Source organism: Micrasema longulum, unplaced genomic scaffold (genome assembly GCF_059751315.1).
Source record: "Micrasema longulum isolate JH-2025_06_02 unplaced genomic scaffold, ASM5975131v1 h1tg000504l, whole genome shotgun sequence".
NCBI classification, from domain to species: domain Eukaryota; kingdom Metazoa; phylum Arthropoda; class Insecta; order Trichoptera; family Brachycentridae; genus Micrasema; species Micrasema longulum.
In genome coordinates, this window is record NW_028277701.1 from 331,665 (window position 1) to 535,012 (window position 203,348).

Sequence of the window (203,348 nt, forward strand, 5' to 3'; positions counted from 1 at the left end):
TAAATAGTATTTAAATATACAAAATAAGTTTTCTTCTCTATTCCCCCTTTTCCTTCCTGTTTATTTATAGTTCCACATTCAGATGGTTGTAAAAAATCATGTTATTTGTAATTTGAACTCTTACTACCCCATTACTTTTAAGCATTTAACAAATTGATTCATACTGTTTTTAGAATCTCTCTTACTCAAAATAATGTCTTATTTTAACGTTTCTTATCCTGACTGAAAAGCGATTATACTATTAGAATTAAACATAATGTTTTAATATATTTTAATTTTAGGTGTGTAAGGAAAATATTTATCCATTGTATTTATTGTGTTGATAATATTATTTTGTATTTACTAAGTCAAATTTGTTTAAAACTAATAAATTATGTATTTTTTTTCTGAATAAATATTATTGAATTTTTTATTGGTATGTACGCTTTCCAATTTGATTCCTCCATTCTTTTATGTAAAATAAATTAATTTAACATTTTAAAACATGTTTTAGTAAAAATGATGAAGGTCCGAAATAATAATTTGATTTCATTTAACTCGTATCACAACAGGGAATTTTAAAACAGGCGTCTGGGATGGCGGGGTTGAGAAAAATAAGAGATTGTATGCTGGGAACCAAGTTTCTCAATCGTACGGACGTACCACGGTGGAATTATTGTACTAACAAAAAATCAGCTTAAATTAACAAAAATTAAAATACCACTCTACACAACTTTTGAATGCATTGGCTGTAGGGTTAGCGCAGGCAGCAACCATTTTACCTTAATCACAATTTATAGACCAGGTTCTAAAGCACCACCTCGGAAATTTTATTCGGAAATAAAATCTTTACTTGAATGGGCCATCACTCGTACAGAAGTAACATACGTAACTGGAGATCTGAACATTCGTTTCGACCGCAAGACGGATTCAGAATCGGTTCGTTTTAATGCACTTTTAAGTGATTTCGATTGTTCACAAGAAGTAAATACCCCTACACATGATGCGGGAGGTACACTTGATGTTATAATACGACGGAATTGTGATAAAAAAATCACAGTTTTTGTAACAGACATCGGACTTTCAGACCACAGATTAGTGCACTGTAAAATTAATATCCAAAAACCAACACCAACTTACAAAACACTCGCATCAAGGCCATGGAGAAAATTAAATTTAGAACATTTTAAATCCGAACTTCTGACATCGTTGATTGGTCCGGACATTGACCGTCGCTCAAACGACGTCGATCAATTGGTTGGGTTGTACAATGAGGTACTATCTAACCTGATAGACAAACATGCACCATTTACTACGAAAACTATTCGAAAAAGGAAATCTGATGCATGGTTTGACGAAAATTGTCGACTCAAAAAAAAAGAGCTAAGACGTCTAGAACGCAAATACAGAAACACACTGTCAACTTTGGACCGATCAATATGGTTAGATATGCAAGCCTCTTATAGGACATTTATAAAAGAAATAAAATCTAGTTTCTGGTGTACAAAAATCACTGAACAGAAAAAGTCTCCAAAACAACTCTGGCGAAGCCTTCAATCTGTTCGTGGTGACTGTATAGCAGAGACATCTAACACAAGCGCTACTGCCACTGATTTTGCCGACTTTTTTACAAATAAAGTCGAAAAAATCAGACTGGCGTGTAGTTCAGCGAAAAAACCTGTAATTTTAGATAATGCCCTTCAAAAATTCAGTAAATTTGAACCAACGTCTATAAATGAGGTTAAAAAAATTGTTGCAGCATTACCCAACAAACAATGTATATTAGATCCGATGCCAACATGGCTTTTGAAAAAATGCATTAACGTATTAGCTCCATTTTTAACAGATTTATTTAATACATCCATGGAGCGCAGCATTGTTCCGAGAGCCATAAAAAAAGCAAATGTAACTCCACTTTTAAAAAATTCCCAACTAGATGTGGAAGATCTTTCCAGTTTTCGCCCTATTTCAAATCTTCCCATCGTATCAAAAATACTAGAAAAAATAGTTTCTCACAGGCTCGTTAACTATATCGAGCGGAATTCTTTATTTTCGGTAAGGCAATCGGCATACCGACGTTTTCATTCCACGGAGACGGGAGTGATAAGAGTACTGTCTGACATTATAACGTCGGTGGACTCTGGTAATCTGGTGTTGATGGCTCTTCTGGACATGAGTGCTGCATTTGATACTGTAGACCATAATATTTTGCTTGAACGTCTGGAGAAAACTTATGGTATCCGTGATCAGGCACATATGTGGTTCAGTTCATATCTTAATAAAAGAGAATATGCAGTCGTGTTCCAGGGTAAGAGCTCAACCAACTTTCGGGTGTCTACAGGAGTGCCTCAAGGGTCAGTACTCGGACCACTTCTCTATCTCCTTTACACTAAAGATATAGAGAACATTATCAAAGAATGTGGATTGTGGTCGCACTGCTATGCAGATGATACGCAGATTTATTTTTATTGCAAACCAGGCGAGAGAAGTGTGCTTGTCAATTTAATTGATGGATGCATCAAGAAAATAGGAAACTGGATGGCTGAAAACAGACTAACATTAAACCCATCAAAAACTGAACAACTGTGGGTGGCTTCAGCCAGACGACAGAATTTGATCCAGGATACGGCTCTACCCAATGTAGGGAGTGCCGTTCTACCCACCGTTAAACTACTGGGAGTTTTACTCAATTCTGACCTATCTCTTGACGCTCAAATTAGTAGAACGATAAGTTCATGCTTCTACCAGCTGAGACAAATTAAATGCATACGCAAAAATTTGCCGGTTGATGCCGCCCGTCAATTAATAAATGCGTTTGTAGTGTCTAGAGTCGATTATTGTAATGGTATCTATGCAGGTCTACCAATGAACAAAATGACTCGCCTACAATCTGTATTGAATGCCGCAGCGAGACTTATTTTCGGAATCTCTAAGTTCAGTCATATCACTCCACTACTTCGGGAACTACACTGGCTACGTTTTCCACAGAGGGTCGAATACAAACTCTGTTGGCTTATGTATAAGTCACTGCACAACTCGGCTCCGGAATATCTAAGGGAACTATGCATTCCAGATGAACTAGCTGACAGGCGTCTCACGCTTAGATCAGCTACGTCTACGGCGAGAGGAAAAGTTATTATACCTCTACGCAAACAGCGCACTAAATTTGGTGAGCGCGCATTTGCGGTCGCAGGCCCTATGGCATGGAATGCTCTCCCAGCAGAGGTGCGAGGCTGTGAAAGTGAAGTGATGTTTCGGAAAAAACTTAAAACCCACTTGTTCTCTAAATCATTTGAATAAATCCGTAGCACGTGACAACAAAATAAATTATTTTAATCAAATTACAAATTTAAAGCTTCAATTAAATTAACTTAACAGTAGAATCACCATGTAAAGCGCCCTTGAGGTATTTTATTACGAAAATGGCGCTATATAAGTTATCCACAATATATATACATACGAATGGGAAAAAGCTCTTCGTCCCCATTTGTATGTAAGCTCTTCGGCCTCCTGAGAGAATTTGCACCTACAAATTTTGTAGTTTTTAACATTTTTAAATTTATTTTCAGTCTGTAAGGTAGAGCAAGTATGAAATTAAAAAAATGAATGAAAAAAACATATATATTTTTATAGAAAACCCACCCCGTTTTTTGAGTTATTCAGTTCGGGATAGTTTTTAAGTTTGAAAAAGAAATCTACGCAGATTAATGGAGTTTGATCTATGGAATCATCTGTCATTGGCCATTCCGCATTCGCCATATCGCCATTGTTACGAATTTTTCTGGGATCTGCTGTTCGCGCGTGGTATTACAAGGTTGATAACTAATATTTTTATGAGATGTTAGTGCCGAAATTCCGCTTGGATCAGAATGCCGAATGTGTTATCATCGATATTCATTCCCCATATACAAATATTGACGACACGGAGATTTATGTGGAAGGGAAAGATTTTGTATTCTCGTCCCCGCCATACCATTTGCGACTTCGTTTGCCCGGAAGGATCGTAGAAAATGAACGGTCTTCAGCTAAATACGAATGCGAGAGAGGAGACTTTACTTTCACATTCGAGAAAGAGAATAAAGGGGAAGAATTCAAAGGATTAGATATGATAACGAGTTTGATAGCACCCACAGTAATGAAAGACGTCAATCCTAATTTGATAGAAATAATCAGCGGTACTAAGGACAGCGGGATAGTGGAGGCGGAAGAAACGACTTTGCCGGTGAATCCTTCTTTGTTGAATAATAATTTCTCCTACGGATTTGCGAATAAACTGGCCGGTTCATTTAAGGATTTGGGCGGTGAGTTTCCTAACATATTCGAGCTGAAAACTCCCGACGAGATCTCGATAGACGACCGCAAGACGATGCGGGAAGAGCACGAAAGTGATAAGTTTTCCTCCGACCATTATCTCGCGGACTTCTTCGACGAGGAATTAATATCCCCCCTGTTGAGTTACGTCCCTCCCTGGGAGTGTTGGGATTCTGACAAAGAAGTCACATTCACAGAAGAAGAGATAGACGTGTTGAAAGATTTACCAAATAAAGAGTACTTGTTAAATAAGAATGAATTCGACAGTGTGATGTGCAATCTCATCGATGTCCTCTTCGCGTACTGCTACGAAAAGAGAACAACTTACAATGAAAATACCGTAGAATCGAGTTGGACAATCAACAGAATATCAGCTACGCTCAGCTGGTTCGAAACGTTCGCTAATGTTAGGGAAACTCTGACCTGTTGTTACAGAAGAGCGCTGGTTTATCCGATGTACCGGAATTTCAATCTATGCCAAAAGGTCAAACAGGATGTCATGTCGATATTCAAAATCGGGCGTAAATACATCGTCAAGTGTCTGCTGGAGATCTACCACTTATTCAACTCTAGCCAAGATGCTCGCTACATATTAAACCAACTTTACATGAGAGATTTCTTAATATTTTCCCAAAAATGCGACGAAGACACGTACAGCTCCTTTTTGGACGAGTTAGAAAACACTCACATCTCCAAATCCAGTCTTAATCTGGAGCTAGAAGAGTACGAAGACGCCGGTAATATGGTGCAAAATGAAGAATCGCAGATTTTAGAGAATGCGATGGCGCTTAAAATGTCTTCTCTCAAAATATCCGAAATAGAGTCCTACCAAATACATAAAAAAATTCCGAACAACAGATTGCAAGAAACTAGTGATTCTTGCGATTCGAGTAGTGACTCCAGCTCTTCGAGTTCTGATTCTTCGAGCGAATTAGATTCAGATGATGATGAAAGTGATACATCGTCGTAATGATTCCGATCGATACCGCCGGTTGTGCCTAAATTTGAGGGCTTAATGTGAAAGAACATCGCAAAAGTATAACTTCGTGAGACAAATGGGGGTTTTATCGCCTTTAACGATGCGTAATTTTTATATGCGTTCGGATGCGTAAATTTGCAAGTCCTATTCCCAAATTCCCTCTGTTCCCTGCAAATTCAAATTCTTAACATTTATTGACAAAATAAATTTATTTATTTAAACACTATATACATATACAGTTTACGTACATATGCATTAGGGCCTTCATATTGCCTTAGGGCAATTTCTTCCTACCTACCCAAACCATTCAATTTGAGAAAATCAGTGGTATACGAACATATTGTTGATATTTTACTTGAATTTGTGGGGACCAGAGAGTGAGACGAGGATGTGTTGTTGTCTATGGCCACTGCCCAATGGACCTATATAAGGGCGCCCAAAACGTCACTCGCCCTTCTCTGCCTCCACCAGTATTCAAATTCACATCAAAGTATTCTTTGTTTAGCCTCTGTATTTTCATGTGTAATAAACCAAAATTTGTAAGTAATTTAAATTATTTTATTTATTTATTCCTTGAGATTAAATCCATTTAATCATATGTTTTTACATGAAAAAACAAATAGCTACTATCTAGTAGAGTATAATTAAGATACCTCTATAAATTCAATTGAAATTAAGCTGCGTAGCATAAAATAGAGCTCCTTTGAGGTATTATATTATGAAAGCAGGACTTCAATTTGTTTAAGTTATCGAAATTAATAATAAAATATTTGTATGTGATAGGTTAGGGAACGTTTTTTCATATTAAGCCCTTGAAATGTGATTGTTAATAATTATTCTGATACTTAAGTATTTGTTCAACAATAAATTTTTATTTTTTCAAATCTATTCTTAACAGAATAACATTGTATTTTATTATATATTTTAATAATGGTTGTTCATGTAATGTTTATATGTTGAGTTATTTGGGCTGGACCCATATTGCATTTCTCCCCATCTTAATTTCTAGCTAGAAGTAATATCTAGATCTAAAATTTGTGCTTCAAAAATTGGCTAATCTCAAATATTTCGAATATTTAAAGTTATAATAATCCATCAGAATGTTGATAAAGAAATAACAAATTTACTTCCGTGTACATAGTAAAATTCTGAGGTAAATAAACAGTAGATTTTTTTGGTATTTTTCGCAACTTATTTTAGAGATAAAATGTGTAATTCTAGTGTTATCAAACATTGCAATCACAAATCAATTATTCGTAATGTTTTCTATCATGATAATTAAAGCATGCAAGTGTAGTTTAGTATTAAATTCAGTTTTTGGATGCCAAACATGATTTACTACTAAAAGCCGGAAATGAGCTTTCTCTATTAGACTTTTCAAAAAGAATTCATTTTTGATCACTAAATTTTACGAAAGTAGAAACAATATACTGTTATCCTTTACGAAATTAAACTGGTTTTTGAATATTTGTACATTAAAGTAATATAAACAGAAACAGCGAGTACAGAATACTTAATACATAAAATTAATTTATAATTCTATGACTGGATCAGGATTTATCTGTAGTTATATTTAAATGGTTATTTAAATATCAGACTGATTATTTGACGAAGGATTTGCATCGTTCTACTTTGTTTAAAAGGGTTTTTTAATATTACTGAATATTATTTGTAACCACATATCAGCTATTTTCAAGAAAATAATTGGCAGCCAAATATGTTTTTAATTAGCTATTTATTGACCCATCACTAATAACATCATATTATTAGTTAAAATAATTCAGTTTGTATTTTTGTATTGAATTTGTAAATATTTTGTGCCATAAACATCCATTTTATGTTCTTTGAAAATTTTTTTCCAATTATGACCGATTTTTTGGCAAAATGACAAGTTTTCTTTCATGCAGGCACTTTCTGATTGAGTGAATTTTCATTAGTCTTACAACTAATGTTGAAAAATAACCGAATAATAATAATCTAGAATGGTCCTTAAAGTAAATATAATTTACCCATCTATGTACGTACTTTATTAGGGTGACATTTTAATTGACATTAAATAAATTTTACGCTACATTTTAAAATGATTTCTCAGAATCCATCGGAATATCCCAATTTGAAATGAATTAATTAAGGTTATTTATAATTTGTAGGTCATGATTATTAAGCGATACTTGAAGAGGATTACTTATGTGAGATTTATTTTTCACCGAGTTTACAAGGTAAGAATAATTTATAATAAAGAGCTTAAGAGATTAGATGGAACCTATTGGCTGCGAGTTGTCTGATATAGACGAGAGGACAATCTTTCTGCTCCTCTCTGTTTTATAATGTTTGACAGCGCCCTCTGTTGGCATGTTCCGCATTCCGCGCGATGTTCAGTTGTTACAAATTCTATTGCTTTAAAGTGTTAGTGATTTAAAATATGTGTATGTGGTTAATAGACAGAACTGCAAATAATTATGCAGAGTTGTTGGACTTACTCCACAGTACTCCTGCTGCCGTGTATCTCAATTCTCCAAATTTGTGTTTTTCCTATACCTTTTCTTCTTTCTGTTGTTTACAATAACTTCATGTTATAATTAAAATTATTAGCTCCGGAAGAACAATGATGCATGTGCAAATCTCAATAGGGAAAAATATGCAAGGGTTTGTCATGTTCATAATACTAGACACCCCAATAAGGATCTGATTCTACAGAGAGGAGTTAATACTTTTTTGGCTCAAAGGCAGCAATATTATATAGGCCCGAGGGTATATAACCGTATCCCAGATTCATGGAAATGTGGTGGGATTGCCAGGTTGAGGAAGGTGTTGACTGCATTTTTAATCTGTATTGGTCGGAGGGAGTCAGAGAAATTGTTGTCCGATGTAGAAGGACGCAAGCTTGTTTTACTAGTAATGACTTGGGACTTAGGATATAGAGATTTTGGTATTATTTGTGTTTTCTCTGGATATTTATTGTTTACTTTTAAAACTGAAAAAGCACACATAATGATAAAACTGTAATTACTTTTTAATATTATTATAAAATACATAATTTACTGCCTTAAAACGGGAAGCTATCCCTAGTTAGGCAGTTTAGATGAGCCAACAGCAAAAATAAAAAATATAGATGTTTACTTTTACTACTTAATTATTTTTTTATTTATACCTGTAAATTGCTGTAATAAATATGTAAAAAATAATTATTTTTTTTCCAGAAAATGCATTTAAACATTCAAAAATATTTTGAACTAGAGTCGTGGCCTAAATTGTAACCATATTAACAATTACTTTTGCGTATGTGACTGTTTATGTTCTTAGATATTTAAAAAATAGGCCTTTTTGTGTTTTTTTTTTAATTTCAAACAGCCAATTTCATAGCCTTAACAATGAGTTGTACCTCCTCAATTATGTCACTGTTTTGCTAAAATGTAAGTATATCAATCAAGTAAAAAAATAATTGTAGAGAACTACAGTAGGTTGTTTTTTATGTATAATTTTAATTAGAATCATAAAAATTTAAAAAGACTATTACAAAAACGAAAACAGTCAGTATTATGTTAGTTGCCCTTAGTTGTTGCAGGTGTCCCTTTTTGATCCAGTAATCTGTATTTTTGATTTGAAAGTGGGTTTCGTTGTCAAATCCTAAATATTCTATAAGACTTACGTCCAGTACCAAGTTTTGCATTTAAGTAATTTTCAATTAATTATTATTTCTAACTTCTGTTAAAATGCAATAGTAAAATAACAACAATTGCGTCGTTGTGTATTTACTATTGCATTTTATATTCGTTTGCGTCAATGTAGCTCTACCGATGTCGACAATCCGCTGATTCAAGCGAGCAACAGACCATTCAGATGTAACTTCAATAGCTCGTGAATTTCACACCAATACTACAACGACACGACTACTCCGTGGCGGAAATAAACGAAACTCGCAATTCCGTCCTTCCACAAGTACTAAACAACTTTTTTCACAATGCTATGGAAAACTTGCATTTGTGTCATTGTTCTCGCGGAGGTGCGATATGTCAGATATAACTGTTGCTATATAATATACTTTATGTACATTTAAACTATGGTAAGAGCTCTCTGGGTGTTTCATAAATAAATACAATATGACATGACATGTCGGTCTGGTGGTGTAGTCAGCGCGTTTGCCTATCATGCAAGAGGTCTCGGGTTTGATTCCCGACATGGTTGACATGAAATATCTGGACTTGTGCCTGAAATGTACGGCTGAAATGATCATCTTACTTTCATGTAGCAAAAATGGTCAAGATAAACTGCGATTGGTGTACCATTGCAGTGCCCTATTTACCATTGGGTGCGGAAAGGGAATTATGATGGTTATACTTAATTTTTCTACTGGAACAGATATTCAACCATAGTCTAAAATAATAAAGCTACTGGCAACTGTAAAAATAATAATTTATCTTTTTACGTTAAGTATCTGTTAATATCCTAATGTGAATAATGTAACAACCCCCTGCCAAAAAAAAACATTGATACCTAAGCCTGCCATTATGATTGTACTATTTTTATAATATTTTTAATAGCGATTTGCTATGTTTAAGCTTGTGTCCAACTTTTGTATCCTAAAAATAAATAATATAAATAAAAAGTTATCTATATGATGGCATTATATTGTAAGATTTGCGGTGTATGTTAGTGTTGACTTTATTCAAATAAATATGTCAAAAATAAATAGTAAATTTATTTTTCAATAATTGAAGATGTCCTAATGGTTGTAAAAATGTACTGAATTTTACTCTCTAGGGAGTACTCAAGATTAATATATATTGCAACAGAGATAGAGAGCATTTTTGAGAAGAGAATATGCAGGCATTAACAGAGCTGGTGATCTGTCTTTGGCTGGTTTGAGTGATCGCTTTACACACTATGTAACATTAGCCTTTTGCTCATGTTTCCGTCTATTTATTTTTGTTAGTTAATAATCACGGATTTTTGAAATTTTAAAAAGTAACTTTATTTTTTTTTTACAGATAATTGTTTTAAGTATGAACAAGACCGAAATGAAAATCTCCAGTCTTCAAAACAGTTTTGGGTATGTGGAGGGAAATCTTTCGCTGTTTATTTTTGTGAAGTAAAAGAGCTAAAGTCTATTAATTATTACAAGAATTTCCAAATAAACAAACCAGCCGCATGATATCTGACGGAGAATAGCCTATTTCACTCAAATGATCTTAATCTAAACGGCACGGTAAAATTATAGTGTATTGACATTTATTAGATTTGTTAGTACCTATTTAAATTTGCTAAGATTTATATATATATATATATTTTTATAAAACTCCATAGTTAATGACTTTAGTAAAAATATCAATAAAAATGCCTTGGTCAATAGATTATTTTTACAAAGTTTATATTTGAAGCACTAACTTTGTGGTTATTCATTATAATAAAATAAATAAAACAACTTTGTTTTTAACCACTAATTTTTATTTTTCACCGACTGGTTTCAAAGCAAACAAGCTTCTTCGTCAAGGTTGACGTAACTAATGAATTGATTCCTTTTTTATTTCTATCATGTTCACTAAATACTACACGTGGACCCAATAAATCAAGTGGTTTTTTCCTTACACGGGGTGGTAATTTGATATAATTATTTTCCAAGTAAGACAGGAGAGGACTAAAAGAAATATTGTTTATTAATTATTGTTTTCTTATTATGAATCGCTTTTTTAATTTTTAAGATTTCTAAGTTATGATTATTTTCTATCAAATGATTTGCGAATTCAGAAAAATTATTATTATTTAAGCATCTAAAGTGTTCTCTTACACTTAAGATGCTAAAATAATCATAACTTCAATAAAGATACTGGATTAAAAGTACTTCATGTTGAAAATAAAATATTAAAATTAGACAACTTAGAAATCTTTGAAATTAAAAAACGATTAATAATAAGAAAACAATAATTAATAACCAAATAAACAATATTTCTTTTAGTCCTCTCCTGTCTTACTTCAAAAATAATGATATCAGATTACCACCCGTCTAAGAGAAAAAAAAACACTTGATTTATTGGGTCCACGTGTAGTATTTAGTGAACATGATAGAAATAAAAAAAGGAATCAATTCATTAGTTACGTCAACCTTGACGAAGAAGCTTGTTTGCTTTGAAACCAGTCGGTGAAAAATAAAAATTAGTGGTTAAAAACAAAGTTGTTTTATTTATTTGATTATTTTTACGTTCTTATAATTTACCCAAATATTTAAATTTTGGTGACCATTTTTAATGAGTTGTAAATAACTCACTATTAGAAAATGGAAAGCAAGGTGGGGTTCGAACCTCGGACCTCTGATCCATGAGTTCGCAACACTAGCCACAGGACCACAATCCGATTCAAATAATATAGTTACAAAAGAGATTTTAATGATAATTTCATCAAAATTATTATTTAAATTAAGCGAGCACTCTCAGGTAAAAATCCTGCAAAAAAGAAACGACTAGAGATTAGTCAGTCTCATGGCGTACTGGTTATTGCGTTTGCCAGGCATTAAGTAAGTAAATAATTGTAAAACAATAAATATCGATCCACCGCATTGTATTTTATCATGCTGTGGTGTGAAATGGGCCAATCGTGCGATATCACGCAGTGGGCTGGTGCTTTGCACGCGCACAGCGGTTCAGTCTCCGTGAATGTACAGTAAAACTTTTATTTGTTTTAGGGATTTTTACAACTATTACACAAAAGTAGAAATATGGTAACAATACTAGAGCCAGTAAAAAATCGTATTACTTTTAAATAAATTATGTAGGAATCATGCCTTATACATATTTGATATTTTTTGTTAATTTAAAATAAAAATCGTTAATTGGCTCTTCTGTAAAGCTGCTAGATACAACTTTTCATTTACAGCATCGATAATACTATAGAAGCAGAGAGTTAACATATTTGTGAGTATGCTATGTTTGTGTTCATGTGTGTGTGTGCGCAAGTAAAATAATATATGTATATTTATATAGTGTTGCGGGAGAGGTCTTTGTAAGAGAAGTTTGATTGTTTCAGAAATAAATATGTCAATACATTCAAAGCCCCTTGTTCTCATATGTATTTATGGTGCTTTGATTTTGTTTAAAAATATGGTAAAATTTCAAAACCTTATTTGGAAAAGTAGTTTTTTTAAAAAAAAGTTAAATTGGTTTAGTGGGAGTTCACTTAGTCATTTTACCCATCATTCTTCCTAAAAGTGCTGCTTTTGCATCTGGTGCTCGCGAGTCCACACTGGAGGAAAGGGAAAAAATGAATAAAAACGAATTATAAAAAAGTTTTCTGTATTTTGTGTACATTTTAAGTAGGTCACATTATCATTAATGACAATATTTTTCGTATGCAATGGATAAATTGTTTAATATAGACAACATACTAACAGTTATAGATAATGGTATATAAAAGGTCTACAATATTTATATATATATATATGTATAAATCTTTGGTTTTTATATACAAAATATTCCACTCTTCATATATTCATATTTATACCTTAACATCTATCATACAACTGATACGTTAAGATACATGTCTGTATATTTATATTATGCAAAATATCATATCAGCCAAAGTTATCATCATTTTTATAGACCGTATATCACTTAGACGCGAAAAGAGATTGACATAAATTCTTTTGAAAATAATTACCGAAGTGCTTTGAAAGAGTTTAAACAAGCACATTTTAGTCTTAAGAAGTTGGTTTCAATAAAAATACACAAATTGAAAAATAAATAACACAGAATTCTAAAAGGCTTATTACAATATCTGTACAAAGGTTTAAATGTTATTGGACGTTTTTTAACCGGGCATAAAACATACGACAATTAATATTGAAAAAATGTTATTTTGTCTTTTACTGAAATCTGTTAAATTATTTATTAATAAGTTTCAAATAAATAATGTTTAAATTTTTATTCAGATTTTTAATAACTTTTTGCACATATCACATATTTTTTTTATTTTAAAATTATCTATGGTCAACTCATCATTCAATGTAATGTAAATAATTTATTTTGCAATACATAAACTTTATCATTATATTTCAACAAAAGCATTATGAAACTAACTTCTAAAAAAAAGTTTTATTGATATGAATTATTTATGTAAGGTTTCTCTGTTGTACAATATATTTTACATATATATTTGTAAAATTATTATTTATTCTAATATTTAGATTTTCAGACCATTTCTTAAAAGTCGTAAATAGTAGGTGTAAAATTTACTTTGCGTAAAATCACAAAAATAACTTTAATATGCCGGTCGATTTCAAAACATGACTCCTTTGGCTTAAAAATAAATTATTTTTTAAAAAGTTTATTTTTAAACCTTGACAAAGGAAAAGTCGTGTTCTGAAACCGACCAGCATATTTAGTAATTTTTCTAAAATACGTAACGTGGAAAATCAAAAAGTTAGCGCATTAAATATTTATTTTTTGTAAATAACTTGTGCCGGAAAAATGGGGATCGAGTTGTGGTAGAGTGAGATTTGAACCTCGGACCTTTGATCCGTGAGTCAACAATACTACTGCGGGACCACAACCCGGTTAGTATTGTTGATCAAAGGTCTAAAGAACTGTTATTTTCAAAATGCTTTTGTAAAATGAAAAGACTTGTTAAAAAAGCATAATATTGGAAGTAGATTTTTTTTCATTAAATTTTGGTATAAATTATTCTACTTAAAGTTCTATCTAAATTTGCCATCATTTCGAAAAATCTATTAAACATTTTTTACATTATGTTTACATATTATATAACTATGTAAAAAATACATAATATTTCTCTGATAATTCAAAGAGTTTTTTTTTAGGCGTCTAATTTTTAGATATTTTATAATTTTTATAGAATGTGGCAGTAGCAAAAACGGCCGGTACATTAAGCCAAGCCAAACACAGATTATTCAGTACATTAAAAGTAAGATTGAGCCATTTATACAGAAAATACTGTTACATATTTTAAAAAAGGTATCAAATCTGATTCAAATAATGAATTATATTCATTTTTGCCAGCAATAATGATGATCTTTTTACATTTTCTAAACATGCATTTAGTTTGGAACAAAAAATTTTTATATCAATAAAAACCCAGCTGTAGAAAAGCAAATACAGTTCTATCAACTTCAAGATTTTCAAGTAACTCAATGAAAAAGAAATTAAGAATATGTTTGATCATTTCATTATAATTTTTTTCTTCAAGAAAAGAGCAAATATATGCATAATTTTACAAAACATTTGGGGGCAATTTTCAAAATTAGGCAGACTAATATGAAAACGTTAATCATTTTTGTTTTTAATCTTTTGACTTAGGTCACTTTGTTTTTATACCCCTGATGTTTTAAGCTCGATTTTATTTATTTGTGAAGGTTCTTGGTGTATAATATAAGTATGAGAAATTTATTATGTAGATATTTTCATCTTAAAGTTTTGGATATTGATTGACCAACATGTTATGTTTTATGTTAAACAACAGAATAAAAAAAAGGCATACAAATGGTTGTCAAAAAGAAATATTCGGACAGCTAATTATTTCATCTAAGTAAGTACTTTTTTGTTTTTTAGATAAAGAATAATATATTTTTTTAAATGGTAACATAAATTTATGGAAATGAGTCGTTGATAGGGTTGCCAGACAGTCTGATTTTAGACCAGACAGCCTGGTATTTTGTTTTATAAATGAAAATTTACAATTGGTACTTGGGCCGATAATTCATTGAAACTGTATCTAATATTTTTGTGGAAAGAATCTTAAGCATCGTGAAAAATGTAACAACATACAAAATAAATAGTCTCAAAAGTGAATTGTATGCGATTTTAAATTATAAGTGCTGTGCACATTACTCCAAAATACCATCTTCGCCAATAAACAACTCTTAAAACCAGTGGCATCAAATTCCCGATACATTAAAAGTCAATTTGAGCTTTTATAATTTTCATGGCCCGCCATTTCAAACAAAATGAAATCTTATCTGGTAATTTCTAACACATCTGGCAACCTTAGTCGTCGATATAAAATATAAAGCAGTTTGATACATAGAACAGGCGTAGAGTAAATTTCAAGATCCAGTATGGAGGCTTTACAGATGCAAGGTAAATAAACAATTTCCTATAATATATCATTAAAGATAAGTGATTGTCTAATTGCCAATACAATTTGCAAGTGAATATATTGAGCCATTGTCTGTGTAATAATTATTTTTGCAAATAATACATTGTATATATAGGCCGTTTACAAAAAGGGATCATTGTATTTAGAAGGCCATTCAATAATTGATTATATAGTATATATGCATAGAATTAAGAATAGTCCAGAAACCGCATACCCGCATCAAACAGAAGGCGACTAAACTACTCTTAAAAGAGTAGTTTTATGTTTTGACCCATTAGTTTCTTTGTAGACGTCGCTCAGTACGCAACTCCAGATTTGAATTCAACTATGCCGTGTTGTGCCATTTTAAAGTGTAGAAATACTGCTGGGATCTTAAAGAAACAGGATGGGATCACATTTCATGTGAAATTAGCAAATTACTTAAAATTGAATTATTTTTCCATCTGTCAGATTGTCGAAGAAAACAAAATGAACATTTCGTTAGTGTTGCCAGGGTAGTAATTTTTTTTACCCTACTTTGCTCATCTAATGAGAGGACTAATGAAAATTGGACCTCAGATTAAACACCGCGCCGTGGAGGAAATTCGACCGACATTATCTTTAAAACATCAAATATTATTTAACATGATATAAAAATATCAGTTTTATGTAAAATAAAATTTGCTTTATATTTTAAGTTCAAAGTTCATTAATTCAATTACTCTTATTAAATGACCGTTTACTTATCTACTCTATTGTGTCAATCAATGTTTCCGCGTGCGCAATAAAATTTTAGAGAAATTAATAGATTGCTTTTTTTTAACCTTACATTTGTGTTATGATTATATTTTTTCCCGTCGTGCAACATTATGCGGCGACTTCACGAATGCGCGCGGCGAAAGTGGGGCATAGTGGGGGGATATATTCAAATATGATTCTACGCTCCTTCTGGACTATTCTTAATTCTATGGTATACTGCATCCAAATAAGGTAAAACAAGTTAAACCAACATCTACAATTGTGAACAACAAAATAACAAGAAAATATACTGGCTTGGTTAAATAGTAGATTTAAAAAAAAACTTCACTAAAAATGCATTGATTTTGAATGCATTTCACAATAGTAATCGATGTAAATATTAGTATGTGTAAATGTTATAAAAAACATCAATATTTATATCACACAAGAGTTAATAAAGTCGTGTCATTTAGCAGGGTATAAAATTTTGAGATACGTAATATCATTGGTCCAATGCTAAAGTCACAAATCTGCATTTTGACCAGTTTTAAAACGTAGAAAAAAGTATTACTAAAGAAGTCAGCAATAAAACCAGATTTAAAACTCCAGTTTTAAAATATTAAATCTCAAAATGATGGTTATGTGTAATGACTTTGGCATTGACCTGATATAAAAAATGTCATCACTATGACCCGGACCGTTCGTAGCAATGCGGTTTTTTCCAGTGTAAATATATTACAAATGTATAATGAACAAATTACAACAGGGATGGAGAATACCTTAAATAAGGGAATGTAAAAGTCAAGGCATTTACAGGGCTTATGACCTGTCATTGGCTGGTTGAAGTGGCCACTTTACACACTGTGTAACATTCATCATTTTGCCTATGTTTGAACATCCATATTTCTTAAATTCTTCCATTTGTTGATTTTAGTGAAGTCAAAGATCTTTATTGTTGCGAAGAGATTCATCTGACTGAATTATTTCACATACTAGGCAACGCCTGAAAACATTTTTTTTTAGATGAATCTCTTCGCAACAATAAAGATCTTTGACTTCACTAAAATCAACAAATGGAAGAATCGAAGAAATCTGGATGTTCAAACATAAGCAAAATGGTGAATGTTACACAGTGTGTAAAGTGGCTGCTTAAACCAGCCAATGACAGGTCATAAGCCCTGTAAATGCCTAGACTTCCATATTCCCTTATTTAAGGTATTCTCCATCCCTGTTGTTATTATAATTATCTGAATACTTATTTAGATGACAGGAAAATTCAGTCAGAACCTCAACCGAGCAATTACTATTGAGTGGGAATTGCATGGGTTAATTATGGCAGGCAAGATTCAAAGGGGATTTCTGAAATATTTTACTAATTAAAATAATTGTACATTCATAGAAATGCATCCATAAAATCGCTGTCTACTTTATTGTTTTTATATGAATTGGTAATTAGATAAATTATTTTTTATTCATTTTCTTACTGTCTGGCCTGTAAGTCTTACTGTCTTTTCTTCTGTAAGTTTTGTAAAAGTGAAAATAAGATTTTCAGTTGAGAATTTTAAGTGCATTCGATTACTTTTTGGTAATTTATTTGCAAAATAGCCCGATTGTTTTTTGAAGAATAATGTTCGAGTAACAACAGAATATCTAAAAGCTTGCTATATGCGAAGTAAAAATCTGAAATACTGGATTAAGCTTTCCAGAAGTCAGCTGGGATTTTTAAAAAGTAATTTTTAAAGTTTTCAAAATATAATTTTAGAAATCTGAAATAACACTGCTTGATTTTTGCACCCTAAATCAAGTTAATAACACTCTCGATGTCCTGGACGTCCGATGCTGACTATTCATTGGCAGTTTGTGTCAGAATTACGGGACGCGAACGTGACTTGGGAGGACACACACGAGCTGGCAGCCGACAGAGATGCCTGGAAGCTCTTTAGGGACACCATACGCTCCAACTAGGGAGCGGGCATGGAATGATGATGATGAATACCACACTAGGCCGATGATTTTGCTACGAACCGTCCGGGTTTTAGTCATCACAAATATAATATGATATTAACCTACACTATTTTTATATTATACACTCAATTCATCTGTCACACGTGAACTTATTTAACCAATCGTGTGATGCATTTCGACAGTTAAAATGATGTCAATACGGCTATTTTTTTTATATAATAATGATTTCATATAACCAAAAATGAATTTTTATTATCTTTTTCTTTAATTTTGAAAATTTGACAGCTTTCGACCAATTTTATAACCATTAAGTTACTTTTACCAGTACCTCTTTATTAGAAAATGAAACAATTATCTAATGTCATAGATTAAAAATAATTACCGGAACCAAAACTCTGGAAAATATACAAAAGTGTAAGTTAAAATCAAATTATAACAGAATTCTGTTAAGAAAATTGTCAATAAAAACTACTAATTTAACTAAGGCATATGCTTAATATTACTATAAATAAGTCATAATAAAAATTCTCCACAAATTGAGAACATTTGAGGCTTCGTTTAACATCCAAAATATTATGAACTTGTAAAAAATAATATTTCATCATTGAGCAGGGAGTATCTGTTAAGTAACATAGAAAATAGAATGCTCACTTTTCAGATACGCAACGATGATTTATCAAATAATAGGTACACAGAACAATAAATTAGCTAAATTGCCAAACGATTCACAATATTCACACGAATCCATCGTAACTAACAGCAAAATAATACTAAACAAGTAAAGAACAAGCACTCTGTTCCATTCTAGCAGTCTTCGTGCCCAACTTGCTGATTTAACTTAATTATTCTTTCTGTAGCTGCTCGCCTTCTCTTCAATCAGTTGACGTGTTTTCAACCGAGAGAAAAATCCGAGCGGATTAATGGCACCGCGATATTCGACTAATTCTAATTTAAGTTTTCTTTAGGCCTCCCGACGAAGCTCTCACGCCCTGCCCGAACTTGGAGGTCTCGAACTTCTGCTGCAAGTTCGCGACGTTAGACACTTTGGATCCTAAACTAGGTTTCAACGGTAACACAGTACTTTGACTCTTCAGTCCAGTCTCGAGTTTTTGGTTGGACCCTAACTTGACAGTCGGTTTGGGCTTCGCAGTTTCACCAATGCTTTTATTAACACTAGGAGTGTTCTTCTCGAAACTGTTTGATTTTGAACTAAGACTACTATTACTGCTAGAACTGTTTTTGTCGGTCGTATTCTGAATCACTTTGGGTAAAGTCGGTCTGGCTGGAGCACTTTTCTTCGCGGCCACCGTCGGAGGCGGGGGGGCACTTCTCAACACGGTCTTAGGATCCGCGGTGGTCGTCAGAATGGCGCCACTCTTCAGCGGTTTATTGATCTGTTGTTTAGGGATGATCGAGTTTGGTTTTTGTAATTGGGGTTTAGGTGGGGGTGCTGTTTGCAAAGTGGGTTTTAAAATGACACCTTGATTCATGCCGGAAGGTTTGGCCACAGAACTACTTCCGTTGCTGCTCACTACGTCTGGTGACTTGACATTGTTGGTTGTCGGAGCGCAACTTGAAACCAGATCGGGACTATTTGTACTCGACAACGATGACAATCTGTTGATTGATTTAGAAGCATTTTTAGGAGATGGAGGAGTATTTCTAACGACACTTTGAAGAGACGAAGGATTAGTTGTTTGAAGTAAATTCTTCAGATTTGGAGGAGTGATTTGTCTATGTATGCTGATGGGAGGACTCGGTCTATCCAACAGTTTCTCGGGTGTTATCTGTCGAGTTAACATCGGCACTTTGGAAGTGGTGGTTTTCAGTTGCCCGGGAGTAATGGGTGGACTCGTTAATTTCTCTGGCGGTTTTTTCTCTACGCTGGGTGCCTTTTCTTTGCTATAGCTACTGGCAAAGGGCCCCAAAGATCGCTGCAAAGTAGAACTGAATGGTTTGTACGGTTCCGTCGTTTGGATCGGAGTTTTTTGTTCCGATGTTTTGCTATCTACTTTGTCAATGCTGACTATTCCAGACTTAGGTGGAATTTTGCCTACGGGAACATTGACAGCTGACGGGTTTAAATATCCGCTGCTTGTTGTGGAAGCTGCACTAGAAATGGACTTCATTCCATTTGTGTTGCTATAATCTCCAGGGGATTTGTAATGAGACGTATTGGCGTAAGTTGACCCATCTTCGAAATCAGTTTCTTCATCAGACATTATGCCATTTTTCTCTCTGAGTTCTTTCTCCCTTTTCTTTCTGGCTAGAGTTGACGTCGAGTAAATAGAATCAAAGTTCCTGTTTTGAATTTCGGATACTATTTCTCCCAGCAGTCCCATACTGTCCGAAGGGGCAGTGGTCAAATTTCCATGTTTTTCTGGAGTAACATTCTTGTTGACAATCGGTCCGGACAGTTGATTAATTTTTGCAGCTGATATAGCCGGTCTGCTTGCACCTTTACTGAACGGCGGACTTTCTTCTATAATGGCGTAAATATTATCAGGAGACGTTTCTTCGCTGATGTTTGCTAATGGAGCATGAGTCTCAGCGACGCAGTCATCGTACTCCGGACTCTTATTGTCTTTTAAGTTTTTACGGTCAAACATGGGTGGGTTTTGATATCCTGGCAAACCGGGGATTTTCTTAACCGAGTCCACTTTGTCCAATTTACCTCCCGGTAAATCAGTCGGTCTGGGAGGTGGCGGGGAGGTCGGCCGGCCACCGACGTGAATGGAATTCGGTCTCTTTACTCCAGGAGCTTGCCTCATAGACCCGAATGTGGGAATATTCGGCCTAGGAGCCAACGCCGGTCCTCTCATACTCTGAGCTCTCATTACGATCATTTTGGAAGGATCATCCAAATCCTCCGAGTCAGAAACAACAAGAACAGAACTGCTCGGAACATCGATATCATTTTGAAGAATAGGGTTGGAAATCTGTAAATTTCTCAGTGCATTTTTGTCAATATTTTTAACTACTTTAACTTGATGGTTTGGGTTCTTGGGAAGAGAATTGCTTCTCTCAACAGGATTTCTAGATTTTTCTTTATCGGATTTGTCTTGTTTTAAGAAAGAGGCGATCCTATTCAAAGTGCTTCCTTCCTTAGGTTTTTTGACAGGTTCCTCCGGCATCACGAACACAGCGTTGGTGGTAGAATTAGGACTGCTCAGCGGTCTTTTGGTTGATGTTACCGGTACGGTCGGAGCGGCCCTGAGTGGGACTGTAATACCGGGTGCAGATCCGCTGCTATTTTTGAGAGGGGAAATTAATTCCTTCGCTGTGCAAGTCGACGCTTCCAAAATGGGGTTCGAGATAGTCGGCCGGGAATTGTGATGCCCGGGATTTAATGGAGGCAAAGCCGGTGCAACTGACGTAGAATTGATATTCTCAACTCCGGAAGCTACCGACTTGGGTCGGGAGGCATCTGTCATCGATCTGTCTACGGTGACACTCTTTTTGGAATCGGCAGCTTGCGTGTTAGACCTGTTGACTTTGATGGCTACTGTCGGTACTGAAGGAACGGGTGGTGCCGATCTCTGTGGAAACTTCTGCGAATTATTCGGCGAGCGAGGAGTGTTAGAGAATGAAGGAGTTCGATTGATCTGCGCAGTTTGACTCGCGTTGCGGTTGAGAGAATTGATGGCATTTTTGACAGTTCCTGTCTGGACTGGCGAAGTTGGGCGATTTTTAAATGAAGAAATATTCCCCGTATTGTTTTGCTCACTTTCTACGGCGTAATTTTGATTTCCGAATGAGTCGTCCCGTTTCTGCATCGGGAATAGGGTGAACCCCTTGAACTGGCCGAAGAAGTTGCTGTTGAGGGACGGTAGGTCCGGTCCATTCTGCGACGGAAGCAAGCTGGAGTTCATGTCGTCCGGAGAGAGAGCGTTGGCCGAGACGGTGTTGGACAGGGGTGAGGTGGAAGATTGGGGAGAAGGAGAGGAGTGACCGAAGCAGCTGGGGCGAGACATCCCGCGCTGCATATTACCCTTGGTAGGAGATTTGGACCTGCAACATACAAAATAATAATTACTTCCCAGTTTGTAAAGCTTTACCGAAAAAAGTTACATTTTGGTAGCGTCATGGACTTACTGATCATTATCATTCCCCTTTCCACACCCGGTGGTGCATGGGGCGCTGCATCGGTGCAACCGAAAGCGGCGTAGTTTGATCGTCTGTTACATGAAGGCGAGGAGATCAGTCCTACGCTTCCCGTGCCAGTTAATGGAAACGTTGCATTTGAAACAGCTTTTAAAATCAATATTTCACATCCACTCTGCCAGGAATCGACCCTCCACCCCAACTCGATTTCCAATTTGTAATGCTGAGTTATTTACAACTCATTGAAAATGGCCCCCAAAATTGAAACATTTCGGGAAATCATAAGAATGCAAATATTTCTTTAAAAAAAAAAACTAAAGAGTAAAACCACCTTCCAAACTAATACCCGGTAAGCCGGGCATCAAACTAATGTGCAAAGTTAGGTTGCAACATTGCAATATTTTAATACCTGTTTTTATCAATAAAAAAGTAATGCCATATAAGTTTAAAAAATCAATCCGGTAAAAAAGAAAACGATAATTGGACAAAGTTATGCAGAAAGCGACCAACCAACATTAAACTCATTTTTAACATTTTGAGGGTTGGACACTTTCTACATAACTATGTCCAAATATAAAAATGTTTTTGGATGAAAAAACATGCAAAATTTGACACTTAACTGATTAGCGTCACAACACGAGTGCATTCCTTCTGTGCGCCGTGAACATAGGACACTGTCAATACACTTAGTGTCGTAAAAAATAGTGAAAAAGTTTATATCTACTTACCAAAAAAGCAACAAACAAACCAACACCAAGCAATACAAAACAGCACTAATCCTAATAAAAGAGAAAGGAAATAAGTAAACGATAAAAAAACATAAGAAATAAATATTTTATTAAGGTACAAAAGAACATACAAGTTTTCTAAGAACTCCCCACTGAGCAGTGAACTTGACTATTTTTATTATAGACTTTGCTCAGTAGAAAACTATTTAACCAATACCATCTAAACCTAGGCCCGGGCACTGAAAACAAAATGGCCATCTCAGAGTCCACATATTCTGATGTCAAATACACAGCGATTTACCATTTTCAAAGTAAAAAACACAAGCGAATGGTGGTTTGACCAGCGAAATATGTCTTCTGAAAATATGCCATGAATATATGAATCTATGCCATTTCGGCTTGCGTAGGAGACTCTTTGGCTTCATTAAGTAAATTTTTCCGCCAGGGATACCATCGGATCGGATAACCGAATTTTAAGAGCTCAGACTGAATTTCATTTGAGACCGGCTTTACTGAAAACTTTTTTTAACACAATGCAAGCTGACTATTCGAAGAACCAGCTTAAAAGCAACGGGTGATTTTCTTCGTTGCGTGCAATGACAGCACTCAATTTTGCGGATTACTGAAGATTGCCATGATTTTTTTGTATTGTGCCACACAACGCAAATGTGGAAAGGTTTTTTGAGTTACGATAACTCATTAGACAAAAGAAAGACACAGAAAAATAGCAATATTATACTTGTGAAGAATTTTACACTGAAATTTCCAGAAAAACAAACTTTACGAAGGCTGTTGTGAGTACTTTATAGACACCGGACATTTTTCCGCTTTTGAAACAAATTTTTTAAATAAACCCAGTAATTACAGTACACGAATAATAAAAGAGGCAATTGAAATACACAGACACCTAAATAACATAAACAAAGACGACGGGCTCAAATTAAACTCAACATGGTTCCCAGCACTACATACTACAAAAACTAATAGAAATGTGCCTACTGCCGACTGCGACCGGTACAAATTATTAGTACTTAAACACTTATTTTTTTCTACAAAACACACAGTTTACCATGAAGATGGCTCCTGCAATGGTAGCCGAAACGTCGGAACAAATCCAACACACACGGTCACCCAAAAAAGAAACATATTGATAACAGTGACCGTGATATATATCTCTTGCTCACACAAATGTTTTTATATATATCGTGATTTACTCTCTTTATTTTGAATTGTTGAGCGCAACGCAATATTTGCTAAATATGAGATGCGATTGGCATACATCAGTGCATGCAGTGCAATTGTGTAAAGAACATGTACTTGGCACATGCAAAGGATATTATTTTACCATGTTTAACACACATAGGTAAGTGCTAATTAGGGAAGGCGTGAAAAAAAAAACAGCCGTCAAAATTTCAGACATAAAAATTTATGGCAAAGCTTAAAATTAAAATCCATGCCAGTAAAATAAGTTCTAAGCAATTATGTATTTATATGAATTCTTAACAAATAAATTCAACAATTTATCTAAAATTATTAGAACCAAGATTCTAAATAGCTTACTACATATTGTATATTATAAAAGATTTATTCTATTTAATTTGTACTTTTGATTTTAAATTAGTGTGTTTTCAATTTTTTTCTTGAATCTATATCTATTTTTAAAATATGTACAGACCACTAAGCCAGTTGTAAAATGATTTTTTTGATATTTTTGTTAATGTATTACATAATATCTAGCAAGTCGATGATTTTCTAGTCTTTTTATTTTAATACAATAGAAAAATCAGTCACAGACTATTAAAGTAATTATTTGACTTATCACAATATCCACATAAAAAGGATTTGAATACAAACACATACATTTTGGTTAAAAGGGGAACATATGCATACATAATTGAAAATATTAGTGTAGAACAGTGTCTGTCTAAAAAAATCTACATACAAAACTAAATTATAAACATAATAACTATAGTCCTTGAAATTTAGCTTGATTAGAATGACAGTTGTCAGCAAAAGTGACGACATAACTTTGTAGTAATGTGTAAGGAGTGATTTATATTGACACACGAAAAATCATTCGTATCTGGCGTGTTCGTTAATTTTTTTAATACACTGCTTGACACATAAATATATAAAATCAGCTTTAAAACTAAAATAAACCTAATTATTAATGACGTTTTTACAAGGTTACATCATTTTTCAAAAACGTTAGAGATGGGACAAGTTGATCGATGTAAATTGATCGAATAAAAAATAATTCATTTGATGTTGTTCGTGAAAAAAGTATAAATGTCTTATTTTTTGGTGAATAATTGTCTTAAACACACTAAAATAGGCTTGGCTTGTTTTTGCGTTTTTATATCAATTTTCAGAAACAGAGTTTCATGTTTGCATGAAAAAACTGATAGAATCGATTTGATCGGTACATGATCAGTGATCAGTAATTTCCCATCACTATTGACATTAGTTAGGCAGCTGTCATTTTGATCTAGCCATATTTTAAGGACTATAAGTACTGACATAGAATAATTGAAAGTATACATAGAAATAAGTTAATAACAAAGTTAGTTACAGCAAAACCACACTAAACCCAATTGTTAGTCAAGTCTTTTTAGAGTTAAACATATGAGGCGATAGTCTATTTGGAGTTTTGTGAACACCCAGAAACTCTACATTAGTACCACCGCTAGAGCCGGCAGCGTTCTTGGTATTAGAAATTAATTTTTCCCTAAGGGCTTTGACTGACATTCCAACTCTGGGATCATCATCCGACAAAGTAATTTCACTTGTTTCCGGTGTAAGGCAACAAGTAGAAGCCGTGGAAATACAATCGAGGGCTTCGCTTTGAATCGTCGTATCAACTTTTAATCCCTTCACATTTTTTTCAAACATTTTACTTTTGACGGGCGGATGTTCGACGTAAATCGAAGGGACGTTCGTACCCGCATCGGGATAGAGGCATTCTTCCAATTTCGATGCGCGTTTGTCATCTTTCCCTCCGAAGAATCCGCTCTTCCGCAAGCTAAGAACGCGCGATTTGTAACTCGCGAAATTGTTAGTCACGTGCTCGTTTGTCGTGGAGATCAGAGCGGTTTTCGTAATGTCTAACTTCTCGCCGGATCTAATTTCTTTTCGCAGTTTCGGTTGGTCTTTCTCGTCTTCGCCGCCGCGTAATCTAGCCATGCAACTACCACCGAGACTACAGGAAGGGAAGCAACAGAGATACTTGGAAACGCATTCGGAAGGAGAGCAGGATTGCCTGCTTTGTACGTACGCGGGTCCCTTGGGTTTCTTCCAGAACATTACAGAGTTCTGACGGGAATAGTAGATGAATATGATAATCAGAAGAGTGGCCGGAATCACACCGAGGAAGGTGATGAGAAGCACCTTCGTCACCAGCTTTTGATCTGTCAAAAAATACAAAAATTAAAATTAATAATTAATTATAATATGCCAGATTAAACTGAAATGTTCATTAAAAGCGCCCATCTAAGGTAATAAAAAAGCTTCTCGCATGCTTGAGCACCGATTCAATTTCAATTTTGGGGGCCTTTTCCAACGAGTTGTAAATAACAAATAATTTATAAGCATATAAATCGTGAGCATACAAGAGAAATTGACAAGTGACAAAATCAATAATGTTCAGAAGAGCCATTTTAGTGTTTTTCTAGAGTTCAATTGCTTCTCAAAGATCAGATTTTTCAAGTAGGTGGTTGGTAATTTTACATTATATGTACAGTACTTTCAACTTTAATGGAAGGTATAAATATATTGAAAAAACATTATCGCTTTTATATAAAAAAATAAATTGAAAAACTTAGTAATTTTACCTGTAAAATTTGTCATGAAATTTGGCAGATAATAATTTTTGTTTCGTTCATTGAGGGAGGTAATATTTTATTTTATAACTATAAATTATGTTTTTGGAATTTTTTATTTCAATAATCCATTTTTTAAATATTTATGAAGGTTAGATGATAAAAGAAATACAAAATAAATGAAAAAGAACAAATAATTAAGAAGTGTTACGTAATAATATAAAGAATTAATTTTATTAATGAACTTTTTATTAAAAAAAACGTATCTGTCAAATACAAATCGTATACTAACTTACTAACTACTGACTACTAACTCTAACTAACTCTTCACTGGTGTGAATCACCTGCAAGTAAAATAGACTAACTGTTACTTGGTCAATTCTTTGGATCTTAAATTTACTAATAAAAGTGACTATGTGTGTTGGTCAGTTTTACTTGACAAAAATCTGTGAGCTTCTATCAAATGGTCACATATTTTACAAATTAAATTCTTTTTAGAGTGTCAGATCGACTTGGCATTTTTACCAGTCAAGCATTATGCTAATATGATGTAAAAAAGTCAATCATCTCAATTTCGCCATTTTTGCAAATGGTCGCTTTTACTTGTATAACCACGATATATGTATAAATATTTATACGAATGGGAATCAAACCCAGAACCTTCCGTGCGTGAGTCCAATGTTTTAACAACTACACCACATAGGCCACCAATTTACATGTCCATATGTGCATTTAATCATCCCATATCTTTTCCGATATTTTTTTACTTTTGCATCATATTCAAACCGTTAACTACATAATAAAAGCTTTTAAAGGAATTTACTTGGAGAGATCTTTTTTTTACAAATAGGCACACAAGTAAAGGCTGTTAAACTAATTCAGTGATAGAAAAGTTTTGCCATTCAAAATATTTCTATGTACCCAGACTAATTAAAAATCAGGCAATAAATATTATGGTTTTAAATGAAGGCTAGGGCTATTATAATAATGATTAAAATGTAAGAAAATATATATTTTTAAAAATTAAAAATACGTACAGTTGGGATCACTAGCAGGTCCAGAGTCCAAACTTCCCCCTGGTCCAGGAAGTTTACACAGAGGAGGTGCAAATCCTTTATCACAGTGGCAATGTCCTGGAACGTAAACAATAACATTTTATTACAATATTTGAGTTTGTCCAAATGTTCGCAGACAAGAGACTGGATTTCACCCCCTCGGGAGTCATTAAGATTAACAAATTACAACAGGGATGGAGAATACCTTAAATTATATATTTTATTCCTTATTTAAGGTATTCTCCATCCCTGTTGTAATTTGTTAATAACATTTCATATTTTTAATATTTAAAGCATTAACAGGACTTCAGGCTGAGATGCCTACAGAGGCAAAAGCGTTTGTTGGTCAAACAAAACAAAGTAAAATTTAACCAAGGAATTTTATTGATATCTTCACTAAAATCAACTGTGGAGTTTTATTAAAAAATATCTACAAAAAAACGTCAGTATAATTACTTTGTGGTCAAAGATTTATGAAGATAAGAGACATTGATCTTTAAAAAAATATTAGTGTAGGCTTCTTCAATAATATTAGTGTAGGCTTCTTCAATAATATTAGTGTAGGCTTCTTCAATAATATTAGTGTAGGCTTCTTCAATAATATTAGTGTAGGCTTCTTCAATAATATTAGTGTAGGCTTCTTCAATAAACTGGTAAGAAACCTGATTATTACATAAAAATAGACAAACAAACTATTTAGCAGTTTCTCCGTAGGGGTAAGCAGAGATGATAGAACGCCATATCACTCTATCTATGCGTACAGACCTCGCTTCCTCTACATTCATACATCTTCTCATGCACGCACGCCGATTATTCCTATTTTTGACATGTCCATCTTCAAGTATTTGATGGACTTGATCGTGCAACGTCTTTCTCGGCCTTCCTCGTTTTCTGCATCCATCAACATTCGCATCGTAGATCCTTTTACCGTTCTTTCGCTGTCCATTCGCTCTACATGTCCAAACCAACGCAGCACCCCTTTCTTGATTCTGTCGATAATGCATGTCTCAGCCTTACACACTTCACAGATCTCGATGTTTGTACACTTATCATGCATTGTTTTACCACACATTCGCCTGAGGGATCGCATTTCGACAGCATTTAACCTACTTTCATCATCATTTTTCCAATTCCATACTTCGCTTCCATAAATTAGAGTTGGCACTAGAACTCCACTGTGAACAGAATTTAATAATACTTTAGATTTAACGATACCCCTCTTTTTTTTCTTCAATAACCTACTTAATCCTTGATAAATATTAAGTAGATTAAAAAAAGACTGAAAAAGTAAATGCTAATCTCTAATTTTCACCGGACACTGGCAAAATCAACAAAACGAACAGTAAAAAATTAATATCTCTGAAACGTTTCCCAACTAAATTTAGTAAACACGTTTGGGGCTTTTCTTACAGCCCTTGAGGCGTTCTAATCTTTGTATTTTTATACCTCGAGTATTTGTCAACCCTGTTTATAGGTTTCAAAGCTTCAAATAAATATATTTCATGCATTGTTATCTATGCGTTATATCTGATAAACTCATTGGGATTGTACCGAAGGATTGTTAAGTCTTACCCAGCGAGTTGCATACTCCATGTCCCGAGCAGTCAGATGGACAAACAGCTCCCGAATCAGTTCTGGCTTGAGCGCCGAGTCTCAGTGATGCTACTGCCATACATTTCTGGTTCACACACATCTGGAACCAAATACACTCCTTTGATTACTAGCTCAAATCATTAGAGAATTTTTTTCAGCACTGCAACAGGTCAGAAACCCCAATTTACGGTGGTGAATGAGGAGCTTCAGCCCTATGGGAAATTGGATACTAAAAGTTTCAGAAAGATGTCATTATTGACAGTTATAAAATAAGATTTTGTGTAAATCTTAAAATTTTTGAAGACATTGAAAAACATTTTAAAGTTCTAGAAAAAAAAACTTTTTAGAACTTCTTACAACACATCTTTCTTGCGCTTTAAAACTCGTAATTGTAAAATAAAATCGTTACACAGCCATGCTTTTCGGATTCCTCTTGTACATTTTCACTAACCTTCCCGTCCCCACATTTGGCCCCATCCGGCACCAGCCCGGGGTCGGCCTGCCCCAGCCCGAGGTCGACGATGGCGGTGCGGCAGGGGATGATGTTGCCGCCGCTGTTGATGAAGGAGTGCGACAGTATGGCGACGCTCTCCATGCCGAACTCCAGCTTCTCGTTGAGGTGTCGACAGTGCAGCATGCCGCAGAACACGTGCTCCTCTGGACAGGTGGTGAAGTGCTGTTTCAGACGGTTGTAGCCGCAGTTGCCATGCCTTGAAACAACGAGTTGTAAAGATAAATTGACGGCAGCCCCGAACAGTGATATGGTACTCTTTACATTCTTTAGCCTGAAAACTCTTCGATAACCCAGTCCTTTGCTGCCTTGTGTTATTCATTGTAGGAGCTGGTATTTTTCCCCTTTTATTTCATAGCTGAAGTATTGTGGCTTCTTAGTTTTTACATTGCCAAGTAACCCTAGATTCTTTCTCATATGTTGTAAAGGAATCTTATTTCAAACTCTCCAACTTTACAAGAATACATTATATAATTGAATTAACAATGTATTCCTCACTAGAAAAACCTGAGGCGAGGACATTGAGGTATATAACTAAAGTAAGCATGAGCATTTGAAATTTTGTCTCCTCGCAATTACTAAAATGCCTATATGTACTAGAGGTGGGCGTTTTGTTTTTTTTTATAAATCCCCCCTAAATCTCAATTTAAGTATATAAAATATTTTTTTTGGCTTCTCAATTCACTTATCGCATTAAATATTATGTAATGTTTTATTTAAATTCACAAAAAGTCATTTCATTTATACCAATAATTATGTTACCCACGTAAAATTATCAATATTGTATACACAAGAAATTGTCAATGTAAAATGCACATGTAAATTGGGCGGGCTTTTTTACTTACATTGTTTATGCGAGCTTACACTAAAATTGAGCCACTTAGTAAACTTGGCTTTCCTTTTATACAAACGGCAGGGTCGGCATTTTAGAGAAATAGTGCGTTGATTAAGTGTCTCATTACTGTATGTAAATTCCGATAATATTGTATCGAGTTTGGATGGATGTGTCAAAAACGTAAAAACTAACACCCCAGTAATATTTAAACAGGGTTTATTTGAAAGGCAGTTGTTTTTAAACAGTGTGAAGTTTTCCCGTTCTTTTAAAATGTCTTAAAGGTTACAACTGGTTATGACACAGTTTCAGTTTAATTTGCTTCTCCGTTGTGGAAATGCCTTAAGTTTTTGTGTTATTTTATAACAGTAGCGACTAACGACTTCGTGCTGTTTAAAATTTCGAATTTTAAGATAGATGGACAAGGTCACGGGACTGCGTAAGTTTTGGGTAGGTGCAGAAGGGGTGGGGAGATTTCATGCGTATATGTGTACGTACTTCTTTCTTGGGAGATTACAATACAAGTAGATAGGTATTATCGATATATAGAATCGGGTTGTGGTCCTGTGGCTAGTGTCTCGGACTCACGGACCAAAGGTCTGTGGTTCGAATCCCACTTTACCCCAACTTGATTCCCATTTTCTAATAGTGAGTTATTTACAACTCGTTGAAAATGGCCCTCAAAATTAAATATTTGGGTAAATCATAAGAACGCAAATATTTCTTTTTTTTTAAAAAAAAAAAAAAATTATGGATAAAGATTTTGAGTTAGGGCAAAGCGCGGTAAGGCAGTTCGACGGGGCGTTGAATTTTTCGCGCTAACCGAAATGTATTTTTTAAATTTATTTTTGCGCTTGGTGATTTATTTTTTGTTTTTTTAAACGATTTAATTTATTCAACAATGTTTGAGTATGTCCAAATGCTTGAAGACAGACTGGTTTAAACCAGCCAATGACAAGTCATAAGCCCTGTAAATGCCTAGACTTCCATATTCCTTTCTCAAAAATGTTTTCCCTCTCTGTTGAAATAAATTAAAATTTTATTTATTTTTGTGAAACTGTTTTAGGATGTTATTATGGCTTGTTTAAACATCTGGGATCCAAATTGCTCAGTAGAAAAACTAAGACCATTATTTACAAAACTCTCCTCAGACCGGTCATTGCATATGGTGCCGAATGCTGGGTTATGACCAAAAGAGATGAAAATATGGTGTTAGTATTCGAAAGAAAAATATTAAGGAAGATATTTGGTGCTGTCAACCAAAACGGAGTGTGGAAGAGACGGTTTGATCATGAATTAGAGGAACTGTATGGCGAACCCAACATTGCACAATTCATCAAAATAAGAAGATTACAATGGTTGGGCCGTGTGCACAGAATGAACGATAACCGTACCCCAAAAAAGATTCTTTATACAACTCTGGAAGGCAGACGAAGCAGAGGCAGGCCAAAATTAAGATGGCTGGATAATGTGGAAAGTGACATTAGAGCGATTGGCCTGACGAACTGGAGAAGAGCCGCGGGGTGCAGGGACGAATGGAGACAAATTCTGGAGGAGGCCAGGGCCCACAACGGGCTGTAGCGCCACTGATGATGATGACGATGATGAAACTATTTTAGGTGTTTCGGAAGGATTACCACCTCTTATATGTAGAATGTATATGGACAAAACAAACATTATTAATAATACCTGGATCCTTTCTTGTTCATCTCATAGCACTGATTGTCACTACTCTCCCCCGAAGGTCCCCAGAGCAGGCGGCACTGATCAGATCGAGTCCTGCACGAACCGTGATAGCAGAATGCCTAAAATGAAGATAAATTATTACAACTAACTGTATAAATTTACAAGTTTTAAAAACACATATTCACTAGGGCGTAAGCCAAATTACCTTTCCATTGTCACAAGTTTCGGTGTCCATTTTAAAGACATCATCGGGGCAGAATTCCGACTGGCCAGTGCAGTACTCCGGAAGGTCGCACTCGTGGTCCGCACTCCGGCACTGGGTGCCAGCAGCTGAAGGTCGACAGGTCTGAAAAAAAAACAAATAAATTGATTAGTGAATAGCCATATTTTCAAGTACCTTATTTTATTTTTTAAAAAACCTATAAATAGTGAAATTAACCATATTTCCTGAAGTACAAATGATCGAATTTGAACCCCCCTCACCCCTCGCTCTATACCACCAACACCAAATACCACATGACACAAAGACTTGACCTCCACATGTATTAGATTTAATAATTAGTAAAAACTGTTGTAAAATAATATTCACGATTAAATAGGAAATAACATGTTTTTAAATTTTTTTTAAAGTACTAAGGGTCTATGAATTACTGTAGAGTTAATTATTTGATCAAATTACTAGTAATAAATTTTTGTCGGCCTCGTGGTGTAATGGTCAGCACGTTTGCCTACCATGCAAGAGGTCTCGGGTTCGATTCCCGACATGGTTGACATGAAATTTTATTTAAAAGGGGTGTTTTTACACTAGAATATTTCATAGTCCCTAGACTGGTACCTGAAGCGTAAGACTGATCACCTTACCTTCATGTAACAAAAATGATCAAGATATGCTGTGATTGGTGTACCAATGCAGTGCCGATACTAGATGTATGGTCCTCACCTCGAGGTTACAGCACTCCCCTGTGGCACAGGTTGCGTTAGGGAACAGCATGCAGGTGTAGGGATCACAGCAGTGGTTGTTTCCACAGCTCTTGCTCAGCCCACAGTCGCACTGCTCTCCCGACTCCACGAACCCGTTTCCACATACCGGGGAGTCGAACAATCGGGTCGGCTTATTCCTAGAAAAGGAGAACAAAATACTTAATACATTTCCGTTTACTCAATTGAATCTGTCATCTTCAACCTTGGCTGTGCGGATTCTATTGAATGCACACATGACAACAAGTTTGGAGTAGTACCTCAGGCAGTAGTCCATGCCGTGCTCGAAGGCCAATGCAAGGTACTCCAGGCTGCAGGAAGACCAGTGTGTGGGGCTCAGAGCGTTGCTGGAGGGACTCATGATGCAGCGCTCATCGGGACAGTTGCACTCCACGGTGTCGTGTTCCATTCCTGGAAAGTCATACGAGAGTTTTAATCAAAACAATTTTGAGCCTAAGAAATTTAAACTGACTGGCATTGCACAACGATTTAAGTTCTGGCAATTATGTATGCCAGTTCTATGTGAAACATAGAACTGGCAGAGGAAGGATAAAAGCAGAATAAAAGCTGTCAAAATGAGATCTCTTGTGGGAAATAAAATTCAACGAGAATGCAAATCTGAAACAGGTTTGATTGATAAGATTAAACCGCTACTGTCAATTGGCCCCGCGTTGGGCGCCAATTGACAATAGTGCTTTACGCACTTTGCACAATAATTTATTATAGTACAAAGTGCATAAAGCGCTATTGTAAACTAAGATGCTTTGGTTATGTGAAATGAATGGTAAAATAGATATTGACGCTGGAAAGGAAAACGTTACCAAGTGACATGTAGCAACTTTACAGAAGTACCAATTAAAGTTATTTAAAAAAATTAATAAACAATTTTATATTTTAAATTATGTACGAACCACGCCTATGGCATGTCAAAAGCAGATGTAATGAAAGTGCATGTGTGAATAACATTTCGTCAGAATAGACCCATGTGGCGTTCTATCCAATGGTAGAAGTAGTGTAGGATTTTGCAAGTAGTTGATGCAGGGAACTCCTACACCCGTTGAAGATGAACGGAAGAAAGTTGAGGTTCAATATGTTTTTATTACGTGGTTAATAAAATTCAGAACTTGGTTATGAAGGGCAAGAGCAACGGCGATGATGAATGGACTGGGCTGACTGAACTGAGCTGATGTTACCCGTGGTCCTTTTACAGGTCGTGTTCTTTTGTTCTTGACATCTCTCTTCATCCTGGGGATGAAGTTAATGTACTGCAGAACATTGAGATTGAGATTATTCACCCGATTTCATTATGACTGGTATTGCACAAATGTATTAGGTTAAACAGAAAATGCTAAGTAGATTTCTGGTTAAATCATGGATGTGTGTCATCGATCTATGGATGTTGTAAGGAAAGGAAATCATTTGCTGTTTTTGTAGTGTATTCTCAGTTTAGTACAAATGTTTGTGATAAGTCCCAAAACTGTAAAAAATAGGAATATTGACTCACCAAAGTTATGTCCCATTTCATGAGCAACAGTTGTAGCGACAAGTCCGACCACATTAGAATGGTCCATGGCAACACCTCCTGAGAACTCAAAAGTGCAGATGGGACCTTTCAACGCTTTCCCAACGACTCCGCCAACAAATTGCTCACGCCTGGAAATAAATCAAGACTTGGGGTTAGAAAATTTTACGATAACTACCAAACAGACAAGATAGGTGTAAAACCGTGGTTCTCTGGGAGGCAATGACAAAAGCTATCTTTATTTTTTAAGCCAATCAACAGGCTTATGGAAGCCCTAACAGATTGGCATTAATGAGTATAAATAATAACACTTAATCTAAACAGTCTTAAAATCTATTTAAATTTACAAAAGGTATAATTATGGCATGATCTAGGCGGACATGGCAAGTGTGTCATCGCGAGTCAGGAGTGACAACACCGCTTGCTTCTTGAATGCTAACCTTTGCTGTAGGAACACATTGACAGTACCGTTTAATAAGATTTTGTTCACTGTTCTGAGGATCCTTGGCAGAGGGGAAAATAATTCGATGTTGGTTTTAATTTCCCACAGCAAAGACATCACTGTACACAAGATACGGTGAGTTACATAAAGGTTAATCTGAGCAAGAATATCATGGGCATCTATACAGTTAGATATTAATTTGTACAAGAATATCAAACCAGCCAATTGGTATGAATCGAAACGGTATACTTAACTTCACTATTATCTCTATCTAGTGAGGTATTACGAAGCCGGCTCCACCAGCATGCCGAGTGTTTTCAGGGAAATGAAAAAATGCCTATCAATAAAAAAAGAATAAATAGTAATGTTTATTTTTGATAAGTGGCAATATTTTTTCCAAAGTGTTGCCATTGATCGTTACGGCGCATGCGCATTATGTCACATAGAACTGACACATTGTTGTCTTAATTGTAAATGTCAAATTAAAATTGACTTATATCTCTTTTGTGTTTTAAATAGGCTTCTGTAATAAAAAGCAGCCATCTATAAATGAATCAAGATATATTTTTTTTTTTTGTAACTTTCAGAGCATAGCAGTGACGAGCTGTGATTTATTTTTTTGGTAATCTACAAAAAATGGGAGGAGTGTCATATTAATAATGAAACTTACGTCAAGAGCTGGGCGTTGTCATTGGGGTGTTCCTTAACCAGGCGCTCCCTTCTGTAGTGCAGGAAGTTAGTTAGCGTAGTGTCTCCGTTGTTGGAGAGGGATATCTCGTCGTACTCCGTCCAAACAACCACCCCGATGAGAGCAATGAAGATGTTTAGCGGGGCGTAGAGCTGGAAACAGAAAGGTTAGGTAAGGGCTGGGATTGACTAACTTTGGAGGTATAACCGTTTACCTACATAGATAACTTAGGTATTATCATTCATAAGCATTTAGGGTGGCACGATCAGGTTAACGAAGTTAGTCGTAAACTTTATAGCAGTTTGCACTCACTTAAAAAAATTACAGAATTTCTCGCCAATTAATGTTAAGCAAACATTAGTCCAGAGCTTACTTCTTCCACTCCTTGACTACGCGGATGTATGTTATCCAGATGCTAACTCTGAATTGCTTGATAAGTTAGAACGATTGCAGAATATTTGTATTCGTTATATCTTTGATCTTCGCAAATTTGGCCTCATAACCGAGTATCGCACGTGACTACACTGGCTCAGTATCGGGCATAGAAGGAACATTCACATTCTATCACTTCTTCACAATATCCCACTTCGCCTGTTTATCTGAGAGAGCTCATCCAACCTCTTTCACAACACGGACTATCTCTTCGTTCTAGTAACGAGAGAACCCTTTTAATACCCTGTCATCGCTCTAATTTTCTTGCCTCCTCTTTCACAGTAGTAGCCACTCGATTGTAGAATAATCTACCCACTAATGTTAGAGACGCCCCTTCTTTATTTACATTTAAGTCAAGATTGAAATGTCACTATCCAAATATTTAAATTGTTCCTTTATCCTTCTTCTTTCCTTTCTCTTCATAGTATAGTGTTAATTTTTTTTAAATATATATTTATTTTTGTTAATCTTTGCTTTTAATTTTTGTATAAAATTGTAAGATTCCATATGTCGATGTATTTATAATTTTCTCAAACTGAACGGTTTGGGTAGGTAGGAAGAAATTGCCTTAAGGCAATATGCCCGCCCTTATATGTATATATATTGTATATGTATATAAAGTGTCAAATAAATAGATAGATGCAACAAAACACTATCTTTGGAAAATATGCATAGTACATTGTACTGTACTACTAGCCATAATAGAGAAATATGTTTGTGTGTGTTTTATATGTGCGTTCATGTGTGTGCGTGGATGGCTCGGAGTGTGCAATCTTTATTTTAATTTATTACAACGATAACCTCCATGGAAAACGCAAATGTTAACAATTATTCTTTTCTCGCCCGAGTAATATAAGAAATATATTTATTTTTTTGTCACATTTGATGTTTACATCCTTTGCATAATTTATGAAAACTTAATTGGTATTTTTAGGTTAAAAAAAATTTGTTATGTTAAAATACTTATTATGTATGACTATGTTTTATGAATAAAATAAAAAAAAAAAAAAAAAAATAAAATATACATTGTATATTATATTATTTTGTGTTAAAATTCCAAATAAAGATTTTTACATTCATTACGATATTATTAATATACCCCCCTTTTTTATTGAAATACTAACCAATCATGTAACGTTCAACCACTTAGCCCCCCCCCCTTCCTAACCCCTCCCCCACAAATTCTGCGAAATATCTCTAAATAGTATTAACCTAATTTTAGTGCATGTTCAGACATGGTGGTGTTTGCATCCCCTTTGACTCTGCGTGTAATTTATGAATTTTTTCGCAAGTATTGTGTAGACTACGGTGACGGTAAAGGTTATAGTGTATTTGAGTATTTGTATGTTGGTGTAGTGAGTGTCCTGACGAAGAGACGGGTACGTCTCGAAACCAGTGGACACAAAAAGTCGGTAAGTCGTTAAATACTAATATTTACTAACATTATTTAAAGATTATTAACTACATCAATTTAATCAAGTCACAGTGAAAGGATTGTTAGTACATAGGTACTACGTTTGACAATTTCAACACCAAGGGTTAGCAACACTACTTCCTTTTGATGGGAGAGGACGGTGCAAAATATTAGTTCAGTTCATTCCCAGAGAAATCAGCTAGCTAGACAATACATAAAATTAATGAAATAGTTCAGTGTAAAATCATCTTTCAAAACAAATATCTCACATCAACCTTCCCGGGAAACGAGTCCGAGAGCTCAAGCATGGCAGGCAAACGCGCCAACCACTACACTGCGAGTTGGGCGTTTTTTTACTCAGTTTCCTTTTTTAAGATTTACAACCGAGAGCAGCCATTGAGACTAAAACACTCGTCCAGGATTCTGGTTTTATTTCACACACATAACTGCATTCTTCATCCGCTTGGACCCAGACAACTTTGTAAAACAGTCGAAAAGACTATATCTCACCGAATTGATAATGTTGGCGATGTCCTTGCAGTGATGATGCACTTTCTCCAGGCTCTCTCCCAGTTCCTTGTACTCCTTATTGTCTACGACGAGAACCAGCTCAACATAGCGAGAGAGTTTGTTGGAGTTGTACGGGCCTCGTATTTTCGGCTCATCGCTGACTTGCCTCTTGTACTGAAATACAAACAAATCAGTGTAAAATTGCCGATCATAAAGTAATATATCAAAGGTCAAATATTAAATTTGTTTTTTAGAAAGCTGAAATTTTTTGATGTCGAATATTGTAGTTTGTTTTAAGTAAAAAAAAATTAACGTTGAATATTGTAGTTTTAAATATCGTTGAACACCATGAAGCCGACAAGACATAATTCACTTAGTATTTTACCATACCTAGTTAAAAGTAATCTTACCATACAGAATACAACTATAATTCATATAGTGTAAAACAATCTTGTGGATTCCAACATAAACACATCTTGTGTCAAATAATCTTAAAGCACCTAGTTTAACACAATCTTAAAGCACCTAGAGTAAAACAACCTTTACACGCCTAGTGTAAAACAATTTTGTGGATTCATAAACATAAACAAACCTGTGTCGAACAATCTTAACACACCTAGTGTAACACAATCTTAACACACATAGTGTACGACAATCTACGTATGGAGCTCACCCTCAGTATCCTGTTGACCTCTTCATGCTTCCCCGACATCTGAAACTCCTCAACTGGGGAGGGCGGAGTGGAGTGAGCGTGTGACGAAGAGTTGGAGTGCATCCCGCTCTGGTAGCCGCACGTGTGGTTGCTGATCAAATCTTGGTGTTGGTACAGGAAGTGCTCCGACTCGATATCCTCATCTGTAATTATTTGAGAAACAAGTCAAATTAATACTATTGGCGTTTACCTATCATGCTTAAGGTATTAGGTCCGATTTCTGATAGGGTGAGTGTGGTTAAGATGCCAATGACTTATTGCTTGAAAAGTGGTTATCGGGAGTTTACATGTATTTTTTATAAAAAACTCGGTAAATACATTTTCTTTTAAATAAAGTTTTGTATGAAAAAAAAAGATGAGATTACCAATGAAGTGAAAGACAGTCTCAAAACTCTCTGTACAAGTGTTTCAAACCAACAGAAAGCCCGATAACATTTAAAATCAATTTTTAAGTATCGTCGCCTTAATTAAAATATAACCTAAGTCACTAAATGACTACTTTACAGGATACAATAAAAACTTCGTAAACCGATAAGTGGTGCTTTTTTTAATCAAACGTTGTCGGCCTCGTGGTGTAATGGTAAGCGTGTTTCAGGTTCGATTTCCGACATGCTTGAAATGAAATATTTACTTTAAAAAAATGTGTTTTTACACTAGAATATTCATAGTCCCTGGACTGGTACCTGAAGCGTAAGACTGATCATCTTACCTTCACGTAACAAAAATGATAAAGATACACTGCGATTGGTTTACCGATGCAGTGCCCTATGCACCATTAGGTGCGGAATGGGAATGATGATGATGAATCTCAAATACAGAAAAAAATTACGTATTATGTAATTAAATATTTTACACTGGGAAAGCTTTAAAAAATAATGTTTCTTTGATCAATAATCAAACAACCTTTCAATATAGCCCATTATCCGATGTTCCACTGTAAAGCAATATAATATAGAATTTAATGCCATAAAAGACTCAAAATGTAAAACAAATTTTAAAATAAAAATAACTGCACATATAAATAGTGTAGCAATATATTTTTTTGAAAAATATATGTAGATTAATAAACGTAGTACTTTATATAGTTGGTAAACATATTATTTATATTTTTATGTATTACATTATGTTATTTTTGTTTTTTTATTATTTGATAATATATAGTAACATGTATTCTTGGCACATATAATTAAGTAGTTTTAGTTTTTTTGTTATTTTTACATTAGTATAGAACTACTTATACTTTAAAAGATAAAAAAAATCTCCATCTTAGAACAGATTGAGCCATGTTAGATGGAGACTATCCTAAACAGAGAACACTCCGTTTTCATTTTCTATTCACTAGTTTTATAAAGATTCCCTCTTATTAAATATGTTTACTTATTTTATGCAATAAATTTATAAAAAAAATAAAAAATGGTTACCATATACCTATTAAACTTACGCCCCTTCTTTCATCCCCTCTCTCTCATTTCAACTATTTCTCCCACAACATAAAATATTTTCATTACATAATCAGAACATGTAAAAGTTGCTTATGAAAATGCATGGAATGATGGTTTTATATTTTTGAGCAAAAACTATGGTGTAGGTGTTTAGTGGGTTTTGCATGTTGGTTTAATTGGTGTACTCACGAAGAGACGAATACGTCTCGAAACCGGTAGACATAAAAAAGCCGGTAAGAGGTTATATGCAAATATTTAGTAAAATGTTTGACCACAAAGTCAATGCTTAAAATATTAATAAAAATTACTATGTATTCAAATTAAGGTGACGATATTTATTTATTTATTTGACGGACTTATGCAGTCCATTCGAACGATGGTAAATACAATTTCTTGTAATAAATACAGGCACTAATAAAATAAAATACAACTGTCGGGTTGTGGTCCCGTGGCTAGTGTCTCGGACTCACGGACCAAAGGTCCGTGGTTCGAATCCCACTCTACCCCAACTTGATTCCATTTTCTAATAGTGAGTTATTTTTTAGTCTGCAGAGAATGCAACTGGAGGCGCGATGCAGAAGTCTAAATGAGGATTTACACGATGTGCATGTAGTGATTAGTCACAGGGACTTGTCAAGAGAGGTATCATTATACATGACAGATATAGTGAAGGCAATAAAAGGTATCAATGATAGCAGGACACCAAATGCCGAACACTGTTCAGGTGGATCGGAAGATCTGTTGACGAATAACAACGGTCCGCCTTCTTCTGACGAGTTTTCTGTCCTTACCTCTTGAAACAGGTCACAGCCGAAACATCTTACTGATCCTTACATAAAATAACGAAATAAAGTTTTTCATTAAAGTAAATATTTTTAAGTAAACAAATTAATAACTATCGCTTTGAAGTATATATTAACCTTGTAAATGTACAAGCAAGGTATTGAATAATGCAACTACATATAAAAAAAAAATAAAAAAAATAGTGAGTTATTTACAACTCGTTGAAAATGGCCCTCAAAATTAAATATTTGGGTAAATCATAAGAACGCAAATATTTCTTTTCTTTAAAAAAAAAAAAAAAAACTAAATAAAATTAAAGCTAGGACAAAAAAAAAATTACTTCCTCAAGACAAGATCCAGTCTACCTTAGTGAATTTTAAAATCTATTAAGACTCACACCAAAAAATTCCAGATCTTGTCTCGAGTTCACAACACGACACAATCGAGACATTGATGCATGCAAGCCATAGTTTGTGCTGTATTGTTGTTATAACATGTTTTTGATAAATTTTGACATTTAATTTGATGCAAATAAAATGTTTATATTGGTTCTTAAGATCTCACGAACTAACTTGACACTAGGCACAATAACTCAGAAAAACTCATCGTGCAAGATACATGGTAACCGGAGTCTTACCATTGGTGGGTTGAAGATAATGCATAGTTTTGCCATCGTAAACAACTCCTCGAAGCCCTCTGCAGGTGGAAATGGCTGCCCAGGAATCCGCCAGGTCTCTGACCACCCCCATATAGTGACACAACTCCAAATCCTGCAAGTTCATTATATTTTAGTTCAGGTTCAACAAGATGTTGCGTTTGCTTTTATGTTAAGTATTTAATTTTATCTGATTTCAAGCCTTCAAAGTGGAATGTCAAGTACACGAAAATGAACATTTTTGACACTCTTTCTGTTCGCGTTCAATTGAAGGAATAATGCCGCCAGAGCAGCTCGCGATATTTGCGCAGTATACGATGAAAATGCCAATGCAAGTTAAGTCCGTTTTTTTCCAAATGACGAGAACAAGAAGACACAAAAAAAGTTACAACAAATTAGTCAATATTTTTTTTACTATGTTTTTAAAAAAAATATATTTTTGCTATTCATACATGTAAATTATTGTTTTGCTATGTCTTTTACAATAATTCTTGCTATGTATCTTGTTTTTTTACTTCATATTTACTGGGTTTTAAAATATGTTTTTTTTTCCTATGTCTTTTACTGAGTTTCTTACTATGTATTGTCTTTTTACTATGTATTTTACTGGGTTTTTAAATACGTTTTTACTATGTTTTTTATAACATTTTTTACTATGTTTTTAATACATTTCTACTGTTTTTTTAACCTATGTATTTTACTATGTGTTTTCTCTACGCCTAATTCCTTTATTTATTCTTCTATGTATTGGTTACTGTTTTCTAGATATATATTTTTGACTGGCTTAAAACGGGGTTAATAACCCTAGTTAGATAGTCAAAGCAACGTAAAACAGAAACCAAACATCAAATCTCCTAGTCCGACATGTAGACTGAGGACTGGGAGGGCTGACCCCAAGTAAATGGGACATACAGCCAGGAGGAAGAAGAAGACATGAAATATTTATGAAGACTATTTCGTTATTACCTTCCCAGTGGGCCGATTGACGACGTGCTTCCCATTGTGCTGGTAGCGGACGAAGAAGTCGGATGGGACCAGCTCTCGGTTCAGGCGAAGGTCCAAGATGTGTTCTGTACCCTCAGACACGTAGCCTATGGTCAGCGAGTTTACGTGTAGCCCGTCCTGAAAACATGGAAAAAATATTATTACATGTGAAGCCTGTCTCGAAAACACGACTCAATTATTATTTCATGTGAAGTCCATCTTAAAACCACAAAATAATGATTATTTCATGAGAAGCCCCACCTAAACAGACAACACAATAATTATTTTATGTGAAACCCATCTTAAAACCACAAAACAATGATTATTTCATGAGAAGCCCCACCTAAAAAGACAACACAATTATTATTTCATGTGAAGCCCATCCTAAAAACACGACTCAATTATTATTTCATGTGAAGTCCACCTTAAAACCACGATGGAATTATTATTTCATGTGAAGCCTGTCCTGAAAACACGACACAATTATTATGTCATGAGAAGATCGGCCTAAAATTACGACACTTATTATTTCATATGAAGACAATCCTAAAAACACGACAAAATTTATATTTTATGTGAAGCTCGTCCTGAAATCAATCAACCATAATTCCCTTTCCGAACCTAATGGCGCATAGGACACTGCACTAGTAAATCAAATGCAGCATATCTTGATCATTATTTTTTTACATGAAGGTAAGATGATCAGTCTTATGCTTCTGGTACTACTCAGGGGACTATGAAATATTCAAGAGTAAAAACACCCTTTTAAATAAATATTTTATATCAACCATGTCGGGTATCGAACCCGAGACCTCTAGCATGGTAGGCAAACGCGCTGACCATTACACCACGAAGCCGACATGAAACACGACACAATTATTATTATACGAGAACCCCGTCCTGAAAACACGACAATTATTATTTAATGTGAAACCCGTCCTAAAAACACGACACAATTATTATTTCATGTGAGACCCGTCCTAAAAACACGACACAATTATTATTTCATGTGAAACCCGTCCTAAAAACACGACACAATTATAATTTTATGTAAAGCCCGTCCTGAAAACACAAGCAAATATTTTTTATGGTACATTATGGATGAATTAGTGTTTTTTTTTGTAAATATAATAATATGAGTTTTATACCTCGTCTTTGGTGGAAGATATTTGTCGTTTCTCTCTTCCATGGTAGAGTCGCGGCTTTACCAACGTGTGGCGGCTGAAGTCTGACGAGGGAGATGGGAAATCTGATGAAGTCTTCGTGACTGTAACGAGAGAGAGAAAGATACATTAGTTACTGGTGAAGACCGGAGATACATGTCCAATCGATTGGTTCTTCTGTCTTCTATCTTTTGACAGTCGGAGATACAATTGGTTGGTTTAAACCTTGTAAACGAACACATACTCGCAAGCATCGGTAATTTATATAAGATTTAGAACACTTCGGGAAAGTTGCACCAAAATTTTGTTGAAAAAATGTTCAAGTTAAATAATTGTTAGATTTTCGTCAAAATGGATGGATTAATCTGACTTTTTTCATGAAATATGTACATTTTATCTATTTTTATTATTTATAACTATTATTTTGACGAAAAGTAATCGAATCATAGAATTTAAAACCGCACCTTTTAAAAATAAAAATAGATAAAAACAATCATTTCAAAATTTCTGAAAAACACAACAACATTCGTAAGATTTAAAATGTATGAATTTCAATAAAAAACAACTTTGTTTTTAGCCACTAATTTTTACTTTCCACCGACCGGTTTCAAAGCAAACAAGCAAGCTTCTTCGTCAAGGTTTACGCAATCATTACAATTAATTTGGTATATCCGATTATGGCGATTCGATCTACACTGGAAAAACTAAAAGAAACTTAGAGTAAAAGAACACTTAAGATGCTTAAATAATATTTTTTTTCTGAATTCGCAAATCATCTGATAGAAAATAATCATAACTTCAATAAAGACACTGGATTAAAAGTCTTTCATGTTGAAAATAAAATATTAAAATTAGACAACTTAGAAATTAAAAAAGCGATTCATAATAAGAAAACAATAATTAATAACCAAATAAACAATATTTATTTTAGTTCTCTCCTGTCTTACTTCGAAAATAATGATATCAAATTACTACCCGTGTAAGGAAAAAACGACTTAATTTATTGGGTCCACGTGTAGTATTTAGTGAACATGATAAAAATAAAAAAAAGGAATCAATTCATTAATTACGTAAACCTTGACGAAGAAGCTTTGAAACCGGTCGGTGGAAAATTAAAATTAGTGGTTAAAAACAAAGTTGTTTTTTTATTTTATTATAATGAATAACCACAAAGTTAGTGCTTCAAATATAAACTTTATGTATGAATTTCTTTTCGAAAAAATAAATCTAAGCCTTGATCGTTTTTAATTTATTGTATTAATCTATTATCTTCAAAAACGTTACAAAAAAATTGTCATTTTTTATTTATTACATTTTTTCTTTGCATTTTACAGTATACATAATTTACAAATACAAAAAAATCATTACATTAACACAAAAAAATCCCACAAAGGCATGGCCAGTGTGTGGGAATAATAACTTAATAGTAATCAATTAACCAAAGTTTTGTGAACATATTACAACAGAGATGGATAGCATTTTAGAGAAGGGAATATAGACGTCTAGGCATCTACAGGGCTTATGAACCGTCATTGGCTGGTTTAAGTGGCCACTTTACACACTGTGTTCACCATTCTGCCTGTATTTGAACTTCTACATTCCTTAAATTCTTCCATCTGTTGATGTTTGTGAAGTTAAAGGGCTGAAACCTTAATTGCCTTCCTCTAAAATGTTCTCCATCTCTGCTGTAATATTTTCATATTAACGGTTCTCTAACGGGGTTGAATCCAGTTCATGTCTACAAAAATTTGGACAAACTAAAAACAAAGTTTTTACCTAAGTTTTGTTTAATTTTTAAAACTCGTAATCTGTCGGTAGAAACGTTTTAAGCATTATTATCAGAAATACTTAAGAAAATAATTGTGTTAATCTATGTTCATTTTCTTTATTTTTTAAATTTGATTTTGAAAAAAAAACGGCCTTATAAATTCCGTCATTTTTATAGACAGCCTTAACTATAAACTTTTTGAGTTACCTTTTTTTATTAAACAAGAAAGTTCAGTGGTTTAAAAAAAATTATATATTTGTTAATATACTATCAAACTACACAAAAAAAAATATTTTTATGTATCGTATTCTCATCGCTATGATTTTCAAAAGTTTTAAAATTTCAAAATTAATCATCGGTGAGTTGTCCTGACACTTAAAAGTGAAACCCCGTAGTTGTCAATATTTTTCATACATAGCTCCAAGAGTGTTCAACGTCTTGGATGAACGTATTAAGTTCTCCAAAACCACATCTATATTTAAGATGAAGATCCATAATTGGATTTTATCAAGGGGTACAGACCACTGTATAAGATTGCTTAGGGAATAAATATATAATATCGACGCTGTCTTCATTATTATTTATATACGAATTTATGTATATCATCTTTGAATAAACTAAATAGTGATGCATAATTATTTGTAAATATATTTAAACTTTTTTATTATGTTTATTAAATTACATATTCTACCATATATGTAGATGTGTTACTATTATTACTTTATTGTATTATTATTTGTATTTATTTTTACTATCAATTAATTACCGAATTGAATTATAAAATTACTATAAATTATTAAAAACATATTGCCATGTATTATTATATAACTTTTCTGCATTCCATTTTTTGACATGTACGAGTATAAATTTTTACTATTTATTTTTTTCTATTATTATTTTGTACATTGTTTTAATTATTTTTGACAAGAACTTGTGACGTCGGCGTCGTTCAAAATAGTAAATTTTTTTTTTTTTTTTCCGTACAATGAGGAAGTTCAGTAGTTTTTTTTATTTTTTTATTTGTTTATACAGAGTCAAGACTATTAAACTAAGCAATATAAAAAAAAATGTATCGTATTATCAGCGCTATGAATTTTTTAAGTTTTCTATTTCTGAAACTACTCCGCGTGTGACGTCTCAAGTTCTCTTCCGATTCTTCTCGGTCAGTTCTGCCGATTGGTCCGTTGACGGTCAGTAGCCGGAAGTCTTCCACAACTCTCTTAGCATAAGTTGATTCATATGAACTTGTGATGTCGTTCAACGTAGTTCATTTTCATAAAAATATTTTTAAATTCATAAAAACATTTTTGTATCCAAGTTCCTCATTAAATGCATTAAATTTTTACTGCATGTCAGAAAGCATTTTTATATCCAATTTCCCATAGCACCGAACTTCCTCTTGGCCTCAAGAGATTAGGCAAAACAATGTGAGATATATTATAATAGATCCAACTCACGCCGACAGTCATATTAGTTAGACAAATTGATTGATAATGGGCAGAGTATTCTATTTACTTCACCGTGGAGGCGTATTAATTCCATTTTAAATTCATTAAAAACAAACAAATTGAATTCATCTGATCTTCTGAGTGATAAATGATAATTATCAGCTATTTTAGCACTCATGTCAAATTTAAATTGGGCAGTTTTCTCATGGGCGTGAGTATTTATGAAGTTCTATTATAATTTAAATTTAATCATTTATTGTTATTAAAATTTATGGATCATTAAACGTACATAATCATGTATATATTCATCGCCATATATATATATTTTTTTAAAGTTGACGGTACATGTACCTTTAACATATTTATTTATTTATTTGACACTTTATATACATATACAATATATATACGAGGGTTGTGTAAAAAAATAAGGTTCCCAACGCTGTAAACTCGCCGCGCGAAATGCTAAACGAAATCCGGCAACACCACTGTGTGCGCTGGTTCCCCCACTCTAGATCCCGCCTTAGTAGGGATGAAACGTGGCGTCACCCCGGAAACAAAACAACAATCGCGACAATGGTGCCATACCGGATCGCCTAAACCGAAGAAGTTCAAGCAAACGCTATCCGCAGGGAAAGTTATGGTTACTGTCTTTTGGGACCGTAAGAGCGTCCTGCTTGTTGAGTTTATGGCTCGAGGGACCACAATAAATTCTGAAAATTATTGCGAGATCTTGAAAAAACTCAGAAAAGCCATCCAAAATTGCCGGAGAGGAAGACTGACGAAAGGCGTTAGACTGCACCACGACAATGCGCGCCTGCACGTCTCTCGCCAAACCAAGGATTTAATCGAAAATTTTGGCGGGGATCTCGTTGAACAGGCTCCCTACAGCCCTGATCTTGCACCGAGTGACTTCCACTTGTTTCCAAAATTAAAGCAACTCTTGGGAAGACAACGTTTCGAGACTGATGAAAGAGTGCAGAAGCGGTCACCAAATTCCTCCACGGACTGGCGGCGACTTGAAGCTGGATTCCAAAAGTGGATTAGTCGTCAACAAAAATGCGCTGAAAAATCTGGTGATTATGTTGAAAAATATTTAAGAAATTAAGCTTTCCAATGATGTATTTTTCAGTTCAAATAAAAAATGCCTTAAACCTGAAAAAAAATACCTTATTTTTTTTCACAACCCTCGTACATATAAGGGCGAGCATATTGCCTTAAGGCAATTTCTTCCTACCTACCCAAACCGTTCAGTTTAAGAAAATTATAAATACATGGACATATTGAATCTGACAATTTTATACAAAAATTAAAAACAAAGATCAACACTATACTTTGAAGAGAGGAGAGGGGATGGGAAGGAAAGAAGAAGGATAAAGGAACAATTTAAATATTTAGATAGTGACGTTTCAATCTTGACTTAAATGTAAATAAAGATTAGTGGGTAGATTATTCCACAATCGAGCGGCTACTACTGTGAAAGAGGAGGCAAGAAAATTAGAGCGATGACAGGGTATTAAAAGAGTTCTCTCGTTACTAGAACGAAGAGCTAGCCCGTGTTGTGAAAGAGGTTGGATGAGCTCTCTCAGATAAACAGGCGAAGTGGGATTATTCAAAATATTGTGAAGAAGTGATAGAATGTGAATGTTTCTTCTATGCCTGATACTGAGCCAGTGTAGTTGCGTGCGATACTCGGTTATGTGGTCGAATTTGCGAAGATCAAAGATATAACGAATACAAATATTCAGCAATCGTTCTAACTTATCAAGTAATTCAGAGTTAGCATCTGGATAACATACATCCGCATAGTCAAGGAGTGGAAGAAGTAAGCTCTGGACTAATGTTTGATTAGAATTAATTGGCAGAATATATAATAACATACATATGTTTTTAAATATTATTATTATTATTAATAATAATATAATACCTCGAGGGCGCTTTAAAAAGTGATTCTATTGATAAATAAATGTCATTGAAACTTTTTGAATTTGTAATAGGGAAATATCACTTTTTTAAACATTTTTTAAGTAATAAAGGTCTATGAAATACTGTCCGGTAAAAAAAAAATTTTTGCTAATTAAAAAAAATTTGTAATTTTAAATTCCCGCAAAAACGGCGATTCCATTGGCCACGCCCCTAATACGTCACGATTCATTTTGATTTGTTCCTGCCATTGAAATTTGCGTAGAACGATTTCATGAATCTTGACGCCACAACGTCCAAGGCCAAACATGTCGCGTTTTTCTACTAACATATTTTTATTGAATTTATTTTTTACATTTATGTATGAAAACATTTCTCTACAATATTCATATTGATTTTGAAAATACAATGACCTATTCTAAATCCATTTCATATATTATTATCGGTAATCGTAGCATGTGATATTTCCCTATTTAAGTCAAACAATTTATCTACAATGTTTTGAGTTTGTCCAAATTTCTGTAGACAAGGACTGGATTCAACCCCCCAGGGAGCTGTTAATATTAACATATTACAACAGACATGAAGAACATTTTACAGAAGGTAATATAGAAGTCTAGGCATCGACAGGGCTTACAACCTGTCATTGGCTGGTAATACACTGTTTCTATTTTATTTTATTTCATTGGAAACCCGACAGACATTTATAAATGTATAAGATACAATTATATTATAAATACATATTATAAAGTCCAATTAGAGGCTTCCACATAATATTGTTACATATTATTCAAAATATATTTACTTTGAATATTATAATATACAGGGTGTTCGTTTAACCCTGTCACATCCGAAACCACGATGATAAGTATGAGCAAGAAGACATATTGGCACATTAAAATATATTTTTAGAAGTAATAAAATTAAAAAATATATATACATAAAAAAAGCAAATGGTTGATAACTTCTGCAGGGGAGAAACGAGGAGCGGGAGGGGGGAGTCTGATACTGTGCCGCGCTCCCGTCACTTCTCCCCTGCAGAAGTAAGCAACCATTTGTTTTTTTAAATATTTTATTTTAAAAAAAATCTTTGTTCTAAATATTTTTTTTAATATGCTAATATGTCTTCTTGCCCATACAGATCATCGTGGTTTCGTATGTGACAGGGTTTAAAGAACACCCTGTATAATACAACTATAGTTGACCATACCGTACATTTATTATGTGCCTACATACATAACTGCACACAACCTGCATAATATAGGCTGCAGATTCAAGGCTGTATAACATTCACCATTCTACCTTCGACTCTTCCATCTGTTGACGTTTTTGAAGTTAAAGAGCTGAAACCTTTATTGTTGCGGGTGAGATTTGATACATTTTTCTACTACGATAACGACGATTTGTGCATCGCCTTTTAAAGTTTACAAGGTCATGTTAAAAACATCGACCAATTTAAAAAATATAAATCTGTATTTGAGTTGACGATCATACCCCATTGGTTGAGTTGTTTATTTATTTATTTTATTAGGTAAACAAACAGTATGTACACATATATTGCCAATTTCTTTGTATATTAGAGTAAGAAACTCATGCACACACCAAAAAAATTGTTTACACTTAATACAATAATTTAAATTATGTTCAATATAATAAATGTAAAAGAAACGAAATGAAAAAATATTTTTATAATAATAATGTTAAATGTCTGCTTCTCTCAAAATTTCAATAATTTTTGACCTAAATTTACATACATTGTCACAAAAAATATCAGCCTCGGTAAATATATTGTTATATTGGTCGCATATTCTAGGTATTGTAGATTGTTTAAAATAGTTTGTTGACGCGTTTTCAGTGTAAAACAAAAGATTTTGTCTTGTCGGTCTAGATGGCACACGGAATGGAAGTCTTTCTAGTAGGTTAGGAGAATCAATTTTATTATTTATTAATTTGAATAAAAATAACTGGTCCAACAAGTTGTAAAGTCGTCCTTGAGACAAATTTACTATCGTGGATAGGGCGCTTTGTAAGCGTGTCCGCTTGTTACGGTGACGTGTGTATTATGCAGTGCGGAGTATTTCCTATCAGACCCACACGCACCGAACTAATAGACACAACAAACGGATAGATTCATAATTGCGTCACGCGATGTACCGTGCTAAGGGGTCAAGATAAATTAGGGACTACCGCGAAAAAAAAAAATTTAAAAAAAATGTGCAATGGCCATCAAGGTAATTCTGAGTTCGATTCCCGTTGTATAATGAAATATATTTTCAAAAGAAAATAAAGGTGTTCTGATTATTTTTTTTTTACTTAACCCTCCCTCCCCGGTGATGTGTAGCTAGTACACATGGCGTCTAATGACTATAATATCTTTATAAATATAATAAATATTGGGTTTACATTTTCACTATTCCTCCATTACACATTTACGTATCGACTGAAATAATTTTGTTATTAAATAATAAGTACTTATTAGGCACAAAGAAGCATTTTATCGGAAATCGGAGATAAATTACAAATATCATCAAAAGTATACTCTCAGTCAGTCACGTAGTCCAGTACTATATAGCTACTTAGTAGCTCTCGGGAAGTTGGCGCGAGTGCACGTTTCGCCCGAGTCGTTAGGGATACCCAATGGTTTTTTCACGTTTGCAGCAGTTAGATTTGAAATATTATCATCTTTGAATTAAATTATGGTTAATTAAAGCCATTCCTTATAAATATTCCATTTTTCCCTTTTTGAATCTCCTATTTTTTTATGTGTAGTGACTACACAGCACCGTAACTCGCGGGTGTTTTTAGGACAGTAAGGGACAGGTTAAAACTGTCACGACGAAACCCGGACACCGGTGAACAATTTTAAAATAAATGATTTTGATAAAAATATCGATAAATTTCCTTGACGAAGTTTTATTTGGTTTTATTTTATCGACGGGAGCTTTCGTCTAAGACAGCGGTCGGCAAACCGCGGCTCGCGAGCGACGTGTGGCTCACACAGCGCAAACTTCTAGTACTCTTGCTACTTGCACTATTGAGGATATTGCAAAAGCTGTCATTAAAGCCTCATATTGAACTAGATTGAATTGTTCCAATTTCAACACATGAGGCTAAAAGTATGACCGAAGTGAGAAAGGTTTTTTTTCTATTTCCAGGCAATAATAAATCACGAGATACTTGTTTTCAATGTTATGGATTTGGTGATCAAGATTGTCAACACAATAATTGTCTCTAAAGCACTTTATCGCCAATTTAATGATTCTTGACTTGAAATAGATAGTAAATACGGAGATCTTCGCTGCATTATAAGGTTTGTTTTTAAGAGGAAACAGTTTTATACGAAAAAAAATTTGGCTCTCAGAAATTTATTTAATTGTTGTACTGCTGATCTTTGGCTCTTATGTTTATGAGTTTGCCAACCACTGGTCAACGAAGGCATCTTCAGGACTGGGGCTTTCCATTGTGACTGGTGAGACATGTTATTTCAGAATTCGATCAACTTATCAAATGTATCAAATATTTTTGTGTACCATATAATATTATTATATCTTATATATACTTACTGTAAACTAATTTTTATTATTTGTTTTTAACATTAATTTGTTAATACCATTTTTTATACGTATATATGTATATATATATGTATATATATATATTTATAAATATGCTTTTGTTTAAATTCTTGACAAGTTATTTACAATTTGCTTTTTAATTCAATCACTTTTCTTATATCCATATTTCTTTCATTTTTACTATGTAAAGGTTCACTTTTTATTTTGCATAGCAGTATGCTTTTTTTATTGTTTCTACATGTATACAAAAAAGCGTTGTTTGTTTTTAAAATTATTACTTACTATGTTTTGTACTTACCTGTATATTTTTTGTAAATGCCCCTTGGGCGAGTTGTAAAATTAAATAAATAAATAAAATAAAATAAATAAATAACTAGATCATCAGAATTCATACAAGAGTAAAATATATTTTTTAAACGCGATAAAGAACCATTTTATTATACTGTGTTCAAGAAAAAGTCAAACAGTCGATATGTTAAAAGTGAAAATTTACATCTATAATTCTTCTTTATGTAACACTGATTGAAATCATCGTTTATATTTTTTTTGTAATTTATTTATGTTATCCTTAAAAATATTATCAATTAAAATAAAATAAACTATTGTAAGATGTCACTCCCAATTATGTACACAATAATTGTTTATTTCTTTTAAGTAATGGGAAACGTTAATGTAAATATATGTATTTGATTAATGTAAAAAATTGTATTTAGTTGTAATATTGAATTTTTATTTGTTATTTAATAAAAAATAAAATATGAAAAAACATGTTCTATAATAATAATAATATTTGGCTGATTTATATAGCGCCATTTTTGTAAAAAATCACCTCAAGGGCGCTTTACAATTGTATATCTAAACTTACATTCTAACTAAACTTAAGTGAAACATTATATTTCCAGATTTAAAATTGAGGGTATGATAGTTTAAAGAAGTGGGATTTTAGTTGGGATCTGAACTGACTGGGACTGTCGATGATTCGTAAGTTTGAAGGCAATTGGTTCCAGGCAGAGGGGCCGGCGGCGGCAAAAGCACGATCTCCAAATCTAGTGTTTGGGGAGCGCCGGATTTCAACAAGTTTTCCTCTTCCTGAATCAAATGCTGACCTAAGAGTAGATTTTCTTTGACATGTATTTTCCCTAATACAAAGGTCCGATAGATATTTTGGAGCCATTTCGTGAAGGGATTTGAATACTGTCCAGCACAGCTTGTATTTTATTCTCTCTGGGCTTTTTAACCAGTGCAAATCTCGAAGATGTTGTGAGATGTGAGAATATTTTTTTACTCCCGTAATAAGCCTTGCTGCTGCATTGAAAACAGATTGAAGTTTATTAGTTTGATATTTTGGGAGATATGCGTATATTCCATTACAGTAATCTAGACGCGAAACGACATAAGCATTTACAAGAGCTTTAGTTGCATCTATAGGAATATTTCTCCGCACGGATTTGATCTGTCGGAGATGGAAGAAACCAGCACTTACCGTTTTATTGACCTGAGAATGAAGAGAAAGATCTGAATCTAAATGAACACCCAGTAGTTTACATTTGTTCTAGGGGTAAGATCACAACCTGTGATTGAAATTGGAGATTGGTCTAAAAGGTGTTGTCGCTGTCAATAGAAGCTCAGTTTTAGATGGATTGAGTTTGAGTCTGTTTGATGACATCCAGTTGTTGACGGTTTGGATGCATTGAGACACACGATTTTTTAAATTGTTTATATCTTTATATATGCAAATATTATTCGGTGAATTTGGAAGATTTGAAGACGAATTTAAGCCAAACTACTCGATACTAATGAGGGATTTTTTGTGTTGTAAAGCATGTACCTAATATTGAACACATGTTTTAACAAAGTAGAACTCTAGTAACAGTTGAAGAAAAAAAAACAAAAAAATTATGACTGGTAGGACAAGGCTTTGTGAAACTTAATAAAAATATTGACTTAATATGTACTTATTCATTATTTTTGTATATATTTATATATAAGACATTTGGTTATATGTTATTTTTAAATTAGAGGTGATAAATGTAAATTCAAAATTTATCTCATTTTTCCACCTTACAAGGAATGCACTGATTGGTAAATCGTTTACATTTTATTATATACTATTTTTTTACAAGGATTTGGGAAATAAAAACAACAGGTAAATATACAAATAAGTGGAAGTGTACCAAGTATTTTTAATTAATAACTTATTTGTTATGTTAATATTTTTTTTCATAATTGGTCTGGGTGTTGTGGTGTATTTTTCATTACCTCCTTCCATATCCCCTCTATCCCACCTGCTGACAAGCCTCAAAATAAAGGCTTAGCGGGTTATTCCTTTTAAAAAAATATATATTTATATATTGGAATTCCATCAAGAATTGTCAATAAATAATTTAAATCAACTAAAAGGTAAATATTTTATTTATGGATAGAATAGGAATATTATTCCTATAAATAATAAATACTATTTGTCGGCCTCGTGGTGTAGTGGTCAGCGCATCTGCCTACCATGTAAGAGGTCTCGGGTTCGATTCCCGACATGATTGACATGAAATATTTATTTAAAAATGTGCTTTTACACTACAATATTTCATAGTCCCTGAACTGGTACCTGTAGCGTAAGACTGATCATCTTACCTTCATGTAACAAAAAAATATCAAGATACAGTGCGATTTGTGTACCGCGTACTAATGCAGTGCCCTATGCACCATTAGGTGCGGAAAGGGAACGACGATGAAATACGAAATTGTTAAGCGCCCCTGGGGGGAATTTTCACTAAAAAATTAGCAAATCGTTATTAGATCCGCGTCGAGTGACCCCTACTGTGGGTAAGATTATTATGGGACGTGTCTCCAAGTAGGAGTCAAGTATTGCGATTACCGAAATATATTGGCGGCCGACCTTTACTCTTTCTAGCCTACGGGAGAGCAGATGGCGCGCCATGGGCCTACCTAAATATATCCCATGTCTCATTTCATCTTTATTTACAAAAAATGTATAAAAAAACTATGAAAAGAAGTAGATACATCAAGTTTATATCAAATATAAATACAAATATGTGAAATGGATTTAGAAAAATTAGTTGTATTTTCAAAAGCAATATGGGATGTTGAGGAATAATGTTTTCATTCATAATTTAAAAAATAAAGTTGTTAAAAAATACGCCTTCACGAAAACGCGCCATGATTGATGGTGACACTCGTGACGTCAAGATTCTTGTTCGTCTATAATGTTTGGCATTTTTTCTTATTATTTGTACGGGCCGTTATTGTCGCGTGGATTTGTACGAATGATTTTGACGTGAATTATAATCATATATTCGTTGTGCATCTGGGTACTACGCAGTATTTATAGCCTTTTCTTTCAGATATAATACAGATATAACAATACACATACGTCACGACGGTCTCTTTTTACAAAGTATGTACTGGAATAACAAAATGTCAAACTTTAATTCGAATCGTGACGTACAAGGAATGTGGCCAATGCAATGAAGCGTTTTTCAGGGAATTTAAAAGTATACATTAAAAAATATTTGTTATGTTACTAATAAGTACAATATACTCGAATGTATTTCATAGACTCATATAAATTCATAATATAAAAAAGTGATAATTCCCTATTCTTGGTAACAAAGGTCTACGATGTACGCGAGAGCGATTTCTGATAAATGTTGATACATCAAAAGTATTGGTTATTGAAAGAGACAAGCGTATGACTAAATGTGAACGGAGATTTTCTGAATGAGGTAGAAGAATTTGGGTATCTGGGAAGTATCTTAACTATGGATGGAAAATCTGAGAAAGATATAGAAAGGAGAGTGAGTGCCGGGAACAGGGTGAACGGTGCATTTAAATAAGCATTGGCAAATAAATGTTTGTCGCACGAGGTAAAATTAACAGTTTATAACGGAGTTCCGGTGCCGATTCTTCCGTATGGGAACGAAGTGAGGAATTGTAAAAACGAGGATGAAAGATGGTAAAATTATATATGAAATTTCGAGATCCGTGCTTTATTTGAGGCTAAGAGATAAACATTATCAACATTAAAAACGAGGATGAAAGAAGGCTGAATGCCGTCAAAATGCAAATCTCTCAGGCGTATGAGTGGTAAAATTATTTATTAATTTATTTATTTTATTAACGGCAAATCTGCCTTCGACAAAAAAATTTAATACCAACATTTTAGTATTATAAAAAAAAAAAACATAAATTTCCTTTTACCCAAGATTTATGAAAAAAATTAACCTAAAAATTATACAAGATTAAAAAAAAAAATTAACCTAAAAATTATACAACATATTCAGTAGAAAGTTCAAACAATTTAAGAACAAATGAAAAAACTAATAAAATATTTTAAAGTAATATTACAAGAAAATCGTAAGTACTGTTTCATACAGCCGGGCAAAGTGAACAAAAATATTAATTTATACCATTTATTATTTAAGAATGTTTTTGAGTAAATTTTCCGATTTTTCTCGACCCAGTAACCAGTAACCATTTTTAAATTACATTACAAATTTATCAAATTGAATCCGGGTCATGGTTTTGCAATGTTTGGGTACCATATTGAATTTTTGATACTCCTTACTGTTTTGCAAATGCAATATATTGTATTATTTTTTATAGTAAACGCCGAGTTTTCGCCAATGAACTGTATTTCTTTACAAGGAAAACAAAAAACAAACCGACACGAGCGTTGACTTAGAGATTATACACGCGTTGACTTATGACTGCGATAACTTAAGCATGTTCAGTATTGTTCATTGTGATCGCTCAAATGCTTAGCATTTTTTTAAGCACGTCGATGGTTATTTGTGATTGAGCTACAGGGCTTCTTAAACCCACCACGAAGGCGTGATATTTCTTGAATAGCTTTATTAGACAACGTTGAAGTTGTACCGTACCCAAAGTTAATGCAAGATGCGTGACGTATGACACGACATGATTTTTCAAATGAATTCCTTAAACCTATGGTTAAAAAAATGTTTTTTTCATTGTACAATCGGTCTTAGGACCGCCATGGAACAGATTGACATATCTTTTACACACAAACAAATATTATTGATGGTTTACATGGGTAGATTAAGATATACTATAAAGAGAAGAAAAATATATAATTTAATTTAAATTTTAATTAAGTTTAAAAAATGAATGATTTTGAAAAATGATGATGAGGAATATAGTTAATGATTTTGAGAAAAATATTAATAGCAATACAACCTTCAGGACTGGTCTTGAAGATGCTTACTTAGGCGAAAGCGCTCGTTGTTCAACCTGAACAAATTAAAACTGAACTAGGAAGTTTTATTAATATTTTTTATCAAAACCATTAAATTAAGTGAGAAGCAAATTAGTTCGATCTTTAAAGTGTATTGTTTATAGTGCGCTAAAATTAAAAATAAATATAAAGTTTACTCATAATCAGATTAAAGTTAATATTAGGACATTCATAAATCATCGATCCCATTCTACCCAAACTTGATTCCCATTTTATAAGTGAGTTAATTACAACCTCCTTGAAAATGGCCCCAAAATTGAAACATTCGGGTAAATTGTAAGAACGCAAATATTTCTTTAGAAAAAAATCGGAAGTGATTCACATTCACATTTTTTTTATATAAACACAAGCATTCTTAAGATTTATTGCAACCGAGAGAAGAGATTTTTTGAGGGGGAATATGGAAGTCTAGGCATTAACAAGGCTTATGGCCTGTCACTAGCTGGTTTAAGTGGCCACTTTACACAATGTGTAACGTTCATTATTCTTTTAAGTTTGTAAGTGAAAATTCGTTATGGAAGTTCATTGTAATTTATTATAGAAATAAAAGACGAGTGACACTTTAATCCACAAATTTGGAATATCCAGTGACCGGTTTCATCGCTTTCGGGACAACTCAAGACTGGTATCTTTATTAAGGAGTTCCGAGTATTTATACAAAACAGAGGTAAGGATAGATAATCCAAATTGTATGAAAGTAAATTTAATAAAATTAATTTTATCTTAAGGATCATTAACAATTTTTTTTCCGGGTTAGCACTATATCAACTCATTAGTTAACCCGAAAAATACTGATACTTGGGTCACATATTCGTCCTGGCTCGCGGCTGCGCCGTAGAAAACACTTTTTCTACGGCGCGGCTGCGAGAGCGTTTGGAATATCACCCCAGGCACAATAACTTGCCTTGCCTTGTCGTCACTTTTAGAGATCAAAGGAAATTTACATCTTTAAGAAATATTCAAAACATGATTATTAAAAAGTTATGAACGACCATTATAATTATATTTTGACCCATCAAATTAGGGCATAAAATTCTTAATAAACATGTGGTTATCATTTCGCTCGAAATGTGGCGTTGGCGTAGAATGTTGCCGATACCATGGACAGCCCCCATAAGACTAATGTTTCTATAATCCGAGAATAGAGTATTTTTACAAGTCGGGAATAACGTTAACAATATGATATATACTTAGAGCAGATTTTTACGATTCTAATGATATAACTATCAATGTATTCAAAACAAGTTTTCATTTATAATTTTCGAGTTTAAAAATGAGCACATACAAAACGGCTCACCGTTGGCATCACGTCATTTTGACGTCACGCGTTATGATCGCCGACTGCGCTTCTATTAAACATTGCGTACAAGTTTCGTGCCAAAACGTCATACGTGCCGTTTGTCGCACAGGAAGCGAAGCGTCTCGTTTTCGGGTAATTTAAAATATGAATATTTTAAACATTCGTAGGAAATTTATCCAACGTCATTTTATAAGGGCATTTTTAAACTAATGAAACAAGACGCCGCGCAATCTAATTTAAAAAAATAGACTCAAATCAGTGTTTGATTTAATACTAGGATTATCACACGAAGTTCTACAAAAAATCGCCAACTCAATAAATGTAAATCAACTGTACTTTATTATCATAAAATATTTTTTTCTGAATAAAGATTACTGAAAAAAGAGCTGAAACCTTTATTGATGTAGGTGAGATTCATTTGCATTTTTACGAGTTACAGAAATATAAAATAAAAAGTAGTATGTGAAATTAATTCAAATAATAAAAAATATATACACGTATTTACATTTACATTTACATTTACATTTTTTTTTTTTTGCACCACAACAGGCCAGGAGGCCTAATTACAGTGGTGAATTACATCACAGAGCACCCAGGCTTGAGAAAAATCATATTTCAATTTTTGTGTTCTCACCGGGAATCGAACCCGGAACCTTCCGTGCGTGAGTCAAGCGTCTTGACCACTACACCACGGAGGCCGCGTATTGTATTATCAGCGGTATGATTTCGTAATGTTTTGTAATTATAAAATTATTCCGCCCGTGACGTCACAAGCTCTAGTCGGTAAGTTGGTTCCCAGAAACCAGAAATCTTTCACAATACTCTAGCATTGGTTGATTCGAAAGAACTTGTGACGCATTTTAAAATGGTTCATTTTTATTATTTTTTTCATAGATTTTCGAGATACTTCGCCGTACAATTCTGTGCCTTTGCTTAAAAAAGGCCAAAGTCGGATATTTTTTTTTTCTTGCCAACATTCTGTAGAGGGCTGACATCAATTAAAAAACATCCCTATTAAATAGAATTATGTACATACAAATATGTGGTAGTGTTTTTTAACTGATAATAGTTTCAAACACCTCAAACAGTTTATTATAACGTCACAAAACAGCTGTAAAATTACTCTCCTGTAATGATGTGATTTACGACATTGACCTTTTTAGCCACAGATTAAATGCTATATTTTTTACCGAGTGTAAGAAAATATTTTTACATCCAATTTCCGGAGCACAGAATATTCTAATTGGGGCCATTTTGGACGAGTTGTAAATACAACAATGTTTTGAGTGTGTCCAAATTCTTGCAGACAGGCCGGATTTTCTCCCTATGGAGTTATTCAGATCTGTCAGAGATTGTTGCGACAGAGATGGAAAAGAGTGAATAATCAAATCTAAACAGCGGTTGAAATGTTTTTTTTCTTTAACAAATGATTAGTAATGCATCTGTTGTTTTTTAAAAAAATAAAAGTAATAATAATTACGTATTTCACTAGTTTTAATGAATTTTAAAGTCTGGCTGACCACACAATTTAAGATGTGCATTTTGCAGAAAACTTGCTTAGTAAAACTTTGATGTATGTTGCGTCATTTTGATTTAAACACGTAATTTTTATTTGATTTTACTTTATTTATTTTGGTTCACGAACAATAAACAATACATATGACATTGGTATAATAATCACAAATTGTTATTTTAGATATTGTTCATCAATTATACAGGTTGTTCTTTAGACCCTGTCACATCCAAAACAACGATGATCAGTATGGGCAAGAAGACATATTGGCTTATTTTTAAAAATATTTAGAGAAATATTTTAAAAAAATATATATATTAATAAACAAATGGTTGCTTACTTCTGCAGGGGAGAAGTGAGGGGAGCGATTGACGGTGTATCAGACTCCCCCCTGCCCTCTCCTCGTTTCTTCCTTACAGAAGTAAGCAACCATTTGTTTTTTAAATATTTTATTTTTGAAAATTTCATTCGCTCTAAAAATTTATTTTAATGTGCCAATATGTCTTCTTGCTCATACTGATCATCGTGGTTTCGGATGTGACAGGGTTTAAGAACACCTGTATATGAACACAGCATGCCCAAATAAAGGAAAAAAAAAGAGTTTATGATAGATATTTTTAAAATTGGCTAGCTTAATTGAATTTTATTATTGTTATAAAAATTATTACAAAAAAATATTACCAACAGGTTATTACAAATTATTTTACCTAACATAAGTGACTATTTTATTCAACATTGTTTTAAGTAAGTCCAAATGCTTGCAGACTGGCTGGATGTAGATGTTCAAACATAGGCAGAATGGTGAATATTACACAGTGTGTAAAGTGGCCACTTAAACCTGCCAATGACAGAACGTAAGCCCTGTAATTGCTTAGACTTCTATATTCCCAATGTTTCCCATCTCTGTTGTAACAAATTTAGAGTTGTAAAAAGATCACTGCACTGCGAGATAATTGGAAAAAAGTTGGGTGATTCGAAGCAGATCTCTGATCGGCGAGTTCGTGACGCTACCACGGGACCACAATCCGGTTAACCTAGCCGGACCGAAGGGGGGGATCCGAATCCCCCATAGACCGATTTGGTCAATTTAACTTTATGTTCATAAGCATTTGGCAAACTAACAAAAATTAATATAATACACGAATAAGTAAAATATGTGTACGCGAAAACATGAATAAATTATTGCACGGTCATAAAAACTTCCAACGTTTTATTCTCCTGATGCCATACACAAGTAGGGGCTGGGGTCGTTTGGTCCCCCCGTTCGGATAATGTGTAATTTTTGAATGCTTAGTGAGGGAGAGGTTAAGGCTGTAGGTAAGGTAAGGTAGGTAAGGGCAGGTATGAAGGCAATAAAAACCTAAATAAGATATTGTTAGAAATTGAATATTACAATCAGAATTATCTCCTTTCAAAAAAAGATAATACAATTCTATTAAAAAAGAACTAAAATATTTCAATAACTAATTTTTTTAGAGTATTATACCGAAGGCATAATTTTACGTAGAAATAGAGGGAAATTTCACAAAAATTTATGTGATTTAAAATGCTTGTATTTCTTATTAAAAACAAAAAAATAAGATTTTGCTTAGGCCACTTTCACTTCGCATTTCATTTATCTTCAAATCATTGCAAAAATTTTTAGTTCAATACTTAGTCTTTATATGAGAATCCAGATACCTAAGTTTAGTCTAAATTTGAAATGGCTTAATCTGCCGGTCTAAAAGTAATTATATTTTAGTAATATAAAACTTTTAAGTATATTTTTTAATGGAAATATCTTCAAAAGTTATTGTTTTTATCCAATTTATAAATTTTTTTATAACGCAATTTTTAAAAAGCATCGTTTTAAAATGGCAAAATCGTACGATTTCCCCATTTTGCGTGCGTTTTACCCGACTTAACTTACAATTATGAATGAATATTTCAATTGAACACTATCTACAGAAAAACGTGGGTAGAGACGTTTTGTAGTAGGATGTTTTGTGTTTCGTTAATTTTAATTATAGTATACACATCCGCGTGTGAACCCAACAGGAACTGAAGAAGATAAAAAGGAGATGTTAAAACCAACACATTAATATTCTCTCCTCTCGCCCTTCCCGCATAGAGCCACAGGGCCACGGTGCCACGGTGCCACGGTGCATCCTGTCAGCTGGAAAGATTATTCTGATAACACATTTGTGGTTTGTGCAGCACAAGGAACACATATTTTACTTATTATTTAAGTTAATTCATAACATCTTAAGAACTAATATAAACTTTTCATTACATTTTTTTATTTTTTATTAATAAATTTCATAAAAGGTAAATGTTTTTATAAAATTCTATTCATATCTACTTTTACACATCTAGTAAATGTTATCACTGTAACTCTCAAAAAAGATACTAACTCTTGTGATTGGAAAGTAACTTACACTGTTGTAGTTGTTTATTTATAAGAGTATATATAATTATAAATACGAGTACATAAGAAAAAAAAAACATAGGATATATAAAGAAAAAACAAAACAATAAAACATTCATACTAATTAAAATTAAGTGTAGTTTTAACACGTGTTCTTAAAATTTCTTTAGATTTACTTTAAATTTAATTATTGATATATTATTTTTAATAGTTTTTAGTTCATTGCGAAGATTATTATAATTTTTTACACGTTTGAAGAAAAAGCTATTTTGATCACGACTTGTGTGGAATTTAGGAATTTTTATATTATGTTGGTATCTGGGTGACTTATTCATCTCAAATTCTTCTATTTTTTCTTGTTTATAAAGTTGTATAATAGAATACATTACAATTTTTGATCAAAAAATTTTCTAGAACATTTTTTTTCTAATTAATTTGAAATATTTCAATGCTTTCTATTTCAACTTATAATATAAAAAAATCAAACACTGATTTGAGTCTACTGAACACTTTATTTTATTTTTACAAATATAAAAACAAAAATTTCGTGATAATTGTTTCGCTTTGTTAGGGCATTTTCAGACGAATGTGAAGAGCAGATGAATTTAATGTCTTTATATAGTTATATAATTCAAGGTACTTAAGTAAAAAATAAAAATAATTTTATGAACTATAGCATGTACATTAATAAAAATTGTGGAAAAAACCAATAGTTAAGGGCAAGGTTAAGTGTTTAATAGGTAATGGGGAATTTAGGTATTTTTTTTTGAATTTCGGAAAAATTTATCACAAATGAAGTATTTATTGACATACATTGTGAGATAGTTAATGAAGCTTTACAATTTTATATCTTTAGATAATTGTTGTAGAAAATAAATCAATAATATTATAATTCACAAAAAAAAATTCTCTGATCGAAAGTCGTACGTGTTTTTTGGTATTAAATAATTATAATTACACGAAACAAATCGATTATTATCAATTCATTTTAAAACATAGAGGTCCTTACTTATAAAACGGGTAAAATTTTACGCCAAGGCATTGCTGTAGAATAACGAAGGGAAGGTATTCTCATCCTTATACTACCACTATAATAAGGATGATATTCCTATCCGTATTCTACCACTATGCCTAGGCATAATTTTATACCAAGTTCATGAGTAAGGCCCAGAATATTTATTGTGACTCATGATTTTCCCCAGAAGTATCCCATATTCATATAATACAACCTGACCACAATGGTTCACTATTGACGCACTTCAAAAGTGCACGGTTCAATATTTTCATTTGCAATTCTAATTTAATTATGCTTTTCTTTCACCGGGAATGAATTTCCTGTCATTACACACGGGTAACAATAGGGATAAAAGCGATTTATATGTATTTTTAAGTATGGTAACAAAGAATAAGTGAATTAATACAAAAATATAGTACATACTCGTATAATGATTAATCGATAAATAAAACAACAACAACAACAACAAACCATCACGCCGTTTCCCCGTAGGGGTAGGCAGAGAGGATAGAACGCCATAACACTCTATCTTGGCATACAGACCTCGCTTCCTCTATATTCATAAATCTTCTTATGCACGCACGCCGATTATTCCTACTTTTGACATGTCCATCTTCAAGTATTTGATGGACTTGATCGTGCCATGTCTTTCTCGGTGTTCCTCGTTTTCTGCATCCATCAACATTTGCATCGTAGATCCTTTTAGTCAAGTAACGTAAATTTCACACAAGTCATGGTCAAAACAGCTTTGTCTTCAAAGGTATCAAAAATTACAATAATCGCCCCAGTTAACTAAAAATTATTACAACTAATAAATCAATAAATAAATAGCATGAATGTATTATAATTTTCTGATTTTCTTTTTATATCCTATAAGTTTTTTTTCTCATGTACTTGTATATTCAAAATGATATAAATTCTAATAAATAAGTAACTATAACAGTGTAAGTCACTCTTCAAGAACAAGAGTTAGTCTCTTTTTTTGGAGAGTTACAGTTATAACATTTACTACATGTATAAAAGTAGATTTGTATAGAATAAAAAAACATGTACGATTTATGAAATATATAAAAAAAAAATTAAAAACCTTTTGAAGTTTGGGACTAGCGAAAATCTGCTAATCTGCATTCCTTCCGTGCTTTTATTTGCTTATTGTATATCTTGATTTTTTTTTCATAATTTATTTTTGTATTATTTAATTTAGTACTCACTATTATTTGGCATTATATTATTATTCTAAAATTTATTACATTCATTTTATATTTCATAAACCATATCTCAAATATCATTTCAAGTATGTTTATGTATTATTATATATTGATTTGAATGATTATATTAGTTAATATATTTTTTTAATTTTTTTGAAATTAACTGATATTTTTTTTTCTTTGCAATTTACAATAGGTGTACATAATGGGAAAAAAAACAATCTATGCGGACGACTTAGGAATTTTATATGAAAACAAAAATGATATTGAAACCACTAAAACCATCAACAATGACGTGCAAAAACTATTAGAATGGACAAACAAAAACTTCTTAACACTAAATGCCAAGAAATGCAATATAATACATTTCGAAACACAAAAGAAGAACCATAACATGAACATAAAAATAAACAACGAAACTCTTAAAGAACTAGAACATGTGACTTACCTAGGACTCACAATGGACAGACAATTAAAATGGACAAAACACATAGACGGACTCACTAAAGTAATGGCATCACTACATAGCATCTTCTACAAAATTAAAGATTTTATATCAAGAAAGGAAAAAATTATGATGTACGAAGCCTATGTCAAAAGTAAATTGAGTTACATGATCGCCTTCTGGGGAACTGGTAACAAGACAGACATAACAAGAATACAAAGACAACAAAATAAAATTCTTAAACTAACATACAACCTACCCTACCTGACCTCTACGACTGAACTGTACAAAAAAACACACCAGTTTGACATAAACTACTTGACTAAAATTGAGACCTTAAAAATTGTGCACAAAATAACACTGGGAAACATACAAGACGGCGACATAATATTAGTCAAAAATGCTGACATACATAAATATAACACCAGACAACAAAAACACTATCATATTGAAAAAGCAAAGACAAACACAGGACAGTCAAAAATACTACATAATGGACTTAAACACTACAACGACCTACCTTACTACTTGAAAACTTTTAATGGAGACAAATTTAAAATCAATCTGAAAAAGCACATGATGACTGAACTAACTAGATTAGACGAGACATAAAATGACTAGACAATATTAAATTTCTAATGTAACCCTAACGGGTTTTTTAAAATTGTAAATAAATAAAAAAAAAAAAAGTTACTAATACTAAATACACTATTTCATAAACACAAAAAAACATAAAAGCATGGCCTGTGCGTGCGTATACATTTTATTTTAAATTTCAATCAATGCTACTGGAAGAATACGATGAATAAAAATAAGTGCTAATATTAGAACACAATTTTATTGCCAATAAAAATGAGAAAATTGTAGTAAAAGTATATGCAAATTCATTAAAAAAATAAGCTATTTTAATATGATTTTTTATCCATAATTTTAACAAAATAAATATTTAAATAATCGAAACAAATTCAAATAATTAATCTCATATTGTCCTTATGAAATGCATTTGATTATGAATTATATGTAACTAAATTAGTGAAATTTGTATCTGATTATGTTATTTCCTTTGTAATGTTATTATATAATGTTTTATTCTTTATTATTCATACTTTTTTACTGGATTGTTATTCTATGTATCTACATGTAATTGTAATTTATTTTACAATGTATTTTTTATTCTTGTTATTCTTTATAGTTTAAGGTGATTCTTAACGAAAATATGAAACTAATTATTCATAGGTGGGACTTTTATAATTTATTATTGAAAAATGCAATGTTTACGTTTATTTTCAATGGAAATTTTATAAAACTTGGTTTGCGAAAATGCTGCACTATATTAATATAACAAATACCATAACAATATAATTAAGGTCCTTTTCACAAAATGGTGTGTACAAAACAAAAATTAAGATAAGTAATTTTAAAAAAAAATCGTAGCGCTGGTAAAACGACAAATTAAAATATTTAAAAAAATATATTTGGCTGAGTTTGATAATTTATCTTCTTCTTCATTACCTTTCCACACCTAATGGTGCATAGGGCACCGCATTGGTACACCAATCGCAGCGTATCTTGATCATTGTTCTTACATAAAGGTAAGATGATCAGTCTTACGCTTCAGGAGCCATTCCAGGGATAACGAAATATTCAAGCGTAAAAACACCTTATTAAATAAATGTTACAACCATGTCGGGTATCAAACCCGAGATGTCTTGCACGGCAGGCAAACGCGCTGACCACTACACCACGAGGCTGATAATTTATAAACTGGTACAGAAGATCAGTAATTAGACTTGGAACGGTTGACAGATGTTTATTATAAATAGTAATAATTCTGATGGTTAGAGAGTGACTGTTTACTAGGAGAGACACATCTAGAATGACTTGCTAAGCTGTGTTGGTATGTAGACGACTGCAGATATATTGTTGTTACCAACAATATACCTACATTCTTTACATAAAAAAAATAAAATAGTAAAAAAAACTTTCCCATCATATAGTACAATTTCGCGCGTGCTAAATAAATTGGCAGTTTGACGATTTTCGTGCGAAGCGGATATCTTTATCTGCCTGCCCGGACCGAGCCCACAACAGGCAACAGGCAACAGGCGACAGGAGACAGGAGACAGGAGTGGAGCAATGAAGTTGGAGAATGGCGGTCCCGTCTGGCTCCGTGTCATTCCCCCCGCTTCGGGTTATTTCCCGACCCGATATACACTCTGCGCTGTAGGTAGTGTCTACCGACGATATAATATCGAGGCTTTACTGACAGAATGCATTAAGTCATTAAAACAAGTTACGGGATAATTGCCGTTAAAGTTTTTTTATTCTTTCAACGCATTTTTTCTCCCACAATTTTTTTTTTTTAAGCGAAAGAAGCTTCTTTAAAAAAAGAGTAATCTTTATTCTAGGTATATTTATTGTGGATAACTTATATAGCGCCATTTTCGTAATAAAATACCTCAAGGGCGCTTTACGTGGTGATTCTATTGTTAAGTTAATTTAATTGAAGCTTTTAAATTTGTAATTTGATTAAAATAATTTATTTTGTTGTCACGTGCTACGGATTTATTCAAATGATTTAGAGAACAAGTGGGTTTTAAGTATTTTCCGAAACATCACTTCACTTTCACAGCCTCGCACCTCTGCTGGGAGAGCATTCCATACCATAGGGCCTGCGACCGCAAATGCGCGCTCACCAAATTTAGTGCGCTGTTTGCGTAGAGGTATAATAACTTTTCCTCTCGCCGTAGACGTAGCTGATCTAAGCGTGAGACGCCAGTCAGCTAGTTCATAGCATAAAATTTGAAATATACCGAGACTTTTTATTTTATTTTTATGTATTTATGCTTTATTAAGTTAGTTCATACACCTAAAGAACTAATATAAACTTTTATTAAAATTACTATTTTTTTCAAAATTTCTCAAGAACATATACTATTAAATTCTAACTAACTAACTAACTAACCATCACGCCATTTCCCCAGAGGGGTAGGCAGAGAGGATAGAACGCCACACCACTCTGTCCTGGCACACTTCCTTTGCTTCCTTCACATTCATACATCTTCTCATGCACGCACGTCGATTATTCCGACTTTTCACATGACCACTTTAAAGAATTAAATTCACTTTTAATAATTCAATTCCTTCTATTTCTTTTATCTCTTGAGGTAACTCATTGTACAGCTTCAATTTATTTATTTATTTAAATTTGTATTCCAGTAAAATAGCTATAAAGTGCAGAGCCAATTATACCATATAAACATATAAACATGAATATAAATATAAATATAAACAAAAATATAACAATAAACATAGAAGAAAACATTTTTTGTATCCAATTCCCCGTAGGGCTGAAGTTCCTCATAGGCTTAAGCAGTTCATATAATAAATAAATAATAAAAAAAACATTAAAAAATCTACGTTTAGTGCGTTCGAATGTTTAATGTGCCTATGTTAACGTGTTAGTGCCCGTGAACCAAGTAAACATAATTTTAAAAAATGTTTTAGTAGGCACAGAATAATTTATTTAAAAACGTTCCGTCACGCAGAATGGACTGAAAATTCGTACGGACTGTGTACGATTTTTACAAAAAGTCTCTTCAATAAACGGTTTAAATAAAAATATTTTTTTTTCAAATAGATTTTAACATGGACTGTGTCTTTTTTCACACCCAGTAGATAACATGTTTATACGTAGATCCGTATACGACTCGAGTGAGTATATTATTATTAGACTGAGTTGCATTCGTTGTACGCTCGTTTCGGTGCATGCAAATGCATCATACACCCATCACACAAACTATTGAAAACATTTTACTTCACTTTGAATAAATTATAATGTATATTGGACAAGGGGTATTAATTACTATTTTTGGTCAAGGTATAATTTTTTTTATTATTTTATTGACAATTATATGCCCAAGTTTATTTATTTACGTCCATAGGGTATTTTAATATAAAGTTCATAGATACATAAAGAGCGTTAAGATTTAATTCACATTACTATTTTCCGCGTAAGACTGATCAGCTTATCTTCATGTAACAAAAATGATCAAGATACGCTGCGATTTGTGTACCAATGCAGTGCCCTATGCACTATTATGTGCGGAAAGGAAAAAAAAAGAAATAAAGAAAAATAAAAAAAAGCTTTTATGTCGCGTATATTGTATATAAATAGACGAGATAAAAGCTTTTTCTGCGGCCGCGAGAGCGGTTCAGAATAGCACCGCTTACATGTCTTTTATTTAAACTGGTAAGGATTTCTACCCATTTGGCAAATCCAGAACGCTAAAGCCTTTTCTCGAGAAAATTAATCATTAAAAAATGTATTCATTACATTAATTGCAACTTCTAAGTGCCTAATAATTGTTAATTACTTTTATTTTGATACTAATAATATACTTAATCAATATCTTACACCACTGTGGAAAATTTTTATTTACTGTTTTCACAATTTTCGTTCATATGTATTCTTATTTTCTGTATACAATATATGTAAAAACTGCTTTTTTTTTTCCAAATAAAAAATAAACAAATTAATCTTTCAAAAAAATCATTTAAGTCTACCTACCCCCTTGTTTCGCTAGCCACAACTTCACAACCTTTTTCTTATTCTGAAATATAGGGGTTAGTTCTACATAAGCTCCTGACGTCACTGCGACTTGTGTAGATCTATTGTGACGGTAGCGAACTTTTTGCAACTAATAGTAGTTATTATTTGAGCAGAATTCTAGAAGTCGGAAGATTAAAAAAAAATACTAGCCTATTTACGGAACAATCTCTGAATTCCAAGAGGGCCAGCAACCCTATCTACTATAAGGCCGATTATAGATAGGAGAAGGAAAGAAAAATGCATTCAAAGAAAATAATTTGGTTTATTTACAAACGTCCCAGATATTCATGTTATAATGTAATTTGCTCCAATTTCAAACAAAAGTTCGAAAACATTAAAAGTTGCCTAACTACTCGTAGAAACTAAGTTCTAGTGTTGACAAATAATGCAATGTTCCAAGCGCAGATGTTGGCGAAAGATACCGTCCTAACTGCAACTACATTAAACCAGTGTTAAACTGTGTTAAACCGCTAAATGGCAGTTTCTCTATTCAATTAACACGGTTGTATCCGGCAACACGCGTTAACTTTGAACTTTACCCAGTTTTTAGAGTTTTCGGTTGACTGCGAACCGGGGGTTATCAGACGTAGTTTTCTAGAGTCAAACTGCAATTGCAGTTTAAGAGATTTTCAACAAGTGGTTTCGAGTGAGGCTAATTGGTGTCGATATGGGACGGCTTTATGCACTTTACGCATCAATGGACAAACACAAATTACGATATTGTTCGTTGAACCTCTTATAATGATGACATTATGCATCGGTAATTTTTAATCAATTAATATTAACTATAAAACCAAAACGAAGAGCAAACCGAGCTAACCATAGATAAAACAATTAAATTATAGAAATAAATGTTGTTATATATACATGTATTATATCACTTACCGACTTTTCTATGTCTACCGGTTTCGAGACGTACCCGTCTCTACGTCAGGACACCAATTAAACCAACATGCAAAACCCACCAAGTCGTTGGAACAAAAGGCATAATAGTACTACACACGTGCGTTTCCAGAAATTATCTAGCAGCCAGTGGGCCACATGGCGACGGTATGTACCTACTGTCTACAAAAGCATCTCTTCGGACATCTATCTCCCTTTGTTAACCATGGAGTTGAAACAGTGTTTGATTTATTTAGTTTTTTATTGCTTACTTCTTGGCATGAATACTTGACCAATTTACTACTATGCTCTATTTTTTATAAATTTATTAATATTGTTTTAACTTTGCTGGAATTCCACTCGTCCATGCGTTTTGTAGCTGCACGATGATTGGTTATCTAGCTTTCATATATCAACTTTAAAATACCTAAATTTTGTAAATGGGGTCTAGAATTCCAATCGTCTATGCGTTTAGTAGCTGCAAGACGTGTTGTAATCTTACTCCTTTTTATTATTCATATTTTTTAAATATACACTAAATTTATTTGTCAATTTTAAAATGTGTAAATGGGGGCTAAATTTATAACTGTCTATGCGCTCTGTAGCTGCAAGATGTCCTGTAATCTAGTTCCTATCTGTTATAATTTTTGATTGATCTTAATTGAAAACGAGGAACTAGAATCCCAACCATCCATGCGCTCTGTAGCTGCAAGACGTACTGGGATATTTATTAATTGTACAGCGCCCTTGAGGTGATTTTCACAAAAATGGCGCTATATAAATTATCCAACTATATATGTATATATATATATAAACACCTTCACCATAGTTGTTGCACAAGAATATAAAACCAACACGACAAGCATTTTAATGAGCACATGCACTGATTTGGAAAAACATGCACTGATTAGATTATGAAAATAGTTTATGTTGTTTGAGAAGTAGTTGAAAAAAATGGGAGGGGGTGGAGCTTGAGTTTAATAGATTTAGGGTGACCATTTTAATGGAATATCGTATAACGGGCTATATTGAAAGGTTGTGTGATTAATAATCAAATGAACATTATTTTTTAAAGCTTTCCTATGCGAAATATTTCCACATTATTTACCTTTAACCCTTTATTATTTGTATGTAAGATTTTAACTTCTTTAAAGTCATAATTGAAATTATTAGGTGATTTGCGAATCCCAAGAAATTGTTATTGTGAAGACACTTCATACGTTCTTTAACGGAATGTACCTTTTCACACAAGCCACGCCAATCCACCCGGCCTGGTAATTTTACCGGGTACACCCTACAAACGGTGACACAATTTGTATGCGTTTGTAGGATGTACCCAGAAAAATTACCAGGCCGGGTGGATTGGCGTGGCATGTGTGAAAAGGGCCAATATGCAACAACAATGGTAAAGGTGTATCGTGGGTTTTGCATGTTGGTTTAATTGGTGTCCTAATATAGAGACGGGCACATCTCGAAACCGGTAGACATTAAAAAGTCGGTAAGTGGTTATACACAAATATTTAATAACATTATTAAAATGTTTGACCCCAAAGTTGATGCTTTAAATATTAATAATAAATTACAGAAATTTAAAGAATTAATTTCAAATTCCTTCTTTTTGGCATCCCACCTCACCGCTTACATATTTTCAAATAATGTTGCTCTTTGTTCATATACAGGATGTTCTTCAAACCCTGTCACATCTGAAACCACGATGATCAGTATAAGCAAGAAGACATATTGGCACATTAAAATATTTTTTTTAAATGAATAAAATTTAAAAAAAGAAAATATTCAATAAAACAAATGGTTGCTAACTTCTGCAGAGGAGAAACGAGGAGGGGGGAGGGGGAGTCTGACACACCGTTACCCGCGCGGCGCGCCCCCCTCGCTCCTCCCCCGCAGAAGTAAGCAACCATTTGTTCTTTTTAATATTTTATTTTTACGAATTTTCTTTTTTCTAAATATTTTTTCAAATATGCTAATATGTCTTCTTGCCCATACTTATCATCGTGGTTTCGGATGTGACAGGGTTTAAAGAACACCCTGTATACATAAAAGTTATTTACATTTTTAGTTGTAGTTTTTTTAAATTCGGGATGTAAAATAAGAATACTATTTTACTTCTCACCTCGCCGGCTATCTCTATGCACAAAAATATTTTTTAATAAGTTCAGTGGTTTTTATTTTTATTTGTTAATAGACTATTAAACTAAGCAATTTTTTTTTACATATTTACATATCGTACTAGCGTACCCGACAGACGTTGTCCTACCCGAACGTTGGCTTGCCTGCTATTACCTTGGAAAAAGACTTTTCATTTATAATTAGTTACCTAGGTACTTGTTTATGATTGAATTCCAAAACATAAAATAATTCATTTTCAAATATAGTATTCTTTTTGCAAGTGTCAAACTCGGCACTTCTCGCCAACAGGGGCGCACTTAATTCATGAATAAGATTTTCAAAAATGTATTCAATGTCAGTTGATATTATTTGAGTATTACCAAAATTACGGTAAAAAGAAATAAATAGGAAGAAATTATCAGGAACGTAAGGAAAGAATCTGATTGGATACGTAAAAAGCGAATGTTGTTTGTAAACATTCAAAAACAAACTTTTTTTAAAAAATGCATTCTCGTTGAATGCAACCCTGGTAGGTCGATGAAAAAAAGATTTTTGCTTTTAACTTTTTTTTAGTTTCGATTTAAAAAAATTAATATCTACGAACACGCGCAGCGCAAAGATCTACATTTCGTTGAAAACCGCACGTAAATCGGTAAAGCCGTTTAGGAGGAGTTCAGTGACATCACACGTAGAGAACATCACAATTATATAGATATTAGTTTTGTATTTCTGAAATAACTCCGCGTGTGACGTCAGAGGTTCTCTTCCGCTTATTCTCGATCGGTTCTGCCCATTGGTCCATTGACGGCAAGCAAACCGGAAATCTTCCATAACTCTCTTATTATTCTTAATCGTTTCAATATTATACCTGTCTCAGATTTTCACTATTGTCCGATTTCATCATTCACAACCTTTCCATACATTGATTTCTCACATATTCGTCTAAGATATCGCATTTTGACCGCGTTTACTCTGCTTTCATCCTTCCTCTGCCGGTTCCGTGTTTAACTTTCAAAAATGATTTTGTGCTGTTTGAGCAATAATTACAATGAATAAATGACTAAGATTGTTTTACAGCTATAGAAATCAACTGATAATGATGGCAAACGGCACTAGACTAAACTAAAAACATAAATTATAACCGATTATTTTGGCTGATTTATAGTGGCATTTTCGTGAAAGAATTTTAGGTGGATTCGCTTGAAATCAGTTTCTAAAAACAGTGGGGTATAATAACAAAACATATTAAATGTATGCTTGCGTTACTAAATATGAGTACATAAATAATACAATGCAAGTAGCGCAAAATTGCAATAACGTTAATTAGCGGGTAAATACGCAACGGTAAAAGTAAACGGCTTTACAATGTTACCTGGGCCTCGATTATGGTGGGAAGATAAAGACGTCATACCTTCACCTTGACGGTATAGCCGAAGATAAAATCCCTCTAGCGATTATAAAGATATACTACCGACCCCTCACCTTCAAATTTTGGGTAGGTACATCGATATGAAACAAGGGGAAGCGTACGTCACGGTACGCATATCTACGCTCTAAAATGACATAGCTTCAGTATAACGTCATAGTTGAAGATAAAAGTCTCCCGACCGACTACAAAGGTATAGTACCGATACCCCCACCATCAAGTTTTGATGTAAGTACATCATTTTATACCGAGGGGTCTAGAACATCTGGAAACGTTTATCTACGCATTAAAAGTGTCAAAAATTTTGTTCCACCGAGCAATTTTTCATTTAATTATGATTTATTAAAATTTTTAATCGTTTTGAGGTTGGCACTTTTTTTCTTAAAATACTATTAAAAATATGAGAGAGAAATAAGCAAGTTTTAAAGTAGAATTGAATTCCGATATAACTGTCACTTTAATAAAACGAACGCCTAGATGTGAAAATAGTGTCACTAGGTTCTCTCCTATTAACAAATACTCTAGGCGTCAGACACAGATTATTATATGCGTCAGAAAGTTACCACTCTAAGAAAATAATTTAATTATTATATTTTTCCATCTGTTTTACTATCTTTCAGAGTGTATGTATCGATACGTTATAGGAGCCGGCTTTGTAGTCGATCGGTACAGATCTTATTTATTTATTTATTCACACTCTTTATCAATATACAATTCCATGTTCACTTTGCCCAGCTAACAAGGGTACATACCCCGATCCAAGCTAGGCAATTACATTTTAATATATTATAATAGTTAACAAATTTATATGGAGCACAGACAAACAAAATATAAACTTATTCGGATACACATTTTGATTCATATACCTACAGACATACACATATATACACATATATATATATATTTATACATATATACACATGTACATACACACACACGTACATACACCCATGCGCATACACATACATACATTCATAAAAACATAGACAATTTATTTATGCGAAACTTCATGGTTGTCATCTATAAATAATTTTTTTTTAAATTGTTCCTTATTTTTTATATTTTATTTTTGACATCCAGTAAGGTTCTCCAATCCGTGGCATGCATCAACTTTTATGACTCCCTAGGACCAATGTCATGAAAGAGCGAGGTCAACACCTTCCTTCCTTCCTTATTTATTTATGTATTTTATTTGACACTTTATATACATATACAATATATTATATACATATAGGGGCGGGTATATTGCTTTCAGGCAATTTCTTCCTACCTACCCAAACCGTTCAGTTTGAGAAAATTACGAGAACATGGACATATTCTAGGGAATTATACTTTATCTTATAATTTTGTATAAAATAAAAAACAAATATTAACTGAAAAAAAAAAAAAATAAAACTATACTATGAAGAGAGGAGAGGAGATGAGATGGGAAGGAAAGAAGAAGGAGAAAGGAACGACTCAAGTATTCAGATAGTGAGATTTCAATTTTAATTTAAATGTAAATAAAGAAGGGGCCTCGAAGGGGCCTCTAACATTAGTTAGGGTCCGGGTTCTCTCGTAACTAGAACGAAGAGAGAGTCCATGTTGTGATAGAGGTTAGAAGAGCTCTCTCAGATAAACAGGCGAAGTGGGATTATTTGAAATATTGTAAAGAAGTGATAGAATCTGAATGTTTCTTCTATGCCTGATACTGAGCCAGTGTAGCTGCGTGCGATATTTGGTTACTTATGAGAAAAATCCACATGTTTAGAAAAACGAGGTGGGAAAAATGACGTCACAACTAAAAATTACGAGGCCGGGTTTTGAAAATTATAAACCCTTTAACGAAAAACACCGAAAATTAAGAAAAATATGTTTTGATCCTTGTCCAAATTTAAGAAACGTCTAAAGGCTTCAGGCTTTAGGGGGAGAGACTGACTGACTAACTAAAAACAACCCTCACTATAAGGGTTTGAAATGTTTAATGAGTTGCCAGAAAGTCTCCGGGAAACTGAAAGCGTCTCCAGCTTTCGAGCAAAATGCTTTGTGCTGGACAGGGATAAATATGTACAATAATTTGTGTTAATTATAGTGTTATGCGAGTTTTTAAATTTATATTCTTGATTATTTTTGTTACACGAATGAAAGATGACCAGTCTTACGCTTCAGGTGTCAGTCCAGGGACTATAAAATATTCTAGTGTTAAAACAGCGTTTTAAACTCAGAGTAATAATGCGCCAAGCTATACAGGAGGAAAAAAGGAAGGAAAACCATTCTATGACTATTGAGTATTAAGTTAGCTACAGTTTGCAGCAAAACAATGGGCCGTACTCAGGTCGAGAATTGCCAGATGGATATCAATTTGCATTGTAAATATTTTTAAATATGTACCTATGTATTTATTATTGCAGGGTTATTCAAATTTATTTTTCTATAATTCGCCTATATTTATTTTATAAAACTGAAAATACATGTGCGTGTTTTTTTTATTATTTATTTATTCACAATATACTTATGTTACATTTATTGAGACATAAATCCCAACTCCATGGAACCAAAGTCTTTCAGTTGTGATTGTTTGTTTGTCCGTCACATCTCCAAAACGGCGAGTCGTAGCGGCCTGAAATTTGGACACGTCATTTTAAATGCGAATTCATATAGCCCGTCATCAACTGTCATTATCAAAAGTAAACATACTTTAATTCACAAATTTATCCCATAATTTAAGAAAAAATAGTATCTGAAGTAAATATGTTGATATAAGGAAAGTTTTTAAGCAACATAATACACGTGTCGGGACAATAAATGCAAAATATCAATGTAAATCATAGGAAAATATTCAAGATCATTTACCTGTAAAAACTGACTCCTTTAACTTCTTTGACGCTCCTACTGTTGTAACTTAACATACTGCAATTTACCATTGTCGATTTTTATTTATTATAACGTAAATATCCAAGTTATTTACAAACTAAGCCAACCACAGCGACAAAAACATCCGATAGAACCTTTACGCGTATGTTGTCAAACAAAACAAAATGGCCGCCAATTTGTTGCTAACCGACATTGCTTGCGTTCTATGAAACATAGAAAAAGGGCTTCTTTATAGGTGGACGCATTATTACTCTGATGTTTTAAATCAATATTTCGCACTCCTAAAATTAAATTTTTAGGAAAGTATTGGTTCCATCTAATCTACGGACGGACCGCGCATGGTAGGTACAGAAAAAATAATTTGTAAATTTAAAATGGCGACGCCACACAGGCGTCGCCATTTTAAATTTTCACTGAGAAAAGTTTTATAACAATATTCTGAGTTTGTCCAAATTTTTTTTGACAAAGACTGGATTCAACTGCCTGGGGAGCTGTTTATATTAACATATTACAACAGAGATGCATAACATTTAAGATAAGGTAATATAGAAGTCTAGGTATCTACATGGCTTATGAACTGTCAATGGATGGTTTAAGTGGCCACTTTACACATTGTGTAACATTCACCATTCTGCCCATATTTGAACATCTATTTTCCTTCAATTCTTCCATCTGTTGATGTTTGTGAAGTTAAAGAGCTAAAACCTTAATTTATGCGGGTGAGATTCATCTAATTGAATTATTTCACCTACATACTAGGCAACGCCTGAAAATGTTATTTTTACAATTTCTATACTTCTTCATGGACCAGGTGGATTTATCAACAATATTTTGAGTTTGTCCAAATTTTTGTAGACAAGGACTGGATTCAACTCCCTGGGGAGCTGTTTATATTAACATATTATAACAGAGATGAAGAACATTTAAGAGAAGGTAATATAGAAGTCTAGGCAGCTCTTTTACTTCACAAACATCACCTGTTGAAAGAATTGAAGGAATATAGATGTTAAAATATGGGCAGAATGGTAAATGTTATACAGTGTGTTAATTGGCCACTAAAACCAGCCATTGACAGGTCATAAGCCCTGTAGATGCCTAGACTTCTATATTACTTTCTCCAAAATGTTCTTCATCTCTGTTGTAATATGTTAATAGTTTTAAAATCTATTTTTAATACACTTTTCTATAAATATAACATACTGCTGCCCAAATTTTATGTCTCAAATGCAACAAACAAACGCACTTTAACGACACGAAAAGGAAGGCACAGCATTAAAAAAAAAAAAAACGTATTTCAGTGCACCACGCAAATGGTGTTTCTCTTTTATGAAGAGACCAGTGATTCTCAAACTAATTTTGTACTGGGAAAAAATGTAGAAATACATGAATTCAAATTCGAGTTTACTTTATAGTATTAGGAAGAAATCATTTTTTTAATTTTTTTTTATATTAACTTTGTACATCCATTTATTAGGGACAGAGACACAGTTTATAGTGACACAATCAGGAACGACCCATGCCTGTCAACTTGCTCCGACTCGCTAGAAAATCAGTGTTGAGTCGGGTAATTAATTAATGTTGAGTTAGGTAATTCATTCGTTTCGTTGTTTAGCAAAGAGAATTTTCCCGATGAAACGATATATTTTTTAACGAATATTATTTCCGTAATAATCGTAATAATAAATCTTTATTATCAATTAAAATATATACAATAATTACTTTATATACACTGTGATAAATACAAAATAAAACAAAGGTGTACATAGACAAATGGCGGACTTACTGCCACTATCAATTCCTTACAGGCTGAGCAAAAACAAATTAAAAAAATATATATTTTTAAAAAAAGGTCATAAAACACAAACAGTTGAAACGTCATAGGAGATTATAGTATCTATTGCTTATATTAATTACATTTAATACATATTTATTTATTTAATTGCATCTTCCAAATGAGGGTACTACTTGCAAATCCGGCAAAATCCATCTTTTTTTATTTTGAGAAAATCACAAAAAACTGGTACCAAACTTAACTTCAACTTTTTTCAAACTTAAAATTTTTATTTTAAACAGCAAATATTTTATACGTAAACAGTGATGACATAAGTATGATATTTTCGACATTTGACACTTGTGCAATATTTACACACATGTCCACCCTCATTCCAATATAACACCCACCCTCTCACTCACTTACACTCACACAAACACACTAGTATGTATTGTACGTGTATTTAATGTATTTCTGTGGATATCTGTCATTGGTTTTATTCTCTGTATATTTTATTTGTTGTATTTTTGTTACATGTATTACTGTTGATATCCCTAATAAATAAAATAAAAAAAATAAAAAAAATGTTAAAAACAGTTAACAGTAGTGAAATAATACATTTATTTTATACATTACCAACTTGGCTATACTCAAGTAGAGGTTGCCATGTTTGCAACAAAGCCGATAAAAGTCAAGTCTTACAAATTAAGCCGTATTTTTAATTGACAATGTTAAAATTATTGTAAAAAATGTATTCTGAATTAGTTTCAATTATTACCTCACTTCTTTTTTGGATTTTGCCGGGTTTTCAAGTAGTACCCTTAAATATTAATTTATAGTATAGACATATATATTTATAAGAAACACTTTCAACACTTTTATTATAGTTATAAGCCGTTGAAACTAATTACTTCAAACACTGTGTAACATTTGCTATTCTACCTATGCTAAAACTTCTAAAGCTGAAGAGCTGAAACCTTCGCACCCAAGTTTAGCAACCGCTGACACCATTTCCGCGAGTAGAGTCAGTGTGTATTTTGATCTATATAGCTAAGCATTTTTATTATGTTTACGATAAAACACACTTTGTAAATACTAAACTCCTTTCGTGAAAATGCATTTTGTAAGCTAAACAGAGGGAGCTGCCAAGCCATTGTGTGTTGAAAGAATGAACGGTTTTTGAAACATATGTTTTCAGTTGTTGTTAATAAACTGGACGTTATTTTTCACCATAAAAAGATATTATGGGTTGAGCTTGAACAACTGCGAACTGTGACGTCAGCCTGCCAACCACATAAAATACCGCATCTGAGGACTTGAGAGGAAACGCGGTCAGATTTTTCTTCACACAAACGTATTTACGTATTTGATCCCTGGATTATGTCACTAAAGTCTGTTCATACTACTACTACTACCATCACGCCATTTCCCCGTAAGGGTAGGCAGAGAGAATGGACCGCCACACACGTCTATCTTGGCATACATTCCTAGCTTCTTCCACATTCATACATCTTGTCATACATGCCCTTCGGTTCTGTCTGCTTCTGACATGACTAGACTTAAGAGTTTGGTTTATCTGATCATGCCACGTCTTCTTGGGTCGTCCTCGTCTCACGTTACCGTTCATTTTCGCCATATATACTTGTTTTACTATTCTTTCGTCGTCCTTTCGTTCTACGAGACCAAACCATCTTAGAGATCCTTTCTTAATCTTATCAATTATACTTGACTCAGATTTACACTCTCGCCTGATTTCATCATTCGTAACTCTGTCATACATTGATTTCCCACACATTCGTCTAAGAGATCGCATTTCAACCGCGTTCACTCGGCTTTCATCCTTCCTCTGCCAGTTTACAGTTATCATACTATTCATAACATATTTTGGAGATAAGATCAAATAAGTATTTTAACAGGGGACCAATTCACCAGTCTTGAAGATGCCTACTTAGGCGAAAGCGCTCGTTGGTCAAAATAATAAAAAATAAAACTAAACCAAGAAGTTTCATTGATAAGTTTATTTATAATTTTTTCATAATCATTAAAAACATTTCAAAAAAATATATTGGTTAGTGCCCTCGGCACGGGTAACCCCGATGAGGTGACATTATTATTGTTTATAGTTGGTAAGAGTAAAAAATATGATTAAATATATATTTTTTTTAAAATAGCGAGTACTCTCAGGTAAAAATCCTGCAAAAGGAAATCGACTGGAGATAAGTCGGTTTCATGGTGTACTGGTTATTGCGTTTGTCAGGCATTAAATAAATAAATAATTGTAAAACAATAAATATCGATCCACTGTATTGTATTTTATCATGCCGTGAAGATTTTTGCCGCGGTGTGAATGGGCCAATCATGGGATGTCACGCAGTGGGCTTGTGGTTTGCACGCAGCACAGCAGTCCAGTCTCCGTGAATGTACGGAAAAGAAGTGATTTTATTATACAATGTAGATATTTATCTGTATTGTATAAATTACAAATACATGGACATATTGAATCTTACAAATTTAATACAAAAATTAAAAACAAAGATTAACAAAATAAAAATATTGATATTATATAGTTATTGCAGTCATAAGTCAACGCGTGTGTAATCTCTAAGTCAACGCTCGTGTCGGTTTATTTTTTGTTTTCCTCATAAATAAAAACAGTTCATTGGCGAAAAACATAATACAATATAACGAACAATTCGGCCAGTTGACATTTTAATTGAACACCTAATATCGACTGAATTCATAGAGGTATTTTTTTAATATTTTTTTTAATGAAGTATATATTAAAGTGATGGATAATATATCTATGTAATATATAATATCACGAAGTTACATCGTTTTTAGTTGATTTCATGGATGAGAGTTGTATCACACAGAACCACAGAAAAATATTAATTTATAGTATATATTACTTTCATTATATTATGTACCTACCTCCTATGTAGGTACAAATATATGTTTTTCGTTTATAGCTTACCTGTAAATAAAATCACCATTCGCCACTATATTATATTTTCGCATATCCACTTTAGTCTCTTAGGCGGTGCACACGTACGAGGAAAAATTGCTCGTTGCCGGAAGAGAAAAGCTGCTTGAAGGAGCTCTCTGTATTAGGGAACATACATGTCAAAGAAAATCTATTCTTAGGTCAGCATTTGACCTCGGGCAGAGGAAAACTTGTCAAACTCCAGCGTTGCCCAAACACTAGGTATGGAGATCGGCCTCTCTGTCTGGAACCAATGAGGAACTTTACCCCACGGGAAATTGGATACAAAAAATGTTTTCTTGCGCGTGGTAAAAATTAGAGCATTAAACTGTACAGCAAAGTTGCTTGAAAATGTACGAAAAAATATTAAAAAATATTTTAACCAAGCCGGACCGAAGGAGGGGATTCGAATCCCCCATATACCGATTTTAATTCGATAACTCAAGTATTATTAAAGCTATTTTCCGTATTTTTTTTGTAATCTTGATATTAATAGAAAGAAGCATTTTCCTATTTTTGTTTTTAAATTTTGAAATAGTTGTTTTTTGTATATTTTTTAATACAAGGGTCAATTTCACTTTATGTACACAAGCATTCGGCCAATTAACAAAAAATAATAAAATACACGAATGAGTAAAATATGTGTACGCGAAAACATGAATAAATTATTGCACGGTCATAAACACTTCCAATATTTTATTATTGTACATTTGCATTTGAAAATCTAATACAAAAAAGTAAAAATCAAATTACAATTTCTATGGCGACTGCTTTTCTTGACATTTGGCTTGCCAACCGCCGCGCCGGCTAAATGCAATAAATATCATGATAAATAATAATACACCGGTAAAATTCAAACATATGATTGCGCAGCAGGATTATACGTCGCGAAATGTAAATATTTTGACATTTAATATTAGGTGTTTACGGATGTTCCATTGTGATCGCGAATACGATAAACAGCCATGGTGAGAAATTGGTATCACGTCGCTTATTAGGACGTCGATAGTTATTTGTGATTGAGCTACAGCAATTCTTAGGCGGGTTTCGAGCTCTTAAAATATCTATTAGACTTTAAACATATTTTTTATTCACTTTTTGTTATGCACCTCCGGATTTTTGATATTATTTTCTTTCTATAAGCAGCGTTAAAAAAAACTATTTTCCATATAATATTTAGTGTAAACTATCAGGAGCACAGCGATGAAGAGTGGTGTCAAAATAAAATGATATGTACAGTTCTGAACATCTCGGATGTTAGGCGCCAACCGGAGCTGTCGCCACTCGCTGCTGACACATGGCGGAAGTGAGAGGGAGACGGCCACATACAGGAAGGAGGCGACAGAGCGAGATGCGATACCGATACGGACGTGTGTGGTGGATGAGAGATGAGTTCATAGAGACCGATTTCATTTCCTGGTCTCCGGGTACCGACTGAATTTATAATAAGGATTGAAATTTCCATAGTGTCTGTCCGTCGTGATTTGTGAATGGGATGCTTGAAAAACGTCAAAAGCGCAGTATAGTGGCAAAACTAAGGCAATTGTCCTACTTGCCATCATTTTCCAAAGTCGACAGTCAAAAAAAAGTATCAGATGAACTACTGGTATTGACATAGGTTGTGTCTTTTTTTTTGCAAATTTAAAAATGATCACCAAATGTAAAACAAAATGACAAACCTTATGACGTCATTCGTAAGAAATTTTTCTGCTCTAAAAAAATTGTGTTCGCTGATAGGTTATATATATATATACAAGGTGTTCATTAAACCCTGTCACATCCGAAACCAGTATGATCAGTATGAGCAAGAAGACATATTGGCACATTAAAATATTTTTTTAGAACGAATAAAATTTTAAAAAATAAAATATTAAAAAAGCAAATGGTTGCTTACTTCTGCAAGGGATAAACGAGGAGGGGGGTAGTCTGATACACCGACAACCGCGCGACAGCAGACATTTGTTCGAAATATTAAAAAAAATATAATAATATATCTTCTTGCCCATACTGATCATCGTGGTTTCGGATGTGACAGGGTTTAAAGAACATCTGTATATATATATATATATACATATATTTCTAGATAATATTTAATATCTTGTACACCCTTACTTTGATATGTTAGGTATATGTGCATGTTTGCATGTGTGTGTGTATATATGAATATATATACACACACACATGCAAGGTTTATATATAAGGTTTATATATATATATATGTATGTATGGATATATACAGGGTGTTCTTTTAACCCTGTCACATCCGAAACCACGATGATCAGTATGGGCAAGAAGACATATTGGCATATTAAAAAAAATATTTAGAACGAAGAAAATTTGTAAAAATAAAATATTAAAAAGAACAAATGGTTGCTTACTTCTGCAGGGGAGAAGTGAGGGAAGCGCGGTGCAGTATCAGACTCCCCCCTCCCCCTCCTCGTTTCTTCCCAGCAGAAGAAAGCAACCATTTGCTTTTTTTGATATTTAATTTTTTAAAATTTTATTCGTTCTAAAAATTTATCTTAATGTGCCAACGTGTTTTCTTTCTCATTCTGATCATCGTGGTTTCGGATGTGACAAGGTTTAAAGAACATTCTGTATATATATATGTATGTATGTGTGTGTGTATGTATATGTATAATATTTCTATTTGTTTTTAGTTTTCATATGCAACCTTTTTATTAGATTTTTAATATGTATTTTCTTAAATTTGAAGATAGAATAAATAAAATAATTAGTTTGAGACCCTTGAAACATTACATATACAAGCAGTCATAATTGCTACCTAGATGGGTTCATGCTCATTCGGTTGTACATAGGAAGTAAGTACTACTGACTTTGCAACAATAACCGATGAACCGGAGATTTAGTCTGAATAATATATTCATATAAATGTTTGTTTATTTTTATTTTTGCTGAATTTGTGTGCCTAACAATGTGTGCCTATGTTAGATTTACAAACCTAAAATGCATCACTTTTTTACTACTTTTATATATATTTCACTCTTTTACTGTAAATCTTTTATTCGTTTTTTACTATACATTACTTTTACTGAGTTTAACCATAACAATTAACTATGTTTTCTTTATATTATATAACTTTGTATTCAAGTTTAATTTTGTATAAATTGGCTACGGCCGTTAGTAATAAAAATAAATAAATAAATAAATATATATATAAATATACATACATAAATATTTATTTATTACAAGCCTTTAAAATGGAATGTCAAATAAACGAACGTGAGCATTTTCGACACACCTTCTGTTATTTATTTATTTATTTTTTTGCACAACCCAGGAGGCCCAATTACAGCGATGCACAGACTACACAGAACACCTAGGCTTGAGAAAAATCCCATTTAATTTTTGCGTTCTCACGCCATATCACTCTGTATTTGCATACAGACCTCGTTTCCCCTACATTTATACACCTCCAAAAAAATCCCACATAGGATGGCCTGTGAGTATGCTACATCTAGAATATATTATCATTATTATTTTATACATCCTTAAATCATAAACGTTGACGTCCACGGAATATCCAGGCGTTAAAGTTATTGACACATTGTTCTTTAGAGGTGTCAGCTATCCTCTAAAACACACCCAAAAGAGCCATACCAATATTATATTCTCTATAAAACCTTGACCAACAATCAAACTTAAAATTTAATACAATAATTATTATAATTTAGTTTAAAGAATTTGTATTGTGTCCCTCAATCCCTCACGTACGCTCATTGTTTGTCGCTAATATATTTGTTGCCTCGGCTGTGTCCATACTACACAAATCGCGACCAAAGTATGTCTTTTTTCTAAATACTGCTCGCTCACTTGTATTAATCGCACTTTTCCCTCTTTCCAATTGTTCCAAGAAGCTAAACTAACTTTTAGACCTCAGACAAATATATCGTTTTCAATGTTTAAAATATATATTTAAGAACCAAAATTTATTTACAAGCAATTCAAATAGATCAAGTCAAAGAATGAATCGTGTGTTAGAAATACCACATTGTAAAACGAGGCTCGCACAGAGACATGCATATTTTATTGGCCCAAATTTTTTAAATTATTTTTTTACTGATAATATTTCGTTGATTCCAAACTTTCAAAATTTTCCTTCTTTTAAAAAACATGCACTATCCTGGATTCAAACTAAAGATATGAACTCTTTTTTTCTATGATTTATTTTGTTGCTTTTTTCAAAAATATGTTTATTTCCTTTTTTAATTAGTATAAAAAATGCCATATAATCTTTTACAGAATATTTTACATTTTTTTCTTATGTTACACAAAAATTATAACTGTCCATTTTTTATTATAGGATCAAAACTTCATTAAAATTTTCTTGTATACCCACGAACAGGCCATGCCTTTGTGGGATTTTTTGTTTACTATTAATATGTATTTCATTGCTATGTAATTATGCTTTATTTTTTGAATACTCTGTTTTATTACTTATGTTTATTGTAAAAAAAATAAATAAAAAATAAAAAATTAAAAAATACATAGATAAAACTAGCAAACGCAAATTTCTTCGACTTATATCCGACCATGTTTATCACTTTCACGTCAATTTTTTAAGCTACAAGATACCCTCTGTTTGTCCCAGTGACAAAATGGTGTCTATGGCACAAGGACACTGTTAAGTACTGATTTTATATTTTCTAAACTGGCAACACATATAAGACTGTAAATATCCCGTTCCTACCCGAATCCTTCCTATTTCAAATTCTTGTTCTTCTACCGTTCTGTGAGCAAGTCACATGTGAAAAGTTGTCTCTCTCATAAATCTTTATCATATCCTGCGACAGCATATTTCGTACAAAGTGAAGTGAGCGTTGTATTAACAGGCTAAATTATACAGTTCATCATCATCTACGCGATACCGGTATCCGTGCTACAGCAATAGTGAAGTGTTTCATATAAGAAACAATCGGAAGAACTTTAAAAGTGAGTAACAATTTTCGTTCAGTCCACTAAACTCTAATTCCCTCTGTTATCAGTGTACAATGCCTGAAAGGCATTGAGCTGACCAAACAGACACTGAACTGGTGCGGTTTATTTTTGCGTTTAAAAAACTGCAATACATACTTGAACGAAGAGTGCTGGATGATTTTCTAAGAAAAGCAGGTGCGATGATCATTGGTGGGTACTTACCTGAAATAAAAAGAATAAAAAATTAATATTTAGTAAAAAAAAACATACAATAAAATCAATAATTCAACAGCTGGGGGGCGTAAATTATTAGAATAAATCAAAATACTTTCAAAATGTAAAAGCAAACTAATATGGTCCCGACGAATGTGAATTGATTAAAGTCATCAAAATATTTCAGTAAATCTCGAGATTATGTCGTTTATATGTAACGAGCTGAACCCGGCAATGCTTTGCTATTGCTAGATTTGAGTACATACTCGTATATATATATGAAATGCAAACAATCGAAAGTTTGATATCAATTAAGAACTTGCTCTCTCAGTATATTCGTAAATCTTAATGTAACATATGTAAAACAACTTTATGTAAAAGCTCTGTTACTGTACGCACACACACTATTCTCTACCTTCCATAACTCTTTCCACAAATACGAGAGTTACTAGATACTCCACCCTGATGCTGCAAAAACAATTAAACATTAATACAACCTTTGGTCAAAGAGCATTAACCTACTACTCGGATACAGTGTACAATCTACTTCCATTATCCATAAGGACAATAAGTAAGTACTCACAATATAAAATTGCTATTAAGAAATGGATAGTGGAGGTGGGTTGCGTACGGATATATGGGGGGATCAAGCAAATAGGTAAAAATTTGTGCCCTGTTTGTACAATTTGGTCTACAAGTCTATATGAATTTGTTGTTTTTTATGATTATTTCAGTTTACATTGCCTAGTATGTTTAAGATGATCATTAGGTTAATTGGATTAATTAAGTGTTTATTTTTTGTTATTCTGTTAACTATGTTAAATAACTAATTTAAGGCATGTTTCACTTATTGTATAATATTTCCCTGGGCATGGAACACCCCAGGGAGGGACATTATTCCGTATAAAAAAATACAAACATTGTAAAAGTATTAACAAAAAAATACATATATAAATTATCGTATTCAGTCAAAATTAGATATATACATAAACGTTATTATTTTTGTGTTCCATATTACATAAATTGTGAGGATATGCGGTGACAGGGAATTTAAGTAAATGGGTATTTGAAAATTGTTTTCCTGTCACTGTCTAAAAGATGCCTCCCCGATGCTATGCGAAAAAGACAACTGCATTTCAGATCTTTTATGCCCAACTAAAATAGACAAAATCGTCGTTTTGCTGTCCCATTTTCCGCACCTCAAAACTAAACCGATTTTGTTATTTTTTTTAAAACAGAGTATCAGAATGAAATTTTCTGTATCGGTACGTTTTGTGTTTTTCAAAAATAGTTATCATATTTGTAAACCGTGCGCCCGAAGACTGCAGATAAAACTGAAAAATTTTATGGGTTTTTGGATGGTTCTAGTTCCCATAGTAAACTATTCAAAAATAAAGCAAAACTATTAGGACACGCCGATGGTAAATATTAATAGTGCCATAATCTAGGGTGAAAAGATGGGAATACGAATAATATGAATAAAAGTCAGACTGCGTTTGCTCTTAAGATAAAAAATTATTAAGTATACTTACAAAATTTGCTTCATAATGCTTTTATGTAACCAATGAAACAATTTTAGTTTTCAGAAATATAACCATTAACCTATTAGTACACATAGACGCAGTCTGAGCCCTCTAAAATTATGACACTAACTCATGGCCAAATGCTCAGTCATTGCCAACGTGTATTTAGTCGTTCTTTAACCGTCAGCCGGTTTTGACGTGAGCTTGATATTTCATTTAAAACCCAAATGCCTCGTTGTGCGTGAACGCGTGTAAAACTGTTCGGATAAAAGGGAAAACGATGGTTTAACTTTTCGATTATAAGTAAGAACCAAGGTAATTGTTACTTGGGAGTAAAATCCTGACTATGTACAAACATTTGGACAAACTCAAAACATTGTAGATTGCTTTACTTATTTAAAAGGCTAAGTAAAACAATTTATTAAAAAAAAAAAAAAAACTAATTTTAAAATCAAATGTCTATGTGATTATCCATACTTAACATTATAAATGGAAAAGTGTATTTGCCTGTTTGTTTGTTTGTGTTTCCTTCACGTCGCAACGGAGCAACTGATTGACATACTTTTTTGCATACGGATAGCGATAAAGAGCTGACAAGTATCAAATGCTACTTTTCACCCGGAAAAAAATTCACTCATTCGGGGAAATTCTTAGTGAAAATATTAATTCTAAGTAAAAAATGAATTACAATTAAAACATAATAACGACGCTACGTCGCCAAAGACTAACGGATAGTTGTTTTTTTTGCAAAGCGTTGAGAACCGGGAATCGATACAGGCTACTTTTCATCCCGTAAAAAATATCATTCCACAGGGAAAATTCTTGCTGTTAAACGACAAAACTAATTAATTAATTCATTTCTTCCTAATACCACGCGAGCGGAGCCACGGGTAAAAGCTTTATATTTGGCCAATATATACAAAATAAAATAATAAAAAAGAACTTGACCTTAAAGTGGCCATAGGATGGATAAAATGCCAGTCAATGAATGAGTTAGTCACACATAGTGATGTGTGTAATAATCGAATAATTATATTATTTTCACAACCGAATTATTAAAAATATTTGGACAAATTGAAAATATTGTTGATATTTATTTAATCTTAAACTATTACAAACACAATTTACGAATGTCTCAATATTAACATAAATCTAGTTAAAATATTACAACAAAGATGGATAACATTCTAGAGAAGAAAATATTGAAGACATGGCATTTACAAGGCGTACGATCTATTTTTTTCAACAACATAATACATACACACACATTTATCGAGGACAGAAATACAGCTTATAGTGACACAACTAGGAACGACTCATGCCTGTGAACTTGCCCCGACTAGATAGAATATCCGTGTTAAGTCGAGGTTTAAGTGGCCAGTTTATACACAGTGTAACATTACGATTTTGCGTTAACATTCTTTAGCTAACAAATTAATTGTGATATGGAAAATTTCAAAACAACAGCTATTCATTTACTTTCCTTCATAATGATTTTCTATGTATAAATATGTTCTTAAAAATGACCATTGGGCGTATATATAAATAAATGTGGGAACGTTTGGAAGGAGGCGTTTCTTAAAAGTAGTAACTCGCTGCAAAGTCTGGCACCCTTAAGAGAAAATAAGTTTATGAAGAATCAAAATATATTTTCATAACCGATTGCGAATAATTCGATTTCCAGCGATCGATCATGCTCATCTCTGCAACTCGGTAATCAGTAACAATAAATTGTGGTCAATTTGCGACCTTAATGTTTGATGAGTTAGCGGGCGGCACATCCGCAGTGCACATTTATGCAACACAATATCCTTCCTGTTCGTATTATGGTCAGCATTCCGATAGCGATATGATTAGCATAAATATCTCTAGGTAACACAGCGGGACAGAGGGCCAGTTGCAACACAAAAAGTTTATTTACATTTTTTTAAAGTCAAATCAATAACCGGGAGAGAGTTCTTTTTTGAACTGATTTACATTCAAATGTTTTTTTGGTACTTGTACCTACTCGTAGATGGTTTATCTATTAAACTTTTAAAAAATATATATATTTGATTTATTGAAATCTACAGTCATATATACAATAATACTTTTATAATGTAATAGATACGTAAAACTAGACTAAAATGATTTCAAACTTATAATTATCAATATACGTAATGTGTCATAAATACAGATATATTATTTTTATTTCATTTTATTTTATTTGGGAAATCAACAGTTCTACATACATATTTATAGTAAACAAACGGACATAGTATAAAAACTCAGAACTAATAACAGATTTCCACAAAGTATACAAAGTTAGTAAAGAAAATATATTAAATATTAAATAAATACGTGTAAGTTTATGCATATAAAAATATTATTTTCATGTACTCGTAAATATTTTTCAATAATCAAAAAGTTTTTAAATATTTTTTTAAGAACAGGAAGTTATTGTAAATTGGGCGGGATTAGGACAAGAATGCTTGAAGAGAGGATAAGGAGGGGAAGGGAGATGTACATATTTATTATCATAATGTCTACTAAGTTACATAATACATTTTTAGTGTAAATTTTAAATCTGACAGAGTGATGTTTGTGTAATCCATATCTTTAAATTTTGTATTGTTGTTTGCTTTTGACATAGCCAGATTTAAATAACCAAATTTAAAATACAATAAAAAAAATGCCTGCATGCTGTCGCTGATTTACCTTTTGAATTTAGTATTATTCAAGTTAAATATATCACTCGCATTGGCTCCAATAATATTATTATAAAAGTTGCAAATTCTATGAAGGCTGCATTAGTGTTTACATCGGTGCACTAAAATAATTTAATTAAATAGAATTGACCTTACAGCATCCGATAACACCAAAATATATATTTTTTCAAATTGTGGACTGCCTGTTTCTGTATAACTACGTTCAATTTATATTTGAAGCACTAACTAATAAAATAACAATAAAACAACCTTGTTTTGAACCACTTATTATTTCGTTTTTTACCGACCGGTTCCGATCTACAAAGTTCTCCTTTATCAAGGTATAATTAAGATGAGTATTTTTATCTTAGTTCATGTGGGACACGAAATTTTATAAAAATTATACGCCGGAGGAATTTAACGGCGTAAATTAAAAAAAGAAAATATATATATATTTTTTAATATCAGTGCATCGCCGATTCATTCAAATTAGAAGCGATTTAATCATTACATATTCTGTTTTTTTCAAAAATGTCTAAAATTACCGTGAAAAACGAAATAATTAAGAACGAAGAGATTAATTACAAAAGCATGTTAAAATAAAGATCTGTTGAGAGAGAATGCAATTCTTATACTTGGCAAAGTCTCCACATTCCTTCGAAGCGAACAAAGTCAAAATATTCCTGAAATCGCCCACATTTCAAAAGATAGCGTAGAAGTATGGACTCGATTTAGCATTTTGGATCCAATATGAGTGTAGTGTAACCGAAGACTTTATTCAAAGAAAGTTTTATTCATTTATTTCACATAAATTCTGCACACAAAATGAAGGTTTAATGATCTCGAAAACATATTTACAAAATATTTATTTTACATAAACGGCATAAATTGCCTTTAACATATATTAAACATAAATATGAAAAAAAAAATACATACATAAAAACATAACAAAAAACCTATAAAATTGCATAACTATAACAATAGTAACAAGTAGGTAAATACACATAAGCAACCAAAAATATTAACGAAATAAATACATAAATATGAAAAAACAAAAAAAGGATAAACATTTTTAAATATAAATAAAAGTGTAAGAATAATATTGCGAGAAAAAAAAAAGAAATCAGACTCGTTTTATAACTATCAAGTCCAGAACCAAATATATCAGCCTTGTCCTCATACTGATTGCCATATCTATGGAGCCTAGGGATAGGCGAGTGCATGTGATAGTTGGTTCTAGAACTTTCAGAACGAAAAGGATATCTGTGGCGGGTATGTCGACCAGGTACACGGAAACACACCGACTCCAGCAAATCCGGACAGTCAATTAATGAGTTGATCACCTTAAAAAGTAATACTAGGTCAGTTAGGATTCTTCTATCAGAAAGTCTTAAAAGATTTGCCGAAGACAACAATTGATTATAATTAAATAAAGCAGCTGGAATATGAAGTTTAAAATTAATATATTTTAGAAATTTCTTCTGGACGCGCTCGAGTGAATCAGAATGTACACGATAATGGGGCGACCAGAAAACATATGACAAAAGAACATTAAAATATAACCTAATATTCTGTTTATATTGTATTTTATAACATTATGTACCTAGCTGCTTTAAACCTTTAACTGCATTTCTTTACTTTGTTTTTTATTTTTAAAACCAACTAAACTTCTAAACACAGTTCTATATTTGTATGTTGTATTTTAAAAAAATCATGTTGTTTATACACACATCTTTTTATTTTTACACCAACTATATTTCTTAACACTGTTCCTATCTTTTATTTCTTTATATTGTATTTTTTAAAATTTATGTTGTTTATATACTCATGTTTTATAAAACTTTAATGTATGTAAAAACCTTATGGGCGTGAAAAATTAATAAAAGTAAAAAAAAATATAAGTGGTTCTGAAGCTCAATCTCAAATAACTATCGACGTCCTTAAAAACATGCTAAGCATTTGAGCAATCACAATAAACATCCTTAAGTTATCGCAGTCATAAGTCAACGCGTGTGTAATCTCTAAGTCAACGCTCGTGTCGGTTTGTTTTTTGTTTTCCTCGTAAATAAATACAATTCAATGGCGAAAATTCGGCGTTTACTATATAAAATTATATAATATATTGCATTTGCAAAATAAAATTACAATTACAATAGCGACTGCTTTTCTTGACATTTGGATTGCCAACCGCCGGCTAAATGAAATGAATAGCATGATACATAATAAATAAATAAATAAAATTAGCAGTTTTGGAATATTTTCCATATTTACACCGGTAAAATTCAAATATGTGATCGCGCAGCAGGATTATACGTCGCGAAACGTAAATATTTTGACTTAATATTAGGTGTTTACGGATGTTGCATTGTGATCGCGAATACGATAAACAACCATGGTGAGAAATTGTTATCACGTCGCTTATTAGCACGTCGATAATTATTTGTGATTGAGCTATTGTATAGAATATCAATCATATGTATCCTTCGATCCCTGCTCGCTATGTAAAATTTGTTTTTCGTAATTGGTCGAACAAATTCATGTGAAAAATGACTGAAATGCGAAGTGACGCATCCGGTAGCCAGCTTATTTCCTGTGTGAAAAATTAAATGGACACTCAAACGCACTTGTCCCACTATCCGGGAACTTAGTAACACCTGACTAAACTATTGGTTTCTATAATATGAACATAAATGAGGCGAGATATATAAAATATCATAAAAAATATGCAGTTTATATTTGAAGCAATAACTTTGAGGTTATTCATTATAATAAAATAAATAAAACTTTGTTTTTAACCACTATTTTTTATTATTATTATTATTTTTATTTTTTTATAAATAAATATTTATATTCTACTCCCACAATAATTAAAGCAAACCCACCTAAACAATGGAGGCGGATTCTTTTTATAAATAACATTTTTTCAAAACAATTATCTAATTCCCTACCATCAAACATTAAACCTGCTTTCTACACAACTAATAATATAGGAACATTGTTGAAAAATCACAAAGACAAAGCCCATAAATTTAATAAATCTGGGATATACCAATTAGAATTGTAATGATTGCGATTCAATCTACATTAGAAAAACTAAAAGAAACTTTAATATTAGAGTAAAAGAACACTTAAGGTGCTTAAATAATATTTTTTCTGAATTCGCAAATCATTTGATAGAAAATAATCCTAACTTCAATAAAGACACTGGATATGAATGAACTGTTTATTATATAATTAATAGGTACTTCATGTTGAAAATAAAATATTAAAATTAGACAACTTAGAAATCTTAGAAATTAAAAAAGCGATTCATAATAAAATAATTAATAACCAAATTAACAATATTTCTTTTAGTCCTCTCCTGTCTAGCTTCGAAAATATTGATATCAAGTAAGGAAAAACAGACTTGATTTATTGGGTCCACGAGTAGTATTTAGTTAAAATGATAAAAAAAAGAATTAATTAATTAGTTACGTAAGCCTTGAGGAAGAAGCTTGTTTGCTTTGAAACCGGTCGGTGGAAAAAAAAATTGTGGTTAAAAAAAACAAAGTTGTTTTATTAAAAAAAATATTCATTGTGAAAGAGAATAAAATTATATTCGAAACCTGTGCTAAATCTAAACTATGATTTTATTATGGGGTACGTGTTTTTTTACCTTATTTACGATCATGCGATAGATTCAATTATTTTTTGCGTTATCAGGGCCGCGATCATAAACGCATTTGACCGACATTATCTTTAAAACATCAAATATTATTTAACATGATATAAAAATATCCGTTTTATGTAAAATAAATTTGTTTTATATTTTAAGTTTAAAGTTCATTAATTTAATTACTCTTATTAAATAACCCCTAACTTATCTACTCTGTTGTGTCAATCAATATTTCCGCGTGCACAATAAAATATTAGAGAAATTAACAAATTGCTTTTTTTTTACCTTACATTTGTGTTATATGTAATTATATTTTTTCCCATCGTGCAATATTACGCGGCGACATCACAAATGCGCGCGGCGAAAGTAGGGCACAGTGGGGGAATTGTTGGACACAGTCCGATGTATTCAAATATGATTCTACGCTCCTTCTGGACTATTCCTTATTCTAAGGGCCTACGTTATAAAATAATATAACAACAAAGGGAAAGTCTAGCTAAAAGTTGTGAACGATTTAAAAACATTTGGAGTTTGGCCAAATATGGAAGTTAGTTTTTATAATAACAACAATTCTCTTTTGAATTATGTGGAAAAATGACTCACGGTCAAATGGTCTGCAGTGGAGTGTAGAGACGGGAACAATCGATTTTGATAATCGAATAAATTTCATGTGCGTTTACGGGTCAGATATTAGAAACATCACTTCGCATCATTCCAACAGAGGCAATATTACTGATGATTGAACTGTTTATTATATACGGATAGTCAGGTTGATATATGAGAAGCTTATTTATTTTTTTAGACATCAAAGTAAAAGGGGTCTAAAAAGTAGCATTTTGGATCACATTTAACGTAAGTTATTAAAAAAATATTCCATACTACATTTGGCCCTTAACTGAAGTTTGAAATTTATAACTGTCTTGACATTTTGTTAATTATCAATATTGATGAAATTATTTTTGTTAGTAAATATATAACTTAATCACATTACATATTTGAACACGTTTTAAAACTACAGAAATGCAAAAAAAATACACTCCGCGGAACTGATTCCGTTGAGCGCCTGGCAAATATTGACGAAAACAATGGCTCATTAAAACATTTCTACCCATTTATTATTAAAAAAAGTGCAACTCACGCCCTTAGATGCTTATTTAATAAGGTTTAATGCACATTATAAAATTTATTTGGACTGATTTTTTTTACTTAAATACGAAATGACAGCCGGTTTAGCGCAAAAATTGACTTTTTTGAAAACTTCAAGCTCTAGTTGAAGGCCAAAAGTAATATCAAATACTAAAAAAAATATATTTTGCATTCCGATTAATCCAAAAGGACACATTTTAGACCCCTTTCATTTCAAAATTCGGAAAAAAATATCGACCCACACTAGTGGGCAGTGATTGAAATCACACATCAGAATTTTTTTAAAATCCTATGAGAAATAAATGAAGGAACTTACATTAAAACACGCGTAAATGCATTTTCTGTCATGTTCCATGCGCCTGTTAAGACATTTTATTGAAAAAAACCTTTCATAATCTCAGATAAAATACGTTAAATAATACTCTAAATATATACAAGAACTACTTATAAGCAATTAAATTTTCACAGTAATTGGCCTGTTTCCAAAGAAATTTGTAACTCATTTAAGTAGAAGCATACCTATAACAATAATTATTTATGGTTATTTTATTTGCACGTTTACTTTTAACGATTATGTACATAAGCATAATAAAAATGATAATATAATACAAACAACTTAATCAAAAAAGTAATTACAAATTTATTTTTAAATTCCAATTAAAAACTTAGAAAAAGTATCAAAACTAATATATGTTGGGGCCAAAACTAAATTGAGCAATATTTCGTTTATTAAACAATTTTTTACAGAACGCATTTAAATTACTAACTTCGTTCCGCAGATTTGGCGGGTTAAAATAATACTTTACAAAGAACGCTTTATTGGTTAATTTTGTATACCGACTAGCAATTTCGGATGTTATTGTTCGACTTTGCAACGTGTTCATTTATTTCAAAAGTGTCGTATATCGTGAATTATTGTTTTATGCCCTTTTAAATGACGTCTACTGAAGTTGAGATATTTATTTTTCTGTGTATACTTTGTACCCTTGTATTTTTTTATATAATATTTCAAAGAACCAGACATTTGTCCTGTGTTAAGATCCTAGTTTAGTTTATTGTTTCTTGTCCTAGGATGTCACATATAATTAAATTTATTGAGGAAGAGAAATCTCGTAATTGCCTGAAAAGGTCTTAGATAGATATTTTGTTTGGCACTAAAATATCAGTATTTTTTGTAGAATGTAATCGAAATAGGTTTTGGAAAGCTTGTGAGAGAGGAACAAGCTTTAGTCTTCTTCTTGAAGTCTGCAAGTGCGCTTGTAGAGTTGCTGACGGAAAGTCAGACCGTAGCAGGCGAGGAGTGTACGCATCCTCGAGTGTTACGTGTATTAGGTAAATGTGGTTACCTACGTAATCATTTAAAGGAACTGCAGTTATCTTTTAGGATAGTTGCAATAATTATTATTTCTGTGACATTCAATAGTGAGCCTCTAGAGACAATGAGGGAAGGTCCTAAGTGACAGGCGAGGCTTGTACGCATCCTCGAGTGTTACGAGTTGCGAGTGTGAGGGTGTGATTGCCCTGCGGTTTTATTTGAGCTGATTTGTTTGTTTAATGACTTTGTGCCCGCTCAACTTTTTCAGACTATTTTCAATTTAGATTTATGTGACATTGCGGAATTAGATAATAAATAGTATTTTGAAGGAACTGTGTGTCTTTTTCTTCATTCGCATGTCACCCGAGATTGGCGATTACCCGAAGTGAGAACCTGCACCAGTTGGCGTGAACAATATAGATAGAAAAAATTATCTGGATCAACAAAAGCAATATTATTTATGTAAAGAACTTCTCAAAAAAAACATTCTTTAATTCACATTTATTTATTTATTTTGGATAACTTATATAGCGCCATTTTCGTAATAAAATACCTCAAGGGCGCTTTACATGGTGATTCTATTGTTAAGTTAATTTAATTGAAGCTTTTAAATTTGTAATTTAATTAAAATAATTTATTTTGTTGTCACGTGCTACGGATTTATTCAAATGATTTAGAGAACAAGTGGGTTTTAAGTTTTTTCCGAAACATCACTTCACTTTCACAGCCTCGCACCTCTGCTGGGAGAGCATTCCATGCAATAGGGCCTGCGACCGCAAATGCGCGCTCACCAAATTTAGTGCGCTGTTTGCGTAGAGGTATAATAACTTTTCCTCTCGCCGTAGACGTAGCTGATCTAAGCGTGAGACGCCTGTCAGCTAGTTCATCTGGAATGCATAGTTCCCTTAGATATTCCGGAGCCGAGTTGTGCAGTGACTTATACATAAGCCAACAGAGTTTGTATTCGACCCTCTGTGGAAAACGTAGCCAGTGTAGTTCCCGAAGTAGTGGAGTGATATGACTGAACTTAGAGATTCCGAAAATAAGTCTCGCTGCGGCATTCAATACAGATTGTAGGCGAGTCATTTTGTTCATTGGTAGACCTGCATAGATACCATTACAATAATCGACTCTAGACACTACAAACGCATTTATTAATTGACGGGCGGCATCAACCGGCAAATTTTTGCGTATGCATTTAATTTGTCTCAGCTGGTAGAAGCATGAACTTATCGTTCTACTAATTTGAGCGTCAAGAGATAGGTCAGAATTGAGTAAAACTCCCAGTAGTTTAACGGTGGGTAAAACGGCACTCCCTACATTGGGTAGAGCCGTATCCTGGATCAAATTCTGTCGTCTGGCTGAAGCCACCCACAGTTGTTCAGTTTTTGATGGGTTTAATGTTAGTCTGTTTTCAGCCATCCAGTTTCCTATTTTCTTGATGCATCCATCAATTAAATTGACAAGCACACTTCTCTCGCCTGGTTTGCAATAAAAATAAATCTGCGTATCATCTGCATAGCAGTGCGACCACAATCCAAATTCTTTGATAATGTTCTCTATATCTTTAGTGTAAAGGAGATAGAGAAGTGGTCCGAGTACTGACCCTTGAGGCACTCCTGTAGACACCCGAAAGTTGGTTGAGCTTTTACCCTGGAACACGACCGCATATTCTCTTTTATTAAGATATGAACTGAACCACATGTCCTGCTGTTTGATATTTCGAGATTGGTAAGTATTCTTGTGACAATTGATTAAACTGTTTGAAATTTACGTGTTGCAAGTTGGAAGAATCTAGTACCAAATTTCGTTGGCTTCGCAGGTCCTATATGAAATTTATTTTGTAATCGGGGAGTTTGTATATTTCCATAAGCAGTTATGAAATATTCGATTATTCCAGTAACAAATATTTACACCCTTGTTATTTTGTCTAGTCTGTATAATAGATACAAGAAACAATCACTTTATTTGGTCTGTGGATTAAAATTACTGTTTATGACGAAAATATCCCAACAAAGATAAATACTACTTTATACTGCGACGCAAATGTGCACATAAAGAAAATGTCTTATTTATGCATCAACGGTTCATAGAACATTTTACAAAAAAATAATAATTTGAAGAAATAATCACAGCAGTGCACAATAATCATCAATAAATAATAGAATAATTACAACTAAAAAAAATAGTGAACATATAATACAAAAAACAAAAAAGTAAAAAAGAAACATAACTAACTAACTAACTAACCATCACGCCATTTCCCCAGAGGAGTAGGCAGAGAGGATAGAACGCCACACCACTCTGTCCTGGCACACTTCCTTTGCTTCCTTCACATTCATACATCTTCTCATGCACGCACGTCGATTATTCCGACTTTTCACATAACCACTTTCAAGAATTTGTTGTACTTGATCATGCCATGTCTTTCTCGGCCTTCCTCGACTTCTACAACCAGACACATTCGCATCATAAATCTTTTTAGCCGTTCTTTCATCATTCATTCGCTCCACATGACCGAACCATCGCAAAAGACCTTTCTTAATTTTGTCGATAATGCTTAACTCAGCCTTGCATTCTGCTCTAATTTCGACATTAGGGCACCTATCATACATTGTTTTTCCGCACATTCGCCTGAGGGATCGCATTTCAACAGCATTCAGTCTACTTTCGTCCCTTTTTTTCCAACTCCATGCTTCGCTTCCATACATTAGGGTTGGTACCAGAACTCCATTATGAACTGCTAATTTAGCCTCTTGCGATAGACACTTATTTGCTACGACAGACTTTAAGGCACCATTAACTCTGTTACCGGCACTAACCCTCCTTTCAATATCCTTGTCCATATTTCCATCTCTAGTAAACATACTACCCAGATATACAAATTCTTCGACCTGTTTCAAACTATCTCCATTTACTACAATCTTACATTCAGTCATAGTTACATTTCTTTCAAAGACCATGACGTTCGACTTTTGCACATTCATTAGCAAATCACTCTCCTTGCACACTTCGTAAACCTTTGTAACCAAGGATTGCAGTTCCTCTTCGCTGTCAGCTAGGAGGACTGCGTCATCGGCGTATAGAAGGCAACTGACAGTTAGATTACTCATTTTCGCTCCCACATCCATACTTTTCAATTCTTTTCAAAAAGAAACATAACATCTCTAAATAAAAGATTACAATAACTATGAGAAAATCTCATGTTCTAAATATAAATATAACACAGTGAAGTTGAGAATAACTAGATAATAATAATTTAAAAAATTTATACATTAGTACTTAAAAAAATATAAGTATTTAGAGCAATAAATTTAAAAAAAAAAAAAAAAAACTTAAATTAACTAAATAATACCTTTATTTCGTAAAATCATCATCATCAGTTGGTTGGAAGAAGTTGCCAAGTTGCTAACATACATATTACAGGGCTTATGACCTGTCTTTGACTGGGTCAACTGTTTTTGCAGAGCGATTATTAAATTAAAAAGTTACAATTACAATTAAAAAGTATTACGAAATGGAAAAAAATATTTATGAAGAAAAAAACATATCAAAATTTAAAATAATGGTCAAGACATATGTGATAAACAATCTATAAATTAAATATATTTGCAATGTTATTATTAGAACACACATAACAATATGTATGATATGTGTGCCCTACTTTAAGATTTAAATAAAAAATAAAAAAATAAAAAAAAAATATTCATATTTAAACGTAAGCCAGTATATATGATAATAATAATGATTTAATAATATTTTTCGTATTTATTTATTTTATTATTTATTGCATAAAATATGTATACATATTTAATAACAGGGAATCTATACAAAACTAGTGAATAGAAAATGAAAACGGAGTGTTCTCTGTTTATGATAGTCTTTATCTAACATGGCTCAGCCTGTTATACTATTTTATTTTTAATGCCGTGCGAATATTACAGCTTTGCAAAAACATCCCGTAGAAATGCAATATTTATAAACAAAATATTCTGCATAATTCCATAAAATATAGCCCTTGCCCATACTGACCATCGTGTATTCGGATGTGACAGGGTTTAAAGAACACCCTGTATTTTTTTATCAGTAATATCTAAGAAAATAATTGTTTAAGTATATGTTATTTTACTTATTTTAATGGCATGATTTTCAAAGAATCGAAAGATTCCTTACTTTTTATCAGCCTACAACCTTAAGAGGATGCGCGGTCTGGCTTTTCTTTGTACAAACGTATTCCCTTATTTTCTCCCTGGATTATAATAGCACTTGAGCGACGATTTTTTTACTCACTATAGGTATCCATCATTGGCGTGTCCCTATCGTTTTTTTTATTTCATAAATTTTCTTATGAAAATCTAAAAGCCGCTTCGGGCACACGGTTTAAAAATATAATAACTATTTTTGAAAAAAGCGAAACTTGGCCGACACAGACATTTACTTTATCATAATCTTTCTAAAAAGGCATCAGTCCGACGTCAAATCGCTCTTAGCCGCATACCCTCTTAATATTTATTTATAAAAAGCAGATTTTATGTAGTTCTTGGAAAGTTAGGTATTTTTATTTATATTGTAACACCATGAGCGAACAACGCGACCCCTTTGCCGGCGGTATAAGAGTAGTCAGTAACTATATTCTAACTTTCTCTAATAAAATATGTTATTAAATATGGCGCAACGCAAAAGTTAGTATGTAGTTCGTTGAGTATTCGCTATTGTATGACTAATAATGATTACATAAAGTATTTGGAATATTGCGGTAAGAACACATTGAACATTTCATTATAAAAAAATGCCAAATGCTATAATTTTAACTAATAACTAGGTTATCAATCAACGAATTTATTTATGTAGGTAATGACAAAGTGTGCGGTATCGATATTTTTGGTCAAAACATGTGGTTTAAATAATCAACAATAAGACAAATGTCAACAATCCTAATTTTCTTCAGCCAGATTTTGATTTCTCTTTTGAAATATTGTTTCATATCAGTTAACTTAATTTTATTTGGAAGCATATTAAGATTGTATCTGTATTGCAAAAGGGATTTTTAAAAACATAGTACTTTTGACTAAAATTGAATATTAGGGTTTATTTATTTATTTATTTTATTTGGGAAATCTACAGTTCTACATACATATTTATAGTAAACAAACAGATATAGTGTATAAACTCAGAAATAATAAAAGATTTCCACATAGTATACAAAGTTAGTAAAGAAAATATATTACTACTACTACTACTACTACCATCACGACGTTTCCCCGTAGGAGTAGGCAGCGAGAATAGACCGCCACACACGTCTATCCTGGCATACAATCCTAGCCTCTTCCACATTCATACATCTTGTCATACATGCCCTTCGGTTCTGTCTGCTTTTCATATGACCAGACTTAAGATTTTAGTTTATCTGATCATGCCACGTCTTCCTTGGTCGTCCACGTTGCCGTTCATTTTCGCCATATATACTTGTTTTACCATTCTTTCGTCCATCCGTTCTACGTGACCAAACCATCTCAGAGACCCTTTCTTAATCTTATTTTTTTCGTTTCATTTCATTTCATTTTTTTGCACCACAACAGGCCAGGAGTCCCAATTACAGTGGTGAATTACATTACAGAACAACCAGGCTTGAGAAAAATCATTATCAATTATACTTGTCTCAGATTTACACTCTCGCCTGATTTCATCATTCGTAACCCTGTCATACATTGATTTTTCCACACATTCGTCTAAGAGATCGCATTTCAACCGAGTTCACTCGGCTTTCATCCTTCCTCTGCCAGTTCCATGTTTCACTTCCATACATAAGTGTTGTAAAACTAAAACTCCGTTGTGCACTGCCAGTTTAGCTTCGATTGACATATTTTTATTAGAAATTACTGTGCTTAGTGCTCCGTTCATTTTGTTGCCCGCATTCACTCTTCTTTCAACATCTTTGGATATTGACATCTTTCATATTAGTGAAAAAAGGTTCAGAGAGGATAGCATTCTGGGTATTTTTATTTTACCATTTTTGTATATTTGAATTTAAGTATTATTTTTTTAGTTTTATACATGCATTGAAATATTTTGTAATGTACAAAAACGTTTATAAAATAAATAAATTGAAATGGAAATATTCTGTGCATTAAAAATGTGTTTGTGTAAGTTTTGCGAACGCGCCAGCACTAGATAATCGACCAATACATGATTGGATTAAATGAAAAAAACATATTTATAAACCAGTGTTTTGCTATTAAGTATCGCAGTAAAATTCAGACGAATGCAGAAGCAGTCTGTGTATATTTTATGACAATATCATTAGCAACTAACAAAGCAATGGTAGTCTATGTCACGCTCATAAGCGCGACTGAGCGCGAGAGAGACTGAGATTATTTTCATAACGCGTATGCCGTGCAATGTCATACCATACGCTTATTCACAGATACTACACAATGCGTTTGTGTAAGTTTTGCGAACGCGCCAGCTTCGACCAGTACATCACCGGGAAGGGTGAGTTTACGTGAGTTTTACAACGATTTGGACGGGTTTCCCTTACAAGAGTAATTGCAATGTGGAGAAGTTTATTGCTAAAAGAAATATCTTCCAGCCAATCAAAAAACAGACTTGCCGAAGTAAAAAATAACTAATAGATAACTTATACAGCGGCATATTACGCTCGAAGGGGAGTGGATAGCGATACAGCGAGGAGTGACAGAATTGAGCGCGAGCACACGTGTGCGGACCAGAAATAGAACAAAACCCACTACAGTCAACCGGATTACAGCTTACAGCTTTGTATGTATCATAAATTATAACGCATATTGCGTGAATAGGTTATAGTGATATTTAAAGAAAAACTTTATTTGTTTTTTTTTACATAATACAATTTTGTAAGAGAGGGTGGAGTCGGATTGCGGTCCTGTTGTAGTTAATTCCTGTCCGTAACATTCAATTCTTAAAAGGAAATCGGTAACAAAAAAATAAGTTGTTAACGTAATTATATAATTTACAAACAATATTTTGGTAATGTTCAAATTCAGTGCTTCAGAACAGCGTTTATTGAACAATAATGCGCCAAGCTATAGAGGAGATGTAAGAAAACTATTCTATGACTATTGGGTATTAAGTTAGCTACAGTTCGCAGCAAAACAATGGGCCGTACTCAGGTCAAGAATTGCCAAATGGCTATTAATTTGCATTGTAAATACTTTTAAATAAGTACCTGTGTATTTATCATTGCAGGGTTATTCTAATATATTTTTCTTTAATTCGCCTATATTTATTTTATAAAACTGAAAATACATGCGTGTGTTTATTTTTTATTTATTTATTTATTTTATTTGACACTTTATATACATATACAATAAATATACATATAAAGGCGGGCATATTGCCTTAAGGCAATTTCTTCCTACCTACCCAAACTGTTCAGTTTGAGAAAATTATAAATACATGGACACATTGAATCTTACAATTTTATACAAAAAAAGAATGCAAAGATAAACAAAAATAAATATATATATAAAAAAAATAACACTATACTATGAAGAGAGGAGAGGGGATGGGAAGGAAAGAAGAAGGATAAAGGAACAATTTAAATATTTAGATAGTGACATTTCAATCTTGACTTAAATGTAAATAAAGAAGGGGCGTCTCTAACATTAGTGGGTAGATTATTCCACAGTCGAGCGGCTACTACTATGAAAGAGGAGGCAAGAAAATTAGAGCGATGACAGGTTGATGACGATTTATTCATTTTATTCACAATAAACTTATGTTACATTTATTGAGACATAAATCCCTAGAAGTAACTCCATAGAAGCAAAGTCCTGTGTTGAGTTTGTTTGTTTGTCCATCACATTTCCGAAACGGCGAGTTTACAATTTACCCAAATATTTCGATTTTGGTGGCCATTTTCAACGAGTTGTAAATAACTCACTATTAGAAAATGGAAATCAAGTTGGGGTAGAGTGGGGTTCGAACCTCGGACCTCTGATCCGTAAGTCCGCAACACTAGCCACGAAAACACAACCCGGTTCGTCAATGTGAGACACTGTTAAAATAGGATGTATATTCAATTCTCAATTACACTTCTATAGAGGTGCACATGTAGTTCCGAAACCAGTAGGCAAATAAATAAATAAAAAGTGCATAAAAACAAAGTGTTCTTATTTAAATCATATAATGAATAACCACAAAATAAGTGCTTTAAAAATAAAATTTGAAATGAAATAAAATAACGGTTAATGGCGAGTAATTTTGTCAATAATTTCTTATTTCCGCCAAATTGATTCAGAAACTGACTTCTTCTCCAAGTTTCTGTCCAAATTACACAGAGACGGTCATGCGTGACAGCGTGACTAACTTCGGCTCGGTTGTCTGGTGATCGTAATCGATACCGTGAAGTTGGTAACGATCAAATTAGCAACCAAATTGACAAGTTAGTCGACTTGGATCGTGTCATTGATGGGCTAATCCTATGTCAAGTTAGAGAAACTCTATAATCGAATCAAATCAAATCACTAAAACCTTATTTTCAAGATGTATTGATGGATTTTTGTAATGAAATATACTCTTATAAATATTTTCAAATAAATACAAGCTTTTACCGTGGCATCGCTCACGTGAATATAGGGAGAAATTATTAAGGTAATTAATTATTTGTGTGTTTCATCAATAACAATTTTCCCGGTGGTATGATATATTTTATATTATTTTATTTTAAGTAGCTCGGTCTTCAAACTATCGCTATGAGAAAAACGATAAACCGTTAATCTACGGTGACGTTGCATCGTTATTCTGTTCCCAAATTCAAAATCAATTAAAACGAAAAGCAAACCAATCTTACCATAGATAAATCGATTCAATTTCTCAAATTTAAACAATTTATTTCAAGTAGATTCTTTTTGAGCTCCCGCCTTACCACCTACTCATTTTCAAATAATGTTGCTCATCGTAGATATATAAACAGATATTATTTTTTGGGATGTAAAACAAGTATCCTATTTAACTTCTCACCTCTCCAGCTACCCCTATGCAAAAAAATATGTCAATCGGTCTCTCCGTTGAGATGTGAAGGAAACACAAACGAACAAACAAACTTTCTTACATTTTTTTTTTGAAAATTTATTTATTGACCCTTACGGATTTTTAAATTCATTTTACAAAAAAATATATATGTCATTTTTTTATTCATACTCTGCTGTTGATAGTAATATTTTTTAAATCTCTTGAAAAGTTTGTCTGAGTTTTGTCTGATAATTTATTGTATAATTTCAGCCCCTGGTTTATTAGTCTCGACTGTCCTTGTCTCGTTTTAGAAGGTTGAGTATGATATTATTCTGATATTCTCGTATTGTGTCCATGTTTACTACAATTTTTTTCAAGTTTTAGTTCTCCGTCAACAATTACATCAGTGGCTAATTTATGAATAAATTTTAAGAATTCTAGTTGAAAGAGTTCTTTTATTGCGGTTAGATAGGGGAGGTCATATACTAACTTTAATTTTTTTTTTTCTGTCTTTGTAGTCTGTTTATGTCATTTTGATTTCCTGTTCCCAATAATAGTTGCATATAACATATTTTAGTTTTTACGTAGGCTTCATACATTAGACATTTTTTCTTTTTTGGAACAAAGTTTTTGATTTTTAAAAAAATACTCGATAATGTCACCACTTTGCTAATGAAATTGTTGATATGAATTTTCCATGTCAATTTTGTCTATTGTTAGTCCTAAGTATTTAACATGTTCAATTTCAGTTAGTCGTTCATCATTTATTATATTATTATATATTACAAAAAAAGACCGATCTCATCTAGATTTTTTTGCGTTTTTTTTTTACCTGAGAGTAGATACTAAACAAATAAAACAAAATAATAAATAGTAAATAAGTATCCAGGCACCCTTATTTTACCGTCGAGCCGTGTGGATTAAAACGATACGTGCGAAATAGGCACATGAGCGTAAACGAACATTAAAAAATAATACTTACCATTGAATTAATCATTAGTTGTGGAATGAGTTCTAATAAATTTATCGCACTATAAATTCATTTTGTAAATATTTATACAAGTATTTATTTTTATGCGAGATGTGAATGAGTCCAATTTTAACTCGTAGACTCGTTCAGACATTTTCTGAGTCAATATGTTCTGTAATTCCTCTCGGCGTCTAATTCTGTAAGTTAGTCTCACCGGAGTTTACTTCTGATTCGGACAAGTATCGGAAAACGATTCACACAACATGATTTAGAGTATATTCGCGATGAACTTCAGCATAGGTACACGTTCGGAAAAAATAAATAAAAAGTATTTTAAACCGTAGACAGCTAACCACCGAGTAATGTTACCACTTTTTGATTATGATTGATTACATTTTAATGGGAATTGTGTAACAAAATTAAACAACTTAGCCTAAATTTCAAGAGGTGTAATCTGCCGGTCGACAAGAAGTTATGTTTTAATGATATAAAACTTACCCTTAGAAAATATTTGTTTTTAACGAACGCTTATTTAATAAAATAAAAAATTTAAAAAACCTTTTTTTAACAAACTTTTTTTTCTACCGACCGACCGGTTTCAAAGCTACACAAGCTTCTTTATCAAGGCATAATAATTAACTTATGAACCTTATTCTATTTTATTTAAACAGTGTTTTCTAGATATAAAACGTAAACGTGGAATACAAAGTCAATGCTTCAAATTTAAATGTTATCTAAATGTTTATTTACGGAATTTTAAAATGGTTAAATTGTATGATTTTTTCACTCTTCATATATTTATTCTATTTTTTATTTTATTCTATGTTTTTTTAAATTTTATTTTGTTTTTTATCATTTTTTACTGTGCTAAGGTGTGTAAAAAATATTATATGGCTAAACAGAATGTTTCGAGTACGGCCAAATGTTTGCAGACAGGCTGGATTTCCTCCCTAGGGAGTTATTTAGATCTACATTAGTTGCAACAGACAGGAGAAACATTTTTGAGAAGGGATATGGAAGTCTAGGCATTTACAAGGTTTATGACCTGTCTTGGCGAATGTAACACAGTGTGTAAAGTGGCCACGTAAACCAGCCAAAGACAGGTCATAAACCCTGTAATTGTCTAGACTTCCATATTCCCTTCTCAAGAATGTTTTCCCTCTGCATTGCAACAAATTTAGAATGTTTTTTGTTTCAATCATACATTTTGAATTGACCTAAAGATTTTTTTTTATTAAAAAGTGTTTAGGTGTCTCATATAAAATGTATAATTTGTAGATCACGATATCTTGCAGTGGCAAGCGTTTAAACGATATACATCACTCTTATGCTTTACATCGGCCTCATCACATGTCGGCTTCGTGGTGTAATGGTCAGCACGTTTGCCTACCATGCAAGAGGTCTGACGTTCGATTTCCGACATTGACATGAAATATTTATTTAAAAAGGGTGTTTTCACACTAGAATATTTCGTAATCCCTGGACCTGAAGCGTAAGACTGATCTTCTTACCTTAATGTAACAAAAATAAAACGAAATAGAAAGGGAATAATGATGCATTTTTCTTGTTCGATAAATATTAAATGTATGTATCCATATATTAACTAGGTAATAAAATTGTATTTGCAACAACTATTTTGCCGTGCAGAGCCTAAACCGCCGTAACTCAATTTTGTCGTTATTGAGTTATTTGTTGATTCGTAATCAGCATTTAATACGTTATAAGTTTATCTAACTCGCTAGGAAAACTGGAAGGTTGTAAATTAAATATCTACCCATGCAGTAACATCAACTTTAGCCCATAAATGTATACCCATAATGTTATATTGTTATACGTTAAAATAAAAGCCACGTGTTTTGATTTTTTTATTTTAATATTATAATTTGATAAATAAACTATGTTTAAACGATTTGGTGCATTTGGCGGCAAACTTATATCACGACGGAATACAAAAGCTTGTAGTTCGATTAGACAAGTGTCTAAATATTGGTGGTAATTATGTGGAAAAGTAAATAAAACCGTGGTCCTTCATGTTAAAATAAAATTGTTAAAAGTGTTATTAAGATTATTTAAGCATTTATATTGATCCACAAAATGTATTATTTATAAAGTATTATTGTAGCATTATTTTTCTTTTTCATTATTACCTAGCTAAATACTAGCCACTTTATGTTAATGTTAAATTATTCTCAATTTAACTTTGTTATATTTATATTTAGAACATAAGATTTTCTCACTTTAATTGCTATCTTTTATTTGTCATATTAGATATGTTATGTTTCTTTTTTACTTTTTTGCAGTTTAAAAAAAAAATACTTTAACTAATTTGTTTAGTTTTAATTATTCAGTTAAATTATATAGTTATATTTCATATTATATATTACATAATGAATTGTTAACTGCTGTGATTATTTCTGTAAAACCTTTTATTGTAAAAGGTTCTTTGAACCGTTGATATATAAATAAATATCTATGTTTGCGTTTATATCATTTATAAATGTATCAAATCGCCGCTATTCTGATACAATTGGCGCAATTGACGAATACAAATAAACACGTTAAAGGTAAGAGTGTGTCGATTCGCAAAGTTCCTCATCTCGGTTCTCATGCCATCCCAAGTTCTGGACGAGCTATAGTCTGGAGCAGAGAGGAGGGGGTAGGAAACGGTGACATCATCAGGAAAACTAATTCTGGAGTCTAGAGGCGATCTCGGACCACTTAACGGGACGCGGGCGCTAGCAACCAGTGGCCGAGATTAATGCAATATTAAGTTAGCTTTACCAGCGTGCGAAATGAATTAATTTGACGATTTGGATAAGCTAAATTGCTAATGTTGTGTTATGACATACATACATAGGCCCTTTTCACACATGCCACGCAAATCCACCCGGCGCGGTAACTTTACAGCGTTCATCCTGCAAACGCATACACAACGTGTCAGCTTTTGTAGGGTGAACTCGGTAAAATTACCGCGCCGGGTGGATTGGCGTGGCACGTGTGAAAAGAATCCTAGATTACATACTGTAATTTACAATGAGAAAGAACCATTGTTTTTAAAAAAAAAAAATTTAATTGACTATTAAACAGAATCAATTTATTATATTTATTTTGGTCATTTTTAGTCAAAACACGCTAAACGTCAAAAAACATGACGACATGGAAACCGGAAATCTATCAAAACGTTGTAATTGATTGGTTACTGTTAATACGTGCTCACGTGAACCTGTGACATTTAAAAGTATGTAGTTCATTTTTATTATTTTTTTCGTACATTTTTGAGAAACTTCGCCATACAATCAAATAATCAAATGATTTTCATCATAACATTATTTTTTGGTTTGTGTATTTTTTTGTACATACACAAATCTGGATTTCTCCCGAGGGGGAGTAGGTATATATTTTTTTATCAGTATTCCTACAGAGATGAGGTAGAATTCTTTCAAATTCAGGATTATCGATATTCGAGCGTTTACAGGGCTTATGACCTGTCATTGGCTGGGTTGAGTGGCCACTTTACGTTTTTTACAACATTCCCCATTCCGCTTATTAGCGAATATCGACATTGGTACCATTTTGATTCCTGTATATATCTTATTAAATGAGAAAGCATTCACTAGCGTGTTGCTAATTAAAAATACTTAACTTCAATATCAATACATAGATGGTGCTCCAACACGCTAGTGAATGCTTTCTCATTTAATAAGATATATACAGGAATCAAAATGGTACCAATGTCGATATTCGCTAATAAGCGGAATGGGGAATGTTGTAAAAAACGTAAAGTGGCCACTCAACCCAGCCAATGACAGGTCATAAGCCCTGTAAACGCTCGAATATCGATAATCCTGAATTTGAAAGAATTCTACCTCATCTCTGTAGGAATACTGATAAAAAAGATTTTCATCATTTTTCTATTATTCTTCAATAAAAAAATACATCATTATATATTGCAGATCTAGATAATGTACAAATATGAAACCCACCCCATACATTTTTTTACACTAGACGTAAAATTTGTGTTGGTGGACTTGAGCCCTTTTCAAAATAACTGGTTCATTAAAAAAAACAGACAGAAAAAAAATATTTCGCATCTGTATATGGTATTTTTAAATGTAAACAAACCGTATGTACAAAATATATTGTAAATTTCTTTCTATATTAGTGTAGGACTCGCATGCACACATCAAAAAATTTACAGTTTACACTTAAGACAATGATTCAAACAAATATACAAACAAAACATCACGCCGTTTCCCCGTAGGGGTAGGCAGAGGATGGAGCGCTATATCACTCTGTCTTTGCATACAGACCTCGCTGCCTCTACATTCATACATCTTCTCATGCACGCACGCCGATTATTCCTACTCTTGACATGTCAATCTTCAAGTATTTGATGGACTTGATCGTGCCATGTCTTTCTCGGTCTTCCTCGTTTTCTGCATCCATCAACATTCGCATCGCAGATCCTTTTAGCCGTTCTTTCGCTGTCCATTCGCTCTACGTGTCCAAACCAACGCAGAACCCCTTTCTTAATTCTGTCGATAATGCAAGTCTCAGCCTTACACAACACAGTTCAAAGATCTCGACATTTGTGCACCTATCATGCATAGTTTTACAACACACTCGCCCAAGGGATCGCATTTCTACAGCATTTAATCTACTTTCATTATTATTTTTCTGTTAAATATAAAATATATATACAGGGTGTTCTTTAAAGCCTCTCACATCCGAAAACACGATGATCAGTATGGGAAAGAAGACATATTAGCATATTTAAAAAAATATTTAGAACGAAGAAATTAAAAAAAAAATATATATAAAGAAAAACAAATTGTTGCTTACTTCTACAGGGGAGAAGTGAGGGGAGCGCGGCGCAGTATCAGACTTCCCCCTCCCCCCTCCTCGTTTCTCCCCTGCAGAAGTAAGCAACCATTTGCTTGTTTTGATATTTTATTTTTTGAAATTTTATTCGTTCTAAAAAAATAATTAAATGTGCCAATATGTCTTCTTGCTCATACTGATCATCGTGGTTTCGGATGTGACAGGGTTTAATGAACACCCTGTATTTAAATATACTCTATACCCTATATTAGTAAGTCCGTTTAAACCATTTTTCTATTATTTTATTATTATGGCGGCCTCCGTGGTGTAGTGGTCAAGACGCTTGACTCACGCACGGAAGGTTCCGGGTTCGATTCCCGGTGAGAACACAAAAATTAAAATGTGATTTTTCTCAAGCCTGGGTACTTTGTGATGTAATTCACCACTGTAATTAGGCCTCCTGGCCTGTTGTGGTGCAAAAAAAAATGTATGTATGTAATGTATGTAAATGTTGCTATTGCTATTATACATTTATTCTGAATTCGCAATGCTAATTTCAATTATTATATCACGAGTAAAGACCCGCAACCGGTAGCGATGGCCGCTAGAATACTAAAGAGCTCCGGCTTAACTTGGATATACTATCGTGACTACTAAAACTTCCAGTCTTCAATCAAGTAACACATATTATCATAAAAAGCACCGAAAATCGTTTAAGAAAATTTTTATCGAAAAGAAATTCTTAAAACGATAAAAACGAAGCGCAAAGCGGGGTCACTTAAGCACAGTTGACTCGAAATAATATATGAGACTTATTTCATTTAATTTAATTTCATTTTTATTTTATTAAGTTATTTAGAACATTACAGAAAAAAAAATCTAATTCATTCTAAATAAATCACAAATGATAATAGATAGTTATTTTATTTTATTTAATTAACATAAACGGCAAATCTGCCTTTTACAAACATTTATAATACTACATATTTGGCTTAATATATATTTATTTTAAAAAAACATAAATTTCCTTTTAAAAAATTAAACGTAAAAATTATACAAGATTTATATTTTAAAAAATAACCTAAAAATTATACAGCATATTCAGTAGAAAGTTTAAATAAGAATACATTCTACAGTAATACAACAAGAAAATCATAAGTACTGTTTCATACAGCTAGGCAAAGTGAACAAAAAACTGTATATATTATGAAATGCATGAATAAATATAATTACCATTCACCATCTTTGAAAAAGTTCAAAAGGTTTATTCTATAGGAACAATACCCTACACTAAATATATTAGATAGTGGGAATAACTATTGCGGAGTTCATGAAGTCTATTTAATACGGCATTACAAGTATACACTGTCCGTGAATTGTTGCTACAAAACGGTGGCACCTGTCTAGTCATTCTTCCAGGCACCCTTAAGTTGATGAGAGATAATAGTTCAGGGCAATCCCATATTGAATTTACAATTTTGAATAAATTTAAAAGGTCTATATTTATGTTATTATAATAATATAACAAAGCGTAAAAAGAAAAATTATAAATTTATTTGAAATAAAACAGTTTGTAATTGTATTACCCATCTTGAGGTGTAAATATAAACTTAATTAAAAAACATACACAGATTAATACTTAGGTACTGATAGGGCCGGGTGAAAGGGGGAAGGAAATGTGAGATGGAGGGGGTGGGGTTTTCCTAATTATGGGGAATATTGATAGCAGGGGTGATGAATTTCGAAATATAATATTATTGATTTAAGTTTTCTCTGAATTTCAATATTTTCTAAGTAGTTCATTCTAATCCTTGTTAATTATGATTCATTATAATCTTGTGTGGTAAATTTACAAAGTGTTTTATTTAAAATAAATTCTAAATGTTTTCCCACAAAGTAAATGATGAAACAATAAATAATTTAGAAAAATTATATGTTGGAAAGTGCTTTCCTAAGGGAAGACCCACTGTCGTGAAAAATGTCGACATCAGGTACGAAGAGACCTACATCATTGGAATTTCCATCAAAAACCACCAATCACCTAGAAGAAGTGAAATGCCAAATGAACGTCCCTCCTCCTCCATTATGACTGATAGCCTAGCATCCCCAGTAAAAAGTCGGTTGGGAAGAGCCAATGATAATATCCACACTCTTTTAGGTACAGATAGCGCAGAAATTTCTTCTGTTCTCTCTCCATCACCAAAGAGTATCGAGGCTAATGTGCGACCAACGTCTCATACGTCTCTTCCTCGATGTATCTTATGGAAACGGCGGAATCTGAATATTATCTTTCCATTCAATACCTAACTACGGTCCATCTGCAAACATCTGCACCTGTTTTCAGCAATTTTTTGAAGTTGCTTTTAAATTAATTTGAGAGGATATGCGCAAGCAGAGCGGTTTGTTGAATAGGTATGTGATGTTCCTAACTAAAATCCAGGTCTCGTATTCCCGACTTCCCTACCCCAAAACATAACCGATTTTGATTTTTTTAAATGAAAGAGTAACGAGATAACCCTTTTAATACCCTGTCATTGCTCTAATTTTTTTGCCTCCTCTTTCACAGTAGTAGCCGCTCGATTGTGGAATAATCTACCCACTAATGTTAGAGACGCCCCTTCTTTATTTACATTTAAGTCAAGATTGAAATGTCACTATCTAAATAAATATCTAAAAGTAATTTTCTGCATCGGCAAGTTTTTCTTTTAAATTATGCGCTTTTTAGGGTTTTTGGATGGTTCTATAAAAGTCAATTTATCAACAAAAAAAACAAGCGATCGGAGCACGCTAATGGTGGCTATTTAAAGTATGTAAAAAAAAATCATCGATCTAGTGCCATAACCCCAAGAAAAAATACGGGAATAGGTTTATGTGAAGAAAAGTCTCAGATGATGTATCGATAACGTTCATCTTCATTTTATTAATAAATAACACTAAAAAAAATACAACAAAATTCACATATTATTATTTTAAAAAGAGGTTGGTGGTGATTTGGTACCAATTTTTGTTCCATTCGCTTCTCTGTCAGTTCTGCCGATTGGTCCGTTGGCGGAAACCGGAAATCTTTCACAACTTTCTTATCGTTGGTTGATTCATATGGACTAGTGACGTCGTTCAAAGTTGTTCGTTTTTATTAAAATAATTAAAAATATTTTTTTTCAAGAAAATTTGCCGCAAAATTTAACGCTCTAATTTTTACCGTGCGTAAGAAAGCATTTTTATATACAATTTCCCGTAGGGCTGAACTTCCTCATAGAATGTTTAAAATTACAACGAGAAATACACGATTTTGGCGAGAATTCTCTTTTAGTAAAGGCACAATCACTCGAGCACTTGATATTTTGAAAAACTTGAATTATAAAAATAAAACTTTTATTTTATTGGTTGGTTAGAAGAAATTGCCATTTGGCAATAAGCCCGCCAATGTACAAATAACATTATGTACAAAAAGTTGAATAAATATTTTATCATTTGGTCGTTTAATTTTTCAGTTGCATAAAATTAAAATATGATACACCAATAAGTTCAGTTAGCGGTTGCATACAAGACATTTATCTGTGTGATACGCTAGCATCTTTACTGTGACGAGAAGAGGTCGGCGTAATTAGCCATAGGTCAATTTATCAACATATTAACAATATTGACACAATGGGTTTAGCATAAAAAATAGGATCTTTCAAAATACAGACAACTCATTCATCGTTTATCAGATTTTTTCATTACGTATTTTGTATGTATTACAGCGGCCATGTTATTTAGAAGCGATTAACCCTTGGCCCCTGACGGTACAAATTTGCCCTGTAGCTCAATCACAAATAACTATCGACGTGCTAATAAGCGACGAGATAACAATTTCTCACCATGGTTGTTTATCGTATTCGCGATCACAATGGAACACCCGCGAACACCCAAAATTTTATATCAAAATATTTATATTTACATTTATTTCAACAGAGGGAAAACATTTTTGATTTCATTCCCTTCTCAAAAATGTTTTCCTTCTCTGTTGAAATAAATTTAAATATGAATAAATCCCTAGGAAATCCAGCCATTCTGCAAGCATTTGGACATACTCAAGCATTGTTGAATTAACTACCCGGTAAAAGAAAAGTATAAAAATTGTAAAATTGCCTTTTTTTATGCAGGTGAGATTCAACTAATTGAATTATTTCACCTTTATACTAGGCAACACCTAAAAATATTATTTTTTAAATTTCTATACTTCTTCATGGACCCATGGATGGTATAGGTATTTGTATCAAAAATTTGGACAAACTCAAAATATTGTTGATAAATTACTTGGTCCATGAAGAAGTATAGAAATTGAAAAAATAATATTTTCAGGCGTTGCCTAGTAGGTGATTTGGTTCAGCCGGATGAATCTCACCCGCGTGATAAAGGTTTCAGCTCTTTTACTTCACAAAAGTCAACAGATGGAAGAAATGAGGATATGTGGATGTTCAAACATGGGCAGAATGGTGAATGTTACACAGAGTGTAAAGTGGCCACTTAAACCAGCCAATGACAGGTCATAAGCCCTGTAAACGCCTAGACTTCCATATTCCCTTCTCAAAAATGTTTTCCCTCTCTGTTGAAATAAATTTAAATATGAATAACTCCCTAGGGAGGAAATGCAGCCATTCTGCAAGCATTTGGATTAGAATCTAGAATTAAACTAGAATCCTTAAAATTTATTCATAAATTCGCCACTCATGTAATTGTAGACGAAACTTGAAAAAAACTGTAGTAAACATGAACACAGTACGAGAATATCGGAAAAAAATATATATACAACCTCCTAAAACGAGAAAAGGACAATCGAGACTAATAAACCATGGACTGAAATTATAAAATAAACTAAAAGACAAAACTAAACAAAAGACTCAGACAACCTTTACAAAAGATTAAAAAAATATTATTATTAACAGTAAAATGTGAATTTTAAAAGTAAAAGTATTTTATAATGTGGGCGATCCATTGGGCTCGCCTCTCTGAGATAGTTTTGATTAGGTTCTTCCCTTCTACGATTCTGATGAGAACCTCGTCATTAGTGATGTGGTCTCTCTAGGAAATTCTTAATATTTTCTGTAGCACCACGTCTCTAAGGCCTCTAGTCTTTTTTCAGTCAATATAGAAATTTGAAGAATCAGTTTTAAATCGATTATTTTTGACATCACACCTTACCGCCTACTGATTTTCAAATAATGTTGCTCATTGCTGTATTTATTTTTTTTTAATTTTCGGGATGAAAAGTAAGTATCCTATTTTACTTCTCACCTCTTCGGATATCCCTATGCAAAACATAACGTCAATCAGTCGCTCCGTTGAGATGTTAAGGAAACACAAACAAACACACACACTTTCGCATTTATAATATTAGTATGGATTATGAAGGACATAGATCTTTATTTTAATGGGCGCAGAATAGGTAAATAAAAACTCTTTTTGAATAAATAGAAGGTCTTCATATGGCGGGAGCATTTCAAAATAAAAGGAAGTTACGCACTCTTTTCGTATAACACCAGAACTTGCCTAGTTTATTGATGTGCGTTAGTGTATTTTATATTTATGATCGTAGCAAATTCTTACTCAAAATTTAATCAAGTTTTGTAGATGTAAATGATTCACAAGTGTACCTGAATTTAATACCCACTCAAGCGCCTATAAACTAATATAATTTAATCCCTTCTACAATTCTCGGCCGAGTTACAAAACATTCACTCTTCATGAAAAAAAAAACAAAATGAAATTAATAACGTTATATTTTTTATGTTTCAATCAAATTTCTTGGTTTAATACAGCTTACAATTTTTTTTTCTAAAATTAATAGGGCAACACTAATGACTAACATGTATTGCCGGTGCAGCTGTATGGAGTGAAGGGTTGGACTCTCTAAGTCTCAACGATGAACAACATTGAGGTCTCCTAAATATTGCTGTGCAGAAGAATGCTGCGAATCTCATGGACAGATCGTGTCTCCAATGAAGGGTTTAAAGTAGCGATGAAACGAGTAGCGGTTTGGCCGGATACCGAATATCCGACAAGCCCCTAAGCCGGCCTCATGGACATCGTCTAAAAGAAACAGCATAAACATTCCGGCACTCGAATTTTTCTCATAGTTTAAAACAAAACTTTTATCGGGCATAAAAAAAAACAGGGTTAAGATATTTTTGATGAGCACTTATCGATCGTTGAGTTGCACATCAATATGGTTTATAAGTTTATTCATTTATAATTATAATGGTTTTGGGTAGTTTGACCCCATGTGCTTTATTATTTTCACGCAAATATAGTTTTAATCAAAAAATAGTTTTTGATAAATATTTTTTATTTTCGGGTTAAGTTCTTTTATTTAGGAGTGTATACTGAACACTGTCAAACGTTGCAAAACATGCAAAAAAAAACATTATTTAAATAATAACGGTTGCTTCCTTTTTCTCAAACAAACAAACGTCAATTTAGTTATGTTGAATTTTTCGTAGTAAAATATATTAGGTACTATTCGGGGTATCCTTTCGGATATTGAGCTACTATCCGGTATCCGTCCGGATAGTAAAATTAGGCCGGATACTGGATAGTTACCGGATATCCGTTTCATCTCTAGCTTAAATCATTACGAATAAAGGAGGGAGTTACTGACCACTTTATCGCACCATTAAAAAAGAAAGGTAAATAAGCATTACTAAAAAACAATAATTTTCTAAAGTATTTCTGATAAAAATATACTGAAGTTTACTTAAGTTATACAGTTAAAATATAATGACTTTTTGACCAACAAATTACGCCTCTTGAAATTTAGACTTAACTTAGGTACATTAGTACTCATATAAAGACAAAGTACTTGGCCGTTTTCACACCACAGCAAAAATCCACCCGGCCCGATGAAAAAACATAGGGTGGATTGATTTTTCTTGTAAAATAATAATATTTTAATGTATTTTATTTATTTATCGACATTTATTATTAACTAGTACATCATGAGACCGACTAATCTCCACTTGATATCCTTTAGCAAATTTTTACCGATGGGTAAAAAATGAAGAAATCAAACGAGAAGAGAAAATAATAAATAAGAATCCACCCGCCCTTATTTTACCAGGCCTGATGAATTAACACGATACAAGTGAAATGGGCCTTTTGGTATTTTTTTTCCCATAATAATTGAACGGTAATAAATCGAACAGAGAAGTTATTAATGAAAAAACTTATATTACGTTTTTATAAAAGAAATACAAGCATTTTAAATAACATGAACGTTGTGGTATTTTTGTGAAATTCTAGGTTAAATTATGCCTTATAGTTGAGTTCAAATTCTTTTTATGCAGACATGTTCGTTGTCTTTTTCAGAAATAAACTAGACTGGAAGTGAGTGCATAACACTTGTGTATGAAACTGAAGCGTGGACCTGGCAGAGTAAAAATGACTCGCCTACAATCTGTATTGAATGCCGCGGCGAGACTTATTTTCGGTATCTCTAAGTTCAGTCATATCACTCCACTACTTCGGGAACTACACTGGCTATGTTTTCCACAGAGGGTCGAATACAAACTCTGTTGGCTTATGTATAAGTCACTGCACAACTCTGCTCCGGAATATCTAACGGAATATATATTCTGCTATAGACAGCCACTGTTTTTATATAAACAATTGTTTTAATCGCCTTCTGAAAATGGTGTCTATCACAAAACCGGCATTTCTCAATTTGCAAAAAACACTCATATCACTAGAAAATCTTAATGAATTTTCAATTATCATTAAAACTGGTCAGATACATAATTAAATTCTGGTTTGTAGTGTAAAAAAACCCGAATATATTCCTTTTTTATCCATTGTTAAAGTCAAAAACAATTCAACTGATGTGTAGATCTGTTTATTCACTCTTTTCACAAAGGTGCTATTATCTCAGTTTCACTTTTCTATGGCTGGCTGCTTTCTGCATAACTACGTTCAAATATTCTCCATCATTGTTTTAAGTAATATCTATTACATTTTGTAAACTGAAGATTCGCCATAATACATTTTCGCAATTCGACCGATTGTGAAGCAGCGAAGTCTCTTTGATTGAGTTATAAGAGTATTGTATTGGGACGCTAGATGCGACGAGTTAGAGTTTCCGGGTTTAATTCCAATCATGTTTTGTTAGCACGCCATAAAATGTGACACTAAACTAATCAACTTTTATTATTTATTCCATAAATGGCAGTTAACAGGGACGAAGAAGAACGGGGATGTGGTCCCGCGGTAGTGTTGCGGACTCGAGGATCAGAAGTCCGAGCTTCAAACCCCGCTTTGCTACAAGTTTAAAAAATATTTTTTATAATTCATTGTAATGTTTTATTTTTGTCTTTTTACAATATATTTTAAACATACACTAAAACATAAACCAAACACAAAAATAAATTGCAGTCTCTGTTTTTCATACAAAATGAAGACTAACAATAGAAGACTAACAATAGACAGACAATTGACATTGACAATTCTTATCAACAATTTTATTAGCAAAGTGGCGATATTATTGAGTCTTTTTATAAAAATCAAAAACTTTGTTCCAAAAACGGAAAAAAATTATTAGAATAAATCTTATGTAAAAAGTAAAATATGTTATACGCAACTACTATGGGGAGCAGAATATCAAAATGACATAAACAGATGACAAAGACAACAAAATAAAATATTAAAGTTAGTATATGACCTTCCCTATCTAACTGCAACTAGAGAACATTTTAAACAAACTAAGCAATTAAATAAAACTGAACTCTTTCAACTAGAATCATTAAAATTTATCCATAAATTAGCCACCAATGTAATTGTAGACGAAGAACTAAAACTTGTAGTCAACATGGACATAATACGAGAATATCAGACAAATACCATATACAACTTTCTAAAACAAGACAAGAACAATCAAGACTGTAGTCAACATGGACATAATACGAGAATATCAGACAAATACCATATACAACTTTCTAAAACAAGACAAGGACAATCAAGACTAATGAACCAGGGACTGAAATTATACAATAAACTACCAGACAAACTTTTCAAAAGATGTAAAAAATATTATTATGAACAACAGAGTATGAATGAAAAAAATTTATATTATTTTTTTGTAAAATGAATGTAATAATCTGCAAGGGTTTATAAATTTTCAAATAAAAAAAATTAAAAAAAGAATTAACCACTTATTCTCTATTTGTGTTAATTTCAAGCAAGCCACGTCGTTTATTTAACTTCTGAAATTGCAATAGTTGAATGTCTAATAACAAAAATAAATATTTTTCTATGGTCTACAACCCTTGTATATAAACGCTTGTCGCTAGATAGGCTCTGTCTTGGGATACTCAAGTACTTGTCGACACAAAAATTTGGACATACTTAAAATAATGTTGAATATAAAAAAAATGTATGTGTGCAAACAATGCTTTACAATGGCTTCACTATACTGACGTGCAATCCCTAAACCGCCGCGCCGTAACTCGAAAAATCCAGTTCAGAGAAAAACTTTTCAAACAAGTAAATCGCAATATTTATGAAAAACACAATTTAAAAAAAAAAAAGATGAAATGATGACGATTAATTGTGTGAAAAAAACGTGACATATAAGTCATTAAACAAAAAAAGAAAAGAAGATTTTCGAATTTGCATCAGTTACAGCAGATAAAAGTTGTCCAAAACTAGTTAAAATGCAGTATTAAAACATGATACTGTAAAAAAAGCTACCTTTGGTAATTATTACAGCCTAAAATGCAGTATTTCATAAGGTTTACTCCGTTTTCGTTGGTTTTTGGAGAAAACTTACCCTTTAAAATATTTTTTTTATGAGAATAAGCAGTTTAAATTAAAATACGCATATATAAAAAAAGTTTAAATATCAAATTTTAATACGATTTTTTTTCAATACATGGCGTTTATTTTTACAAATAAATAAATTCAACATAATCAAGATAAAAATATATTATTTAAATAAAAGACGAGTGATACTTTAATCCACAAATTTGGAATATCCAGTGACCGGTTTCATCGCTTTCGCGACATCTTCGAGACTGGTATCTTTATTAAGTAGTTCAATGTATTTATACAAAACAGAGGTAAGGATAGATAAATCAAAATTATATGAAAGTTAATTAAATAAAGTTATTTTTATCTTAAGGATCATTACCAAAATTTTTTCGGGTTAACTAATGAGTTGATATAATGCTATTTTAATGAGTTAAAGTATTTTTTTTTTTAGTGTCATTAAAAAAGCATTATATCAACTCATTAGTTAACCCGAAAAAAAAATAGATAACGATCCTAAAGATAAAAATAACTTTATTTAATTAACTTTCATTTGATTTTGAATTATCTATCCTTACCTCTGTTTTGTATAAATACATTGAACTCCTTGATAAAGATACCAGTCTCGAAGATGTCGCGAAAGCGATGAAACCGGTCACTGGATATTCCAAATTTGTGGATTTAAGTATCACTCGTCTTTTATTTATATAATAAATTACAATGAAGTTCCATCAAGAATTTTCACTTAAATGTTTAAGATAAATATATTTTTATAATATTTTTAACTTAAATGTTTAAGATAAAAATATTTTTAAAAAACCGCATTTTAGTTAGTATTTTAATCATTTATGGGCTAAAAACTGGATATTACTGCATTTATAATAATTTAAAACCTTCCAATTGTCGTAGCGAAAAAAGAGTTGGATACACGCTAATTACGGAAAAATAATTTTGTTAAAGTTTTATGCATATATTCGTCCCAACTCAACACAGGACTTTGGTTCCACGGAGTTGGGATTTGTGACTCAATAAATGTTACATAAATATGTTTAGGTTTAGATTGAGATTTAGCTCTGAACGGCAGTATATTATTTATAGCCATTCTCATTCTCATCACCAAATACATTCAAACTTCTTTACTATACTTATGTGCGAAGTCAACTCGAATTCGCTTCATTAGTATGGTCCCCTCAATATAATGTATATATTCATCAAATTGAAAACATTCACAAGAAATTTATAAGGAGCCTGGAATATCGTTTTGGCAACATTGAAAATGATTACGGCGCATCTTTGATCAATTTTAATATAGAATCACTACAAAAAACGCGCCTTACATGTGATTTAATTTTTCTTTTCAAAATTCTCAATAATATAGTTGATTCGCCGTATCTTTTACAAAATATTGGTTTCCGTTGTCCTCTTCGCCATACTAGATTAAATTCCCTTTTTTACGTACCAACTTGTAAAAACAATTATACCTCGAATTCATTTATTAGACGTACCTGTAGAAATTATAATGGACTCAGTATTGATGTACACATTTAACTGCACGTTGCATTTGTACAGAAAATTTCTTCATGGAGTCGATTATTTGGGATAGTTGCTGAATGTGCATCTTGAGTGGTTTATGCTATGTATATGTGCCGCATGTAATGTATATGTTTGTGTATGTTTTATATGTGCGTTCATGTGTGTGCGTGGATGGCTCGGAGTGTACATTCGGTATTTTAATTTATTTTAATTTATTACCTCCATGGAAAACGCAAATGTCAACAATTATTCTTTTCTCACTTGAAATTCTTATTTATTTTTTTGTCACATTTAATGTTTATATCTTTTGCATAATTTATGAAAACTTAATTGGTCTTTTAATGTTAAAAAATGTCGTTTTTAATACTTATTATGTATGACTGTATGTTTTCTGAATAAAATAAAAAATATAAAAAAAATATTTGCAGTTTCATTATAAAATGCATCACAATAAAACGCACGAGAACAGAGTGTTCGGCACAAAAGTTGGCAGCTGTCAGTGGATTATGACAGTCATAAAAAACAATAAGAATAAAGGAATTGTAATAATTATTAATTATAATAAAGTTTTGACCTTGCCTTCTCAGCAGGAAAATACGAGCGAGTAGATGGGTGAGTAATGTCAAGATGTTTCCTTTTTAGTACAATGGACTGTTTTTATTTTGACGTGTTAGTTTGTATCTATTTACACAAAATATTGCGTATTCCCAAAAACATGATATTTACGTGTATAAAGCATTGTTTTATTGTTGTGACAATTATCTTTATGTAGCAATAAATACCAATTTTGTGTGACAAATCACATACTAATTGCAAGTTAAAACGTTTCCGATGACTACAAAATGAGTTTTTATTTAATTGGAAAAAAAACAACAGGTTTTACATACAATGCATATATAAAATAAGAGTACACAGAAACTAAAATGATAAAAACCGTCGATATAAATTTACCACAGCGATATAAGTTATTAATATTCACAATAAATATATATGCTATGAAAGATATCAGTTTCATATTGATAATTACCTTAAAATCACTAAAAAAATATTTAGGCATTATAAATCAATAAAAATATAAAATGGAAGGAATAAATAAATAATATTGTAAATAGAATGAGAAAACTTATATATGTATTTATTAGATTAAGAAATATATTAACTATCGAAAAATAAAAACCAATTTACTTTGCATTAGCCCAATCCATATTATAAACAGTACGAAATAATCGGACTTTTCCCTGTAATATTAAAATTAATATCCAAAGGAATTACATTTTTATATATAATTTTTAAAATCAAATTGTTAAAAAATAAGTCTCAACAAAAACGCGACATGACAGTTGTGACGTTAAGATTCGTGACGACGTTTTTTTTCAATTTAAACGGTCACAAACAAAGGTCAACATTTAACCGAATCGTGGCGTATTAGGGGGGCGTAGCCACTACAATGAACCGTAAAATAATAAATATTTTTTACGATACTACTAAGCATTTTTTTTTTATTCAACAGTATTTCATAGACCCCTATTAATTTATAATTGTAATAAAAAACTTGTTTTTGCCAATTTGCATACACATAATCAAAAAAAATATTAAAAATATATATTATTGTATATTTTTGCTGCTGTCCCAGTAAAGGTTAACTCAATTGGAAAAACGAGGCCATAACTGTCTATGATAAAGGCAATGATAACAGAAGAAAAATGTCTATTTTAATGTTCACAGTAGATGCTCCTAGAGTTCACAGTTCACAGGTCATGCTTTATTATAAATATTATATTATAATAAAATACTTCATAATCGAGGCCGAATCACATCTAGTATAATTTAAAAAAAACTTTATTTCGTCTTCTGCACCACAGCAGGCTAGGAGGCCAATGAGGAACTTTAGCCCTACGGGAAATTGGATACAAAAAATGTTTTCTTGTGTGCAGTAAAAATTAGAGCATTAAATTGTACGGCGAAGTTTCTTAAAAATGTCCGGAAAGTATAAAAAAAAATATTTTTATAAAAACGAATTACTTTAACGACGTCACCTCTGACGTCACATGCGGAGTTATTTAAAAAAAAAACAAAACTTTTAAAAACCATAGCGCTGATAATACGATACGTAAAAATATATATATTTTTTTGTCTAAGGTTAAACCCTATTAAAAATATAAAAAAACCACTGAACTTCTCATTACAGTAGTAAATTGACAGGCACCGTAGCCCCGTGGCGCAGTTGGTTAGACAGCCAACTGTGAAACTGGCGTCGCGGGTTCGATTCCTGCCAGTTGTAAGTAAAAAAAATCCAAGAATGATTTTTTTCTCAACTCTGTGGGTGTTGTGGTATATTTTTCATAACGTTCTTTCCCACCTGCTGACAAGTCTCTAAAATATAGGCTTAGAGGGTTATTCGTTAAAAAAAACAAAAAAAATAGTATTACAGCACATAAAACACCTAGGCTTGATAAAATATATTGAATTTTTGGAGGCATTAATTTCGTAATTTAGAATCGTTTTTTTAAAATACGACATTCGCTTAAAACATAATTTTTCAGGAGAGGGTATTTTGTGATTCGCGTCAAATTTCGTTGACAATCTTTGAATTAAAAAATGACATCTTACAACTAAACCTGAAGGTAATCTTATCGTGAGTTTATAATTTTATTTTATATGTCATTAGAACCCAATATAAATTATTAAAATTAGGGTTTTTAACGTTAAAATATCGTTTTATCAAAACACGATATTTTATCGGGCAAGACTAATACCCGTATGCAGAGACAAACCTTAAGGTGAGGAAAGTACATTCTATTGTCTTCACCTTCGGGTTATTCTTTGGATTTGAAATTAGAATGTACTTTCCTCACCTTAATTTTTGTCTCGGGTATAAGACTTTTTTAAGCTGGTTTTAAGCATGTTTGGGGAGTTATTTTCAGGTAATCGATGCATCTCAATACTACGCAATTTCTTTTTAATGTAATGGAACAGCGTAGAATTACAGAAAAAACATTACTAAATAAACAAATTAATCAGTTCTTTATAAGCAATGAAAACAATTATTATAATCAAGGGTTTTGACCTTGATAGCATTACAAGTGTATTGTGTTGTATGTACATACACATGCACAAAATTTATAATAAAAAGCGGAAGTCGTAAAAAGGAAGTCAATCGAGTCATTGCTTCCCGCGTAAACGATTAACGAGAAAAGTAATATTTATTATGAATTATTTTTTATAAAGCTCCTTTTATTTATTATTTGATTAGATTAGTGAAGGACGGGAAGGGAAGAAGGGAATTATTAAACAGGAAAAGATAAAAACTCAAATTAACATATCATAAAAGTCATATTCATAATTTATTCAACTTTTTGTACAGAATGTTATTTGTACATTGGCGGGCTTATTGCCAAATGAAAATTTCTTCCAACCAACCAATAAAATAATAGTTTTATTTTTATAATTCAAGTTAAATATTAAAAAGCTAAAAATATATAAAAATAGAAATAAACGTATTTGTTTATAAATTACCTAAAATCAAAACTAGTACTCAATGGGAAAAAGGAAAAAAGAGGAAAGGAGGAGAGATTAAAAAAGAGAAAGAAGATGTTTCTTCAGACGTGATTTAAACATAGATAATGTAGTAACATCTTTGATGGTGGATGGGAAATGATTCCACAGTCGAGCCGCATGGACACTATATAAGTTAGAGAAGAAAGAGGAATTGTGGATGGGTATTAGGAGAGTGCCTTGAGAATTAGAACGAAGAGATACACCAGAAACTGATAAGCGTTGAAATTTTTCACGCAGGTATATAGGAGCGTTAGGACCATGAAGTACATTGAAAAGAAATGAGAGGGAGTGATAGTCTCTCCGGCGTCTAATTTTGAGCCATTTCAGTTGCCTACGATAATCAGAAATGTGGTCATATTTCCTAAGACCAAAAATGTACCTTATGCATGTATTCTGAAGTCTAAATAAGGTTAAGGTGTAGACTGAAAAATATTTTGCAGCTTAATTCATTAGTATGAGCTCGCCAGCATAATATAGTATGAAAGTCACAAATATAAAATAGAAATAGTCCAAAATAAATTATTACAACTAGCCAGCAACAGTTACTTGCTAGAAAATTTGGCCTGGTTTCATTGGCCCGATGGGATCAGTTGTTCGGTCCTTCGGGCCTCGGTTGATTAGGATCTCGGGCACCTAGAAACATAGCCCTTTTGGGCCACAAAATGTATTTTTTATTGTTCGAAGCAATCGAAATGTAATAAAAGACTCATGTCACTTAAATGATGTTAACAAAACCAAACAAAATTTATAGATATAATAATATATTAAATATGTACGCAAAAAGTTCGATTAGTGAGCGATTAACATTGAATAGCGAAGAATCTGTAATTTAAAATACTATTCGATAATTTATAATAATTTCCGACTGTTACATATTAGTAAATTCGGCACTTTGGGCCTCATTTAATCAGCCTTGCGGGCCTTAATGAATCTGTCCTAATGGCCTTATTAAATCAGGCCTACGGGCCTCAGTTGATCGGCTCTTAGGGCCTGGGTTAATTAGTATCTCGGATGCGCTATATTCGTTTTCCATAATACAAATTAGAAACAATATTTACGAATCTTGGCGATTTATAAGTTATCTATAATAATAAAAGATATATCGCACCTTTATAAGAATAGTGACACTACGAAAAATTATTGATTTTTAGTAGTGTCTCTTGTATTATTTTTTAGATATATTTTACGAAATTCGTACTTACTCGTAAAAACGAACATAGGTACTATAATATTTCAGATAAGCAACTGATTTATCATGCGTAGACAAAATGGCAAGTATGCCAAGACATTTTTTTTTCAAATGGTCACTTATCACTAAAAGGTTAAGAACCACTGCTCTAGTGCCACAATTAAAAAAAAAATTAAAAAATTATCTATATTTTTTCTATTATAATTTTTATTATTTTGTATATTGTTTTGATTATTTTGTATATTGTTTTAATATGTTAATAAATATTTTTGATTTATATATCAAAGAGTCCCGACTTAACACGAAATTTTTTAACAAGTCGGGGACGGTGATAAAATTGTGCATTTAAAAAAAAATCCAGGAATAAAACACGTGAATACGTTTGTATGAAGAAGTCAGACCGCGCATCTCATAATTTATTATTTTTTAAACATGAATATCATTTTAGCATTCGTCCAATAAACGTATTTTTTACAGCGTTCGCATGTTTCGTCTAAATATTAAATTTCGTTGTTAACGTTACTAGAGTTTTATGAGCAAACAAGGTCGGGGACGTTTCCATTAAATAGCGGACAAACCGCAAATTTGTCATTTAGCGATATTTGTACACTACGTTATATCAGCGAATATTCCATTTCATTATAAACAAATAAACCAACACGCCGTTTTGAATCTACCGTATTTTATTGTTAAAATTCTCGAACGAAAGCTCAATATACACCTATTAATAATCCACCTCAATATACACCTATTAATAAAATACATAACACTGGCAATGACATATTTAATTTATCACTGCCCAACTAAAAAAATATAGTTACCAATATATTCTTGGAAAAAAGAGAAAATCAACTCTAATAGATCGGGTTAGAATAGTCATGATTTGAGGAATGCAGTTGGTTATTTATTTGATTTAAAACCGCTAAGTATAAAATATGCAGGTTTTTGTTTATACATGTGTATGTATTTATTTATTATAATATATATACAGCCAAAGCCAATTGACCGCAGTTATGCAGAAAGCAGCCAGCCACAGAAAAGAGAAACTGAGATAATAGTAATTTTATGAAAAAAGTGAATAATCAAATCTACACAATAGTTAGAATATTTTTTTACTTATGCGTACATTCATTTTATTATGATATAAAAATGTATTTAACCAGAACATAAGATGTGCATTTTGCAGAAAACAGCCATCCCTAGTAAACCTTCTGATATGTTGTTTATTTGGTTACTTTTTTTTCATCTTATTATGAATCGTTTTTTCAATTTCTAAGATTTCAAAGTAATCTGATTTTGATATTTTATTTTCAGCATGAAGAACTTTTAATCCAGTGTCTTTATTGAAATTATAATTATTTTCTATCAGATGGTTTGCGAATTCAGAAAAAAATATTATTATTTAGGCACCTTAAGTGTTCTTTTACTCTAGTACTAAAGTTTATTTGAGTTTTTCTAAAGTAGATTGAATCGCAATCATTATCACAAAGACAGTGCTTCAAATATAAAATTTATATTGTTTTATATTTATATTAGGGTACTAAGTTGTAAAGAATCACTCAATTTATTTGGTATAATCACTTAAAAAATATTTTAATAGTGAGTTAAAGAAATTGTGGTGATTTTTTTAAAGTCTGGCTGACCCCACAACATAAAATATGCATTTTGCAGAAAACAGCCAGATCTAATATTGAACGATACCTCATCCAAACTTTGAATGTACGAGGTGACATTTTGTATTAAAACATGTTTTTTTATTACAAGTATATTTCCGGAGGCATTAATCTTCCCATCAGCATCTATACCGTAAAACACGAGTGATACTTTAATCCACAAATTTGGAATATCCAGTGACCGGTTTCATCGCTTTCGCGACATCTTCGAGACTGGTATCTTTATTAAAAAGTTAAATGTATTTATACAGAACAGAGGTAAGGATCTGTATAAATACATTTAACTTTTTAATAAAGATACCAGTCTCGAATATGTCGCGAAAGCGATGAAACCGGTCACTGGATATTCCAAATTTGTGGATTAAAGTATCACTCGTGTTTTATTTATATAATAAATTACAATGAACTTCCATCAAGAATTTTCACTTACAAACTTAAATGATCTATACCGTAATTTCATGGTTTACCTCTTCGTTCTAATTCTCAAAGCACTCTCTTAAGACCCATCCACAATTCCTCTTTCTTCTCTAACTAATATAGTGTCCATCAGGGGCGAATGCTCCTTATAATCGATTACATGCAGCTTACCATATTTTTTTGACATCGTAAGTGATGTTTTATAATACTGTAGTATTATTAGGAAAAAACACATCACCAAAAAAATATATTACTTTTCTTTGGTTATTAAATTTATATCATATTCCTTTATTCCATACAGCGACCAGTTGCGCCTCTGTTGGCCAAATTATTACTACTGGATTACACGAGATTACTCTGCTCCCTTTAAAATCACTAATTCAAATACGTCTTTAACCTAAAACTTTAGAATCTCGTTCGAAAAATTACACTTGCGATTACAGTAAAATCTTGCAGCTTTCATTAATGCAATTTAGTCTTTCGATACTTTTTCATACGGGCTAGTATTCTTTAAAATACATAAATTTGACTTACGACAGTCTAAGGGAGGTGACAATATACGCACTCGTTATGTGTAAGAAAGAGATAACGAATATATTTTGTATGTCGTAAGTAATTTAGCATACTTATGTTTCGGTGGTTTGAAAGTAAATTTGCTTTAAAATAAATAAATATTTTGATATTTTAATCGAAACGAATTGATATTTTAATCCATTATATAGTATAAATCCTTTGGTGGGTTTTAAAAAACAAAGATTCGATTATTGTTTTTTAATTGTAATTCATTTTTGTGCATACGATGACAGTTGAATATTGTAGGTTATTCTTCAGTATCCATTTAAACTTTTGAAATTTAGTTAGAGTTATGATAAAAACGTTACTAGTGTATATGTTAAGAATAAACATATATGAAGAATTATAATATGTATAACTTATGTCGTTTTGTGAATAATAATGTGATATAAAAGTCGATGAAACATGATTCTTAAAACGTAATTTATGTTTTGTTTGGTGAACTATCGTACTCGGTAAGGAGTACTTTTAAATTATTATAATTTATTAAGAAATAGTGTTTTATTTCAAGACAAGTTATAATAGTCTGACTTAACCAAAGATGCACCGGTGCGCTAATGAATTATCCAGTTTATTAATAACTTTTTCGACGCTTAGCCCAAAACGCGAAATAGCTGCGCGGATGGGTCGTTGCTTTCTAATGACGTAGGCGGGGGTTCGAATCCATAGGGATTCCAATATTTTTTTTGCAACTATGTTTTTTTAAATTGTATTTTTTAAATCAAATGTTTTTGCTACATTAGAAAATATTTTTATTGAAACAAATAGCTGCTGGAGCCATTTGTTAGGATTTATTTTTTAAATATAAAATAGACTTGTTTTTTATATGCCATACTACCGCTATGGACATTTTATCCGAATTTTTATAGCTTACCAATTTAAAAACTCACCGCTCGCCACTGGTGTCCATGCGGCTCCACTGCAGAATCATCTCTCATCCACCATAAAATATGTTACGACAGTATCTCTGTTTAATTCACGTCTGCAGAAACCTCTCCTTTCTCTTCCTTAATCTCTACTTTCCTATTTCCTCTTTTTTCTTTTTACCATTGAGTAATAGTATTGATTTAGGGTAATTTATATACACATACATTTATTTATATTTTTATATATCTTTAGCTTTTTTATCTTTATTTTCTATTGAACATGTTTTAACTTAAATTATATAAATAAAACTTTTATTTAATTGGTTGGTGGGAAGAAATTGCCATTTGGCAATAAGCCCGCCAATGTACAATTAACATTATTTACAAAAAGTTTTTTTTTTTAAAAAGATTTTCTTAGTGCTGTGGGCAAATTGAGAAATGCCGTTTTTGTGATCAAAACTATTTTCAAAAGGTGATTATGACAGTTTTTTTGTATGAAAGCGGCCTTGTTGTTTTTGGCAGAACATAGAATTGACCTTACGGCATCTGATAACACCAAAATAGATTTTTTTTAAATAGTAGACTGGCTTCTTTCTGCATAATTACGTTCAATTACAACAATTTTATAAAGAAACATGTGTACAAGAAACTGAACAAAAAATACATAAAACTATGGAGCAAAGATAAACATGGGCAATAAAATAATGGTATACAATATATTCATAATCACGATCAACGTATAAGACTTCGAGATAACCCATGTCGATCCGTCTTCATCCCACACTGTGTTAATGGCGAAGAGATCTACGGAAAGCCGGAAGATCTATCCCAAAGAATTTCAAGTTGAGTGACGAATTGACATATCTACACATTCTGGACATTTGGGTATAAAAACAAAAATTGCTGTTAGAAGATTTGATAAGTAGCAGATTTTGACTTCTGGTTAATATCTCAAATTGTATTATTATTTTTATATATAATTTAAATCTTACATGTTCAGTACTAGATGCAACCAATACTTAAATAATTAAATACCGTGGTGTACACATACATTTACCATAACTTAAAATAGAAATACCATATTAGTGAAATAGTTGAACGTATTAGAAAATGTATAAACATATTTACTAGATTAAGGAATATTTTTAGAATTAATAATAATTTAAAAATAGCATATTACTGAATAGTACAATCTTTATTACAATATGGTGTTTTTTGATGGGGTGGTACATATGCCCTAGCATAATGCTAAAATTTCATAAATGCTAAAAACCGATATTTATGTACCGAAAATGAGTATTTTTGCATGAACATTCAAAGTATCTTCGCCGGTAATCTATCATTGAACATGTTTGGAAGAAAAAAATGTATGCATATTCCGCTTTTCATACAGAAAACTTAATATTACTCAGTAGATAAAATTAAAGATTTTTTTATATTTTTTTATTTTTATTTTTAATTTTTTAAATTTTATTTTTTATTTTCTTTTATTTAGGAAACATACAGTACAGTTACAAAGTTTAATATTTTACACAATTAGACTTAATTCTAATGGACCAGTGAAGTTTCCATATTATAAAGCAATTAATTATATGTAAGGTTAATTATGAAAGTATAAAAAAGAGAAGGAAAAAGAAAAACATAAATGAAAGTTGTTGAAAAATTAAAATTTAAGTGAAAAAAAGATATTTTAAAGTTTGTAGTTTGTAGTGAGTATTTACAAATGGAAATAATATTAAAAATGAAGAAAATTTGTAAGAGTAATTAAAAATTAAGAATTGAAATAAAGAATGAAAAACATGCTCAGATGAAAAAATAAAATAAAATAGATAATTATTGTTATCATAAAACATTTTTCACTTTGTGGTATGACATCTTACACTTATTTGTTTATACATTTGTATAAACAAATAAGTGTAAAATGTTCAAAGTAAAAATGTAAAAATTCAAAGAACATATAAGATGTCTGAGTAATAATAATTTTTCAGAATTCGCAAATCATCTTATATCCGAAGACCATGAATTTAATCAAGAAACGTGTGTAGAAATTTTGCATGTCAATAAAAATGGTTTTCGTTTAGATAATTTAGAACGATTAGAAATTAGTAAATCCATTAATCAAAAACTTCAAATAATAAATAATCAGTTAAATATAACTTCGAGTCCTCTTTTAAAACTATTCCCGTTATGATTTATTTTATCTTCTTTCTCTCTCTTTCTTTCAATTTTCTGTCTCTTTCGTACAATATTTTATTACATAAATAGCAACGCGTGTAATTATAAGTTAGTTAAATTCCTGACGATGAGGTAGTAACCTCGAAACCGGTCGAAGTGTAATTAAAAAAATTAAGTGGTTTATACAAATTTATAAACAAATAAGTATAAAATAAAATAGTTTTATTTATTTTTTTTTAAAAAAAGGAAAAAGATAAATATACACATATTTATTTTAAGGGAGTCAAAGAATCTTTAAGTGAAATATAAGACACTAAATTTAAGTCAATTTAAAAAACATCTTCAAAATTAATGACACATTATAGTAAGAGCAGCAGTATATTGATTTTATTAACATATATAATATAAGTAATTAAAAGTAGTTTAAAAGTATAAAAACATGCCAATGCAGCAGAAAAAAAAAGAATCGTAATCCGTGAATCCAATTGTAATCGGGGCCCAGGCCCTGCTATTTCTATTCATTTTACATGCACATATATCTGTATCCTTAGCAAATTTAAAAAAAAAAGGTTTCGAACCTCAAAATTCCTCTTTTGTAACTCTCTACACTGCCACGGGTCCGCATACAGATATTAAATTAATATCGCAGGTGGATATTGTTAAGCAGGTGGTATAGGAAGGAAGTTCCGTGTATCGATTGTGAAGCCCTCCCCAGTCTAGACAGGAGATGACTCAGAGTTCGTTACTTGGTGTCACGAAAGAACGGGAGGTAGGAAAAAGCCTTAAATTTATGGGTTGCTCCATAGTTTATGCCATAACTGTCGACTGTTACCAAATTTGGAGGCGTGGTTAGTAAAGGTATTGAGAACTAGTAATGCGCCTAACTATTAAATAAAATAATTCATTACCGATTATGAGAATAACCGGTTTGCACTTTTAAGAATGTATATATATATATATAAAAATAAAATATAAAAAATAAAGAATAATTTAAAAAATATATATTTATAGATGACAACCATGAAGTTTCGCATAAATAAATTGTCTATGTTTTTATGAATGTATGTATGTGTATGCGCATGGGTGTATGTACGTGTGTGTGTATGTACATGTGTATATATGTGTATATTTATATATACATGTGTGTATATATGTGTATGTCTGTATGTATATGAATCAAAATGTATATCCGAATAAGTTTATATTTTGTTTGTCTGTGCTCTATATTAATTTGTTAAGTATTATAATATATTAAAATGTAATTGCCTAGCTTGGAACGGGGTATGTACCCTTGTTAGCTGGGCAAAGTGAATATGGAATTGTATTTTGATAAAGAGTGTGAATAAATAAATAAATAAATAAATATATATATGAGCAAAAAATGCCGAGACTCGACTGACCAAAATTTGGCAAGATCGGGGCATCTCGAAAAATACTAAAATATTCATGGTGCGTACGCTTGTGTTCTTAATATTCTTGTATGGCGCAGAAACGTGGACAACTAAAGCACGTGAACAGGAGAGAATAGATGCCTTCGAGATGTGGTGTTACCGTCGAATGCTGAGAATACCATGGACAGCCACAAGAACAAATGTCTCCACACTGGAAGAACTCAACATAAAAGTTCGCCTATCGGCCATATGCTGCCAACGAATGCTGCAGTTCTTCGGTCACATAGCTAGACGTGACCCAGAAAATTTGGAGAAAATAATCATCACGGGCAGTGTGTCAGGACGAAGAAGTGGAGGCAGAGCTGCAGCTCGAAGGATCGACCAGGTGAAAACAACCTCATGGGCGACCCTATATGGAGCTGTGGAGAGGGCGCAGAGCCGTGAAGAGTGGAGACGCTTTGTCAATGGAATGGCTGGTGAGCGTACCAATGATCACGACCCTCAGAACTGAGGAACGACAGAGAAAAAGAATAAATATTTATTAGATTAAGGTATATTTTAAAAATCAATAATTTAAAAATAGTTTATTACTCAATTGTACAATATTTGTTACAATATGGTATTGTTGGATGGGGTGGTGGATATGCCAAAATAATAAACCCTCTTCAAAATAGTACAAAGATTAATTAGTAAAGTAATTTTAAAGAAACCCTCAACATTCAATACAGAAAGTCTATATGAATTATTTAAAGTTCATACAGTAGACAGTATTTATAAAATAAATTCCTGTATACAAATTTATAAACAAGAAAAAATAAAAGAATTTGAAGTGAATAAGTCACTCAGATACCAACATAATATTAAAATCCCCAAATCCCACACAAGCCATGATCAGAGCTTCGTCTTGAAAGGTGTCAAAAGTTATAATAATCTCCCCAATGAACTAAAAACTATTAAAACTAATAAACCTATAAATAATTACAAAGTAAATCTAAAGAAATTTTTTGAACAAGTGTAAAAACTGCATTAAATTTAAATGAGTATGAATGAATTATTATTTTCTGTTTTTCTTTATATATCCTGTGTTTTTCTTTTTTTTCTCATGTACTCGTATACTCAATATTTTATAAACGCTAATAAATAAATAACTATAACAGTGTAAGTCACTCTCCAAGCACAAGAGTTAGTCTCTTTTTTTGGAGAGTTACAGCTATAACATTTACTAGATGTATAAAAGTAGATTTGTAGAGACTTAAAAAAACATGTACCATTTATGAAATTTATTATTTTTTATTTTTTTTTAAATCTTATCAGAAGGCGCGTTCCGCCATACTGTGTATGGCGGCGCGTTCCCTGAATATTTGAAATTATGTATACTTATTATTTAAAAAAAAATATAAATATGAAAAAAAAATCTACAAATATTCAAAGTGGTAGCAAGAAATGTTCGAGCGCACGTGATTGACAAAATCAAACAATATTTTCAAAATACATTCCTACCTACATTTACGTATTTCCTATATAAGCGCACTGAATACTAAAGTACTTTGGCCTTTAAATCTGGATACTCTCTTCCTGTTGAGTCCAGTTCTATTATAAATGTTTGAATTTCCGCGCACGCGCATTAAGATCTTAATACTGTCATATTGTTCCACGAGACTCATAGAGATAAGAGCATCCAACTCGTGCAATGCAAATATAAAACGACTTTAATAACATATACCATGAAGATTTAAATAGCGTGTTATTGAAATTTGTCCAAAATTCAAGAACATCTCGAGTTTAAGGTACTGTCCTAATGTAAAAGAATTTGGACATACCTAAAATATTAAAGTAGTTGCACTATCTAATGTTCTGCTTGAGTTTAATCATCCATATTTATACTATGCACCAATACGACGATAATAATGACATGATAAAAATCTGTTTTCAAACATCTTCATTTTATGATTTTTCATCAATTTGACGAATACCCTATTGTACTTTATCTAAAAGAAACTTTTAAGGGATCATGGCAGGAAAGAAAGTGAAAAAAGTAGAAATTTTCCGCAATAACATAATCAAGAGAAGAGTGTCAAAGCAATCTGTAAATTTAGCGAAAACGATTATTAATGTGAATAAAAAATAGCTGGTAGGTTTCCTTCTATGCTCACTCTTAATTTCACTCTGTATCCGGTGGATGAAGAATACAGTTATGCTTGGGAAATAGAACCAGAACTCTGGACGAGTGTTTCGATTCGATTACCGCTCTCAGAACCGTGATTATGAATGGCTATCTTCATAGGTACACACATGAGAGTAAGTGTAGAGATGTGTTTGTGTGTATTTGTGTAGGAGTAAGTGTTCAGGTGTGTGTAAGCGTGGGCATCATTTAACAGCAAGTGGGAGCGTATCACAGCTAGAAAGAATGAGTCTTAATTTATTTAAAAAAATTTAAAAAAATTAAGGGGCATGTTAAATATATGAATAGATGAAAAAAAACATTATAGTTTGAGCAAGAACGATAGAGGAAAGAGTGTTGTGCATAGTTAGTGCTACAGACTGGCAGATGGAATAAATACTTATTTCTTGTCACGCGAAAAAAAAAAATATTTTGGAGACTAGGTTAAAGAGTCTACTTTATTATTTAATAATTTATATAAATATCATAATTCAGATATAGTGCGTCTATTTTCAAGGGTAAAAAATACATTTAGTTTAGCGGGTATAAACTAATATCCCTATGTATGTACGAAAGTGTGTATATTTGTATGAAAATTATAAGTATCTTAGTCGGTAACCGGTAATTGAAAATGTTTAGAAAAAAATTCTAAACATATTCTATTTTTATACAGAAAACTTAATTTTACTTTGTAGATAAACCTGAAGATAAATTTTAACTTCCCATCAGAATACGTACCCAGGTAAAAGACCTGAATAAGGAAACCGAAGGGAGATAAGTCCGCCTCGTTGTTTAGTGGTTGACGCGTTCGCCTACTGTTATTGAGGCCTGTGATGATACTTTACGTTACAGATAGAAATACACTGAATTTGATTAACCAATACTTTTATCCTTCAATTTGAATCTTTTTTGGGTGATCCCATGTAAGGTGGATTCGTTCCGACGTTTCTTCGTTTTATAAATTCGGCTGCTAAGGATGTGATAATTTGTACATTAGACAAACAGGGCGCACAGCAAAGAAAATAATGAACGAACATAAAAAAGCGTGTAAATTTGGGCACCCTGAAAAATCTGCAATAGCGGAACACTTTATAGACTCGGAACATATTTTCGCTTTCGAACCAAAATTTTTGCAGAAACCTAAAAATTACAGTGTACGAATAATAAAAGAGGTAATTGAAATACACAAATACTTAAATAACGCAAACAAAGACGACGGGCTGAAATTAAACTCAACATGATTCCCGGCAATACACGTTACAAAAACGACACGGAATGTGCCTACTGCAGACTGCGACACGGTACAAATTACTAGTACATAAACACATATTTTTTTCTACAAAAACACACAGTTTACCCTGAAGATGACTCTTGCACTGGTAGCCCGCAGACGTCAGAACGAATCCAACTTACACGGGATCACCCAAAAAAGATAGGTACATATTTTTAAGTATATACTTTTTACATGTGTTGCGTTAGATTTTTTGTTTCGTTACCATGAGCCCGATGTTGGTTAGCCGGCATTACTTTCTGCCCTTATTACGTATTAAAAGAAAGCAACCATTTTGTCGCAAAAATTCTCCCCAACAACACCCAGCGTCACGGAACTTGGCGTGTTTTAATCACTATTTACATTTTCGGGTGTAGCTAACTGGAAACTCGCCCTTTTGTCACGTGACACACACATAAACACAATACATACTTATTAATAATTTGTGTGTAATACTTATTTATTAATTTCACTGTTTTAAAATGAAGGTACAGAGGTTCATTGTTTCAAGAAAGACCTTTTCTGTTAAATGTGTTTTTTAAAAATTTATTTAATCATTTAATAGACAGTTAAAATCAATGTTAGTAATATTTAAAATTGAAATAATAATAAATATACATGGAACAGTACTTTATGATTCTCTTGGTATATTAATTCTTTAAAATATTTTATTATTTAATTTTATTTTTCCATTTATTTTTAAATTATTGTAAACTTCTTTTAAATGTGTTATTATATAATTTTAGTTTTAATTTTTGTTTCTAAATCTTTGGTAAAAAGTATTGTACGCGTTAATTAAACCAAATACAATAAATAAATAAAACAACTTTTTTTTTAACCACCTAAATAATAATTTTTCTGAATTCGCAAACCATCTGATAGAAAATAATCATACTTTCAATAAAGACACTGGATTAAAAAGTACTTCATGTTGAAAATTAAATATTAAAATTAGACAACTTTGGAAATCTTAGAAATTAAAAAAGCGATGCATAGTAAGAAAAAAATATTAATAATAAAATAAACAATATTTATTTTAGTCCACTCCTGTCTAGTTTCAAAAATATGCATCTCAAATTACCACCCTTTTAGGAAAAAAAGACTTGATTTATTGGCTCCACGTGTAGTATTTAGCAAACATGGGTAAAATAAAATAGGAAATAATTCATTAGTTACGTAAACCTTGACGAAGAAGCTTGTTTGCTATGAAAAAAAATAGTGGTTAAGTTGTTTTATTTATTTTATTATAATTATTAACCACAAAGTTAGTGCTTCATATATAAAATTTATAAACCAAGTATGTTAATATTATTCTTTTTGTGAAGGGCATTTTTGCAAAATAAATAAATATATCAAATAAACAATTCACAGGATATTAAAAGGACTTCTTCTGAATAAAATGACTCGCCTATAGTCTGTATTGAATGCCGCAGCGAGACTTATTTTTGGAATCTCTAAGTTCAGTCATATCACTCCACTACTTCGGGAATTACACTGGCTACGTTTTTAACAGAGGGTGGAATACAAACTATGTTGGCTTATGAATAAGTCACTGCACAACTCTGCTCCAGAATATCTAAGGGAACTCTGCATTCCAGATCAACTAGCTGACAGACGTCTTACGCTTAGATCAGCTACATCTACGTCGAAAGGAAAAGTTATTATACCTCTACGCAAACAGCGCACTAAATTCAGAACGCGCATTTGCGGTCGCAGGCCCTACGGCATGGAATGCTCTCCCAGCAGAGGTCTGAAACTGTGAGAGTGAAGTGATGTTTCGGAAGAAACTTAAAACCCACTTGTTCTCTAAATCATTTGAATAAATTCTTAGCATGTGGTGACAAAGTACATTATTTTTCTTAAATTAAAAAGTTGAAATTAAATTTATATCTTTATTTAATCACTTTGTAAAGCGCCTTTGAGGTATTATATTTCGAAAATGGCGCTATATAAGTTATCCATAATAATAATTATTTTTATTCACCTGGTCGTCATCTTCTTATATGAATTGTAAATGACAAATATCTTTATGCCAGGGTCCAAAATGTTAAAAACCGGGGGCCCAATACTTTAACATTACACACAAACATATTTTTTTTAAATGACTGCAAAATATTATGTGATTAATTTATTCAGGTGTACCAAAACTCAACGTATTACCTCGAGGGCTGATATGCCAGTTCATGACTCACGGAATTCTACTGTACTAATAGTGCTGTAGCTTTGCGTTTTAAATGCTTGATACATGAGCTAAAAATTGATTATCAGCTAACTTTGTCTCTTCATATTGCATAAAAAATATACAACGCTACCAGGAAAATATATTTTTTAAATTGCTCATTTAGTGTAGTTTTGTAAAAAAAAAACCGCTAGAATGGATCCTTTTTCAAGGAAAATAAAATGCGTAAGCAGAAACAACTTATATAAATCGAATAATAATTTTAAAAATGCAAATTTACTAATAAATAACTGAGATTTTTTATCTACGTGGTGAATTCCTTCATGTTTCAATACCTACATGTCCTACATCATAATAAATGTGATAATTAGTCCTACACATGTCTTGCGAATAGATTCAGGCTCTTGTAATTATTCTTCCAAAGCCAACATTTTAAACGTCCGCAGAAAGCGGTAGCTATATTGACTGAGCAGATTAACTACAAAATATTCGAGCGACGTCACAACTTGTTTAGTGGGTTCGTCATCGATCGTCGGAACGAGCATCACCGGGTTTCTTGAGAACCTTAGCAGATTACTAATATTTATTGACGCACGTTGCACCTTTTATTAGGTGGAGTTAAAATGCATTTTTTGTTATAGTTCAGCGGTTTTAAAAAATAATTTTTGTGAACACATTTTACGCGGGCTTCGCTACAATAGGGTATTATCACTCGGGAGGAATATTGGATTTAATCTACTCTACAAATAAAAGATTTTTTGATATTTTTTTAACCTGTATTGGGTGTGCGCATATTTTGTTAATTTAAAAAAACTTTTTTTATTTTGTACTAGTTCAGATTACATACATGTAATTTTTAAACTTTTTATATATTTTTTTTTTCCCAGATTGTACAATGTATACATCATTTTGAATTTATTTCCATGCCTAGGATTATGTTTATTTTGTTATTTTAAAAATATTTTTCATACCTTTTTTAATTTGTAGTAGGTATATCATAATTTTTATTCTGCTTTTGTTAATAGTGTTATAGTTTAAAATGTAAAAACGTCTTTAAATAAATATTGTTATCTGTATGTCCCTAAATGAGTTTTTTTTTTAAAAACTCCTTGGAAATATTATAAAAAATTATGTATGTAATTATGTATTTGAAAAAAAAAATAAAAAAAGATTCTTATAATGATTTTTTTTTTAATTATTTTCGTTAGGAAAATAAGGCCTTTTGAAAACGATAGTTTCATAAGTTGGTAATAAATTTTATCACAGAATTTTACGAGTAATGCATTCATTTTAATGTTGGTAATGCCACAGGCCACAGATTGAACTATAAGGAGAGTTGTCTATGCATATTATCTTAAGCCCCCCCCCCCCCTAACCCACTCCAGTTCCAGGCACTGACAGATGAAAGTTAAAACGGATTACATCTAATATTTCTTTTATTATTTTATGGTTTTCAACCTCTTCTATGTTAATTCAATTTATCATGAAAATTATAAATCACAACTCGTAGAGTTTGATAAGTGTCAGGACACCGTAAATGTAAACAAACGACACATAGAAAAATAAAGCTATCTACAATGCTCCATAAAATCCATAGGCATTGATGAAAAAAAATCCGATGACGTCACAAAACATCATCGGCAATTTTACAGAAAAATTTTAAAAAATAAAAAAATACTCTATAGGGGGTAGAGAAGATTAAGAATACCACCGCTGGTCGGTAAATGATCAACACTCGCCTGAACAGTGAAACATAATAGATAGGAAGCAAATAAAACATGGGTTTAACTGAATTTTATTGTACGAACCGCTGACTTGCAGGCATTCTACGACATCGTTTGACATGATCGGATTATTTTGTAAGACCGACAAACAGTTTTTGTTGCTGACATTTAAAAGTTGAACCCCGTACAACTATAATCTGTACCCCAAGTGATTTGCTGATTTGCTAAACGTCGAAAAACACTGCTTTCCCGGAAACAGGAAATGTTTACTAAACCGGGTTCATGTTTACTAAAACCATTTTCATTATTTTTTGTCATACATTTTTGAGAAACTTCGCAATACTGTGAAATGCTCTAATTTCTACCACAAGCAAGAAAACATATTATAACCGATTTCCCGTAGCTCTGAACTTCCTCATTAATATTTATTAGTTATCTGCAAAGATTTCTTGTTATATTATACGGTTTAATGAACTGTTTAACTTGATCGTCCTATCTATTACCAAGTTTAAAAAAGAAATAAAAAACCGGCGAATGTCTCCATTTTTATTATGTATGATTCAAACAATACAATTGTTCCACACGCATGTGTTGTAAGACAGTCGTAAAAAAGTTGTTTACATTGTTAAACAAATAAGAAACAGAGATATACACGATCGGTACCTGGTGCTGTGGAAGCCGTTATTTGGTAACACGCACTGAACAAATTAAAATTATTCATAATTTTAAAGAAGAAAAATGTGTTTTATTCATTGTAAACACATTTAACAATAGTGAATTATAATTCATTCTATGTGAATGTGCGATTCTTTATAAATGAGTAATGAGGCAGTATTGATTGATTCACTTTTTATTCAGGTTACTGTTGTGTCCATAACTTAAAGATGCGAAAGATATTATCTTAGCCTATGAAATGCTATTGCATTATTTCAGTACACATATTATTATTTTTTTAATTTATGGAGTCTTTATTCAATAAAATAACCATTATTACAATATTAATACATTATAAAAAGAAAACAAAGTATTAAATCATATTTTGTCCCGAAAAACTATTTAATAATAGTTTGTCGCTCAGACATTAGTTTTAATGAAGAATCAAATGAAAAAATACAGACTAATTTTCATTAATTCTTTCATTAGATGAGCAAAGTAGGGTAAAAAAATACTTCCCTGGCAACATTAACGAAATTTCCATTTTGTTTCTTCGACAATCTGACAGATGCAAAAACAATTCAATTTAGTAGTGCATTTGTTATATCCACATTCATTTGCAAATTACAGATGAAATGTGATTGCATCCTGTTTCTTTAAGATCGTAGCAGTATTTCTAAACTTTAAAAGGACACAACACGGCATAGTTGATTCGAATCAGGAGTTGTGTACTGAGCGACGTCTACAAAGAAACTAATGGGTCAAAACGTAAACCTACTAATTTATGAGTAGTTGAGTCGCCTTCTGTTTGATGTGCGTATGCGGTTTCTGGACTATTCTTAATTCTATGAGTAAAACCGTGTTATTGAATTAAAACACTCTCCTGATAAATAGTTGGTTTGTGACATTTGAGGATTTCAATTGTTTAATAAATAATAATATTATTAAAAAGTAAGTACAATTATATTTCAATTTAACAAACATTTGCGTTCTTATGATTCAACCAGATATTTTAATTTGGGACCATTTTCAACGAGTAGAAAATAATTCATTAAAATATGTCGGCCTCGTAGTGTAGTGATTAGCGAGTTTGCTTACCATGCTTCGGTATCGGGTTCGATTCCCGACATGGTTGATTTGAAATATTTAATTAAAATGTTGTTTTTACACTATAATATTTCATTCTTCCTGGTACCTGAAGCGTAAGACTGAACATCTTACTTTCATGAAACTAAAACATGATCAAGATACGCTGTATTTTGATTTATATCCCTACAGAGATGAGGTAGAATTTTTTCAAATTCAAGGTTCAGGATTATGGATATTCGAGCGTTTACAGGGCTTATGACCTGTCATTGGCTGGGTTAAGTGGCCACTTTATGTAGGTACTACAACATTCCCCATTACGCTTATTTAGCGAATATCCACACCAGGTAACATTTTTGGTTTTTGTATATATGCTACGAATCAAGAACCCATCCACAAGCGAGTTGGAAGCGCCATCTATGCATTGATATTGAAGTTAAGTATTTAATTAGCAGATTACTTTATTTTATGTAGTTAAGACTCATCAGCCGAGTTAAATTAAGTACTAGTAAACGCCTGCAGATGACTCTGCAATTTATTTTTACTTTGTAATTGGTGTACTAATGCAGTGCCCTATGCACCATTATATGACGGTGAAAGTAAATGATTCACTATTAAAAAATGGGAATTAAGTTGGGGTAGAGTGGGGTTCGAACTTGGGACCTCTGATACGTGAGTTCGCAACTCTAGCCATGGGACCACAACCCGATTCCAAAAATAATATTATTTCATAATAATTGATAAACACTTCGGTTTCATAATTATTAATTAAAAAATAATTACCGTTAGTTATCTTCAAGTGTTTTGTCCACATAATGCGTACAGTGCATCGCCTTTAATGTAATCGATACATTGCAATATACACGGTGGGTCAGGGGCAGACCGCGAAACTTTAGAGTAACATTCCTCAAGGTAAACTATTAAAATAAATCTTAATATTTATTATTTTTAAACTCAAATTATAATTTGAAAATGGAGACAATCCTTAATGTCTTGGACACGCATCCCTTCCAGAAACCCCTACCCTTCTTCTACCCAGCCGCTTCCACAGTCCGCGTCTGGTGCGTAGTGCGTCTCGCTTTGTAGGTCAATTACGTTTTTAATCTTAATTATTTTTTTTATTTAAGAATGCGATTTTCCAAAAAAAAAAATTAGGATAACTAATGTTAGTAAATATAAGTATACAGGGTGTTCTTTAAACCCTGTCACATCCGAAACCACGATGATCAGTATGAGCAAGAAGACATATTGGCACATTAAAATACATTTTTAGAACGACTAAAATCTTTTTAAAAAAAATATTTAAAAAAAACAAATGGTTGCTCACTTCTGCAGGAGAGAAACACACCGTCAACCGCACGGCCGCGCCCCCGTCACTTCTCCCCTGCAGAAGTAAGCAACCATTTGTTTTTAAAAAATATTTTATTAAAAAAAAAATATTTTTTTTCAAAATATTTTTTTAAAAATGCTTAGAAGACATTTTGCCTATACTGATCATCGTGGTTTCGGATGTGGCAGGGTTTAAAGAACACCCTGTATAACCGCTTACCGACTTTTTTAGTCTACCGGTTTCGAGACATACTTGTCTCTTCGTCAAGGCAATCACTGCACCAACATGCAAATACTAAAATACACCACCGCCTTCACCATCACCGTAGTATATATATATGGTGTTCCCAAAAATACATAAATCACATGCAGATTTATAGAGATGCGAACACCACCATGCCTAAACATGCAGAAAACTTCATTAAAAAAATATTCAATCTTCTATTCAAGAATTGGCAAGGAGTTGAAAGGGAAGGGGTGTAGAGGTGGGGTTAACCGATTGGTTAATTTTTTATTAAAAAAGAGTGCTGTACTGAAAAGGTATTTGATTATTTACTAAGGGAATATAATTTTTTAAGGCTTTTTAATGTGAAAAATCTCATCAAAATATTAGGATGTTTATAAAAGTCATCATCTTCCATGTCCGTTCAATAGATGGAGCATATGGTTTTTACGAAGATCCTCTAGGCATCTCTGTAGGCTGCCAGCTCCTGTGCATCCTCTCAAGTCAGGTTCGCGTCCCGTGAAAAATCTCATCGAAATATTAGGATGTTTATAAAAGTCTTCATCTTCCATGTCCGTTCAATATATGGAGCAAATGGTTTTTACGAAGATCCTCTAGGCATCTCTGTAGGCTGCCAGCTCCTGTGCATCCTCTCAAGTCAGGTTCGCGTCCCGTAGCTCTAACATGAACTGCCGACGAACAGTCAGCAGTGGACGTCCAGGACGTCGAGAACCTGATGCCTTGTCATGTAGGCAATCGTAGTTAAGGCTCTCAGGAGGCATTCGCAGTACATGGCCAAGCCGACCGTATCGCCTCAGCTTGGTGACAGTTGTCACCGGAGTTTGATGCGTCCCAGTATTTTGCTGTTTTGGGCCCTAGTGAGGTGTCACGATTCGCATCCATAGATGAGAATAGGTGTTATGCAGACTTTATAATGCAAATTCTATAAAACAATTTTATGTAAAAGCTTTGTTACTATACGCACGTAAACATTATTCTCTACCTTCCGTTACAAATACAAGAGTTACTAGATACTCCACCCTGATGCTGCAAAAAAAATATAAAAAAATACAACCTTCGGTCAAAGAGGATTGACCTACTACTCGGTTAAAGTGTACAATCTCTTCGATTATCCATAAGAACAATTAGTAAGTTCTCAAAATACAAAATTGCTATTAAATGGATAGTGGAGGTGGGTTGCGCACGGATCGATAAGTAGATCAAGCCAAATATGTAAAATGTATGCACTGTTTATGAATTGTATTAATTAGTCAATATAAATTGGTTGTGTTTTTTATGAATATTTTTGTTTTTTATTGTTTATTATGTTAATTATAATTAGGTTAATTGGTTTAATTACGTTTTTTTTTTTTTATTTCTATTATTTTGTTAATTTTGTTAACTTTGTTAAATAGCTAATCTTAGGCATGTTTCACATTTTGTAAAATGTTTCCCTCGGCACGGGACACCCCAGTGAGGGAACATTATCCTGTATAAAAAAAAGAATACAAACAATGTAAAAGTATAAATAAATGAATAAATAAAATAAAGGCGGTATTTGGTTTTTACTAAGTAAATATCCGATCTTCAGACAGCCTTCATACAGATGAATGTGACGCCTGCTATACCTAGCCGCACTCCCAGTTCTTTTTGAAAGCTGCCATTTCCTCTCAAGTTTCGCGGTATGGCCCTGAAAAATCATATATACTATGTTGTCCGCAATAATATTTTCAATCTTGATAACATTTCTCGGTACTTCATAAAAACAAATAAACCTTTCGGGATTTTGTTATCAAACCGCAAATACCGAATAATGGAAGATAAACATTATGAACGGAATGCGATAATTTGACCGATCAAAAAATATTCGTCCAAAAAAAAAACAATTGGCTAGTTTTAACCTTATTTATACTTCAGAATACATGCATAAGGTACATTTTTGGTCTTAGGAAATAAGACCACATTTCTGATTATCGTAGGCAACTGAAATGGCTCAAAATTAGACAGCGGAGAGACTATCACTCCCTCTCACTTATTTTCAATGTACTTCATAGTCCTAACGCTCCTATATACCTGCGAGAAAAATTTCAACGCTTATTAGTTTCTGGTGTATCTCTTCGTTCTAATTCTCAAGGCACTCTCCTAATACCCATCCACAATTCCTCTTTCTTCTCTTACTCATATAGTGTCCATGCGGCTCGAATGTGGAATCAACCATCCCATCCACCATTTAAGATGTTACTACATTATCTCTGTTTAAATCACGTCTGAAGAAACATCTCCTTTCTCTTCCTTAATCTCTCCTCCTTTCCTTTTTCCTCTTTTTTCCTTTTTCCCATTGAGTACTAGTTTTGATTTTAGGTAATTTATAAAAAAATACGTTTATTTCTATTTTTATATATCTTAAGCTTTTTAATCTTTATTTTCTATCGAATATGTTATGTAACTTGAATTATAAAAATAAAACTTTTATTTTATTGGTTGGTTGGAAGAAATTGCCATTTGGCAATAAGCCAGACAATGTACAAATAACATTATGCACAAAAAGTTAAATAAAAAAATAAACATAAATAAATTTAGTATTCTTGTATTTGTGTTGTCAAATCCAAAAACCTTTATAACTAGTTATGAGTTTGTTTGAGGTTAAAAATGTTATTATTTTTAAGTGAATTTAATATAATAAAATGAGTTCAGTGGTAAAAAAATAATATTTGTTAATAGACTATTAAACTGAGCCAAATTTCATTCTTGAAAGCGTATTTATTTTGTGTAAGACAGTTCCAAGTTTTTTGGTTTATATTTTGTTGTGATGCATCGAACAGAAGGCGACTAAACTACTCTTAATATAGTAGTTTAGTCTCTCTCTGTACGCAAGTCCAGATTTGAATTCAACTTTGCCGTGTTGTGTCGTTTTAAAATGTAGAAATACGGCTGGGATCTTAAAGAAACAGGATGGGATCATATTTCATGTGCATTACTTAAAAAAATAATTATTTTTCTATCTGTCAGATTGTTAATGAAAACAAAATGGACAATTTGTTAGTATTGCCAGGGTACTCAAATTTTTTACGCTAATGAGAGAACTTTTGAAAATTGGACCTCTGGGATTAAACAACGCCGTGGTGGACGTTTGCCCGACATTATCTTAAAAATATAAAAGATTATTTAACATGACATAAAAAATATCCGTTTTATGTAAAATAAAATTTGTTTTATTTTTTAAGTTCAAAGCTCATCAATTCAATTACTCTTATTAAATGACCCTTTATTTATTTACTATGTTGTGTCAATCAATGTTTCCGCGTGAACAATAAAATTTTTAAGAAATTAATAAATTGCTTCTTTTTTGATTGATTGAAAATCAAGAAGGAGCTCTGCGCTGGTTTGGACATGTAGAACGAATGGACAGCGAGAGAACGGCTAAGAATATTTACAATGCGAATGTTGATGGATGCAGAAATAGAGGAAGACCGAGAAAGACATGGCATGACCAAATCCAACAAATACTTAAAGATGGACATGTCAAAAGTCGGAATAATCGGCGCGCGTGCATGAGAAATTGTATGAATGTAGAGGAAGCGAGATCTGTATGCAAAGATAGAGTGTTGTGGCGTTCTATCCTCTCTGCCTACCCTTACGAGGAAACGACGTGATGGTTTGTTTTGTTTGTTGTTTTTTTAAATAAAATTATCTTACATTTGTGTTGATTATATTTTTCGCGATCTGGCAACATTAAGCGGCGACTTCGCGAATGCGCGCGGCGAAAGTGGGGGGTTTCTTTGACACAGTCCGATGTATTTAAATATGATTCTACGCTCCTTCTGGGCTATTCTTAATTCTATGATGCCGTGTAATATAGTTTGTATTATATGATTATGATAATTACGCAAACCAGAGACGTGTGTAATGTAATTATCTTTATTCTTTTTTTCTTACATTTTTCGTTTGAGAAACAAAATTGAGCAAAGGTTATATTAAAATGGCTTCAATAAAGAAAAAATGCTGTAGTTCAGATACTCCTTTGCAGTACCTACCTCATTTAAATTGTAAAATAAAACATACTTTTTTCATAATTGGAATTTTCTTTAGCAGTTCAAAACAAAGGTATTTTTTCAAAGTGTCAAAGAGTTTGTATTTCAAAGGGTTTTTTCTTGTAACTATTAAAATCTCCGGTTATTTCTTTTAATATTGATGTCACGTAGCAAAGAAAACCGTTTCAAATTAGAAATAATGATTCCGGAGAACTTGTGCTGGAAAAGGGGGTAAGAAATTCAGTACAATAAAAATCATTAAACAAGTATGGGCAAGTACTATCACAAAATGGACTATCTCTTCGTATCTTCTTCGACAAGAGAACCCTTTTAATACCGTTTCACCGCTCTAATTGTCCTGCCCCCTCTTTTACAGTAGTAGCTGCTCGATTGTGGTATAATCTACCTACTAATCAACAATATTTTGAGTTTGTCCAAATTTTTGTAGACTAGGACTGGATTCAACTCCCTGGGGAGATGTTTATATTAACATATTACAACAGAGATGAAGAACATTTAAGAAAAGGTAATATAGAAGTCTAGGCATCTACAGGGCTTATGACCTGTCAATTTAACTTCACAAACATCAACAGATGAAAGAATTGAAGGAATATAGATGTTCAAATATAGGCAGAATTGTGAATGTTACACAGTGTGTAAAATGGCCACTTAAACCAGCCATTGACAGGTCATAAGCCCTGTAGATTTATTTATACATCAACAGTTCAAAGAACCTTTTACAAAAAAAAAAAATACAGAAATAATCACAGCAGTGCACGATAATCATGTAGTACATAGTATGAAATAATAGAATAATTAAAACTAAAAAAAAATAGTGAATATTTAATACAAAAAACAGAAAAGTAAAAAAGAAACATAACATCTCTAAATAAAAGAGAATAATAACCATGAGAAAATCTCGTTGTTCCAAATATAAATATAACACAGTAAAGTTAAGAAAAACTACATAACAATAATTTTTTAAAAATATAAGTATTTTGAGCAATAATTTTTTTTTAAATAAATTAAATTAACTAAATAATACCTTTATTTAGTGAAATCATCATCATCAGTTGGTTGGAAGAAGTTGCCATTTGGCAATAAATCCATTGTACAATTAAAATTATGTCCGACATGTTAAAATAAAGAAATAAATAAGATGTATATAAAGTGTTAAAATGGAACAGGGGCCGAAATAAAAACGGTTCACATTTAGCGATGCATAAACATAAATATAAGCATTTTTAAAATCTTAAAACTAAAACTAAATGGAACCTAAACGGTTTTACTGTGTAAAAGTTTTACTGTGCTTTATTTTTCTAGATTATTTAATTATATATTTTTTTTTAAACTTTCCGAAAGTAAGTGAGGGTTAGGTATCACTAGAACCCTTACAGGACAATTGAATAAACAAACGCCTTGCTAGAATGAACCTTTCTGAAACTTCAAGATGTAGATTCTGCAGGGCAGATAATGAATCACCTTTACATATCTTATTTACTTCACCTTTTTCCCCTTCAATCTGTCAGTGCTTGAAATCTTCTTGGGTTATCCCCGATCACCGGACTAAGCAGTTTTCATCAGGTCATGGTAAATATAATGAAAAAGTATTTATTTTTGATATTATTTTCGTTAGTTTTCCCAAGTTTATTATTAATATTCAAAAGGAGATTAAAAAAAATAGATAAACCGTTATAAATTAGAATAAAATTGTATAGTAATAAATTAGGCGACGCGCGACGGTTTATCAATATCAGACATAAAGTGAAGACAAATTATTTATCACGTTAGATTTCCATTCAAAACTTACCTTTTTTGTTCACTATTCCTTTTTTTAAACATGGATTATTTTTTAAATCTTAATTCTTATAATATTGTGTAATTTTCGCTTTTGACATAGACTACTTTTTAATAGTACCCTACGGGAAATTGGAAACAACAAATGTTTTCTTGCGCGCGGTAAAAATTGGAGCATTAAATTGTACGGCAAAGTTTCCTAAGAATGTACTAAAAAATAATAAAAAATATTTTAATAAAAACGAAATTTCTTGAACGACGTTACTGGTTCATATCATCGACCAATGATAAGAGTATTATGGACGATTTCTGGTTTGCTTGGCGTCAATGGACCAATGGGCAGAACTAGAAGAGAACCTCTGACGTCACACGCGGAGTTTTTTCAGAAATACAAAACTTAAAAAAATCATAGCGCTGATAAAACGATAAATAAAAAATGAAAAAAAAAATGTTTACTTATTTCAATGGTCTATACTAGACTTCCTCATTGCTGTGTTTTTACAATTATTTTATAGCTGCCGTTTTATCTGGTTCGTCTCTTTTTCTGACTGCCTAGAAATTAAAATTACTGTACACGGTACAGAGTAATAAACATAATATTTTAAGAACATTATAATAATGGCATTTTAATAACGTGACATGTGGCAGTTGCATCGAAAATTAAAATACGTTGAAAAGAGTTGCATAATTATTACGTTTTCATCAAAACGAGCAAAGCAGGTTGCTTCAGCTAAGCTTTTTTCATGCAACCCGTTTTGTCCATTTTGACAAAAACGTTACAAAATATGTAACTTTGACAATTCTTCGGTGCAACGGGGCCTTTAATGTATCGAAAGCTGAAAGCTAGTGTGGGAGAGGTGGCCAGATAAAATGTTGAAATCCGGATCTTCAATATTTTATTTTATCTTATGTGGTCCACGGTCTTGCGCGTTTGGTGTATGTACACATTGCATAATATCGGGCAGGCATGGGCAACCCTTTTCTAGTCTGGGCCAGATCGCCGAATTTCTTCCGAGTTGCGGGCCGGAATATCAAAATTACCATCCACACGTACAAAACATGTATTGGTTCTAGTAATCGGCGAACACAGCATAAAAATAAACGACGGTACTTGATCAAAATTTAAAAGACATGTGGTGCACTCTGGATTGAAACCATTTTCTTGATGTCCTATAGCCCTTAAATATAGCTCAATTAAAATGACAGTTGTCAGCAAAAGTGACGACATAACTTTGCAGTAACGTCTAAGAAGTGATTTATTTTGACACATGAAAAATCATTCGTATCTGGTATGTTTTTTTATTATTTTTATTACAACGCTTGACATATAAATCATCATAAATACATAAAATCAGTTTTAAAACTTATCGTTACATCATTTTGCAAAAACGTTAGAGATGGGACAAATTGATGGAATAAAAAAAAAAATATTTGATGTTGTTCATGAAAAAAGTATGAATGTCTTAATTTTTGGTGATTAATTGTCTTAAACATACTTTAATAGGCTTGTTTTTGCGTTTTTTTATCAATTTTTTGGAAACAGAGTTTCATGTTTGCATGAAAAAATTGATAAAATCGATTTGATCGGTACATGATCAGTGATCAGTAAATTCCCATCACTATTGACATTAGTTTGACAGCAGTTTAGTAAAATCCTATTTAACATTACACAAACTGACGAGCTCTAAATTGGAATTATTCTAATGTTCTGACTTTATTGCCTTTTTTGTCAAATCAAGTTTCACCCTTCAGATGCTTACGCATTCAGGATTTCTTCCTACTATTCTTGACCAGCCTCATTTTTCAACGACTGTTCTTAATTTTTTTCAAGTATTTGTTTATTTTTTTCTGCAAAAAAAATCGCGCAGATAAAATAAACCCGTAGTTAAAAGCTGCATCTTGTTACTTTTAAATATGTGTTCACATTCACACTATGAATATGTCACATTCTATCACTTCTCCACAATATTTTGAATAATCCCACTTCGCCTGTTTATCTGGATATCATGAACTATCTATTCGCTCTAGTAACGAGAGAACCCTGTTAATACCCCTTCATCGCTCTAATTCTCTTGCCTCCTCTTTTACAGTAGGAGCTGCTCAGCTGTGGAATAATCTACTTACTAATGTTAGAAACCCCCCTTCTTTATTTACATTTAAATCAAGATTGAAATGTTACTATCTAAATATTTTAATTTTTCCTTTCTTCTTTCCTTCGCATCACCCCTCCTCTCCTCTCTTTATAGAATAGTGTAATTTTTTAGTTGATTTTTGTTTTAAATTTATGTATAAAATTATAAGATTATGCACAATTACCTAAAATATGTCAATGTACTTGTAATTTTCTCAAACTGAACGGTTTGGGTAGGTAGGAAGAAATTACCTTAAGGCAATATGCCCGCCCTTATGTGTATATAAGTTGTATATCTCTATAAAGTGTCAAATAAATAAATAAATATGGCATGGTATAATAATACACTATTTTCGTGAAAAATCACCTCAAGCTCGCTAATAATATTATTTATCTAGGTACCAACGATGAAAAAAAAATTCAATTAATCATACACAGGTTCGGTGTTTTGGTTTTATGATCGAATATTTATATGATCAAAACATGTCCGGATCCGGCCCGCGGGCCGAGAGTTGCTCATTTTCGACAAAAATACCTGTCTTTTCTTCGGATCAAATCAACATCAGTGACGCGCATAACCGGTTATAAAAATGGAACAATGACATTATTTAAATAATCGAATCAAGCATTCGATAGAAGCCAATAATACACTAATCGGTTGAGAAATAATAGTTAAAAATAATAGATTATTGTGTTAGTTAACTACTTGGGACAACTAGCACTTATTTGATACTAGCACTTCTTTGACATTCCTTAAGGAGTCAAACTGGGATGTGTAATGTCACCATGGCACACGTACGTCGATAACTGTATGAAAGAACCGAAATATTTCAGAATGGGTGCAAAAATGGGTGATTTAACTGTCAATTGTCTTTTGTATGTTAATGATGCCGTGCTTTTTGCTAGCAAACAATGAGGACCCGTAATTCTTAGTAACAAAGGTCTACGATGTATGCAAGAAGAGCGATTTGCTGAGGTATTTTGATAAGTCGAAAGTTATGGTTTTTGAAACGAATGAAAGTATGACTAAAGGTGATATCATTGTGAACGGATATATTCTGGAGCAGGTAGAATAATTTATGTATCTGAGAAGTATTTTTACTGGGGATGGAAATACTGAGAAATATATTGGACGAGGATGAGTACGGGGAATAGGAAGAACGGTGATTTTCAACCTTGGCAAACAAATGATTGTCGCAGAAGGTCTATACTCTCTGCTTACCTCTTACGGGGAAACGGCGTGGTGTTTTGTTTGCTTGCACTTATTTGGATTTGATTTATTTTTTGTATTGCAATTAAATAATGTTATAATAAAACAATATTGCCAATAAACGCCGTATTTTGGCATCGAAACTAAAAGCAGTTCTTAAAGTTCCGATTATATTGTTTTTTTACAGTACTTACATTGACTCACATGTTTATACTTTAATGATTCATATCATTAATTGCGGTGCTTTCACGTTTGTAGATTACGCAGACATGGTGCCTAAGCCTGCTGAGATCATCTTTTTTGCAAATGAAGACGTATGTCGATCTAATAATTACAGCTTTTACTCCCCTGCACCCAGAATTTTTAGGTTCGTTTAAAAAATCACATTTCTGATGATAATTTCTGTGCCTCAGAGGCAGACGGATGCAAATCCAGAACTTGATGAAATGATATCTCGATTTTCGTATTCAGTTCATGATAATGTCCATTGATTTTGAAGAAATGTAAGTCTTATAATGAAAGAACCAATGTATTAAGATACTGAAAATAGAAGTTAAGGCTATAAATGATTAGGAATCACTTCGAAGGAGTAGATTCTTTAAGATTAGATTAGACTTTTTTTTAACATTTGACGTTAGGATTTGCATCCGTTTGCCTCTGATGTGTAGATTTTATCAAGTAGTAACAAAATTGTATTTCTAAATGACTTATTCATTAAATGTATTGTGAGCATACAGTAACAAGTGGCCAAGGCGAATTATGCAATTATGAGGTTTTTGGACCAAGTTTTAGTTCTGGATCCAATTCCACTTACTTTCATCTTAAAGTTTTTTTACAAAATTGGATATTGATCGAGTCAGTTTATGAACATCTGTTACAGAAAATACTGACAAAATCAAAACACTTACTCACACAATACATTAATGCTTTGTACTGTGTAAAGCAAAAGAAACTCAAGATAAAAAGTGTACTAAATAGCAAAACTATGAGTGTTTGTCTATGTAAATACTTCAATCTAGGTTTGCCAACAAACAATAATTCTGACATAGCCAGTTTCGGTGTATGCTCACGGATATAAGACGTACTAAATATAGAAAAATACCCCAAAAAGCTCAGCAATTGTTTATATATGCATCCAATTGTTTAAATAGCGCCATTTTTATGAAAATCATCTCGAGGGCGCTGTACAAAAAAATAACTAACACGTCTTGTAACTAAAGAGCGCGTGACAGTTGAGATTCTAGGTCCTCGTTCCCAAGTACGAGCGATTTCAATAACAGATGGAAGCTAGATTACAGCCCGTCTGACAGTTACAGAGTGCATGGACGATTGAAATTCTAGATCCCATTTACAAAATTTAGGTATGAGATACTTAATTAAATAATCGATAACATTATCTACATATGAAAGCCAGATTACTAAACGTCTTGCAGCTACAAAGCGCATGCACGAGTGGAATTCTAGCGAAAAAATGAGGAAACCGAAAGCTAAGGGTAGCTATTGTAGATTGCAGGTAGTCTCGGGTCCGGCATCATATATCTAGATACTGAAAATATTTGGCTAACACCTTGGGCTGCGAGAGAAAAAAAACTTTTTTGAAAGGACTCATAACCGATAGTGAATTATTTGATTATTTCCATTAGCCGGTTATTTATCATAAACGTTTTAGCAATACTTCTATAATAAAATTCCTATGTCCAAATCTTTGTAGACAGGTACTGGATTTTTATTTTAGGATTTTTTCTGGACAGGCAGATATCTCAACAGATACGAATGCATGATTATTTTATCTATGACCGATTTATCAGTGCGACCCGGGTGGTGCAGTGGTTAATATGCTAACTACGCACGGCAGGTTCCGGGTTCGAGAACGCAAAAATGAAATGGAATTTTTCTTAAGGGTGTAGTCGGGTAAAACGCACGAAAAATTAGGAAATCATACGATTTCGCCATTTTAAAACGAATGTTTTTTAAGAATGCTCTCATAAAAGCAATTATTTTTAAAGGTATTTCTATAAAAAAATGTAATTAAAAGTTTTATATGACTAAAATATAATTACTTTTCGACCGGCAGATTACGCAATTTAAAATTTGGACTAAAGTTTGGGGCAACGATTCTCATATAAAGACTAAGTATTGAACTAAAATTTGTTATACACAACGTATTGCCTTTTGTGGATTGTGGATTGGCGTGGCATGTGTGAAAAGCGCCTTAAGCCCGGGCGTTCTGTGCTGTAATTCAACACAATTAGTGGGCCTCCTGGCCTGTTGTGGTGCAAAAAATAAATACATTTAAAACAAAAAAAATAATCAGCATATCAATCGGTTAACACATCGCTAGACATAACACTCCGTCTAATACCTGATACTTTACGCTAATCTGAAAATTTATAGGATTAAACTACTTGGCAATAAATATTGGAAAGTTATTGAAGATTGGGACAAGAATTTACATATTCTTAGTTCTGGGGTAAAAGGGCCGCTTACCTCGGCAGTAATTTAGGCCCTAAAAGGTCCGTGGGGATCGCGCATCGTAATTTATTATTATATTATGTATGCACGCGTGCTACATAGACAGACGTATAGTCGGGGTCTACGTGCAAGGCGCACGGAAGGAATGCAGCGGGGCCGCAGCCAGGGGCGGAGCCGGTCCTGGAAGATTCTGTGCCCGCCCTAGCCTTCAGCGTGAACTTGCTCCTTATCAAAATATTATTTCCAAATATTTATTTTATTTATTAATTAATGTATTTCACAGTTTAAAAATGTACAGAGTTGCTTTGTTTCAGGTCCCGACTAGCTAGGAAATTCCTGTGTTTAGGAAGGACCTTCTTTTTTACATGTGTTTGTTTTATTTCATTAAATGATGCTTAATAAATTTAAAAAATAATAACATTTTGAAAATCAATATAAATTAGAAAATATACATCTCCCTTCCCCTCCATCCTCCAAGCATTCTTGTCGGAATCCCGCCTAATTTACAATAACTGACTGTTCTTAAAAAATATTTTTTAAATATTTGATTATTGAAAAATACGAGAACATGAAAATAACATTTTTATATGTGTAAACTTGTATGTATTTATTTAATATGTAATATATTTTCTTTACTAACTTAGTATACTTTGTGGAAATCTGTTATTAGTTCTGAGTTTATACACTATATCTGTTTGTTTACTATAAATATGTATGTAGAACTGTTGATTTCCTAAATAAAATAAAATAAAATACCATAAATAGTTAAGAAATAAGACATAATTATAAATTATAAAATAAAGCATTAGTAATTAAGAGATTAAACATAAATATAAATGAGAAAATATACCGATAATAATAAAAATTGAAGAAAAAATATAAATTAGAGAATATACCATTTATAATTAAAAAATTAAACATACGTGTAAATACTAGTAATATTATTATTATTATGAACATTTGTCATAATTAGAGATGAAAATACTATCGATGAATTTACTGATTTTATTATAAACGACGGCGTTCTTAAAAATAATAGATATTATAAAGTCGGATGGTTGCACAATTTATTAATTTTTTTGCTGTATTAGCATTCACTAAAATTTCGCGGTATCTATTGCGAAACATCACAAACATGGTTTATTTGTGAGTCTTTTTGAATAAAAATAAATCAAACTTGCGGAAAGCTCTAAATTCATACCAGGGCCCCGATTACAATTGAAAGGTAACAGAGTTATCTTCGGCCGTCTATAAAGAAAAACCGATATTTGTGTACGAAAGTGAGTATATTTGCGTGAGTATTTAAAGTATCTTCGTCGGTAACCTATAATTGAACATGTTTAGAAGAAAAAAATGTATGCATATTCTGCTTTTTATACAACTTTCATGAAACTTAATTTTAATTTGTAGATAAAATTGAAGACAAGGTTTGGGTAGGTAGGAAGAAATCGCCCGAGGGTCTAGAATTTTAAACGTCCATGCGCTCAGTAGCTCCAAGACTTGTAATCTAAATCCGATTAAAAAAAAGAGTTTTTTCAAATATTTTATTTATATAATAGATTCAATGCGTCAACCACAACCATAATACAAGATACTCCAATAGGGATCTGATACTTAGTGAAGGGGTCAACACTGTTCTGGCATCGAGGCACAATTTTTTGCCAGAATTGTGGAAAAGCGGGAGTGTTGTCAAGTTGAGGAAAGTGCTGACCTCGCTCTTTCATGACATTGGTCGTAGGGAGTCAGAGAGGTTGATGCATGCCGCGGATTGGAGATTATTATTGGATGTTGAAAATAAAATATAAAAATAAAAAATAATGAAAAAAATACAAAAGGCAATCATGAAGTTTCGGATATATTAATTAAATTTTGTATATTTTATGTATGGGTGTGTATGTATGTCTATATAGTATGTGTCAATATGTGTATACTAGTAAGTTTATATTTTTTTGTTTGTTTATTCTCTTGATTTGTAAATAATTTTTATGTATTAAAATGTAATTGCCTAGCTTGGAACGGGGTATGTACCCTTGTTAGCTGGGCAAAGTGTACAAAAAATGTTTGTAATATTATATTATGTATAAATAAAAAAATAAATACACAATAAATCATAATTAAAGAATATACTAAACTTAACTAAATTCTGAAGCCTTTCCGACCATGAAATGTGTAAAAAAACATGAAACGTGTATAGGATTCGTAGCCTTTTCAACCATTAAATGCGTAAATAAATCTGTTTTCGTTTTGCCAAGATAGGGTTAAAAGTAAAAATACTCAATAAATTTAGATAAAATTAATATTATTATAACATTACTCCAAATTTACACAATCAAACCATTTTGTTTATATTTTTTTGTGATATCAATTTAAGAATAAGAGGAAATATATAAAATAATAATCTTTTACAGAATACTATATTTTTTATTTCTTATGTTAAACAAAAATATTATAACTGTCCATTATTTATTATAGGAGCAAAAATTCATTAACATTTTCTTGTATACCCACGAACAGGCCATGCCTTTGTGGGATTTTTTTGTTTACTATTTTTACTATTAATATGTATTTCATTGCTGTGTACTTATGCTTTATTTTTTATACTCTGTTTTATCACTTAAAAAACAAACACAAAAACAAAAAAAATTAAAAAATATATAAAAAAATACGCAAAATTTGTCTTGTCTACTTCCGAACTGGGGTGTTCTAGCCAGTGTCGAGTTGAAGATTTTATTTATTAAAATATTTACACATGTGTTGGTACTATATACAAGTTAGTGTGATAGTATTTAATATTACATACACTATACATATATAACTTATTTACAACTTAGTACCATTTATAACTACAAATTTACAACAAAAAAAAATACATGTTTATTGGGTGGGGACAGGAGAGTTGGAATATGAGCAGAGAATGTTATTATAAATGAATCCACATTCCTCAGCATTTAATATGTACATAATGTACTTTAAAAAAAGTTAATATGTGCAAGCCTTATCTCACAATTAAAAAACAGCTGTTAGTTTCAATTAATTGGGTTATTTTTATTTTACGTATGTATATGTTCATTTTAACGCTGGTAAATACAATTTCTTATAATAAATACAAACACTTATAAAATAAAATACAACTTAATAAAATTAAAGCTAAGACAAAATATACTTTTGATATATATATTTATGGTTTTTCAGTACAAAATTTTGATCTACTCTTCTTTGTACCTTCGGTCTGTTTTTTAGTTGGCTGGAAGATATTGCTTTTAGCAATAAATCCGCTAAAGTATTTATTCTTTGTACTTAGTTTTAAATAAATAAAATAAATCATGATGGGAAGGAAGATTGAAGAGGAAGATCTATATTATTATCTAAATCGTTATCCTGAGTTCCTATCCGACCTCTCCGATATCAAATATGAATATTGACGCAAGTTATAAATAATAATAATAATATTAATATGTATCATAAAATTTATCACAAAACAATATCTACCTTACAATTAATAATACCTAGGGAAACAAAGGAAAAGACGAAACAAAGACTACCTTATATTTATTTCGTATTTCTATATTAAAAAAACTTAAATTAGAATGTCGGCAGACATGAGACCAGTACAAGTACTAATGAATAATTGCAAAATACCATTTACTTACGTCTATTTGACACTGACCTTAATGTTTTTTTTAAAATTCATTTTAAAAATGATTCATCATTCTAATTTTTTAATGCAAAACTCTTTTGAGTCAATAACATTCATAGCATAATCTTAGTAATATGAATCACACCTAAATACGAGAAATATAAAATATACGAGACAGTTCCCTGTTATATGGAAAATGATGTTTGACAGTTTATTTACAAATTATTCTTATGTTTGTTAATGTATATATTTATTACTAGATTGGACCTCGAACAAATCGAGAACATAAAATACTCCATTAAAACGGCGGGTATATGATTTAAAAACTAGTTCTCGCGGGCTATATGAAGAAAAAAACGACAGATGTAATTTTCGACAAGGGTTGAACACCCCCGTAATGAACATAACCTTAAAACAAATTTAAAGTTATCCTACGTGATATCACCGACGTATCCCAGGAATTCCGTGCACAGTATTGAACATATAGTGTGTATTTTTAATTGAAAAGCTAGACTACCAAGGTCGAACGTAAACATAAGATTAACGGAAATCGTAACGACACTTGGGATTGTTGAACTCCACGCAGAACGAACAAAGGTGTTAGTAAAAATTCTTATAAATACCTGCCAAAAATACGTCCCAATAAATTAAATTATAAGATACTCACACAACTGTTCAGCGAAGACTAGATGTTGAGTAAATCCAATACATAACAGAACCAAAACAATACAACACAAACAGAATTCATGACATACAGCCATTTTTGTAAATAAAGCACAGCACTCTCGCGAAGTTCACATTCGCGAAAATATAAAAATAATAATTTTATTCTAATCACTCATTGTTGACATAACTAAAGAGATCACTGTCAAAACACCACCTCACAACACAAACGACGCACGCTGACTGACTTGTCGATAAAGAAGTTTTCGTCGTCTCAAGGCAACTTACAAAGTGAGGGTTATAGCGACATCTGTGAAATATGAATAATTTAACTTTTTTGTTCGAATTCCGTGAGATGTCGCTTTTCACTTTAGGCATTAAAAAAGCTTGGTGATTTTATTTAAAATTGTTGATCGATTATAAAAAAAGCCTTTTTTTTAAAATCAATTTCACGTATTGTATTATCATCGCTATATTTTTTTTAAATTTTCTAATTTTGAAATTACTCCGTCCGTGAGGTCACAAGTTCAATTCGGTGAGTTTTCCAGACATTTAAAAGTAGAACCCCGTACTTGTTAAGACACACTAAACATTGAAAAACATGGCTACCCGGAAACCGGAAATCTATCACATCCCTAGTAGCATTTACTGTTGGCGACCAGCAGGGCCGACGTGATCGCCAACAATAAATCCTAATAGGGCAACAATTCATTGTTTCACACGAACCTGTGACGTTTTTAAAGAAGTTCATTTTTATCAATACTATATATTTTTTTTTTTTCATATATTTTCGAGAAACTTCGCCCTGCTATTAAATGCTCTAATTTTTACTGCGCGTGAGAAAACATTTTTTAAATACAATTTTCCGTAGCACTGAACTTCCTCATTCTGTTTGAATTTATGTTGTATTTTGAATCCAGTTTTTATTAATTTATTTATATAGTGCCACCAGTAATCACTGAGCTCCCATCAAGGCACATGTTCACCACCCCAGGTGCTGATAAAGTATTAAAGATATTTAGGTACAGAATATTATGACAATTGCTTTAAAAGAATTCTGGAAGCTTTCTAAGGAATGAATAAATAAAACATCAGCTACGACTGGTAAGAAAAGTTTTCAAACGGAGGTGATACATTTGGCTGGGCCTAAACCACCCTTATCTGCTAATTTACTTTACTGTTGGAACTATAGAGTCTCCAGAATACATTTATCTGTGTAAAATAGAACCAGAACTCTTGATAAGTGCTTGAATTGATTGCTACTCCCCTGAAAAAGGAAATCTATTGAAAATATAATTAAAGCCGGCTTTGTAAATCCTAAGAACACAAATATTTCCTTAAAAAAAATGCGTTGATTTAAAAGCTGGTTTTAAACTGAAATATTTCATTCCTTGAGGCTGGCGCCTAGTGTCTTGTCTGACTGCTCACTTTAATTTAATGTAACAACAGATGATTAAGATGCACTGCGGTTGGAGTATAATACAGTCCCCAATTTACCACTACATTTTACAGCAGGTGCCACATTCAACAGGATAAAGGCTGCCCAGAGATCAGATATTTATTCATTGAAAACAGAATAACACCTACATTATACGGATGCAAATCATGGTACCTTGCTAGGGCCCAAAATAGCAAATTATTCAGTTTAGAGAATTGATGTCTCAGAAGAATCTCAGGTGTGCTGTGGTTTGACTTTGAAAGGAAAAGTAATAAAAGAACAGACGCAGTAATCTCCTAAGTGATAACTGTCACCAAGAGGTGGCAATACAGTTACATAACCAGGCTTGCCTACTTTACAAAGCATGAGGTTCTCAACGTCCTGAACGTTCGCTGCTGGCTGTTCGTTGGCAGTTCATATCAGAACTATGGGACGCCAACCTGACTTAAGAGTATGCACAGGTGCTGGCAGCCAACAGGGTTGGCTGGAGGATCTTTGTGGACACCATATGCTTCAACTGGTAGCAGGTATGGAATGATGATGATAAGTTTCAATAAAAACAAACTTATTTCTAAAACACATTTTTACTGTTGAGAATATCTTGTATCTCTTGTAAGCTCTTTCCTTTTGTTTCGGGAAGTAAAAATTGTACAAAGAAGAAGCCACAGAACGATATGATAGCAAATATCCAAAAGGCGTAGTGCATTCCGATCGATTCTTCTATGTCTCCAAAGTAATTAGTGATGAGGAAGGCCAGAATCCAGGCGAAGGATGTGGCAATCGAGGACCCGAGGTACTTAATATCAGGGTGAAGGAGTTCTCCAATAACTGCCCATGCCAAAGGACCATAACCTAATTGGCACAAGAGAAAAAATAGTATGAGAAACTAAATAAATTTAATTTAACACAAGTTGTCAATGCACTTTGCGTGTAGGTAATTATTTCAAATCATAACAAATAACATAACCAAACCTAACCTTAGTTATTTGATCAAAACCTGTTTTGGTATATTATGAATATTATATCATACATTATTATGCAATCATGGAATATGTACTATAACTAAATTCGGGACTTATATAATACTATCATTTTTTTTAAAGTATGTATTCAGAACAACAAAGAAATGTAGCAAGTTTAACATCTTCATCACTAAATATATAACAAAATTAAAAAAAATTCGTACATAAACAAAATAAATTACTAAAAACGCTTTCAAGAATGGAGGAAATGGTAAATCTAGGACTAAGGGAGATAAGGTTGTCAACATCATGTGCTACGCATACAATGCAACCGTAGTGGCAGAATCAGAAGATGATTTACAACGCACTTTACACAAGTTTCATTTCATATTTCATTATATAAATAGTGACATAAGTAAATCTAAGTACATACTTAAGTATGATTTCTGATGTTTAGAACATATCTATTTCAGTTAGTAAAACAAAAAGTTATAAGATTTTTTGATATTTAAGTTTTAAAATCTCAAGCCAGATCGTCCTATACTCCGAAGTGACAAATGAGTAAAGCCTTGACAGCATAAGGATGCACGAGAAATGTCGTACAACTTAAGGTTCTTTAATCATCTTCTCAATCACCGATCTTGTGTTTTTACTTTTGACCATCAGTCGGGTTTAAATTATGCTAAGTACCTGAGTTTACAAGCTGAGATAGTGCAGGCATAGAATATACTGTCTGCATATTCTATAAGCGTGAAGCATTACAAATTAATGATATGATTTAAAACACAAACATGTGGATAACAATCGTTCAAAATAAGCATCTTACCAACACAAAATACACTGGTGAAAATGACCAGAGCTGTAACAGGCAGCCAAGACAAGTATTCTACAGCCGGGTCCCCATTCAAATCAAGTATGAAGAAAACACCAAGAAGAGTCTAAAAATAACAAAGAACTTTTGTGAAAAATGTTGAAATTTTACTTCAAAAATCATTTATTCATTTACTGTGGAAATATTCTAAATTCATTCATTATTTAGCAATAAAAAAACTTTTTTTAAATCCAGAAAGGGGCAGTGCATTTTTAAGTATTATAAATTCTTCTTCTCCCAGTTTCTTATTCTTTAAATAAATACATGAAAACAAAAAACAAACTTAATAACTTACTAAAGAAACCGACATGCCAATGGATGATAATTTCAGAAGCCACCTTTTGCCCACTCTATCGACAAGAAATAATGTTGTAGAGCTTGCTATGACTTGTACAATACCTACAAACATTTATAAATATATCGTATTTTAAGAAAATTCAATTAAAATCACTATACTTGATAAGAGTCATTAATCTCCTTCCACCCTTTAATAGTATTGTATTTAATCTGAAGATATGTGTGAAAGTGCTGATTGGTAAAATAATTAAGTACAGGTGTATGAGGTTTTTTTCGTTTTAAATTATTGCATATTATTATTATTAAAATAACTGTATACTAATTAGTTTTGAATAATCTGGAAAAGTTTTAGGGTAACCAACCCATTGTCAGGGTATGTATTATGATGGGAAGTTAAAATTTATCTTTAATTTTATCTACAAAGTAAAATGAAGTTTTCAGTATGAAAAATAGAATATGTTTACAATTTTTTTTCTAAACGTGTTCAATTACCGGTTACCGATGAAGGTAATTTGAATCTTCATACAAATATACATATTTTCGTACATAAATATCGATATTAGTTTTACCATCTCAGTATATACCGATGAAGATAGCCGTTCATAATCGCGGCCCAGGCCCTTATTAACTTGAAGTTATGTATTATTATTTCATACAGTAAAAATGCAGTCCTCAATACTGCCCTCCATATGGAGAGTGCAATATCTCAGTTAGACATGTTTCTGAGAAAAACGCGGTAAAAGAAATTAATGTTTCTTAGTTTCAAAACTACATTCAACGTATTGAAAGAAAAGAAAAAACTGAGAGATTAATGCAGTTTTTATACTAAGATTAAAAAAATTTGATTAAAAAAATAAATTAAACTTAAACAAAGCTATTAAAGATTGATTAATATTTATCAATTATAAACTGAAATCCTAGTTACTGCGCTTTCTGGATTTCACAGTTCCCAAAGGAATATTAATACGTGAGTAAGACTAAGATAAAGATCTTTTCTTCATGATTTCAAATCTGTATTTAACAAAATGTCGTCAAAAATGCTAGATACTGAACTCTTCGTAAGGTCGGCAGAATAGACTGCATAATCTGGGAAATAAGATAAAAACATTTGTAAGTAAATATTATTATATAACCACTTACTGACTTTTTAAGTCTACCGGTTTCGAGACGTACACGTCCTTCATCAGGACACTCACTACACCAACATGCAAATACTAAAATACACCCCCACCTTCATTATAACCGTAGTTTATATACAGTATTTCCAAAAATACATAAATCACACGCAGATTTATAGAGTGCATGACTAGACACGGTGGCGTTCACATCTCTATAAATATGCGTGTGATTTATGTATTTTTGAAAATACTATATATACTACGGTGATAGTGAAGGTGGAGGTGTATTTTAGTATTTGCATGTTGGTGTAGTGAGTGTCCTGACGAAGAGACGGGTACATCTCGAAACCGGTATACTTAAAAAGTCGGTAAGTGACTATATACTAATATTTACTTACATAAGTTAAAATGTTCATAAATAAAAACATTTGTGATTTATTTCGTATGAAGTATAGTTCCTACAAGGCGGCCCTTTCTATATTTGATGGGTCAGTTAAATTAGTGCGTAGAAGTTTCTAAATATTTATATTTTTGAATTTTATTTAAAACAGTAATAAAAAGCAGCGCAGAAGTGAAGTAACACAAAAAAATAGGTATAAATTTACTCAAATATTTTATACGGTCTATATAACATTGCGATTCACAAACTAGAAGTAATTGGACCCACTCTTTCCCATCCATTAATAAATGGCACTTCTCACACCATTACTGGTTGGTACACAGGGCTATGTACATGGCTAAACTTTAAGTAGGATTATCCCAGCTCAACTTGTTTGTCAGTTAAGTCACTTGTGATGCTTGAAAACAAACTTTATATTTCCACTGTAAATGAAACCAAGTAAATGGACTGTTGCTTTTAAACTGTTTTCTTACCAGAAATAAAGTAGATGGCTATGTTTAAACTGAATATTATTACGTAAAACAGCATAAGCAGTCATATTAACCAAAAATCTCAAAAATGACAATGGCTGGAGATAGCCACATATGTTTTTTAGCGTCACACTTTTGCGCTCACCGCCTCATATTTTATTTATCTTTTTTGTTTTGTTAATTGGTTGGATAAACTGATAGTATTCATTTATTTTTCAATCTCGATTTATATTTATTTGAATGTTTGTATATACATATTATCATGCATTTTTCTCCCTACATGTAAAAGGCATCGAGTGCAGTTTATTCTAATATTTTTATTTATTTTTAAATTACATGGACGTAAGAGGAATACAATCATACAGACATTCCTGTATTTTCTCTCTGGATTATGGCACTTGGGCAATGTATTTTTATTCACTAGATATTTACCACTGGCGTGTTCCTATAGTATTGTTTTTTTGATAAATTGTTTCATATGGAAGCTAAGACTATCCAAAATCCCTTAAAAATGCCCAGTTTTATCTGTTGTCTTCGGATGTACAAAAATGATTGCTCTTTTTGAGAAAAAAAAACAAAATGAGCTGAAAGAGAAGCTTACATTCTGATACACTTTTTTTTGCCTTTTGGAAAGGCAAAACAGGAATACGATACCTTGATTTTGTCGATATTAGTTAGGAAACGTACAGTTGTCTTTTTTGCACAGTATAAAGCGAGGCATCTGTGAGAGAGTGACAGAAAAACTATACTCAAATACCTATTCATTAAACAACTTCCTGCCGCATATTCTTCTAAGACAGAAATCATATAAAATATTAAAAAACAGTAATAGTGTAAAAAGAGAGTGCATTGAATAATGATTTTGTAAATACAAGATACCTATAATGATGGTTGATATTTCTGGGGGCATGCTAGTGCCGGTCTTGGCGAAGATAGTCTGCATGTAGAACTGCACTACGTTGATACCACTGAACTGTTGGAGGGCGAGTAGTCCACACGTGAGGTACATGGCTCTGATGTTCCCCCGAGTCCACATGTCTCTCAGGGACGCTCGAGAGGAGCTGCTATTGATCTGACTATCACGCAGATTGGCGAGTTCCGCTTTAACTGCATCTTCAGACTTCCCTCGTAGTTTTTGCAAAGCCAAAAGAGCTTCTTCATGATTACCTGAATTCATAAATGTATATATTTATTTATATATGCATATATTTTTTTGTATGTTCACATTACTGAAGTTGAGGTTTAAGGTCTAACTACGTGGTTTGCAGGAAGTACTAAGTAAGAAGAAAGTCAACCATAGGAAACTGGACTCCATCCAAAGGCAAATAGATATCTGGTCATGCAAGGGATACAGAACAATCCCCTCGTATGATCTCAAGTTTTGAGTGGATTTCCTGATTGGTTAACTATGAGTACAGAATATTCCCCCTGATCCCACATTGAAATTTGTTTTTTTTATAATGAAATATAAACCTTGCACATAATAAAGCAAGGGAAATAATAAATGCAACTCCCATCTAAAAAATAAAAAATTAAAAAAAATTTTTTTTTTTTTTTTCAAGCTGGTTTAGTTTTCCCGCAAACCACATGGTCAAATCGCACGCAGATACTTGACTCGCTAATGATCTGCCATTGGCTGTGTATAGTTGAAAGCGAGGATACTTGCAATTATTTTAGTAATAAATCAAATGATATCATAGAAACGGGTAGACACATCTTTAATATTTCGTACATAGTTAATACATCGTAGGAGCTTTCTCTGAACTCTCTAAGTTATCTTTATTTGCATTTAAAATAGATGACTAGATATGAGATCTATATTGAGTTTAATTACCTTTTTTAACAAGATAGCTGGGGCTTTCTGGCATGAACGAGAATAGAATCATAAAGAGGAGAGGTGGTATGGTAGAGATTATACTCAGAGTAAGATATGAGACATATGGTCCTACTGAGTATACCAAAAGGAACCCAATCACTAGAAATATCTGTAGAAATGATCCCAAGGCACCTCGCACCTTGTCCTAAAAGAATAAAGAATAAATTAGAATTCATAATCATATAAGGTTAAATTGATTTATCTATTTTATTTTGAATACATGAAAAATTCAACAGCAATCATTGTCACATCCATACTTACACCATCGGTTTTATTTCGCACAGAGAAGTAAATAATGAAAACATTCAGATATGGACATGTTATACTATCATCAGTGGCACTACAGTCTGTTGTAGGCCCTGTAGCTCAATCACAAATAACTGTCGACATGCTTAAAAACATGCTAAGCATATGAGCGATCACAATGAACAATAATATACATGCTTAAGTTATTGCAGTCATAAGTCAACGCGTGTGTAATCTCAAGTCAACGCTCGTGTCTGTTTGTTTTTTGTTTTCCTCGTAAATAAATACACTTCACTGGCGAAAAATCGGCGTTTACTATAAAAAATAATTCAATACATTGCATTTGCAAAATACTAAGGAGAATCTAATACAAAAAAGTGAAAATTAAATTACAATTACTATGGCAACTGCTTTTCTTGACATTTGGCTTGCCAACCGCTGGCTAATTGCAATGAATGGCATGATAAATAATGAATAAAAATAGCAGTTTTGGAATATTTCCCATATTTGAAATTCAAATATGTGATTGCGCAGCAGGATTATACGTCGCAAAACGTAAATATTTTGATATTTAATATTAGGTGTTCACGGATGTTGCATTGTGATCGCGAATACGATGAACAACCATGGTGAGAAATTGTTTCACTTCACTTATTAGCACGTCGATAGTTATTTGTGATTGAGCTACTGGCCTCCTCCAGATTCTGGCTCCATTCCTCCCTGTACTCTGCGGCTCTTCTTCAGTAGTTTATTAAGTCAATTGCTCTTATGTCACTTTCCACATCATCCAGCCAACTAAATTTTGGTCTACCTCTGCTTCGTCTGCCTTCCGGAGTGGTATTAAAGTGGCACGATCATCATTCATTCTTTGGACCCGGCCCAACCATCTCCTCATTTTTATGGATTGTTCAATATTGGATTCGTAATAAAGTGCCCCTAATTTATTTGTTTATTTATTTACAGTAGGTATTATATTGGATAATCAATTTATGAAACATAAGTACCTGCTCCATGGGACAAAGTCCTGTGTTGAATTGGGATGAATAATAAACTTAAACAATACAGCACAGCAAATATTATACAAAATAAGAAACATCGTTAAAAAAATAACACATCGCACTCTATATCATTGGTATATAAACATTCGATTTACATGAAACAAACACAAATATTTTTTAAATTATCAAGCAGCTTCTTACTCACATCTCTCCCCGTAAAGAAAATCTAGTACTAAATACTAAACCCTCCTGTTAATAGGTTTTGTCCTTTAAAAATCGTCGAAACTACAGGTTCCCAAAGTGGGCGTATCCGCCCCCCTGGGGGCATTGAATAATATTTTTACTTAATGAAATATGTAAATTTGAATCAATATTTTGTTATTGGTTTTAATAAATACTAACGAAATTTGTTTTCTTTCCAAAATACCTTTTTGAAATAAAAAAGTAACTTATTACTACACAAATAAATAATTTGGTGAAATTTTATTGCAAAAAAATAATTTTATATTAATAATAATAATAATAAATCTTAACAAACCATATATACAATGTGATTATAAAAACAAAATAACATAAAGGTATACATGATTAAATGGTGGACTTATTGCCAATTATGGCCTCGTGGTAATAATTCACTCTTAATAGTCAGCGTGTTTGCCTACCATGCAAGAGGTCTCGTGTTCGATTCCCGACATGGTTGATATGAAATATTTATTTAAAAGGGTGTTTTTACTCTTTAAATATTTCATAGTCCCAGGACTGGTACCTGAAGCGTGAGATTGATTATCTTACCTTAATGTAACAAAAATGATCAAGATACGCTGCGATTGGTGTGCCAATCCAGTGCCCTATGCACCATTATGTGCGGAAAGGAAATGATGATGATTGCCACTAGAAATTTCTTACAGCCTGACCAAAAACAGTATTATCATAATACAGTAACATTAATTTAAAAAAAAAAAAAATATGGCAGCATATCAAATTCATGTCAGGGGATATTTTTTTTTTCTGAAAAGGGGGCAATTAGTCAAATAAATTTGAGAACCTGTTTTCAAAATGGTTTAAACCAAATCCTCCACACCTCCATTTTGGTTTATAGCAACAAATATCTTCCTTAATATCTTTCTTTTGAACACTTATCATATAATATTTCTATCTCAGTAGTAGTATCTTACTTCTGCTATTTCCCCAACGTACATGGGGACACACGTAAAGATTTGTCCCAAGGCGAGCCCCCACAGCACCCTGGCCGCGTAGAGCTGGCCCACGTCTTTAGCTGTTGCGACCAGCACCCAACCTACAACCAGAGGAACACCACTGGCCAAAAGGGTTTTCTTTCTGCCAAATACGTCTGTGGAGATTCCGGTGTAAAGAGGACCTATAATAACGATAATGAAATATGTAACCATTTTGAATGAGGCTGATTTTTTTAGCATGTAACAGTCTGCGATTGCCGACTGTTTCCTGATTTATGATTTACTGATTTTTATTTAGGAAACATGCAGTACAGTTACAAAGTTTAATATTTTACACGGTTAGACTTAACTCTAATGGACCAGTGAAGTTTCCATATTATAAAGCAATTATATGTAAGGTTATTAATGAAAGTATAAAAAAGAGAAGGAAAAAAAAAACATAAGTTTGTAATACATATAAGTACCCTCTTTAAATATATTATAAAGTGTTAATGAGGAAGTTCAGTGGTTTTTTTATATTTTTTTATTTGTTAATAGACTATTAAACTAAGCCGATTTTTTTTTCTTATTAGTGATTATTAGCGCAATGCTTTTTTAAAGTTTTGTATTTTTTACGATATTTCCAATACAAATTCTATTCATGAATATAAACGTAGTCTCACTCATTATTTTTTAGAAAAGTAATAGATTTATTTTAAAATATATTATTAAATTTAACTTTGTTTCCTAGAATACGTGATTTTCTATTTCTTTATTTTAACATGTTAGACATAATTTAAATTGTACATTGGTGGATTTATTGCCAAATGGCAACTTCTTCCAACCAACTGATGATAATGATTTCACTAAATAAAGGTATTATTTAGTTAATTTAAGTTTTTTTATTTTATTATTTGATTGCTCAAAAAGCTTGTAATTTTTTAAGTACTAATGTTGTATTAATTTTTAAAATTATTATTATCTAGTTATTCTCAACTTTATTTTGTTATATTTATATTTAGAACATAAGATTTTCTCATGGTTATTGTTATCTTTTGTTTAGAGATGTTATGTTTCTTTTTTACTTCTTTTTTTGTATTATATATGTTCACTACATTTTTTAGTTTCAATTATTCTATTATTTCATGTTATGTACTACATGTTTATTGTGCACTGCTGGGATTATTTCTGTAATTTATTTTTTTGTAAAAGGTTCTTTGAACCGTTGATGTATAAATAAATAAATACATTTCTAAAATAACTCCGCGTGTGACATTAGTGGTTTTTATCCGCTTAGTATCGATCAGTTCTGTCCATTGGTCCATTGACGGCAAGCAAACCGGAAATCTTCAATACTCTCTTATGATTGATTTATTCAAATGAACCAGTGTAGAGTTCAAAGCAGTACGATTTTATTAAAATATTTTTTATTATTTTTCATAGTTTTTTAAGAAACTGCCGCAAAATATCATGCTCTAATTCAACAATTTTTTGAGTATGCCCAAATGTTTTCAGACAGGCTGGATTTTCTCCCTAGGGAGTTATGCAGATCTAAATTTGTTGCAACAGAGAGGAAAAACATTTTTGAGAACGGAGTATGGAAGTCTAGGTATTTTAAAGGTTTCAGTTCCTTTACTTCACAAAAGTCAACCGATGGAAGAGTTGAGGAAATGTGAACGTTTAAACATGGGCAGATTGGTGAATGTTACACCGTGTGTAATGTGGCCACTTAAACCAGCCAATCACATTTCAAAAGCCCTGTAGAGTTACATAGTCCCTTCTCAAAAATATTTCTCCTCTCTGTTGCAACAGATTTAATGCTCTATTTTTTACCGCGCATAAGAAAACACTTTTGTATACAATTTCCCGTAGGGCTGAAGTTCTTCATTAACTCTACGATATGTTTCATGTTAAATGGATAGTCAAATAAACAAACTTACTTACAGCTGCACCGAGTGCAATGAGAGATCCAATCCACGCTCCCTCTTTGTCTGTTATGACTTGATCCAGAGGAGTGGTGTCTTCATCAAGGAGAATAGGTAGGGTTGGTGATGTCCACCCCATGCAAATTCCGATGGACAGAATACCCAAATTTGCTTAAACAAAATAACTTTATTTTAGAAAACTTGAATCAATACAATAATTTATTATTAATATTTAAAGCATTAATTTTGTCGTCAAACAGTTAATTGACGGCCTTCCAGGACGACGTGAGCCCGCAGTAGCTCAAACACAAATAACTATCGACGTGCTAATAAGAGACGTGATAACTATTTCTCACCATGGTTGTTTATCATATTCGCGATTACAATGCAACATCCGTGAACACTTAATATTAATTGTCAAAATATTTACGTTTCGCGACGTACAATCCTGCTGCGCAATCACATATTTGAATTTAACCGGTGTAAATATGGAAAATATTCCAAAACTGCTATTTTAATTATTTATTTATTATTTATCATGCTATTCATTGCATTTAGCCAGCGGTTGGCAAGCCAAATGTCAAGAAAAGCAGTCGCCATAGTAATTGTAATTTAATTTTCACTTTTTTGCATTAAATACTCCTTACTATTTACTATTGCGCAAATGCTATTGTAGTATTTTTTATAATAAACGCTGATTTTTCGCCAATAAAGTGTATTTACTTACGAGGGAAACAAAAAACAAACCGACACGAGCGTTGACTTAGAGATTACACACGCGTTGGCTTATGACTGCGATAACTTTAGCATGATTAATATTGTTCATTGTGATCGCTCAAATGCTTAGCATGTTTTTAAGCTCGTCGATAGTTATTTGTGATTGAGCTACAGGTTTAAAGGAAAGGCCATTTGGGTTTAGGTTCACCGTATAATTTCTACCAATTAATTTATTTTTATTGCATCTCGGGGAACGCTAAAATAATATTAACTTATATTTTATTGTATATTTAAAAACGTATTTCTACTAGTAGAATGCACTGGTGCATTCCTGTAAGTAAGAATGGCGTAGGTTGACATTTAGAAAGAAGACATATATTAATGTGAATTATTTTAAGCTAAGTTAATTGAAAAGTTTCATTAAATGAAAAGTTATGTTCAATGAAAAGTTACACTATCCTTTTTGAAATGTTTAGCCGAACGGTTTTTGCACGCTTTCGTGACACAAGCAAGCATTTTGGTTTCTGTTCTAAACGTCAAGCTCGCGTCACACACGCCTGTAGCTCAATCACAAATAACTATCGACGTGCTTAAAAACATGCTAAGAATTTGAGCGATCATAATGAGCAATAATAGACATGTTTAAGTTATCGCAGTCATAAGTCAACGCGTGTGTAATTTCAAGTCAACGCTCGTGTCGGTTTGTTTTTTATTTTCCTCGTAAATAAATTCAGTTCACTGGCGAAAAATCGGCATTTACCATAGAAAATAATACAATATATTGCATTTGAAAAATAGTAAGGAGTATCTAATACAAAAAAGTGAAAATTAAATTACAATTACTATGGCGGCTGCTTTTCTTGACATTTGGCTTCCCAACCGCTGGCTAAATGCAATGAATAGCATGATAAATAAGAAATAAATAAATAAAAATAGCAGTTTTGGAATATTTCTCATATTTACACCGATGAAATTCAAATATGTGATTGCGCAGCAGGATTATACGTCGCGAAACGTAAATATTTTGTCATTTAATATTAGGTGTTCACGGATGTTGCATTGTGATCACGAATACGACAAACAACCATGGTGAGAAATTGTTATCACGTCGCTTATTAACCTGTCTATAGTTATTTGTGATTGAGCTACTGATGGTTAAAAAAACAACGATATCGTCGTAATCGTAGAACAACGACGGATGTGCGAAAAATAAGACTTTGACTTTCTTTTGTATCATATTTGATCTTGAAAAGTTATGTAAAGACTTTATATTCCAGGTTTGAAGAAAACTAAAAGAAATATAACTAACCTAAGTATTAAATTATATACTTTTGCACTAATCAAGTTATCATATAAAGCGTAAAAAAATAAATTAAACCGCTATTGTAAAGTTGAAAAAATCACATGCGTCGTTGTTCTACAATCATGACGAAATAAGTCGTTTATTTTCAAAACTCGCTATCTCCCTTTGGCGGCCATAATCACTCGAATACGCGTTGGGCATGACTGAGCGTTTGAGCATGATTTAAGTGTCATAATTTGTGAGGGCTCAGAACGCGTCATGTGTATTATTAAATTTACGGTTGACGTCCAAATGAATGTAAAATACAAGAATCTATAATTTTGACCCAAATGTAAAAATCGAAAATAAACATTGAATCAAATAACCGGTAAGATGTTTTGAAAGCAACCATTTATAAAGCCAATTGTACAAATATGACTATCTTAAAAATAGCCAATTATTTTATTATCGAATAATATTATGTTCTGAGTATTTCATTTTAAGATTATTATTTTTACAAAAGAGATAAGTATAGATAAAATCGTCACAAATAACAACGGCTTAATTCAATACAATTTCAATTCAAACAATATTGATTTCGCAATTTAATAATAATCAAAATGTAACCATTTTCCTCTTTCTCGTTTATCACCTAGTCTATAAATACCAGGGTCGAACCGTGTATAGAAGCGATTATGCGCAGCTTACCATTATATTTGACTAACCATAATAATGTTTTATTGTAACTTTATTTACAGAAAAACGAATAAATAATTATCATTTATTTTAAAGCATTTCCACCGTTTGTATTTTTATCCTAATATAAATATAAATTTTAATAAAGCGCGCACAGCGCCTGCGGTTAGCCAAGAAACTAGCCGATTATTCCAGCTTATTTTTTCATACAAATAAGTTTACTATATTTTGAATGTATTAACCCCAGTGCGGGTTTTTTCTCCTAGACTAAACTTGCAGATTACACAAATTATTTGAAGATTCTTGATTTGGAAAATAGTATTTCAAACATTTTTTCTTAAGGACTATTTTTCTTTGAGATGGTACTTTTAACATAAAACCATAATTACTTTCATGCGTCATATTACAGGACATAAAGCGCTCCACGCGGCCGTTTTTAGCACTATTGATTACTAGAACAATGCGGCCAGTAAACATTTCAATTGAATACCTAATATCGACTGAATTCATAGTGGTATTTTTTATTTATTTTTTAATGAATTATGTATTAAAGTAATGGATAATATATCTATATAATATAATATATAAGTTACATTGTTTGAGTCGATTCCATGGATGAAAGTTGTTGTATCACACAGAACCACATAAAAATATCAATTTATCGTATATATTACTTACATCACATTATGTTCCTCCTATGTAGGTACAAATATATGATATTTTTTATAGCTTACCTGTAAATAAAATCACCAATCGTTACTGATAATTACTCTGTATACTACTGTGATGATAAAGGTAAAAATGTAGTTTAATATTTGCATGTTGGTGTAGTGAGTGTCCCGACGAAGAGACGGGTACGTCTCAAAACCAGTGGACATTAAAAGTCGTAAGTGGTTTTATACTAATATTTACTAACATCGAATAATCTTTGTTTAAAAAGTGAATAAAAATATTTCGTATTTTATAAACACAAAAAATAATATTTCATAACATTCAATTCGCGGTTTTATTTAAATTGTTGATTTGGCCTGAGCTTTTATTTATATATATATTTTGCACCACAGCAGGCTAGGAGTCACATCACAGAACACCGAGGCTTGAGTAAAATCACATGAATTATTTTGTGTTCTAACCGGGAATCGAACCCGAAACCTTCCGTACGCGAGTCAAGCGTATTTGACCACTACACCACGGAGGTCTAAAAAGTGCAAAATCTCACAACTAGCAAAATGTAGTTACCAACTTGTGCTAGAAACCCGACGATATTATGATAGTAAATAATAATTATTACGATTTTTAAAGCATTCTATTTTATTTTTAATAAAATTAAGATACAATAAAAAGGAAACAATTTTTTATTTGAAATCCCGAAAATACAGAAAAATTAATGGAACTTTACTGATTATTATTTTTGTATTTATTACACTTTGGTATTTTATTTTAATAAATACTATCGAAATTTATATCAAAATACCATTTTGAAATAAACAAGTAAGTAACTGTCACAGCATGCATATTTTGGTGAAATTTCATTGCAAATCAGATTCATGTCTCATTAAGATTATTAAATAAATATTTTATCAATTAGGGTAATCAGCCAATCTTATTTATTATACCATAGATTTGTACATAAAAAAACCACCGCATTTTTCTATATTACGTAAATATTAAAAAAAAAACTCAAAGCAATAAGTCGCGATCGCTGTAGAGCCGCCCATAAGGACAAACATAGTTTTAGGACTATCAATCACGTTAGCTATATTTTACAGCAAAATAATGGGCCGTATGTATTCAGGTCGAGAATCGCAAGCGCTGCCACGAAACCGTCGATACACGTCTGTTGTTAACAAAAACAAAATCAAACATTTGTAACGCTTTCGTGCTATGCAATAGAGGAAAATGTCGTCTCTTTTGTTGGGGCGCATTATTACTCCATGGGGTACTTTCTTTTGAAAAGGGGGCAGTGGGACAAATAAGCTTTGGAACCCGTGGTTTAGATCGCCAGGTTTATAAGAAAAATTTGATAGATAATTCGAATTTTATAAGAATTTATAGAGATAATGAATTAATACACACTTTGTCTTACCAAGTTATCAAATGTAAATAAGCGCATTAAATCATTATATGTACAGAGCAACTTTTTAAGTGCTCTAACACAGATCATTTCGCACCTTTAGGACGAAAACGACTCAATGCAAAAAATCAACTTTTTGGGATACTGCAAAAGAAGAATGTAAATTGTGACACCTTCGTATTCTTTCGTCGATTGTTTCGTATTTTTCGAAGTAAGCACCAAATTTTGAGTTTATGAAGGTGTCACAATTTACATTCTTCTTTTGCAGTTTCCCAAAAAGTGATTTTTTGCGTTGAGTCGTTTTTGTTATAAAGGTACGAAATGGTAAATTTGTCCTGTATTCTATAAGAACAAATCGAACATTTATAAAGAAAACGACGTAACTCAATAAAACCTTAAAATGAGTTGAGGTCATGAAATGACTTCAATGAACATTATCAATCTTTCTGCATTATAAAAATACAACATTCGGATGGAAATAGGACAAAATCGTATGATTTCCTAATTTTGCGTTCGTTTTACCAGACTATAGCCTTAATAATCTATTGTTTTATTTTTATTTTTAGAAATATGTTTTTTGTAAGTAGCTAAAAATATATGTAAATTGTAATTGGCAGTAGTGGTGTATTGGATATTGTACATAATAAATAAACATAGCTTACGAAAATATTTGTATATATTCTGAAACAAAAATCAAAAGCGATATATTTTTAATTACTCTGCGTTTCATTTTAATTTGCAAAATAATCACGCTAGAAAGTGACAGAATTCGGTTATGCCAAGTATTTTATATTATTATCATTTTTCCACGAAATAATAAATTATTAAAGTCACTTGATGGTATCAGTGAAATGTAATCATACGTCTTTTTGCAAGGCTTTTTGTGGAGGTAGGTACTATTTTAGTGAAAAGATTAATTAAATAAACAACTAACCTGTCCCAGCGGCTACATACTGCCTCCATTTTGGTTCAATTTCCATACTAAGTGGCGAAATACAAAACACAATCACTCTCTCCGAAACACCAAGGCATACAGAACCGATTCTGTCTTATTTTACGTGTAGATAACGCTTATTGTCGCTTAGCAATTGAACGAAATAACGAGTTTTCGATGACAGAGCGCGAAATGTGAATAAGTCTTTTTTTAACACAAAACCAATTTGGACCATCTCGATTAGAGTGAATGAATATTGTAAACTAACGTTAGCTTTAACAATGTTTGAGTATGTCCAAATGCTTGCAGACAGGAGGAAATCCAGCCAGTCTGCAAGCATTTGGACATACTCAATTATTGTTAAATTAACTACTGGTAAAAGAAGAAGTATACAAATTGGAAAATTGTTTTCAGGGCTTGCCTAGTAGGTGATTTGGTTCAGCCGGATGAATCTCACCACATAATAAAGGTTTCAGCTCCTTTACTTCACAAAAGTCAACAGATGGAAGAGTTGAGGAAATGTGGATGTTTAAACATGGGCAGAATGGTGAATGTTACACAGTGTGTAAAGTGGCCACTTAAACCAGCCAATGACAAGTCATAAGCCCTGTAAATGCCTAGACTTCCATATTCCATTCTCAATATTGTTTACCCTATCTATTGCAATAAATTTAAATAACGTTAGTTTATTTATGTCAAACTTTTGTACAGTATATATGCACATTGGCGGGCTTATTGGTTGGTTAAGATTTATACTTACCGATATTTTGACAGTTGTTTGTTAGTGGCCGTGTCTTGTGCTTGTGTCATTGACGTATTAATACATAGACATGCCCCACAGAGAAAAATATTTTTAAAAGACACGAAAACAAACCATAGTTAATAAATAGGTGGCAAGGTTTTCACGGTCCCTGTTATCAAAATTTTTATTTTTTGGGTCATTCCGTTTGTGTTGGATTTGTTCCGACGTTTCGGCTACCATTGCAGGAGCCTTCTTCAGGGTAAACTGGGTGTTATGCAGAAAAAAATGTTTGTTTAAGTATTAGTAATTTGTACCGTGTCGTAGTCGGCAGTAGGCATCATTCTATTCGTTTTTGTAGTGTGTAGTGCTGGGAACCATGTTGGGTTTGATTTGAGCCCGTCGTCTTTGTTTAAAATTTAAATCATGATTGAAATGTCACTATTGTTATTCTTATTCTTAGTGGTGGGGGTCAGTGTTATGCAAGCTTCTGACGTCACTGCGATCTATGAAGATCTATTATGACGGGTCCCCGTGAATAGTTCTCGCCCTCCAAGCCCAGGCCTATAAAAGCCTGGCTACTGTGTGGAAGGCGAGAGTTTACATTTTGCTTAATCTCCCCCTTCAAGCCCGGATCCGCAAAGTATCGGGCTAATCGGTAGGGGGCGAGCTCTTTAACATCCTCAACCAGTTCAACCAGTGGTCCCCCGAGGATGAGACGGTCCTTTTATGATGTAAAGCATCAGATTCACATAGAATGTGTAGGTGTTTCCTAATCTGCACTGCAGAACCTACATCTCGAAGTTTCGGAAAGGTTCATTCTAGCAAGGTGTTTGTTATTATAAAGTTAAAAAAAAAAAAAAAAAAATCGTGAGGAAAATAATGTGTTGAAAGAATAAAAAAGCTTTAAATGCGATTATCTCGGAACTTGTTTTAATGACTTAATTAATTGTCAGTAAAGCCTCGTTTTATTAATATATCTGGAATATGTCCATTCTTAAAGATACTTTTTTTCTTTGTATGTATAGGTTTTGCATAGTTTTTTTTGTAGATGTATACTTTAAAGCATGTTTCTTTTCTACCGGGTTACAACGGTGTGTTTTTAGGAACACTTAGGGTTATTATTTTTTAATATTTTTAATAGCATATCTTTAAAAAAAGTTTTTGTTACTGGATGTTTTACAATATTTATGCATAGCATGTCATCTTTATATATGTATGAGTACGTATTTTTTAATACACTTTTATACTTGTTGTATGTAAAAATATGTCTTTGAATGTACCAAATGCTGTGTTTTATTTCTTACTTTATATATTTTATCTATGTACCATACCAGTAAAAGCTCTCCGGGCGTTTATGTGAATTAAATAAATAAATACCTACTATTTACCTACTGTTTACCATATTGATGTACCATATATATATGTTTTTTAGAATATTTTTTTATGTTTTTGATCGTATATTTTGTGGTGATGTACTCATGTGTCTGTGTCAACTAATTGCTCGTCCCATCTTAACACAGGAATTCTAGTCCCACGGAGTTGAGACTTATGTCTAAAATAATGTACAATAAACTTATGTAAAAAAAAATCGAACTGAACAGTTTGAATAGATCGAGTAGAAGAAATCGCCTTAAGGAAATAAGTTCACCCTTGCATGAATATAAAATATGTATGTACCTATATTAGGTGTTTAATAAATAAATACCAATGCAGAGCCCAATTCGCCACTGGAAGCCAAAAGGGATGATGAAATGGTTTTAAAATATCAATCAAAACACACTTATTTCTATAACTTATTTTTATTGTTAAGAATATCTTGAATCTCTTGCAAGCTTTTCCCATTTGTTTCTGGAAGTAAAAATTGTACAAAGAAGAACCCGCAGAACGATACGATGGCGAATATCCAGAAGGCATAGTGCATTCCGATTGAATTTCCGATGGGTTCAAAGTACTTCGTGATGAGAAAGACCAGAATCCAGGCGAAGGATGTGGCGATCGTGGACCCGAGGTATTTAATATCAGGGTGAAGAAGTTCTCCGATAACTGCCCACGGCAGGGGACCAAAACCTAATTGATGCGAGAGAAAAGATATTTTGAGAAACAACATTATTTCGAATCATAACAATACTACTGGACTCTCTAGTAATCTAGACTCTCTGATATTTTATTTTAATAGTCTTGATATATTTAACACTCCATACAATAGGTACAGTAGAGAACTAATAGGCTTGATTCAGAATAACAGATAATAGACGTTTTGTCTCTTTTCTTGTTCTCATTAAATCAAATGCAATTTTCCACTCCTACTTTCCTTCAATCATCCTTCACCACTCCTTATCAATTTCCTTCTTTTTCTTCCCACTATCTCCTTGTTTTGTCCATATTTATCTTAATATACATAGTATATTTATTATTTATTTAGTTTAAACTTTAAGCCGTCGGCTTTATTACAGTATAATTAAAGCTAGGGTTTCCTAGGACAGCGCTGCCCGTATTTTAACGGCCGTAGTGAACGGTGATGCAGTGGGACAGCCGTCGTAACGGTGACTAGAGTGTGGTTTTCTAGGAAAACGGTGTTATCAACACCATTTAACACCGTTTTCCTAGGAAACCACTCTCTAGTCGACGTTACGACGGGCTGTCTACTGCATCACCGTTCACTACGGCCGTTAAAATACGGGCACCGCTGTCCTAGGAAACCTAGCTTTAGTGAATACATATAATTGAATGGCACGCCCTACTATGTTTACATTTTTAAAAGTTTTTATTTATATTAATTTAACCTTTACATCTGTTTAAATTCGAAATAAATAAATAAAATAATCAATAAAATAACCTAATCGATTTAATCCGAACTTATTTCGATACAACAATAACCTTTGTGCTGTGCGGGCACTTTGTTTTTATTAGTTCCAAATATAGAATTAGAATAGCCCAGAAATCGCATACGCGCACAACTGAATCCGACTGAACTACTCACAAATGGGTAGTTTTACGTTTTGGCCATTAGGTACCGGAGAACGGGGTGGCTTCGTACATGGCTGGGGAAGTCGGACAGTGGCACATCGTTTTGCTTCAAGGTAATCTGTAGGGAGGGGGTAACGCGAATCACAGTCCTCTTGCGTCAGTATGCTCGCAACGGCCTGTCGCCACGCGGGTATGTTTTGTTTTTTGTTGCTAATATTGTTATTCGTTATAATAATAACCGTACTACTGAGTCTCTGCCAATCTTTAATTTTTGTAAAGTGTTCAACAAACTCGTGTCCAGATCAGTACAGTATAATTATCTTTTTTTTTTATTGATTCGATTATAGACTTTTATTTGTTAAATGTATATAAAATAAGTATAAAAATGTCGTATTTTGCGAGGTGAAGAGGACATGCCGCGAATATACACACGGAAGGTTGGAGGACGACCATATCAGCAATATGATTCACAAAATATGGATAAAGCTATTTAGGAAGTACGGGACAAAAAGTATATTTGTTCGAGATGCAGCTGTCAAGTTTTCAGTGCTAAAAGTACTAAGATTTATATAATTATTGTTTTAATTAAATAAACAAGTGCCTATTTTTTTCTCACCTTTTTCAACCCCACTTGTGTTACGCACAACATCATGTAAACAAAAAAACGACATTTTTATAATTTAGTGTATGTTGTCCTCACAAACTTCAATTGAATTATCTTTACAGAGAAAATTTCATAGTCGTCGAAGTCACCACACTTGCAGTGGCGATCCGAACACGTTTCGATAACCAGCAAAAAAAATATATATATGTCATAGTGGTAATGTGCTTCACATGTATTTAAAAGATTGACTTCTATAAATTATTTTGTTGACCCGAATCTTCAAAACTTAAAAAATGTACGAAAAAGTGTCCGGAGCCACCTCGTTCCCCGGTACTCTGTAGATGTCGGCGTCGCTTAGTACGCAACTGCCAATTTAAATTCAATTATGCCGCGTTGTGTCGTTTGCAAGAGTCAAAATACTGCTGGGATTAAAAAGGAATACGGTAGGATCACATTTCACGAGTAAGAAGCGAATTCACAAGAAACATTATTTGAGAATTCGATTATTTTATCATCTGTCATATTGTCAAATAATAGTACGTGGACATTTTGTTAGTATTGCCAGGGTAGTCGAATTTTTTACTCGGATGTCTATCAATAAGCCTTAGTGTAATATTAAACAGTATTAATTTACTTAATTACAAAACTATTATATTTTTTTTTTTAGGTTTGCTTAATAAAAGTATCTGTTTTTTTTGTAGTCCAGTCAGTAAAATATTTTTTGCTGTAAAAAATAACATATTACAGAATTATCTTATATTTGTGTATATTGTTCACGGTCTGGTAACATTACGGGGCCATTTCACGCACTTCTGCGCAGGCGGGAAAATTTGCAAGAAATAATGTACACCAATTGGAGCGTATCTTAATAATTTTTGATGCACGAATGTAAGATGATTAGTCTTACGCTTCAGGTACCAGTCCAGGTGCTACGAAATATTCTAGAGTAAAAACACTTTTTAATAAATAATTCGTATCAACCATGCCGGGAATCGAACCCGGGACTTCTTGCACGGTAGGCAAACGCGCTGACCATTACACTACGAGCCGACTAATAATGAAATAATATTGTCGGCACAAACATGCGAAACATCTTTCAAATTATATATCTTACCAACACAAAAAACACTGGTGAAGACGACCAGAGATGTAACTGGCAGCCAGGATAAGTATTCTACAGCCGGGTCCCCATTCGACTCAAGTATGAAGAAGACACCAAGAAGAGTCTGAAAATAACAAAGAGTTTTTTTGAAAAATACTGAAGTTTTACTTTGCAGAAATAATTTATTAATAGGCAACTGTGGAAATATAAAAAATCCTTTATTAGCAAGTTTATGCAAATTTTTTACTAATTATGCATACAAAAATTATTCAATACCTCCCATGACATCAAACACAATAAGGAAGTACAGTGATTAAAAAAAAAAAAAATCTAATAGACTATTAAACTAGCCCAAAATGTTTTTTTTAAATAATTTTTAGACAGGTGACTGGAACTGAACCCGCCATAGCAAATTCGCATATAAAGGAGGTCATTTGCTAAGTATTGGATCTTACTTTCCCTTACTAAAGTTTTTTAGTTTTGGAGATATGTCAATTTTTACACTTTATTGAGATTTTTCAAAAATTCGACCTTCAAGGATTCAAAACTTTTAGTGTTTTCATTATTTTAGTCTTTTTTTCAATATTTTTTTAAAAATAAGATATAGGTATAAAAAAAAGGTGAGGAACTAGAGAACTAACTTAGAGTAAAATAAATTATTAAATACTGTAGTTTTTTTATTTATTTCAGGTTGAATTTGATCGTAAAGTTTTTTAAAAGTTTTTTATTTTTAAAGCGTAATATTTTATTTTTTAATCCTAGTTTGAGGGAAGTTCTGACGTATTTCAATCACAAATGCTTATAACTACCAACAAATAATAAAATAATACTAAAATAATGAAAAAAAAAGTTCTGAATGCGCGAAGGTAAAATTTTGGAAAAATCTCAATAAAGATGTTCAAATATGGGCGGAATGGTGGAATGTTACACAGTGTGTAAAGTGGTCACTCAAACCAGCCATTGACAGGTCATAAGCCCTGTAGATGCCTAGACTTATATATTACCTTCTCTTAAATGTTCTTCATCTCTGTTGTGATATGTTAATATAAACAGTACCCCAGGGAGTTGAATCCAGTCCTTGTCTACAAAAATTTGGACAAACTCAAAATATCATTTATCAATACACAAAAAAAAAAAACAAAATTGAAAGTTACATTCTGTTTTTTTTTATTTAAGTAAATGGAAAATATGAAATAGAAATGCTAAGCTTATCTTAGCTTATGTTTATGAAAGGCATTTGTGGCGTGTGCACTATCAAATATATATCTGTCTTAGATTTTCATTCCTTTTGGATTTTATCATTTTTGTATGCCTGTCTTCTTAGACAATTTCAGAGACATTTCTTAATCACAATTCATCCAAATTACTCCGCTTTCGTCTTTCTGCCAGTTCCGTTCTTAAATTCTTAAATGAATACCGTAAAACGGGGTTAAATTGCACCATCAAGGGTAACATTGCATCAAAAAAAAAGTTTTTAGAGACACCTGTTGTCATTGCTACTAACAATAACTCATTGTTTCTCCAAATATTCAATGGATGTCACTTTTCACTCTTACCTAAGGTTATTTTCCATTCAATATGGTACTTTAGTACTGAGCGATTAGCGGTTTGGGTTGGTTGTGCAGTTTTTATGAATAATTTCTATAGGTAATTCTTATCACATCTTCAACAGTGTGTATCATTCTAAGGTGAGTAAAGTGGTTTCGTATGTTGAATTTTTTCATGTATTTGATAATACCAGTATTTCTTACTAAATTTACCAAAAAATATTAATATTAATATTTCCATGTCCATGTGGAATCTATTAAGATACTGAAGGAAAAAAAAGTGATGCAATGTCACCCCGCCCTAGGGCTTACTTTGCATCATTTTTCAAAAAATTATAGCTTGTATATGAAACTACAAAATATACTTATAACCACAAAAAAGTAAAGGAAATATATTATATAACCATGACATTTATTGTCAAAAACACTACTCATCTCCTCGATGAAAAAAATCATTATAGCTGAAAAGTTATTAAAAAGTGATGCAATTTAACCCCGTTTTACGGTACTTGAAAAAATAAATTAACAAACAACTTACTAAAGAAACTGAGACGCCAATGGATGAAAACTTCAGAAGCCATCTTTTGCCCAGTCTATCAACAAGAAATAATGTTGCAGAGCTTGCTAAGACTTGCACAACACCTACAAACATTTATACAAATAATTACATTTTATTAAAATTCTATTGAAAACACTGAATGAGAATGATTACCTATCACTCCTTAATTGACATGTTTTGATCTAAGCATTAAAGACACACGTCTGCAGCTATGAAGAAAACAACATATTATTTTTTTACTCGTAACAAAGCATTTTAATCCAAACTACTCAAACATTCAACTTTCAATCAACTAAATTCACTAAACTAAACTTAACAAAATACGCAGCAGCGTTGGGAAGATCATTACCGCGCTTCTTTTACAGGTAAAATCACTAAAATGTTTTTCTCAACGCAAACTTCTGTCGTCATCACCAAATTACTTTCGAAACGACCCAAATTTTTACCGGACACGGAGCTATGAGAAGTTATCTATATAGGTTTAAATAAAGGAATGATGACCATTGTCCATGCGATGATATTTCTTCACAGAGTATCGAACATTTGTTATTTCAGTGCCCATTTTTTCAGTTTACAACGCCATAATCTTGAAGCACAATGCAGGAAAGTTGGAATATCCTTAACAGATATCCACACTGTAGTTAAAAGAAGTTATCACGCGCCATTGTTCTTGAACTTGGCAACATTGGTGATTGGACTCATAAAGGTAATAAACTAAAATCAGTGATCGAACATCCCATTTCCAAGACAAACAAAAACGATTTTTTCCGAGTACCTCAGCCTTGTACATGACACGTAAGGCTAAATACAGGGGTCCAACTATATATAAAAACTAAAAACTAAAATTACTTAGCTATTCGTAGAAATTCGGACTCTTTTCACGTATAAACCAAGTAAAATAAACATCAAAACTGGCGGCATGTTCGAAACAACGGTTTAACCTAATCTATACCTACCTACCCGTCCTTCCCATTTCCTAGCGCACTCCATGTAACAATAATTGGCGGCCTCCGTGGTGTAGTGGTCAACACGCTTGACTCACGCACGGGAGGTTCAGGGTTCGATTCCCGGTGAGAACACAAAAATTAAAAATGTGATTTTTCTCAAGCCTGGGTGCTCTGTGATGTAATTCACCACTGTAATTAGGCCTCCTGGCCTGTTGTGGTGCAAAAAAAAAAAAAAAAAATGTAATAAAATGTAATGTAATAATTCTACATGTGAGTGCCGGAAAAAAACATTATATTATCAGTACACAATCTGACATCTTAAAACTTATCTTTCTCCAAGCGAGCTGTGTCTGCGTCCTTTAGGCCGCCAGATCCATACAAACTGTGCCAGCGTCTCATGACCGCCAGCTTCACCAGGGTTTTAGCAGACGTCACATCGCGCCTCATGATCAGCAGGTTAGTTGAGTTGCGCAACCTGCCTTCACAACAGTACAGTCCACTTACTAATTTTCCACCACTCACACGTAGAATTATTGTTGCGTAGAGTGCGCTAGGAAATGGGAAGGACGGCTAGGTGTAGGTAGATATGAATTTGGTTGCGACTTGATCCAAACAACTTTTAATTCATTTAACTTTCAATTTCTACTCTCGTGTATCGGTTTTTTTTCAAAATAATTCTTGAAGATCTGTTTACTATTAAATATATTTGTGTAAACTAATTCTTTTTGAATAATCTGTCGATACGTTTCAGGGCTACCATCTCATCGTCAGCACCTTATTACCTTTAAATGACGTATTATGTTATGTTGACTCTATACATAAAGCAGACGAACTATTACAAAATAATATTAGTGCAAAAGGAGAGTGCGGTGTATAATGATTTTGTAAATGCTAGATACCTATGATGATGGTTGATATGTCTGGCGGAATGTTGGTGCCGGTCTTAGCGAAGATAGTCTGCATGTAGAACTGCACCGCGTCGATACCGCTGAACTGCTGGAGAGCGAGTAGTCCACACGTGAGGTACATGGCTTTGATGTTCCCCCGGCTCCACGTATCTCTCAGGGTCGCTTCGGAGGAGCCGCTGTTGATCTGACTATCAGGCAGGTTGGCGAGCTCCGCTTTGACCGCGTCTTCAGACGTCCCTCGAAGTTTTTGCAACGCCAAGAGAGCTTCCTCATGATAACCTGAATATATAAATATATTATAATTAAAATAAAACCAATTTGCATCTGAATACTTTTTTTTTACCGACCGGTTTCAATGCTACAAGCTTCTTTATCAAGGTATTTTATTTATTTATTTATTTTTGCATCACAACAGGCCAGGAGGCCCAATTACAGTGGTGAATTACATCACAGAACACCCAGGCTTGAGAAAAATCACATTTTGTTTTTTGTGTTCTCACCGGGAATCGAACCCGGAACCTTTCGTGTGTGAGTCAAGCGTCTTGACCACTACACCACGGAGGCCGTATGCTTAACTAATGAATCTTATCCTATTTTATTTTAACAGTGATTACTAATTACCATCGAATAAATATACATAGAAACAAATGAAGCTAATAAGTCAAGTTCTTTTGTCATGTTACTCTTGTAAAGATGGGAATTGTAAAGTGAGATGGATACGATCGTTAAAACTAGACGGGAGTGGACTAAAAGAAATATTGTTTTATTGGTTATTTTTTTTTCTTAATATGAATCACTTTTTTAATTTCTAAGATTTTCAAGTTGTCTATCTTTAATATTTGATTTTCAACATGAAGAACTTTTAATCCAGTGTCTTTTAAATATCTTTCTCAGACATTCCATCCCTAGTAATATACTTACCAGATATTAAAATTCCTCTATTCCCATTCACAGTGATTCTACATTTAGTTGTACTTTCATTTCTTTCAAAAACCATCACATTCGATTTATCGATACTCACGAGCAAATCGGTTCCCTCGCATACATCGTAGACTTTTTTTTTAACCAAGAAATGTAGTTCCTCTTTGTTATCTGAAGACAAAAAGACAATTCACTGAGTTGATTATATGAATCGTTATGTTAATAAACCACTATTATTATTATTGATAAAGCAGAGTTTGAACTTTGAAACTCTGATCTGTGAGTCCATGACGCAACCATGGGACCACGACTCAAACGTATTATGGGGAAGTTCTACGTACCGTCATCTGAGGATTTTTTTTTAATTCGTAAAAGAGTTGACTCAAAAGGTTTTTTCTAATCAATGTGAACATGTATATAAAACAAGAAATAAACATGAAGTAAGACTACCATTTCGTAGGAAAACAAGTACACAGAACTCGTTGATGCACCGAGCTGTACAGTTATATTATAAGGAAATACCATTAGAAATAAGAGAGCAAAAAAATATTATTTCATTTAAATGTCAGTTAAAAAAACATGTGTTTAGCAGATAAGTTAGTTTTTAAAAAGTAATCTTATTCGTGTTAGCTTTGTTTTCCTTTTAAGTGTACGTATATTGTTTAGAAATATTAATAATAAGTATATGTTTTAATAATAATTAGATATAAGTTAATGTAAGAACATACATTAATTATGTTATCTGGTCTCCATATTATGATGTTCACATCAAGAATATTGCATCAGTTTAACATCGATTTTTGAGAAACATAGGCTGGAGGTTGGGCTTATCCAGAGACCAATATACGTATAATGAGTTACCTAAATATATCTTCTTTTCAAGACCGTCGAAATAAATCCGACCTTCTAGTCTTATTAAAAATTCTCAATCACTCTTTGATGCGCCTGAACTACTGAGCTCAATAAAATTAAATATCCCAACTAGAAACCCCAGATAAAACTTACTCTTTCATACCGATAACCATAGAACTAACTATGGTTTTCATTCCCCTATGCTTAGAATTTTTAGGTCTACCAACAAACATACCAGTCTTGACTTCTTTGATAACAAGTTGTCTTCTTTCAAACGATCTCTGAATCAAATTCAATTGTAAACACCTTTCTCCCGCTTCCACTCCCACAAAGTCTTCTATATACTCGTACCATTGAGTCTTTCTACTTTTTTAATAATAATTTTCAATGTATAAATATGTCCTTAAAAATGCCCATTAGGCGTATATATAAATAAATAATAGTTTAAATAAATTTAAAGTTTAATTACCCCTTTTAACGAGATAGCTGGGGCTTTCTGGCATGAACGAGAATAGAACCATAAAGAGGAGAGGTGGTACAGTACATATTATACACAAAGTAAAATATGACACATATGGCCCTATTGAGTACACCCACAGGAGCCCGAGCATTTGAAATATCTGTATAAATGATCCCAAGGCACCTCGCACCTCATCCTGAAAGATTGAAGAGTAAACAAGGTATTATATAACCACACCGACTTTTCTATGTCTACCGGTTTCGAGACGAACCTGTCTCTTTGTCAGGACACTAATAGCAAGTTGGTTTTTATGTTTTTCTGCAAGGCTCTAATATTTTATGGCTCTCATTTTTTGCCTCCTCTTTCACAGTAGTGGCTGCTCGATTATGGAATAATCTTTGAATATGTATATAAAGTGTTTAAATAAATAAAAGATAGTGAGATTTGCATGTTAGTGTAATCAGGGTAATAAGGAGACGAAAATACGGGTAAGTCCCGCAACCGGTAGACATAGAAAATTTGGTAAGTGGTTTTATTCAATTATTTACTAACATTAAATAAATAAGAATTTATATTCATGGCAAGTATATCATTTTTTTAAATTATTTTTTTATACGGCACAAGTGCCTTTTACAATATAAAATACTCATACAAAAATATGAGTTCAGTTAAACAAAAAAAAACAACATGAAAATACGGATATATAAAAAGAAAAATGAAAGTGGCCGCTTTACACACTGTGTAACATTTGCTATTCTGACTATGTTAAAACATCCACATTCCCCCAACTCTTCCACCTGTTAACTTTTGTGAAGTAAAAGAGCTGAAACCTTTATCATGTGGGTGAGATCCATCCGGTTGAATTGTTGAATTATTTGTAATGACCTTTTTTGTAATTATTATATATGAGATAAATAGTGTTTTTTGAAATTTAACTTAAGAAATAAAAAACAGTTTGAGATGATGATTCGAGATTTGAAAAGATGGCGCTTTTATCATTTTTTAGTAAAAAATGCCATTTCTACGTTTATTTTAAACGGAAATTTTACAAAACTTGGTTTGCGGAAACTTTATACTATACTGATTGTGAAAAATACCATAACAATATAATAAAACAAAACAAAAATAATATAAATATTGTTTTCTTTTGTACACCATTTTGTGAAAAGGGCTTACATTATATTGTTATGGTATTTGTTACAATCAAAATAGTGTAATAATAATTTATTGATAAATATTTTTAATGAACAGAATACATAACACTAAAAATTAGAAAACTTTCTTATATCTTCAAGTCGATACGTAACATCTTATCCCTAATTAAACTCAAACAACTATATTTTATTTTATGTAACTCAATTATAACTTATGGCATAATAGGATGGGGAGGCACAATTAAATCAATTTTAAAACCTCTCGAATCTGCTCAAAAATAAATAATTAAAACATTTTTTTAAAAACCCTACTGGTACCCCAGAGTCCAGTTATTTGAGATATTAGATATAAGGCAATTATATATTTTTAGAATAAACAACTTTGTAAAGCAAATTATTCTACTAAATCCCATAAGGAACATTCCCACACTACCAGAAGTCAAACTAGAAAATGGGTTCAGGGGTCTACCACAAACTCTGAATTCGGGCAAAGAAATTTCAGGTTTCTGGGCCCCAAAATATTCAAAATGTTACTCAAACATTGCAAAACCATGACCCGGATTCAATTAAATAAATTTGTGAAAAATTGCTTACTGGGTAGAGAAAAATCTGAAAATTTACTTAAAAACATTCTTAAATAATAAATGGTATAAATTAATATTGTATAACTGTATAATAAATTAACTAGTAGGTAGTAATTTTATTGTTAAGTTTGCATAAAAATGTCTGCCTTAAAACAGGTTATACCTAGTAAGGCAGACTAGACATGATCCAGAGAAATCTATTACCTAAGTATGTATGTAGTAGATAAAGTAATTGCTATTTTTGTTAATAAATAATTATTATTATTATTATTAATACTAATAATGTATTTTTAACATAATTGTATTATCTTACATCTGCTATTTCCCCAACGTACATGGGAACGCACGTGAAGAGTTGTCCCAAGGCAAGCCCCCACAGTATCCTGGCTGCGTAAATCTGGACAATATCTTTAGCTGTTGCTACCAGCACCCAACCTACAACCAGAGGAACACCACTGACTAAAAGGGTTTTCTTTCTTCCAAATACATCCGTGGCGATCCCGGAGTAAAAAGGACCTACAATACAAAGAAGAAGTTAAGTGACTAAAAAAAATTATATATTTGACTATCGAACTACGTAAAAAAACATATTTTATTTTTATATATCAGATTATCATCGTTATGATTTTTTGAACGTTTTTTAATTTTTAAAATCCCCACCGAATCTCAGAAATTACACCGCCCGCTTCGTCACGAGTCCATAGTAGTAGGCAAAAAATACACAGACACCCAAATAACATAAACAAAGGTGGCGGGCTTAAATTAAACTCAACACGGTTCCCAGCACTGCACACTACAAAAATGAATAGAAATGTGCCTACTGCCGACTGCGACACGGTACAAATTACTAGTACTTAAACACACATTTTTTTCTACAAAACACTCGGTTTACCCTGAAGAAGGCTCCTGCAATGGTAGCCGAACGGTACGGTATCACCCAAAAAAGAAACAATTGATTAAACAGTTTGTCTCATTGTTTGTTTTTTCCAATGTTAGAACTTTAGAATATTCCGTCTTCTTGTGGTAACACGATGTTACATCACCGCGCGCAAAGGAATTATTTACCAAAGCCTTTTAAATTTTAAATAAAACAAACTCACTTACAACTGCACCGAGTGCGATGAGAGATCCGATCCACGATCCTTCTTCGTCTGTTATGACTTGATCCAGAGGAGTTGTGTCTTCATCGAGAAGAATAGGGAGGGTTGGTGATGTCCACCCCATGCAAATTCCGACGGACAGAATACCCAAATTCGCTTGAACGAAAATGACTATATTTTAGACTTAAAACAATTTTTTGATTAATTTCTTGAGTTAGGTCATTTTAATTCATTTTATTTTTTAATTAATTCTACGTAGGGTTAAAGCACCAGTAAATGACCATTGGTTAATAAAACACAAGATAATAAGAATTGCTACATGAGTCCAGTCAAAAAACTTTTAACACTAGAAACTATGACAAAAGCAGTAGGCGGACACATCTTTTGGTAAGAAACAAATCTATCAGTTTTGAACTGTGAGTTGTCAAAAGGTAATAGCGCGTCTTCCCGTTATTGTTCTGAGATTGATAGTGTTTTTATAAGGAAAGGTGTGGTAAGTGTTTTATTTGATGCTATTTCTTATGAAATTCTTTGTATATATCCATATCCTAATGTGTTAGGGTGTTTTATAAGGTTATGATGTAACTTAATCCGAATATTATCTTTACTGGGGTAGTAGTGGTCATTCACTGGTGATTCTGCAATTTTTTTAGAGTAAAATCAATTATAATTGTAATACTCGTATTTCATTACAATATTTTAGTATGTTCACTTAAACCAGCCAATGACAGGTCATAAGCCCTTGACTTCCATATTCCCTTATTTAAGATATTCTCCATCCCTGTTGTAATTTGTTACTCGTATTTCAATAAAAAAAGTATAAGTACTTGGAAAAAATAAATGTGTTTTTTTTGTTTTCTTTTATTTTGTACGCTTAAATAATGAAATTTATACCTTTAATGTGTATTTCACTACAAGCTGAACCTTAAACGGTCATTCATTGGTTTTTTGACCATTTATGCTCAATGAGGAAGTTCAGATGTTTTCTTTTTATTTGTTAATAGACTATTAAGCTAAAGTATTTTTATTAATGTATTTTTTTCAATTTGAAAATTTATTTATTAACCCTTACGGATTATTAAATTAATTTTACAAAAATATTATACACATTTTTTATTCGTACTCTGTTTGAAAAGTTTGTCTGAGTCTTTTGTTTAGTTTTGTCTGGTAGTTTATTGTAAAATTTCAGTCCCTGGTTTATTAGTCTCGACTGTCCTTGTCTTGTTTTAGAAAGTTGTTATTGATATTTTTCTGATATTCTCGTATTGTGTCCATGTTTACTACAATTTTTAGTTCTTCGTCTACAATTATATCAGTGGCTAATTTATGGATAAATTTTAATGATTCTAGTTTAAAGAGTTCAGTTATATTTGATTGCTTGGTTTGTTTAAAAAGTTCTCTAGTTGTTGTTAGACAAGTAAGGTCATATTCTAACTTTAATATTTTATTTTGTCTTTGTAGTCTGTTTATGCCATTTTGATATTTTGTTCCCCATAGTAGTATCGTATTATCAGCGTTATGATTTTTCAAAGATTTGTATTTCTGCAATTACTCCGCGTGTGACGTCTCAAGTTGGGATGGGCATTTTTTAAAATATGATTATCAGTAACAGCTACCGTTTCACAAATTAAACGGTTTTGCAAAGACGTTTAAAAAATAAAAATTAAGTGCGGTGTGCAAATCTTAAATTCCTTTACTTTCTACCCATTTATGTTACGGAATGCTGAAATAATATTAACTCAGGTTTATGATTTTTTTAAAACCGTATTCCTACCGGTGCACCCCTGTTCTCGTGCTTCGTTTTTGTGCCGCTAGGCGTAGTTTGAAATTTAAAGAAATAATTATTATATTATGATATTAATTGCTTTAATCTTTGTCAATCACTTATAAACAAATACTTCCCAATAAAAAGATACACCATTATTTTTACAATCTTTATTCGAACGATTTTTACACGTTTTCACAACACAAGCAAAGCAGTTTGGTTTCGATTCTAAATGTCAAGCTCACGTCACACCCGGCTGGCGGTCAAAGAACGACTTAATATGCGTTGGATATCACTGTGGGTTTGGGCATGAGTTAAGTTTCATAATTTTTTAGGGCTCAGGTCGTATAATGTGTATTGATAGGTCGATGGTTTAATCCAAACTTACAGTTGAGGTGCAATAAAATGTAGAGAATACACGAATCCAGGAATTCAACCCAAATAAAAATCAATGTCAGCCTTGTGATTTAATGGTCAGCGCGTTTCTCCACCATGCAAGAGGTCTCCGGTTCGATTCCCGACATGGTTGATATTAAATATTTATTTAAAAGGGTGTTTGCACACAATAATATTTCATAGTCTCAGGACTGGTACCTGAAGCGTAAACTGATCATCTTACCGTCATGTACCAAAAATGATCAAGATACGCTGCGATTGGTGTACCAATGCAGTGTCCTATGCACCATTAGGTGCGGAAAGGGAATGATGATGATGATGTAAAAATCAATTATAATTATAAAGTCAAATAATTGATAAGATTTTTAAAAAATCAAAACCAGTTTGATAAATATGACGTCATCTTAAAATTGGCAATTATATTAATATCGATTAATATTATTATGTTCCGAGTACTTAATTGTTAGATTATCTTTTTAACAAAAGATATAAGCGTACGCAGATTAAAAGGTAATAAACAACAACGACATAAGTTCAATACGATTGTTTTTTTTATATTTTGCAATGAGGAAGTTCTGTGGTTTTAAAAAAAAAAATTATCACAAACATCACTCTGTCAGATTTAAAATTTACACTAAAAATGTATTATGTAACTTAGTAGACATTATAATAATTAATATGTACATCTCCCCTCCCCTCCTTATCCTCTCTTCTAGCATTTTTGTCCTTATCCCGCCCAATTTACAGTAACTTAATGTTCTTAAAATAAATATTTTAAAAATCTTTGAGTAAATGAAAATAACATTTTTAAATGTAAAAATTGTATGTATTTATTTGATATGTAATATATTTTCTTTACTAACTTTGTATACTATGTGGAAATCTGTTATTAGTTCTGAGTTTATACACTATATCTGTTTGTTTACTAAAAATATGTATGTAGAACTGTATGTAGAACTGAATAAAAAATAAAAAATAAAAAAAAATAAAATATGGCTCGTATTATCAGCGCTATAATTTTTTTAAGTTTTGTATTTTTAAAAATTACTCCGCGTGTGACGTCACAAGTTCCCTTTCGCTTCATCTTGGTCAGTTCTGCCGATTGGTCCGTTGGCTCACCGTCAACCGGAAATCTTTCACAACTCTCTTATGAGCGGACATAGAATGATGATGATGATGATAAACAGATATAATTTATTTAAAAAAATAAGGTTTTAGGTATAAAATTGCCATATAAAAAGAATTGTTTGCTTCAAATACATAAAGATAAAATAAATAGCAGTATTTCTAGGTCTGAAAACGTAAGTACGCGACCTAGAACAGGTGGTAATATCTTAATTGCAAAATTAAAAACAACTACTGCACAACATCATTATACTTACAGAGGAATATTTTTCTTGAATGAAATGAACAAAGATAATAAAAAGTACAGTCAGGAATACAATATATTTAAGAAAGAAGTGAAAAATTACATCTATAATTCTTCTTTATGTAACACTGATTGAAAACATCGTTTGTATATTTTTTGTAATTTATTTATGTTATTCTAAAAATATTATTAATTTAAATAAAATTAACAATTGTAAGACGTCACTCCCCAATAATGGACATAAGTCCACAAGAATTGTTTATTTCTTTTACGTAATGGGAAACGTTAATGTAAATATATGTATTTGATTAATGTAAGAAAATGTGTTTAGTTGTAATATTGAATTTTTATTTGTTATTAATAAAAAAAAAAAAAAAAATGTATATAAAATGTAAAATAATCCATTTTTCATCTAGAAAAAATGACATAATGTGATAATATATACGTGATAAAATGATGAACGACTAACTGATATTGAACATGTTAAATAATTAACACAATTGACATGGACAATTCTTTTCAACGATTTAATTAGCAAATTGGCGAGATTATTGAGTCTTTGAAACTTTTTCGTGGCCACTTTACACACTGTGTAACATTCACCATTCTGCCTATATTTGAACACATATATTCCTTCAATTCTTTCATCTGTTGATGTTTGTGAAGTTAAAGAGCTGAAACCTTTATTTATGCGGGTGAGATTCATCTAATTGAATTATTTTACCTGCATACTAGGCAACGCCTGAAAATGTTCCTTCTCTTAAATGTTCTTCATCTCTGTTGTAATATGTTGATATAAGCAGCTCCCCAGGGAGTTGAATCCAGTTCTCGTCTACAAAAATTTGGACAAACTCAAAATATTGTAAAAAAATATTAATTAAAAAAAGTTTTTTTTTTGATAAATGTATATAATTCTTAAGGGTTTATAAATAAAATATGAAAAAAAATATATAAATATAAAAATCAGCATTTTCTTTCCGCACCTTGTGGTGCATAGGGCAGTGCATTGGTACACTAATCGCAGCGTATCTTGATAAGTTTTTTACATGAAGGTAAGGTGGATTTATCAACAATTTGGATTTGTTGATAAATCCACCTGGTACATGAAGAAGTATAGAAATTTAAAAAAAAGTAAATTTTCAGGTGTTGCCTAGTATGTAAGTGAAATACTTCAATTAAATTAGTCTCCCCGTATAAATAAAGGTTTCAGCGCTTTAACTTTACAAACATCAACAGATGAAAGAATGTAAGCAATATATATGTTTAAATATGGGCAGAATGGTAAATGTTACACAGGTAAATGTTACAACCTTTTCTAAAATGTTATTTATTTTTACATTTGAGAATAAACAGAGAAGACTTAATACAGAGATAATTAATAAAATGTTCCGGCAGTTTTAAACACTACGTATTTATAATATTTATGTTTCATTTGTAACTTGTATTTTTTTAAATCTATAAAATAAGTAAAAAACCATAAATGGCTTATAAAATTGTTACACGCGGTGTTTCAGAGCCAAACCGCGAAACTTCAGAGGTACATTCCTCATGGTAAATTAAAAAAATATAAAGTATTTAAAAAAATAAAACAATTTTCTCTATAAACTATTTTTTTGCTATAATTCTAAAATGGCGTCAATCCTTAATGTCTCTTACTAGCATCTCATCCACATTTTGCAAAAACGTTAGAGATGGGACGAATTGATCAATGTAAATTGATCGAATAAAAAAATAATTCATTTGATGTTTTTCATGAAAAAATTCTTATATTTTGGTGAATAATTGAGTTAAACACACTATAATAGGCTTGTTTTTGCGTTTTTTATATCAATTTTCGGAAACAGAGTTGTATGATTGCATAAAATAAGTGATAAAAACGATTTGATCAGTGATCAGTAATTTCCCAACACTAATGAATTTAGTTTGACAGCTGTCATTCTAATCAAGCTATATTTTAAGGATTATAGTGAATTTATTATACTATTTTTATTATCCTTTTTATTATTTATGGAATGTAATTTAGCATTTTTTTTACTTCTCTCTACCCAAATTCAGGTACCATTTTTTTTTACATATTTATTCAAATGGTATATTTTCACTTTTCTGTACGACATTTTTAATTATTGGATCAAAAGTAATGGAATTCGGTGACTATAAAATTTAAAAATTGTCTTAAGTAACATATATCTTATTAATTTTTCCACGAAATAATCTATTTATAATTAAAGAGACAATTATAATTAAATACTATTTTGATTTAAAAAATAATTTAATAAACAACCAACCTGTCCCAGCGGCTACATATTGCCTCCATTTTAGTCCTATTTCCATATTGAGGTGCGGAATGCAAAACACAATCACCCTCTCCGAAGCACCAAGTCGTACAGAACCGATAATGCCCTTATTTTACGTGTAGATAACACTTATTATCGCTTAGCAATGAGAAAGTTTAGTGCTAAGAAAAAATTGATATAAAAATGAGGAACAGATATTGTGATAGATTTCTGGTTTCCGGGTAGTTATGTTTTAAAACTTTAAAAAATCATAACGATAAATATATATTTTTTTTATTTTTCATCTTAGTCTATTTAAAAAAAAAAACAAATTGAAAAATACCACGAAAAAAATTTATTTATGTATCGTATTATCATCGCTACGATTTATTTCAATTTTTTTATTACTCCGCCTGTGACCTTCGATGAGTGGTCGTGATTGGTGGGTTGGCTTCCCGGAAACCGGAAATTTATTGCAACGCCCTACAATTGGTTGATTTAGAAAAACTTGTGACGTCATTTAAAGTTGCTTCTATGAATTTTTTCATCCATTTGAAATGTTCTAATTCATAATTAAATAAATAAAACAACTTTGTTTTTAACCACTAATTTTTTTTTTTTCACCGACCGGTTTCAAAGCTAAACAAGGTTCTTCTAAACTTAAACTTCATTAGTTTAATTTAAATTTAGTTTGATTTTATCAGTATACTACCAATAAAAGAAAAACAATCATGTCTTTTTTCTTGAAAGAATGGTAATGTGAAATGGATACGTTCGAAACTAGACAGGAGTGGACTAAAACGAAATATTCTTGTTTCGAACGTATCCATCTCACATTACCATACTTTCAAGAAAAAAATATTTTAATTATTTGTTTCATTGGCAGCTCTAATTTATTATTAACGCGTTCAAGGAAGTATTTTTTTAATCCGATTTCCAGTTACATTACTCATTTTGTATAACCACATAATGACTTTTGTATGTTTACCGGTTCGTCAGAACACTTCCCCACACCAACGCGCACTAACGGCATGTGTCACAGGACAGCAGCACGATGGTTTTGTAGTTTTGTGAAACTACTATTGAACTTACTACTGCTATTACTACTAATACTATCACGCCATTTCGTAGGGGTGGTAGGCAGAGAGAATGGACCGCTCCACACGTCTATCCTGGCATACATTCCAGCTTCTTCCACATTCATACATCTTGTCATACATGCCCTTCGATTCTGTCTGCTTTTGACATGACCAGACTTAAGATTTTGGTTTATCTGATCATGTCACGTCTTCCTTGACCGTCCTCGTCTCACGTCACCGTTCATTTTCGCCGCATTTACTTGTTTTACCGTTCTTTCAACGTCCATTCGTTTTAAATGACCAAACCATCTCAGACACCCTTTCTTAATCTTATCAATCATACTTGACTCAGATTTACACGCTCGCCTGATTTCATCATTCGGAACCCTGTCATACATCGATTTCTCACACATTCGTCAAAGAGATCGCATTTCAACCGCGTTCACTCGGATTTCATCCTTCCTCTGCTAGTTCCATGTTTCACTTCGATACATAAGTGTCGGGATCAAATCTCCGTTGTGCACTGCCAGTTTAGCTTCGATTGACATATTTTTATTAGCAATTTCTGTGTTTAGTACGCCGTTCATTTTGTTGCCAGCATTCACTCTCCTTTCAACATCTTTTCTACTCTTCCATCTCTTGAAAACACGCTTCCCAGAAACATAAATTAACAACTGTTTATATGTAAATAAATAAATAAATTTTATTACACAAATTTACAGAGAAACAAAAAAAAAAGAATTTGAGATGAATGTCACTCAGATACAAAAATGTTATCAACATTCCTAAATTCCACAAAAGCCATGGTCAAAATAGTTTTGTATAGTTTATATTTGAAGCACTAACTTTGTGGTTATTCATTATAATAAAATAAATAAAACAACTTTGTTTTTAACCACTAATTTAAAAATTAGTGGTTAAAAACAAAGTTGTTTTATTTATTTTATTAAAATAGTTTTGTTTTCAAAGAAACAAAAAAATATAATAATCTCCCCGATGAACTAAAAATATTTTTTTCTACTATTTTTTCGGGAGAAAAAAGACACGCACGCGTCGAGCAAATCGCTTTTGTCGCAGACTCGATTAGCGTATGAATTTTATGCATGTTGCCATTAGTTTAACTTTTTTGCAACAGAGAGGGAAAACCTTTTTGACAAGGGACTATGGAAAACTCGACATTTGCAGGGCCTGTGAACTGTCGCTGGCTTGTTAAGACGGCCACTTTATACACTGTGTGACTTTCATCATTCTGCCTACGTTTTAACATCCACATTTCCTTAAAGTCTGTTGACTTTTGTGAATTATAAGAGCAGAGCCTCAATTATGAACGCTATCTTCATCTGAACATATCGAGACGGTATACTTAACTTCTGTACTATCTGTATCTTACCCCGGTATGTTCTACCTACTTGTCATATCGACATCATATGATCGAATAGAGCCAATAAATGACCCCAAAGATTAAGTCCGCGTTCTTTACTTCATTAACATTTCAAATAGTTATAATTTATATTTTAAATAGGTTTCTGTTATAAAAAGAGCCCACTTCAAAGCGATTATAAACTCCAATAAATCCCAATTCAAGCAAAATTGCTCGCTTGAACATGATTTTTATGACATTTTACGGCTAGATGCCCTTGTACGTTAATAAGGCAGCATCTAGCCAGTCTAGCTACTTTATCTACCCGCTCGTTTGCAAAACTGACAGTTATGTCGGAATTTAATTCAACAATAGTTTGAATTTGTCCAAATTTTTGTAGACAAGGACTGTATTTAACTCCCCGGGGAGCTGTTTATATTAACGTATTACAACAGATATGAAGAACATTTAAGAGAAGGTAAAATAGAAGTCTAGGCATCTACAGGGCTTATGGCCTGTCATTAGCTCATTTAAGTGGCAACTGTGTAACATCAACATTCAACCCAGCATTGAAAG

The 203,348-nt window shown here is 32.4% G+C and overlaps 4 protein-coding genes across 4 annotated transcripts; 1 reads left to right on the forward strand and 3 right to left on the reverse strand.

Annotated features, from left to right (window-relative positions):
• The first annotated feature begins 3,714 nt into the window (after positions 1 to 3,714).
• On the forward strand, positions 3,715 to 5,813 carry LOC148281023 (protein SHQ1 homolog). Its single transcript, XM_088227455.1, has one exon. It carries the CDS (start codon positions 3,818 to 3,820, stop codon positions 5,258 to 5,260), a length of 1,443 nt encoding a protein of 480 aa, XP_088083581.1. The 5' UTR covers positions 3,715 to 3,817; the 3' UTR covers positions 5,261 to 5,813.
• A 12,275-nt stretch (positions 5,814 to 18,088) lies between these two features.
• Positions 18,089 to 162,849, reverse strand: Meltrin (disintegrin and metalloproteinase domain-containing protein meltrin). Its single transcript, XM_088227456.1, has 17 exons — positions 162,609 to 162,849; positions 44,090 to 44,208; positions 42,924 to 43,079; positions 41,940 to 42,072; positions 39,039 to 39,220; positions 38,366 to 38,539; positions 35,992 to 36,161; positions 34,862 to 35,010; positions 33,618 to 33,768; positions 33,320 to 33,497; positions 32,585 to 32,725; positions 32,383 to 32,498; positions 29,802 to 30,060; positions 29,330 to 29,450; positions 27,740 to 27,835; positions 26,159 to 26,291; positions 18,089 to 22,063 (listed from the first exon to the last, which is right to left on the reverse strand). The coding sequence occupies exons 1-17, from the start codon at positions 162,700 to 162,702 to the stop codon at positions 19,003 to 19,005; spliced, it is 5,433 nt and encodes a 1,810-aa protein (XP_088083582.1). The 5' UTR covers positions 162,703 to 162,849; the 3' UTR covers positions 18,089 to 19,002.
• Positions 162,850 to 164,610: 1,761 nt separating this feature from the next.
• LOC148281025 (facilitated trehalose transporter Tret1-like) lies at positions 164,611 to 180,180 on the reverse strand. Its single transcript, XM_088227442.1, has 8 exons — positions 180,084 to 180,180; positions 174,396 to 174,551; positions 172,456 to 172,658; positions 169,995 to 170,181; positions 169,040 to 169,327; positions 166,171 to 166,274; positions 165,831 to 165,942; positions 164,611 to 164,894 (listed from the first exon to the last, which is right to left on the reverse strand). Exons 1-8 carry the CDS (start codon positions 180,127 to 180,129, stop codon positions 164,614 to 164,616), a joined length of 1,377 nt encoding a protein of 458 aa, XP_088083568.1. The 5' UTR covers positions 180,130 to 180,180; the 3' UTR covers positions 164,611 to 164,613.
• A 2,431-nt stretch (positions 180,181 to 182,611) lies between these two features.
• LOC148281026 (trehalose transporter 1-like protein) lies at positions 182,612 to 194,706 on the reverse strand. The gene is made up of 7 exons (XM_088227458.1): positions 194,531 to 194,706; positions 193,744 to 193,946; positions 191,702 to 191,888; positions 189,451 to 189,738; positions 187,584 to 187,687; positions 185,511 to 185,622; positions 182,612 to 182,892 (listed from the first exon to the last, which is right to left on the reverse strand). The coding sequence occupies exons 1-7, from the start codon at positions 194,652 to 194,654 to the stop codon at positions 182,612 to 182,614; spliced, it is 1,299 nt and encodes a 432-aa protein (XP_088083584.1). The 5' UTR covers positions 194,655 to 194,706.
• Positions 194,707 to 203,348: the final 8,642 nt, after the last annotated feature.

Bases quoted from the DNA above. Each gene is read 5' to 3' on its own strand.
- LOC148281026 (XM_088227458.1), bottom strand. From the start codon at position 194,654: ATGGGGTGGACATCACCAACCCTCCCTATTCTTCTCGATGAAGACACA. The intron at 187,688-189,450 runs GTATCTAGCATT...AAATGTTTGTAG, and splicing joins CATATCAACCATCATCATAG to GTGTTGTGCAAGTCTTAGCA. The intron at 185,623-187,583 runs GTAAGTTGTTTG...TGTTATTTTCAG, and splicing joins TTGGCGTCTCAGTTTCTTTA to ACTCTTCTTGGTGTCTTCTT.
- Meltrin (XM_088227456.1), bottom strand. From the start codon at position 162,702: ATGGCTGTATGTCATGAATTCTGTTTGTGTTGTATTGTTTTGGTTCTG. The intron at 39,221-41,939 runs GTAAGACTCCGG...AAATAATTACAG, and splicing joins TTATCTTCAACCCACCAATG to ATGAGGATATCGAGTCGGAG. The intron at 38,540-39,038 runs GTGAGCTCCATA...TTTGTATTTCAG, and splicing joins AGGTCAACAGGATACTGAGG to TACAAGAGGCAAGTCAGCGA.
- LOC148281023 (XM_088227455.1), top strand. From the start codon at position 3,818: ATGTTAGTGCCGAAATTCCGCTTGGATCAGAATGCCGAATGTGTTATC.
- LOC148281025 (XM_088227442.1), bottom strand. From the start codon at position 180,129: ATGGAAATTGAACCAAAATGGAGGCAGTATGTAGCCGCTGGGACAG. The intron at 174,552-180,083 runs GTTAGTTGTTTA...ATTTTGTTTAAG, and splicing joins GTATGTAGCCGCTGGGACAG to CAAATTTGGGTATTCTGTCC. The intron at 172,659-174,395 runs GTAAGTTTGTTT...TCGTTATTATAG, and splicing joins TGCACTCGGTGCAGCTGTAA to GTCCTCTTTACACCGGAATC.